This window comes from Oncorhynchus tshawytscha, linkage group LG11 (assembly GCF_018296145.1).
Source record: "Oncorhynchus tshawytscha isolate Ot180627B linkage group LG11, Otsh_v2.0, whole genome shotgun sequence".
In the NCBI taxonomy this organism is placed as follows: Eukaryota; Metazoa; Chordata; class Actinopteri; order Salmoniformes; family Salmonidae; genus Oncorhynchus; species Oncorhynchus tshawytscha.
The window spans coordinates 7,741,106-7,985,892 of NC_056439.1; the positions used below are offsets into that span (position 1 = coordinate 7,741,106).

General features: G+C 43.5%; 9 protein-coding genes and 1 pseudogene across 9 annotated transcripts; 3 read left to right on the top strand and 7 right to left on the bottom strand.

The window, feature by feature from the left end:
• Nucleotides 1-23,733: 23,733 nt before the first annotated feature.
• Nucleotides 23,734-25,553, bottom strand: LOC112262266 (E3 ubiquitin-protein ligase TRIM21-like). The gene has a single exon (XM_024437956.2). The coding sequence runs from the start codon at nt 25,551-25,553 to the stop codon at nt 23,922-23,924; it is 1,632 nt and encodes a 543-aa protein (XP_024293724.1). The 3' UTR covers nt 23,734-23,921.
• A 14,902-nt stretch (nt 25,554-40,455) lies between these two features.
• On the bottom strand, nt 40,456-51,266 carry plrg1 (pleiotropic regulator 1). Its single transcript, XM_024436666.2, has 15 exons — nt 51,110-51,266; nt 50,648-50,754; nt 46,462-46,592; nt 46,283-46,336; nt 45,859-45,952; nt 45,492-45,585; nt 45,244-45,345; nt 44,893-44,985; nt 44,277-44,426; nt 44,004-44,105; nt 43,796-43,898; nt 43,405-43,513; nt 43,087-43,226; nt 41,278-41,471; nt 40,456-41,043 (listed from the first exon to the last, which is right to left on the bottom strand). The coding sequence occupies exons 1-15, from the start codon at nt 51,116-51,118 to the stop codon at nt 40,984-40,986; spliced, it is 1,542 nt and encodes a 513-aa protein (XP_024292434.1). The 5' UTR covers nt 51,119-51,266; the 3' UTR covers nt 40,456-40,983.
• Nucleotides 51,267-58,279: 7,013 nt separating this feature from the next.
• Nucleotides 58,280-66,040, bottom strand: LOC112261385 (fibrinogen gamma chain-like). The gene is made up of 9 exons (XM_042329745.1): nt 65,905-66,040; nt 65,725-65,772; nt 65,042-65,225; nt 64,527-64,611; nt 63,999-64,129; nt 63,221-63,354; nt 62,794-62,978; nt 59,814-60,091; nt 58,280-59,515 (listed from the first exon to the last, which is right to left on the bottom strand). Exons 1-9 carry the CDS (start codon nt 65,965-65,967, stop codon nt 59,334-59,336), a joined length of 1,290 nt encoding a protein of 429 aa, XP_042185679.1. The 5' UTR covers nt 65,968-66,040; the 3' UTR covers nt 58,280-59,333.
• A 16,040-nt stretch (nt 66,041-82,080) lies between these two features.
• Nucleotides 82,081-84,076, top strand: LOC112262267 (lecithin retinol acyltransferase). Its single transcript, XM_024437957.2, has 2 exons — nt 82,081-82,673; nt 83,281-84,076. The coding sequence occupies exons 1-2, from the start codon at nt 82,122-82,124 to the stop codon at nt 83,431-83,433; spliced, it is 705 nt and encodes a 234-aa protein (XP_024293725.1). The 5' UTR covers nt 82,081-82,121; the 3' UTR covers nt 83,434-84,076.
• Nucleotides 84,077-84,718: 642 nt separating this feature from the next.
• LOC112262268 (lecithin retinol acyltransferase) lies at nt 84,719-88,331 on the top strand. The gene is made up of 2 exons (XM_024437958.1): nt 84,719-85,252; nt 88,076-88,331. The coding sequence occupies exons 1-2, from the start codon at nt 84,749-84,751 to the stop codon at nt 88,229-88,231; spliced, it is 660 nt and encodes a 219-aa protein (XP_024293726.1). The 5' UTR covers nt 84,719-84,748; the 3' UTR covers nt 88,232-88,331.
• A 16,189-nt stretch (nt 88,332-104,520) lies between these two features.
• Nucleotides 104,521-110,344, top strand: LOC112262269 (neuropeptide Y receptor type 2-like). Its single transcript, XM_024437959.2, has 2 exons — nt 104,521-104,841; nt 108,939-110,344. The coding sequence occupies exon 2, from the start codon at nt 108,970-108,972 to the stop codon at nt 110,068-110,070; it is 1,101 nt and encodes a 366-aa protein (XP_024293727.1). The 5' UTR covers nt 104,521-104,841; nt 108,939-108,969; the 3' UTR covers nt 110,071-110,344.
• Nucleotides 110,345-119,864: 9,520 nt separating this feature from the next.
• On the bottom strand, nt 119,865-128,320 carry LOC112262405 (coiled-coil domain-containing protein 110-like). Its single transcript, XM_024438062.2, has 4 exons — nt 128,189-128,320; nt 127,789-127,920; nt 121,998-123,516; nt 119,865-120,152 (listed from the first exon to the last, which is right to left on the bottom strand). Exons 2-4 carry the CDS (start codon nt 127,846-127,848, stop codon nt 120,061-120,063), a joined length of 1,671 nt encoding a protein of 556 aa, XP_024293830.2. The 5' UTR covers nt 127,849-127,920; nt 128,189-128,320; the 3' UTR covers nt 119,865-120,060.
• A 1,355-nt stretch (nt 128,321-129,675) lies between these two features.
• Nucleotides 129,676-155,063, bottom strand: LOC112261388 (PDZ and LIM domain protein 3). Its single transcript, XM_024436671.2, has 7 exons — nt 154,428-155,063; nt 149,840-149,991; nt 148,927-149,011; nt 148,585-148,772; nt 138,847-138,974; nt 131,631-131,742; nt 129,676-130,035 (listed from the first exon to the last, which is right to left on the bottom strand). The coding sequence occupies exons 1-7, from the start codon at nt 154,518-154,520 to the stop codon at nt 129,846-129,848; spliced, it is 948 nt and encodes a 315-aa protein (XP_024292439.1). The 5' UTR covers nt 154,521-155,063; the 3' UTR covers nt 129,676-129,845.
• LOC121847716 lies at nt 136,181-137,223 on the bottom strand (annotated as a pseudogene).
• Nucleotides 155,064-156,276: 1,213 nt separating the features above from the next.
• On the bottom strand, nt 156,277-242,213 carry LOC112261386 (sorbin and SH3 domain-containing protein 2). Its single transcript, XM_042330600.1, has 28 exons — nt 241,649-242,213; nt 226,606-226,715; nt 202,933-202,988; nt 196,303-196,329; nt 196,027-196,148; nt 192,936-193,064; nt 191,316-191,476; nt 190,133-190,199; nt 188,133-188,186; nt 187,724-187,881; nt 187,672-187,691; nt 187,278-187,395; nt 174,930-174,982; nt 173,631-173,788; nt 171,948-171,964; nt 169,808-171,852; nt 169,115-169,167; nt 168,284-168,366; nt 167,769-167,866; nt 166,773-166,887; nt 166,126-166,254; nt 165,751-165,951; nt 164,420-164,506; nt 163,778-163,915; nt 162,657-163,136; nt 161,553-161,590; nt 160,700-160,806; nt 156,277-159,318 (listed from the first exon to the last, which is right to left on the bottom strand). Exons 2-28 carry the CDS (start codon nt 226,609-226,611, stop codon nt 159,257-159,259), a joined length of 4,782 nt encoding a protein of 1,593 aa, XP_042186534.1. The 5' UTR covers nt 226,612-226,715; nt 241,649-242,213; the 3' UTR covers nt 156,277-159,256.
• Nucleotides 242,214-244,787: the final 2,574 nt, after the last annotated feature.

Genomic DNA, 244,787 nt, shown 5'->3' on the forward strand with positions numbered 1-244,787 from the left:
CCGGGCTAGGGTGGGCATCAAGCCAAGTGCCATGAAGCCGGCTCTACGCATCTGGTCTCCAGTGCGTCTCCTTGGGCCGGCTTACATGGCACCAGCCTTGCGCATGGTGTCCCCGGTTCGCCTGCATAGCCCAGTGCGGGCTATTCCACCTCGCCGCACTGGCAGGGCGACCGGGAGCATTCAACCATGTAAGGTTGGGCAGGCTCGGTGCTCAAGAGCTCCAGTGCGCCTGCACGGTCCGGTCTATCCAGTACCACCTCCACGCACCAGCGCTCCGGTGGCAGCTCCCCGCACCAGGCTTCCTGTGCGTGTCTTCGGCCCAGTACCACCAGTGCCAGCACCACGCACCGGGCCTACAGTGCGCTTCGCCTGTCCAGCGCTGCCAGAGCCTTCCTCCTCTCCAGTGCCGACAGTCTGCAACGAGCCGCCAGTGCCGCCAGTCTGCAAGGAGCCGCCAGTGCCGCCAGTCTGCAAGGAGCCGCCAGTGCCGCCAGTCTGCAAGGAGCCGCCAGTGCCGCCAGTCTGCAACGAGCCGCCAGTCTGCAAGGAGCCGCCAGTGCCGCCAGTCTGCAAGGAGCCGCCAGTGCCGCCAGTCTGCAAGGAGCCGCCAGTGCCGCCAGTCTGCAAGGAGCCGCCAGTGCCGCCAGTCTGCAACGAGCCGCCAGTCTGCAACGAGCCGCCAGTCTGCAACGAGCCGCCAGTGCCGCCAGTCAGCCAGGAGCCGCCAGTGCCGCCAGTCAGCCAGGAGCCGCCAGTGCCGCCAGTCTGCCAGGAGACGCCAGTGCCGCCAGTCTGCAAGGAGCCGCCAGTGCCGCCAGTCTGCAAGGAGCCGCCAGTCTGCAACGAGCCGCCAGTGCCGCCAGTCAGCCAGGAGCCGCCAGTCAGCCAGGAGTCGCCAGTCAGCCAGGAGCCGGCAGTCAGCCAGGAGCCGCCAGTGCCGCCAGTCAGCCAGGAGCCGCCAGTTCCGCCAGGAGCCGCCAGTCAGCCAGGAGCCGCCAGGAAGTGCCGCCAGTGCCGCCAGTCAGCCAGGAGCCGCCAGTCAGCCAGGAGCCGCCAGTGCCGCCAGGAGCCGCCAGTGCCGCCAGTCAGCCAGGAGCCACCAGTGCCGCCAGTCAGCCCAGAGGCGCCAGAGCCCCTCAGACCAGAGGCGCCAGAACTTCCGCCCCTCTGTCCCGAGCTGCTCCTCTGTCCCGAGCTGCCCCTCAGTCCAGTGGGGTCATTTAGAAGGGTCGCCGTGGTTAGGAGGCCACGGAAGTGGACAATGGGGCGGATCAAGACTATGGTGAAGTGGGGGCCACGTCCAGCACCCGAGCCGCCACCGCGGACAGATGCCCAACCAGACCCTCCCCAATAGGTTCAGGTTTTGCGGCCGGGAGTCCGCACCTGGGGGGGGGTGGTTCTCAATCAGAGGCAGGTGTTTATCATTGTCTCTGATTGGGAACCATATTTAGGCAGCCATATTCTTTGAGTGTTTCGTGGGTGATTGTTCCTGTCTCTGTGTTTGTTCCAGATAGGGTGTTTAGGTTTTCTCTGTGTATTGTTTTTGTTAAAGATGTATACAAATAACCACGCTGCATTTTGGTCCGATCCCTGCTACACCTCCTCTTCAGAGGAAGAGGAGAAAGAACCGTTAAACTAGGTAGATTTGAACTTGCCTGATGACTCACACAGAATTCTTCCTCTGCTCTATTGATAAGAAACAAAGTTCATGGGTGTGGCGTTTGGCGTTTGGTATTTGGCATTGGCAATGGGTCTGGGCAGCCAGGCAAGATTTGACCATTAGCAACAAGAAGTATCCCAGAAAAGGCATTTAAACATACTCACTTTCGCTCATACCGACCACCAGTTTGTCAAGTCAAATCAAATCAAATTTTGTAGGTCACATACACGTGTTTAGCAGATGTTATTGCGGGTGTAGCGAAATGCTTGTGTTTCTCACGTCATGCTTGTGTTTCTAGCTCTAACCGTGCAGTAATATCTAAAAAATAATGATCTAGCAATTTCACAATGATACACACAAAACACACATCTAAAGTGAAGAAATGGAATTAAGAATATATAAATATTTGGACGAGCAATATCGGAGCAGCATTGACTAAAATACATTAGAATAGAATGCAGTATATACAGTGGGGCAAAAAAGTATTTAGTCAGCCACCAATTGTGCAAGTTCTCCAACTTAAAAAGATGAGAGGGCTGTAATTTTCATCATAGGTACACTTCAACTATGACAGACAAAATTAGAAAAAAAATCCAGAAAATCACATTGTAGGATTTTTTTAATGAATTTATTTGCAAATTATGGTGGAAAATAAGTATTTGATCATTAACAAAAGTTTATCTCAATACTTTGTTTTATAGCCTTTGTTGGCAATGAGGTCAAACGTTTTCTGTAAGTCTTCACAAGGTTTTCACACACTGTTGCTGGTATTTTGGCCCATTCCCCCATGCAGATCTCCTCTAGAGCAGTGATGTTTTGGGGCTGTTGCTGGGCAACACGGACTTTCAACTCCCTCCAAAGATTTTCTATGGGGTTGAGATCTGGAGACTTTGGCCACTCCAGGACCTTGAAATGCTTCTTACTAAGCCACTCCTTCATTGCCCGGTGGTTGTTTGGGATCATTCCCAGTCACCTTGCTGTTAAAGCAGCCACGTTTCATCTTCAATGCCCTTCAAACGGATGGAAGGGGAGGTTTTGGGCCCCATGAAAAAATCTCACCATACATGGCCCCATTCATTCTTTCCTTTACACGGATCAGTGGTCCTGGTCCCATTCAGAAAAACAGCCCAGGCTTAAAAAGCATTTCCACCCCCATGCTTCACAGTAGGTATAGTGTTCTTTGGATGCAACTCAGCATTCTTTGTTCTCCAAACACGACGAGTAGAGTTTTTACCAAAAAGTTATATTTTGGTTTCATCTACCATATGACATTCTTAATCTTCTTGAATGGAAAATCATCTTAACAAATGAATAACTTAAAATAAGCAAACTTAAAAGACGGGCCTTATCATTTACTGGCTTAAGCAAACAAAATAATAAAATCAGCAGCAGGATTTGAGTACATTCCAACTAGAAAATAAGCAGCGAAATGTGTTACTGATGAAAAGGCTTTGGCACTTGGTCCCAGCTCTCTGCAGGTCATTCACTAGGTCCCCCTTGGGGTCTCTGGGATTTTTGCTCACCATTACTTTGTGATCATATTTGTTCCCAGTCTGGGGTGAGATCTTGTGAGCCCCAGCCTGTGGGAGATTATCAGTGGTCTTGTATGTCCTAGCCATGCCATTGAACAGTTAATTGCTCCTTGCTCAGCCTTGATTTCTTCAAACCAAGCTGCTTACCTATTGTAGATTCAGTCTTCCCAGCCTGGTGCAGGTCTACAATTTTGTTTCTGGTGTCCTTTGACAGCTCTTTGGTTTTGGCCATAGTGGAGTTTGGAGTTTTGACTGTTTGAGGTTGTGGACAGGTGTCTTTTATACTGATAACAAGTTCAAACAGGTGCCATTAATACAGGTAACGCAGTGGAGGACTTCAAAATGCCTCTTAAAGAAGAATTACAGGTCTGTGAGACCAGAAATATTGCTTGTTTGTAGGTGACCAAATACTTATTTTCCACCATAATTTGCAAATAAATTCATAAAAAATCCTACAATGTGATTTTCTGGATTTTTTTTCTCATTTTGTCTGTCATAGTTGAAGTGTAACTATGATGAAAATTACAGGCCTCTCTCATCTTTTTAAGTGGGAGAACTTACACAATTGGTGGCTGACTAAATACTTTTTTTGCCCCACTGTACATATGAAATGACTAATGCAAAATATGTAAACATTATTAAAGTGACTAGTGTTCCATTTTAAAGTGGCCAGTGATTTCAAGTATATGTATATATTGCAGCAGCCTCTAAGGTGCTACTGATGGCTGTTTAACAGTCTGATGGTCTTGAGATAGAAGCTGTTTTTCAGTCTCTCGGTCCCAGCTTTGATGACCTGTACTGACCTTGCCTTCTGGATGAAAGTGGGGTGAACAGGCAGTGACTTGGGTGGTTGTTGTCCTTGATGATCTTTTTAGTCTTCCTGTGACATTGGGCACTGTAGGTGTCCTTGAGGGCAGGTAGTTTGCCCCTGGTGATGCCTTGGGCAGACTGCGCCACCCTCTGGAAAGCCCTGCGGTTGCGAGCGGTGCAGTTGCCGTAACACGCGGAGGAGATACAGCCCGACAGGAGTCTCTCAATTGTGTATCTGTAAATGTTTGTGATGGTTTTAGGTGCCAATCCAAATTTCTTCAGCATTTTGAGGTTGAAGAGGGCTGTTGCGCCTTCTTCACCACACTGTCTGTGTGGGTGGATTATTTCAGTTTGTCAGTGATGTGTACGCAGATAAACTTGACGCTTTCCACCTTCTCCACTGCTGTCCCGTCGATGTGGATAGGGGGGTGCTCCCTCTGCTGTGTCCTGAAGTCCACGATCAGCTCCTTTGTTGACGGTGACGTTGAATGAGATGTTATTTTCCTGGCACCACATTCCCAGGGCCCTCACCTCCTCACTGTAGGCTGCCTCGTCATTGTTGGTAATCAGGCCTACTACTGTTGTGTGGTCTGCAAACTTGATGATTGAGTTGGAGGCATTCATGGCCACGTTGTCATGGGTGAACAGGGAGTAGGGGGCTGAGAAACGTGTTAAGGATCAGCGAAGCAGAGTTTTTTACCCCTACCATCACCACCTGGGGGCGGACCGTCAGGAAGTCCAGGACCCAGTTGCACAGGGTGGGGTTCAGACCTAGGGCCCCGAGCTTAATGATGAGTTTGCAGGGTACTATGGTGTTGAATGCTGAGCTATAGTCAATGAACAGCATTATTACATAGGTATTCCTCTTGTCCAGATGTGATAGTGCAGTGCGGTGGCGATTGCATTGTCTGTGGATCTATTGGGGTGGTAAGCAAATTGAAGTGGGTTTAGGGTCTCAGGTAAGGTAGAGGTGATATGATACTTGACAAGTCTCTCAAAGCACTTCATGATGAAATAAGTGAGTGCTACGGGGCGATTTAGTTCAGTTACCTTTGCTTTCTTGGGTACAGGAACAATGGTGGACATCTTGAAGCATGTGGGGACAGCAGACTGGGATAGGGGGAGATTGAATATGTCCGTAAACACTTCAGCCAGCTGGTCAGCACATGCTCTGAGGACAGAGGCTAGGGAGTGCGTGATGGTCTGTAGACCCTGCCACATACGTCTTGTGTCTGAGCCGTTGAATTGGGATCCACTTTGTCTCTGTACTGACGTTTTTCCTGTTTGATTGCCTTACGGAGGGAATAACTACACGGTTTGTATTCGGCCATATTCCCAGTCACCTTGCCATGGTTAAATGCAGTGGTTCGCGCTTTCAGTTCTGCACGAATGCTGCCATCAAGTCAAACAATAGGTGGAGACAGGGGCACCACATGGATTTTGGGCCCCATGAAAAGATATCCCATTGGGCCCCACCACCGCAAGCCACACCAACCCTGCGCGTTTGCTGTAACCACACACCTCCAGAATCCAATCGACCCATTCAAAGCTTTAAATAGCTCTACCTTCGCAGGCTTAAAACTCTATTGTAGTCCAATATTTACCGTACAATATTTACTGACAGTGAGCTGTGAAAATATAACACTGTGCAGAAATGCATGCAATGTTCTGCATACAGTGGAATTCACTATTTGATGCAAGACTGATACCCTCTATAAGAAATGTGCTAAAGGCCATCTTTTACAGTCTAAATGTAGTTTTAATGGTACAATTCTTGAATGGAAAATTCTCTTAACATTAATGAATAACTTAAAATAAATATAACTTAAATATACATTAACCTCTTCAATTAAAATAAAGCAACATTATCATCTATAGAATGATATAACAAACAAAATAATAAAATCAGCAGCAGATTTCTGAACTAAGTATACATTCCAACTAGAAAATAAGCAGCTGGAAATGGAAAACCAAATGGAAATGAAAAGGCCTGATGGTGGCACTAGAGGAAAGGTCAAGAGGTCACCAAATCAATAGGTTTCTTCCACTTGGGGTCTTGATGGTACACAACTAATTTTATGGCAATCCAGCCATTACTTTGAGATATATCTTGTTCTCAGTCTGTTCTCAGTCTTGTTCTCAGCCTGTGGGCATCATCTGTGTCGTGATCCAATATCCATAGCCATGCCATTGAACAGTTATCACTGGCCCTTGCTCAGCCTTACTCACCAAGAGCCCAGCACCGAGCCTTCTTGCTAGCAAAGTCACTGATCAAGTCTTTGAAGTCCAGCTTTCTAGCTAACTAACTTTCAATGGACAGCATGGCAAGACTGCAAAGCCTGTCCTGGGACATAGTGGACCTCAAATAGTTTTATATCAGTTTTAGCTTACTGAAAGCTCTCTCGCCACCAGCAACAGTCACAGGCAGTGTGCAAAATAGACGTAAGGCAATGTATACTTCACCAAAAATGCTTTGCAGCTGCATCTTACAAATTGCATTCAGGAGACCAACAGGGGACAAGTTAGGGGGGGGAAGTGGCAGCATATACAGTGTTCAGGTGTCTTACTTCATTTTGAATCTCAGGTGTAAGTTCTCTGGAATACTTAATGATCAGTGGTTGGCACACAGAAGGGACTTTATCTTCACTAATCTGCCCAACTTTCAGAACAGCAGAAAATTATGGCAGTGGTGTGGAACCTAGTGTCCAAGTCATTTATGATGTTGTCCATAGCAGTAAAACAACACTGTGTTCTGAAACACCGTTGCTGCACTGTCCTGAGCTGTCTTCTCTTGAGAGGTCTCACCATGGAATCTCTTCCTTTTCCTCTGGTGGCTGTGTTCTTTGCTAAATTGAGGTGCAACATCCATTTGCGTAGCAATCAGTGTTGACTCAGACAGGAGGGACTCCCATCCATCTCTAAGAGCCTGCATCTCTTCCTTTAAGGCTCTGATACTGGCTGCTTCTGTGTCAAGTGAGATTTTTCCTGACTGGAGAATCACATTCCTGTCCTCAATGCATTGCAGTATCTGCAATTCTCCCAACTGACGGTGTCATTCAACACAAAGCTGCTCACCTCCTTCAATTGGGAGTAGGGCTGGTTCAGGGGTACGGGGATGGGGAGAAAGGACTGCTGAGCCTGAAGCTGCATATGTTGGGCCTGGCACCAGGCAGGGGCAGGGACAGGGACAAAGGATTGAGTTTGAATAGCTTGCTAAAAGGTTGCCTGCATTGATTAAATGTCGGCTAAAAGAGGAGCGAAATGTAAACACTCAGAATTTTCTGTGAAGATATTAAGTAGCTAATGTTAGGGGAGTAAAAGTAGCCTATTTCACTATGGGCTAAGCTAACAGGTTCATTTCCACCACTCACGGACTCACCCACCTTTGTGAAAAATTGGGTGACATATTGTCACCCTTTCTTTTCTCTCTCCTGTCTTTCTTTTCTTTCTTTTTCATTTTTGGAAGCCAGATTTTTCTTTCGGAAGCTGAGACATGATGCTCCACCGGCCCTCCTCACTCGCAATTCACTGCTAGTAAGTACCGTTCGCGCCTGGTTTGGGGGCAGGACCAAACCATTTCATGTAAATCGAGGGGGGCAAAAATCTGTCATTCTGCCCTTGAACAGGCAGTTAACCCACTGTTCCTAGGCCGTCATTGAAAATAAGAATTTGTTCTTAACTGACTTGCCTAGTAAAATAAAGGTAAACATTTTTTTTTTTTTAAATACAGATGCTCTGGATGTTTACTTTTTGCCAAAAACAAAGAAAGAAAAAGAAACCGTTAGTTTTATTAGTGCATTGTAAATAAAATATATTAATGATGACAGGTTAATCATTTAATATAGGAAAAAATGTACCCAATGTTCTAATCATTTTTTAGGGCCCCTGTCAGTCACAGGACCTTAGAATCATTCTAACTTTTCCATCCCATACGGCGCCCCTGGGTGGAGAACTAAAGCTGAAAGTATTTTCTGTTGGTAGGAAAATACCTGTGCTCGATGTATGCTGCAAGACTGCATCTGCTGCTTGTGGTGCCTGAATTAGTGTCTAAAATACCTGAATCAAGTAAGTGTCCTATCAGAATCAGATTGATTGTCATATGCGATGTTGATTATTCTTGCTATTACACATGTTATATCATTGACAGAATGTATTTTACAATGGAGACTCATTCCAAGATGACAGCAATCACACATGGTTATTGATGATACTTCTGTCTCTTGTTTGTCTGTTTTCACCACAGAATGCGTACACGGCGACAGATATCAACATAACCAGTTTCTGTAAGTCGACACGTGACGTCTTTGTCATCCTAGTAGAGAATGTCTTCAGAGTGGCCACCATCAACACCATGGACAACTATGTCCACTTCCTGGGAAAGGTAGCGGCCGCATAGTGACTGTGAGGGAGACTACTAGAGTGAGGGACGTGTACGACAAAATGGCATCAATGAACAGGATGATTGTTTCTGCCTGTGGAGCGTTCCAGTGAGGGTCTGCGAGGGAAACCGGTGTAGCATTTTATGAAGCTTGAGGGAAATTCCCGTCTGACCAAAAGACGACGAGGACCCACCCAGACCAGACCCTTACTGTGAGCTGCCCAGGAGGAGACACATCATCCGCAAACAATTGAGGGACATGGCGACTGAATTTCAGTGAGTCAATTTAAAGAGATTTGCATAAAAAAGATCTTATAATAAAACCAAGAAAACTAAACATAAAAAGGTACCACTAGTCTTAAGAAGAAGGCTAGAGCTAATCTTAGGAGAAGGCTAGAGTGAGGGCAGGAAAGGTACCATAGAAAAGCCCTCGCTGACAGCTGTCTGTAGGCATTAATGAAGTGTCTACGTGGTCTGAAACCACTGATAATAGCACACAGTGTTATTGAGCACAAGGTGTTATTTTATATGTACAGGAAGTATCGTCAAGAGAACCGTTGAAAATACATATTGTGCATAGGATGTAATGACTATAATGTTTTAAGATGCACATGGAGTAATAAGGGAGATTACTGAGTGTGTTTGGGAATAGTACTAAGTGAATGTGAATGTTAGAGTTGTGTGAGTCTTGAAATGACAATTTAAGCTGATTGGATAGTAAGAGATTGAAATTTGAATAATAAGTGGTAAGCTGAAGTTCAACAAAGGATTGACATTTGGACAATAAAGGGATTTGAAATTTGGATAATAAGAGGATTGACATTTAGATAATAAGATATATTATTAGTACTGAGTGAATGAGAGCTGTCAGGGGACTAGTCGCAGTTGATCAATGATAAGTCAGAACCATCCAGAGTAGTGATGCTCAACTGATACCCCAACCAGTTCTGTGTGAGTTTTTCAATCTATAATGTTATCTAGGGGTTCTGTCCACCACTGCCTGTCAATCTACAGGTAGTGAGCACTGACAGGAGAAGCCATTGAAAAGTTTGAGAGTATGAGTGAGGGTAGAGAAGACCCACTGACAGCTGTCTATAGGCATTTCTGGAAATTGTCTATGTGGTCTGACTACTGAGATTTCTTTTAGAACATGCACCTCTCGGGCTGGCGGCACTGTGATCGTTGCTGGTGGTGTGAATGTGAATACCTAAGTTGATTCATAACGTTATATAGGGATTCTGTGTGATGTGAAGATATGACAGGAGAGAGTTCTATTATTGAATATGCTATATGAATAGTATAATGGGTTACTAGAGGTTTGATAAAGTAACAATGGAAAAAATAATAATAACATACAACTTGCTTACCCACATGTAGACTTACGTAAGTGGTGTAAACTGGCTCTGTTTCCCAGTCTATCCTGTCTCAGGTGCCAGACTTATTATGGACAGAGCATGCCATCTATAGTGGACTGATAGGCAGTGCTAGCCCAGTTATAATGCATGTTGATCCCAAAAAGAAGCCCTAGTCTCGAGAGCTACCTTAAAAAGGAGCTCCTTCCAAAGTTAATCTCTTCCCTTCTGAATTGGCCGATGTATTTTTTATAAATTTGGCCCATTACATGTTAATCATAAAATAATAGACATTTAATAAGTGTGAAGCAGAAAGTGAATATCCAACAGCAATTTGTAATAAATATATAGAGTAACAATGTTAGGGTAGACTAAAATAAATACAATGCCTTCCAATAAGGTAAAAGGTATCATATTTGTTTTGTTTTTAAACCTTACAATGGGGGTAAAAGCAGAACATTGTTTAGGAGTGTTCCGTGTGTATTAGCAGTAGAGATTGAGAATGTTTTTTCTACTAGAGTGGGTTTTAGTTGAAGGAAACAGATATGGAGACTAGTGAGAGTAACAAAGACATTCATAAAGAAGGTAAATTGGAAAGATTCACGGTACTCATGATCTATCAGTTTATGTCAAATTGAATGAGTGTTGACAGTATGTGAATGGTAATATGTTATCAGTGGCTTCCAGATAGCCTTCTAATAATACCATATATTCAGTGCTGTAGAGTACTTAAGAAACAATACTCTAAAGTACTACTTAATAAGTTTTTGGGGTATCTGAACTCTACTTGATTATTATATTTTTGACAACTTTCACTTTTACTTCACTACATTTTTTAAAGAAAATAATGTACTTTTTACTCCATACATTTTCTCTGACACCCAAAAGTACTCATTACATTTTGAATGCTTAGCAGCACAGGAAAATGGTCACATTCACACACAATTCACAGAATATGTGGTCATCCGTATTGCCTCTGATCTGACGGACTCCCTCAACACAATGCATCTTGCATCCTGGTTATCCGTACATTTTCAAAACAAGAAAATGGTGCCATCTGCTTTGCGTAATATAAGGAATTTGAAATTATTTATACTTCTACTTTGACTTTTGATACTTATATTTTAGCAATTACATGTACTTTTGATACTTAAGTATATTTAGAACTAAATACTTTTAGACTTTTACTCAAATAGTATTTTACTGGGTGACTTTCAATTTTTACTTGAGTAACTTTCTATTAAGGTATCTATACATTTACTCAAGTATGACAACTGGGTCTTTTTTCCACAACTGAATATTTTAGTAATTTGAAGAAGTAAAGGTTTCAATTCAAGGTCACATGACGAACAGAGGGACTGAGCCTTGGGACTGATATCATATTAGAGGTTGCCATCTGTCACACCCTGATCTGTTTCACCTGTCTTTGTGCTTGTTTCCACCCCCCTCCAGGTGTCACCCATCGCCCCCATTATCCCCTGTGTATTTATACCTGTGCTCTCTGTTTGTCTCCAGTTCATTTTGTTTTGTGAAACTTAACAGCGTTTGTTCCCCTGTTCCTGTCTTGCTCCTGTTTTCTAGTCCTTCCCGGTTTTGCCCGTTCAGTCTTCCCTGACCCTGAGCCTTCCTGCTGTTATGTACCCTGCCCACCTCACTGGATTGTTGACCACTGCTTACCCAGACCCTGAGACTGCAGGGGACATTTGGGACAGAGGTACAAATAATTGAAAAAGAGACATGCTTGACCATTTCCAATTATTTTGACTCAATTCTATAGTTTGGGTAACGCCAGTGATTTCAGTAAGAAGGTAATGTCATCTAAAACAATAATCTGTTTCCTTTACGTGGAACTGTGTGGAACTGTGTGGAACTGTGTTTGCGTGGAACTGCATCCATATGCATTCAGATCCAACATGGCGCAGCCAGCGCCATCAATAAATGAGGAAAGTTGCCTAAATAAGCCACATTTATGTGTCCTTATAACCAGCCTATAACAAATTACAAAAACACTATTTATCGTGTTTCGATGTGTCGGTAATGCAAAACTTTATAGACTATTTTTGGGGAGGTTTTCGCCTAATTTCCTAAAACAATAGTTGTAACAATAGTCCACCTCACGGTTCAGCTTTCAGAGGTTTGAGTGTTGGGCCAGTAACCGAAAATTTGCTGGATCGAATCCCCGAGCTGACGAGGTAAAAATCTGTCATTCTACCACTTAGCAAGGCAGTTAACCCGATGGCGTGGATGTCAATTAGGGCAGCCCCCTGCACTTCTCTGATTCAGAGGTGTTGGGTTAAATGGGGAAGATACATTTCAGTTGAATGCATTCAGTTGTACAACTGACTAGGTATCCCACTTTCCCTTTCCTCTATGCAGCGACTGGCCCGCTTCCACCTGGGCATTGTGGCCACCCTCATGTACATCCACAACCAGGTCAAAGGCTAAGGATGTGCCATATCATTAGATTCTCTTTGAGAGAATAAGAGGTTAAGAGAGAAAAATAGTATAACTTTCTGTCAAAGGTCAGCATTAGATCTAAATTATGTTAAATTAAAGCAACATAACTTGTATTAAGTTTTAAGTTAATTTGAGTTGAATGAAGTGAATATTGGCTTAGCAACCGTGTGACGCAGCGTGACAACGTGAACATGAATGTTCAAGAATCCCAAATTGCATTATGCATTTCCTCCTTCTTTCTAGAGTAGCTTTGATGGCAGTTGGGTTTTTGATGCCAATGTTATCTCACAAATGTGAGGATGTTTGAGGTGGAAAAAACTAAAATGAAGAAATCTCATTCTTTCAACATTTTATTGGCGACAATGTCTGGTATGCATATAAACAAATCTGAGGCGTTACCACCCCGTGTTAGAGGCCAAGTGGGCATGACTGGACATGATTGAAATCATACTCAACCCTCAAATATCCAAAGAACATCATACATTTCTCAGAATCTCGCAAATCTCTGTTCTGAAAGGTACTGACTATATGACAAATGATCTTATTTACCCTTTGCAGTCAATTTTGGAATAATAATAAATGCAGTTTTTTTGGTTCAGCTCCCCTTTGAGGGATAGTTTTCCTTCTGTCAAAGAAGGTCAACAATATGGGTAGGTGAAAAGCTATGATCCCTTATTGATATCACTTATTAAATCCACTTTATCAATGTGGATGCAGGGGAGGAGACAAGTTAAAGAAGGATTTTCAAGCCTTGAGACAGTTGAGACATGGATTGTGTATGTCTGCCATTCAGTGGGCGAATGCACAAGACACAACACAAGATTTAAGTGCCTTTAAGGGGTGTATGGTAGTAGGTGCGTGGCGCACCTGTTTGAATGTGTTAAGAACTGCAATGCTGCAGGGCCTTTCACGCTTATCAAGAATGGTTACCACCCAAAGGACATCCAGCCAACTTAACACAACTGTGGGAAGCATTGGAGTCAACATGTTTTGTGCAGCAGTATATTATGATGTACAGAAAGGTTTTAATTAGAATTTCCTTATAATATTTCAGAGGAGATCCGTGGCAACTCAATTCACACTCAATTCGTGCAAATCTGTACAGAAAGTAATTCAGCAGATTTTGTGCATTTTAGTTCGGCTTAATTCGTGTGAAAATATATTTTTTGTCCGACTTCATTCATAGGAAAATACACACATTTTTGTGTTACTTCAATTATAGGAAAACTTTGGAACAATCTTTTAAAAGTTATTGGAGCAATGCATTTTGGGCAGTGGTGTTCTACACTGCCTTTTTCGTGTTCCACATTTATTTATATAAAAAAAACAAATGTGTTAACAACCCAATATTGTTAATTAACCAGGTTGTCACCAAAATACTTATAATATAATAGTATCCTTACGTTTTATGAAATTCTTTATTAATGCCAATGCTGTTTTCTATGCTTGTTTTCGCTTAATACTTTTGTATGCTGGTGTCACGACGGTCAGTCCCTCTCCTTGTTCGGGCGGCGTTCGGTGGTAGACATCACCGGTCTTCTAGCCATAGCTGATCCACTTTTCATTTTCCATTTGTTTTGTCTTGTCTTCCCACACACCTGGTTTCAATTCTATCATTACATGTTGTGTATTTAACCCTCTGCTCCCCCCCATGTCCTTGTCCGGAATTGTTTATTGTAAGTGCTTGTGCACGTTATGCTGGTGTGCAACAGGTTTTGTACCTATTGTATTATTTATTCTGTTTACGGTGATTTTATTATTAAAATACGCCGTTGTAACACAGTTTTCGCTCTCCTGCACCTGACTTCTCTGCCTCCACTACGCACCCCTTACAGAATTCCGGACCAAACTTATGGAGTCAGCAGGAGCAGGTACAGGGGTGGAGGAGCGCGTCCGGGAGCATACAGCAATGCTACACCATCTTGGTACCGCCATGGACTGCGTTGTCCAGACAATGGACCGCTGAGAAAGACAGGGAGTTCTCCCAGTGCCTCCACCAGCACAACCGGGGTCTACACTATGCGCCCTTTCTTCTCCTGGACCCAGTGGGATTCGTCTCTCCCTTCCCCAGGAATACGATGGGAAGGCTGCGAACTGCCAGGGGTTCCTATTGCAGCTGAACCTTTACCTGGCGATCGTCCACCCGGCTCCTTCGGGCCGTGAGAGGGTGTGTGCTCTTGTCTCGTGCCTCACCGGGAAAGCCCTGGAAGGGCCAACGACGTGTGGAGAGATGTGGCGTTGGACCAGTTTGAGGAGTTCACCCGTCGCTTCTGGGCAGTCTTCGACCACTCGCCCGAGGGTAAAGCGGCGGGTGAACGCCTCTTCCATCTGAGGCAGGGGACGAGGAGCGCCCAGGAGTTCGCCCGGGAGTTTCGGACTCTGGCCACCGGCGCGGTGGTGAGAGTCCCCCTCTCCAATACCCATGGAGCTGGGAGAGGCGGTGCGCAGGGAGACCGGAGGGGGTTCCAGCTCGTGCACCATCAGTGGCCGCAGAGGTCATACTGCCGGTCGGTGCTGGGTTGGTTCGTCTGGGGATCGAGGCAGCAGGCAGGGCGCTCTGGCGTCACCCCAGGTGCGCCAGCACCATTCTCACCCAGAGCCCTCTGTTGCACATATGTTTGTGTATGTCACTTTTCCTGAATTTCCCCGCATTCCCAGCATAAGGTCCTCGTCGATTCAGGCACGGCTGGGAATTTCATAGATAGATTGTTTGCCCATAGTTTAGGGATCCCCATTGTTCCTGTGGCAGTGCCGTTCCCCGTTCATGCCTTAGATAGTCAACCATTAGGGTCAGGGTTGATTAGGGAGGCCACCGCTCTTCTGGGCATGGTGACGCAGGGGGGTCACAAGGAGAGAATTAGTCTCTTCCTTATTGATTCTCCTGCATTTCCCGTGGTGCTAGGACTACCCTGGTTAGCTTGTCATGACCCCACTGTTTCTTGGCCACAGAGGGCTCTCACGGGGTGGTCGCAAGAGTGCTCGGGGAGGTGTTTAGGGGTTTGCAGACCAGGTCTCCACCGTGCACATTCCCCCTGAATATGCAGATTTGGATATTGCCTTCTCCAAAAAGAAGGCAACTCAATTACCACCTCATCGACGGGGCGATTGTGCGATAGACCTCCTGGGAGATGCTGCACTTCCCAGGAGTCACGTGTATCCTCTCACAGGGGGAGACGGAGGCTATGGAAACATATGTCTCTGAATCCCTGCGTCAGGGGTACATTCGGTCCTCCACATCACCCGCCTCCTCATGTTTCTTTTTTGTGAAGAAGAAGGAGGGAGGTCTGTGCCCGTGTATTGACTATCGGGGTCTGAACCAGATCACGGTGAGGTATAGTTACCCGCTACCGCTCATAGCCACAGCGATAGAGTCAATGCACGGGGCGCGCTTCTTCACCAAACTAGATCTCAGGAGCGCTTACAACCTGGTGCGTATCCGGGAGGGAGACGAGTGGAAGACGGCTTTCAGTACCACCTATGGGCACTATGAGTACCTCGTCATGCCATACGGGTTGATGAATGCTTCATCAGTCTTCCAAGCATTTGTAGATGAGATTTTCAGGGACCTGCACAGGCAAGGTGTAGTGGTGTATATTGATGACATTCTGATGTACTCCGCTACACGCGCCGAGCATGTGTCCCTGGTGCGCAGGGTACTTGGTCGCCTGTTGGAGCATGACCTGTACGTCAAGGCTGAGGAATGCCTGTTCTTCCAGCAGTCCGTCTCCTTTCTAGGAAATCGCATGTCCACCTCAGGGGTGGAGATGGAGAGTGACCGCATTTCAGCCTTGCGTAATCGGCCGACTCCCACCATGGTAAAGGAGGTGCAGCGGTTCTTAGGGTTTGCCAACTATTACCGGAGGTTTATCCGGGGTTTTGGTCAGGAAGCGGCTCCCATTACCTCAATGCTGAAGGAGGGCCCGGTACGTTTGCAGTGGTCAGCTGAGGTGGACAGGGCTTTTAGTCACCTGAGGGCTCTGTTTACCTCGGCTCCCGTGCTGGCCCATCCGGATCCCTCTTTGGCGTTCATAGTGGAGGTGGACGCGTCCGAGGCTGGGATAGGAGCTGTGATCTCTCAGCGCTCGTGTACGCCACCAAAGCTCCGCCCCTGTGCCTTCTTCTCGAAAGAAGCTCAGCCTGGCGGAGCAAAACTATGACGTGGGGGACCGGGAGCTGTTGGCTGTCGTAAAGGCCTTGAAGGCGTGGAGACATTGGACGCGTCCGAGGCTGGGATAGGAGCTGTGATCTCTCAGCGCTCATGTACGCCACCAAAGCTCCGCCCCTGTGCCTTCTTCTAGAAAGAAGCTCAGCCTGGCGGAGCAAAACTATGACGTGGGGGACCGGGAGCTGTTGGCTGTCGTAAAGGCCTTGAAGGCGTGGAGACATTGACTTGAGGGGGCTAGGTACCCTTTTCTCATCTGGACTGACCACCGCAATCTAGAGTACATCCGGGCAGCGAGGAGACTGAACCCTCGCCAGGCAAGGTGGGCCATGTTGTTCACCGATTTTGTGTTCACCCTTTCCTGTAGACCAGGCTCCCAGAACATGAAGGCAAACGCATTGTCCCGGCTGTATGACACAGAGGAGAGGCCCATGGATCCCACTCCCATACTCCCCACCTCCTGCCTGGTTGCGCCGGTAGTGTGGGAGCTGGACTGACATTGAGCAGGTGTTACGTGCAGAGCCCGCTCCCGTCCAGTATCTTACTGGGCGTCTGTACGTCCCATCTGCTGTTCACCCTCCTCTGGTCATCCTGAGATCGGTCGGACAGTGCGCTGTTTGAGCGGGAGGTACTAGTGGGCCACATTGGCTAAGGACGCGAGGGTTCATGTTTCCTCCTGCTCGGTGTGCGCCCAGTGTAAGGCTCCTAGGCACCTGCCCAGAGGGAAGCTACACCCCTTACCCGTTCCACAACGGCCCCCCTCACAGGGTAACACCGCGATCCTGGTCATTGTGGATCGGTTCTCTAAGTCCTGTCGTCTCCTCCCTCTGCCCGGTCTCCCTATGGCCCTACAGACTGTGGAGGCCTTGTTTACGCACGTCTTCAAGCACTACGGGGTGCCTGAGGATATAGTGTCTGATCGAGGTCCCCAGTTCACGTCTAGGGTCTGGAGGGCGTTCATGGAACGTCTGGGGTCTCGATCAGCCTTACTTTAGGGCTTCACCCCGAGAGTAATGGGCAGGTGGAGAGAGTAAACCAGGATGTGGGCAGGTTTCCTAAAAATTTGTAATCTTAACCGAGCTTACTGCATCTTGGGCAGGAAGTCTTGATAAAAAGGATCTATACATAATCATACTTGAGACACATCATGTGATACAGTTTCCTTGTAAGTGGGATAGTCATACTTCTAAAGAAAACATACTCAAAGCCCTTTTCCTGTAATCTTATCATTTTGACCTGTTGCACTGACATATGTTCTGTACTGACTGTCCATGTGACCTCAACTAGTCATCAGAATATGGAACCTGGTGTTTAACAAATCTGCTAGGTCCTTCAAAAAGTTGGTGCTGGCTTATCAGCTCAATATTCGGAACTAAAAAATGTACTTCAATCTACTTCAATTTTGGACACAGTTCCACAGATGATTGTTTTAGCTTCTTACTTATATCACTGGTGTTAAAACCTGTTGAGTGTAGGGGGCAGTATTTAGATTTTTGGATGAAAAACATACCCAAATTGAACTGCCTATTTCTCAGGCCCAGAATCTAGAATATGCATATAATTGTCAGATTCGGATAGAAAACACTCTAACGTTTCCAAAACTGTCAAAATATTGTATGTGAGTATAACATAACTTATATTGCAAGCGAAAACCTGAGGAAAATTCAACCAGGAAGTGGCCTCTATTTTGAAAGCTCCATATTCTACTGAATGCCCTCCCTCCATTTAAAGGGATATCAACCAGATTCCTTTTCCTACGGCTTCCCCATGTTGTGAACAGTCTTTAGACATAGTTTCATGCTTTTATTGAGAAAAATTAGCAAGAAATATCACATCGCGTCAGTGTATAGCTGGGTGTTCCCAGAATTTTGCTTGCGCAACAGTTTGGAACAGCCATTGTGTCTCTCTCTCCTATTGACGAAGCTAAAGTCCCGGTTGATATATTATCAATTATATATTGAAAAAACAACCTGAGGATTGATTATAAAAAACGTTTGACACGTTTCTGTGGACATTACGGATACTATTTGGAATTTTCGTCTGCGATGTCGTGACCGCTCGCGCCTGTGGATTTCTGAACATAATGTGCCAAACAAATGGAGGTATTTTGGATATAAAAATCATCTTTTTGGAACAAAAGGAACATTTATTGTGTAACTGGGAGTCTCGTGAGTGTAAACATCCGAAGATCATCAAAGGTAAGCAATTTAATTTATTGCTTTTCTGACTTTTGTGACCAATCTACTTGGTGGCTAGCTGTTTGTAATATTTTGTCTACTGAGAGAGATGTTCTTACATACACTTGGATAGCTTTCGCCGAAAAGCTTTATTAAAATCTGACACGCCAGGTGGATTAACAACAAGCTAAACTGTGTTTTGCTATATTGCACTTGTGATTTCATGAAAATTAAATATTTTTAGTAATTTAATTTGAATTTGGTGCACTGCAATCCAGCTGATGGTGACGTAAATGATCCCGCTAATGGGATGGGTGCATCAAGAAGTTAACCAAACTATAAAATTCAGTAATAATAATTGGAAATGGTAAAAAATGTCTCTTATTCAATTATACATACCTCTGTCCCACATGTCCCACTGTGTCCGTTACAGCCTGTTTGAGTTCAGTGAGTACCACTACATTTTCCCCTGGTGGCTTATCTATTTGTCCACAGGAAGCTTATCTCTAACCTAAACACCAGATGGCAGCCTCTAATATAATCAGTCCCAAGGCACAATCCCTCTTTTCATCATGTGACCTTGCATCGAAACATTTACTTCTACAAATTACAAAAATATTGCATTATTAGAGTGCTATTTGAAAGCCACTAATATCACCATCCACTTTGTTACTTTCACCAGTCTCCATATCTGTTTCATTCAACTAAGGACCCTTTCTTCCTAATAGGAAGACCCTCTCAATCACTACTGCTAATACACACGGATCACTCTCAAACAATGTTCTGCTTTTACCCCTATTGTAAGGTTAAAAAACAAAACAAACATGATACATTTCTCCTTATTGGAAGCCACTGTTTTCATTTTAGCCTACCCTAACAATGTTACTCTATATATTTATTACCAATTTCTGTTGGATATTCACTTTCTGCTTCACACTTATTAAATGTCTATTATTTTGAGATGTATACGTATGTAATGCGCCGAAATGATAAAATACATCGGCCAATTCAGAAGGGGAGAGATAAACACTATAACTGGGCTGGCACTGTCTATCAGTCCACTGTAGATGGAGTGCTCTGTTGCACAAAGAAGATGTCCGAACCGACTTGCCAAAACTATATTTGGTTATCAAGAAATGTAATGACTCCAACCTAAATGTATGTAAACTTCCGACTTCAACCGTACCTGTATTAATAACCGATAAAGAAAACAAGAGAATACAAGATTTCACACAATATAATTTATCTTCACCTGCTTTTGTCAATCACCTGTTTCTATCTGTGTGAAACAGTTTGTGCACTTTATCAGATTTTTCCAGAAGAGTTTGAGACACTTTGCTTGTGTGCGCAACATACAGTACGTCTATACACTTCAGTTTCACTTAAGTAAAGTGACGTTGACATGCTGCTCCCCACCCAGTGCTGCTCTGTGCTCTGGAACAGAATTAACCCTTTCACATGTCTGATCTCTCTTCATTCATGATACATTCTTGATACAAACAGTGTCAATCAGAAATGTTAGTTAAGGAGTTACTGCAGATGTATTGAAGGTTGTCTAAAGACATCGACTGCAATAGAATTCACAGGGGATGAACAAATACAGTCCGTCTAGCTAGATTTGATCCTTATTTAACCTTTCACTGCAGTAGACTAAATCAGGGTCACACAGAGTGTTTCTTGTTAGTCTTCAACAAATCTACTTTGAAACAAAAGTCTACACCTCACGCACATGGTTATGGGCTTAATAAAAGACACCTGTACCATGTCAGATGTAGAGTTAAAATGTAATACATTGAGTTTGAACCCCGATATTACACTTTATATACATCACAGAAGACTGAAATATAACAAAACGGTTTGACATAGCAACACTGGATTTTCGACTGTTTAAAATAAAAAAAGTTTACTAATTATGAACATATGAAACATTCATAACATTCCACCCATGCAGGAAAGGGCTACATGAGCAGGAAACATCAAGATTATGCCATTAAACATACTCACTTTCACGTATCCTGATAAGGATGTTTTATATTAGTTTAAAAAAATTCAAATGCAGGTCCTACAAAAAATGTGGATTGTCTTCTGTTAAAGGCAATGCTTGATCATAACTGACAATACCGAAATTGTGGCGATAATGCAACATTTGACCAATTAGTACTTATTGAGTTGTTGACAATGTATCCATGAAAAAAATTGAATATCTATGACTGTATCTCTATTCATGAATGAGAGCAGAGTTTTAACCCCAAATATCTTTGATAAAATGTTTATACAGAGTAATAAAATAAATATAAACAAGCAATGTTTGTGAGCGCTATCGGGAAAGACAGGATCATTTCAGTGGGGGATATGAGTTTGTGTCTGTAATGCCATTAAGATATCCACTAAGAGGAAGGAACAATAAAAGAATATACCCAATAATAACAACTATATATACCCAACAATAAAACAATATATTTAATGAATTTAAATGCTTGTGATTATCTTGGAAAAAGAGCCGTATCAGACCAGGGCTCAATATATTTGCGTTTCTGTCAAATACGTTAGCTGCACTTGATTGAGCTCGCCTGATGCAACGGAAGCAATGGAATAGTCCCAAATGTACAGACCCCGCCAATCTGGCACTACATACCTGCTCAATCAAACACCCAAAGTATTTTGAAACAAAACAAATACTATGTGAACCCAGGTCTGTCCTGTATGAGTTTGACTATTCCTATCTCTTCTTTTCCTCTACCTTCTGGTGGACATCAGGAATGAATCTCGGGCCTGCCATCATGCAGCATAGACTCCAGGTAATCTACAAGTCCATGCTAGGTAAAGCTCCGCCTTATCTCAGTTCACTGATCACGATGGCATCACCCATCCATAGCACGCGCTCCAGCAGGTGTATCTCACTGATCATCCCTAAAGCCAACACCTCATTTGGCCGCCTTTCGTTCCAGTTCTCTGCTGCCTGTGACTGGAACGAATTGCAAAAATCGCTGAAGTTGGAGACTTTCATCTCCCTCACCAACTTCAAACATCTGCTATCTGAGCAGCTAACCGATCGCTGCAGCTGTACATAGTCTATCGGTAAATAGCCCACCCATTTTTAACTACCTCATCCCCATACTGTTTTTATTTATTTACTTTTCTGCTCTTTTGCACACCAATATCTCTACCTGTACATGACCATCTGATCATTTATCACTCCAGTGTTAATCTGCAAAATTGTAATTATTCGCCTACCTCCTCATGCCTTTTGCACACAATGTATATAGACTCCCCTTTTTTTCTACTGTGTTATTGACTTGTTAATTGTTTACTCCATGTGTAACTCTGTGTTGTCTGTTCACACTGCTACGCTTTATCTTGGCCAGGTCGCAGTTGCAAATGAGAACTTGTTCTCAACTAGCCTACCTGGTTAAATAAAGGTGAAATAAAAAAATTAAAAAATTAAAAAAAATCACCTGGGCTTCGTGGCCAAAGGCTCCTTCATCATCACCCTGGTGGAGATCCCTCTCCTCATCCTCACCTACATCCACAATCAGCTGCAAGGAAAGTAGTTCCTTTATCATATTAACTGTCTTAGATCCACAGCCAGTATGTCCTTTATCGTCCTCATCTACATCCAGAACTGTGGAACCTGCTCTAAGACTGAGTATGTCCTTCAACACATTCACTTATACAGTATGAACACACAGCTCTAAGACTGAGTATGTCCTTCAACACATTCACTTATACAGTATGAACACACAGCTTTAAGGCTGAGTATGTCCTTCAACACATTCACTTATACAGTATGAACACACAGCTTTAAGGCTGAGTATGTCCTTCAACACATTCACTTATACAGTATGAACACACAGCTTTAAGACTGAGTATGTCCTTCAACACATTCACTTATACAGTATGAACACACAGCTTTAAGGCTGAGTATGTCCTTCAACACATTCACTTATACAGTATGAACACACAGCTTTAAGGCTGAGTATGTCCTTCAACACATTCACATATACAGTATGAACACACAGCTTTAAGACTGAGTATGTCCTTCAACACATTCACTTATACAGTATGAACACACAGCTCTAAGACTGAGTATGTCCTTCAACACATTCACTTATACAGTATGAACACACAGCTTTAAGGCTGAGTATGTCCTTCAACACATTCACATATACAGTATGAACACACAGCTTTAAGACTGAGTATGTCCTTCAACACATTCACTTATACAGTATGAACACACAGCTCTAAGACTGAGTATGTCCTTCAACACATTCACTTATACAGTATGAACACACAGCTTTAAGGCAGAGTAAGTCCTTTGTCACATTCCCCAAAATCCACAACCAGTTACAACTTTATTTAGTGGAGACACTTTTTTTGCCAGAATTTCTGGTGACCACACCACACCACAAATCTGAGACAACCTTAAAGTCAATACATTTAGATTTTTACATGAACAAATAACCTTAAATGTATTATATTTTCATCTCTCTTTTCAAAATTAAGAGAATCAATAAATACATTTACTCAATAAAATTGTATTTCCGTCTTTCTTAAAAAAGTTTGTATATTGTCCCATAATATAATCTGTACTCTTATTTTTTTGTCTCCCCCTATCGCCAAAAAAATATGTTTATACAGTTGAAGTCAGAAGTTTACATACACTTAGGTTGGAGTCATTAAAACTCGTTTTTCAACCACTCCACAAATGTATTGTTAACAAACTATAGTTTGTAAGTGCATGGCACAAGTCATTTTTCCAACAAATGTTTACAGACATATTATTTCACTTATAAATCACTGTATCACAATTCCAGTGGGTCAGAAGTTTACATACACTTAAGTTGACTGTGCCTTTAAACAGCTTGGAAAATTCCAGAAAATGATGTCATGGCTTTAGAAACTTCTGATAGGCTAATTGACATCATTTGAGTCAATTGGAGGTGTTCCTGTAGCTGTATTTCAAGGCCCACCTTCAAACTCAGGGCCTCTTTGCTTAACATCATGGGAAAATCAAAAGACATCAGCCAAAACCTTAGAAAAAAATGTAGTCCTAGAGTGTGCAAAGCTGTCATCAAGGCAAAAGGTGGCTACTTTGAAGAATCTAAAATCTAAAATATATTTTGATTTGTTTAACACTTTTTGGTTTACTACTATTTGTTATTTCATAGTTTTGATGTCTTCCCTATTATTCTACAATGTAGAAAATAGTAAAAATAAAGAAAACCCTTGAATGAGTAGGTGTCCAAACATTTGACTGATACTGTACATGTATTTGGGTTTTTTAATATGTTGAACCAACTTACACCTATAAGTCAATTTCAGTTGATAGTCTTTTCAGCAAATAAAAACATTTATTACCTATGTTATGATGAAAATGTCCCTCCATTGTTTAATCAGTGTGTGTGAATGACAGGAGAAATGATGAGTGGGGCTGAGTTTTTACCACCAGCATTCATACAGGGGCTGAAAAATGGATAGAGTTTATCTGTAAAGGTGCAGCCAGTGAAAGAGTAGATATGAGACTTGGCCTCCACATCGTAAAAAGAGACCTGACCCTCCTCGTAGTCAACGAACACCCCCACCTTCTGGGGCTTCTCTCTCAAGGAAAGGAAGACAGGGGGGAAGGTACAGGCTTTGTAAGTATTCCCATCCCTCAGAGACACAGTCCAGAGTCTATACGCAGAGCTAGGTGAGATATTAACCTTCCTGCCTTTGGGCTGTCTGGCCACACCTACATCCCAGTCAGTTTTACGCTTAACCGTCACCTCATAGTAAAATCTCCCTGAGGAGAAGCCATCCTTTCCAAGGACAATGGGATACTGAGAAAACCTTTTTGGATTGGGAGGACGATTCTGTGGTGTGTCTCCACATCGTACTTGTTTTCCATCTTCAGACATGATGAGATATAGATGTGCTGTATCGGGGTCCAGAGTCACATCTACTACATACTGCCGAATCCTCTTCAGTTTGACTTCAAGCAGCTTCTCCATCTCTTTATTCAGTGTCTCCTCCAGCTGAGACACAGCTCTCTTCACAGTCCCCACACAGAGATCACTGTGAACACTGATCTCAGACCAGTCCTTGGTGAGTGGAGGGGTGCACACCACGGATGTGAAGCTCTGGAGAAGTTGGAGGTGGTCCTCAGTGTGTGAGAGCTGCTTCAGCTCAGTGCTTCTCCTCTTTAGCTCAGTGATTTCCTGCTCCAGTTCTTTAATGAGCCCTTCAGCCTGACACTCTACTGCTTTCTGCCTCTCCTCAATCACCTCAATTAGCTCCGCCTGGCTTTTCTCAATGGAGCGTACCAGAGCAGTGAAAACCTGCACGCTGTCTGCTATCTCTCTCTCTGCATCTCTCTTGCTGAGATCTACTGAGAATTTGATATCTTTAACCTTCTTCAGTCGCCCCTGGATAATCAGCTGTACTTCTGCCTCAGTTTTCCCCAGCTGAACCTTCCTCTCTCTAGACTCTTCCTCTATAGGAACAGTGTCATGAGTCTTGTGGTCTGTTTCAGTGCAGAACTGACACACACATGTCTGGTCAGTCCTACAGAACAGATCCAGGAATCTGTCGTGCTTCTTACAGATCCTGTCTTCCAGGTTCACCACAGGGTCGATCAGTTTGTGTCTCTTTAAAGGTAAGGCTATCTGATGAGGCTCAAGGTGAGTCTCACAGTAAGAGGTCTGACACACCAGGCAGGACTTCAGGGCTTTGTGCTTCATCCCAGTACAGACGTCACAGGGAACTATTTCCGGTTTGGAAGGGGACCCATCTTTACGTCTGTCTCTCGTCTTTTTAAAATTCTCTACAACTTCTCTGAAGGTTGCGTTGATGTGAAGCTTAGGTCGTCTCGAGAATGTCTCCTGACACAGTGGACATTGACACATGTTCTTGCCATTCCAGTACTTTGTGACACAGGCCATGCAGAAGTTGTGTCCACATGAAGTGGAGACTGGCTCAGTGAACACATCCAGACAGATAGAGCACAGGAACTGCTCTTCAGACAGGAGACTGCTGGAGGAAGCCATATCTAGAAAGAAGGCGGAACTCTGAATTATTTCCTGGAATGAGTCAGCTCTCGAATTGTTTCAGTGCCTTTGTCAACATGGCATTTAGAGACACTAACCAACACGGATTAAAATCGTTTAAACATACAACCAGGGTTGGGCAGGTTACTTTCTAAATGTAATCCGTTACAGTTACTAGTTACCTGTCCGAAATTGTAATCAGTTACATAACTTTAGGATTACCCAAACTCAGTAACGTTCCGAGCACTCCGTTACTTTTAGATTACTTTCCCCTTAAGAGGCATTAGAAGAAAACAAAAATGTATGTTACCAATTGAACGACATCTATCGCAGGACAAATCAATGTTAAAATGTACATAGCTGGCAATATATGGATGTTAAATTTACTTAATGGATTGGTTATGTAGGCTTCTTCTAAACCCATCGCTTTCTACTACATATAATAACACAATTAAATTATATCTTTACAATTAAAAACCAAAGTCTATCAGAATTTCAGTCATTCCAATAAATGTTATACCTCTTGATCTTCAGGAATAGGACTTGGAAATATGGAAGTATAGATTAAGCCAAATTGTTTTACCTGAGCATGACCCCAAAACTAAGGGCTTATTAGCCAGCCTACTCTGTTGTTTATGATTTTGTTGTCATGGAGGACTGATTAGGCTCATTGATTTGAGTTGAAAAAGAAAAGCTGCGCTCATGGAATGGCATGCTTTGAGCACTACTGAAAAGTGCTATTTACACGTGAAAAACAAACGCCATATGCTGCATTTGCTATAGGCCTATTCTTTACCTTTTTGTTGGCGACACTTTGATATCTTGATAATATGCAGCTGTTTAAAGGGCAAATCCAGAATTGAAACAATAACAAAACGGGCTGCCCGACTCTGTTTTGGTAAAAAGCTGAGGGATGGGCCTGGAGAAATATAACCACTCTCAGATTAATAGACAGAGCTGTGGATGCAAGGACTGACCATTCATGATATCAACATTATTGTTTAACCATGTTATGAGGCTATACAATGTTTGTTTACACTTACAATGTTTATAAACACGGGAGAAAAACAAGTTTATATTTTCGGGTTCTGATGCGGTATGACAGTTGAACTAAGCTCATGAGGCATTTACAAGTTATATTCTTCAAGAATCAATGGATATATATGGATATATGAATATGTATATAATTTATAGATCCAAAAATGGATGTAACAACTACAGATTGTCCCTTTAAGTCTCTCAAAAGTGTTCAAGTTTGAGCAAGTCTCCATTAGGCCTATGGATCATTTTTTTATCAGCATGAATTAGATTGAGCAATAAAAGCCCCACTTTTATTCCATAGGCTGGGATCCTCCCTATGCAGCTGTTGCAAGAGCACATTTTTCACTGGCTGTCCATTGGTTTTTCAAGAACAATGATTGATAGGTAGTTTAAACTTCTTGAATTCAAAAGTTATTGGGTTCAAATACACATTTAGATTTGTGAACATCCATCCACAACAACCACAATCTGTGGCGCAAATAGCTAAATGAGAGAGCAGCAGTGTGATTCACATCAATGCGCTGTGTAGATATCAATAATAAGTGATCTCCGTATCGCCGTAGACTACGCCACTACTGTCATCTTTACCTCCAAGCGTTTATTCAAATTGGATAATCTTTGGATGCCGACAGCAGTCGCACCATTGGAAGACATAGGTTGGATTGTAGCCTACAAAAGCCTATTCCTGCTCTTTTCCCGTGATCCATCAAACACATTTGGTGTGTCATCATAGTGGTCTCTGACTTGTGGTCAGACTCGCTCAGGTAGAACAAATTTAAACACGTGCCTTTTTTCAATGCTGATTTGAATGTCAAAGATTTTTTTTCCGCAAACATCCTTTCTGAATTTTTAAGTAATCCTTGAAGTAATCAATTTGTTTTTCAAAAGTATCGGTAATCTGATTACATTTTTTTGTTGTTGCTGGTAACGTAACGTAACTACCTTTTTTTGTAATCCCTTACATTGAACAGATTACATGTAATCTGTTACTCCCCAAACCTGCATACAACATACGGTATAAATTTGTCAATCTACAAAATAAAGTTAAACATAGGTACTGGAACCGATAAAGAAAACAGGAGAATACAAGAATTCAAAAAAGTAGAATGTATCTTCACCTGCCCTTGTAAATCTCTACTCACCTGTATCTATGTGTGTGTAAAAGAGTTTGGGCACTTTATCAGATTTATCGGAACTATATACTGTGGTATAAAAAAAAACATAGACTGCGTAGCTGTCTTAATGGTTTTCCAGAAGAGTTTGAGATCGTTTGCTTGTGTGAGCAACATAAAGTATGTCTATACACTTCAGTTTCTCTGTAGTAAAATGACGTTGACATGCTGCTCCCCACCCAGTGCTGCTCTGTGCTCTGGAACAGAATTAACCCTTTCACATGTCTGATCTCTCTTCATTCATGATACATTCTTGATACAAACAGCGTCAATCAGAAATGTTAGTTAAGGAGTTACTGCAGATGTATTGAAGGTTGTCTAAAGACATCGACTACAATAGAATTCACAGGGGATGAACAAATACAGTCCGTCTAGGTAGATTTGATCCTTATTTAACCTTTCACTGCAGTAGACTAAATCAGGGTCACACACAGTGTTTCTTGTTAGTCTTCAACAAATCTACTTTGAAACAAAAGTCTACACCTCACGCACATGGTTATGGGCTTAATAAAAGACACCTGTACCATGTCAGATGTAGAGTTAAAATGTAATACATTGAGTTTGAACCCCGATATTACACTTTATATACATCACAGAAGACTGAAATATAACAAAACGGTTTCACATAGGAACACTGGATTTTCGACTGTTGAATTATTTATTTTGTTTGATTAATGATGAAAATATGAAACATATTCATTTTTCTTTAACTAGGCAAGTCAGTTAAGAACAAATTCTTATTTTCAGTGACGGACTAGGAACAGCGGGTTAACTGCCTGTTCAGGGGCAGAACGACAGATTTGTACCTTGTCAGCTCGGGGATTTGCTCAGGGATTTGAACTTGCAATCTTTCAGTTACTAGTCCAACGCTCTAACCACTAGGCTACCCTGCCACCACATGAGGCCACTAGATCATTTGGCTGCAGGAAAGGGGTACATAAGCAGCGAAATATCCCAAATTATGCCTTTAAACATACTCACTTTCGCTCATACAAACTACCAGTTCATCAAGTCATGCCAGAAAATGGGAATGTAAGAAAATGCCTGTGCTCGCCATATGCTGAATGCCTGCATATGCTGCTTGTGGTGCCTAAAGAAGTGTTTAACGTACCTGAATGGTTTTACGGAGTACCACTTTAATCCATTTCTATATTGTGAATGGCGTTTATGCACATTTTACACCAAACTAGCATTTGCGATACTTGCCCCCTATTGTCTCAACAGCCAACACACACATTCACGCTCTTTCTTCTTTCTCCCCCTACCTCTCTCTGTAGGAGTTTGTAGAGAACAGTAAGAATATGGCGGGAAGGGACCGGGCCGAGGCAGGTGGAGACGGTCGTGAGATGAAGCCCATGGTGAGTTAACAAAACTTTTCCAACAGAGAATACATTCATTTACCTCCATAATCTAGAGTTATACACCCAAAATGATGACGCTGATAAAAACAAAAAACATAGTACATGTAAAATGCACATAAAATCAGCAGTGTACTGTTTGGATTTAGTCTTGTCAGGTGATCTGTTGTTTCATCAATTTTGGTCTAATAATTTCCCCATAATCTCCAAACTCTTCCTTTTCAAGTGCTACCATGCTTATGCTGATGCATAGCATTTTTCTTCTGTAAGAAACATGCAAATGCAGGCCCAAGCGCACTGAAGTTGCCTTATGTCAGAGGCAATGCTTGATCATAACTGACAATCCCAAAATTGTGGCAACATTGAGTCATTACTGCTTACTAAGTTTGTAATACTCTATCCATAGAAAAAGGGATTCCCTATGACTGGATCTTTATTCCCTTCATGCGTTTGTGTCATGACACAGAACTGTTGTAACATTTTTATGCCGATGAATAAAAGGAAACAATCAATGCCCTCTTGTCTTTGTCGGAGCTGTGGGGCAAGAGAGAATCAGTTCAATCTTGGACATGGGTTTGTGTCTGCATGTCACTAAGATATCCACTAAGAGAGAGAAATATACCCAAATATAAAAACAATAATGTATGTATACCCAACAATAAAACAATATATTGAATTAAATTGAATGCTTGTGATTGGGATGTGGTGAAATGGAAATTGCACAGGCTTCAAAGTATATTTTTTCTGTCAAATACGTTAGCTGCACTTGAGCTTCCCTGGTGCATTATAACCAATAGAATAGTCCCAAAAGTACAACCCCACCAACCTGGCACCACAAAATTAGAATTATTAAATGTCTATGTCTGGCACTCCAAATACAGGCTCAATCAAATGCTCAAAGTGTCTGTCAGAAAACAAATACAATTGGAATTCAGGTCTGTCCTGTATCAGTTTGACTATTTTCTAACTCAATTTTACTCTACCGTGTGGTGGATATCAGGAATAAATCCCAGCTGACCATGACCCCCATCCTGTCCTCTATGCTGCGATTGGTCGACTTCCACCTGGATACCGTGACCATCCTCACCTAGATCCACAACCAGCTCAAAGGAAAAGTACGTCCTTTATCACATTCACCTACATCCACAACAACCTCAAAGGCTAAGAAGGTGCCATATCATTATCTTCTCTTTGAGAGAGAATAAGAGGTTAAGAGAGAAAAATAGTATAACTTTTGGTGAAAGGTCAGCATTAGATCTAAATATATGTTTCATGATTAGCTACTCGTGGTGTGATTGTGATAACATACAGGAACTCAAGTCCTTTTTTTACCAACCAAATTTGAAGAAAACACTACCGAAATTCTATCAACACATTGACTGTAGGACTCGAGCTGCTAAAACACTCGACCACTGCTACTCCAACTTCCAGGATGCCTACAAGGCCCTCCCCCGCCCTCCCTTCGGCAAATCTGATCACGACTCTATTTTGGTCCTCCCTTCCTATAGGCAGAAGCTCAAACAGGAAGTACACGTGCTAAGGACTATTCGAAGCTGGTCTGACCAATCGGAATCCACGCTTCAAGATTGTTTTGATCATGGGGACTCGGATATGTTCCGGGTAGACTCAGAGAATAACATTGACTAATACACTTATACGGTGACTGAGTTTATCAGGATGTGTATAGGAGATGTTGTACCCACTGTGACTATTAAAACCTACCCTAACCAGAAACTGTGGATAGATGGCAACATTCGTGCAAATGAGAGCATCCTGTTGGGCTGTATCACCACCTGGTACGGCAACTGCACCTCCCGCAAACGCAGGGCTTTCCAGAGGGTGGTGTAGTCTGCTCAACGCATCACCGGGGGCAAACTACCTGCCCTCCAGGACACCTACAGCACCCGATGTCACAGAAAGGCCAAAAAGATAATCAAGGACAACAACCACCCGAGCCACTGCCTGTTCACACCGCTACCATCCAAGAAGGTGAGGTCAGTACAGGTGCATCAAAGTTGGGACCAAGAGACTGAAAAACAGCTTCTATCTCAAGGCCATCAGACTGTTAAATAGCCATCATTAGCCGGCTACCACCCAGTTACTCAACCCTGCACCTTAGAGGCTGCTGCCCTATATACATAGACTTGAAATCACTGGCCACATTAAAATGGAACACCAGTCACTTTAATAATTTTTACATATTTTGCATTACTCATCTCATATATATATATATATATACTGTTTTCGATCCCATTATACTGTGTCTTAGTCTATGCCGCTCTACAATTTGACTTGACGAATTAAAGCAACATAACTTGATTTACTTTTTCATTTAATTTGAATGAAGTGACTATTGGCGTAGCAAACGCAGCATGACAATGTGAACATGAATGTTCAAGAATTGCAAATAGAACCATACATTGCCTCCTTTCTAGAGTAGCGTTAATAAACATGATGCTAACATTATCTCACAAATGTGAGGACGTTTGAGGTGGTAAACCTTATGCCGTTTATTATTCTTTCAAAAATTTTCAAATGAACCTTTATTTAACTAGTCAAGTCGGTTATGAACAAATTCTTATTTACAATGACGGCCTACACCGGCCAAACCCAGACAACGCCAAACCCAGCCCCGCCCTATGGGACTCCCAATCACGGCTGGTTGTGGTACAGCCTGGATTCGAACCAGGGTGTCTGCAGTGACACCTCTAGCACTGAGATGTAGTGCCTCTCTGCTGTCTGTGAAGAGATAAGCAGGCTGTAGGATGACTCTGATGCTACGATTAGATAGAGCACACTCAGCCCACCTTTTCTTCCATTCAACCTTCCCTTATTGCATTTCTCCATAGGCGTTACCACCCCGTGTTAGAGGCCAAGTGGGCATGACTGGGCATGATTGAAATCATACTCAGCACTCAAATATCCAAGGAACGTCATACAATTCACGGAATCTCGCAAATCTGTTTTGAAAGATACTGACCATATGACAAATTATCTTATGTACCCTAGTTAATTTTGGAATAATAAGTGCCGCGGGCCGCTTTCAACCTGAGAAGACGTGTTCTTGGTTCAGCTCCCCTTTGAGGGATAGTATTCCTTCTGTCAAAGAAGGTCAACAATATGGGCAGGTGAAAATCTATGATCCCTTATTGATATCACTTATTAAATCCGCATCAAGCAATATGGATGAATGGGAGGAGTGTTTTGTTCCTAACGTTTTGTGCACTCAGTATATTCATATGTACAGAAAATGTCATAATATTTCAGAGGAGAACCGTGGCATCACAATCTCACACTCAATTCGTGCAAATACGTACAAAAAGTATTTCAGCAGATTTTGTGCGTTTTCGTGCATTTTTCTGCGGCTCAGTTCGTGTGAAAATACTTTTTTTTGTGCAACTTAATTCGTAGGAAAAGCCCATTTTTGTGTCACTTCAATCACAGAAAAGTACGTTTTTGTGGGGAAAACTTCTGAGCAATCTTTTAAAAGTTATTGGAGCAATGCATTTTGGGCAATGCTTTTCTACGCGGTCTTTGTGTTCCACATTTATTTATATAAAAAACAAACGTGTTAACAACCGAATTATGTTAACAAATCATGTTGTCCCCGAAATACTTATAATATAATACTATCCTTACGTTTTATGAAATTCTTTATTAATGCCAATGCTGTTTTCGCTTAATACTGTTGTATGCTGGTGCTATGTTCGATTTTTTGAGGGTTGGCAGATTATTTTTTTTTTTGTGGCATCAATGAAAGCATTTGATTGGGGAATGCGGATACATTTTCAAGATGGGAAAGTAATTCATCAATAAACAGAAGACCTGCAGAAAATACGTTTGGTTTAAATTCCCCTGGTGCAACTGCATGGTACTTGCAACTATAACGAGTCTGGACTATAATCAATTAAGCCGTATCAATGCAGTTAAACAGGTTAATGTAAAACAATGAACTATGTTGGCTTAGATTTATGGAGCTTCGAAGGCTGTTTCATGACGATTATTGCGGCCGTGTCAATCATGTTATATACTTTTGTAATAAGGCATTTGCCATCCTTGTAGGCCTAAATTGGCGGCAGCGTTGGGATCACGTCCCGCTCACGTCTAGTTATGTGATCTAGTGGTGGGAAGCATTCTTTTTTTTCCAACATTGCGTTGGATAAAGCAACAACGGGCGTGACGGATAGAAGTCGTCACGACAGGTGTGATCAAGCCTTTTACATCAAAGTTCTCTGAAGCCAAATAGAAAGTGCTATGCCCTGACCTGTTAATCAGAAGAAAATCCTCCGTGACTGTCTAATTTACATAAGACCCAAAACAAACACATTGTACACATTTACAACCATGGTGTTCTTTTGTTACTGACGTTTATATCCAATAACCTGACAATGATCCACATCATGCGGGTAGACACATAATGTAAGTGTGTCATGCAGCAAAACACAACTATCCTTTTTTTTAGGGTGCAAACCAGTTATATGAATCACTGTTATCCATCCTGTTCTGATCTAATGAAATGGGTGTAGGGTTGATATACAAACACCCAGTCATGAAGGATGAAGCTCGGCCCCTCTTGGTTCTCACTGGTGAAGACTGAACTCAAGTTACGTCAGACTCCCAAACATGTGATACTCCAGATGTTGTAGATAAACCCTTTTTACGGTGATATAACTTGTATCATTGCTATAGGGTTGTGAAACCCATAGCCGAATGACTTCAGACTGAGCATTTCTCCCTGGAAATTGCTGCTGACATTGAACATAGTTTAGGGTATTTAATTAATATCAGACTCACCTATACCACTATTCCCAACATCTTATAACCGATAGGTTGTAAATAAACCCTTCTTAATATGATATTATCATGATTATAGGGCTGTGGTAACCCTTTGCCGAATGGCTAAAGACTGAGCATTTCTCACCATTTATTTACAGAGAGCAATTTCTGTTTTTTATGAAGACATTTTTTTTTTACCCTTATTTTACCAGGTAAATTGACTGAGAACACATTCTCATTTACAGCAATGGCCTGGGGAATAGTGTTGAAGGAATTTAATTCCTCTGTTTTAATTCCCAATCAAAATTAAACACTCTGTCAATGCATAAGGGTTTGTAAGACCCTTATTTTATAAGAATGGACCAAGCCCCGGTCTTAAAAGTCAAGTGACAGCCTTTAATTCAAGAGAGTACTGAGTTCATACACATTTTACCACAGGTTATAAACTGAAAATGACGTCAGTGTTTTCTAAATGTTCCGTCTCTTCTTGACACTGGTAGAAAGGACCTATAGTTCTCAAGCCTTCCCTCCTCGCCTAGAGCCAAGGTCAGTCAGTGTAGATAACCATTCTAGACAGTCTGGAGATAGTCCGTCCCTGCCATCTGGAGATAGTTCATTCATTTGTACCAAGGAACAGACCGTCATTGTTCCAAACTCTTGACTACATTATATTCAATACTGGGAGCAAGAGAGAAAATTCATACATGTTCAGTAACATAACAGCATTCGGACTAGTCAGTCCTGATTGAAATGTATACATAATTAGTCATCATTGATAAAAATTCCCTTAACAAATAGCTACAGGGATGAATGAGCCACTTGATTAGATGATTAGGTGACCGTGATGGTCTGAAGGCCAGATTGGGATTTTAGCCAGGACACCGGGGTTAACACCCCTACACTTACGATAAGTGCCATGGGATCTTTAGTGACCACAGAGAGTCAGGACACCCGATTAAGGTCCTATTCAAATGACGGCACCCTACACAGGGCAATGTCCCCAATCACTGCCCTGGGGCATTGGGATATTTTTTTAGACAAGAGGAAAGAGTGACTCGTACTGGCCCTCCAACACCACTTCCAGCAGCATATGGTCTCCCCATCTAGGGAGCAACCAGGACTAACCCTGCTTAGCTTCAGAAGCAAGCCATCAGTGGCATGCAAGGTGGTACGCTGCTTGCTATAGGCAGTATCCATTTATTTACAGTAGCTTGTTGATTAATTATAAAAATGCCAAATATACCAAAAGCTGAATCAAACAGAGATGTACGACTATTTAACCATGTTGGTCATTACTGAAACATGCAAACTTACAAACATTTAACCAGTTAAAGATAATGAATACATGACAACTAGATACAAATATTTTATTAAAAATAATTCATACAAAAGTCATGAGTTGACTATAACATGACTACAAACAAAGTGAGTTGTGTGTATATGTCTGTACGTTTTTGTGTGCATGTGTGTGTGTGTATTATGGTGTGTATTATAAATTTTCCATCATAAAAATGTAACCAACAACCTGCTCAAAGGCACAGTACTTCCCTTATTATATTCACTGTCTTAGATCCGCAGTAACAATGGAAAAGTATGTCCATTTTCAAAGTGCAGAACTGTGGAACCGGCTCAAAGGGCTGAGTATGTCCTTTACCACATTCACTTATACAGTATCAACAACCAGCTTAAAGGGTCCATCTGTAGCTTCTACATGCCTATTTGTACTTATAAATGAATGATATAACCCCATTGATTCTTGAAAAACGTAACTTATAAATGCCTTAGATTGACAGGAGAGAAGGGCAGATTTTTGACCATAATCATTACCAGAGGGACCGAAGTAAGAATAGAGTGTCTCTGTAAAGGTGCAGCCAGTGAAAGAGTAGATATGAGACCTGGCCACATCATAGAAGGAGACCTGACCCTCCTCGTAGTCCACAGACACCCCCATCCTTCTGGGGCTTCTCTCTCAATGAGAGGAGGATAGAGTGGGATGTACAGGCTTGGTACTCATTTCCATCCCTTAGCATCACAGTCCAGAGTCCATCCTCAGGTGTCAGTGTGATATTCACCTTCATGTCAGTGGACTCTCTTGCCACTCCTAAAACCCATGAAGTCGTCCCCTTAACCGTCACTTCATAAGTAAAATCTCTCTGAGGAGAAGAAATCCTCTCCAAGGACAATGGCAAAACGATCAAACCTTTTTGGATTTTCAGGAAGATTCTGTGGTGTCTCCACATCTTACTTGTTTTCCATCTTCAAACAGGATGAGATATAGATGTGCTGTATCGGGGTCCTGTTGGTGTTTGCATACTGGAGAGGGAATGCAAAACAACGACGCTGGACAGAGTGGAATCAGGTGTATCAAAAGGCAATTTATTGAGTCAAAGATATTTTGTCCTGCCGTTATCGTGCACGGACCTAAGGAATGTGACTCTGTGAGGAGTCAGAATAATTAGGCTGCTCAGCCAGAGTTTACAGCAGAATGTATACACAGAATAATGTAGGTGGAGTCTCTCGTGTTGATCTTCTGACTGGTCCTGAAGAGCTGGAGGCAGGCCTTGCTCTAGCCAGAGCGGGCCCCATTGGTGCACAGCAAAGTCCTTTGCTCTTGTCACCCGACCAGTAGGGGGGGGGGGGTAGAGTGTGAGTGTACAGTGCTTCATGAGATGTTTGTGTGTCCATGAACGAAAGATAGGGGAAACTAGCAGTGTCTGCTTTAGGCGCAGGTGTTTCCTGTTTATGCAGGAGTGCATGAAAGGGTCAATGTCAGTGAGATAGCTTGGCACTTCTAAGCTCGTTATTGTTGCAGGCTGCTCTTTGTAGTTTTACAGGGGAGTGTATTTGCGTGATGGCAGCTGTGTGTCATTCTTAAGAAGACATTTCTTAACTGCCATTTTCCCCTTAACTAAACCCTTGTCTTGAGACGAATGGATACTTTTGTAACCATGAATGTTTAACAGTTGGCTACCCGGACAGCGTTAGCTATTTTGGCTATAATGTCTTTACACGTTAGCTATAATCCATATAACTTAATCATGTTATTGCACACAGGCTGATGCCGGACCTATAATGTCTTTGTTAGCTAGCTTTTTACGGCAGTCCCTCTCACTGTCCCTCCAGCTGGCGTGAATCATCTCCCCCCGACGGCAGATAATAGACTGTCCCTTGCCATACCCCCGCCACTCTCACCCATCCTTTCTTGGTGGTCTCAGCAGTGACCCCGCAGTTATCAAGTCTCCCCAACAGCAACATTTTCCTGGCTGCTATTTCCTCCACCATCACTTCAATCTCTTTTCTTGGTTATCCATTTTTTGATTTCGATACAGCTGATCTGATGGCTATAATGTAATGATCAAATCCGATCCTCCCTGTCACATAGGCCTATTTAATGGTTTCAAGCACATCACTAATGTCAATGTTACATAAGACATTTACGAAGTTCATAATAAAGATATTTACGAAGTTCCTATGAAAGCAATTCGTAGTTAAGAATATTTTGAGGAATTGAATTTACGAACTGTCTTATGAACTTCCTACGTTTTTTCGTAAGTAATGTTTTGTAAATCCGACCCCAGAGTCAGAGCTTCTCCATCTCTTTATTCAGTATCTCCTCCGGAGGAGACACAGCTCTCCCCACAGTCCCCACACACATCACTGTGAACACTGACCTCAGACCAGTCCTTGGTGAGTGGAGGGGTGCACCCTAGGGATAGGAAGCTCTGGAGAAGCTGGAGACGGTTGTCAATGTGTGAGAGCTGCTTCGGCTCAGTGCCGAAGCCCAAGCCCGTACGGGAGTTGTAGCGCTGAGACAAGATAGTAGCTACTAAACAATTGGACACCACGAAATTGGGGAGAAAAAAACAAAAAAACATGTCGAGGCTTCAGTGTTTGTTTACGATTACATTATTTACAAACAATGGAGTAAAAAAAGCATACACAGTTGAAGTCGGAAGTTTACAAACTTAGGTTGGAGTCATTAAAACTCATTTTTCAACCACTCCACAAATTTCTTGTTAACAAACTATAGTTTTGGCAAGTCGTTTAGAACATCTACTTTGTGCATGACACAAGTAATTTTTCCAACAATTGTTTACAGATGATTTCACTTATAATTATAATTCAATGTATCACAATTCCAGTGAATCAGAAGTTACCGTAAACTAAGTTGACTGTGCCTTTAAACAGCTTGAAAAATTCCCCAAAATTATGTCATGGCTTTAGAAGCTTCTGATAGGCTAATTGACATCATTTGAGTCAATTGGAGGTGTACCTGTGGATGTATTTCAAGGCCTACCTTCAAACTCAGGGCCTCTTTGCTTAACATCATGGGAAAATCAAAAGATATCAGCCAAGACCTCAGAATTTCTTTTGTGGACATCCACTGGTTCATCCTTGGGAGCAATTTCCAAACGCCTGAAGGTACCACGTTTATCTCTACAAACAATAGTATGCAAGTATAAACACCATGGGACCAGGCAGCCGTCGTACCGCTCAGGAAGGAGACGCGTTCTGTCTCCTAGAGATGAACGTACTTTGGTGCGAAAAGTACAAATCAATCCTAGAACAACAGCAAAGGACCTTGTGAAGATGCTGGAGGAAACAGGTACAAAAGTATCTATATTCACAGTAAAACGAGTCCTATATCGACATAACCTGAAAGGCCGCTCAGCAAGGAAGAAGCCACTGCTCCAAAACCACCAATAAAAAAACAGACTACGGTTTGCAACTGCACATCGAGACAAAGATCGTACTTTTTGGAGAAATGTCCTCTGGTCTGATGAAACAAAAATAGAACTGTTTGGCTACAATAGCCATCATTGTTTGGAGGAAAAAGGGGGAGGATTGCAATCTGAAGAACACCATCCCAACTGTGAAGCACGGGGGAGGCAGCATGTTGTGGGGGTGCTTTGCTGCAGGAGGGACTGGTGCACTTCACAAAATAGATGGCATCAAGAGGCAGGAAAATTGTGGATATATTGAAGCAACATCTCAAGACATCAGTCAGGAAGTTAAAGCTTGATCGCAAATAGGTCTTCCAAATGGACAATGACCCCAAGCACACTTCCAAAGTTGGGCAAAATGGCTTAAGGACAACAAAGTCAAGGTATTGGAGTGGCCATCACAAAGCCCTGACCTCAATCCTATAGAAACTTTGTGGGCAGAACTGAAAAAGCATGTGTGAGCAAGGAGGCCGACAAACCTGACTCAGTTACACCATCTCTGTCAGGAGGAATCGGCCAAAACTCACCCAACTTATTGTGGGAAGCTTGTGTAAGGCTACCCGTAACGTTTGACCCAAGTTAAAAAATGTAAAGGCAATGCTACCAAATACTAATTGAGTGTATGTAAACTTCTGACCCACTGAGAATATGAAAGAAAGAAAAGCTGAAATAAATCACTATTATTCTGACATTTCACATTCTTAAAATACAGTGGTGATCCTAACTGACCTAAGACGGAATTTTTACTCGGATTAAATGTCAGGAATTGCGAAACTGAGTTTAAATGTATTTGGCTAAGGTGTATGTAAACTGACTTCAACTGTATTTTGGGTTCTGATCAGGTACGACAGTTGAACTAAACTCACAAGGCATTCATAAGTTATATTCTTCAAGAATGAATGGGTATACATAATTTAAAAGTAACAATTGATGTAGAAACCGCAGATTGCCCCTTTAATGCACATTGACGAGTTAACTTACACTGTAAAGGGGTTGCAGAGAATTTGACACTAACTTGCCACAGCTGCCTGCATTTCACATTACAGTACATCGACTGTAATAGTCTCAAAGCAAGTACTGTGTAATGACAATACAAAACATAACATTGATTATACTGTAAAGTTAATACTACCGTAATCGTAATGAATGAAAAATAATTTACTGTAAATACAAGGGATTGGTGCAAGCAGGTTGGCTGCTAGGCAGTTTAGAAATTACAGCATATAATTAATATTTGATGTCTTATAACACTTCTGGAAGCTTCCAAACTGGCAGCGACTACAGGGGAAAGCAAAATGCTCAACCGTTTAAGACTTCCCCACTCTAACCTGTCCCCTATACATTTTAAATTGATGGGGAACTATAACCATATAGGAGTTAAATTGGTACAGCACTCTCACTCACGGGTGCACTATAGCCTCTTACAAGGCACGCCTGAAAATGTCAATAAGCCAGAAACAAATAAAACATTTGGCACTCCCAACTATACAGCACGGTATTCTGTGGGGTGGAATTACAGTACCATTCAAAATACAGCAATTATTTCCCCACAATTTACTGTATGCTGCAGTAAAACGTTTGGAGCAGTTTACAGTTGATAATACCCAAAATTGCCATATGAATTAGTTTCACGTTACAGTGTACCTCTGCTTTGTCAAACAGGTGAGCAGAACTTACACATTATCAGTGAAACCAGGAATACGGCTGAGCTCCAGGACTAACCAGGAGACAACGGATAGTGGGAGGAGATCAAGGGAAACAGTTGCAAAGACTACCGGAATGTTGTCACCAATGTAATCATTGGTGAGTCACGCTTGACGGAACTTCAAAATGAGAAGCAACATGTTTTTTATTTGAATGGTTCTGTTGATCATACAGTGATTTATTTGATACACCAGATTGCACAACAAATTACATTTATCTTGTATATACAGTCGGTGATTCTGTTGGATCAATACAAAAAAATAAAACCTGACCTAGAAATCTAGATTTTTCCACACATTTACCGGATGTGTGCGCACACTAAGGAGAGCCCTTACGGAGCTGAGGAGTGGCTTCTCATGGTGGACGAGAATGACCAGAGGTATGAGAGAGCGGTCATCATCAAGAACAAACATTCTGGAAGGTTAAAGGCTGTCCATAATGGCTGCTTTGTTGGACTAACATCGTACACTGAAGACTGAAAATGGTACTTAGAATAATGAGTACATTGAAAACAAAAAAGATTCAAATGAAAATAAAAGCCAACTTGTTCAAAGTATGTTTTTGAGTGAATATTCTTGTTACAAAAATTATGGGGTTCTATTGATGGGAATATTGACAACAGAAATTAATGAAAGTATTTATTTTTGGGCCAAAACTAGAATCTCTTCCTCTTGAGGATCTCCGGTTTCCAGTTGATTGGGTGGCTTTCCTCGGTCTGAAAGGAATAAAAAATAAAATCTCACCCTAGTCAGAAACAAGAACTTATGAAATACGTCAAGGAATACTTCAGTTTCATTAGCTTAGCAATGTTTTAGTGACTGTCATTTTTCGAGATTGAATAAACATCCACAATGAGGTAGTAAAAAAAATTATCAAAATCCACTATTGAATCCCATCTCAAAACAAAAACTCATGTAGATATACAGCACGGGATGAAAGTATCTCTTACCGCGGTGTCGTCCTCTTTGTACACCTTGATGGTCTTGTCAGCCTCGGCCGTGATCAGCCTGCTCTCTGAGTTGTCGAACATGCAGGCGAAGATCCCCGATTCGCTGTCCAGCGAGCCAGGTTGCACGGCGGCGTGGATACGCTGGAAGTTGTAGCCCGTCCGCCAGTCCCACAGGTGAATGGTGCCGTTGTCAGCTAACGGAGACAATAAGAAGCTGTTAGGTTTAGCTGTATCCTGGAATGCATTTCAATTACCAGGTGTGCCTTGTTAAGAGTTAATTTGTGGAATTTATTTCCTTCTTATTAATGAGTTTGAGCCAATCAGTCGTGTTGGGGTGGTATACAGAAAATAGCCATATTTGGTAAAAGACCAAGTCCATATTATGGCAAAAACTGCTCAAATAAGCAAAGAGAAACATCCATCATTACATTAAGACATGAAGGTCAATAGAGAAAATGTCAAGAACTTTGAAAGTTTCTTCAAGTGCAGTCGCAAAAACCATCAAGCGCCATGTTAAAATTGGCTCTCATGAGGACCCCGCCAAAGCAAAGGAAGACCCAGAGTTACCTCTGCTGCAGAGGTTAAGTTCATTAGAGTTACCAGCATCAGAAATTGGCAATTAACTGCACCTCAGATTGCACCCCAAATGAATGCTTTGGAGTTCAAGTAACAGACACATCAACATAAACTGTTCCGAGGAGACTGCGTGAGTCAGGCCTTCATGGTCAAATTGCTGCAAAGAAACCACAACTAAAGGACACCAAGAAGAATACTTGCTTGTGTCAAGAAACAAGAGCAATGGAGATTAGACCAGTGCAAATTTGTCCTTTGGTCTCGGGTCCAATTTTGAGATTTTTGGTTCCAACCACCGTGTCTTTGTGAGACGCAGAGTAAGTGAACGGATGATCTCCGTATGTGTGGTTCCCACCGTGAAGCATGGAAGAGGTGGTGTGATGGTGCTTTGCTGGTGACACTGATTTATTTAGAATTCAAGGCACACTTAACCAGCATGGCTACCACAGCATTCTGATAGTCCCTCTAAGCACAAACCAGATGGGATGGCGTATCATTTGTTTTTCAACAGCACAGTGACCCAATACACCTCCAGGCTGTGTAAGGGCTATTTGACCAAGAAGGAGAGTGATGGAGTGCTGCATAAGATGACGTGGCCTCTACAATCACCCGACTACATCCCAAACTATCTCAATTGGGTTGAGTTGGACAGCAGAGTGAAGGAAAAGCAGCCAACAAGTACTTAGTATGTGTGGGAACTCCTTCAAGACTGTTGGAAAAACATTCCAGGTGAAGCTGCTTGAGAGAATGCCAAGAGTTTGCAAAGCTGTCCTCAATGGTGGCTACTTTGAAGAATCTAGAATATATTTGGATTTGTTTAACACTTTTTTGGTTACTACATGATTCCATGTGTGTTATTTCATAGTGTGACGTCTTCACTATTATTCTACAATGTAGGAAAAAATAATGGAATGTGTAGGTGTGTCCAAACTTTCGACTGGTACTGTAGATCAAAACATTGGTATAGATATAGGGCTAGGACCTAGACACGGCTGCCTATAGGATGTCCTATTACTTAGCCATTCCAATATCTTTGCTTCCAGCCTCTTCCGCTATCACTTATTTTTTGTTTGTTGCCCATCTATAGTAATGTGCCTTCAAAGCAACAACGCCCTTCAATGTACTATGACTAGAAAGAATCTGACCCAATCATCATGACAGAGGCTCAAAACTGTCTATTTCACTAACAACATATATACAAGGCCCAGTTGGAAAAAGCAACGGGCGTTTTCATACCTCCAGATACCAGCACGCCGTCCGAGTTGACTGCCATTGCGTTGATGATGGCGTTGTGTCCAGAGAGGTTCTGGATGAAGTTGCCGTCGGGGAACGTCCACTGCTTGATGTTGTCGGCAGAGCCAGAGGCTAAGGTATACCTGTAATGTGCAGCCAACCAATGGTTCAGTGTCAAAATAAAAAATACAAACGCACAAATAAAGTGAGCGACCCTATCAGCTATCAATCCTATCATTTACTACAACTAGGTAATAGAAGTTGACCAACTTGGGTGTGACATATGCATCAATACTAGCTACGTATGAGGAATTTACATACTGTCTGGGATGTAAGGCCAGTGCTCTGACAGACTTCTTGTGGTTGGTGAGAGTGGCTCTGGTCTTCCCAGCTATCAGATCCCATAGCCTGATGGTGGAGTCGTGGCTCCCTGGAATAGAAAAGAGCAGGGTTCAGAAGGTCACGCCGTAGCAAAACGTCTTGAAACTAACAAAACACTGTGTTCTTATTGGACAAGTTCAAGTGGTATCTCCTATTTTCTCCCGACCAGAACATGACCCAGGAGAAAAGGTCAAAATTCTGATTTCTCTTCGCACCAGCTCATAATAGAACATAACAATATAATAAGCCATTGATGGTACTTTGCAGTGAGTCAACTAGCCAATATATGAACACAGCTTGGCAAAGCAGTTGTAAACGTATCCGTCCGTACCTGTGATGATCTGAGGTTCGGCGGCCTGGCATCTGACTGTGGCCACTGTGTTGGTGTGTCCGGACAGGGTGTGCACGTTGGCTTTGCTCCTGATATCCCACACCTATAGACGCACAGATTTCATATCGAAGTCTCAAAACATTCCAAAATGTTCCACTAAAAATAACGTTTTTGAAAGTCAAGACAACTCGTCATTAGTAACACTTACCCTGGCCGTGGCATCTCGACTGCATGTGACCAGCACGTCGATGGTTGGGTGCAGGTCCAAGTCGTACACAGCGCTGAGGTGGCCGTGGTAGTGCCTGATCACCTAAACACAGCAATCATAATTGGAAAAACAATATGGCATTGAAACGTGTAGTAGAGCAGAAATGAGTGGGCGTAACTATACTAAATACTTAACTAAATAATAATGGACCTACAGTCCATTCAAACACAACATATAAAGTAAAGCAGAAATGAAAGGGTACTAGTGCAGCACCTTGTTGTACTCCAGATCCCAGCACTTGACCTGCTTGTCCTCACCGCAGGAGAACAGGTAGGGACTCCGGGTGCTCACGGCCACGCCGCGCACCGTGCTGATGTGTCCCGTAAGGGAAAGCTTTAGCTTCCCACTGGCCAGGTCCCAGATCTGTCAGGAGAAGAAGAAACAATGGGTTTTGAAATCACGATCAAACTTATAGCTGATCTATTACGAGATACATGACTAAATGCCACCATTTGACAGACATTGAATAGATCAAATGGGTGCCCCAATACCCTTGTCACTTATTATTCTCATATCTACGAGTGATGATAGTGGTAAAAACACAGCCCCCCATCCCTCCTGTCAATCACACACACTGATTAAACAAAGGACTTAATCTTCCTTTAAAGCTGCAATATGTAACTTTTTGGCGACTCGACCAAATGCACATAGAAAAACACATTATAGATTTTTCATTGAAAGCAAGTTGAAGCAGCAGTATATCTATTCTGTGTGTGCCATTTCTATGCTTCCCGTTCCTAAGTTTCATTTTTGCGTCTTTTATTTTTGTACACCCGCTTCAAACTGCCGTTTCAAAGCTATAGATCTCCCAGTCTCTCTCTGTACTCACTTTAATGGTTCTGTCGCCAGCGCCGGTCACAAACCACTGGTTGCCGGGCTCTACGGCAATGGACCTCACCCAGCCAAGATGACCACTGATGACCTGGAAGGGATAAAGCAAACCTGTATCAGCTACCACACAAAACAGGGGGCAAGTCAATACCCCCGAAGGCATCTGAAACACAGAGGCCCTACATAAAAGACATTCTAAGATTATGGTAGTACGTTTGAAGGACTAGGGACAGTTCCTTACAAAACATCAACCTTTGGTAAGTGTGCCAAGTGCTTTGATAAAGTGTGTGCACTGTAGAGCAAGTAAGTGTATTCAGATGCTCCTGACGTGACAAAATAATGTCCTTACCCGAAACAACTTCCACGGCGCGTGCCACTGGGGCTTGGGCATAGTGGGGGCTTTTCTGGCAATTAGGGAAGAGTTTTTGGTGCCGCCTCCTTCCAAAAGAGACTAGAAAGAAGACAGAAAATGATTATCCGAAGATCATACAAGGCTGTTGTCTCATTAGTGGAATGTTGGTGCCGAAATACATGTGAAGTGTTAGACACAAAAAGGTGTGTAGGACTAATAATACGTATCGGAGAGCGTTTACCCACCATAGCGTGTGAGTGAGGAGCGTGAGGCCTCTCTGCCCCCACTGCGTGTCTGTGGATGTCCCCAACACTGGCTGCTGTGTGACTGGCGTCCAGCCTGCAATTACACAAAAAAACTAAATGGATGCTGGATACCTCAAAGTACACTCATACGATAGGCAACCCTGATTGGGGTCTCGTGTTGACTGGATACAATAACCCTTTGCTTATTTCTCTAAAATCTGGGGGTCTGTACAGACGGTTGTAGTGCTATAGAATTACAGAAGAATTGTGTCAAACAGATGAATGTCTGACGTGAACTATCGAATTATGTTTGTTCTAGTGTCTTTTCACTTCAACAAATCTACCGGGCATCATCTGAAGTAAGTACCTGGCTTGTGATGGTGGCAGGGCAAGAGCCATGGCATGAACTCCCCCCTCACTGGGGTTCCTATGTATCTGAGTGTCTGCCGTCAGAGCCACCCCTGAGGATGACAATACACAGCATTATAAAAGTGATGTAACACCCCCGAGGGCACAATATGAATGAATGTGGTTTTACTTGCAACAGTAGCATTGGTATTGAGGTTATACCAGAGGGAGGGGTTCTCCAAGTCTGGTCCTGGAGAGATAATGGGTGTGAAGGTTTTGGTTCCTGGCCAATCATTTAACACACCAGATTCAAATAAATCCTGATCTTCAGCCATGATTTGCTGAATCAGGTGTGTTAGGATCGGGCTGGAACGAAAGCCCGCACCCCAAGAACCTCTCCAGGACCAGAGTAAGGGATCCCTGGGTAAGACTGTTGTAATTACCAGGTCCTGAGGGGTATGCGTGGGTCCCAGTGATCAAGTACTCTGGATCATCACCTGGAAGACCAGAGAGTTGTAATGAGAAATACTTGGAAGTATTGACTTGTAATAGTGCTCATTCGTTGCCCGTGAAAACAATACTGATTTGCCAATAATTGACGTTGACGTGATGGCATTCTTACCGGGTTGGAGATAGTTCTGATTGGCAGGCATGTTGGATCCCAGTGGTCTGTCCTTGCCCTCTTTCAGAACGGGCATGTGTAGAACGGCACTGTAGTCTGCCCTTAGCTTCGCAGCCATCTTCACCTTGTGACTACGAAGGGAAACCCTAGTTAACTCAATGGAACACATCAGGCATAAAGTAGGGCCGGGCGATACGGACTAAAAAACGATGTCTTGATCTTTTCAAACAGATAGGCGATTCACAATATACAGTACCAGTCAAAAGTTTGGACACCTACTCATTCAAGGGTTTTTCTTCATTTAAAAAAAAACAATTTTCTACATTGTAGAATGATAGTGAAGACATTCAAACTATGAAATAACATATGGAAACATGTAGTAACCAAAACAAAGTGTTGAATCAAAATATATTTGATATTCTTCCAAGTAGCCACCCTTTGCCTTGATGACAGCTTTGCACACTAGGCATTCTATCAACCAGCTTCATGAAGAATGTTCCCACATATGCTGAGCACTTGTTGGCTGCTTTTCCTTCACTCTGCGGGCCAACTCACACCAAACCATTTCAACTGGGTTGAGGCCAGGTCATCTGATGCAGCACTCCAACACTCTGGAGTGTTTGGTCAAATTGCCCTTATACAGCCTGGATGTGTGTTTAGAGTCATTGTCGTGTCGAAAAACAAAATGATAGTTCCTCTAAGACCTAACCAGATGGAACGGCGTATCGCTGCATAATGCTGTGGTAGCCATGCTGGTTAACTGTTCCATGAATTCTAAATAAATCACAGACAGCGTCACCAGCAAAGCACCCCCACACCTCCTCCATGCTTGGAACCACACATTGGGAGATCATCCGTTCACTTACACTGCGTCTCACAAAGACACGGCGGTTGGAACCAAAAATCTCAAATTTGGGCTCATCAGACGAAAGGACAGATTTCCACAGGTCTAATGTCCATTGCTTGTGTTTCTTGGCCCAAGCAAGGCTCTTCTTATTGGTGTCCTTCAGTAGTGGTTTATTTGCAGCAATTCGACCTTGAAGGCCTTATTCACCTGATGTGACTGTTACTTGAACACAGTGAAACATTTTTTTGGGCTACAATTTCTAAGGCTGGTAAATCTAATGAACTTATCCTCTGCCGCAGAGGTAACTCTGGGTCTTCCTTTCCTGTGGCGGTCCTCATGAGAGCCAGTTTCAGCATAACGCTTAATGGTTTTTGCGACTGCACTTATAAAAAAAACTTTCATTCACATTTCTTGAAATCAATGCAAAGGGTGGCTACTTTGAAGAATCAAATATAAAATGTATTTTGATTTGTTTAACACTTTTTTGGTAACTACACGATTCCATATGTGTTATTTCATAGTTTGTCTTCACATTTTTTTTTATTTCACCTTTATTTAACCAGGTAGGCTAGTTGAGAACAAGTTCTCATTTACAACTGCGACCTGACCAAGATAAAGCATAGCAGTGTGAACAGACAACAACAGTTACACATGGAGTAAACAATAAACAAGTCAATAACAGTAGAAAAAAAGAAAAAAAAGTCTATATACATTGTGTGCAAAAGGCATGAGGAGGTAGGCGAATAATTACAATTTAGCAGATTAACACTGGAATGATAGATGATCAGATGGTCATGTGCAGGTAGATACTGGTGTGCAAAAGAGCAGAAAAGTAAATAAATAAAAACAGTATGGGGATGAGGTAGGTAAATTGGGTGGGCTATTTACCGATGGACTATGTATAGCTGCAGCGATGGGTTAGCTGCTCAGATAGCAGATGTTTAAAGTTGGTGAGGGAGATAAGTCTCCAACTTCAACAATTTTTGCAATTCGTTCCAGTCACAGGCAGCAGAGAACTGGAAGGAAAGGCGGCCAAATTATGTGTTGGCTTTAGGGATGATCAGTGAGATACACCTGCTGGAGCGCGTGCTACGGATGGGTGTTGCCATCGTGACCAGTGAACTGAGATAAGGCGGAGCTTTACCTAGCATGGACTTGTAGATGACCTGGAGCCAGTGGGTCTGGCGACGAATATGTAGCGAGGGCCAGCCAACCAGAGCATACAGGTTGCAGTGGTATAAGGTGCTTTAGTAACAAAACGCATGGCACTGTGATAAATTGCATCCAGTTTGCTGAGTAGAGTATTGGAAGCTATTTTGTAGATGACATCGCCGAAGTCGAGGATCAAGAGGATAGTCAGTTTTACTAGGGTAAGTTTGGCGGCGTGAGTGAAGGAGGCTTTGTTGCGAAATAGAAAGCTATGATTCTACAATGTAGAAAATAGTAAAAATAAAGAATCCTGGAATGAGTAGGTGTCAAATTTTGGCTGGTACTGTACATTCACTAAAAATGACCAACCTCTTGTAGCAGGCATTTTGGAAAATGAACACCGGTTTCATAAACAATCTCAAGCACAAGCCCACATGCTAGTGACTAGCCAGCTATTCTTTGTATTTATGGTCTAGCCAACTTGAATCTATTTGCTAGCCAACAAAGTAGAAAAGTTTAATTGTTATGAACTCACCCTCCTGCACATCTCCAACTGTTTGAACAGCATACTAGCCTGTCCACTTTGTTCAGATGTTGAAATCAAGTGGCCTACCTTATTTCTCAGAATGAGTTGCCATTATATAATAGCTTTTTTAAAGCTCCTTGTACATTTATAAAACAAACCGGACAGCTCGTGTAACAGTCCTGTGGCTAAAATGCTGCTAGCGGTACATGGTCCTGGAATGTTGCGTGTGACAGAAACTGAGCATTCATTTTCCAGAATCAATGTCTATTGATATTCCCATTTTAGTAGGGTCTGTTCTTCACACAACAGTAGAGACATAGAAAAGGTATAGTTAGAAAGTTCTCCCCCTATAACAGTAAGATAATGTCTCAATGTGTTTCAGTGCGTGTGGGGGAGGGGCTTGGTGCGTGTGTGTAAATGAGGTGCGCCGTCACAGCAGAAGGAGCGAAGGCGACAAGACCAAAAGACAACATGAGAACAAGCGGACATAAACGCTAACAAAAAAACGAGATTGCGATACAGGCATTTGGAATATCATACTAAAACATATATTCAACTGAATGAGATATATCGCCCAGCACTACCTTAAACCGTAGTCATTTCAGAGAATGAGCCTCTGTCCTCAACATAACCCAAATAGATTCTGACCCTATGCTTGCTTACAGCTGCACTGGGATCTGACAGGCTTCGTGTTCAGATTAAGACACCGCAGTGCGAGATATGGCCCGGAAAACGTACCTCAGTCCAGGGATGAGAAATGCGTTGTACTCTGATTTGTCTCATTATCCCAACTGTTACACAGAGAAGTTTGAACGACTGCTAGTTTCTCCGGAAAACTGCATTTTCCATCCTAATGCTAGGTAGCAGAAGCCACAGCCGCCATTTTGGAAGGGCAGTGTCAGCCAATCAGCTCCTTTGTTGTTCAATGTGATGTGCCATTCCACAACGGCTGCTGTGGCTACTGCTAGCTAGCATGAAGATGAAAACGTCAGTTTACTTAAAAATGTGTCATTCAATCTTCGATGTAACTGAGTGTAATTCACATACTTACACCCCAAGACACACACACTTGTTTTCACTAATTCTCCTATGCTCACACAGTGGACTATCCACACACAGACTATGTATGCCCCCACACACACATAAAATGCACACACATGCATACTGACACCACAGTTCCACACCCCATTCACTGCTGCTACTGTCTATTATCTATCATTTTGCCTAGTCCCTACCTATATGCACATAGCTACCTCAATCACCATTCGACTCGGTAGTGGTACTCCCTGTTTATAGCCATGTTATTTTTTTATTTGTTATTCACAGTTTATTAATTCCTCGAGTTACAAATATATACATTTTAAAATTTTATATTTTTCTCTGCAGTTTGGAAAGTAAGCATTTCACCACACCTGTTTACGAAGCATTTGGCAAATAACGGGACACTTCCTTCGGAGTACAACGCATTTCTCATCCCTGGATGGAAGTAGATTTCCCGAGTCTTATCTCGCGCTGGGTCCCGGTGTCTTAATTTAAACAGGAAGCCTGTCCGACCCCAGTGCGGCTGTTAGCAAGTGTAGGGTCGTTAACTATTATGTCTATGCTGAACAGACAGACTGGACCCACACACAGCGACAGCATATTGTTATACAAAACATGAGTACCTTGTTTCATCCAAGGAGACTGGTTTGGCATGGTCAGCAACAAACATATCATGAGTCCTCTTGAGGGACCTGAACACGAGCGTGTGCACAGAGTGCTTCTGCACATCCTGAAAAATGAAATACACGGACATATTACTTTCGACAAAAGCTATATTTTATTTGCTAGCTAACTCATCTACTGTAGCTACTTATTCATGACGCGAGCTACTGTAGTTAGCCACGGTCCGTTAACTTACATCTCAACTCCACGATACCACATTCGCGGATGTAAGTGCAAATAACGTTACACAGCTGATCTAGCTAATATTAATTTTCCAAATGGAATTATTTCCAGTGTATTTCAAAAAGGGCTAAGTGTAACTTAACGTTGCTTGCTAGCTATCACGTTAGCTTATGCGCCACTAGCTACACCTGTTGTAATTTCAGTTTTACCGGCAAAAATATGCACGAAAGAGCACATACCTCAGTCATTTCTGATGTTACTTAGCCAGTTAGCTTGGCAATCTGTAAAAACTTTCGATAAAACAGATATATAAATTAGCTAGACACCGCTTGCTAAACAAACGCACAAATGCTGTTCAGATGCACCGGATGCAAACCATCAGTTCACGTGTTAATTTCCGGGTCAAATATTCCCCCTTACGGCTGACGATTATCGCCACCACATGGCCACATCTAGTAACTTTTATGATACAAATAAACTGCGTTTATTTTGGTGCACCTACCCGCCTGTCCAACATCACTACTCTGGACGGCTCTGACTTAGAATACGTGGACAACTACAAATACTTAGGTGTCTGGTTAGACTGTAAACTCTCCTTCCAGACCCATATCAAACATCTCCAATCCAAAGTTAAATCTAGAATTGGCTTCCTATTTCGCAACAAAGCATCCTTCACTCATGCTGCCAAACATACCCTTGTAAAACTGACCATCCTACCAATCCTCGACTTTGGCGATGTCATTTACAAAATAGCCTCCAATACCCTACTCAACAAATTGGATGCAGTCTATCACAGTGCAATCCGTTTTGTCACCAAAGCCCCATATACTACCCACCATTGCGACCTGTACGAACTACAAAAATCTCTGAAACTGGAAACACTTATCTCCCTCACTAGCTTTAAGCACCAACTGTCAGAGCAACTCACAGATTACTGCACCTGTACATAGCCCACCTAATTCAGCCCAAACGACTACCTCTTTCCCTACTGTATTTAATTAATTTATTTATTTTGCTCCTTTGCACCCCATTATTTTTATTTCTACTTTGCACATTCTTCCATTGCAAATCTACCATTCCAGTGTTTTACTTGCTATATTGTATTTACTTTGCCACCATGGCATTTTTTTTGCCTTTACCTCCCTTATCTCACCTCATTTGCTCACATCGTACATAGACTTGTTTATACTGTATTATTGACTGTATGTTTGTTTTACTCCATGTGTAACTCTGTGTCGTTGTATGTGTCGAACTGCTTTGCTTTATCTTGGCCAGGTAGCAATTGTAAATGAGAACTTGTTCTCAACTTGCCTACCTGGTTAAATAAAGGTGAAATAAAATAAAATAAAAATTTCAGCAAACTTATTTAACTTAACATGTGTAAATATGTATATGAACATAACAAGATTCAACAACTGAGACATAAACTGAACAAGTTTCACAGACATGTGACTAACAGAAATTGAATAATGTGTCCCTGAACAAAAGGAGGGCCAAAATCAAAAGTAACAGTCAGTATCTGGTGTGGCCACCAGCTGCATTAAGTACTGCAGTGCATCTCCTCCTCATGGACAGCACCAGATTTGCCAGTTCTTGCAGTGACATGTTACCCCACTCTTCCTCCGGGCACCTGCAAGTCCCTGGACATTTCTGTGGGGAATGGCCCTAGCCCTCACCCTCCGATCCAACAGATCCCAGACGTGCTCTATTAGATTGAGATCCGGGCTCTTCGCTGGCCATGGCAGAACACTGACATTCCTGTCTTGCAGGAAATCACACACAGAACGAGCAGTATGGCTGGTGGCATTGTCATACTGGAGGGTCATGTCAGGATGAGCTTGCAGGAAGGGTACCACATGAGGGACGAGGATGTCTTCCCTGTAACACACAGAATTGAGATTGTCTGCAATGGCAGCAAGCTCAGTCCGATGATGCTATGACACACCGCCCCAGACCATGACGGACCCTCCACCTCCAAATCGATCCGGCTCCAGAGTACAGGTCTCGGTGTAACGCTCATTCCTTCAACAATAAACGCGAATCCAACCATCACCCCTGGTGAGACAAAACCGTGACTCATCAGTGAAGAGCACTTTTTGCCAGTCCTGTCTGGTCCAGCGACGGTGGGTTTGTTCCCATAGGCAACGTCGTGCCGGTGATGTCTGGTGAGGACCTGCCTTACAACCGGCCTACAAGCCCTCAGTCCAGCCTCTCTCAGCCTATTGCAGACAGTCTGAGCACTGATGGAGAGATTGTGTGTTCCTGGTGTAACTCGGGCAGTTGATGTTGCCATCCTGTACCTGTCCCGCAAGATGGATGTTCGGATGTACCGATCCTGTGCAAGTGTTGTTACACGTGGTCTGCCACTACGAGGACGATCAGCTGTCCGTCCTGTCTCCCTGTACCGCTGTCTTGGGCGTCTCACAGTACAGACATTGCAATTTATTGCCCTGGCCACATCTGCAGTCCTCATGCCTCCTTGCAGAATGCCTAAGGTACGTTCATGCAGAGGAGCAGGGACCCTGGGCATCTTTCTTTTGGTGTTTTTCAGAGTCAGTAGAAGGGCCTCTTTAGTGTCCTAAGTTTTCATAACTGTGACCTTAATTGCCTACAGTCTGTAAGCATTTAGTGTCTTAACGACCGTTCCACAGGTGCATGTTCATTAATTGTTTATGGTTCATTGAAAAAGTATGAAAAACAATGTTTAAACTCTTTAAAATGAATATCTGTGAAGAAAGAAATCTGTTATTTGGATATTTACGAATTATCTTTGAAAGACAGGATCCTGCTGAGTTTTATATGATGTCTTCTGCAGTGTTACTAATAACCATTCAGGCCTTATTTATAGTTTATATAATGATTTTTATTCAAGATAAACAAGCTATGATGACTATCCTGGCAAAACCGCTATTTTCAAGATTCATTTCAAGCCCTAATCACATGTAAAGCCTAGGCCCGTTCATTTTTTGTGATGCTTTTGGACAGTTCAAAGTTGTCGATTTGGATTTCATCCAGACTTTGTCCTGAATACGACAACACTGCATTTTGAAAACCTCTGAAAACTACGGCACTAGGACCATGTTTGTCAACTAAAGTACGGCTGATTAATATTTAACCACTATCGATTCTAAATTTGGGTTAGGGTTCCCCCATTCAAGATGCACATCTGCATTCTGCAATTTTAAACGAGTACAAAATCTGTTCACATCTCCTGTAGATTCCTGCCTACTTCTGTTTTTTCCCTGCAGTACGATGCATCTTGGAAAACATGAGTAAAGCATATTTCCGCAATGAGTATTATCCATTTACTAAACATATTTGACTCAATATGAGTAACTGCCATACAAATATGGAATGTCCGTCAGGGGACTTCTAATCAACCAACATCAATGCTACTATCCCAAAGTGATGAATTCAAGTTTTCCCTGATCCTACTTTCTATCTACTGGATGGAAAAGTGATTGTCCATCGATGACTATTGCAGTAGTGCGTTATGAAATACACTAATTTACTCGTTTTGGCTTTTGGTTGACCCCATATAAACACCGATAGGAAAATGTCATGTACATTGGGTAATATTGACATAAAGAGTGGTCACATAGGGGACCTGCACAATGTACAAACAAAGACAAATAATCACTCACACAGAGCATACATACCAGTCAGCTGAAACCCACGCATCAACCCACACAGACACACACGCCCACTCACACATGCAAACGGGCTCACACACAAGGCCTTTCTGAGATCAATATGATTAGATGGCAGAAAGAGAGAGAGATCGGGAGAGAGAGAGTATTTTTGGTCATAGTGTCACATCTACCGAATGACATCCAAACATGGTTTTGTCCATGTACAGTCTAATAGATCGTGTGAGAACGATTACAAATGTTGTTCTCAAAACATGCATGGAGAACATTTGTCTTGATAAGGCCATGCATCAATGGGACAACAACAGTATGGGTTCTAATTCCTGTACTGTTGGTATTGTAGGAAATAAAGGATTGACTGAGTTGTAGTCATGGCAGATAATATTCAAAGTTTTGGTGACTTTAATATTCACATGGAAAAGTCCACAGACCCACTCCAAAAGGCTTTCGGAGCCATCATCAGTGGGTTTTGTCCAACATGTCTCCGGACCTACTCACTGCCACAGTCATACTCTGGACCTAGTTTTGTCCCGTAGAATAAATATTGTGGATCTTAATGTTTTTCCTCATAATCCTGGACTATCGGACCACCATTATATTACGTTTGCAATCGCAACAAAAAATCTACTCAGACCCCAATCAAGGATCATCAAAAGCCATGCTATAAATTCTCGGACAACCCAAAGATTCTTAGATGCCCTTCCAGACTCTCTCCACCTACCCAAGGATGTCAGAGTACAAAAATTGGTTAACCACCTAACTGAGGAACTAAATTTAACCTTACGTAATACCCTAGATACAGTCGCACCCTCAAAAAAACAAACATTCGTCATAAGAAACTAGCTCCCTGGTATACAGAAAATACCCGAGCTCTGAAGCAAGCTTCCAGAAAATTGGAGCGGAAATGGCGCTATACCAAACTGGATGTCTTCCGACTAGCTTGGAAAAACAGTACCGTGCAGTATCGAAGGGCCCTCACTGCTGCTCGATCATCCTATTTTCCAACAAATTGAGGAATAAGAACAATCCAAAATTTATTTTTGATACTGTCGCAAATCTAACTGAACAGCAGCATTCCCCATGAGAGGATGGTTTTCACTTCAGCAGTGATAAATTCATGAACTTCTTTGACGAAAAGATCATGATCATTAGAAAGCAAATTACGGACTCCTCTTTAAATCTGCGTATTTCTCCAAAGCTCAGTTGTCCTGAGTCTGCTCAACACTGCCAGGACCAAGGATTAAGGGAGACACATTTTTAATACTATATCTCTTGACTCTGATGAAAATAGTCTTGGCCTCTAAACCTTCAATCTGCATACTAGACCCTATTCCAACTAAACTACTGAAAGAGCTACTTCCTGTGCTTGGCCCTCCTATGTTGAATATAATAAACGGCTCCCTATCCACCGGATGTCTACCAAACTCACTAAAAGTGGCAGTAATAAAGCCTCTTGAAAAAGCCGAATCTCGACCCAGAAAATATGAAAACTATTGGCCTATATCGAATCTCCCATTCCTTATAAAATTGTTTGAAAAGCTGTTGCGCAGAATCTCACTGCCTTCCTGAAGACAAACAATGTATACGAAATGCTTCAGTCTGGTTTTAGACCCCATCATAGCACTGAGACTGCACTCATGAAGGTGGTAAATTACCTTTTAATGGCGTCAGACCAAGGCTCTGCATCTGTCCTCATGCTCCTAGACCTTCGTGGTGCTTTTGATACCATCGATCACCACATTCTTTTGGAGAGATTGGAAACCCAAATTGGTCTACACGGAAAAGTTCTGTCCTGGTTTAGATCTTATCTGTCTGGAAAAGATGTCAGTTTGTCTCTGAAGATGGTTTGTCTTCTGACAAATCAACTGTACATTTCAGTGTTCCTCAAGGTTCCGTTTTAGGACCACTATTGTTTTCACTATATATTTTACCTCTTGGTGATGTCATTCGGAAACATAATGTTACGTTTCACTGCTATGTGGACGATACACAGCTGTACATTTCGATGAAACATGGTGAAGCCCCAAAATTGCCCTCCCTGGAAGCCTGTGTTTCAGACACAAGGAAGTGGATGGCGGAAAATGTTTTACTTTTAAACTCGGACAAAACAGAGATGCTAGTTCTAGGTCCTAAGAAACAAATAGATCTTCTGTTGGATCTGTCAATGAATCTTGACTGTTGTACAGTCATCTCAAATAAAACTGTGAAGGACCTCGGCGTTACTCTGGACCCTGATCTCTCTTTTGACGAACATATCAAGAATATTTCAAGGACAGCTTTTTTCCATCTTCGTAACATTGCAAAAATCAGAAACGTTCTATCCAAAAATGATGCAGAAAAATGAATCCATGCTTTTGTCACTCCTAGATTAGACTACTGCAATGCTCTACTTTCCAGGCTACCCGGATAAAGCACTAAATAAACTTCAGTTAGTGCTAAACATGGCTGCTAGAATCTTGACTAGAACCCCAAAATGTTATCATATTATTCCAGTGCTAGCCTCTCTACACTGGCTTCCTGTTAAGGCAAGGGCTGATTTAAATGTTTTACTGCTAACCTACAAAGCATTACAATGGCTTGCTCCTACCTATCTTTCTGATTTGATCCTGCCGTACATACCTACACGTACGCTACGGTCACAAGACACAGGCCTACTTACTGTCCCTAGAATTTCTAAGCAAACAGCTGGAGGCAGGGATTTCTCATAAAGAGCTCAATTTTTATGGAATGGTCTGCCTATCCATGTAAGAGACACAGACGCGGTCTCAACCTTTAAGTCTTTATTGAAGTCTCATATCTTCAGTAGGTCCTATGATTGAGTGTAGTCTGGCCCGGGGGTGTGAAGGTTTACTAGTGCTCTTCCATGCCGTCCCTAGGAGGGGTGCATCACTTGAGTGGGTTGAGTCACTGACGTGATCTACCTGTCCAGGTTGGCGCCCCCCTCGGGTTCGTGCCGTGGGGGAGATCTTCGTGGGCTATTCTCTGCCTTCTCTCAGGGTAGTAGGTTGGTGGTTGAAGATATCCCTCTAGTGGTATGGGGGCTGTGCTTTGGCAAAGTGAGTGGGGTTATATCCTGCCTGTTTGGCCCTGTCCGGGTATATCGCCGGACAGGGCCACAGTGTCTCCCGACCCCTCCTGTCTCAGCCTCCAGTATTTATGCTGCAATAGTTTATGTGTCGGGGGGCTAAGGTCAGTCTGTTATATCTAGAGTATTTCTCCTTTCTTATCCGGTGTCCTGTTTGAATTTAAGTATGCTCTCTCTAATTCTCTCTCTCTCTTTTTCTCTCTTTCTCTCTCTTCTCTCTGAGGACCTGAGCCAAAGGATCATGCCTCAGAACTACCTGGCCTGATGACTCCTTGCTGTCCCCAGTCCACCTGGTCATGCTGCTGCTCCAGTTTCAACTGTTCTGCCTGCGGCTATGGAACCCTGACCTGTTCTCTGGACGTGTTACCTTGTCCTGGACCTGCTGTTTTGGACTCTCTACCGCACCTGCTGTCTCTAACTCTGAATGATCGGCTATGAAAAGCCAACTGACATTTACTCCTGAAGTGCTGACCTGTTGCACCCTCTACAACCACTGTGATTATTATTATCTGACCCTGCTGGTCATCTATGAATGTTTGAGCATCTTGGCCCTGTTCTGTTATAATCTCCACCAGAGATTTAGGCTGGGTTTCTGTACAGCACTTTGTGACATCGGCTGATGTAAAAAGGGCTTCATAAATACATGTGATTGATTAACTGACTAAAGTCTTATGTTCAGGTAGGTATTTATTTTGCAATAGAACAGCATATAGGACATTTGAATAGTTTTGAATAGTTACATTCTGTTTCAGAACGTTTTCTCCATGCTGAACATGAACCTGGCTCTGGTGGGCACTTTGGTCTTAGAGGCAGGGAAAACACACACATACCCTCTTTAATACGATAAATTCCTACTTCACATTCCTACCTAATAGCGTTACTTTCCTTCCCGTTGACATATCCTCTCAGAATTCAACCCAGGCTATTTGAATATTGGTTCAAAGGACTTCCAATAGGTGATTTCCAAGAACTTCCCCCAATGTATCAAAATAGCTTCTGCAAATCGGTATCTGGAATAGTTCAAAATAGTTGAACGCAATGAGTTAGGTCTTCCCAGCACAGTGCCTTCTCTTTAAATGTCTTTCAATGCCGCCACCAACTTCTATGTCATATAAATGTGGGTATCATTTATCATATTTAGCACCATTACAAGCGTTACCAGGAATGAATATCAGGAAAAGTACAATAAAGAAATGGGCATGGTCTTTTAAATGCAAGACCCTTGTGTAACCGAGGTGATTCAGTGCCTTGGCCTGAGACTTGAAGACTTGCGTTAGCTCACGGAGCTATTGCCTTTTTAGCTCAGAGAGCTTACACAGTCTTATGGCCTTCAGACCACCCAGGTTCAAACCCTGTCTTAGATCATGTAGTCGGAGCAGGGGTATCTATATTTAGAAAAATACAACATTTATTAATTGGTTACACCAACCAGATAGACACTAGATAAAGTTTGTTCTAACAGAAGGTGCAATCTTCCAAGGTCCAACAACAGCGATTTCATCAAAGACAATATTTTAGGCAAGAGGACAAAAAAACTACATTGATCGAACCAATAAAACACTAGATAGAACAAGACAGAGGGCCATTTTTCCAGACACATTTTAGGCCTAAGGTTAGTCCTGGACTACATGTTTGATAGACTCCCCATGTGCCTCTTAGGATTTGGCTTAATCTGTGTCCGGAAAAGTTCTAGCTCAGTCAATATTGCAGTATTTGTTTCAGTAGTGTTTACAGGCCTCCAAACTGTTTGACCCCTCCAGTCTGCTGTCCGTCCCCCGCCGTGATCCTGTTGGTGGGGATGATCTTCATGGTAGTCTCCTTCATGGAGTACCAGCGGCTGTGCCACGTGGCCCAGATGATGCCATTGTCGTAGCCTGACTCGCCGGCGTCCTTCTCCGTGTACTTCCCACCTAGGGATGGAAAGACGGAAAGGCAGAGGTGTCAATGAAAAGTTTGTTACAAGTAAGAAAATCACAGTGTTTGGACTGACTCATAAATGTGGCCTTCTTGGAAAGTTAACAGTAAAAATGTCAGAGAACCCCCCCAAAACTAACATTGGTATAGGCTGGTAGTGATTTGCATACATGTATAACTGTAGTATGGTTCATGTTACTTGGAGAGTAGTATTCTTTCAACGGAAAAATGCAAGAACGCGCACGTGTCTGTGTGTGAGAGTGTGCACGTGTCTGTGTACGTGCGTGTCCTTACCCTGGTAATATTTCCCGTTGAGGTGGGCGGCGTGGCATCGGTTCATCCACCAACCGGAGCCGTCCTGCATAGCACAGTTACCCTGGAACTTGTCGTTGTCCTTGTCGCTGGTACTAAACTGCATGCCGTTGTGAGACGTGTAGAACTTGTCGCTGGGGTCATCTCCGAAGTCAAAGCCATCGAACGCATCCCCCGCGTCACCGCCAAAGTAGTAGGCGTAGGTCAGGCGGTACATGTCGACTTCCGGCCCCACTTTGAACATGGCGTAGTCGGCATACCTAAAGAAAAAAAATAAATTTAATTATTAGCTATTTTTTATGTGTGTGGTTTTATTGAATAAATAAGACAGTGAGAAGAAGACAACAAAGGTAGGAGCGGTGCAGGTCAGAAAGGCATTGGGTTGGATTTGAGCCCATGCCTACTGTGGTGCATATGCCTGTGTCCATGACACTAAGCACTAGACCACACAGGCGACAAGTATTAATATAAAATGGAAACCCAGCCGCAGGCTGCCCAGTGGCGCGAGCTTACTAGACGAGCTAAATGCCTTTTATGCTCGCTTCGAGGCAAGTAACATTGAATCATGCATGAGAGCACCAGCCAATCCGGATGACTGTGTGATCACGCTCTCACTAGCCAATGTGAGAAAGACCTTTAAACAGGTCAACATTCACAAAGCCGCGGGGCCAGATGTATTACCAGGATGTGTACTCAAAGCATGCGCGGACACACTGGCAAGTGTCTTCACCGACATTTTCAACCCTGACCGAGTCTGTAATACCTACGTACATGTTTCAAGCTGACCGCCATAGTCCCTGTGCCCAAGGAAGTGAAGGTAACCTGCCTAAATGATTACCGCCCCATAGCAATCACATTGGTAGCCATGAAGTGCTTTGAAAGGTTGGTCATGGCTCACATCAACACCATCACCCCAGAAACCCAAGACCCACTCCAATTCACATACCGCCCCAACATATCCACAGATGACTCAATCTCAATCGCACTCCACACTGCCCTTTCCCACCTGGACAAAAGGAACACCTATGTGAGTATGCTGTTCATTGACTACAGCTCAGCATTCAACACCATAGTGCCCACAAAGTTCATCACTAAGCGAAGGAACCTGGGACTAAACGCCTCCCTCTGCAACTGGATCCTGGACTTCCTGACGGGCTGCCCCCAGGTGGTAAGGGTAGGCAACAACACATCTGCCACACTCATCCTCAGCACTGGGGCCCCTCAGGGGTGCATGCTTAGTCCCCTTCTGTACTCCCTGTTCACCCACGACTGCGTGGCCAAATACGACTCCAACACCATCATTAAGTTTGCTGATGACACAACAGTGGTAGGCCTGATAACCGACAACGATGAGACAGCCTATAGGGAGGAGGTCAGAGACCTGGCAGTGTGGTGCCAGGACAACAACCTCTCCCTCAATGTGAGCAAGACAAAGGAGCTGATCGTGGACTACAGGAAAAGGAGAGCCGAACAGGCCCCCATTAACATCAACGGGACTGTAGTGGAGCGAGTTGAGAGTTTCAAGTTCCTTGGTGTCCACATCACCAACGAACTTTCATGGTCCAAACACACCAAGACAGTCGTGAAGAAGGCATGACAACACCTTTTCCCCCTCAGGAGACTGAAAAGATTGGCATGGGTCCCCAGATCCTCAAAAAGTTCTACAGCTGCACCATCGAGAGTATCCTGACCGGTTGAATCACCGCCTGGTATGGCAACTGCTCGGCTTTTGACCGTAAGGTGCTACAGATGGTAGTGCGTACGGCCCGGTACGTCACTGGGGCCAAGCTTCCTGCCATCCAGGATCTACGTATATAATAGGCGGTGTCAGAGGAAGGCCCAAAAAATTGTCAAAGACTCCAGTCACCCAAGTCATAGACTGTTCTCTGTGCTGCCGCATGGCAAGCGGTACCGGAGCACCAAGTCTAGGACCAAAACAGCTTCTACCCCCAAGCCATCAGACTGCTGAACAATTAATTAAATGGCCACCCAGAATATTTACACTGACACGGCCACCCCTCCACCCCTTTGTTTTTACACTGCTGTTATCTATGCATAGTCACTTTACCCCTACCTACATGTACAAAATAACTTGACTAACCTGTACCCCCACACATTGACTCGGTACCCCCTGTATATAGCCTCGTTATTGTCCTTTTTTATTGTGTTACCTTTCATTTTAATTTGACTATTTTTACTTTAGTTAATTTAGTAAATATTTTCTTAACTCTTTCTTGAACTGCATTGTTGGATACTAAGGGCTTGTAAAGTAAGCATTTTACCTTAAGGTCTACACCTGTTGTAGCATGTGACAAATAACATGTGATTCATTTTGATTTGAAGAGTGGAAAAACATGCTATTTTGAAGTTAGTCACCTCACCAAGAAAAGGCTTACTGCTGCGTATTTCCACAATTCCTCATTAAAAAAAATGGCACTAAATGGCACTAAATATTTCAGCACTAAATATATTAAAGGGGCGAATCCTAACTTGGCCTTAAGTCAAATTTCAACTTAGTCTCCTATTGACATTATGACTAAGTGAAAATTTGGCTTGCTGAAGTTAAGATTTTACCTTAAATATTTCATTAATTTAGTGGAGAGAATTGCGCTAGTAAATGTGTCATATAGGCAAGACCAATGATGCCAAGCCCCCAATAACTTTGAGGGGGAATTGATAATAGCGAAATACAGTATTTATAGCATTTTTAAAGCGTGAAACCTAGACACCACAGAATTGGATTGATAAGCATCCCAGGGGGTCAAGTTGGTTGCAATGATGTCATTGTAACCTCCTTTGCAACGGGTTGGAGTGACATCATCGGAACCAGTTTACCTGCTGGGATAAGTCTTTGATCTGTTCCCACTATATTTTGAACACCATTTATCTATTCAGTTTGAGGAATGTAGGCCCTAAGCATGCACTAAGTAGTAGGCTTAGTAGAGCATTTAGTAGTACGTACTTCTTGTTGCCCACCCAGTCGGTGAGCTCGATCCTCAGCACGTATGGGATGGAGGACTGGGTGGAGAGCAGGTGCATCTTCTCGTTGCCCAGCCAGAACTCGGTGGTGTCATCTGGGCTCAGGTAGCCGAAGCCCTCCTTATACTGGACCCAGTCCTTGTTGAAGTCCACGCTGCCATCACGTCTCTGTGGGGATATATGTCGGACGGTGGTCATGATAATAATACAGTATGTGGTTAGAACCAGGTTTGGGTCAATACCATTTCACTTTAGTCAATCTGGAAACTGAAATCCCAATTGGAATGTTTACTTCCTGAAATAGAATTGTCCCCAACCCTGGTTGCAACTCCCAATGGCTCAGTGGGTTGGAGCATGGTGGGGTTGGGGGTTTGGATCCTGCATGAGCCAACCATAATGAACACACGTACCCTCTGCAGGACGGTAAAGCCGCGGCCGAAGCTGTCAATCTCGCAGTAGACCAGAAACTCCTCCTTAGCCTTCAGTGGCTTCACGTAGTACAGACCGCTGGTTTTGGCACCCTTGTTGGCAATATCCTGGCAATCTAATATGAGAAAAACAACATGTCATGATCATGTTGATATGTGTTAATAACAAAGACTACTGTTCCCATAAGGCAACGCGCTATGCACAACAGTTTTGTAGTGTTTTGATTCTGCTTTTAGCCTGTTCCAGATGGAAATGAGCTCTGGCTCTATTACCTTGCTGATTGTGTTGATTATGCTCTTATGATCTTGTGCATTGCTGATTATTGTCCCTTGTCCCTGGTAAAGATCCACTCTGTGGTATTTTATTAACAGACGTTTTTTGATCAATCATTTAAATTAAAGCTATACCTATTTATGGAAGAATAATTTATAAATACCAATAAATTATATAAGCAAATTAATTGAACTAATCTAAAGTGCATCCATATAACTGGATTGATACCCATTGCTTAAAGAATATCACTTATAAATGCCAACAAATTATATAAACCAATTAATTCATTAACCATTGCTAAAGTACATCCAAATAACTGGATTGGGACAAATCGGCTCAGCCTCTATTGATTGATGCCTTTGATTCGCTTCTGACTCAACACGCAACAAGGACAAACAACGGGTATGTAGAGTGAATTCTCCAGGAGCAGGGTTGAGCAACCTCTGATGAACTGGGGATCGACCTGCAGAACGCTGTTGATTTTACCTTTCCCTGTGGTGGGTTTGATTTCCACAGTATCCTTGCAGGGATCTTTGCATTTCTGATCCAGCTGAATGGACATCTGTTTGAGGTCTAACATCCTCTTCTTGTTGGATTCCAGTATCCCCTGGAGTTGACTGAGCAAAAGAGGGGAACAGATTGAAAATGTTTCTCAGGTGACGCGGATATTAACTTAGATTGCGGTTTATATTGTAGGTCAGTGGGTGCATGACTTGACTATCAATGTGTTTTAAGTACATAGCATTTGACACCTGTACCCTTAGTCCTGGTATTTCCAGGTAATTCGTCTCCAGCAGGCAAAACCGGTTGAAATGATATGTAATATCAATGACTGGTTTCAACCAGCTTTAGCCGCTGAGAGACATACGAGCATTGGGGGTCAATTCCAATTAAATGGCAATCAATTCCAGAAGTCAATTGCTCTCCTAAGGAGAAGTTCCAAGTCCAATTCTAAGTGAATTGAGACCAAATTAGATTCTGATGTAAAAAAAAAACAGAAAAAGAAGGACTTACTATATTTGCTCCTCCTGCGAGACGATGGTCTTCTCAAAGCGCAGGACATCATCCAGTATGCTGGCTGACCTTTTATAGTGGACGTCTGTGGAACAATCACAATACCTGCTTCAGTTACAGTAACCTACATGAATTTCCAGAGTCTATAGTTCTTTTACAAGAACTATAGAAACCCAGCTTAACACCTGGGTGTCTTCAGTAGGGCAAACTGTAGAAAAACGTGCTCTTATTGGACGAGTTCAGACAGTATCTCCCGGATTCACTCTGTTTCAAAATGTTTTCTCCCTATTGAACACAACCCTGACAAAGGTTATAGACAAACTGTTTGTGAAGTGATGTAAACTAAATCACATAGCCATGAAAAGCGGAGTGTGCCTCATCGATATTCTTCTTGAAAGTTTCGACTTTTCTGCTACTGACATCCCCACTTCTTAGCACCACATCTAATAGTGTTGATTTTCGTGTTAGCTAGTTTAACACAGTCAAATAGCCCAAGATACAGAAAAGTCAATTACCTCCACCAGACTTCTGATGTTGTGTTGACGAATCTTTCATATAGGTGACTTTCTCCGTGGCTCCCGTGGTAAGGTTGGTTATTCTATCCAGGATGTCCTCCATTTCATCAAGGTCCTTGTCCACCACCGGCTTGTACTTGTTGAGGTAGTCAGCCACGCCACATGTCGTCGGGCAGTACTTGCCCTACAACAGACACAGAACACGGATGCTTTCATTTGAACACTCTGTGAGAGATGTGTCTGTGTTGCAAAGGACACCCTATTCCCTCTGCAGTGCGCTGCCTTTTGACCAGGGCCCGTTGATCTTTGGTCAAAAGTAGAGCACTTTATACGGAACAGAGTGCCATTTGTGACACATAGTCACAACATATTGTTATATTGTGACATTGGATGTGTTGAGCATTGGACATTTTCATTGGATTCAAAGAAACTACAAAATGTTTAATTACATGTGTTCTTAAAGAGGCACCAACAAAATTGGTTGTAATACCCCAGAATTAACTACATATCATATGTGCGTGGGGACTATAATTTAGCAACAACTCAATCTAAATAACAATGTCAATAAGCATACAGTACAAAGAGGATGAAATAGCAAGATGGAGGATTTCTTCCTGTACACACACACCACTTAATGAGTGGAGTAGAGTACATCGGTGCATCCCATCTACAATCATACTTACAAATCCGTCCCTTGGTGTGCAGTCCTCGGAATAGTCTCCCCTCATCTGCTGTGGAACAGAAGCAAAACAGCACAGTCTGTTATCTTAGTAGATGCTACTGTATCTACTGTTTTTGCAGAACACTGTTTATGAGAGAACACACCTTCGTTTGAAACAGGTTCATTGAAATGTGACACTTACTGCAGAGGAGAGGGAGAATAGCAAAAGAACGCCTGTGGCTGTGGACAAAAGTGAAGGAGCCATGTTGCTAGTCTTTGGTGCACCAGTTGTGGTGTTGTACAGTTGGAGAATGAAGAGCCTCTGGCCCCTGACGGTGTATTTATCTGATCAAGGTCCTCCTTCCTGCAGCAGATAAGGGGTCCGCGTGTAAACAGAACCAGGTCATCCAACTCATGTCCTAGTAGATGACTCAATGTTGGGACAAAATTGTGACTCAAATGTCCTACTACTCATAATTTCCCAGATGTGACTGGGATTGATTGACAGGTGTGGTGTGGTTCCTTCCACGGCTTTTTTGATCACAGGGAAAGTCGTGGGCAGCAGGATCGTGTGGTGAACTTCGTTGGGGTCAAAACAACACTGGGTCAATCATGCCATATCATTACCTTGCAAATTCCACTCAAACCAGTATAAAACATATGACAAGATACTGCATTAGATATTATATTAGAGTGCTATCTAAATAAAATTGTCTACAATTAGTGAGCCCCCTTTAAGTTTCTTTTAGGACCGCAATCACTCCCTCAAGTTACAGTCCTCCACCATTTGGCTGTTTCTGTGGCGAGAGTGATACTTTTGTGTATATACTGTATGTGGACACCCCTTCAAATTAGTGGATCCAGCTATTTCAGACATGCCCGTTGCTGACAGGTGTCGAACACACAGCTATGCAATCTCCATAGACAAACATTGGCAGTGGAATGGCTTTACTGAAGAGCTCAGTGACTTTCAACGTGGCACTGTCATGGGATGCCACCTTTCCTTCATCAAATGTCTGCCCTGCTAGAGCTGCCCCGGTCAACTGTAACCACTGCTATTGTGAAGTGGAAAGGTCTAGGAGCAACAACTCAAAGTCGTTGGCCACACAAGTTCACAGAACAGGACCACCGAGTGTTGAAGTGCATAGTGTGTACAAATCAATGCCAGGTATTGGCTGGCGTGGTGTAAAGCTCGCCGCCATTGGACACTGGAGCATTGGAAACGCTTTCTCTGGAGTGATGAATCACGCTTCACCATCTGGCAGTCTGACATACGAATCAGGGTTTGGCGGATGCCAGGAGAACGCTACCTGCCCCAATGCATAGGGCAAACTTTAAAGTTTGGTGGAGGAGGAATAATGGTCTGGGGCTGTTTTTCATACTTCGGGCTTGGCCCCTTAGTTCCAGTGAAGGGAAATCTTAATGCCACAGCATACAATAACATTCTAGATGATTCTGTGCTTCCAACTGCATGACAATGCCCGGGTGGACAAAGCATGGTCCATACAGAAGTGGTTTGTCGAGATCGATGTGGAAGAACTAGACTGGCCCCACCGAACACCTTTGGGATGAATTGGAGCGCCCGACTGCCAGCCAGGCCTAATCGCCCAACATCAGTGCCCGACCTCACTAATGCTCTTGTGGCATTAGTTATGCTCCAACATTTAGTGGAAAGCCTTCCCAGAATAGCGGAGGCTGTTTTAACAGCAAAGGGGGGGACCAACTCCATATTAATGTCAACGATTTTGGAATTAGATGCTCGGCAAGCCAAGCAGGCGCCCACATACTTTTGGTCATGTAGTGTATAAGCTTTGTTTGTAAACAATGCAATTGTAAACAAGGGCTGTATAACCTTAAAACATTGTTAAAACTATCATTTGGATATCATGGATGGCCAGTCCTTTCATCCATAGCTCTGTCTATGAATTTGAATGTGCCTCAGTTACTTTTTACTTTCACTTGAGTAGCTTTTTTTTAATAGTAGTAATTGTACATCTACTTGTAATAAAATGTCCTTAAAGTAACAGTACTTCTGCTTGAGTAGGATATTTCAGTACTCTTTCCACCCCATGGAATGACCCTTTGTCAGTAGTGGGGCGGGCAAATTGGTCCTACTCCAACCGTGGCTGCATTTCTTAGGATAACCACCAGTGGGAGTTGAGCTACCGTGATCTGAGGAACACTGGAGAGGCCATACAATTCAGGTGTAGGGTGAAGTTGCCTCTAGACACTGATCTGGGGTTATTTTAGAATTTTCCACACTAATGGTAAAGGTTAGGATTGGGGGAGGCGAAGCAGATCCTAGACCTGTGTCGAGGGGAAACTTCACCCAGGAGCTACAATTTAGGACAACGTTGTCTATACTATAACAGCCTCAGTTAGGGCCTCAGCTCCTTACAGACAGTTACAAAAAGATTCCTACAACCCTTCTTTCTGCAGACATAGAAAAATAGGAAGCGTTACCACAAACATGCTTCTTACCGACGTTGAAATTATAGGAAGCGTTACCACAAACATTATAGGAAGCGTTACCACAAACATTATAGGAAGCGTTACCACAAACATTATAGGAAGCGTTACCACAAACATTATAGGAAGCGTTACCACAAACATTATAGGAAGCGTTACCACAAACATTATAGGAAGCGTTACCACAAACATTATAGGAAGCGTTACCACAAACATTATAGGAAGCGTTACCACAAACATTATAGGAAGCGTTACCACAAACATTATAGGAAGCGTTACCACAAACATTATAGGAAGCGTTACCACAAACATTATAGGAAGCGTTACCACAAACATTATAGGAAGCGTTACCACAAACATTATAGGAAGCGTTACCACAAACATGCTTCTTACCGACGTTGAAATTATAGGAAGCGTTACCACAAACATGCTTCTTACCGACGTTGAAATTATAGGAAGCGTTACCACAAACATGCTTCTTACCAACGTTGAAATTATAGGAAGCGTTACCACAAACATGCTTCTTACCGACGTTGAAAAATAGGAAACATTTTCACAGCCATTCTCAGCTTCTTACAGTGAAAAAGAGGAAACGTTCCCACAACCACTAAGAGGCCTGTGAATCACAGCATGACAGAGAAATCTATTTTAACCGGTCAATCTATCCGAATGAGAGTTGTTTAAGCCTATAAAGTGAATCAAACTTAATGAACAAAACACAAATAGTGTTTATGGTACTTCTGAAAGAGGCTTTTATGTCGAGACAGAACAACGCAGGCGAAGGCGGCGCTGTCAGTGGTGATGCATGTCAACACAATATTCCCCGCCAATATCTCACTGTCATGAAATGATTGTTTACGAGAGGGCCTTGAATTATAATGTGGGTATTAACTGTTAGTTTCGCTTCGGCCTGTTGGGCAAACACGTTTCCATGTGTTGATGTTGCGCAAAAAAACAATGCAGCTTTTTATTTTTTAAAGCTCTTAAAAGCTTTATTTTGTATTCTCGAGACGCTGTCACACCAACAATTAGGCTATTGGGACTTTGTGATTTGAATTGGAGCCTAGCAGAGCACGTAAGGGAAAAATAGTTTAGAGAACAGTTGGAATGGAGGCTACTTCCATTGCTGTAGCGCCCCAAAAAGACCTGCCTACGTACATTGCATGCAAATGTCCCCACTCGAAAGTCACAGGGACAATGCCGTATGTTTCAAGTGGGCTTTTTTTTGACGTCAGTGAGTTGTCGTTAAAGCATGCCTACTGGTAAGAGAGCGAAACGATAAGAGGTTACTTTTGTTTCACAGTTAAGGTGAGCTACAGTCAGGACCAAAATGATTGGAACTCCTGATAAAGATGAGCAAAAAAGACTATAAAATAAATAACACAAATAGAGCTATATTGCATGCTCAACACTTTTGGAAAATAAAATTATTATATACTAATACAATTGCTCAGATAAATAGATTTTTTAAACAAGTAACATGCTTCTCTCTCAAAAAGATAGGGGTTAAAATTATTGGCACCCCTGTTTTCAATACCTTGCAATAATACCTTTTTCTAAAATAGTTAATTGACCACAAAAATCAACATTTTGCAAAGGCCATCTCAGTCTCCGGACTTGGACCCCATTGAAAACCTGTGGTTTGAATTGAAGAGGGCAGGTCATCAGTGCAAATGAAGGATATCAAGCATCTGGAAATATTCTGTATGGAGGACTGGTCTAAGATTCCCTAAAATATTTGAGAAAAAAGATCAGTGCCGTTATCCTCGGAAGGTGAGGCATTGCAAGATATTGAAAACAGGAGAGACAAATTATTTTGACCCCTATCTTTTTAAGAGAAAAAATATGACTTGTTTAACAAAATCAATTTTTCTGAACAATTGTATTAGTTTAATTGAAATGCATTCCAGGTGATTACCTCATGAAGCTGGTTGAGAGGATGCCAAGTGTGTGCAAAGCTGTCATGAAGGCAATGGTAGGCTACTTTGAAGAATCTCAAATAAATATATTTTGATTTGTTTAACCTTTTTTGGGGTTCCTACATGATTCCAAATGTTACTTGTTTAACAAAATCTATTTTTTATGAGCAATTGTATTAGTTTAAATGTGAAAGCCTTAATGGTGAAAGAGCCACATCTGTTTGCTACTACAACAACAAAGAAGTTACTACTGTCACGACTTCCGCCGAAGTCGGTTCCTCTCCTTGTTCGGGCGGCGCTCGGCGGTCGACATCGCCGGTCTTCTAGCCATCGCCGGTCTTCTAGCCATCGCCGGTCTTCTAGCCATCGCCGGTCTTCTAGCCATCGCCGGTCTTCTAGCCATCGCCGGTCTTCTAGCCATCGCCGATCCACTTTTCATTTTGTTGTCATTTCCCAATTACTGGTCATGTATTTAACCCTCTGTTTCCCCCATGTCTTTGTGTGTGATTGTTTGTTGTTCAGGTCGGTAAGTTCACGGGTGTGTTTTTCCGGGTGCTGTTTTCACCCGTGCTTTGTGGCAACCATTATTGTTCGCACATTGGTATTGTTACTGTGTGCTATTTCTTAAGTAAAGTGCGTTGTTCACTCATCTCTGCTCTCCTGCGCCTGACTTCCATGCAACAGCTACAACGAACTGCAAACAACGAACACTGGGGTTTTTTCTATCATAGCATGCGGTATAGATTACAAATGTGTTATTTCTTTGTCTTGATGACCACTCTTATTCTGCAATGTAGAAAATAGTACAAATAAAGGAAAACCCTTGAATGAGTAGGTGTGTCCAAACTTTTGACTGCTACTGTAGCTCTGTATATTATTTATTTGATACAGTCTTTTTTTGCTAATCTTTATAAAGGGCAGGGGAGAACGACTGCACCCTCTCATTGAAGCCATGGTAGTTCAAGGCTGACCTCGGTACTGCCGGCAATGTTAGCTGAAAACAGGATCCCCCATTTTAGTGAATGGGAAAAGTCTTCGGGGTCAATCTTCATATAAATAAAGACCATTTTTTCGAAGACAATCATGGTACCAACATTTGTTTCTAATACACCAGATGTATGTCCTTCCACCAATTATTTTTTAAATCGCACACAGAACAAGTTTTAATGATCATTTTGTTGCTAATCTCAGCCTGCAGCACAAACTGTTCCGACCTGAGACGGCAGTTTAACCGGCTTCAATGCGCTATTGAGTCTTCACATAGGAAGGAATGGTGTCAGGTGATCGACGGCTTTGTCCAGTCATATATACAGTCATTGATCAAGGGTGCCAATCATTTGGGACTTTACTGTATTTCAATGTATATACCCTACACATTGATTAAATTATAATTCCTTTTGAAAATACAAATACTTGTTTGTTGTGGAAAATTGGTAAAGCATTTATCCCCCTGGATATATTACAAGAGAATATTCAGTATTTATATTCAGGAATACGCATGCATCTCCTGTCCTGTCTAAAAGAATAAACATCACGGAAGCCAGTTGTTGTCCTAAAGTGGCTTTAAACCTCCTGAGTTTTTCCAGACGTACTGACACATCAAGTTTTACAATGAGTCAGGATGTGAAAGCTATGACACATTTCATTGTCCAAAATCAATAAATCGGTCTGTAATCAATTACATGAACCACCATTACAAAAAAATGCCGTGACAGTCCTTTTCATTGTGGTCCTCCTGGGAAGAGAGTTGTTCCTAGCTACACACATTGTTAGCCCTGAATCTAACACTGAAGCTACACATTGTGTGTACTGTGTAGCTCCAACACTGCACACATTATTAGCCACAAAGCCTATGAATAAAAACAAGGCTTCCAATGGGCAACTTTGCGCCTAATTGGCTGTGGTATCTGGTATGTTTTCTATTTTTAAGGAACTTCTGGAGGATGGAAACAGATGGCCATTTGTTTCTGGCAATGAGACTATAAACAACATATCAGTGTCCTCATATGTCCCAAGACTTGGAGAGTCTTGGTTTATTTTGAGGCCATGGAAGAGACAATATTTCCTGTTTGTTTAATAAAGTCCTACTACTGAATAGGAACCATCAGGGCGTTCTAGGTTATTGTTTTTTCAGTCGCCCGACACAGATTATCAGCCTTGACCCTAGCCGAAACAGCCTGGTTATGATCTCCAGAAGTATGTCATTTAGCAGACACTCTTATCTAAAGTGACTTGCAGTAGTGCCTCCATACATTTTCGTATGGGTGCCCCAGCAGGAACTGAACCCATGACCCTGGCGTGGCAAAAGACCCGCAAAAGGGGGTTTCACTATCACCGTTCGCTACACTGGTGTCAGAAGTGGGATGCTGTCCGTGAGGTCATCGGAGAGTTGTGTTCATGTGGAGGACTTGGTATAATGAAGCGCAGTGTCAAGACCCTTGCCTTAGGTAGGCTTTCGAATCTGGGAGACCAGGGGTTCGAGACCCGCAAGGGACATTGCCCTGTCGCTGTTTGTTACAATACGATTCAGCAATTGTACTGAGATGCCCAACTAGACTTCAATAAAGACGACTAGGAATGCAATGTCAATGTAGTGGCGCTCACGTAAGACCACAGGCAAAAATAATAATAATCCCAGAACGAGAGTTTGATTGAATTGAGGTCAGAGTTCTTGATAGGTTGGGCATGAGATGTGAGGCATTAGCTTCATATAGGCTATTAAGGCCAGGAGTTCAATCCCAGCAAAAATGCCCGACACCCCTCTACGCTGTCGTCCAACAGATTTCAAGCATTCGGGGGCGGTTGAGAAATCTGAAGAATTGGGATCTCTGACTGGGCAGTAGTGGTACACTGCTCTGGGCAGTGCCATCTGAATGCATTCAATAGGTGCATACAAATAGGTGCATACAAATAGGTCTATACATTTTCACCCAGGCAGTGCTCCGGTATTTTCTTATTTCCACCAGGGTCTTCATTGATGGATCTATATATAATATGCTGTAAATGAAACGTAACTGACACTCATAATAGCCTACTGTCTTGTATTGGACACCCATGCATCACCATGCACACCACCATAAACACAATGCTAGTTGTATCTTATTTACTGGTAGCTAGGCTACATTTCTGGCAAGGGTGTCCAACATCTTCTTTCAGTTCTTTTTTTGCTTTCCACGCCAAAGCAAACAGTTGGAGGAGTCATAACGATACCTAGTGGCTCATGAAGCTACATCTGTAGCCCCCGCTGTTGACATTGGTGAGAAAGAAAGAAAAAAATCACACCTTGGCTACCTCTCCGTAACCCACTTTTACTTTGGGAAACAACATACGAAACCCAGGCACCCAGACAGATAAGGCCTTGCTGACCTGGGAGTGAACTGTTGGGCCCATCAAACCTAAAAAAAACTCTCCACGAACTTTCGCTGAACTCCCCTCTTCCTCCTCCTTGAGACTGGAGAAAGACGCCAGATGGAAATAGTTTCCTAATGCTCCCGGACTCTCGCAAGTGCCAGGAAGAAATACTTGGGACCAACTGATAAGATAGGGCTTGGATGCTCTGTCCTATGTTGGTGTGACTGTCTGTTGAGAGGAATTTGTGTTGGAGAGTTTTCAATCACGTATTGCATTTACCATGAGAAAACAAGAACACCTCCTCTTGTTTATCAGTTAGCTACACTGAGGTAACTGCATGGACATTTGAACCTGCAATCTGCCTTTTTCCAGTTCTGTATCTAGTCTGCTGCACCCACTGGTGTTTATAAAACGTGGATGACTCTCAGCGCCGCTGTATTAATACCACCGCGCTGCCAGTTTGGTGGTACGCCGTCACTGAATTTTTTTGGGGGGGGAGAAGCTATAAAAATGTATTTATTAAGGTCTACATTTGTTTTTTTGCGAATTATATTCTTTTACAGACACCTTAATAAATACTTTTGAATTAGATTATATAAACTAAAAATCAAAATGGAACATAAAAAGTACTAATGCTGCTGTCCTCATTACGATTAAGAAATACTAAAATACATGTAATTTTGTCATGTCGAATTCCCTTAATTCCTATGGGGGACTGCTCCTTCTGGGAATACCAATATGGCGGCCGACAGCATCAAAGCCTCTCATTACATTGGCTTCAACACTAAGAGATAGCTGTGTTCAAATTTTTTATTGCATATACAGTGCAGTTAGCTGTTAAGTCAGTTAGTCTAAGAATTTCAAGTCTCAGTATGGGGAAAATCCTAACTTCAACTTCAGTCAAATGTTTATTTAGTCTCCCATTGACATCAAAGCATGACCAAGTGGAAATTCTGCTTAAAGATAGAATCCGCAGTAGGGGGAAAGAGCGCCACTGGCTGCCCCACCACTGTTTTTGTTTTTGTTGACGAATTGAGGGGTTTCACGCAGCATATAACAAAACATGTGCAGTGCATATTGCGCTCTCCTATCACAAGTGCAATGACGTCAGAGGGGATTTGCAGTGACTTCTTTGTTGTTGCATCGCAAACGGACCTGGCAGTTTGACCGCCAAGGATTCCAGCTTTAAGTGGAAGTTAAGATTCACCCGTATTCGCCTTTGCAACCCTAAATGGTTCAATGAGTTATACAGTGTATATCACTGACAGTTCAGTCAGAAGAAAGCAATATGCATAACGAGCAGTTTTTGAGTTATCCTCAAACTCGTGACTCTCACCTAGCCAACATGCTTCTCTCAGTAATAATCTCAAGTTTATGAAGTCAAGAACAAAGCCGACACTGACTATTGGTGGCCTTCATGGAATTACCTTTCAGGACCCTTGTTAAAAGTCCCCCAGTGGTGGCTGCTATAACTATAACTGGCCATTTGACTGGGGTGTAAATCTCTGAGTGGGAAGAGGCCAAAGGTTTGTTTTAATGCCACCCAGGAGTTCAATTTATGGTCACGGACCGTAAGCTCATTCAGCTGAATGTGGTATTACCACCAAAAGTGGGACATGAGAGCGCTGGTTGACATTTGGTTATCATAATGTTCTTCATTTTTATACCACATTCTGCATATGGTAATTTCTTAAAATATGACATTTGGTTTATATAATAATATATACCCCCATTAATACAGTTGTTGTTCAAAAATAAGTAGGCCTATATTTCATTTGTAAATCACAAAATGTCATGCAAAATCTATGTAAACGGCATAATTTAATGTAAACTTCAAGATTTATGAATCACTCCAACCACGTTTCCATCTAGAGTTTTTATGCAGGTAAAGTCACATGACAGCTGTGATGGAAACAGGAAGTTTCGGTACAATTGTATAAATGCTTACAGTATTTGTTTGTTCGACATGGTGGGATCTTTTTGTGATGATAAAATTAATTATGCAAGAAATGGTGGTGGAAACTCCTTTATGCACAAATATTGATACAATAACCAACATATCGAAGTCAACTTGGAGTCACATGATGACATGGTGTGTGGTCCTCCCACTACGACTCGGGAACACATGTAGTTTATTAGTTTACAGATGAAATCAATTATGATAAACGTCACAGGGTTGTGAACGTGCACGGTGTTGAGCTTGATGCTCCTTTCCAATAATTGTTGAGGGTCTTATTCTGGTGACATGATGCTTGACTGCCGTTTTGTAAATACAAATATTATTGCTCTTATCCATAATAATCTCATCATGTAGGCTATTGTAGACGCACAGTATCTGCAAGCTTTTGGCTAGACCAGACTAGGCACATTTACTATTTTTGTTGTTGTTGAATTTTCCCCCCTTTTTCTCCCCAATTTTGTGGTATCCAATTGTTAGTAGCTACTATCTTGTCTCATCGCTACAACTCCCGTATGGGCTCGGGAGAGACGAAGGTCGAAAGTCATGCGTCCTCCGATACCCAACCCAACCAAACCACACTGCTTCTTAACACAGCGCGCATCCAACCCGGAAGCCATCCGCACCAATGTGTCGGAGGAAACACCGTGCACCTGGCAACCTTGGTTAGCGTGCACTGAGCCCGGCCCACCACAGGAGGCCCACATTTGATATTTTATCTGCTATTGTCACGTGTACTCCCTCTCCGCACATCGTTACAGCTATCTCAAGGATCTACGGGATCGGTGTCCCTGTTCCTATGCCGTGAACGTTCGCTAATGTGACTAGAATGACTTTGTAAGTAACGGCAAACTTTCCAAGACATAGACATGTCTTACATAAGCAGAAAGCTTAAATTCATGTTAATATAACTGCACTGTTCAATTTACAGCATGTTATTACGGTGAAAAAAATACCATGCTTTTGTTTGAGAAGTGTGCACAACATACAACTTATGGCAACTGGTGTGATACATTCACCTCTAAATAATGTACTTACATTCAGCAATCATGCTCTGATTTGTCATCCTGAGGGTCACAGAGATAAAATATAGCATAGTTTTGTTTTATTTTTATATTAAAATGTAGGAACTGGGTTCTACAGTTTGAACCCCTGCTGGCCATCAGACTGTTAAACAGCCACCACTAACATTGAGTGGCTACTGCCAACACACTGTCAATGACACTGACTCTACTCCAGCCACTTTAATCATGGGAATTGATGGGAAATGATGTAAATATATCACTAGCCACTTTAAACAATGCTACCTTATATAATGTTACTTACCCTACATTGTTCATCTCATATGCATACGTTGATACTGTACTCTATATCATCGACTGCATCCTTATGTAATACATGTATCACTAGCCACTTTAACTATGCCACTTGGTTTACATACTTATCTCATATGTATATACTGTACTCGATATCATCTACTGTATCTTGCCTATGCTGCTCTGTACCATCACTCATTCATATATCCTTATGTACATATTCTTTATCCCCTTACACTGTGTATAAGACAGTAGTTTTTTTGGAATTGTTAGTTAGATTACTTGCTCGTTATTACTGCATTGTCGGAACTAGAAGCACAAGCATTTCGCTACACTCGCATTAACATCTGCTAACCATGTGTATGTGACAAATAAAATTTGATTTGATTTGATTTGAAATAAAATTTGATTTGATTTGATTTGTCTCTGCACACACACTGCTGCCATCTGGTGTCCAAAATCTAAATTGCACCTAAACTCCTATATGATACTACGGCCTTCCTCTTGCATGTCCATCTGGACATTTTCTTCAGCGATGACATATCCCAGAAACGAGAGGGTGGAAAGGTGGAACTGGCATTTCTCCGCTTTCACAAATATCTGATTCTCCAGGAGGCGCTGAAGGACTTGTCGAACATGGATTACGTATTCTTGGGCAGGATGGGGGAAGAAACAGGACGTCATCGAGATAGACGAACACAAAATGATTTAACATGTCCCGGAGCACATTGTTTACCAGGGCCTGGAAGGGAGCGTTGGTGAGTCCAAACGGCATGATCAGGTACTCATAATGTCCACTGGCAGTCTTGAAGGCTGTCTTCCACTCATCCACTTTGCGTATCCGAACCAGGTGGTAGGTATTCTGAAGGTCCAGCTTGGAGATGATGGTAGCCCCCTTGAGAGGTTCGAAAGCTGAGGAGAGGAGTGGTAGGGGGGTAACGATTCTTGATCGTTATGTCATTAAGGCCCTGGTAGCCAATGCACGGACACAGAGTCTTGTCCTTTTCCACAAAGAAAAAAACGGCGCCGGCAGGGGATGCAGAAGGACGGATGTCTCTAGCAGCCAGAGGGTCCTCAATATACTCCTCCATGGCCTTGGACTTTGGGCATGATAGGGAATATAGCCGACCCCGAGGTGGTGTGGTGCCTGGATGAAGGTCAATGGCACAATCGTAGGGACGATGCAGGGGAAGACAAGTAGCCCATGCCTTGCTGAAGACCTCCAGGAGGTCAAGGTACTCTGCGGGGATGGCAGAGAAATCCGAGGATTGACTTAAGCCCTGGGGAGGCTGTCTTGGGAAGGCTGCGCTGCTTTGAGGCAAAGGGAATGGCAGAACGGACTCCAACCTAGGATTGAGCTCGTGGTCCAGTCATTAACGGGGTTGTATTTTTGGAGCCAAGAAAATCCCAAAACACGAACATGGGAGGGGGGGGGGTGAGGAGAAGCTGTATAGCTTCACTGTGATTTCCTGAAACCCGCAGGTTAACAGGAACAGTGCTGTGGGTAACTCTACCAATGGAGCGGCCGTCCAGTGCTCTAGCGTCCATGGGAACAGAGTGGAGTTGAGTGGGGTTACCTAATTCAGAAAATAGGGTAGCGTCCATAAAACTCTCATCTGCCCCAGAGTCAATGAGCACCCGGAGAGACTGGTTTCCCCACAGCAGTTTCACAAAAAAGGGAGTGCAGTTGATGGAAATTAGAGGATTCCCAGTCTGCCTCACCCGAGTACTTGTACCTACTAAAGAAATAGGTCTTTTAACCGGGCAGGTAGCTATATAATGTCCCACAGCCCCACAGTACAGACAACTGTTGGAACTTAGCCTATGTGAATGTTCCCTAGGTGATAATCTAGCTCTGCCCAGTTGCATAGGTTCCGGTGTATCTGACTCACCCGTCGCTGATGATTCTCGAGGGATCTCGGGTGGCTTCGGGTCTTCTCGGAAATACAGCCTCCGGGGACTTCCGAATTCCTTTGGAAATGAATGAGCAGCAGCGGATGAACAAGTGTGCCCAAGACCAGACCTCCTCTCACTCCTGCGTTCCCGTAGACGGCCATCAATCCTAAGAGTAAGGGCGATAAGGGAATCAAGGCCAAGCGGTAACTCCCGAGCTGCTCGTCTTTTATTCCCTCTGAAAGTCTGTGGAAGGAAGGTATCGAATAGGGACTCCGGATTCCTGACACTCTCAGCGGCCAACGTGGGAAAATCTACTGCGTAGTCTGCCACACTACGGGAGTGTTCACGTAATTCAAGTAGTTTGCAGGTCACCTCTCTCCCGGATACCGGAGAATCTAACACCTTCCTCACCTCTGCCATGAAATCTTCCAGATGACGACAAATGGCAGATTGTTGCTCCCAAAATTCCGTCACCCAGCACCCTTCCCAACATTAGCGTAATAATATATGCTATCTTTGACCGGTCCGAAGGGAACAAAGATGGCTGTAGCTCAAAAATAAGGGAGCACTGAGAAAGTAAACCCCGGCAGGTTCCAGGATCCCCAAAATATCGCTCCGGAGGAGGTAAGCAGGGTTCTCGGGGAGCAGGGAGACAGCGTGGCGGAGATGGTCCAAGTCTGCTGGGTCTGTCATGGCCAGTTCGTACTATAAGGGCACAGGGCAAGACCCAGATGCAGACATGGGAGGCAGATGGTTCGAGTCTCTGATATTTATTGTAATCCGAGGGGCAGGCAAGAGAATGGTCGTGGACAGGCAAAATATAATAACAAGGTCAGAGTCCAGGATGTACAGAGTGGCAGGCAGGCTCGAGGTTAGGGCAGGCAGTATGGTCAGGTAGGCTGGTTCAGAGTCAAGGCAGGCAAGGGTCAAAACCGGGAGGACTAGCAAAAAAAAACAGAGGAAAAAAAAGCAGGAGCATGGCGTAACACGCTGGTTGACTTGACAATACAAGACGAACTGGCACAGACAGACAGAAAACACAGGTATAAATACCCAGGGGATAATGGGGAAGATGGTTGACACCTGGAGGGGGTGGAAACAAGCACAAGGACAGGTGAAACAGATCAGGGTGTGACAGGATTACTATTACAACAACACATCATCAGTAGGGTAAAACTAACCTGTCTCACAACGGTCTAAGCCCAGCTCACGTTCCGTATTAGCACAATTTACGATCAAATCTGTGCACCAGAACGTTTTATAAATGAGGCACATGGACTCTCATTTTTACCGTTACAAAATGTCACATTACTTTCTAACAGGAGTTGGGTGCATTTAAACAGGTTCTGTTAGGATCGCTAGGCTATCTGTCACTTCTCCAGGCACTGTCAAGATCTGATCATCTGTCCAGACTTAGACAAGCGCTGAACTGCAAATCCTGTTGGATTGGACATCTTAAGACACCAGTCAGTTAGGGTTGAGGGGAGTTTGATGTCAACATGCTCTTGACTTGCCCTGGATATGACCCCAACAGAACCCTTTTCTGACCCCAACAAGACCACTTCACATCTGCAGTCTTGTAAAGGTCAATGGCGGTCAGACAACAACTTTTAACCCCAAATATTTTGGTTGATAAGAGGACGGTTAGAAGTTCATGCAAGACGTTTCGACTCCATCTTTGTTGACTTCTGAATTATACAACATCGACCCACTTTGGAGCCTTTAATCTGTCCAGACTTAGATAAACACAGACACTGAACAGCAAATCCTGTATTTTCAAACATCAACCTACTTTGGAGCCTTTGTTATGGACTCAGGACCTCAAGTTAATGTACATTTTCAATGATAACATGATAAGCCACTAGTTTTGGGGTTGAGGGGAGTCGTTGGAGTAAGAGTGAAGGCAGACCGAATATGGACTGACAGCGACAGCCCCCCAAAGCAGCCATCTTAAAACTCTGTTAGCCTCTAATTTGAAGGCAATAAAACCCAGTTTTCCTGTTCAACTTCAGCTACCATCGCCTCATTCTTTAGGTAGTTAGCTAGCTAAGGAATGGACCCATTTACACTAACATATTATACATGTTAACAGGGAATGCTTGATGTTTGTACTTGATGTTCCGTTTCTTGGGGTCAAGGGGCACAAGTTTTTAATAAACACTTGACGTAGTTGTATCCATCCAGATTCCAGTTAACCTTGAAAACCTGAGGCGTTATAGGTCACACACTTATTTTGCTATACTCTGAAATGAACAGCCATGTATTCAGGTTGGTATATATTGAAAGACATATCAAATGAGTTGAACTCCTTTCACCAAAGGAGCTATTCATGTCCAAACGATGAACGTGAAATTGGAGCCAGTAGGATTTTATCAAGTAATCTGCTGGTCTATGGAATGCCACTTTGTTATCATATGCCAGTGTCAGGTAGCTAAATTGGATCACTGAATACAATATTTATATTCACGCTAAATGATCCTGGATTGGAGATAGTCCTAACAGACCCGCCACTATGAGTCAGCAAAGCAGGCCAAAAGCCTACGGTCCGCAAAGCAATCAGCTAAATAGCCTAATTAGAGAATCTCACATTTCACAAACCAAGACCAACTACAGTACAAACAAAAGTCAACCATTTTACTCCGGGTCATTGGCAATGAATGGGATGGGAGAGGCTAACATGTTGGGGATACTGTATCGGGAGATACTGTAAATGAGTTAAAAATGGCTTGCTATAGCTCTCGACCTTCACCTCTCTGGAATCCATATGGGAGCTGCAGTGATGGGGCGGAGAAAATGGGGTACCCCCCCCAAAAAAAAAAGCAAAAAAACAAAGGGCTTGCTCCAAAAGTAGCACAATGCTTGGCAGACAAGGTCAGTTTACTTAGAATACAACAACTGTAAAGATCCCTGAGGTAGATTAGATTAAAAGACAGTATAGGCCTATTAGGCCAGACAAGGTGCTCTTCATAATGTTGTATTGATTGTCCCATTGGGCCTACTGTATATAATACAATAATAAAGGGGAAAAAACTTCAAGATTCTGGGCACAAGGTCATAATTTTTTCGGTCTAATATTCGGTCTGCCTTCACTCTTACTCCAACGTTTCCCCTCAACCCCAAAACTAGTGGCTTATCATGTTATCATTGAAAATGTACATTAACTTGAGGTCCTGAGTCCATAACAAAGGCTCCAAAGTAGGTTGATATGATTCCAATGAGCCTGTAATTATAATTTGTATATCCTACAAATGTAATGGTTGTGAATTTAAATTACGCAAATCAATGTACATCTTCAGCGTAAACAAATTATTAAAAGTATAGTAAACAATATGCCAAATTATGTAGACTAAAGAAAAAAGACATACGTGCCAAAAATACCATAGCAATGTCCTTTGTGGCCAATCGTGTCTTCGGGGTTTACCTTCGAGCTGCACTGTCCCCTCCTAGTGCACTTACCATATAAACCCACTTCCAGACAACTCTCAGAAAACTTTGGACAGGAACTTTCAACATGCTCGACTCGTTGACATTTCTCGTCGAGAAGCTATCCCTTCTCTCCAACTTCAAACTTTTCGAGTTTAAATGGACGGATAGGAAACGCAATGAGGCGGGATGCAAAGAGCGCACGATGCACAGTCACGCGCCGTTGTCTCTCCAGAGAGGGGACCTTTTGGAGGTGCCGAGAACTTTGTTCACGCACTTCGGTATCTACTTGGGTGACAACAAAGTCGCTCACCTGATCCCGGATATCATGCCCGTGCTAACCAACGATACGATGATCATCAAAACAGTTATCACAAATAAGAGACTCATCATGGGTTGCTTGTACAAGTGTGCCACGGTGCGCGTGGACACTTTGGAGGACTTTGTGTATGGCTCAAACATATTGGTGAATCATATGGATAGAAAATGCAAGGCGCAACAACCGTTCCCAAATGAAGAGGTTGCAGAGAGGGCAGAACAACTCGTCGGCGCCATCCCTTACAGTTTACTATGGAATAACTGTGAACATTTTGTTACATACTGCAGATACGGTTCAGCGAAAAGTCAGCAAACGGAAATGGTCATTCATTTTCCTTGCATTTATTTCATTTATTTATTTCATTTTCACAATTACGTTGTGCATAAGTCTGGCCCTTTTACGCTACAGGAGATAAATGTAGTGTCTTCTTAAAATATTTTGCCTGTGCATAACCTGTATCCCAGTGAGGACAGCTATCTTTAGATTATGGCATAGATAATGTTTTCAGAGATTTGCATTTCCATTAATATTATTACAAATGTATTGAATTGTTGATTTAGGTTAGACCTGGTTGTATTACTTATTGGGAACAGCATCATCAACCTTTGAAATTTCCAATCCCATATTTTCTATTTATATTCATGATAATGCATCTCCATTTGACATTACATTATGCCATTATGCTATAATAGGCAACTATATTCAGAAACATTGTGTTTTATTCAGTGTTACCGGAAAATACATATATTTGGGCTTTGGTTTGTTGTTTTGGTGTTGTTTCATGCAAGGTCTTCTCTCTTTTCTTCCATATTTCATAAAAGTTTAGACTTGTAACATAAAAAAATTGAATTTGCCTGAAATGAATTGCTCATAAAAGTCCTATACATACATGTTTATTAATTGAATTATTTATCTCCTTTCTATGCAGTTTTGTGAGTGTCTGAAATCAATCATCCAAGACCAGAGGAGTGTCTTTCTCAGCGTTCTCCTGGGAATGATCTACATCGTCTGCTTTGGCCTCGCACCTTCAACTACATTACCCACAACCCTCATCTCCTTCACTCTGTGGATGGCCGGCTGAGAGGCCAAAGTTCAAACCTTCAAACACTCCGATGGACATTTCAATGGAAGCTATTTAGGATCGTGTCTTTTCATTGGTCCTTGTGGTGACATTACTTGGCACCTCCCAACTCATACGCCTTTGGTATAGGCCTAAAGTGGCATATCATATAATAGGCCATTGTTACAGCAAGAGCTACTTTTGATTTGATACTTGACTTTTGATTTGATACTGGCCAGCCAAAGGAAAACAGAGGGCAATGTGGTTGTAGGCCTAGCAATTTACATTTGAGTGTTCATGTCAACACTTACTGTATTGAATGTAGGCCATTAAGGCATTATAAAGCCTTTATAAAGGCCATATGATCCCCTCTGTGACCGAAGTATCATCCCTATTTCCCCCCCAAAAGATTGGCCAAGGTACATTTTCTACTTTTTAATCTTACTGTGTAAGTCAATGTCGTCTAATCTGTAAATAATTTCATGTCTTCAATAACGATACTCTTGTATATTTTTTAAAATCTAGATACATTCAGTTTGAAACTCTAAGAGTACTACGCTGATTAATACAGTACTTTTACGAATGTGTTTTGAGAGCAAATCATTTTGTTTTCCATCAAATACATTGTAAATATAAGAAATGTTAATAAAGATATTGGAAGCCAGCATTTGGTTTGTTTTGGTCTGGTTTCAAGAACAATTTAAATAATTTACTGTATTTTTCAATACAGTTAGGTACATGCAATCACAGTGCATCTTAATACTCACATTGCATCTCTGTCAATACCACCCGCAGCTTTTTCAAATGATCATGTTATTGATGGAATATTGGCCGCATAAAATCCCCAATACATCCCCATAGTATTTCCAAACCCAAATACTTAATCATATAAAGTAGATATCATATAAAGAGCCACACTCATAAAATAAACACAGTATCTGGGTAGTATTTCTTAGTAATGACTATGCTTTATTACTTTCTTTCTACTGTACCATATTCACAGTTCCAGACATATCAAGAGTGAGTCAGCATTGTACAGCTCAACCTGACTGTTTATTCAGGCTAGAAAATATTTATGACCTTCTAAACTGGGGATTTGTTTTTCTGATTTGCCATTGACAGCCACATAGCCGGAACACTTCCCCCGAGTAAACCCTCGGTTGTGAAATTAAGCCGCCCTCAAAACCACACGATTAGCAGAAAGCTCCTTTATTATTTCTGTCGAAATTGCACTGCAAAGTTGCGAAACCTCTAATCCCACGCACTTTGCTCCTCCCAGACCCTTAGCCCCGATAAAACGGCCAGGTGTCGAACCGTTGGATATAGTTCTGCCACCATGATTACCTTCCTCCAACTCCTCAGCCTCTTCTTCATTGCTTCCAAAGTGGATGAAGAGGACAAGGACAAAGACTCTAAGTATGACCTGTCCTTGTACAAACGTGGCGACCTTTTGGAAGTTCCTAGAACTCTCTTCACCCATTTCGGCATCTACCTGGGCAACAACCGGGTGGCCCACTTCATCCCGGACATCCTTCCGGTATTCACCAAGAACAAGGCTGCCATCAGCAAGATGGTGACCAACAACCGGCTGATTCTAGGGGTGATCGCCAAGTCGGCGAGCGTCAGGGTGGACTCGTTGGCGGATTTTGCCTATGGCTCGGAGATCCTTGTCAACCACATGGACAAGCTGTGCAGCCAGCCCCCCCTGGAGGGGGACGAGGTGGCCAGGAGGGCAGAGAAGCTCATGGGCTCCATGACCTACAGTTTGCTGTGGTACAACTGTGAACACTACGTCATGTACTGCCGCTATGGCATGGCCATCAGCTACCAGACCTACCAGGTGGAGTATGGGGTTCTCCTTTTTCAGAGCACACTGTTCTTACACGTTTTGGGGGTAGCATGTGATCGGAATATCGATGGTGATTTCCCGGGCGACTAAGATCAGTCACTGCAAACTTCTCAGAGTGGAAGCCATCACGTGACCCCCCTCCAGGGCACTGTCTTGATATTAAGTAAAGGAGGCAGTCAAATTTAGACGATAGGGTTTACCAAACCTCCCCTCAACTGTCAGTCCACTGATTTGACCTATCCCAGTTTTAGCACGCCTGATTCACCCTGTCAATCATCAAGCCCTATTATAGTTGTGTGCGAGACGAGTACTGGATTAGATCAGTGGAATGGCTGGGGGTACTGAAGGAGATGTTAAGAAAACAATGCTTTAGTTGAGACTGTAGGAATAACATTGTGAACCATGAGCCAATAGTACACTTGGTGTTACATAATGCTCAGGGCAATGAACCAATTGCGGGAAGAGTTTTTTTCAAATTTAACCCGGCAAGTCAAGAGTTATTGCTGGTTCAAATTACGGTCAGACAAAGTTTTGTAACACTATTTATATATTATTGAGTGAAGAACCTACTGAGACATATTAAAGTGAATCACTGCCGATAAATACGCCGGGGAAGCAAAAACTACATAAACGTATTGCTCAATGACTTGCATTAGTACATAGCTTTGCTGTTAGAGCGTTAGGCTACACACTAAACATTTATTGGAAGGAATCAGCTTTAGCACAGAGCATATAGTCTCTCCAGCCTTTTCGGAAATGCCCCTTTTGGTACATGTGATTGTAGCCACAAAAGTGCCTCTATTTATCCAGTCACCTATGTCATAGGCTCAAAAAGGTCACACGGGAGAGATATTTTCTGAAAGAAAAGAGTTTGAGCACGTGGGTTGCGCGGGAAATATGGCAAGTATTTCAATGAATTTGATGGAACGGACACAGATTACGGGATAATAAAGTGTTGTCGTGAAGTTGACCTCAGTCACCTGCCAAAGTTATTAAGCGGAAACATACATATAAGGGAAATGATTAGGATGAAACCTTTCTTCAACCGTCAGTTATGATTTGGTCTTCCAAGTTAAAGTGCTGTTTCACGCTGACGTCGACTGATTATGTGGGGAAACTATGGTCAAATAGCGGCTTAGTTGCTCAACTCCTTTGTTTTCGAGAATGGATTTACAACGTCTCTTGTATATATCGGCCTACTTAGGAGTAATTTAGAAATTTAGTTCAGATGATGGCAGTTGGCTCAGTTGTTCCAGCCCTGCAGTAAAACGCCCGGTTCAAATTATCATGATTCATGGACAAGCTCCTCAAAATCTCGAGAGCATAAAATGAGTGAGTGTCATCAGGCCCCATATTTATAAGGCATATCAGACTAGAAGTTCTACTCTATAATTAGATCCCTACTATCCATGCATTATAATCTAAAAGTCAAAGCTAGCTGGTAATAGATCAGCACACCTAGTCACTCTTAGGAATACGGGCCCTGGTCTGAGTTCAGCAGGGCACAGTGTTGTGGAACACACAGAAATATATTGGGTAGAACAGACATGCAACCTCTCTGGCATGCAAGTAAGGAATCGGGTAAGCTCTAATCATGGCATTTGTTTCTGAACACGACACAGGCGTGCTGGTACCAACGTCTAGTCTAGACATGCTGTGGTCACCCCTAGCACAGACGATAGCCAATCAATGTGGGAATACTGCACACTGATGCAAAGTACTGCAAGATGAGAGCAGTTGAAAGGGTGTACATTTCTCTGAAAAGGTCAGGTGGATAGATTGCTTTTAGGCCAATGAAAGGTGCACTCAAAGGCTGATTCTCTACCCTTCTCCATAAGTGTGCACTTGCACACTCTCCGTCATGGACTCAAAAGCATCTGATTGGTGCAAGTAGGTAGTTACTAACCTTGGTTGAATCCATGAGAGGAAGTGTGAAAGTGCACGCTTTGTGAGAAGTGTGGAGAATTGGGACAAGTCACAGACTTGTTGAGTTGGACTGTAGTGCACTGGTGAGCAGCACCATCTAGTGTTAATGCATTAAAAGACCCTCATTTTTTAAACCTTTATTTAATAAAGTACTGTGTAACAGTGGTACCCATCCAGGGGTACTAGGACCTACTGATTTATATTACAATGCATGTGTTATTTAAATTGAGTCTACATTAAAGGGGCAAACTGTGGTTCAAGCAACAGCCGTGGTTACCCCTCCACTGTTTTGGTAAACAGCCGCAGCCAAACAGCCACGCATGAGCGGCAGTTATCCTAGTGGTTAGAGCGTTGGACTAGTAACCGGAAGGTTGCAAGATCAAATCCCCGAGCTGACAAGGTAAACATCTGTCGTTCTGCCCCTGACCAAGGCAGTTAACCCACTGTTCCTAGGCCGTCATTGAAAATAAGAATTTGTTCTTAACTGACTTGCCTAGTTAAATAGAGGTACTGTATTTATGGTTGAATCACAATGTTCTGTCAAATTAACACATGTCATGCTGTTTCATAAATTGCTGTATCTTCATTGTATTTGCCTCTTGGCCAGAGCTCCTTTAAAAGGAGATTTGCATCTCAATGGTTACAAATGGATGTGGATGAATAAATAAATAAAATTGACAATAACGATTAACCATTAGAATATCAGAGGCCCCAATTCAATCAAACAAAGACAAGGGCTTTCAAAGATAAAGGCAAAGAGCACTCCTCTTTTTCACTCAACGTTAATAAGATTTTGAGTGTTAAAACACTCACAAGCTTTCATTCATCTTGTGGATTTAAAATAATCTGTAAAGGATACTTACTCTTGTTTCATCCTCTCTCCTGCAGTTCTGTTTGACAGTGAGGAAGATCATCTGCAGCAGGATGAACGCCTACCTCACAGCCCTGTGTGGAACGGGCACCGTGTTATACCTGGGCTCCATAACGCTGCTCACCACAGTACCCACCCTGCTCGTCCCCTTCACCATCTGGATGGCATCGTAAAAACGGCCACTGCGGAATATGGAAGGCTTAAATCATGTCCCACTATCAGTATCACTGTTCATGGGGGGGAAAAAAATAAAAAGCATTGTGGGAAATGTCACGTTTGTGGTGGTAGTGATTTTTATTAGACATATTATTATTAAACATATTATATTAGTTTAACGTTTTTTTTTATAGAAGAGTAAACCATCTTACACATCTGGTATTGACTGTGTATAACAGTCTTTAAATGGACAGCCATGTTATTTAAAAAAAAAGTTGTTCCTGATAAAGGCATTGTTTTGACAGTATATAATGGACATCATGGCCTTTATGGTCACAATTATACAGACAATAATGGCATTGGGACAGGATGGACAAGGTGCAATTTGACACTGTTATTGCCATACTCCGACAGGGTGAATGTACTGAACTATGGCTTTCAACTAAATTCACACGCCTACTCTCCCTTGCGCAACTTTTCAATTAGCCTATTGTATCTGAATTCTTCTTTATTTAATACTAAATTGTGCAAATTGTCTTCTCCTGTTGTTGCCCTTACCTATACTCCCAGTAGATAACACTGTAAGTAACATTGCCACGCTTCTGAATGAATGCATTCTTTTGGAATACATGGGGAGACAAGTCTACGGGGAAATCCCAGGCTCTGAATATAGAAGTCCCAGAAATATGCTCAATTTGTGCTCAATTCTCAGCCATTATTGTTTGTGGTGGTTTCAGCATGGTTCAAGCATGGTTGAAAGTGTCTCTGCTACTGTAGTGATAAGAAGCAGTGTTTTCTCAGTCGGCGATATCCTTTCCATCCATTTCAGTCTCCCACTGGCCTATTCAGAAATAATAACAAACCAGGGCAAAAATGTAAGTTCAGAAGTAATCTGATGCCAACAGTGCTGACATTTCCTTTCCTAATATGGCATATCGGATGGCAAATTGAACTCATGACTGCAGTAAACATAACGTACACGTAAACATTCGATTTTAAGGATGATTAAACATTCAATTATGAAAGTATTTGCGGAATCGGAGGAGACAAAACATTGAGATTGCATTACATGGGTTTGTGAGTAAATGTCTTCTTCTGTTACTGAGGACACTAGACATTCACGTGTAATACATGTGTTGTTACGACAGTACTGGGACATACTGTGTGCCCAGAAACACTCATTTAAAAGAGCATTTTACTGAGAAAAAATATTTATTATATATTTCAAATTTAAAAAGGCTTTCTATTCCGTGAATGTTCTCAAGTTATAATTATTTAGCACATACAAGCCCCATAGCTATACTAACAGCGGGCCTGTGATTACTTCCTGTCAAAACACATCATTTAAATGACCCACCATTAGGTGAGCTCTGCATGTGCAAAATAATGATAATGGTGAACTACTGAGAAATATCTAGAACATTTGGGAAACGCACCCTTTTTTAAAGGTTCAATATAAAGACATTGTTAGGCCTTTCCTGCATGCAAAAAAATCTAATAGGTTGCCTAATTTCAGTTTATGTGACGAACACTAAACTTAAGAACAGGAAGCATAGAAATAGGGCACATAGAATAGAGCTACAGCTTCTTAGACTTGCTTTCAATTAGAATGACAGATCTACAACTATCATTTCTATGTGAATTTGGTCAGGTCACTCAAAAAGTTAGATATTGCAGCTTTAAATGTCAGTTAAAAAACAAACAAGTAAAATGCCTCTTTAACACTTCCTCTCGAAGATACAGTACACCCAGTCTAAAAAGACACGCATCATCTAAATCATCAACGAAACAGTATCTTTCCATTTACCTCATTGGAAATCGCAATACTGCCTTGCTTTTACAGTGCTCAATCATCGAGGGACAATGAAAGAAAAAAATGCCAGTGGGTGGTGGTTGACTCTCAGTGGTAGTTAGGTGGCCACCTCACTAAGTTCTCATATCATCTCCGTGGAAGATTCTGGCCACGTGTAATGGACACAAATCTCTCTCCCTTGCTCTCCCTATCTCTTGCCTTTTGTCTTTCACTCTCCCTCCTTCCCTCTCCCTCTCACTTTCTCCCTCTCCCTATATTACAACCCAGGCAGATGGCTGACTGCAAAGTAGAAAATTGCAGTTGGAATAATCAACATTCTATTCCGGTGGGGTCTGTGTGGGACCCTCCATAAGGCAAACACTGAGGGGTAATATAGCCTACTGGTAATAGTGCACAACGGAGTGGTCTCGCGGTTTAATAACCAAGCAGCGACTCGCTCACTCAATATGTGGATCATTTGGTGAATTTTTCCATGACAGCTGGATCCAGAGTTCTGAGTTAGTCTGTTGTTATTTTTTAACCCAAGAAACCTACAGGTAAACTGCCAAAATATAAGAAACACTAACATAAAGTGTCTTAAGAGGGCAATGGGCCACCACGAGCCAGAACAGCTTCAATTCACCTTCGCATAGAGGAGGGATGCCACACCAGTCTTCCCTGAGAAATTCCATCATGTGGTGATTTGTTGATGATGGTGGAAAACACCGTCTCAGGCGTCGCTCCAGAATCTCCCATGGGCTCAATTGGGTTGAGATGTGGTAACAGACGGCCATGGCATATGGTTTACATCATTTTCATGCTTATCAAGTAATTCAGTGACCACTCGTGCCCTGCGGATAGGGGAATTGTCATCTTAAGGGGGCATAGTCATGGTAGCCAAAATAATGGCCTGCCCCAGCATTTCTATACATGACCCTAAGCATGATGGGATGGTAATTGCTCAATTAACTCCGTAATCACAACTGTGATGGAAGCACCTGCTTTCAATATACTTTGTATCCTTCATTTACTCAAGTGTTTCCCTCATTTTGGCAGTTAACTGTAGCTAAGTCATTAGCAGGCAATGGTGAGGCACGTATTATACACAACACCGCTCAATTCTCCCTTGGATAAGAGAAGCGAGGCTAATTGAATCTACCTTCTAATTAGTTTGTTTGCGAAATCTGTTTCATTCCTTAAAGCTCGACGCCATAGGAGGTGCAAACAACAATGATTGCACATCATTGCATGTGTGATAGACAGCAGAGTATGTACTAGTGTTATTATTTTTTGTTGGCATAATGCTGGATGCTCATTTTCTCAACACAAAAACAACAAGATGTGCCAGTGGCTCCGTTTCACCTATCGCAGATCTCAGCTTTAATCGCATGTGAATATTACAGACAGTCCCAAGGCCTTGCCTTATAAATTGGCCGTCAAAAGTAACTTCACTGGAGTGTGAACAAGTGGGATTTTGCTAGATCCTGCTATTTTGATTGGTTGGATTAAGCACGATGTCCCCGTAAAATATCTTGTATTTTAAGCCGCTACGTTTCAGAACTCGAGGTGACACTTCAAGACACTTTTCGGCAACGGAAAACCTAGTTATCACGGTGCAAATGCCTGCTATTTACATTTGGCTGCTAGGCCCGTAAAAGGGTACACATGACATTACCGAATCTCCACTTCAGCTACAAACCTACAATACACTGATCTATAAGATGGTATCATACCATTTTATTATAAACGTCTCTTCCTCCAATCCTCGCCCTAGGTCCAGAAAAATCAGCCAGATTTATGCCCCCCCACAGACCCTTGGTGGAGGCGGCCAGGTAGAGAGCATCAATAGTAAGAGAACATTACCTACCCACGTCAAGGGCACGAATCCGGGAGAGAGGCACAAAATGCTATTGATTTAGTGGTTCTGTGGATCACGCCTACAATTTACTGGAACCATATGGAGGGAGGGCAGTGCGGTAACAACCTCTGCTAAGCTGGAGTGGAAATCCCGGGGCCTTGCCACGAGCACACTTCTTGTTATGTAGCCTATGTGCTGTGTATCTTCCATTCATTAGAGCCACTGTAGGGAGAGCGGAGGCTGGAGTCTCTTCTGCAATTACAAGGCTTTGAAACGGTTGCCTGTTCCTGTATGTCGCCTTCTTCAATTGTCATCGGGCATGATCCGAGATCCTTCTGTTTCTTTTATATGACTGCAAACACTGTGGCAGCGTTAAGGAAGGACACTAGGTTTCATTTAAGAGTTGATTCTTGGGAGCTGTCCTCAAGCAGCCTCCTGAACCGTTCCAGATGAATGAGGTGTCAGGCCCAATGCTGTGTAGCCCGGGTGAGGACCGAGGAGAAGGTAATGAAAGGAATCCCATCAGGTATCACTCCCAATTCAATAGACGCCATTGTGGAAAGGTGATTTCGGTTCCGTATCACAGTTGCGTGTTGTGCTATCGACCATATGCCTCTCTGGTGATCTCAATGCTCTTGGCACATCATTTTAAACCAAAGCCAAGGTAAGATCAAGTTTAAAACACACTGACCTGCTTTGAACTGTCTATCTGGCCAATGACATTCTAATAAATGTCTGTCAGAGATGTTGTATTCACCTAATATCATACACATGACAATATGGCTTTCATCTAACATGGACAAGTACATGATAAATACCCATCTGGCAAAAATGGAGAGTCAAAGACCTGTTTGTGGACGTCAACATTTACAAGCAGGAATGTGGTTAAAACATGCAAAGCTGTCAGGTCGTCTTCATTTGGCCTGTGGCTAATATTAAACATGAATATGGTAATGTCAATTGATTTGAAGCGCAAACATTTTCTTTGCATTCGGGCCAATAATTGAATTCTCCAGTCGACATGAATCTGTGATCTGTGTGGCTGAATTCTGTCTGGGTCCTGGGCAAGAACATTTGACACCATTTAAAAAAAAATGTATTTCACCTTTCTTTAACCAGGTAGGCTAGTTGAGAACAAGTGCGACCTGGCCAAGATAAAGCATAGCAGTGTGAACAGACAACACAGAGTTACACATGGAGTAAACAATTAACAAGTCAAACCATCATCTTGGCAGCTGAGAGAAAATGTTGCTAAAAATACTAACTACCTCTGTAGTGAAAATTCTTACATTTTTTTTAGCACAGGCCTATTTATTTCTGCAACAACACACTCATCACATATTGTAAGCAAGCTAGTGACCGTGTCTCTTAAAAACATTGTCATCGGGAAAAGAGGGTAGTCTGTCAGCTGATCATTGATAATTTATGTAAATCTGCTAGCTAGCTCGCTCAATATTTGTTTTTACTGATTGTGATTTACCTTCAATGCTCTTAAATAATAACTTCATAATATAGCCTAAAATTCACAATCTTCTAACTCATGATATATGGCTGGCATGGCTTGGATATTTCAGTCAATATGGTGGTTAGCTAGAGTCTACACAACTCGTGTTCAGTGCTTAATTTGTAAATTGGGAGGTGCCGGAACAAAAAGTGAGCAAGAGAGTGGGGTGACCTGGGGAGGTACAGGAACAAAAAGTGAGCGAGAGAGTGGGGTGACCAGGGGAGGTACAGGAACGCACTTCATGGGTGGATTGGCCTTCTGCAAACTGCAGAGGGGCCAGACCATATTTTATTAGGGTAAAAAATACATAATTGTACAGTTGAAGTTGGAAGTTTACATACACCTAGGTTGGAGTCATTAAAACTCGTTTTTCAACCACTCCACACATTTCTTGGAAACAAACTATAGTTTTGGTAAGTCAGTAAGGACATCTACTTTGTGCATGACACAAGTAATTTTTCCAACAATTGTTTACAAACAGATTATTTAACTTATAATTCACTGTATCACAATTCCAGTGGGTCAGAAGTTTACATACACTAAGTTGACTGTGCCTTTAAACAACTTGGAAAATTCCAGAAAATGATGTCATGGCTTTAGAAGCTTCTGATTGACTCAAATGATGTAAATTAGCCTATTGGAAGTGTACCTGTGGATGTATTTCAAGGCCTACCTTCAAACTCAGTGCCTCTTTGCTTGACATCATAGGAAAATCAAAAGAAATCAGCTAAGACCTCAGAAAAAAATTGTAGACCTCCACAAGTCTGGTTAATCCTTGCGAGCAATTTCCAAATGCCTGAAGGTACCACGTTCATCTGTACAAACAATAGTACGCAAGTACAAACACCATGGGACAAAGCAGCCGGCATTCCGCTCAGGAAGGAGGCGCGTTCTGTCTCCTAGAGATGAACATACTTTGGTGTGAAAAATGCTAATCAATCCCAGAACAACAGCAAAGGACATTGTGAAGATGCTGGAGGAAACAGGTACAAAAGTATCTATATCCACAGTAAAACAAGTCCTATATCGACATAACCTGAAAGGCCGCTCAGCAAGGAAGAAGCCACTGCTCCAAAACCACCATTAAAAAGCCAGACTACGGTTTGCAACTGCACATGGGGACAAAGATGGTACTTTCTGGAGAAATGTCCTCTGGTCTGATGAAACACAAATATAACTGTTTGGCCATATCGACCATTGTTATGTTTGGAGGAAAAAGGGGCAGGCTTGCAAGCCGAAGAACACCATCCCAACTGTGAAGCACGGGGGTGGCAGCATCATGTTGTGGGGGTTCTTTGCTGCAGGAGGGACTGGTGGACTTCACAAAATAGATGGCATCATGAGCAATTGAAAATTATCTGGATATATTGAAGCAACATCTCAAGACATCAGTCAGGAAGTTAAATCTTGGTTGCAAATGAGTCTTCCAAATGGACAATGACCCCAAGCATACTTCCAAAGTTGTGGCAAAATGGCTTAAGGACAACAAAGTCAAGGTATTGGAGTGGCCATCACAAAGCCCTGACCTTAGAACTGAAAAACCGTGTGCGAGCAAGGAGGCCTTACAAACCTGACTCAGTTACACCAGCTCTGTCAGGAGGAATGGGCCAAAATTCCCCCAACTTATTGTGGGAAGCTTGTGGAAGGCTACCCGACACGTTTGACCCAAGTTAAACAATTTAAAGGCAATGCTGCCAAATACTACACTGCTCAAAAAAATGAAGGGAACACTAAAATAACACATCCTAAATCTGAATGAATGAAATATTTTTATTAAATACTTTTTTTCTTTACATTGTTGAATGTGCTGACAACAAAATCACACGAAAACTATCAATGGAAATCAAATTTATCAACCCATGGAGGTCTGGATTTGGAGTCACACAAAATTAAAAGTGGAAAACCACACTACAGGCTGATCCAACTTTGATGTAATGTCCTTAAAACAAGTCAAAATGAGGCTCAGTAGTGTGTGTGGCCTCCACGTGCCTGTATGACCTCCCTACAACGCCTGGGCATGCTCCCGATGAGGTGGTGGATGGTCTCCTGAGGGATCTCCTCCCAGACCTGGACTAAAGCATCCGCCAACTCCTGGACAGTCTCTGGTGCAACGTGGCGTTGGTGGATGGAGCGAGACATGATGTCCCAGATGTGCTCAATTGGATTCAGGTCTGGGGAACGGGCGAGCCAGTGTCCATAGCATCAAAGCCTTCCTCTTGCAGGAACAGCTGACACACTCCAGCCACATGAGGTCTAGCATTGTCTTGCATTAGGAGGAACCCAGGGCCAACCGCACCAGCATATGGTCACACAAGGGGTCTGAGGATCTCATCTCGGTACCTAATGGTAGTCAGGCTACCTCTGGCGAGCACATGGAGGGCTGTGCGGCCCCCCAAAGAAATGCCACATCACACCATGACTGACCCACCGCCAAACCGGTCATGCTGGAGGATGTTGCAGGCAGCAGAACGTTCTCCACTGTGTCTCCAGACTGTCACATGTGCTCAGTGTGAACCTGCTTTCATCTGTGAAGAGCACAGGGCGCCAGTGGCGAATTTGCCAATCTTGGTGTTCTCTGGCAAATGCCAAACGTCCTGCACGGTGTTGGACTGTAAGCACAACCCCCACCTGTGGATGTCGGGCCCTCATACCACCCTCATGGAGTCTGTTTCTGAGCGTTTGAGCAGACACATGCACATTTGTGGCCTGCTGGAGGTCATTTTTCAGGGCTCTGGCAGAGCTTCACCTGCTCCTCCTTGCACAAAGACGGAGGTAGCAGTCATGCTGCTGGGTTGTTGCCCTCCTACGGCCTCCTCCACATCTCCTGATGTACTGGCCTGTCTCCTGGTAGCGCCTCCATGCTCTGGACACTACGCTGACAGACACAGCAAACCTTCTTGCCACAGCTCGCATTGATGTGCCATCCTGGATGAGCTGCACTACCTGAGCCACTTGTGTGGGTTGTAGACTCCGTCTCATGCTACCACCAGAGTGAAAGCACCGCCAGCATTCAAAAGTGACCAAAACATCAGCCAGGAAGCATAGGAACTGAGAAGTGGTCTGTGGTTATCACCTGCAGAACCACTCCTTTATTGGGGGTGTCTTGCTAATTGCCTATAATTTCCACCTGTTCCACCAGTGTTGCTTCCTAAGTGGACCGTTTGATTTCACAGAAGTGTGATTGACTTGGAGTTACATTGTGTTGTTTAAGTGTTCCCTTTATTTTTTTGAGCAGTGTATATATATATATATATCTATATATATATATATATATATGCATGTATGTGTGTGTGAATAACTAGCTTACTAAAATTTACAAAATGGTGAGTAAAGGGTTTGTAAATGCCTTTAAAATGAAGTGTTACCCAAGGGGGTTGTTGGGCTCATCACATGCAGTGTGGTCCCCTGGTCTTCCTGTCCCAGTGATGCTAGGCTGCTGCAGTCAAGTGTAGTGGGCGTTGGGAGAAAACACAGACACAGAGAGAGCGAAAGAGTGATAGAGAGAGACACATGTAATGCCAATTTATTTATATTTTGGCTCTATATTATATATTACCTATATGTAATACTAATTAACCATTATGTATGACAGCCAGGCATTTATATTTGCAATATAAGTAGCTAGGCTTTCATGCGCCAATGGTCATCTATTAGGTATTCATTCAGTAGTCTATAATCTAATAAATCTCATAATCTAATAAATGTGTTTATTCATTCACAACTAGGATATTGCTGGGCCCAGCACAGGCAGTGTGGTCCCCTGGTCTTCTGGTGCCAGTGCTGTGGAAAAGGATGCTAGGCTTAGCAGAGAAAGCTCAGAGGTGAGTGCAGTGGAGGTAGGAAGAAAACAAGAGACACAGATCAAATCAAATCTTATTAGTCACATGCATCAAATACAACAGAGATTGCACGTTTGCTAGCAGAATGGAAGGAAGTGGGGATTTATTCGATCGCCTACGAATTCTCAGAAGGCAGCCCGCCCTCCAGCGATTCTGCCAGTCCGTGGTGAGTAATCACAGTCCTGATGTCCAGAAGTTATTTTCGGTCATAAGACGGTAGCGGCAACATTATTTACAAAACAAGTCATTTTTATTTATTTACAAACAACGCAAATGAACAAACAAAGAAACAAAATCGGATGGGGGCACGTAAAACATCTGCCTTCTTCTCCGGCGCAATTTTGTACTGTCAGTTCCTTAATATGTTGGCTCTATATGAATGAAGGTTCCGGGAGCACCCTGGGGGCATTGAGAGCATTTCGGGGTTGGATGTATTTTAATTTTGAACAGCGTGTGCGGTGTAAGATAAGATCTATATCATTTTTGTAATAATTGCTTTTGGTATGTGTCAAGTACAATAAAAATGTATTTTGACAAAATACATTGTAGCTGCAGCAGCCAATTAGAAGACTTGGAGGCGTGGCGTGTTGGGGGCTTTTTGGCCTACCATGAGACAGATTGTATTGTGTTGTGTTCTGAGATACGTATTTATTTTTCCCCCCATATGGGTTCTTCATTTGGTTGATTCGCGTGGTTAAGCATCATTAGGTGAGCTTGTTGAGCTTGTTCAAAGAGCAGGACTCTGCAAGACTTTGACCAGGTAATACCAGTTAGCCTTGATGGTTTAATCTGAAGAATGTCAAGACACCGTATCCACAAAGCCCTTATCGAAGTGTTTGAAGCTTTGGTTCCCTCCACCACAGAGGCTTCTAGTTGTAACTTTACCTCCCTCAACAGCATTGCCTACATTTCGACCTTGGCACAGAGAACCAGAAAGTGACACAAAGGGTGAAAAAGTAGTTGTGGCAACCTTAGCTATGATCTGATTCCCTCCTCGTGTTCTCTGCAGTCCTGCGTGATGGACTGATCCGACTGCCCGAAATCTTTAGAAATGGCGAGTGCAGCTCGCTTTCTGCCGCGGCTTTATTAAAAGCGAGGGGTAAATGCCGTGCGGCCGCAGTGGCAGTAATTGCGATACATTTTGTTCCCGTGATAAGGTCTGCCAGACAGCACATAGCCCATTAGCCCCGGCCATGAGAAACCATGTGGATGGCAACACTAGGCTAAACTGATTATACTCACACTGGAAACACGGTGCCAGTCGCCTAGTCGATGGACCCCGTTCGTCATGTTATGAATGCAAATTGGCCAGTTATTTTCCCCTGATGAAGATGATTGAAGTTCGACCGTCGGGATGATTCAATTTAGGTTCACAGAGTAGAGCCTTGGAAATTGGAGGTGAGGCTAGAGATGGAACTAAAGTGGATTAGCACGGCGTAACCCTCAAAAACCTGCCTAAATGTCCACACCGCCGTAAGAAAAGACCACACCTTGAGTTTTTCATTACTCTTGAGCTCAAAATCGCTCAATTGATACTGCTTGAGAGGTCTCGGGCCAAAGTTGTCATCGGAACAGCTGTCAAACTGACATGAAGTGTTGGCGGTATTGTGTAAGATCCTATCATGTTTGTCCCAAGAGCATTAGGTGTACCTGCTGATGTCATAGGCCTCTTGAGCAATCTCTATAAGAAAAACCCAACGTACTGGAAATGCAATGAAAGCAGTCAGAGCAATATGTAACACAACATCCATCTTGAATGGCAGCGGCCTTCACCATTCATAGCCGTTAGTCTTACGGATGTAAACAATAGGAATTACCGCCCTGTACATCTTACAGACCGTGTGTCACATCTGTTCATTTAGATAGACTGTAGGCCTTCTGAGAATCGATGTAACTGTTTACTGCATCATCCCTTGTGCTTACGTCCTGCTCTCATACAACTGAGCTCATTGATAGCAATCCATTTCATTCCATTCATTTTCTCGGCACAAATTACAATCTATATCGTCATCCTGCCGTCTATGAGGACAATATATCATAGCACTCCCTGCGCTTGAAAAACAGCTCTCTGTCTCCCATCGTGTTCATTACAGACAGGTGATATTGGGGCATTGTGTTATTTAATGGACTAGATTAAGAGCCCCTGACACCGGGGCTACTGCAGTCTGCACTTGGGTCTTACCTTGCTTCCTGATAGACATGGTATATTGCTGATGGACTTGAACAATGATGTTTCACCTGCTTTTCAGACCTATGGCTAACCAACATTGGGCATAGCCAAGTTATTTTTTTCACAAAATCTACATGACAGCTCTCCAAGAACAGGGTTGGAGAGCCCTGGATTAGTCAGATTGACACAATTGTGGCTAAATTACAAGGAAATTTAGTTAACTTGTTTGTGGTTTGCAGCATCTGCCTGACTGGCCTGCCCTGAGGGTGCAGGAGAGCTCTCCTTTTAGAGACTGTGGCCATATCTGAGAGGTGTTTCAGAATACCACTTTATATTACAATGTACAGGCTTGTGTTAGCCAAGGTTTCTACTCTAGCCTGTTTGTTAAGGGGGATTTCATACCCTCTTCTGGTTACGACTTGTAAGTCTTCTGGGAATTCTTAGATTTTAAAATGAGACAATGGGGCTTCTTGCTCGCAAGTTGACATTGACTTTAAAACGAGGTCAACAACCACATGTACTTGTTTGAGTGGTTTGCAAGCCAGTCAGAGGAATTTGCCAGAGCCTATGGGCTCTAATGCATGTTATAATTGCCTTGACGTGCTGAAGCTCTCAGTATGCCCCATGTATTCATCACTTCATGGTTTGTGTCACTATTTAACCATCTGCGTATTAGTACCAAGGGCTTTGGCTATAAGGAGGCTTGGCAGACTAACTTAATTTGAGGCCACGTGAGGTCTTGAACCATAATGGTGGCAACAGAACTAGAGGTGCAATTACCTGCGGCACGGCCTGATATGGATCAACTCCATGGTTTCCCTTTGTTAAAGTCTCATTGTCTCCTGATTATTGCATTTCCTGTCAGTAGCCTACGGAGGAACCGTGCAGACTCAGCAGTGGCTTTCACATCAGTACCGGTCCATAGAGGCACATTCAGAGCAGAATGGGAAATTATAAAAATGGGTGTTAAATAAAAACAGACAATATTATATATCATTTGACTTTGCAAACTTCTATGTTGTAGGCTATTTAGATGACAAACACCGAATGTCAACTTTTAGATCTTATGTGGCAGGGCTTGCAAACTCTCCCAGATTACATGGGGAAAACAAGCATTTCGGTACAGCCGCAATAACATCTGCAGAACACGTGTGACAAATCAAATTTGATTTGAAACAACAGCCGTGAGCTGCTCAGTGACACGGGCCTACTGGATGTGGCCTGACAAGTTATACAGCTGCACCATTGAGAGCATCTTGACTGGCTACATCACCGCTTGGCATTTGACCAAAAAGCACTAAAGAGGGTAATGCGTATGGCCCAGTACATCACTGGGGCTGAGCTCCCTGCCATCCAGGACCTCTATACCAGGCGGTGTCAGAGAAAGGCCCCTAAAAATTGCCAAAGACTTCAAGTCATAGACTGTTCTCTCTGCTACCGCACAGCAAGCGGTACCGAGTCACCAAGTCTGGAACCAACAGGACCCTGAAAAGCTTCTACCCCCAAGCCATAAGACTGCTAAATAGTTAGTCCGGGTAGCTATTTAACTATCTGCATTGACCGTTTTTGAAGCACCACATGTGCTTCTGCTACTGTTTACGATCTGTCACTTTATTCCTGGTTATATGCACATATCTACCTCAATTACCTCGTACCCCTGCACATTGACTCGGTACTGGTACCCATTGTATAGAGCCAAGTTATTGTTACTCATTGTGTATCTGTTATTACTTTTCTATTATTTCACCATTTTCCTTCTCTGCATTGTTGGGAAGAGCCCCGTAAGTAAGCATTTCACTGTTAGTCCACACCTGTTGTCGGCGATGCATATGACGAATACAATATGATTTGATTTAGATGACGGTTGCATCAACGCAGCCCTTAGCTGCTTTAAAAAACAAATCCGATTGCATGCTGATAACTTGTAACAGGTAGTTTACCTCAGGCATATCTTCTGGATGATATTAGCCGTGACGTTGTCGTACTACGAGTCTGAGTTTCAATGCGTGTGTTTGAACTGGAAATGGATGAGAAATAATTCATCGTTAAGGCATAGACTTCCTCCCTCGAGGCAATGAGGGGGGTTTGATTAATCTGGCCCGGGGTACACCGGGCTATGGCCCGTCGCGTCATCAGGCGAAAGCAGGGAAAGAGGTGCGCATTTCTAAAATCAAACAGTAATCTGCCCTCGCCTCCGGAGAGCTACTGGGTGTGCAGGCTTTTGATCAAGCACTGCTCAAAAACAGAGAGTTTATCAAGGTCTGGTTGAGCAGCTCATTACTAGAATGTGGTTTGTTAGAGGGGGACTGGAATTAAAAACCTGCACACCCATTAGCTCTCCTGGAGGAGGGTTTACTACCCTTGATGTAAAACATTGCAACATTACAATCAAATTAGTTTTATGCCTTTCGAAATAATTTGGCTCATTCAATATATCAAATGGCTATGGTAGGCTACAAATATTTTTATTCAGCTGAAGCATGCCCACACATTTTCAGGAAATGTATATTTTCTAGTTTAGTCATCTTTATCTTAGAAGTGTTTATTTTGCAGGCTGACTAGCATCTATTGACTTGCAATGTCCAATACACTGGATACTCAAATCAACTGGAAGTGTCTACAGTGCCTTTGGAAAGTATTCAGACCCCTTGACTTTTTCCACATTTTGTTACGTTACAACTTTATTCTAAAATGTATAGTTTTTTTTCCTCATCAATCTACACAAAATACCCCACAATGACAAAGCAAAAACATTTTTATTTCTGCTGATTTATTACAAATAAACTGAATGATCACATTCACGTAAATATTCAGACCCTTTACTCAGTACTTGCTGAAACACCTTTGGCAGCGATTACAGCCTCGAGTCTTCTTGGGTATGACGCTACAAGCTTGGCACACCAGTATTTTTTAAGTTTCTCCCATTCTTCTCTGCAGATCCTCTCAAGCTCTGTCAAGTTGGATGGGGAGCATTGTCTCTCCTGAGATGTTCAATTCAGTTCAAGTCCGGGCTCTGGCTGGGCCACTCAAGGACATTCAGAGACTTGTCCCGAAGCCACTCCTACGTTGTCTTGGCTGTGTGCTTAAGATCGCTGTCCTGTTGAAAGGTGAACTTTCGCCCCAGTCTGAGGTCCTGAGCGCTCTGGAGCATGTTTTCATCAATGATCTCTCTGTACTTTGCTCCGTTCATCTGCCTCGATCCTGACTAGTCTCCCAGCCCCTGCCGCTGAAAAACATCCCCACAGCATGATGCTGCCACCACCATGCTTCACGGTAGGGATGGTGCCAGGCTTCCTCCAGACGTGACGCTTGGCATTCAAGCCAAAGAGTTCAATCTTGGTTCAATCAAACCAAATAATTTGTGTCAAGTCTTTAGGTGCCTTTTGGAAAATTCCAAGCGGGCTGTCATGTGCATTTTACTGAGGAGTGGCTTCTGTCTGGCCAGTCTACCATAAAGGGCTGATTGGTGGAGTTCTGCAGAGATGGTTGTCCTTCTGGAAGGTTCATCCATCTCCACAGAGGAACTCTAGAGCTCTGTCAAAGTCACAATCGGTTTCTTGGTCACCTCCCTGACCAAGGCCCTTCTTCCCCGATTGCTTAGTTTGGCCGGGCGGCCAGCTCTAAGAATGATGGCCATTGTGTTCTTGTGGACCTTCAATGCTGCAGACATTTTTTGGTACCATTCCCCAGATCTGTGCCTCGACACAATCCTGTCTCAGAGCTCTACGGACAATTTATTCGACCTCATGGTCGACACAAAAACAAGCCATACAGGTACCCACCATGTTGTGGAATCAACAGAAGTCAGAAATAGCATTATAAATATTCACTTACCTTTGATGATCTTCATCAGAATGCACTCCCAGGAATCCCAGTTCCACAATTAATATTTGTTTTGTTCAATAACGTCCATAATTTATGTCCAAATACCTCCTTTTTGTTTGCGCGTTTAGTTCCAAAATCCAAATTGATGACACGCAGGCCAGACGAAAAGTCAAAAAGTTCCATTACAGTTCGTAGAAACATGTCAAACGATGTATAGAATCAATCTTTAGGATTTTTTAAACATAAATCTTCAATAATGTTTCAACCGGAGAATTCCTTTGTCTGTAGAAATGCGATGGAACGCAGCTAACTCTCACGGGGGCGCGCCAGAGTGAGCTTGTGGCACTCTGCCAGAGCCCTGACTCAATCAGCTTTTATTCCCTCATCCTTCACAGTAGAAACATCAAACAAGGTTCTAAAGACTGCTGACATCTAGTGGAAGCCTTGGGAAGTGCAATATGACCCCATAGACACTGTATATTGGATCGGCAAACGTACAAACCTCAGATTTCCCACTTCCTGGTTGGGTTTTTTTCCCAGGTTGCCGCCTGCCATATGAGTTCTGTTATACTCACAGACATCATTCAAACAGTTTTAGAAACTTCAGAGTGTTTTCTATCCAAATCTACTAATATATATGCATATATATGCATATCTTAGCTACTGGGACTGAGTAGCAGGCAGTTTACTCTGGGCACCTTATTCATCCAAGCTACTCAATACTGCCCCCAGTCATAAGAAGCTAAATTCATGTTAAAAGACTGATGTATTTGGTATTTTATTAGGATCCCCATTAGCTGTTGCAAAAGCAGCAGCTACTCTTCCTGGGGACCACACAAAACATAACATAATACAGAACATCATTAGATAAGAACAGCTCAAGAACAGAACTACATACAGAACTACTGATAAGTTGCTAAGAACCATTCAAAATAACTGTATTTGACAAAAACTGGTACAACCAAATTCCCATGTAGTCTATATAAAAGGGCACTTAATTTAATTTCATAATATAAATTCAATATGACTGCACAATGTCTACTTAAAATATTAAAGCAACGCAAAAGATCCTCATTTCATGGAATGACCCAGGTAGCTTACCTCCGGGATATCTTTTGGTGTCTTGTTTGTTTGAACTGGAAATGGTTCTGAAATCATTTATAAGGCATAGCCTTTCTCCCTTGAGGCAATGTTTATTTCTGTCAGGGTAATAATGTCATTCAGAGCGCTTCATCATCTCCGCCTCCCTCTCGAAACTGGCCACACATAAGATGCGCTCCTTTCAAGACAGGAGTCCACAGCGTGCGCTGTGCTCTTGTCTTGTTGCGCTTGTCTTGTTGCGCACATTCCTCGTAGAAAAAAAGCGGGGGAGTTTTGCCAATATATATCACCGTTCAGTTAGTCAGCGGCTTGTTGTCTAGTTTCCTAGATATGTCTACTACTTGACGTGCGATACAATAACAAGTATTGATATCTAGGACATGTGGTGATTTTTAAAAAAATGCTGCAACTTGAATATAGGGAATTATTTCATGTTAATTTGAAAATACTAATAAGATGATGAGAACCTTTCAAAAGAATGTTTTGACAAAAAGGGGTACCATCTGAAGTATAACGAATGCGTCTGTTGCGGATCAAGGTGAGTGGATTATTCTATAGCAGCTACTTGCTGATGGGAAAATATGATGTTTAGTTAAGAATTCAATCAAATGTATAGCCTATTTAATGCTATATATTTTCTGTAGGCTACAACTATAATCTTGATAGCATATCTACAGCATCCCCAACTTCTAATCTAAGATACACAACATTTCGGAATAGCTTTTTTTTTTTGGGGGGGGGAGGAACAATATCATGAAAGATTTCTTATGTCATATTTTCGAACCTTCTGTAGGTTGTAGACGAATGCAATTGAAGTAGGAACGTCGTAAAATGCCTATGACGTGAGACATGAATTCCTCATAATCATTTGAATTTTTTTATTTTTATAGAATGCACTAAGATGTTGTGAATGATTTCCAAAGTAGACTTAGTCTATTTCTTGGTATACCATGCAGGATGCCAGTATATCAACTCTTTATCATTACTCTTCATTCTGATTCAGTTGTCACAGGAAGCAATATGAATGTTTGGTATGAGTTCCAAGTAATGTGCTATTATGAATTGACATGGGAATGGGAACAAGTGACAATTACATTTGTCGGCCAAGAAGTATTCATGCAGGACTGTTTAAAATCCCACGTTCACTCCTAAGATCACTGTCAGTTAGAATACCAGCTAGACATCTACAGCAAAATGAAATGAATTGAAATTAATATAACCTTTATTTTAACAGGCAGGTCAGCAGATCCTAAGAATAGGTCATAAGAACAAATTCTTATTTACAGACACCAGGACATGCTGCTCATTAATACCCCTTACACTCGGGAAATGGGCCCATGTGGATAGGGCAACATTTGAAATGTTTCGAACAAAATAACTATAAAAAGCTTGCTTATGCATGACCAAGGTAGCAATTGAAAGATAACACGTTGGAGATTATGGCAAAATTATCAGACCAAAAAGGTGAGGTCACAACAGTTCACGTGACACAAGACTGAATCCAAACATTACACTTTGGATTTTATGTGCATTTTAACTTCACTGTACTTTTCACAGCATTTGTCAATAGCAAAATCTGAAAGTACTCTGGATACATTCAGTAACATAATAAGAACATTCAGTGCATTAAACGATTACAAGGGTTTGAGTGAGAGGTTTAACTGGTGTCTGCAAGTGGCCACACACCACTTCAAACTGTGCACAGCTCCTAGTTCATTTCAAGGCACTTGACTCAAGGAAAGAGCCTTCAACTATGAGATGTTTTTTTTTGAGCTCTCCTAGCTTTGCCACTGAGGAACTGAAACAAGCACACATGTAGTTTTTTTTGTGTTTGGAACACAGATCTGTTCCCCCCACCATCAGATGGGCATCATTTGAAAGCTTGCTCTTCACAATACAACAAACATAGGCTCATTCTCTTCAGGCCAATCCAGGGTTAAACACATATCATCCTTGCAACTGTGGATTTAACATAGCCATCATAAAACGTTGATTCTGTAAATGACACGAGTTCTCAAATATGGAAATGTGAACTGCACATATGGATTCATGGGTGTGGTTTGCTTGTATGACATCATGGGTATTTATTATAATCCTCAAAGTCTCGTCTTTCATAACACGTCGACTCCTCTCAATTTACAGCATTTCCCTCACTCAGAGAACAACAAATGTGCAAAAGTAGCCCAAATAGGACGAGGGCATCTTCTTGTCGCACGCTGAAGTTTATAACGGCTGTCAGTCAAAACCCATACAGCACTGTGAAGCGGAAAACCTGAGCTCTGACGTCATGTATAGCACGTTACTGTACAGTCACTGCGTTCCAATTTAGACACTTATCAATAATAGGCTACACTATGATTACCACAATCAAGACATGATCTCGGAACAATAAGAGTGACAAATACTGGAACAGGCTACTACTACCTTCGAGTTTTCACTGAGATTTGTTTTATGATTTTCCATGTTTCCCATGCAGGCTATACATAAATTGATAGTCCATTTACATCTACACTCAATGACCAAAAGTATGTGGACTCCTGCTTGTCGAACATCTCATTCCAAAATCACGGGCATTAATATGGAGTTGATCCCCCCCTTTGCTGCTATAACAGCATCCACTCTTCTGTGAAGGCTTTTCACTAGATGCTGAAACATTGCTGTGGGGACTTGCTTCCATTCAGCCACAATAGCATTAGTGAGGTCGGGCACTGATGTCGGGCGATTAGGCCTGGCTTGCAGTCTGTGTTACAATTAATCCCAAAGGTGTTTGATGTGGTATAGGTCAGGGCTCTGTGCAGGCCAGTCAAGTTCTTCCACACCGATCTTGACAAACAATTTTTGTATGGTCCTCGCTTTGTGCAGGGGGGCATTGTCATGCTGAAACAGGAAAGAGCATTCCCTAAACTGTTGCCACGAAGTTGGAAGCACAGAATCGTCTAGAATGTCATTATATGCTGTAGCATTAAGATTTCCCTTCACTGGAACTAGCCAGAAGCATGAAAAACAGCCCCAGACCATTATTCCTCCTCCACCAAACCTTACAGTTGGCACTATGCATTGGGGCAGATAATGTTTTTCTGGCATCCACCAAAACAAGATTAGTCCGTCAGACTGCCCGATGGTGAAACGTGATTCATCACTACAGAGAACGCGTTTCCACTGCTCCAGAGTCCAATAGCGGCAACCTTTACACCACTCCAGCCGACGATTGGCATTGCGAAGGCTGATCTTAGGCTTGTGTGGAGCTGCTCGGCCATGGAAACCCATTTCATGAAGCTCCAGACGAACATTTATTGTGCTGGCGTTGCTTCCAGAGGAAGTTTGGAACTTGGTAGTGAGTGTTGCACCCGAGGACAGATGATTTTTACACGCTTCAGTACTCGGCAGTCCCGTTCTGTGAGCTTGTGTCGCCTACCACTTTGCGGCTGAGCCGTTGCTGGTCCTAGATGTTTCCAATTTACAATAACAGTACTTACAGTTGACCGGGGCAGCTCTAGCAGGGCAAAAATGTTTGCAAACTGACTTGTTGGAAAGGTGTCGTTTGTTGAAAGTCACTGAGCTCTTCAGTAAGGCCATTCTACTGCCAATGTTTGTCTATGGAGATTGCAAGCCTGTGTGCTTGATTTTATACACCAGTTAGCAACGGGTGTGGCTGAAATAGCCGAATCCCCTAATTTGTCCACATATTTTATATACATATATATATATATAGTGTATTTAAACCTATAGCGGTTGATCATCAAAGTGCAACAGTATGATACAGGATGAGCAATCCCCTGCAGCAGTGTAGGTAATCATATTTACAGCTACACTAACATGACTGTGTTTTGTTGACTGTGTTAAGGCCCATATAAAGCTGGTAAAAAAAAAAAAAGTTACAGTTCTCATGCCCCTTCTACTTGGAACAAGCTATAAAAGGGCATGAAATTGCAGGAGCTCGTCTCTTTGAATGAATTTAAAGCTAGGGTAAAAACTATGGTTTAAAGTGAAGTGGGGGGGATATCAATGTTTTCAACCCTAGATGCACCACACCTCCCCAAAGCATCTTGCATGCTCAATGTGTAAATGTATGTTTTTAAATGCAGTGCTTTGTGTGTTATGTTGTAAATGTATCTGACATTTTGTGTATTGTTATCCAGGTGTCTCTTGTCGAATAGATATTTAATCTTACCTGGTAAAATATAAAATCTATAAATATATACAGTATTGAGACAAACTAGGTTTGTCAGGTGATCCTTATTACAATGTGCTGTAAAACAACCGAGCGAGAACACAAGTCATATTTTATTCAGTGGCTTGGGGGTGAGAGAAAAAATTTGAAAAAAGGTTGTTGGAACGATTGTTATTTATATGCTGCGAAATTCAACTAGTCTCCGGCTGTGCAATTCAAGTAGTCTCTGGAGTCCGATGAGTCACTGTGATAGGCCCACCTCATGTCTTGGCCCTGCCCTCGATGTTGCGGAAGATCTTGTATGTATATGTCACAGGTATGCCTCACACGAGGCTAGCAACTTGTCCAATGGTCAATGACATCATTCACTGCAGTCTAAAATATGAGCAGGCAAGAAGCTTTAAAAATGTTTTTAAACAAATGTAAGTCCTCTATCAAAATGACCTCCCTCCTCTTTGTTGCAGAATTTTTGAGGCCCGGAGGGGAACGATACCAATGGATGCTGAAAGTCAAGTAAACATAACTCCAATGGAGGATTGGGTGAATTCTTCTAGACTTGCTTGTGAATTCTCAAACTGCCGCAACAACTTTCCAGACCTGGAGGACAGCACCAAGCTGGTGGGAGTGCAAGTGATCCTCATCTTGGCTTACAGCACCATCATACTGTTCGGAGTCATCGGAAACTCCCTGGTGATATACGTGGTGTACAAGTTCAAAACTCTGCACACCGTCACCAATTTTTTCATCGTGAACCTGGCTGTGGCGGATCTGCTAGTGAATACTCTATGTCTGCCCTTTACTTTGATCAATACTCTCCATGGGGAGTGGAGGTTTGGCCAGGCATTGTGCTTCATGCTGCCCTTCTCCCAAGGCATGGCCGTGCACGTTTCCACCATCACGCTCAACATCATCGCCCTGGACCGCCACCGGAGCATCGTCTACCACCTGGAGACGAAGATGTCCAAGGACATGTGCGCCGCTGTCATCATCATGACGTGGGCCATAAGCGCAGTCCTGGCCAGCCCGCTCGCCATCTTCCGGGAGTATGGGACGTTTGACCTTTCACCCGAGCAGTCCATTCAGGTTTGCACAGAAAAGTGGCCAGGGAGCGGCATGGACGGCACCATCTATAGTATCTCCATGCTCCTGCTCCAGTACTGCCTGCCGCTGGCCATCAACTCCTTCGCCTACATCCGCATCTGGAGTAAGCTGAAGAACCACGTGAGTCCGGCAGGGAGGAACAACCGCCACCAGCGCAAGAGGAAGACCACTAAGATGCTGGTGATCGTGGTGGTGGTGTTTGCAGTGAGCTGGCTGCCTCTCCACGCCTTCCAGTTGGCCATTGACATTGACAACAGTGTCTTGGAAATGAAAGACTTCAAGCTGCTTTTCACCATGTTCCACATCGTGGCCATGTGCTCGACCTTCGTCAACCCCATCCTCTATGGGTGGATGAACAACAACTACCGGACTGCGTTTCTGTCTGTGTGTAAGTGCAGCCAACCTGTCAATTCTGGGTCGAGGAACATCATGAGCAGAAAGACACTGAGGGAAAAAGACATGAGCGATACAGATTTCAAAGCGACTAAAGTCTGAATTCATAATATCAACTCTAATGTCTGTTCTGTGCAACCTACTGTAAGAGTGAATTATGGATAAAACATTTTGCTTTTTTACATTACTTTATTGTCAAAAGGTTCAGTGAAGAACCAAGTGTGTTCAAAATGTGTAAATGATCAATTTCATGCAAGTGCCAAATGCATTGCTGAATTGTGCCATTGACATTTAAGAACTATTTTGGCCACATGCAAGTGTTGATATTTAAATGCTGATCGTGGGACGAAAATGTTACATTGCCTTTGTGAATGCTACCATAGTAAATTATGTTGATAATTAATGTTCAGGTATTTTTCTTTCCAAATGGATTCCTTATTTTGATAGATGTGCTTTAATCACAAGCTGAGGTGTAAAACAATACATTAGTTCATAAGGCAGGTTGTCATTAATTGACACCTAATAGTTGTAAACTCAGCATGTAATGACAAACTGACTAATCAATTTAATCAAGCTTTGTGTCAGTGCTGACATTTCCAAATTCAAATCAAATCAAATTTTATTTGTCACATGAGCCGAATACAACAGGTATATAGACCTTACCGTGAAATGCTTACTTACAAGCCCTTAACCAACAATGCAGTTCAAGAAATAGAGTTAAGAGAATATTTACTAAATAAACTAAAGTACAAAATAAAAAGTAACACAAAATTATATAACAATAACGAGGCTATATACAGGGGGTGCCGGTACCGAGTCAATGTGCCGAGGTACAGGTTAGTCGAGGTAGTTTGTACGTGTAGGTTGGGGTCAAGTGACTATGCATAGCTAATAAACAGCGAGTAGCTGCAGTGTAAAAACAATGGGAGGGGGTCAATGTAAAATGTACGGGTGGCCATTTGATTAATTGTTCAGCAGTCTTATGGCTTGGGGGTAGAAGCTGTTAAGGAGCCTTTTGGACCTGGTGAATCCAGGTGAAAGCTATGATCCCTTATTGATGTCACTTGTTAAATTCACTTCAATCAGGATAGATGAATGGAAGGAGACAGGTTAAAGAAGGATTTTTAAGCCATGAGACAACTGAGACATGGATTGTGTGTGTGTGTGTGCTATTCAGATGTTGAATGGACAAGACAAAACATTTAAGTGCTTTTGAACGAGATATGGTAGTAGGTGCCATGCGCACCGGTTTGAGTGTGTCAAGAACTGCAATGCTATCAAGAATGGTCCACCACCCAAAGAACTCCCAGCCAACTTGACACAACTGTGGGAAGCATTGAAGTCAACATAGGACAGCCTCCCTGTGGAACGCTTTCGACAACTACTAGAGTCCATGCCCCGACCAATTTGAGACTGTTCTGAGGGGAAAAAAGGGGGTGCAACTCAATATTAGGAAGGTGGTCCTAATGTTTTGTACACTCAATGTGTGTTGCAGCTCTGGCACAAACTAATATATGTAAGCTATATTATTAGACAGTCCACGAGAGATCCGGAACCCCTCCCTCGCCTTTGGTGGCAGCAAACTGTCTGCTTACCGATAGTGTATGTCCTCACTATATTTCTGGATCATTTAAGAGGCTGCCCTTTCTTCCTGTTTCTTAGTCCATCACCACTGTTGTATTGCGGGGGATCGGTTCAATGCCTCTGTTTTTAGTAACTCATTCATGGGCCTTTCAGCACGTAAGCCAATAACGGTTTATCAGGCTGTCGAAAGTTATCGACCTGCAGGTTACAGAGAGCGGACCTGGGGGAGCTGCCCCCGTTCTAAATCAAGTCTGGAGGACATGAGCAACGGGGTTTAAGACGCATGTCATTTCCCTTTTGATTTGGTCTCTGTTCACTACGGAATTACATTAGGGTGCCAACAGTGAAGTTGATGACTTACTGCTCGGCTCTCCACCCATGTAACATTTTGAAGTCAAAGTTGATGAACCCATGGACAGAATGGGAGTTATAGGCTAGTATGAGTATATGTGAAAACAGCATCAATATCAAAAGGCCCATTTGACATTTTCTCATGACAGATAAACATTATTTTTTTTTAAAGTATTTGATGACATCACATGCTGACCGTAGCATGAAATAAGAGTATCAGTTACATCAGTGAAAGAATTCATGCCTGAAGGTCAAAAAATATGTTTCCGGGACACATCAGAGAAATGAGTATTGATTCTGTCAAACAATGGGAGTTGTTACTTTCTGAAATTACTAAATAGACTAAAGTTGGCAGCAGTAGCTAAATATAAGTGTCCTGATGACAACGACACCTTACAACTGTCTTTCTGCCAGACAGACGGGTAACGGACAAGAATGAAAGCCTCAAGACATGATGAGATGTGAGTCATGAGTCGTACAGTCCCACAAAGCCCTCCACTGATTGACATGGCATGGCTAGCCGGGTATACAGAGGGACAATGTGCTCACCTGCCATCTGTGTAACCATAAGGATTTAAGGGGGGACACACTTTACTTGGATAGTCCATCTTATACTATCAACAAACAATCTACTGATAAGCAACTGCTTGCTAGGGCTATGGGATAAGGGTTAAGATTAGGGCTAGGGTTAAGGTTTGTAGATAGTTAGTTGACATGTTGTAGATGCTCTACAGACTATCCAAATAAAGTTTTGACTCAACGGGTGGGTTTCCATCAGACTTATTGGGTCTTTGGGTGCAAGACAGCAAAGACTATGATGCTAGGCCTGACTATAAACAAGGGAATCCAATGTAAAACCTCGCCAACTGGATTGTAACGTCCAGTGCATGCCGTGTTAGTATGAAGCCGTGTTCAATGTTTGAATGGTCTAATAGTTCCTAATAGAGACAGATACAACAACTCCCCTTGCTGTCCAAAAATATCCTTACCTTCTCCAACTGAAACTACATGGGGCATGGGCTGCACCCCAGCCACAAATAGAGCCGGGATGATACCCGTATCGCAATATTTTTTAGATGGCAAAAATTCAAACATGAGGCAGATCAATCTCTTTGGTCCGTTGAAAAACTTCTGTATGAATGAATGAATGACATTTTATTTGTGTGTCAAATCGCCAATTGGCAACCAGTCCCTTATGGGATTAAGTGACACATAAAGTGACACAACATTACAATAACTCGCCGTGGTAATAAAATGCTAATTCTTCTTCGAGTGTTCTCTGCATTGCGCATCGCATAAAGAGTGAAAAAATGTCAAGTACAAATCTATACGTAATAATAAATAAGGTTATCCAAACAATAATTATATCTCTAGAGCAGTACAATAATGTACATACATACACACTGTATATATACGCATTTTTACATAACATAGAAACGGAAGGCATTTGAACCCAGTCTGGCACAAAGAGCAGATTCATATGGGAGATAAGCCTATACACAATCTTTATACACACGTGCCATTTACCACATAGAAGATTCATATGGGAGACAAGCCTATACACAATCTTTATACACACGCGCCATTTACCACATAGAAGATTCATATGGGAGACAAGCCTATACACAATCTTTATACACATGTGCCATTTACCACATAGAAGCTGAATATTTTTACAATTTAATTATAGGTAGCCCTTTTTCTTTTATTCCAGGCTTTACCTAAATTTTCCGCAAACGGAAATACACAATGGACAAAACAACATTCAGTTTATCCTCATCGCTCAGCCACATAATGCATTGCCAAGGTATATCTGGTGTGCTTTCTGGAATAAGTCGTGGTAGATAGGGCAATAGAGGATCAAATGAGTTTCATTCTCTATTTCTTCGAGGTCACAATAGTTACATAGTAACTTATATCTTATAACTTATATCTTCCTCTTCCATTTCACCACAATACCTGTTTCAATAAGCAGAGACAATATCCCTGATCTGACCTGTTTTAATAAGCAGAGACAATATCCCTGATCTGACCTGTTTCAATACGCAGAGGCAATATCCCTGATCTGACCTGTTTCAATACGCAGAGGCAATATCCCTGATCTTACCCGTTTCAGTACGCAGAGGCAATATCCCTAATCTTACCTGTTTCAATACGCAGAGGCAATATCCCTGATCTGACCTGTTTCAATACGCAGAGGCAATATCCCTGATCTGACCTGTTTCAATACGCAGAGGCAATATCCCTGACCTTACCTGTTTCAATACGCAGAGGCAATATCCCTGATATTACCTGTGCACATAGCAATCTCTTGCTTTTAGGTAGGTTATACATAATATATCTCTCTCACAAACAAATTCACCATTAATTTAACAAAAGGTTCTCAATTTGGGTCTATAATTAATCTCCTCCACCTATATTTTTTCCCCCATATTGCATCATATCTATGTCTCCCTTAATTTGGTTTTGGTACAGATGTTCACAGTCAGACTGTTGAAGAAGGTCAGACGTTTCAGTTGCCCAGGCTCCCCGTATGGATAGATCCCACTGAAAAACGTCTATAGTATCTCCATGCTCCGAGCTATTCTGGCAGTTGGCATATCTAACAGTCTATTCCAAAGTCTCACCATGCATGCCTTCCATCTCACCTCACAGGGTTCCCAGAACACGTGTGGACACCTAAAAAGTAATGTACAGCTCTGTTATGGACATGTTCATTTTAAAATACCTCTTAGCACCCCACACTCCTGCTGAATAGTCCAGAACAGGACACACGCATGTCTAATACAGTTTAGAATACGCAGCGTAACCAATATCTTTCAGTGGTTTTGTTTTTCCTATAACTCCCCCAAGAGCTCTACTCGCTGAGTCGGCCAGGGCAGATGTGGTCCGTGTAGAAAGGTCAAATGTTCATCAATAAAAATTCCCAAATATTTATAATTGCTAGTAAACTCAAGAAGAAAACTTCTCTTAGTACCTGGTTTCTAAAAGTCATTATCTGTGTTTTTGTCTGGTTGATCATGAGTCTCCATCTTTTACACCAACAGACTGCACATCATAACATGTTCTGCAGGTCTTGTTCTGTTTCTGCCATCAAAATAATATCATCAGCAAACAAAAAGATACTTAGCATTTCATCATCATGCCTTACTCCAATATTTAACTGTTTAGTTTCTTTTGGCAAATCATTTATAAACATAACAAACAAAGACGGTGATAAGGCGTCTCCTTGTTTTACACCCGAGGTTGTGGGAAACCAATCTGCACGAGATTAATTAACACGCACACAAGCAATTGGTACTTTGTAAAGAGACTGGATTGCGTGATCAAATTTCCCATCAACCCCGGTCAACTATAACCAACTATAGGCTGAAATATCCCTATTTACAAAATCAAAAGCTTTCTGGAAATCAATGAAACATGCAAAAGTAGGCTTCTCTTCGTGTAATCTATTTCTGATTACTGTACAGACAGAGAAGATGTGATCTATACAGGCTCTGGATTTACATAAAACATTTTGTTCTTCCACCAGAATGTTCTGATCCTCCAAAAGGTTGTTAGCCTATTGTTGAGGATGGATGAATATAAGTTTATTAAGTACGGTTGATAAATTATGCCTCTATAGTTCAGTGGCACTCTCGGGAAATTTTTTGAAGATTTGGGAATGGGATTCAATATAGACTTATGTAAAGTAGATGGCAGTATAATGTACTCAAAACAAATTTGGAGCAAATCATGAAAGACGTCAATTCATTTAGGGGATTTTAAAACTTCATTAGGCAGTTCATCAATGCCAAACGCTTTCCCATTTTTTTCAGCGTCAATAACCTTAACTTCTGCCACAGACCGCTCCTCATTTAAGTATGGGTTACATACAGTAGCAGTCAAAAGTTTGGACAAACATACTCATTCAAGGGATTTTCTTTATTTTTTAAAACTATTTTCTACATTGTAGAACAATAATGAAGACATCAAAACTATGTAATACCACATATGGAATCATATGAACTCAGCAACAAACAAAAAAAAGTCCCTTTTCAGGACCCTGTCTTTCAAAGATGATTAAGGTCACAGTTATGAAAACTTAGGACACTAAAGAGGCCTTTCTACTGACTCTGAAAAAACACCAAAAGAAAGATGCCCAGGGTCCCTGCTCATCTGCGTGAACGTGCCTTAGGCATGCTGCAAGGAGGCATGAGGACTGCAGATGTGGCCAGGACAATAAATTGCAATGTCCGTACTGTGAGACGCCAAAGACAGCACTACAGGGAGACAGGATGGACAGCTGATCGTCCTTGCAGTGGTAGACCACGTGTAACAACACCTGCACAGGGTCGGTACATCCGAACATCACACCTGCGGGACAGGTACAGGATGGCAACAACAACTGCCTGAGTTACACCAGGAACGCACAATCCCTCCATCAGTGCTCAGACTGTCCGCAATAGGCTGAGAGAGGCTGGACTGAAGGCTTGTAGGCCTGTTGTAAGGCAGGTCCTCACCAGACATCACCGGCAAGCAACAACGTCACCTATGGGCATAAACCCACCGTCGCTTGCCAGACAGGACTGGCAAAAAGTGCTCTTCACTGACGAGTCGCGGTTTTGTCTCATCAGGGGTGATGGTCAGATTCGCGTTTATCGTAGAAGGGATGAGTGTTACACCGAGGCCTGTATTCTGGAGCGGGAACGATTTGGAGGTGGAGGGTCCGTCATGGTCTGGGGCGGTGTGTCACAGCATCATCGGACTGAGCATGTTGTCATTGCAGGCAATCTCAACGCTGTGCGTTACAGGTAAGACATCCTCATTCTGACATGACCCTCCCGCATGACAATGCCACCAGCCTTACTACTCGTTCTGTGCGTGATTTCCTGCAAGATAGGAATGTCAGTGTTCTGTCAATCCCATTGAGCACGTCTGGGACATGTTGGATCGGAGGGTGAGGGCTAGGGCCATTCCCCCCAAAAATGTCCGGGAACTTGTAGGTGCCTTGGTGGAAGAGTGGGGTAACATCTCACAGCAAGAACAGGCAAATATGATGCTGTCCAAGAGTAGGAGATGCACTGCAGTACTTAATGCAGCTGGTGGCAACACCAGATACTGATTGTTACTTTTTATTTTTTACCCCCTTTGTTCAGGGACACATTATTCCCTTTCTGTTAGTCAGATATCTGTGGAATTTGTTCAGTTAATGTCTCAGTTGTTGAATCTTGTTATGTTCATACAAATATTTACACATGTTAAGTTTGCTGAAAATAAACTTAGTTGACAGTGAGAGGACATTTCTTTTTTTGCTGAGTTTAGTAAGCAAAAAAGTGTTAAAAACAAATCAAAATATTTTTTATTTTTGAGATTCTTCAAAGTAGCCAACCTTTATCTTGATGACAGCTTTGCACATTCTCTCAACCAGCTTCATGAGGTAGTCACCTGGAATGCATTTCAATTAACTGGTGTGCCCTGTTAAAAGTTCATTTGTGGAATTTCATTCATTGTTGATGCATTTGAGACTATCAGTGATGTGTTGTGATAAGGCAGGGGTGGTATACAGAAGATAGCCCTATTTGGTAAAAGGCCAAGTCCATATTATGGCAAGAACAGCTCAAATAAGCAAAGAGAAACAACAGTGCATCATTACTTTAAGACATGAAGGTCAGTCAATTTCAGTCGCAGAAAATTTCAGATGCAAAACTATCAAGCGCTATGATGAAACTGGCTCTCATGAGGACTGCCACAGCAAAGGAAGACCCAGAGTTACCTCTGCTGCAGAGGATAAATTAATTAGAGTTACCAGCCTCAGAAATTGCAGCCCAAATACATGCTTCACAGAGATCAAGTAACAGACACATCTCAACATCAACTGTTCCGAGGAGACTGTGTGAATCAAGCCTTCATGGTCAATTTGCTGCAAAGAAACCACTACTAAAGGACACCAATAATAAGAAGAGACTTGCTTGGGCCAAGAATCACGAGCAATGGACATTAGACCGGTGGAAATCCGTCCTTTGGTCTGATGACTCCAAATTTGAGATTTTTGGATCTAACCGTCATATCTCTGTGAGACGCAGAGTAGGTGAATGAAGGTTCTCCGCATTTGTGGTTCCCACTGTGAAGCATGGGGGAGGAGGTGTAATGGTGCTTTTCTGGTGACACTGTCCGTGATTGATTTAGAATTCAAGGCACACTTAACCAGCATGGCTACCACAGCATTCTGCAGCAATACGCTTTCCCATCTGGTTTGCGCTTAGTGGGACAATCATTTGTTTTCCAACAGGACAATGACATACCTCCAGGCTGTGTAAGGGCTATTTGACCAAGGAGAGTGATGGAGTGGTGCATCAGATGTGGGAACTCCTTCAAGACTGTTGGAAAAGCACTCCAGGTAAAGCTGGATGAGAGAATGCCAAGAGTGTGCAAAGCCATCTAAGTCATCAATGCAAAGGGTGGCTACTTTGAAGAATCTCAAATATAAAATATATTTTGACTTTGTTTCACACTTTTTTGGCTATTACATGATTCCATATGTGTTATATCATAGTGTTGATGTCTTCACTATTATTCTACAATGTAGAAAATAGTCCAAATAAAGAAAAATTAGTAGGTTTGTCCAAGCTTTTGACTGGTACTGTATATAAGAGGGTTCTAACATTGTATTTTCCATTTTAGTTCTCAGGGAACATATGTCTTTACACAATTCTTCCTCAAAATATGCCCCATTTTCATTACCTGAGAACAAACTAGCAAACCCCTTCTCCCATTCCTTAAGTACCTGTGTAACATCAGAGTTCAACCCCCCCCACCCTCTCCCCTCTTCCTTGACTTCCATTGGAATTTTCGTATGTCGTTTTGGTCCTAACTTGTTTATTTGGCTCCAAAACTGTTGAGGATTTCTTGTCTGTATCTTCTCAAGGTGTAATAAATGCCCTCTCTGATATCTCCGTGCAAAACTTTTAAACACATTCCTAAAATGTTCTCTTGTATTCCTATCTTTACACTGTAAAAAATAAGTACTCAGCATTACTGACAATAGATCCTCTAACTCATCATTCCGATAAGGCTTGTTCGACTTGTAAACTTTCCTGGGCTTTGGGGCTGTATACTTTTTTGCATCAGAATATATAATTTCACAAAATGTTTCATACCACACAGCTAAATCAAATGGTGTTTCTTGGCATCTTTGCATAGTTTTGATGACTTCCACCAGAGCTCTACATGCCATTTCAGAACACAGAAAATAATTTGGCACATTTCTTTTCTTACATTTAGGCCTATGTGGAGTATGTATCTTTTGCCCCAAGTGATGCACAGTAATACCTGGTTGAGAAAGTTTGTGGCCAACAGAAAATATCATAAATAAAAGAGAATGATCAGGAAGTCTACTTTTTTCTCTCCAATTAAGTCAAAACATCCACATTCTACAACCATCTGTGGGGGTAACACCTTAAATTCCAAACAAGTTTGTAGACAGTTGTGGAGGGTAACTATATAGTCCACCACAGCTTTTTCTTTGCCAGATATGGATGTAAAGTTATCGCTTAAGGGGAATGTCCTTCCATTAATGATATATATTTTAGAGTCTCGAAGGAATTCTAATAGGGTTTCCCCATGATGACTAACAAAGTCATCCAAAGCAACACGCAATGGAATATCATTAATATCATTTATATAGTCATCTAACCTCCCAATTCCACTGTTACGACTGTTAAGATCCCCACATATGTAAAATATTTTGTGCTTTAGCTTAAAAAAGAAAGAAATTGTGACTCTGGATAATGATGTTTGTTTCCAACATTAGGGCTGTTTTCCTAAAGAAGTTAAATACGCTTTGTGTTTTGTTTTCCTGCCACATTACTAACGAGTATCGTAATACTTGTATTGTCCCGGCCCTAGCCACAAATTGCCTTGACATGCCATTTATCTAAAAACTATTATAAATGATAAATAACACTGACAAAATATTTTGAAAAGCATAATATAATCAGGGAATTAAAATCTGTACAGTGCATATGGTACATGACCTTGTGAAGGGCATATTGTTGGTAAAGTGATGCAAAGAGCTCTACGGTAGGCTACAGTATGCTTCACCTCTCCTGACCCCTTGTGGTATGGGAGGTAGAGGTCAACATCCAGTCTGCCTGGCCCGCTAATCCAGCTTCAGCCTCATTCATTCTGATTGATGATGTTTTTGTACCTCTGGGCTCTCTGCTCCTCCTCCTCGAAACGCTTCCTTATATGAACAATTGCCTCTCTGCCTACACAGTCCAAAGAAGAAGAAGTCTTTCAAGACATACAGTGGGGCAAAAAAGTATTTAGTCAGCCACCAATTGTGCAAGTTCTCCCACTTAAAAAGATGAGAGAGGCCTGTAATTTTCATCATAGGTACACTTCAACTATGACAGACAAAATGAGAAAAAAAAAATCCAGAAAATCACAATGTAGGATTTTTAATGAATTTATTTGCAAATTATGGTGGAAAATAAGTATTTGGTCAATAACAAAAGTTTCTCAATACTTTGTTATATACCCTTTGTTGGCAATGACAGAGGTCAAACATTTTCTGTAAGTCTTCACAAGGTTTTCACACTGGTATTTTGGCCCATTCCTCCATGCAGATCTCCTCTAGAGCAGTGATGTTTTGGGGCTGTTGCTGGGAAACACGGACTTTCAACTCCCTTCAATGAGTTTCTATGGGTTGAGATCTGGAGACTGGCTAGGCCACTCCAGGACCTTGAAATGCTTCTTACGAAGCCACTCCTTCGTTGCCCGGGCGGTGTGTTTGGGATCATTGTCATGCTGAAAGACCCAGCCACGTATCATCTTCAATGCCCTTGCTGATGGAAGGAGGTTTCCACTCAAAATCGCACGATACATGGCACCATTCATTCTTTCCTTTACACGGATCAGTCGTCCTGGTCCCTTTGCAGAAAAACAGCCCCAAAGCATGATGTTTCCACCCCCATGCTTCACTGTAGGTATGGTGTTCTTTGGATGCAACTCAGCATTCTTTGTCCTCCAAACACGATGAGTTTTAACCAAAAAGTTATATTTTGGTTTCATCTGACCATATGACATTCTCCCAATCTTCTTCTGGATCATCCAAATGCTCTCTAGCAAACTTCAGACGGGCCTGAACATGTATTGGCTTAAGCAGGGGGACAAGTCTGGCACTGTAGGATTTGAGTCCCATGCGGCGTAGTGTTACTGATGGTAGGCTTTGTTACTTTGGTCCCAACTCTCTGCAGGTCATTCACTAGGTCCCCCGTGTGGTTCTGGGATTTTTGCTCACCGTTCTTATGATCATTTTGACCCCACGGGGTGAGATCTTGCGTGGAGCCCCAGTTCGAGGGAGATTATCAGTGGTCTACAGTGTCTTCCATTTCCTAATAATTGCTCCCACAGTTGATTTCTTCAAACCAAGCTGCTTACCTATTGCAGATTCAGTCTACCCAGCCTGGTGCAGGTCTACAATTTTGTTTCTGGTGTCCTTTGATAGCTCTTTGGTCTTGGCCATAGTGGAGTTTGGAGTGTGACTGTTTGAGGTTGTGGACAGGTGTCTTTATACTGATAACAAGTTCAAACAGGTGCCATTAATACAGGTAACGAGTGGAGGACAGAGGAGCCTCTTAAAGAAGAAGTTACAGATCTGTGAGAGCCAGAGATCTTGCTTGTTTGTAGGTGACCAAATACTTATTTTCCACCATAATTTGCAAATAAATTCATTAAAAAATCCTACAATGTGATTTTCTGGGTTTTTTCTCTCTCATTTTGTCTGTTATAGTTGAAGTGTACCTATGAGGAAAATTACAGGCCTCTCTCATCTTTTTAAGTGGGAGAACTTGCACAATTGGTGGCTGACTAAATACTTTTTTGCCCCACTGTAGTTATGAGCTCCAGGACGACTAGTGGCGATGTCTCTACTTTTAACATTTTCATCTTCTGTCAGCTAAATACATTTAATAATCGTATACTATAGACACAGTAGCTAGATGTTCAAACATTCTTTTGCATTCGGAATGACCTTGAATGAAAATGAATAAACTATTCAATACACCTGAATTAAATGACAAACTGTAAAAATGCACTCTTTTTAACCTTACCTACAGGGCCATCCAGCATTTCTCTGGTAATAGGGCTGCTGTTCAGAGGCTGCCTTGGACTCTCTTGCTGCCTGGCTGCACTATCACTACCATCAGTCACCACATGTGACCCTGCTAATATCCTGGTACTGGCGACGGGGCTCCTCTCTCTCAGCTGCAGCGAGATGCTACTGCTGAGCTCGATGTACTCCTGGTGGAGCTGCCGCACCTCCAGCTGAAGCAGGTCTTTCTCCTTCTGCACCGTGAGCAGGCAGCTTTCCAATATGGCCTGCTCTTCCCTCAGCTGCTTAGCTCCGCCCTCTGCCTCCTCGCCCCTCTTGACGCTCTGTTTGAGGTTCTCTCGTAGTGTCTTGTTCTCCTCTTTGAGATGGGCCATGGCGCCCGACGTGGCCTTGCGCTCTTTCCCTACGCTGTCCAGGATGCGTTCGGCCGGGTGTTTGTTGGCCGACGAGGCCGGAGTGCTGCCGTCCCTAGCTGTGCTCCCCTCAAGGGAGCTTCTCCTCCTGGCCCCCAGCCGATGGAGCTCGGGCCAGCTCATATCCAGCTCATTCGTGAGGTGGCTGACCTCCCTTGCCAGCGAGGCCATCCGGTCCTCCAGCTGCCCCTTCTCCTGGGTAAGCTGGGTGCAGAGATTGTTGGCCCTCTCTAGTTGAACCCGCACCTTGTTGTCACTATCACCTTCTTTAGGCTCCTGAGCCAGGCGGTGATCTCTGGATCTCTCCCATGCCTGGCTCCCGGCCTCAAGGGCGTCGACGAGTCTGTGGTTCTCTGCAGCCTGTTGCTTGTTGAGCTTATCCAGGGTTTTATTCGAGGCTTTCAGGTCCTCATACTTTGGGAGGATCCTCTTGAGCTCGCGGACGCAATCTTTGCAGTAGTCCTCTGTCTTCTGCAGCTTCCTCTGCAAGTCCTGTTTCTCTTTCTCCAAGTAAACACACCTGTCTTCCAAGGACAGGCTCTCCATTTTGAGCATCTCTCTAGTCCTAGTCTCCTCGATCTTGGATGGTGTATCTTGCCTCTGACTTTCTGGGTATGGTTTGGCCATGTTGAAAGTGACAGGGTGTGTAAGGAGTTTGGAGGTGGGACTGTGAGTGTGACCACCAGGCATTTTCTGTGAATTGTTGCCACTTGTTGAGCCTGAGACATTGTGATTGGTCGAAAATGGGCGGTCTTCTGCCATGTTTTCTCTTATCTTCTTGTTGAGGCTGAGGTTGTCCTCCTCCAGTGATACCAGAGCGTTTTTCAGTCTGTCCACCGTATTCTCCAAATCGAATATCATCTCAGATTTGTAGTCTGCTCCGAGTGCTCGGTCTCCTGAGCCACTACGTCTCGGGGAGCAGTCAGAGTCGAAAGCCCTCTGTGAATGCCTGTAGGATGCTCCATGCATCTCTGATTCATTTGTTTCTTTCATCAATGAAACATTGTCCAACTTTTCTGAAGATATCCCTGATTTGCTGTTACAGTTATGAAGAAGAGGCTGCGTTCTCTTCACGTGCTGTGAAACTGGTGTGGTCCACTCAACCTGAAACGAGTGCAAGGAATGAGTGAGAGCCGTGTTGCTTTCATTTAACCATGAACCATATAGTCAATAATACAATATTCTTGTGGGTTTAACACAGATTTGTACAGTGCCTTGCGAAAGTATTCGGCCCCCTTGAACTTTGCGACCTTTTGCCATATTTCAGGCTTCAAACATAAAGATATAAAACTGTATTTTTTTGTGAAGAATCAACAAGTGGGACACAATCATGAAGTGGAACGACATTTATTGGATATTTCAAACTTTTTTAACAAATCAAAAAATGAAAAATTGGGCCTGCAAAATTATTCAGCCCCTTTACTTTCAGTGCAGCAAACTCTCTCCAGAAGTTCAGTGAGGATCTCTGAATGATCCAATGTTGACCTAAATGACTAATGATGATAAATACAATCCACCTGTGTGTAATCAAGTCTCCGTATAAATGCACCTGCACTGTGATAGTCTCAGAGGTCCGTTAAAAGCGCAGAGAGCATCATGAAGAACAAGGAACACACCAGGCAGATCCGAGATACTGTTGTGAAGAAGTTTAAAGCCGGATTTGGATACAAAAAGATTTACCAAGCTTTAAACATCCCAATGAGCACTGTGCAAGCAATAATATTGAAATGGAAGGAGTATCAGACCACTGCAAATCTACCAATACCTGGCCGTCCCTCTAAACTTTCAGCTCATACAAGGAGAAGACTGATCAGAGATGCAGCCAAGAGGCCCATGATCACTCTGGATGAACTGCAAAGATCTACAGCTGAGGTGGGAGACTCTGTCCATAGGACAACAATCAGTCGTATATTGCACAAATCTGGCCTTTATGGAAGAGTGGCAAGAAGAAAGCCATTTCTTAAAGATATCCATAAAAAGTGTCGTTTAAAGTTTGCCACAAGCCACCTGGGAGACACACCAAACATGTGGAAGAAGGTGCTCTGGTCAGATGAAACCAAAATTGAACTTTTTGGCAACAATGCAAAATGTTATGTTTGGCTTAAAAGCAACACAGCTTATCACCCTGAACACACCATCCCCACTGTCAAACATGGTGGTGGCAGCATCATGGTTTGGGCCTGCTTTTCTTCAGCAGGGACAGGGAAGATGGTTAGAATTGATGGGAAGATGGATGGAGCCAAATACAGGACCATTCTGGAAGAAAACCTGATGGAGTCTGCAAAAGACCTGAGACTGGGACGGAGATTTGTCTTCCAACAAGACAATGATCCAAAACATAAAGCAAAATCTACAATGGAATGGTTCAAAAATAAACATATCCAGGTGTTAGAATGGCCAAGTCAAAGTCCAGACCTGAATCCAATCGAGAATCTGTGGAAAGAACTGAAAACTGCTGTTCACAAATGCTCTCCATCCAACCTCACTGAGCTCGAGCTGTTTTGCAAGGAGGAATGGGAAAACATTTCAGTCTCTCGATGTGCAAAACTGATAGAGACATACCCCAAGCAACTTACAGCTGTAATCGCAGCGCTACAAAGTATTAACTTAAGGGGGCTGAATAATTTTGCACGCCCAATTTTTCAGTTTTTGATTTGTTCAAAAAGTTTGAAATATCCAATAAATGTTGTTCCACTTCATGATTGTGTCCCACTTGTTGTTGATTCTTCACAAAAAAATACAGTTTTATATCTTTATGTTTGAAGCCTGAAATGTGGCAAAAGGTCGCAAAGTTCAAGGGGGCCGAATACTTTCGCAAGGCACTGTACATACAGATGAAGTCGGAAGTTTACATACACCTTAGCCAAATACATTTAAACTCAGTTTCACAATTTCTGACATTTAATCCTAGTAAAAAAATCCTTGTCTTAGGTCAGTTAGGATCACCACTTTATTTTAGAATAATAGTTGAGAATGATTAATTTCAGCTTTATTTCTTTCATCACATTCCCAGTGGGTCAGAAGTTTACATACACTCAATTAGTATTTGTTATCATTGCCTTTAAATTGTTTAACTTGGGTCAAACGTTTCGGGTAGCCTTCCACAAGCTTCCCACAATAAGTTGGGTGAATTTTGGCCCTTTCCTCCTGACAGAGCTGGTGTAACGGAGTCAGGTTTGTAGGCGTCCTTGCTTTTCAGTTCTGCCCACAAATGTTCTATAGGATTGAGGTCAGGGTTTTGTGATGGCCACTCCAATACCTTGACTTTGTTGTCCTTAAGCCATTTTGCCACAACTTTGGAAGTATGCTTGGGGTCATTGTCCATTTGGAAGACTAACTTGCAACCAAGCTTTAACTGGTGTCTTGAGATGTTGCTTCAATATATCCACATAATTTTCCTGCCCCTTCATGATGCCATCTATTTTGTGAAGTGCACCAGTCCCTCCTGCAGCAAAGCACACTCACAACATGATACTGCCAACTCTGTGCTTCACGGTTGGGATGATGTTCCCTCGGCTTGCAAGCCTGCCCCTTTTCCCTCCAAACATAACGATGGTCATTATGGCCAAACAATTCTATTTTTGTTTCATCAGACCAGAGGACATTTCTCCAAAAATTACAATCTTTGTCCCCATGTGCAGTTGCAAACCGTAGTCTGGCCTTTTTACGGCGGTTTTGGAGCAGTGGCTCCTTCCTTGCTGAGCGGCCTTTCAGGTTATGTCGATATAGGACTCGTTTTACAATGGATATAGATTATGTTGTACACGTTTCCTCCAGCATCTTCACAAGGTCCTTTGCTGTTGTTCTGGAATTGATTTGCACTTTTCGCACTAAAGTACGTTCATGTCTAGGAGACAGAACACATCTCCTTCCTGAGCGGTATGACGGCTGCGTGGTCATGGTGTTTATACTTGCATACTATTGTTTGTACAGATGAGCGTGGTACCTTCAGACGTTTGGAAATTGCTCCCAAGGATGAACCAGACTTGTGGAGGGCTACAATTTATTTTTCTGAGGTCTTGGCTGATTTCTTTTGATTTTCCCATGATGTTAAGCAAAGAGGCACTGAGTTTGAAGGTAGGCCTTGAAATACATCCACAGTTACACCTTCAATTGACTCAAATGATGTCAATTAGCCTATCTGAAGCTTCTAAAGCCATGACATCAATTTCTGGAATTTTCCAAGCTGTTTAAAGGCATAGTAACTTAGCGCATGTAAACCTCTGACCCACTGGAATTGTGATACAGTGAATTATAAGTGAAATAATCTGTCTGTAAACAATTGTTGGAAAATGTATTTGTGTAATGCACAAAGTAGATGTCCTAATCGACATGCCAAAACTATAGTTTGTTAACAATACATTTGTGGAGTGGTTGAAAAACAAGTTAATGACTCCAACCTAACTGTATGTAAACTTCTGACTGTAACGTAAAGTCGTACATCACCTTGGTCCGTACAATTGCCCTTATTTTAGCGCCCCAAAAACGTAATACTTCCAGATCAACTGTAATGTCAGTACCATTGTCAAGCACAATTTCTCCCCTTTCCAACTTAATCAATTACATGACCTAAATGCTGCCCGTTTCTGCATAATTCAAGCAGGCAATGAGTATTTTTTTAAATTGCGGGTGGGGAAGCAAAACTAATGCGTGATAGTGAGAGATGTTGTATGGGAAAATTGCTTTCTTTCACTCGATCTGTCCAACTTATCACCTTATCTCCTCTAAAATGTAAATAAAACACTATAAAGAGTTTATATAATGTGTCATTATATACCTATTTGAAGGTTTGTGTCAAATTTGAATCGGGTTTTTAGGGCAGTGCTAAAGTGATCTTAGAAGTAAACAGTGGCTTTGAGAATGATGATCGCATGCAATGATGACAAAAAAAAGACTAGGTATCCCCCCCTTATCTCCGTCACTGTCCATTATTTGTTTTTAAAGGATGATTATGCTTGCTGTACGTTACGACTTGACACGTCAAGATGTAACGGGAGGGTCAGTTTTTTTCACCCTTTCTCAAATACTATAGAGCCATTACCATGTCTATCAAGGATTGAATAGAAACCTAGTTCACACCCCCAATTTTGACTTCAACACAGTCGCTACAGTCCCATTAGTTATCTTTGTAGCCTCGTTTGAATGTTGCGGGTGCGCACATTTGTACGGAATGGGGTGAGTTGACGTTACATATTCAGCAGCCATTCTTTATTAGCCTACTCTCCAACAAGTAGGCCTAGCATAAGGAACACTTAAGTCTTTCATCATGAAAGCCTAGTCTATATTCTGTATAACAATCATCGAGCAATGTCCATTACATAAAAAATGCCTAGTTCAAATGCAGAACATGATATGTCGTCATTATTAACATTCAACCTCGTTGCCTTCTCTTGGAGACAGAGGGGCCTCAGGTGTGCAGGAGCTTCGTCTTCTCATGCTGATCTCTGGGGTGATAGCCGGTTTGCAGCACGTTTGGACCCTGAACCGAAATGGCTCTATGACAGGAACCTAAAACATTAATGAGCAAGGCTTAAATGCCATTACATTTAGGATCGTTTAGATATTGTTCCATCTAGACCTCTCCTTTCAAAATTCAAGGCTAACAAAATGCTTGGGCTAAAAAGCCAGCTACCTACAAGGCGACTGTAGCTAGCTAACGCAGCTAACTAAATAACTCGCAAGCTACTGTAGCTAGCCAAAGCCAGACGTTGCTGGCTAGCTAATTAGCTACCGTTACAGTAAAACATGGTCAAACGGTAAATAATTCATAACTTACCCTCTGCAGGAACTCCGTTTGCGTGTAGCTACATGACACGTTCAAAATGCGAATTCATAATCGTAGCTAATTCGTTTCAAGATTAGCTAAACTTCGTTCTTCCTAATAAATCAAAGTGTACGGTTACCATGGTAACCGGAATTCCGATGGCCCTCAAATTTGAGTTAAACTCTGATTGGATGTAGTCATCAACAGTTCTTTCACACTTATTTTTTTTTACACACTTTTCAATTTTGGGAGGTTTGTGTAATTAACAAGTCATGTCGTATCTATAAATATACTTAGTACCGTCTTCAGAAATATCTGTATGCTTAATTAAATCTTATTCTATAGTAGGCCTATTTACAACGTTTCATGGACAACTGGGCTGTTGTATCGTGTACCACCACTCACCCTTATGCCATGTTGTAATACAGACTCTTGCCAAGGTACCCTTTTCCTATTACAACGGGATCAACTTACCTGTGATCTCACCCTGTCAAATGTCTATGATGTTTTGCCCCACTGAGAAAACATCTGGCATTATCTAGAAAAAGAGGGACGTGACACTTGAGCCCACCTAAATGTGTGGAAACTGAAAAGTTACCTACAAAAGTCACACAAGATACAGTATTCAGACAAAGAAACTGTATCAGTGTCTGATTCACTGGGCCGAAGGGCTGAGGGTATTTAGCTGGGGTCTTTGGGGTGCTAGTTGGAGCCAGGCCCGGTTTTATAGGCCTCTCACAACTGGTGGAGGGATATAGGCCACATCACTGTCAACTTACCTCATAACATAACTTTTTTTGAAAGAACACGCAAAACAAAATGTCATTGACTGTTAATTGTGGCTTAATTAACACATCCAGGACCAACGTGTCTTTTCAGACTACTTCTTCATATCCATTAATTTCTTCACCCACACAGCTGTTGGGATGGCCACTGAACACCCGGGGAAAGTATAGTCTCCTCGGGATAAAGGTTCAAATAATGTCGGCGAGCGACATGGATTAGGTTCACTTCACTTCAGCAACATGACTCCTCACAATCTCAGAATGATCCGCTCATGCACATAGTAGTTATATGACAAGCTCAACTGTTAGAAGACGTGTATAAAAAAAAAATAAAAAAAAAAAAAAATCTTTCTCTCACTAGCTTTTGTCTAATCACAGTTGCCCGTCCTCGTGTTCATCCCTTTCAGTTGTCACCCAAACACTTGCTGACCTACAACTCATTCACTGACGCTCGCCGTCTGGCTGGACGCCAAACCCCAGGTCGTAAACAGACAGTACCCTTTATGCTTTGACGCCCTGTGAGGAATAACAGCTGACACGGGGAAGGCGACACATTCACAGCTCCGTCGTCGTCACCCCCCTTGAGAGACTCTCAGTGCCCTCTGTGACACTGTGACGTGCCAGCACTTCATCTAGTGTGTCTGCCTATCATTCAGTCGGCCAGCCAGCTCAGGAAAGGGATGGAGAGAAAGACAATGAGGCATTTCCACAACATGGAGTCAAAAAAACCCTTTATTTGAAGAGAATATTCACAAACAAATGCACTGTGAGGATTTGTGCAAAACAAAGCAAACAGACAATAGAACACAGGAGAACACAGATACAAACAGTTACAATCAATGGAGCCTCACTGGCAGACAGAATTTGTGTGTGTGAGGAGGGTCCTATGCCGAGGGGAAAACAGTGACAAGGTCATGGCCCTCCGGGGGTCTTGTTCGGGCTCGAGCGTGGGTCTCGCAGTACAGTTGGCCCTCCACGAAGAAGTAGCCCTTCTGTTTAAGGTTGACGTCACAGTCGGTGCACACGAAGCAGCTAGGGTGGCGGAACTTGTCTCTCGCTTTCACCACTGTGCCCCTATAGAAGAACAACAGAGGTAACAACATGAATAGGCTGAAGTTACCGCTGACGCTGATCTTGGGTCAGTTTAGCATTTCCCCCACTAATGGTTAGGATTGGGGGAGGGGAAGCTGGAGCGGGGTTGCCAGATTACAAAAGTACATCAATGATTTGGGAGAGTGCTGCCTACCTCATCTAACCACTCAAAGCACACCGAGTATACCAAACATTATGAACACCTTCCTAATATTGAGTTGGTTAATTTTGTAAATGACTATTGAAGCTGGAAACGGCGGATTCTTTTATGGAATATCTACATAGGCGTACAGAGGCCCATTATCAGCAACCATCACTCCTGTGTTCCAATGGCACGTTGTGTTAGCTAATCCAAGTTTATCATTTTAAAAAGGCTAATTGATCATTAGAAAACCCTTTTGCAATTATGTTGCACAGCTGAAAACTGTTGTCCTGATTAAAGAAGCAATAAAACTGGCCTTCTTTAGTCTAGTTGATTATCTGGAGCATCAGTTCGATTAAAGGTTCAAAATGGCCAGGAACAAAGGACTTTCTTCTGAAACTCGTCAGTCTATTGTTGTTCTGAGAAACAAAGGCTATTCCATGCGAGAAATTGCCGTTTCCAGCTACAATAGTCAATTGCAACATTAACAATGTCTACACTGTATTGCTGATCAATTTGATGTTATTTTAAATGGACAAAAAAAATAAAGCTTTTCTTTCAAAAACAAGGACATTTCTAAGTGACCCCAAACTTTTGAACGGTAGTGTAGATTTCTACACTATGACGTTGGAATAATACTTTCAAATTGTGAGAATTATGATAATCCCCTTTTAGTGTAAGAGCTATTTAAAAAGACTGCCTGAAATTTCAGCCTGTTTTAGTGTGATGGAGTTTTTGCCTGGTGACATCACCAATAACAGAGTTCCAAACCTCTCTGCCAATAACAGCTAGTTTTCCCCTCCCCACGCAAACCACTACCAGATAGTCCACAAAAATATTTTTCTTGAGAAATGTATCTTTTCTTAAGAGTTTATTTCGACTATTTTAATTGAAAACAATCAAAGTAAGGTATTTAATTGTTGCCCAGAAAATATTTTTTAAATGGCTACATTGGACCTTTAAGAGGCAACTAGTTTTTGGCAGAACTTTTTAGGTGTAACTCTTCTGGCTTGGGTACCAGTTTGTTTCTGTTATCATTATACTCCTTGCCACTCCTCGTCTGACCAAACACTTTTGATCAACACATCTAAGCAAACTCTCTGTAGAAGAAAGATACTGTTCGGCAACATAGGAGGTTGGTGGCACCTTAATTGGGGAGGACTGGCTCATGGTAACAGCTGGAATGGTATCAAAGATATCAAATGTGTTTAATGCTATTCCATTCACTCCGTTCCGATCATTATTATGAGCCGTCCTTCCCTCAGCAGCCTCCTGTGTTTGGAATGACACAGAATAAAAGGAGAGGAAAGTCATCTCAAAACAGGTTCTGGATTTCAGGCTATAACTCTTCTTATTATAATAAGTATTGAAAGAAATGGGTGTACCAACTTTTCATATGACATTCTCAGAGCAGCTTCGTCTTCGAAGTACTCACACAATGCCATTTCCACACTTGTCACACAGGGGCAGTTTCTGCAGGTTTCCTGTGGGCTGCGGTGGCTTAGTCATGGGCGCTCTCACTGTCCTCGTCACCATGGGGCGAGTGCCTGGACAACACATGGGACACACACTATTGGTACCCTAATCCCGATATAGTGCTCTACTTCAAGCTGGTCAATACAGTACATAGAGAATAGGTTACCATTTGTGACAAAGAACACAAGTCACAAGCAAATTATTAAAATTAGGAGCATACCGTAATTGAAGGATATTAACTTATTTTAATATTGAAATAGAAAAAGGAGCAGAGCGTTAGAGACATATACTGTATGTCGTCACAGATATGTCACCATAGCACAGTATATTGACGATGACACCATAGCACAGTTACATTGATGATGACACCATAGCACAGTACATTGATGATATCACCATAGCACAGTATATTGGGGGAAAAAGGGATTCCTAGTGAGTTGAACAACTGAATGTCTTCAACTGAAATGTGTCTTCCGCACTTAACCCATCCCCTCTGAATCACAGAGTTAGAGCTTGATGATGACACTATAGCACAGTATTTTGATGATATCACCATAGCACAGTATGTGATGACACCATAGCACAGTATATTGATGATGACACCATAGCACAGTATTTTGATGATATCACCATAGCACAGTATGTGATGACACCGTATCACAGTATATTGATGATGACACCTTCGCAGAGTATATTGATGATGACACCTTAGCAGAGTATATTGATGATGACACCGTAGCAGAGTATATTGATGATGACACCATAGCACAGTATATTGCATGCACGGATACATCATCTCAATCTATTTCACACTTCCTGTATATTCACCAGCATTGAACCCCCCCACACCCCCAAACAACACAGTGCAATACACAGTGGTGACCTGTCATTCAGGGTAGGTGAGTACCACCACCTGTTTTGAGCCCCATATTTTTACATAAATAAATAAATACATATATTTATATTTATTTTTGCATATTTATTTTTGCATGTTATTTTGGCATTAATACGTAGCACATATTAGTTTACAAACAATGTAAAGAAATAAGTTTAAAAAAAATATATCATTGAGTTAATAAATCCGCATACAAACATGGTCTCTTTTTTTGTTTTCTTGAGTGAGGCAGCTCCAAAATGCAGATGTTTCAGCCTAGCTCAGTGCTTTCTGTGGTGGTGGTGCGAGCCAGCAAAAAATAGGAGCATTGCGCCGTGATTGGCTCAGTGTTCTGTCACTCATGGGGACACTACGTCATCACCAAGTTTAAGTCCTTAGTAAGCATAGACATCCAAAATGTCAACCCTTTGGGTCCTGCCATAGAGTTATATTACAAGTACCCTTCCAAGAAGACTCAAGGTCATTGGCCACAGATAAATTACATCAAATCACATTATATGTACAGTAGCTTTGATTGGACTGATCATGTCAACATTTTAGTTTCAAAGTCTTAGCTAGCAGTCATCATCATGAATCAAGTCGACAATCTACTGACAAATCATTTTTAATCCTTGTCATATGAAGAGAAAAAATGAAGAGAAATTAGATTAAACCTATTGGTGCTCATCGGACATAAAGATTACACAACAAGTTGGAAATCACAAATTCAACAAGGATTGTAAGGATTCAGTGGCTAACTGCGAGCATTGCAAAGCAACCACTAGCCTGCTATACAATGGAGTGGCTGTGTGTTTTTTTTACCCCCAGAGTTCCCACCATAAATCCAGAGAATGCCAGACTACTACTAACAAGACCACCGCGCCACCTTCAGAAGGTGAGTCCAAAAATGTATTGTATGCTGCTGCATAAATTATGTAATATGCCAGGGAGATAGTATTACTTTTTTAGCTACAGTATAAATAAGTAAGTTGTTAGCAGCCCATGTGCCTCACCCTAATAATTTGGTCTATTTTCACCAACGTGGTATTGTAAACACATCGTTCGTGGCCGGTGTGTTTTTCAAACTTTTTTTGTACAGCACACACACACAACATTCTATAATAGGGAAAGGGCGATACCTAGTCAGTTGTACAACTGAATGCATTCAACTGAAATGTGTCTTCTGCATTTAACCCAACCCCTCTGAATCAGAGAGATGCAGGGGGCTGCCATAATCGACATCCACGTCTTTGGCGCCCAGGGAACAGTGGGTTAACTGGCTTGCTCAGGGGCAGAACAACAGATTTTTACATTGTCAGCGCTGAGATTCAATCCAGTAACCTTTTGGTTACTGGCCAATGCTCTAGCCACTAGGCTACCTGCCGCCCCTAGAATTGTGTTATTTGATGTGTCAAATTAAAAGCTTATTTAACACGTCAAATAGTGTTATGACGTGTATCTTTGTTGACACGCAAAGACCCAAACAGCGTTCATTGTGCCTCACCCGAATAATTTGGTCAGTAATTTGGTCTATTTTCCTCTTAATTTCGCCTACTGTTCTAACTTGGTGGTGCACATAACCTGTAGCCTATAACCTGTTTTAGAGAAATGTAATTATTGAATATTGTAAGAGCTTTCATTGTCTGTTTATATGCCCCTTTTATTTATCCTATGGTTCTGACTTGGTGTACAGGGAGAACACTAAGAACGGCCCATGTTCTGAATTCTGTCGCTGTACATTTCAAAAGTGGTGAACAAATAGTTATAGACTACGTCCTCCGTCGTTCGCTCATTAATGTCTTAATCAAAACTACAAATGGCCTCTTATCCGCTTGTCGTCCCCTTACGTCATAGTTTGTACATCTCAATTAGAAACCACATTTGTTTAAGCAAGTCAACCATATCAGCTGTTTTTTTTTAAAGGCGGTAAATGAGGCTGAATAAACTGTTTCGCTGCCAGACAAGGCTCCACTGATAGCCAGGTGTAGCAGTGGTAAGGTGTTGGGACTGATGTACTGTATGTAGGCCCTAACAGTTTGGGGGCACCGTTTGTCACCGTTATAGTGCAACTAATGTCTTGTTTAGTGTTGTGTAAGTGGCTTTGCTGGCATGCATCCCACATTTTATTTTGTTTGCCCCACCAAGATTTACATGCTAAAATCACCACTGGCAATACAACAGATTCAGTTATTGTGTAATGTCTTTGCAGAATCTCTTCTCAGAAACACACTGTGTTTGACTAATGTGTAACTAATACATGCTGCTATTTTGGCCTATAGGGAAAAAAATGTGCCTAAAAAGTGAAAAAGATGAAACCATTTATGAACTATATTTACATGGCTGTTCTGACATAGAGATATTCTGCTCTAGTCATATGAGTGACAAGTAAGACATTAGATGCAGATAGAGAAAAGTCCACAGTTTTATTCAGTACTGATTCACATGAGAGAATTCTTAAAAAGGGGCAATCTGCAGATGCTACATCCATATCCACGGGAGGTAGAGGTGCTGAGCATTCTGCTGCACCCCCTGAAAAGTCAGAATTTAACATCTTTGTAGATGTTTTTGTTTTCAAAAAAAAAAAAAAAATCAGCACTGCTCCAAATTCTCCAGCACTATACCCCTCAGCTTTTTTACTGAAACAGGAGCAGCTATTGTTTCAATAAAACTTCCATAACCTATTATCTTCTTATGGATTGGGGGCAGTATTTCGATGTCTGGACGAGAAGGGTGCCCAAAGTAAACTGCCTGTTACTCAGGCCCAGAAGCTAGGATATGCATATAATTGGATAGGAAACCCTCTAAAGTTTCCAAAACTGTTAAAATAATGTCTGAGTATTACAGACCTGATATGGCAGGTGAAAATCTGAGGAAAATCCATCCAGGAAGTGGGATTTTTTTGATGTGGGTAGTTTTCAATTGAATGCCTATAGAGTATCTAATGGGTTAGGACTCAGATTGCAGTTCCTATGGCTTCCACTAGATGTAAACAGTCTTTAGACATTGTTTCAGGCTTGTTTTCTGAAAAATGAAGAAGAATGAGACCTTTCAGTCAGTGGACTAGAATCATGCAGTCCTGGCTTGCGCGTGTGACCAAGTTTGCGCCCTTCGTTGTTTTTCCTTTCTATTGAATACGCTATTGTCCGGTTTAAATATTATTGATTATTTAAACAATTGACAACCTGAGGATTAATTATAAACATTGTTTGACATGTTTCAATGAACTTTACTGGTACTATTAGGATGTATTCGTCTGCATGTTTTGACAGCCTTTGAGCCAGTGGATTACTGAACAAAACACGCCAACAAAAGAGTTTTTGGGATATAAAGAGGGACTTTATCAAACAAAACAAACATTTATTGTGTAGCTGAGACTCTTGTGACTGCAACCATATGAAGATCTTGAAAAGTAAGGGATTCATTTTATCGCTATTTCTGACTTTTGTAATTCCTTTACTTGGTTGTAAAATGTTTGTATGCTTTTGTAAGCGGGGCGCTGTCCTCAGATAATCGCATGGTATGCTTTTGCCGTAAAACCTTTTTGAAATCTGACAAAGCGTCTGGATTAACAGGAAGTTAATCTTTAAACCGATGTATAACACTTTTTAAAAATGTTTATTATGAGTATTTCTGTATTTTGAATTTGGCGCTCTGCAATTTCACCGGATGTTGTCGAGGTGGATCGCTAGTGGACAGCCTGCGCCAGTTTAAAAAAGTCAGTCTCCAAATGTGCATTATATAAAACTAGATTAAAACCACATTAAACTATACATATATTCCAGTGGTGGCTGGTGGTAAAAACGGGCTCATTCCATTCTGGAAATTACGATGAGCCCGACCTCCTATATCTCAGCCCACCATCCTCCTCTGATGTGTTCAAATCAAGAGCTAATGGAAAATGTCTCAACCAAAAAACTTATTGTAGAGCTCATGGACAATACAACATCTCTTATCTTTTGCCATGTGTTCACAGGCACAACAGATAGTTTGAATGAACTCTACATAGCGTTTCACCATGTGGGGCGTGGCCTTGAGGTACCGCCTCCACATGAAGTAACTCATGTACACATCAACGTTCTTGTCCAATTGGAGGAGGAAGTCCGCCAGTGCCTTTGCATCCGGGAAGTCATTGATATGAATAAAGGAATCCGCAGGAAGAAAGTCTTCATAGTTCTGTCTAGACGGGCCCAATACTATTGGTACAGTTCCTGCCACGAGTGGTCCATTCACCTTTCCCGTGATGTAGTCTCTGTAGATTGAATTCTCGGACGAGAGAGAGAACTTGCTGGCGATGGTCGAGTAATACTCTGTGCTTTTCAAACGACGGCCCGTAAAAGCAGTGCCGAAATGGGTTACTGCTCCTGATAATATTTTTCTCTGACTGACGTCCCTGTGTAAGGGTTATTATTGCTCACAATCCAGCAGACTAATTTATCTTTCTTGGGCAGCACCAAATCTGTCTCAGTCTTCATGGTTGTTAATTCATTTTTCACACTACCTGGAACCCAAACCGGCTGCGCGTGTGCGCCATCGTGCATAAATGTATTTTGTCCCCCCAAACCAAACACGATCACGACACCCAGGTTAAAATATTAAAACAAACTGAACGTATTAATTAATCCACACATAAAACGGTCAACCGAATCGTTTCTAGTCATCTCTCCTCCTTTCAGGCTTTTTCTTCTCTTTATATTGTGATTGGCAACTTTCATAAATTAGGTGCATTCCCGCCACCGACCTATTTCGTCTTTCAGTCACCCACGTGGGTATAACCAATGAGGAGATGGCACGTGGGTATCTGCTTCTATAAACCAATGAGGAGATGGGAGAGGCAGGAATTGCAGCGCGATCTGCGTCAGAAATAGAACTGACTTCTATGCTAGCCCTTGGCAACGCAGACGCACGTTGGCGTGCGCGAGCAGTGTGGGTGCAATAATTGAATAATATTGACTTCTAAATTTATTTTGCAACGCAACGCGCACACGAGCGGTGTAGTCAGCCTGTCAGGTTGAAGAGGTTTTCCAGACCTGGTATTTTTTTGTTATTTGTTGGTAATTTCATGTGATACCAGATCCATTTATGAAAACCTGGACGAGGAGACCAGGGCAAGTCGGTCTGATGCTTTTGTGAAAGAAAATGACAGCGTCCGCTTCGTCGTAAAGGGATCTGTCGCCTGTCAGGACGCAGCTATTGATGTTGAACAGGGTACACACCAATTGGCCAGAGCCACACCAAGGCTTTTCATTTTTTTATTATTATTTTATTTTTTTAAATAGACGGAGATTCTCCTAATCTGGATGGACAGACAGATGGTGGTTCCAAGTAAATTTCACATCACTGAGCTCACAAGCCCTAGAGCAGCTCACAATGGGCTTCAGAATCTTGTCACAGTATTTGTGCATTCAAATTGCCATCAATAAAATGCAAATGTGTTCGTTGTCCGTAGTTTATGCCTGCCCATTCCATAACCCCGCCATCACCATCAGCAAACCGCCCGCCCACACAACGCCATACATGTGGTCTGCGGTTGTGAGGACGATTGGACGTTCTGCCAAATTCTCTAAAACAACTTGAGGGGGCTTATGGTAGAGAAATTAACATTAAATTCTCTGGCAACAGCTCTGGTGGACAAGTCGGCATGCCAATTGCACTCTATGAAAAAACTGCACATTTTAGAGTGGCCTTTTATTGTCCCCAGCACAAGGTGCATCTGTGTAAGGATCATGCTATTTAATCAGCTTCTTTATATGCCACATTTTTGTTCATAGGCCTTATCTAGCACATCAGTACCACCCAAAGTGACCGTGTTAGCCTGCTGAACCAAAGCCTAGACATGTAATCTGTTCACTACTAATTCATTTGTATATAGAGTTCACTCCTTGTGTATGCACTTTTCAAGATCAGAACAATGTAAATTCTGAATTATCTCCCTGTACTTTGTCTTATAAAATGAATGCCCAACAAAATACTGATTTCAAGTGATATCTTAATTTTGATTGTGGCTCTTTCCAATAGTTTTTGGGGTCAAAATGTATGCGATGTTGATAGCTAGAGGTGTTAATTAAACTATAGGTCTTGAAGTGAGTGAGCGGTAGAGAGCTCACCTACACTGACGACGACTTGAACACCAACAGGTTTGTCCTTGATGTGTCTCATTGAGAAATAATACATTATTATATGCAACCGTGAAGCTCTTCTTGAGTGCGGGACTGCAGCATTATAGCCTGGAATCCACACTGAATGATGATATCATTCCCACCCATATCATAATGAAAGGGAAGTTACTTAGTGGAGAACTGACCGTCGCTGTCGACAAAGTCCTGCAGGGCCTTGAAGGAACCTGATTGCCGGGGCTCCTGGGGCTCCTCCTGGTCTTTCAGGAGCATGCGGTACACATCAGACTCCTCGATGGAGGTCAGCGTCTTGCTACTGCAGAGAGGGAAACACACACACATACACACAGATGAGCAAAAATATACACACACACACACACACACACACACACACACACACACACACACACAAATAGGTGAGCATTAACAGATGCAGCACACACAAACACACACAAAAATCTCACATTTTGGGGAGATGGAGAAAAAAAAGGGAAAGGGGATACCTAGTCAGTTGTACAACTGGATGCGTTCAACTGAAATGTGTCTTCCGTATTTAACCCAACCCCTCTGAATCAGAGATGTGCCAGGGGCTGCTTTAAGTCGACATCGGCTGCACCTGTTCCATCCGAGATCTGCGGCTACCATGGAAAGCACTGTTCATCTGTCCCAGCAGACACCAGTGTAGTCATAACAACACTATCCTCCATATCAGATTTAACATCAGAGTCGTATTGAGGCCTGGGGGTCCAGAACTACCCAGCTCCAGGTTTAGGGACGGGCTGCAAGTCATAGGGGGAAATGATGCCTGCCAGCTGGGGCACTCTCACTCCAGGGCCCTGAGGCTTTTGGTTATCACAGGCTGCATCAGGTCAAAAGGAGGCCCGCCAGACATTACAGAGACCAGACCTGGGGTCAAATACTATTTGAAATCATTTCCAAATACTGTTTTTAGTGCTTTATTGAGCTTTCCTGGCTTAATGGACCAATAACATAGTCCCACAATGGCAAACCCCACCCATGTGGTACTCCAGGCAGGCTAGAAGTATTTGCGCTCAACGTACTTGAAAGATTTCAAATAGTATTTGAACTCAGGTCTGACAGGGACACACATAACACAGGCATCAGCAGACATCCATAAAAGGAAGTGAAGAAAGGGAAAAACAGAGGAAGAATCGATGGGAGGAGAACAGAGAGAATGGAGAGAGGAGGTTAGAGATGACATGGGGTGAAGAGGCATGAGTGTGCAGACGCCTTTCGTATACACAGCTCTTTTTATAGCCACCACCCATAGTCAGAACACCAAGTCATCTAACCAGAATTTGCTGAAAGAGATCTACAGGCCAATAATACGAAACATGGATTGAATACGCTATATATATGTATACATACACTGTGTACCAGACATTAGGAACACCTTCCTTATATTGAATTGCACCTCCTTTTTGCCCTCAGAACAGCCTCAATTCATCGGGCGTGGACTCTACAAGGTGTCGAAAGCGGTCCACAGGGATGCTGGCCTATGTTGACTCCAATGTTTCCCACAGTTGTGTCAAGTTGGCGGGATGTTCTTTGGGTGGTGGGACCGTTCTTTTCTATATACACTACCATTCAAAAGTTTGGGGTCATGTAGAAATGTCCTTGTTCTTGAAAGAAAAGCACATATTTTGTCCATGAAAATAACATCAAATTGATCAGAATACAGTGGAGACATTGTTAATGTTGCAAATGACTATTGTAGCTGGAAACGGCAGATTTTTAACGGAACATCTACATACAGTTGAAGTCGGAAGTTTACATACACTTAGGTTGGAGTCATTAAAACTTGTTTTTCAACCACTCCACAGATTTCCTGTTAACAAACTATAGTTTTGGCAAGTCGGTTAGGACATCTGCTTTGTGCATGACAAGTAATTTTTCCAACAATTGTTTACAGACAGATTTCTTCACATATAATTCACTGCATCACAATTCCAGTGGGTCAGAAGTTTACATACACTAAGTTGACTGTGCCTTTAAGGCTTGGTTGCAAATGGTTCTTTCAAATGGACAATGACCCCAAGCATACTTAGAAAGTTGTGGAAAATGGCACAAGGACAAGAAAGTCAAGGTATTGGAGTGGCCATCACATAGCCCGGACCTCAATGCTATAGAACATTTGTGGGCAGAACTGATAAAGCGTGTGTGGGCAAGGAGGCTGTCAGGAGGAATGGGCCAAAATTCACCCAACTTATTGTTGGAAGGCTACCCAAAATGTTTGACCCAAGTAACGCAATTTAAAAGGCAATGCTACTACCAAATACTAATTGAGTGTATGTAAACTTCTGACCAACTGGGAATGTGATGAAAGAAATAAAAGCTGAAATAAATCATTCTCACAACTATTATTCTGACATTTCGCAATCTTAAAATAAAGTGGTGATCCTAACTGACCTAAGACAGGGAATTTTTACTAGGATTAAATGTCAGGAATTGTGAAAACTGAGTTTAAATGAATTTGGCTAAGGTGTATGTAAACTTACAACTTCAACTGTAGGTGTACAAAGGCCCCTGTGTTTCAATGGCACGTTGTGTTAGCCAATCCAAGTTTAGCATTTTAAAAGGCTAATTGATCATTAGAAAACCCTTTTGCAATTTTGTTAGCACCGCTGAAAACAGTTGTACTGATTAAAGAAGCAATAAAACTGGCCTTCTTTAGACCAGTTGAGTATCTGGAGCATCTGCATTTGTGGGTTCGATTACAAGCTCAAAATGGCCAGAACCTAAGAACTTTCTTCTGAAACTCGTCAGTCTTTTCTTGTTCTGAGAAATGAAGGCTATTCCATGTGAGAAATTGCCAAGAAACTGAAGATCTCGTACAACGCTGTGTATATGTATATATATACATATACATATAAACATACACATACATACACATACATATATATATATATACATACACATGTATAGGCCTCACTCCGGAGGATGTCCTCCAACCAATCAAAGCTTTTGCAGTATGAACTGACATCGTGTCCATCCGATCATAGATGTAGGATCAGTATATATATACATATACATATAAACATACACATACATACACATACATATATATATATACATACACATGTATAGGCCTCACTCCGGAGGATGTCCTCCAACCAATCAAAGCTTTTGCAGTATGAACTGACATCGTGTCCATCCGATCATAGATGTAGGATCAGATAATGAATCTAGTTTGTTGTATTGGGATTGTGCCACAGAGCATTATGGGGGTTCTATGTGTTGAGAAGCTTGGTGACATTGTTGGATAGAGATTAAGAGTGAAGAGTGATAGTTGAGCATTTTTGGGACATTATTCAATTCAGATGAGTTTTTTCAAACTGCAGGAGATGGATGAGGTATATTATACATTGGTTTTCTTGGATTTAGAACTTTATTGTTGTGTCCAGTTAGTGCAATGTATTTAAATTTGCCTTGCTAGCTAGCTACCAGCGCAAGTGTGCAGTTTTCTCCGCCAGAATGGTAGAATGGCCAACGCTGCCGAAAATGTTGGACTTTTTGTTGAAGAACCCCTTTCATTCTCTGGGGTACACGGAAAAGGTGCGAATTAAAAGCGAGGGTCGACCTCTGCCTGAGATCAGTTTCATGGAGAAGGATGAAAAGGTGCGAATTAAAAGCGAGGGTCAACCTCTGCCTGAGATCAGTTTCATGGAGAAGGTTGAAAAGGTGAGAGCGTTCAATACCAACTGGCATCAAATGTACAACTGGTTAACAGGCAGCCTATTATCAATCCGCCTGTAAATGCATGTTACGGTTCTTTACATGCTGAACATCTTTTCTGAGATTTCGAAAACAACTCCGAATGATTTGATAGCTTCCATCGCATCATCCATTAAAAGTTAGATTAAAAGAGAGAGGTTGGCGCAGCACGTTTCTTCTCATGCGCTGAAGTAGGCGTTGAACTTTCCTCCGGTATTTTTTTTATAGCAAAGATGATAACACACGATCACTCCGGACAGACAAGTAAAAACTCATTGACATAAATGTCTCAGTATCCCAGGCTACGCCTAAACATTAGAGATCTGACATGCTGTATGGTATCTGCTCTATGGGTTGAAAACAATACCTGTTCTGTCTGATCAACTGTAGGCTACTAATTAGAGTAGCTGCATACAGTCTATGAGCCCTGTCCATCTGGTCAAGGTAAAGTAATTGGTAGCGTTATGTATTTATAGTCCATTTGTGTGTCAGGAGAAATTGTGAAAGTGACAACATGTTGGTTATATTCAAAATTGGGCTGGCTAGGTTGCTTATATGTTTTGAATCCAAAATTATTCACTGGAATGAATCAATCAACATAATAGTGATGGCAGATGTGAGTCATTTGTATAGGCCTAGTTGCATAGGCCTGCATGATGCAAACATGCATCAGTTGTTGTCTGTGTCTGGGTAGAGGAAATCCCCCTCCTAATCTAGTCTTTTTTTTAAACCATGTGACTTGATTAAGAAAAACAGCTCCCATCATAGCCCATATAAAACCTTTTTACAACTGATTATTAATTGTCATACCCTTATAAGGTCCAGAGTTTTCCTAGTTAGGTTAACATATAATGAAAAACTCCAGGCCCTTGGGGGTAAAAGTTGCTCCACTGCTCTGGGCCCTATGGTGCCACCATTCTGCTTGCAGCTGTCAGTTATCGTCAGGTATGTGGATGATCAGGGCTTTATTCAGGAACGTTTCTTGGGTTACATGATGTCTCATGTGCCCTGCTCATCCACTGGCACATTGAATGTTTCCCTTCCAAACACTGAGTACCCCTATCAATTCCCTCTCATTACTGTATGTAGAGTCAATCACATACACGATCCCATTAACACATCAAAGATCTTACTCCTTGCTTGGACTAACTCATTCTTAGCTCTTTTGTCTAACTGTGTAGTGTCTTGTGTTGTTGTTTTTTGTCTTCCCAGTAATATTGTGTCCTCCTGCACTGGTCAAGCCTCTGAACACCTCAACTCATGCCTCATACCCTCATTCAATCACTGCTGTGGTCCCCTTTCCAACACTGTAAGTAGCCTTCTCATTCCTCATAATATTGTAATATAAATGTCTTTAGGTTAAAATAATTAGTCTCTGATGATTTTTTAAACACACTTTGTAGTCTCTGTGTGTTCCGGGCCTATGCTGGGGGTCTCCCATCCTCCTCAATTTTCCAAGTCACCAGCCTCCACTGAAATACACTGCTCAAAAAAATAACGGGAACACTTAAACACAATGTAACTCCAAGTCAATCACACTTCTGTGAAATCAAACTGTCCACTTAGGAAGCAACACTGATTGACAACACATTTCACATGCTGTTGTGCAAATGGAATAGACAACAGGTGGAAATTATAGGCATTTAGCAAGACACCAATAAAGGAGTGGTTCTGCAGGTGGGGACCACAGACCACTTCTCAGTTCCTATGCTTCCTGGCTGATGTTTTGGTCACTTTTGAATGCTGGCGGTGCTTTCACTCTAGTGGTAGCATGAGACGGAGTCTACAACCCACACAAGTGGCTCAGGTAGTGCAGCTCATCCAGGATGGCACATCAATGCGAGATGTGGCAAGAAGGTTTGCTGTGTCTGTCAGCGTAGTGTCCAGAGCATGGAGGCGCTACCAGGAGACAGGCCAGTATATCAGGAGACGTGGAGGAGGCCGTATGAGGGCAACAACCCAGCAGCAGGACCACTACCTCTGCCTTTGTGCAAGGAGTAGCACTGCCAGAGCCCTGCTAAATGACCTCCAGCAGGCCAGAAATGTGCATGTGTCTGCTCAAACGGTCAGAAACAGACTCTATGAGGGTGGTATGAGGGCCCGACGTCCACAGGTGGGGGTTGTGCTTACAGCTCAACACCGTGCAGGACGTTTGACATTTGCCAGAGAACACCAAGATTGGCAAATTCGCCACTGGCGCCCTGTGCTCTTCACAGATGAAAGCAGGTTCACACTGAGCACGTGACAGAGGAGTATGCCCAGGCGTTGTAGGGAGGTCATACAGGCACATGGAGGCCACACACACTACTGAGCCTCATTTTGACTTGTTTTAAGGACATTACATCAAAGTTGGATCAGCCTGTAGTGTAGTTTTGCACTTTAATTTTGAGTGTGACTCCAAATCCAGACCTCCATGGATTGATAAATTTGATTTCCATTGATAATTTTTGTGTGATTTTGTTGTTAGCACATTCAACTATATAAAGAAAAAAGTATTTAATAAGAATATTTCATTCATTCAGATCTAGAATGTGTTATTTTAGTGTTCCCTTTATTTTTTTGAGCAGTGTATATAAATATATTTTTTACATTGTATGTTTTATATTCAATCTACTTGCAGTGAATCAGCTCAACATCCCCTCCTCATTCAGTCATCTAACAAACTCCCATCCAGAGCGACCCACAGAAAGAACGAGCGCCAACGCCCTGCTCAAGGGCACGTTGATAGATCTCCCACAAGGTCAAAAACGGGGACCAGAACCAGCGACCTATCAGCCACCGGCCAAGCTCCCAATTGCCAGTCCACCAGCCCTCCAAGATACCCCCCACAGTTCCCCAAGAGCTGCCCCTCAACCATCCGAGACACCCCCCAAAGAAAAATTGTATTATTACATTCCCACCCCCAAGTCTCCCCCCGCCAATGCACGGACAAACGGAAAACACAAAAAAAAACAGAAGACATCAAGGACAACAAAATATGCCAACTGAATATGTTTGAGTACATGTATGTGTCTGTGTATGTGCACGTGTGTGTATTTGAATGAGAGTGTGTGTATATGCAAGCGAACAAACACCTGCGCGGCATCAGCCTCAGGAAAACATGCATTAGCTGTAAGAACACTGCCCCTCAGGGTCATTCAAACTGACTTTTTGTTTTGTTTGGACTTTATTGTTTTACTTTTATATTTGACCGTCATTATATCCCCCACCCAGCAACTCCACTCCTACTTGTCTCCAATTCCACATCCCAACCCTCAGCCCATCCCACGTATCTCTGCTCGCCACCCTCTTTGGATTTCTACACACCATATATCATTCAACTATGCTGTGATATTTAACATACAATTTGAATCTATCTAATCGAATAGAATCCACAGATTGCGAGTTGAAGATAAATACTTTTACTGAGATATTAGTATATTAGTAATTGACTGACCCGGTCTCCCAACAATACCATTTCTAGGGATTTTTTAAAATCAATGTTACACACTTTCAGCCATTCGTGAGCCTGAGACCAGAAACACGCAAAAACAATACCAAAACAAATGGTCTATTGATTCTGTATCCTCACAACAAAATCTGCAGAGCTACGATGATTGTATGTCCCAAATATTCAACATTTTGTTGGTTGCAAGAATTCTGTACAATAATGTTAGCTGAAAAGTCTTGAATCTTGCATTGTGTTATATATCAACTCATACACCCTGTAGCATAGAATCCATACATCAAAAATATCTTCCCAACTATTTTCCAATCTGTATGGCACAGCTGTCAACATCCTGGTCCAAAAATGAAACTGCTAAACTTTCCTATTTATGCTATTTTTATTCCTCTGCCAGTTTTGATCCTTTATATTGGGAAGACAGACCAGTTCCCTACCTCCTCCCGCTGCCACCTGCCTCCTCCATTTTGGGGGTAATGCTGTAATCATTTGGTTGTAATCTTGGATTGAGCAGACCTTCCCATATAATTATGATAACTCTACCATTCCAATTTACAATATCATTTAAAAACAAAATCCCCTTTTCAAACATCTTTTCCATAAATACAGGTATTTTATCAACCAGAACATCCGAGTTCAGCCATAATATTTTTGGTAATATTTGTTCTATCTTTTCAGGGGGATGAAATGTAAATTGTAGCCTGCTTTGCAATGCTTGTTTGGGGGATTTTTTTTCTCCAATTCATTGAAAATGAGACACGGAAATCTGCACAAAGGCAAAAAGGTCATTTTTAACAATGGATGAGCTTTTCTTAGTAATCTACTTGAGAACCATTTAGGGTTAAACTTTTGGATAAGTAAATATTTTAGAGAGAGGTTTAGTGCTTTGATATTTAACCTGCCAGTGTATACTCATTTTAAAGATGGGCACGCTTTATCTTGTCTGGTTTAGCATCCCAGATAAAGCTAAATATTATTTGCTCATATGTTTTGAAAAACGAATCAGGAGTAGGCAGCGCCATAAGTAAACTAGTAAACTGAGATAAGACTAAGGAGTTAATCAGTGCATTTTTTCCATAAATAGACAGGTATTTCCTTCTCCGTGGTTGCAGTTTTCTATTGAAATTCATCGTGGAGATCTCATTTATATATTTTGTGATATGAATACCAAGTATGTATACTTGACTGTCAGACCATTTTATAGGTAAACTGCTGGGTCGTGTAAAAGTTGTATTTATTTAAAGATCCAATACGTAAAATTGTACACTTATCGTAATTAGGTTTTAGTCCAGAGAGTCCGTAAAGGTTATCTAGATCTTCAATGAAACATTGCAGGGATCAAGCTTGCGGACTTAATATAAAACTTGAGTCATCGGCATACATGGACACCTTCGCTTTTAAGCCTTGGATTTCTAATCCTCTAATGTTATTTGATCTGATTTTAATAGCTAGCATTTCGATGACCATAATGAATAGATATAGTGAAAGCGGACACCCTTGTTTAACTCCTCTTGACAATTCAAAACTCTGAGAAGTAGCCGCTATTTACCATTTTACACCTGGGGTTGCTATACATTACTTTTACCCATTTCATAAGAGAATCACCGACATTGAAAAAAATCCAGGCATTTATAAATAAAATACAGCCTTTCCTTATCAAAAGCCTTTTCAAAAAACGCTATAAATACCAGGCCTGGCTTCTTAGATGTTTCATATTGTTTTATTATTTCTAGTAGTTGTCATGTATTTATCTCCAAGTGTGGACCATTCTTGATACATATGGGTAGAAACAACGTTGATTCAACCAGTTTGTGGTCACAGGACCTCACTATTACAAGCACTCAAAGGTTTCTACTGAAACGTATCCTTTCTAGTTTCTACTGCACTACTTGATCAAAATATGAACAGTGAATAGCCGCTGTTCTGAACTGTACACTGATGTGAACCTTGGCTAGCATGATTTATGTCGGTCTATCAGAAACAGCTCCTGCTAAAGCCAGGGAAAAAGTCATTCCTGTGTGCTTGGGTAATACATGCACCGCGGTGACACCCCATATATCTGCTAGCTAGGCTAATGAGATCCACATGACTTCCTGGGAACTAAAAAACGAGGATACAAGACTCCCTATATCCTCCTCTGATTTCCATACTGTCTCAATAAAGTGTATATATTTTTAATGTATATATATATTTTTACACACACACACACACACACACACACACACACACACACACACACACACACACACACACACACACACACACACACTCCATAAGTACAGGTGTGTCAAGCTTGTAGCGTCAATCCCAAAAAGACTTGAGGCTGTAATCGCTGCCAAAGGTGCTTCAACAAAGTACTGAGTTAAGGGTCTGAATACTTATATAAATTAGATATTTCTGTTTTTTATTTGTAAACATTTCTAAAAACCTGTTTTTGCTTTGTCATTATGGGGTATTGTGTGTAGATTGATGAGGGGGAAAAAATGATGTAATCCATTTTAGAATAAGGCTGTAACGTAACAAAATGTGGAAAAAGTCAAGGGGTCTGAATAATCTCAGAATGCACTGTATATATTTAAAGTACCTTGACATAACATTTAACGTGTTTAAGAACAAACTATTAGAGAAGACGACAGTGGAAGCTAACACAGCAATACTGGTGTCACCATGATGACAGATAGAAATCAGACAGACACCCAACCACCCATCAACCCACCGACCATCTCACCAACCCAGCCAGCCAACTCACCCCTCTGGCTTGTCCTGGACCAGGCCCCTCATCTGTCCGTGCATGGCATCCTGGATGTTGCCTGAGGAGTAGAGGCCTATGGGGGTGTTGTAGGCTGTGCTCACCACCTGACGATGGTCGTCGATGTTAGCTGCAGCTATAAAGGGCTGGGCCTTGCGGTTGTGACCCGTACCAATGGGTTTGAACTCCTGAATGGAGAGCGAGAGAGAAAAAGACAAGGAGGCCTTATGTGATGTTCTCTGACGCACACAAACACCAACAGGTGTAGACACAAATACAACTAAAACAAATACACATACAGTCCCCCCTCCCCCCTAATTAGATCCTCATGGTATCGCTCACCTGTTGCTCAGCCTCCAAGTTGATTTTGAACGGGTTGGCTTTCCCGCCTTCCGTGACTTGAGGCGACCATAGCCTGGTTTCTGGTCTGGGAACAAGAAACAGGTCATGATCAAACAGAGTTTACTGTCAACTCCCTCGACCGCAGGTGAAACGATTATGACCACAGACCAAACATTGGTTTACATGGCAGCTGGGCCACAGTACACTGAGCACTCATAAATCAAACCCAACTTCATAGACTTCCTTTGGTGTGTGAACAGTATAAAAGCGTGTGTGTATGAAAGAGTATTTGTGCGAGTATGTGCGTGGGCATGTATAAGTGTGTCTGTATTAGAGAGTGGGTGTGTGTAGCTCATTTCTTGACGTTCTTGGGTATGAAATCGTCTTTTTCCAGCTCTGGAACATTCTACATAAGATGGAACGTTCTATGTGGTATTAAAGCGATCTTGGGATCCATCAAGTACAGTAAATTCTGTAGATAGTCAAACATGAATGTGTGTTTGACTAGCTATGTGTGTCATAGGATACACCCATTGGTAGTCACTTGTGTTACTGATGTTTGTACACGTCTCTATTGTATGGTGTGTGCTTTTATGTGAGAGGCGTGTGTGTATTTGGGTATGTGTGTTTGAGAGAGTATTACTGTGTGTGCACGTGAGTATTAGTGTGTGTGTGCGTTTATGTGAGATGTGTGTGTGTATTAGTTTGTGCATGTCAGTGTGTGTGTTTACGTGAGAGGACTGTATGTGGGATGGGCATCAATGTGTGCATGTCAGTGTGTGTGTGTGTGTGTGTATGTTAATGTGCGTGCGGGTGTGTGTGCGTGTATGTCTCCAGTATGTGTGTAAGTATCAGGTGAGTGTGTACGCGTGTCTGTATTGGTATGTGAGTGTCCCACAGTGTGACCCCTGACCTCTGGACGGTGAGAATGAGCTGGTAGATGGCGTCTTTGATCTTGTTCTGGGCCTCACAGTGCATCATGTCCTCCGCCGGGATGCCCTCGATGGCCAGGATGACATCACCAGGACACAGGTTGGCCACCGCCGCCTTACTGCCCGGAGTGATCTGCCCAGAGAGAGAGAGAACGAGAGGGGTGACAGAGATTGATCATTATTAATTAAATTGTCACAAATTATTCTAATAATGGTTGCCGTTATTAGTGTCGTCTTTGTTTACTTTGTGAAGTAAGCAAACGTCTTCACTTTTCATACTTAGAAAGTGAACTGAACTGAGAGAGAGGGAGATGGAAAGAGAGAGAGAACTTGAAGTGAGAACCCAGGCTGCTGCCAAGGTATATTTTTTACGATTCTCTCCCATATATAACTCAGTACGACTTATAAAACCTGATTATTCAGAGAGAGGAGAGGGAGAGAGACCAGTAAGGACCGGGTGTATGCTGCTGTTAGTAATCTACTATTAGCCAGGCAGAAATGTGTGCCATATTTGTATGGATCCGTAGTCACACAAACAACATGGGAATAATCCTTCTTACCTCACCACACAAGCATGCCATCTCCATCCCTTCCTCCCTTGTCCCCACTTTTTTTTTTTTTTTTTTTTTTAACCTTTATTTAACCAGGCAAGTCAGTTAAGAACAAATTCTTATTTTCAATGACGGCCTAGGAACAGTGGGTTAACTGCCTGTTCAAGGGCAGAACGACAGATTTTGTACCTTGTCAGCTCGGGGATTTGAACTTGCAACCTTTCGGTTACTAATCCAATGCTCTAACCACTAGGCTACACTGCCGCCTCACTTCCCCATCTCTCTCCTTCATCATAATCAAATGGCATGTACTGTCCTATGTATACATAATGAATGAACACAATGTAGCCTGCTCTATATCAGTGCCACCTCATCATCCGCCATCCGCCTGTAGTTAGGTTGGCCCGCTCTATATCAATGCCACCTCATTATCCGCCTGTAGTTAGGTTGGCCCGCTCTATATCAATGCCACCTCATTATCCGCCTGTAGTTAGGTTGGCCCGCTCTATATCAGTGCCACCTCATTATCCGCCTGTAGTTAGGTTGGCCCGCTCTATATCAGTGCCACCTCATCATCCGCCTGTAGTTAGGTTGGCCCGCTCTATATCAGTGACACCTCATCTATCTGACTGATTGTAGTTGAACAAACCTCTTTGGGCCTAATTGATCTGTTAGGTTAACTGTAGGCCCACTTCTAGTGACAGACTCCCTTTAGCACTTCTGGTCCATAGAACCTCTAATAAAAGCATAGATTTGCATGATTCTATTTCCTCCTAACACCTCGTTGCCACAACGTTGCATATAGATTTGGGAGAAGGTTGTTCATGAAATGACCCTATGGCAACATTTTTGACGACCCAATTGTGTTGATAGGGTTGCTGGATTTTGTGCACAACAACCCACAACTATATGCTATTTTATGTTCATGCCAATTAAGAAGCAATACCAAAACTCCCAACTCAAAAGTCAACTCAAAAGTCGATTTTGTTGCAAAAGTTGGAAATATACATTTGCTGGGAGTTTGCGGTTTGTTTTAGTAGCCCGTCTACTTGACAGTGTCCCGGCCTCCAGAGTACATGGTTGAAACCTCTCTGTGTATGAAGTCAGGAGGTAAACCTCTCTCTCTGCGTATAAAGTCATTTGCCCTCGCTGGTATTTGAGCTCGTGCAAACTGTTTATTTCCCCCATCTCTCTGTGTGGACGAAGTAAACACGTGTTTCGTCCTGCCAACTGACAGTATACAGACGGAATACGGACACGAGCCGGGTCGAAATGATTGGGTTTTATAAGTGGTAACGAGTAACATACGGGAGAGAATAGTAAAAAATAGAGAGAGAGAAAGAGAGAGAGCAATTGAAGTTAAAACCTCAAAAGTAGCCGGGGTTTTAACTTCAAAATACTCCCTATTTTTCGTCCATTTACTTCAAATGCTCTCTTTCTGTGTCTCTCTATCTCCCTCTGTCTCTCACCGCTTGCAATATTTCTTTCTCTCATTCGCTCTCTCTCTCTCTCTCTCTCCGATGGAGTTTTCCTCTCTGGTGGAAGAGAACCATATTGCGTTTCAGGCGCCACAGACGCAACGTTGTAGCTCTCACAGGGGAGACGTTACATTGAAGCTTGGATCACGGGCCTATAAATAATCCAGGAGGAGAGAGTCACGGGATGCGGAGGGAACATGAGTGATTTACACGATTCAAACTTTGGCATTTTCCTTGACAACCATCTGCATCTCCCTGTGGCGTGCATCATTTTTACTACCCTCCTATCCATTCCGACAGTCAGTCCCAAATCGCTCCGAAACCTGTCATTTGGCCTTTTTGTAAATGTTTGCAGATCTGTAAGGTGAAATCAATACGGTGGAAAGGTCCTCCATTACACTGGAACCCATCCAGGCTCTTCAGATCTGCAGACATTGAAGGGTTAGGGCCAAAAGGAGGGCAGGGAGGGGAATTGGGAGCGGCTCCAAAAGTTTCCTGCATGGACGGACCCCTGGGTTGTGTTCGGGAGGGAGAAAGCAATGGTTTGAAAACGGGGAGCTACGACCATAACTTGTCCAATAAGAAGCCCTCATTTTCATTTTGCTATGCGGTACACACACACACACACCACTGAACACAACACCTAGTTTCTTCCCTACTCCGCTTCCAGTCCCAGCCAAACATGCACGGCCACAGCTAATTTAAACATCACTCGTCATACGTCCTGGATTCCCTCGTTTACTGGAACCCGGGCAATGGACGTCAATTAATAATGTTTCGTTTACGCTTTTACTTGGAAACAAAAATCAACCGAAGGGGATGTTTAATTATTTTTTTTTTAAACAGCCTGGGAAGACATCCCCGAGACAAGGTCGAGGTTTCAAGCTCTGCGAGCGTTAGGAATGTGCCAGTGGCTAAATCTCATTGCAAGTGAACAGCCCCTCGAACGAGAGCTAGTAAAGACCACGTAGAGAGGGTTTAAGAAGCTTTCGATCAACGACTGCTGTGTGAGAGGTTAGGAGTAAAGATGAGAGCTTGTCTAGTGGGTGGATTGTGAAGGGATACGTGAACATACAAAAAGGCACAAACGGACAGGGTCAAGGGTACATGAGGAGATTTAAATCAATCGAGGAGAAAGATTGAAAAACAACGAACGGAGTCCGATTGTACTTCATCCCCCTGATGGTTAAGGTTAGGCTTGGAGATACGGTAATCTGACCCTAGATCTGTGGTTAGGGGCACCTGCTACCTACGGTGCCTTTAACAAGGTGTTTAATAATAAACACTTGTCTGACATCATGGTCGAGACCCCAGTCTTGACCCCTCCCTTTCGCCAGCCTCCCTCCCCTTCATCAGCTTGCGGGTTCTCTGCTCACACAACAGGTGTGTAGTGGCCATCAGGGGCCGATGATTCACAGATCTCACCGGTAACTCTTTTAGCTCCCGGCCCTGGTGCCAGGCGCCTAAACTTAGACAGGGATTACTGATACTCCTATGGTTACACACACCCGTGCCAAAGTTCAAATACAAAACTCCAACATATACACACACACACACACACACACAGAGACAGACAGACACACATACAAGCACACACACAATGTTAACACAAACACATGATGATGATGATGATGATCTCTCTCACACACCTACAGTTGAATGTCTTAACTTGAGCAAAATGAAGGGCATTCTCTGAATAACTCCAGCTAGATGTCTACCCAGGAGACTGCACTTTGGTCGCCAGCTATTAACCCATTCCCAGCAGCCTGCGTTCATTCAGCTGCCGTGTGTGTGTGTGTGTGTGTGTGTGTGTGTGTCCTAGTAGATGATGCAAACAGCTATTTCCAACTGAGCTGCAGATATTTACTGGAACACGGGTGTGTGTGCGCACGCACGTACGTGTGTGTGTGTGTGTGTGTGTGTGTGTGTGTGTGTGTGTGTGTGTGTGTGTGTGTGTGTGTACGTGTACGTGTGTGTGTGTGTTCCCCCAGCCACGCAGCCTTCCACCACATAAGACCCCTGCTATATCATGGTTTAACACAACCCTATAACACACATTCACCATCCAGTGGTCTTTCGTCTGTCCAAATGGCCTCCTATTCCCTTTTTTGGTGAACTACTTTTGAAGAGATTTCTATGGGCCCGGGGTCAAAAGTAGTGCATACTGCATGTTGCCATTTGGGACGCAGACTTTTGGCAGCGTTACTCTGTGGTCAGTCTGGTTGAATACACAGAGCTAGCTGCGCTAGGGGGGGGGGCGGTGACGCACACCATAGGCTAAAACAGAGCGGATCAACATAATCCCCTACACACAGAATACAATGGTGGAACGGTTGAGTATAATCTGACCATTTGTGTTCTCTGTAGGAAGACACACACACCTCCCTACTACTGCCTCCTCACCCACACAAACACCTGGCACCAGGCTCACTCAAAAGATGCTCGAGCACACATCACACATGCAAAACATACTGTAAACACACAATCCCCCACCCGTTGTCAGTCGTCTCAGTCTAAAAGTATCAGGTACACTCTCTTACCCTGGAGATGGTGAGGGGCTGGTTGAAGTCCTTTCCGCCAGTCAGTCGGAACCCCCACGGGGCCAGGCCATTTAGGACAACATCCAGTGTCATGTCCCCCTCTCTGTCCCTCGTCTCTGTAGCTGGAAGTACACTGGTGTGTGTCCCAAACACAGCCGGGTTCTCAGAAACAGAGCAGCGGGACGACTTACTCGTGTACCCTTTTAAACTCGTGGAGGGGTGGTGGTGGAGGGGTGGTGGTGGAGGGGGGACCCCACCCCCTGAGTGAAGTCATTGGCCCCGACTCAGGACCAGAGGCATTTCTCCCTCTCTTGCTCTTTTTCCTCTTTTGGCTGGCGACACTTACTCCCGTGCTCCTTTACTTCTGTTTGGTCTCGCTCTCTATCACTTTCTCTCTCCCCCTCCTCGGACGTAGCAGCTCGTTCCCTCTTTCTGAACACGATACTGTACCTGTTACACTTGAACTCAGCCAACTCATGTAGCGTCATCCTTCTCCAGCTTCGTCTCGCTCGCTTGCTCCACCTGTATGCCTATGAACATCCAGAGGAAGAGTGGAGGTAGGCCAGTGTCTGTGAGCGTGCGGCCCACTCGTCTCTCCTCGTCCCCGGGTTGCCTCGGAGCCTGACTGGGTCCCCCACTCCGCACTCTGGCTGACGCTCTTGTCCGGCTGCTCCTGCCCTTATTTGGTCTGCAGGCGCAGCTCCTCGCGCAGGGCCTGTTGATCTTTAGCGGTCCCAGAGCACTCTTCATTTAATTTGAGATCTCTCGTTATTTTTCTGTTTGTGTGATCTGGACACGAACCAATCTCCATTCTTAACGTTTCACTCACACACGCTCTCTCTCGTGAGTGTTTGACAGAAACGAGGTCGGAGGCGTTTGCATAACCATTAGTGGAGGCAATTTTTCTTAATCTCTCGCACTCCTAACAGAAACCGTTACAAAAATATCTAATGCAATTAAGTCATCCGTCAAAACACAAGCAGTTCTAATGTGTATATGTGCATGACAACAATGTAAACGCACAGTAAACATTGAAGCAAGACAAGCTAACCTATTATAAAGTTGTCAGCCCTCCCTCTGTGCATAAAGTCTGTTTTCATAACGTCTATGGGGAGGAAGAAAGCCAATCAAAACAATGGATGACCATTTTTTTTTTTAAACAAGCCCAATGATGATGACATTTAAAGTCGTTCATTCTCCCTTTGGCGTCGATCTCCTGAAATGGCTAACATACCTCCCTCAAGACGTATCAGTCCGGGTTTGTTTGTACAGTTGCCATGGGGGCAGGTTTTAGGAAGGAGCTGACTCCTACACAAATAAAGGATGTCTGGGATGGTGCGTGTCTGTAGAAGGAGTGTACACACACACGTCTCCAAATACGTACCCACTTCACATAGAATACTTGAAATAGTCTTGGTCCAACTATACAGTCCAAAACATATTTGGGGCAGCGTGAACTTGAACCTTTCCTGGAATATACACACAGTTTACCAATAGAATAAAGGTATACCCAAACGCGCTACAGCCCAGCTTAAACAAAAGGCTCCGATGGGAGACGATTTATGCCGAAAACGTAAGCCTTTTGTTTGTTTGTCCCGTCAATAAATCAGATTTACCCAGCAACAGAGGGCTCCTTTGTCTTTATCCTCCCTGATCGTCACCAGTTGAAGTATCCTGGGGCAAATGTTTTTTTGTTTTTTTTGTGTGGATACATACAGCTTAATTGCATACAGTCATTCAATTCCTACGTGGACCACACCAGAACATAACTACTGTATAACCACGTCACACGAGTGAGAAAATGAGTCCGCCTGTTCCCAGTCTTTCCAAAGAGAGAAAAATACAGAAATTATCAGGCAGAATTTATTAGGAATATAGTACCCAGAAATCGTAAAATAAAAGCAGAAAGACTGGTAGAAAGACTTGTAATAAGAATGTCATTGCAATGCATCCACTTGAGTTCACATTCGGACAAACCTAAAAATCTGCACTTGTAGCACCCCTTTCTGATTCAATATATACAACTCCAATGTGAGCCGGGATCCCCCAAAAGCCCACGTCTTCAGTCCAAAACCTTTAAAGTCCCCGAAAGTGGTAGCAAAGGCAGACTAGAAATATTTAAAACATTACATTCTATCCTCATTCAATTACGGGTAACGTATATTCCCTTAAACTCCATTTTGCTCTCCAGAGCGGGTATCCCTTATAACACTACAAGGTACCACTTTACACTAAGGTACCTTTCATAAAGAGCACCTTAAAGTAGTGTAACCCACTACAAATATATATATATATTATTTTTTTGCATACTGTATGGCTGTTTGGGGCGATTGAGGTGGATGTAGGAAAAGGTGGTGTGAAAAAGTGAGAGAAAAGAGAAAAGGCAACCCAAACGGATGGTGGGTGAGAAAATAAGAGTTTATAAAGCAGTGGATCATGTCATCGATTTACAGCTCCATACAAAAGACGTACAAAAAAAAAACCAGCACCAACAGACACGCAGTGCTCTCACATGCCAGGGTAGTGTTCATTAGGGATAGCAACGGGAAACGTTTGCAACAGAACACGAACATTTGCATTTCTTATTTGACATGTCCAGGGAGTCAGCTTTCCTATGTTTGGTCCCTAATGAACACGACCCAGGGAAGGGTGAATGAAAAGGGGATGGTGAGAAAAATAAACGAGAACAAAAGCAACCAAAGACAGAAACCAAAAATAAAGTAATTACATATTAAGGTGCTTAAACAATTGTTCTGACCCCAGTGTCCTTCCTATGTGAATACATACTCATTTACACACGAAAAAAAAAGGCAAAATAAATTCTTAAAATCACATTCATTGAACACAAAAAGTATGCCTAACAAATGTTATTCAAATACATTGTAACAAGCTATTGCATTGACACTAATCGTTTCAGTCATTCCGGACAGTAAAAAGGTCGCCGTCAGAATGATCTAGAGAAAAAAAAAACAACGCCAGGAAGATAACTGTATAATTCAAATTACGCCGCTTATCTGATTATATTCATTTAGAGTGAGAAGTAAAACATCCCATTTGGACAAAGGCAATGAATGTGGCGACAACATTAGCTAAGTCATTCCTAATACAGTATTCAACAGCGATCTTAAAGAAAACCTCGTCATAGAATAAAATAACACCATTTCAAAAAGGAGGCTTGTGTTATTGACACCTGAAGGTTTGTTGTATATTGACAAAAGTAAATGTCAGACTTGACTGGGAACAAATGTAGGCTATTGTCTCGTTATCTTAAACATGGCAAGGGGATTTTGCTGTGGTTGAAATGAGCCAAAAGCACACTTTACCTTAGGCCACTTCAACTAGAAGAAAGTACACAAAGTAAGCTGAGAAACTTATGTTGCTCTATCCAAAGTTGTATTTATGGACGGAGACATCTAAATGACGTCCTATCAATATTCAATACTTTTCCCACTATAAATACCTTCACATACAAGAAAAGTGGTAAAACGGGTTGCTTTTGCATATGTTTTTCCAACGGTATCAAACTCCTAAAGCCCTATCGACAATCCAATCTAGCTCTCACTTGTAAAATCCGTAGTGTACTCATACATTTCAAGTGAGAATAAGGATAAACCGCCAAGTCCATCGATCAATAAAATCCCAAATCTATAAATATTATTTCCCATCTAAAGTACAAAATGTACTGTAATTGTTCAAACAAGAATGGCTAAAAAATAAAATATCGACGATTGCCACTTCCACATTTGAAATAACTCGCCCATATAGGAGTTTGCAAACACTATAAAATGAGAAACTGGAATTGACTGTAGGCCCATAGAGGGCAGATATCCAGAGCCTTCCGGTGCAAATAGAAGGTTCTGCAAATGTATTTATACGCTTTCAATATCAATGCATTTGCCTCCAAACATATCTTACCCTATCCCGTGGTATCCAGCAACACTTTTGGGTATCATGCGTCATCATTTTCACTAGGGAAATAGGTGAGTTCCTGTGTTGGTGTATAACATTTATGAAGAAGATTTTTAACTAATAATGCTGTGGTTGTTTCATGTTGCTTATTGAACGCTGCTGTGGATAAGAGCATTTGCTAAAAGATTAAACATTGAAATGTGTTGCAATGTCCTATACTGCTCTGAAAATACCAACCTGCCCCCCTATTACAGATAATACACTTGGGGGGGAGAGTTCTCTATTGATTTAACACTGAGGAAAAAGGGGGAAAAAACATGTCCAAAACCAAGATGGCTGACATGATGACGTCAAGGCAATCCCGAGTGGCAGTTTACTTGGCATCTCTAACTCTATCTTTACCATATTTGACCTTTCTGAATGTTACACAATCAACTTATCAATGCAAGTTATTACATTACTGGGTTAAAATATATCTAATAAATCAAATAAAAGCAGATGTCAACATTTAAAGGTGGCCATCTTGTTTGGCTACCCTTCCTTCAGTATCTGAGGTGAAAGGAATTCAAAAGTATGGATCTTCTTCTGCTTCTCGATCATTTAGAAAATAATCGTTTCATTAGTGGAATAGTCTCCTTTAGAGTTGGCTAGTTAGAGCTAAAACAAAATATTTTTTTGTGACATTGTCACACATGCTTGAGCAAGGCTTCTTGGATGACCTGACGTAGTGGGGTCATCCTAGGGTCAGCTCCACCTCCCCCAATCTTAACCTTAATTAACCATTGGTGGGGAAAGTGCAAAACTGACCCAAATCAGTGTCTGGGGGCAACTTTACTCCGGGTTGGTTGTGTCCAATATGGGTTGTGCTAGAGATGGAAGGGTCCAAGTAAGGAGGTTGCGGGGGTGGACCGGATTCATCATTACAGTTTCTTGACGTAGTTTCCTGGAAAGGTTCCAAACTGCTTGCTCTGTCGGGAAGTCCCTTTTTAAAAACACAAAAACAGAGATGCCAATTTTCCACTATGTAGACATCCACGGTGACATTAAAACATCATTATAGGTCGTAATTGTAAAAGAGAATGTGTTTAATAAAGGATAATAATAAACAATGAAAGGTGTCCGTTTACATACTGTATCCCACTAGAAGTGATTGATTCTAGAATTTCAGTGGTTCTTCTATGCAGAGGGAACTATCCAAAGAATTGCTGACTTAAATTGTTTATTCAAATATTGCAAAAAACACAAATGATTCCCTGCACCGTTAAAATAAACCCAAGACTGTACATTCAAACCAAAGTTTATTTTTCAGAAGCTGTCTGTGTAGTTAGCAGCATTCCTACCAGACTGCAATGTAATCAACATCCAAATCAGGAAATGAAAGATCTCGTCGAGCTAATTGTAAGATTTCACAGAGGCCCCCCAAAAATCCCATTGCAACAATGGCTGGACTTTGAGGAAGGAAGGAAATACAAGGACCTAGAATTGAGGGGTCAAATTAATTCTCAGTGCAACCAGTCTTTAGTGGATAATATCACCGCTTGGTATCTGGCTGAGTGGTCAAAATGGATTAGGTGGACATTTCAGAGTGGGAGAGGAAGGCCCTGTTCTGAAACAACTCCTACTCCCTAGGCACTTCCCCTAGCCCTTAATCCCTAGGGAATTCCCCTAGCCCCTAGGGAATTCTCCTAGCCCCTACTCCCTAGGCACTTCCCCATAGCTCCTAGGCATTTGTAAATCTGAGAGGACTGCATAGAGCTAAGTAATGTGGCAGAAATTCCTGCTTGCCAAATTAGAGGGCAAGGTGGGACCATTACCACATTTCTTATCCTTATCAAAGTCTTTTAGATGTACGCCCCAAGTGCCTATAGGCTAGCGGTTGTTTCAGGATGGAGCTGAAGTGTGTTGCACTCAGGCCACAGGCAGTAGATCACACAAGGAACTCGAGCACCACCTACTGGTCAGGGTGAGGTACGAGTTGAACATAAATACGATTCAGTATCCACTGCTGCAAATCTACTATAACTTGCAGGGCTCTCTAACCCTGTTCCTGCAGAGCTACCGTCCTCTAGGTTCACTCCAATCCTAATCTAGCACACCTGATTCTAATAATCAGCTGGTTGATGAGATGAATCAGGTTATGCACGACTGGGGTTGGAGCAAAAACCTACAGGAGGGTAGCTCTCGGGACAGGGTTGAAGAACCCTCTACTACAGCCTACCAGAGCGTGCACCCTTTGATCCTCCTGAACCTTGAAACTATTTCAGATCTTCTGTCATGACTGGATAGACAACAGCTTTGCGTTCTAACAATCAAGTACTGCGATTCTGTGAGGAAAAGGTGAAGTATTTATTCTTCTCTCTTACCGACAAACCAGCCGTCGTCGCACTTCTCCATGACATCCACAATGTCCCCCTCCTTCAGCTCCAGCTCGTCCTCGTTACGGGGCAGATAGTTGTACAGGGCCTGGAACCTGGGGGGGGTGGGGGGGAGGACACAACCAGGGCTGTGTGAGAAACGTGGCCCACACCACTATAGCTTTGTGATAAGATCATTATCAATGGGTGATGTTGATGTAGGCAGTTAGCCTAGCGGTTAATTGGACCAGTAACCGAAAGGTCGCTGGTTCGAATCCCAGAGACAACTATGTGGGAAAAAAATGTGCCCTTGAGCACTTAACCCTAATTGCTCTGAATAAAGAGAGTGTCAGGTAAAATGTATGTTGATGATAATGCTGATTGTACAAGTGATAAGGGTGATGAAGTGATGAAATAAATGTAACATAGAACATCTGAGATGTTGCTGAAGATATGATTACTAGAATGACCGATGGGGCCACAACCATGGAAATATTAACCCACATAGTTACAGTCCTATGATAAGAATATTGTTGTGTCAATGATTGAGGTACATGTATCACTAGCCACTTTAAACTATGCCACTTTTATGTTCACCTACCCTACATTACTCATCTCATATGTATATACTGTACTCGATACCATCTACTGCATCTTGCCTATGCCGCTCTGTACCATCACTCATTCATATGTCTTTATGTACATATTCTTTATCCCTTTACACTTGTGGAATTGTTAGGTTAGATTACGCGTTGGTTATTACTGCATTGTTGGAACTAGAAGCACAAGCATTTCACTACACTCACATTAACATTGTGTATGTGACAAATAAGATTTGATTTGAGATTCTACTGTTACTTACAGGTCTCCTCCACCATGGAGCGAATCCTGCACAAACCTCTGAGACAGAGAGACAGAGAGAGAGAGAGAAATAAGTACAGCGTGACAAACAGTTGATATGGTGATATAAATCCACTGCTTTGGAGAGTCACACTTATCATTTGGCTCCATTCCCCTTTCATATGAGAACAGAATCAAATAAACCCCCGTATCCACTCCTTAACAAAAACACACCCAATCTCATTGCTCAATCCCCCATGAAGAAACAAATGCACTACAATGTGGTCCAACAATATCATGCACTGAAATCCAGGGGTAGCCAACAAGGGTATTTATTAGAGAACAAAGACTACATTCCCCACAATGCACAGCTGCTAGTGTCACGCCCCTACCCTTCGACCTCTAACAGGCGACAGACAGGACCTTCGGGTCGCGACGGGGCTACGGGGGGGTTTACCGTCGACCGCGAGGAGGTCGTGCTTAAAAGGAGGCTGAAAGAACCAGAAATGCGACAACAACAACAAGACAGACGGCCGTCAGCCTCCATTTTCAGAAAGAACAAGAGCAGGCATTTTGACCACAGAGAATCACTGGTATTGTCCCGAATTACACCCTATTCCCTATATAATGCGCCATTTTTTGTTACAAAGGTAAAGGTTAGTGCATTCTATAGGGAATACGTTGTCATTTGACACAAAGACACTTCGGTTGCAAACTCCTGAGCCACTCATGCTTTAGGCAAGGGCGGTCTTCCCATGCATACACCGTTTATACAGCATAGGTGATTTATACCACCTCTTATAGGCTACACACAATAAATCTAAAATAAGCTAGCCTGGGTACACACACTGGCACTCTCTCATATTAACACTGGCATACACTGAGCATATGGGCATCTGCAACCAGACGTCCAACATGCTGCTAATTTACGCATTGTTATCACACAGCCTCTCACACACACACACACACACACACACACACACACTTCACTGGTCCAACAGGTGAGTAAATCAAATGTATTAGGGCACAACACACACATCCACACAGTCCGTCAGGGTTCATTTGAGTTAGCGTTTCTTCTAAGTTGTTGTAACACAATATGAGCACCTGCAGTGTCTTTTTTTACCTTGATCTTAGGGGACCTGGGCTCTGGAAAGGGTACGAGTGGAGGGGAGGGAGAAGGAGAGGAAGAGAGAGGAGGAGGAGAAGAGGAGGAAGGGAGCGCCTGTTGTGCATCAGGGATGGGGGAGGTCGGAGGAGAGGGATGGGGGAGCAGGGGAGACCAGGGGTGGGATGGGTTGATGTGAGGCCAAAAGGGAGGAAGCAAGAGGGGTGGGGGAGGAGGAGTAGAGGATGGGCAGGAGGTAGGGAGGGGTGAGGTGGTGGGAGAGGAGAGGTAAGTGGGAGAGATGAGGGAAGTGGGGGGGAGGAGAGCAGGGTGGCACAATCTGTGGCGAGGAGGAGAGGGGGATTGGGGGAGAAAGACGGGACAGTGTAGGAGAGGAAGAAGAGATAGCCAGGGCTTCAGCTGGTTGTGAGGCAGAGTAAATAGCAGGGGATGGTGAGGAGGGAGGAGAGACGGGGGGAGGGAGGAGGGTGATGGGCTCTAACTGTGCCGGGTTGCACAAAGTGCTGTGACAGCGGGCATCAGCCTGGGAAGGGAAGGAAAATGTGACACCAATCACACCCAGCGTCAAACCTCGAGCTGAATCATCATTCCAAATTGTAGGTTCATTATCGAAGCATTATTCCGCATAACCAAGTAAAATGAGCCAGAAAAGGCAAGATGTGAAACTACAGGGGTTTAGGGTCAATTCCATTTCATGACTGAAAAGCCTCCATAAATCCAAGCCCTGGTTAACCATGTATTTTTAATTATAATAAGTACATCATAAATGTATTATCAAACTGTGTAAAACTGCTTGGAATTGGCTCAGGTTAGGTGTTAGCAAGCATGTGCGTATGCTTCAACTTAGTCTGAAACCTGGTCCACACATCATGCGCTACCTCTGTTTTCAGTCCCTCTCTGTGGACAGTTATAGTACCACAGTCTACATCAATGTTCCTTTCTTCTTCCTCCTCCTCCTCTTCTTCCCCTCCTATAGCTTCCTCCTCTTCCTCAATGTACAATGTCATCGGCCTCTGAGAACCCGCCGTCCTCCTATTCACCCTTTTTGATTGGCTGTCCTGCGTGATGGACATGGGCTGTGCACTCACGGGCCTATGAAACTCCGTCTCGAGGCTAACCCTGCTCTGTGATTCGTTGGTCAGTGCCACGTGCGGGGGTTCCACGGCCGGCCTGAGAACTTCCCCTCCGTCTTTGTCATACATGGGCTGATCCAGGATCATAGACAACAACTGATCATAGGGATCTTCCACTTGCCGCTGAAGAGACAGGGGTTCTGTTTCTAGTTCTAGGGATACTGGCTGAGCACTTGGCCTGTACCATGGCAACAAATCTGCGGGAGTGTCCGGCGGCTCGGGTTCAGTGCAGAAAAATCCCCCTCTGCCTGCTAGGGACAGTCGTTCGTTCTGTTCACTGTCTCTTAGGCCCCTCTCTTCGAGGTATCCCAGGAAGGAGTCGAGCACGGGGGAGGGAGAGGAGGAGTCAGGAGGAGGGGGCGGAGAGAAAGGAGGGACTGAGGGGGGTCTAAGTCAAACAGCCACTGCTTGACAGCCGGGATGGAGGCAGCAAGACGACTGGATGCGTTTCGGGGCGGAGGGGTGAGCCCTCGTTTGGGCGGTGCGGGAGGGGTGGCCCTCTGTTCTTGAGCTTCCAGGAAAGGGAGGAGGCTCGTGGGGATGGGGTACGGCGTGGGTGATACGGGGCTATCGGAGGAGGGGGGCCGAGCCACTCGCCGGTGGAGGCCTGCAGACGGCGGGTCTTCACAGGAGGAGGGGTGTGAGGGGAGGGGGCGTGGAGCGAGGTGGATGGTGGTGATGGAGGTAAGGGGGGGTGGGAGAGCTGTCGAATGGCTCCGGAGGGAGGGAGAGAGAGAGAGAGAAGGGGTATAAAAGAGGAAACTTACACACCAGGAGTGGAGAAGGTGTGAGGGACTGAGGGAAAGAGGAGATGCACACAAACTCGCCCACACTGCTCGTCCCTCTGCCATCCAAACCCAACAGTACCCTCTCTCCATCTCATTTCATGCTCTAGCACATACACATATTTCACCAGGCTCAAAATGTTCTACATGCGTCTGGGTCCACTTGTGTGAAGCCTCTCCGTTAAAGGGATAGTACAGATATTGACATATTTCAGTATTTGTTTCCTTACTGTGAAAGCAGTCTGTGGACAAGGAGGGACTGTAAATCCACACTCAAATATCCCAATTAGCATTGTAATGCCATCCCTTTGGGTGGACATGACTTCCTCTTTAAGCCACAGCATTTCGACAGCTACTTGAGACGGCATGGTACATATGTAGGTTTCTTAATAGGAGGTAGTCGGATCCCTAACGCATTTACAGCGCTTAGGAAAGGCTTTACACAACGTCCAGAAAGAGGATACTGTGCAAGTGACAAGACTTGCTTACTCTTTGGGGTTTTACGCTGAGTATCTTTAAAGCCCTTTTGACAACTGCTGATGGAAAAAGAGCTTTCTATATATATATATCTTTTTGGTGTCGATTGATTAAGACTTAAAAAGGTGGCTTCAGCGATATGACATCATCGTACACAGCGCGGGAACTTGTTGCTCACTGACATAAAAAAACCGAAACAGAATTCAAATCTGCCAAGACAGACTGGCACAATTGGCTTACTCCAGTTTGGGCCCGCCCCTGAGGCGTGTCCCAATGGTGGCTGAATAGTGTATAACACTAGTTACAGATCTAGGATCAGCTTCCTCTCCCTCAATCCTAACCTTAACCATTAGTGGGAAAAATGTAAAACTGACCCAAGATCAGCATCTAAAGGGCAACTTCACCCTGCACCAGAGGTGGCTGGAGTAACTTTGAAAATCAGAGGATGGGCTCATTAGAATAGGTAGAACAGAACCCTATCAAACACCTGTTCCAGCCATTACCATGAGCCATCCTCCCTTTCACCAGCCTCCACTGGTGACTAAATACTGTAACAAGTGACCTGCTCATTGGGCGCTGCACTGTGGCTCCCCTCTGCTTCAGCCTCTGCAGCCGAATGTGTGTATTGTATACTGGAGCAGAAGACAACATTTACAGTCTTATAGACTAATAAAATCACTTTTCTTCTGTCCCTACCTTGGCGGGCGTGGAGCCCGGTGTCCTGTTGCTGGGGTAGCCGTGTGGGTCTGGGTGGTGGGAGGGGGCGGGGCTCTTGGATGGCGAGCGTTTGACGATGTCTATGTAGGCCACGGGGAAGATGCCCTGCTTGTTGGTGTCTGGGATCTTCCCCTCGTACCAGTTCTGGTCCACCTGTCTCAGCAAGACTACCCGCTCACCCTGCAGATTGTATACGCAGGTGAACACACATGGACAGACGCACAGATATATGTGCATATCAACGCAGGCAAACACAGGAATTTAAGACACTTCAGTGAACAGACATGCACATTGAACCATGCACAAATCACACCAACACGCACAAATTTGTGCACACACACACACACTCCTTACCTTGCGGAGTGACAGTTCCACGTTAGTGTCAGCGTTGAAGTTGTAACGGGCCACCCCCTCCCCGATCTTTTTGACGTGTGCTGGTGGAGGAGGCCTAATCGGCTGCTGTTTCTCAGGCAACAGCATCTTCTGTGTGTGTGTGTGTGTGTGTATGTGTGTTTGGAGAAAGCGATGGGGGAAAGCAAAGATCAGAGAAGTAATCAATTAAACTGCAAACTGGGTGATAACACACACACTCATAATCATTATCATCTGAAACACACACACACACACACACACACAAACAATCATTATCATCTGAAACACACACACCCACACAAGCAATCATTATCATCTGAAACACACACACACACGCAAACATAATCATTATCATCTGAAACACACACACAGGTAGGCAGCAGGTAGCCTAGCTGTTAAGAGCGTTGGGCCAGTAACCGAAAGGTCACTGGTTCAAATCCCCAGAGACGACAAGGTGGAAAAATCTGCCTTGAGCAAGGCTGTAAACCCCCAACAACAACAACTCTCCGGAACTGATTCAGAGGGGTTGGGGTTAAATGCCGTAGACATTTCAGTTGAATGCATTCAGTTGTGCAACCGACTAGGTATCCCGCTTCTCTTTTACCCCACACACACTCAATGTGCTCTACCTCTATGTAGGAGATGGGGAAGATGCCCAGTCGTCCGCGGTGCTCCCCCTCGTACCAGTTGCTGTCGATCTGTCTGATGATGTTGACCGCGTCGCCCTTCTTGAACGTCAGCTCTCTGAAACAACGGTCACAAGATGCTTCTTAAACCCCCCAAACACCTGTCTCCATGGGCCGGTTTCCCAGACGAAGCATAGTCCTGAACCAAAAGGATCTCTATTGAAATTGCTTTTCAGTCCAGGACTGGGCTTGGTCCGTGTCTGGTAAACCGGCAACCAATGACATGTATTGATTATATGTGACCCGCGCAGGAATTAAACCCAAAACCCGGGTGTTGGCAGCACTATGTTATAAAGGGAACATTGAGTCATATGGAATCGTCAATGTGACATTGTTAACCAGCCAGGAACTAGTCTCGAGCCCAAACTCGAGGCGTGTTAAGCCCGGAAACATTGTGGGAGGCAAGCTGGATGTCTAAGAGACTAGCCAAGCACCATTTTAGTATGAAGAGCAATGGCAGCAATACTCGCCCATGCACGCCTTCTCAAAGAAGGGAAATGATTAAAGATGTGAAGGTAAGCAAGTCACTGCTTTTTAACCTACAATTATTTACCCACTGCACCATACCAGTGTCTATAGTACAGTATGTGAACCAAGCAATTTTGTACGTTGACGTAGTAAAAACATTTTTTTTTTTTTTTTTAAATACGAGGAAGAGTCCTAGAAAACCAATTTATCTTTTTGATTGAAAAAAAAACACACAACAAATCCCAATTTTCACTTGTAGACACTGGAATGGGCTGGAGATAACGAATATGGAGGTCATTGCCCAGAACTGCGGTTAACTTTGACCCCCTCAAAAAAAAAATGCGGACCGTCTTGTTTCAAGCGCCGCGCGTGCACGGCCTACATGCTTCCAAACCAGGGCAGCACACGCCAAGGTACCCTGCATCTTCTCGCCACACGTGCATTTCAATTGCATTCAGCCACTCTACTCACTTAGCAGTCTGTGCCTTAAAGTCATATATTGCTCTGGCAGGCTGTTTCTGATGGAGGAGAGAGAAGAGAATGAGTTGGGTCATCTGCTTATGGGAGACCTATGAAGATGAGAGATGAGAGAGGGAGGTATATAGAGAAAGGGGAGAGAGCAGTCTTGTGTTACCAGATATGATACAATTAGGTTGACATGTCAAGCCTATCAGGACAGTGAAACGATTCTTATTGAATCAATCAACAACTAGGTAGAGAAGAAAAACAGCAGCCTGTTTAAAATAAAATACATCTTCTAAATAGGAGTACCAGTGTTTCCCCTAGAATTGAATAGATGGCGTGTCTAGCTCTTTGGACCTCACCTAAAAGAATGTGGATTCAATTGAAAATGTTGCAGATTTAATATGCCCAGCACTGGTAAATAAATAATAGGTCTCGCGATGCTATACTTCCAAGTCTCATTCACCACTCGGCTATTGGGGCCTCAAAGTTAGTCTGGAAAATCAAAGTTCTGGTTTGGCTACCTCTCTGTCCGGGGTGGCTCGTCTGGTCTGCCCCCCTCCCCCGTCGCTGGTGGTTGTGCTGTACCCCCTGGAGGCATCCTGCTCTGTGAGGGGGGGAACAGCACAGGGGTCAGGGGTTATCGTCAGGGTCAACAAAACAGTATTACCATAGCGATGGGACGACACATGCACAGCTGCGCCGGGAGGCACGTTCAGAAGGGCGAAACTGTTACAGCATGCTCAGATAGAAATGCATTGTGCAGAAACTGACACGATCGTCTTTTATGCAGAACATCATGTTGGCTCTATTCGTTACATTTCCCATGGGAGGATTCAGAAGGGTGAAATGTGCAGAACGCTGCAGGTGGACATGCAACATTACAGAGCTGACAATTGTCTCCACGATTAAAAGCGGAACGTCTGTTCTACTCAATGTATTCTGTGTCTTAGCGTTCTGTAGCGTTGCGGCCTCCCTGAGTAAACCACGTTGGTATACGTAATGGGCGATGACGTCATCCAGGGAATGAGTGTCGGGCAGGAAAATGACTAAATCAAATAATGAATGAATGAAAATGCATTTTATTTCCATTTCAGGGGAAAACACATGGTTTGGATAGCGTAGGACAGTATGATTTGAAAGGAAAAGCATGCACGTCCCAGAAACGGAAAAGAACATTTGAACAGAAGAGAACAGAAGGATAAGTCATTTCAACCAGCAAGCACATACAGTGAGCTCCAAAAGTATTGGGACAGGGACAAATGAACAAAAAAATGGAAAATCGCTGGACATTCCAAAAATATAATTATCCAATTGATAAAAATCGGCCATATCGGGATGTCTCATGGTCTGACGAACACGGCTGTAGCTCAGCCACCTTCCACGGCAGACGTGGAAGGCCGACATACTGTCAGAGGACGCGGTGGATGGAGATGCAGTCCGCGCAGTATCTCCAGTTGAAACCGAACGATTTCTTTTATTATGTTACTTCGACTGACGCACGGGTGACTCTTAAGGATTAACCCGCGAGTCATTGTGTCATTTCAAAGCCAAAGTGCTGGAGCCCACAGAGCCAAAAACAGCTGAAATGGTGTCACTGTCCCAATACTTTGAGCTCACGGTACATTTCAAAAATACATCAATCCAATTGATAAACCATCCATAACAAAATCATAAAATACAAGTGGTTCAACATAACAAGGCACATAAAGGGGAGGGAAACGATACAGCAAAAACAACAACTGAGAATCAAGTAGCAAAAAGATCTGCGCCAGCAATAACACAACCAAACCTAGTCATGAATGGACCGATACATCTCAAAATGATAGGGGACCAAATACAGTCAACAACAACAACAACAACATTTAACCATATAAGGGAATGAAGAGGAAGCATGCGGTCCCTGGGTGTCTTGAGGATGAGCCAATAGGAACAGGGCTTCTTTAACCTCAGCTCTGTTCATTGGCCCATTGCTGGAGCACAGTGACTGGTAGGAGGGAGGTGGTCACGGGCAGGCAGTACTGGGGGAGTTGAGGAGGGAGAGGGACTAAGGGCTGGTTGGTGTGTGTACGTATGTATGTGTGTATGTATGTGTGTATGTATGTATGTATGTATGTATGCGTGTATGTATGTATGTGTGTGTGTATGCTCCACCTGCATTGCCGTTGCCTGGCTCCTCTCCATAGTTGTCATTATTGGAGGCGTCGGTATGACGACTGTAACAGGCACCTAGCGGCGACTGTAGCCGCGGCGACGAGCCGTACACCGCTGGACTCCCGTCGGGGTACAAGGAGCTCGAGGAGGGACCCCCCTTGCGGCTCCCCCTCTGCCCCCGTAACGAGGAGCTCCTCTCGGGCACATCCGGGAGGATCTCAGCCAGTAGCCTCCGGAGGATGCTATCGTCTGGTTGCCTAGCGCCGCTCCGGCCTCGCTCCGCTTGGATGTGTTCGTAGATATCCCTCAAGGCCGCATCCAAAGCTTCATAGACGGCTTCTTTAGACTTGGGCCTGGTACTTCGTCCTCCACTACTTCTTCTCGCGGTGGGTGGAGAATCACCCTTTTTCCTCCGGAAAGGCACAGGACTGACGAGGAAGGCCAGCTTGGACATCCCCTGCTGGGTTTGTGCTGCTTGGGACGAGGGAGGTAGAGCATGGTGGTCCCCTCCGCTCCCTCCCCTTCCCCCGTGTCTGGTTTGCTGTGCCTGGGGGGGTTTCTGCCGGAGCTCCTGGCGGGCCCGCTCCCGCTCGTGGCGCAGCATGGTGGTGAAGCGGGTGTTGGAGGCCGGGCAGTGTCCTTTACACGAGCTGATGAGGTGACGGTGCTGGTAGCCCTGACCCTGACCGAGAGACTGATGACTAGGGTTGTGGTGGCTGTGGCTGTGGCGGTGGCTGTGGTGGTGGTGGGAGGAGGGGCCGTAGAAGCTCTCGACTGACGAGGTGAGCGAGCAGTGGTCGAATTCGCTCTCGCTGCAGAAGGAGGATCCTTCGACTTGGGCAAAGTCACTGAGGTCCGAGGCGGCTGCATCCTGCTCCGACTCAGAGTACTCGGCCCCCGGGACAGCGGCCCGTCGATATACGAGGGGGTCGGGGAAATTGTGGGGGTCCAGGGCGAGGCGGGGCTGACCCTCGGGCGGGCTCCTCGCCCCCTGGTGAGCGTGATGGGACGTCCCGTTCCCATTGTTAATGTCCTCCTCTAGCAGAGACTCAATGGAGAAACGCCGTTTGGGGTACCCGGGTGTCTCCCTGCCCCCACCGCCTCCTCCCCCGCTACTACTGGCGCGGGACGATGACCCGCCGGGCGTGGTTGCGCCAGACGGGACCTCGCTATCTCCCAAATCGGGCATCGACTTGGACTTCTGGATGAGTTGCTCATATGTGGAGATGCGCGTTGGCACCGTATCGCGAGGGACCTCCAGGCCCCACGACGGCCCCCAGGGGGAGAGTTTTCGGGGGAAGAGGTGCGGCTGGCGCTCCAGCTCCAGGATGCGGACACGGACCGAGCGGATGACGTCAGAGGGCAGCAGCTGGGCGCGGTCGATGTGGTGCATCTTGCGGTAGAGCTTCAGGAAGCCTGGCGCGTCGTGGGCACGTCGCCGGTGCGGGCGAGGCAAGGAGCGGGTAGAGGACGATGCGGTTTGCCGCAACGGGTTGTCGAATACCAGTGACCCGGCGCTCTCCGAACGGGTAGCCTTGTGCCCGCCGGTGCCGCCCGGGTACCCGTCGTTGAGCAGGTTGTCACAGCTACGCGACCTCAGCTTTGCGGGCGGCGCGTCTTCGGCGCTGCTCCATGTCTCGGCGTCCGGGTTGGCACCGTCGACATCGCGACGGTGGGCGAGGTTGGAGGGCACGGGGGAGAGAGGGGAGCGGAGGTACGGGCCCGGGGAAGAGCTCAAACGGGGGGAGCAGGTCATGTCGCACGCGTCCCCACCTTTCAGACGATCCCATAAACCAGAGCAGCGTGGTAGAGAGGAAAAGAGGAGAGGAACAGAGAAAGAAATAGAGAGAGGGCGAAATGGATGCCATAACAGAGCACTTGGACATACTGTAGCCTTCATCATGCAATGGTGGAGAGGGGGGTGAGAACGAGAGAGAAGCTAAAACGGAGCATTTGAACATCAGTTCCATTGTGCCAATCCCAGAGCGCAATGGTGGAGAGAGAGACGGAGAGATTTACAATTACACATCTCACATCCTTTTCACGATATACTGTACACAGTGCACAACACATTAAGAACACCTGCTCTTTCTATGACTGATCCAGGTGAAAGCTATGATCCCTTATTGAGGTCCCTTGTTAAATCCACTTCAATCAGTGTTGATGAAGGGGAGCAGACAGGTTAAAGAAGGATTTTTAAGCCTTGAGACATGGATTGTGTATGTGTGCCATTCAGAGGGGCAAGACACTGCAACACTGCTGGGGTTTTCACACTCAACAGTTTCCCGTGCGTATCAAGAATGGTCCACCACCCAGAAGACATCCAGACAACTTGACACAACTGTGGGAAGCATTGGAGTCAACATGGGCCAGCATCCCTGTGGAACGCTTTTCGTCATCTCGTAGAGTCTATGCCCCCGACGAATTGAGGCTTTTCTGAGGACAAAAGGGTGCTGGCAACTCAATATTAGGAAGGTGTTCTTAATGTTTTGAACAGTGTATACGCAACAGAAACAGATGTACAACCGACAAAGGCAGATAACAAAAAGATGACGAAACACTATTCTTTTCTGTTGTCACCACACTATGAGAGACAAAACCTGTGAACATAATGAACGGAATTAGACACCACACAACAGACTTTATTTCACAATCCATTCCTGGGGGGGGGGGGGTTCACATTTTTGCTCCAGCCCTGTAATCACACACCAGACTCAACTAATCAACGGCGTGGTTATATGTTGACCTGACATGTCGATTTGTTTGGGGCACGTGTTAGCGTTAGCCTGTAATCCTAGCAGATTTCTTCCATTGGCTATGTTCATTTTTTTCTAGATTTATTTTTGATTTCACCTTTATTTAACCAGGTAGGCTAGTTGAGAACAAGTGCTCATTTGCAACTGCGACCTGGCCAAGATAAAGCAAAGCAGTTCGACACATACAGATTTACACATGTAATAAACAAAACGTAGTCAATAATACAGTAGAAAAATCTAGAAACAGCATGTGGAAATGAGGTAGGATAAGAGAGGTAAGGCAATAAATAGGCCATGGTGGCTAAGTAATTACAATATAGCAATTAAAACACTGGAATGTTAGCGCTGGGCTAGGACAAAAATGTGCACCCCCTGAATTGGACTGAGAAACACGGAGTTAGAACGTTCCCATTAGCTCGTGGAACATGGTCGTTTGTTTACAGTGTCAACACAAGGCTATTTAGACTGGGCTGGATGCTCCTTGACCTGGAAGAGGCCCTCAGCATAGCGTGAGAAGAGGAGATTTGTCTCTCAGTGGACTTGTGTACGGTCTGATTGCTGTCGGGCATAAAGCGAGTGAGCACAGAGAATGTGTGTGTGTGTGTGTGTGTATGTGCGCGAGCGTGTGTTTATGAATGCTTGTACATCTGCAAGGGAGAGGTTGTTAAGATTGAGTTTGTGTGTTTTTGAGTGTGTGCGTTTGAGAATGCTTATACATGGGAAGTATTGAGTGTGTGTGTGTGTGTGTGTGTTTGAGAGTGCTAACACATCAGAAGAGAGGAAGGTTGATTGTATTGAGTGTGTGCGTGTCCTTTATGGGTTTCTCATTCATGGCCGGTTTCCTCAGGGTGCAGGCTCTATAGGGATCCAGTGTGTGCATATGCCTATTTATGCGTGAGTGTGTGTGTGTGCGTGCACATACATCTCTCTGTTTGCCTTTGTGTGTGTGTGTGTTGTGTACCTTTGGCTCTGGAGGGGGAGGAGGGGGAGGAGCGTGTGGCTGGTTTCCTCAGTGTGCTGCTGCCTCTGTAAGGGTCCAGTTGTTTTGGGGAGACCTGGTTCTTGCCCTGGTCACTCGAAGGCTCCGACTTCCTCCTCTTCCTGTAGTCACTGGCAGCACTGGAACACAAAGTGATAGAACACGCGGTTTTAAAGCCACAATTCCACAGTCTGTCACCTGTTCAGTCATTATCTCTAAATCAGTTACTACTTCAAGGGAGGAAGTAAGTTCTCCAATAATTCGAACGGGGCCTGAGTTTCAGCCCAACGAAAGCCCCACCACTTTGTTTGGAACAAAACAAGATACGTTGGGAAATGTACGCCAACTACACTCACACCTCAATTACTATTTCAATTCAAGGAAAAATTACAGATGGTTCCTTTGACCCAGTTCATATAATATCATGGGTTACAATTCCCTCTGGTATAATGGCGTTCGTCGCCCTTTTGTGGATCAACAAAGAGACCCTTAACAAGGAACAAAAGAAAGTGGGAAAAATAGACCTTTAAAACAAACAAAGCTAAGTTGTTGAACTTGACTATTTCATGAAAACGTCATCCCCGTCAATTCAGTTCACAATAGGATGATGGAGAACGACTGCTATTGCTCCTTAAAAATGCCTTAGAACCTGCGCCGACTCCGGACTACAAATGACCCCTGGCGACGAGAGAGTCGAGCCCCGGGTTCGGCCGACTGGCTGTGCCTTTCCTATATGGAAACCTCTCCCAATCGAACTCTCAACTGCCCTGTCAATATTTTTTTTTTAAAGCCTTCAGATCAAGACTTCTAGTGTGGGTTAAACAGGCTACTAGCCTTTCAACTACACAGAATAGAATCCCAGTCAGCCTTCCACGAATAACATCCTCTTTTCAACCATCCCATTCACTCGGAGCAAATCGAACAGATTAAGCCTAGCATCGGTGAAAGGGAATGGGAGGAGGAGGGGAGGAGAAGAGGAGGGGGACAGGGTTGAAGGACAGAATCAATAGGTTGAGTGGATAATGTATACAGGGTTGGGGAGTGGGTGTGTGGGGGAGTCACCCGTCAGACACACATTGACACAAACCCACAACGACATATGTTCAATCAACAGAGCTACAAAAACACTGAGTGTCCTTGTGAAGGAGATAATATGAGAGAGAGAGAGAGATAGAGTTTGGGACGCCACGCCGCTACACGGCCATCTGCTGGTGTGAAAGAAAGAGAGCGAGGAGAGAGAGAAAGAGAGAAAGAGAGAGAGAGAGAGAATTGAAGACTCACCTCGCCGGCCTCTCTGGAACCCGGTCAGCAGTGGGAGTGAAGTACAGCGACGTCTGAAAGAGGGCAGACAACAAAAGGGAGGGAGAGGAAGAGTGAGCGCCGCACGGACAAAGACTGGAGGAGGAGGAGGCGGCGGTACACACAATGCTCAGCTCGCCATGCTCAAAACGCTCCCCCGGCTGACGGCATGACGGAGGTAGGTTCCACATGGCGTGTGTATGGAAGCTCGGATGGGCCTACCGGTGGTGCTGAGAGCAGTGACCGCTGATTCTGTTGAACTCTGACCTTGGTCTGTTTGAGGGGTTCTTTCAGGAGGGAGAAAGGCCACGAGTGAAGTGAAGCACTAAAGGGGAGAGCGAGAGAGGAGCTCCTTCACGCTTTGAGACGAAGACGCGCCCCCGGAAGACCCGAAATGGACTCTTTGGATCATTGGATTGGCTCCATGTGGTAACATGGACAACAGACCTGAGCCCTGTGCTGATCTAGGATCAGGTCATCTCTGTCCATATCATCTTATTCGTTTTGATTCCAACAGGAAAACCGACCCTAGATCAGCAGATACATATTGAATCCCAAAGAGGACCTATTCAAATATGAGCTTTACATCTGACATGATATACATGGGTTGACAGCAACCTTTATAATTCATAGTCTTGAGTCACATCAACAATAAGCTGTCAACAGATCAATTAGATCGCGATATAGCGAGAGAGAGAAAGATAAATTGAGACATCATGATTAGAGTAAGTTTTTCACGAGTATATTGGAAATACATAAGTGCAGTACTGTTTATGCTGTTATATTTAAGCAATAAGGCACGAGGTGGTGTTGTATATGGCCAATAGACCACGGCTAAGTGCTGTTCTTGGGCACAACACATCGCGGAGTGCCTGGACACGGCCCTTAGCCGTGGTATACTGGCCATATACCACAAACCCCCAAGGTGCCTTATTGCTATTATTAACTGGTTACCAATGTAATTAAAGCAGTAAAAAATACATGTTTTGTCATACCCATGGTATAGAGTCTGATATACCACGGCTGTCAGCCAATCAGCATTCAGGGCTCAAACCACCCAGTTTATAATGAAGACATAAGGCCCGAGGAGGTGTGCTATATGGCCATTATACCACAGCTTGGGGCTGTTCTTAAGCACGACACAACGCGGAGTGTCTGGACACAGCCCTTAGCCGTGGTATATTGGCCATATACCACAAACCCGAGGTGCTTTATTGCTATTATAAACCGGTTACAAATGTAATTAGAACTGACAATCACCATTCGGGGCTCGAACCAGCCGGTTTATACCTAGTAATAAACACACTGAATTGAGTAACTAGCAGAGAGGCCATTGTAAATACAGGCAGTTGAAGATGCAATAAAGAGATGACTAATGACTGATATATGACTGATATAGATGCTGAAATATGAAAATGTCCTGCTATGGTGTACTATACATGGTGACAACTGTCCCCATCAGTCCTCTAGTGACATAGGTACAGTGTAATTACAATGTAGGTACATATTGTGCCTGTGTCGACGTACGGTGGCCTAATAAAATGTATAGTCACAGTAAGCATGATGGTTTTCATCCAAATCACACAACATGTAGGTGATCAGTAACAAAGCAATTTAAGACTGCAGTTGATTAGCAAGGTTTGCGTTAAACTCCTTATGGAATTGCCATGCCCAGGGTGGCAAATTTCCAGTCTCTTTCCCCAAATTCCCTAGTTTCCCAGAAATCCTGGTTAGAGGATTCCCGGATTTCCTGCTTCTTCCCTCGATATTCCAGGAGTCTTCCATCCAGGATTTCTGGAAAACTGGAATTTTGGGGAAGTCAGTAGGATTTTGCAGCCTTAGTCATGCCTAACGAGTTTGGCGTGACAAGGAGTTGGCAAAACAGCATAGAATTTTCTGGAACCAGGCTATTCAACTCCCACCCAATCCCACAATGCTGATGAATGCCAATGTTTACCTCGGTGAGTCGGCCAGAGCAGATGTCTGGATTATAATCCAGCCGTTTTTTAGGAGGCTTGAGCCCCAAGCAGCGGTGAGGAGGAAGAGGAGGAGGAGGAGGAGGTGAAGATGGAGTGGTGGAGGAGAGGCAGTGGCGTCATGGGGGAGAGAAGACGAGGCGGAGAGAGGAAAGTGACATCCGTTAGAGCACAGAGGAACTGAAGACTGACGAGTTTCAGACACGCTGCACACACACACACACACACACACACACAATGCACACACATTGCAGTTATGATTAAGCCAATTTGAACACACCTAGTACATTATGTGAGCTCCAACACACACACACTCACTACTGCTAGACACATCTACAAACCCATAACCACGAAGCAACACGCACGCGCGAGCACACACAGACATGCAGATTGTGAGAGCAAAGAGGCAGAAAGCAGAGTGAAAGGGCATATATGCACTACAGCGCAGTGATTCGGTTGTGAAGACAGACGAGCTAAAACATGACGTTGGTGGAACCATCCCTCTCAAAACTAACCTCCAGCCATGCGCATTAAGGAACCTTTTCTATGTTGTCTCGGGTTTACTCAGTGGTGGGGTCAGAGTGCAACATAAATAATATTACAGATAGAAATGTGGTACAGAAACCTGGGCGTTCCTTATTCTGCATGACATCAGACTCGTGTCTTTTCTAGACTGCATATTTCTAGCTGAACATTCCGAATCAAGTCAATTTCCTCGACCTAACAACAGACCGACTTAGAACAAGCAGAGTGTTTCTCGCCCTTCTCCCCCAAAAAGTGTGCACTTGTACACTTCCTGTCGTGGATTTCCAAAGGAACGGGACGGGGCAAGGAATATGGTGGAACACGGGAACTCAAACCAGCCCAAGTTTAAACCAACCCAATACCATTAATCCCTTAGGTCGCCTAACGTTTAGGAGGAGTGAACGAGTTGACACTTCAGGAGAAGAGGTAGGAACCAAAATGTCTAAACGAGCAAACAGAAAGAAACCACACAAAGCTGCAACATACAAGAGGAGCATGAACAACGGTGCAGAACGACGCTCTGACCAGATGCTGGGGATTCATTTGTGGATTTTAGCATGTCGTTTCGATTGATCTCGGTTCTGCTCAGTTCTACTGGCTGCTCCACGACCTTATCAACAACGGTAAGCACACACTGCAAAAGAACCTTCATTTTGTTCGCGAAAAATAGCAAATTATACAATGTAGGAAAAGTGGTCCCCCCCTTTGTAAGACTTTTTTTGTGATTTAAAAAAAGGACCAATCCATATTAAATTTGGGACTTCCGTTTTGTTTTGCAGTGTTTTCGAGCTTTCAATGTGTCGCAGGGCCAGCTGATAACGAGACAGCCACACTACGCAAAACCAATTCACCAAGACGCAGAGACACAAGCAGACCAGTCACAAGGAGCTGCACACAACAGGCGACTTGCCAGAGCACCCAGCACCCAACAGCATGCCGAAGCAACTACAACAGGAAGGACCCCCAGACTCAAGCTCCTGGAGAGCTACTGGCGCACAGGCCTTTGTTCCAACTTAGCACTAACACACCTGATTCAGGCCCAGTCTCTGTCCAGACTGAAGACCGATTATGCGTTGCGAAATAAAACAAAACAGCTTTAATGTTTGAATCAGGTGTGTTACTGCTGGGCTGGAACAAAAGCCTGCATACCCACCAGCTCTCCAGTCCGAGAGTTGGACGACTCCTGGACTACATTGTTCCCACCCAGCTACAGTGGGGTGAAGACTGAACAGGTAGAGGGGAGTGGGGTGGGAGGATACCTAAGGCGGGGGGATGCCGAGGTGGGAGTTACGGACCCTCACTTACCGGACGGCCGAACTCCAGCTCGGAGAAGAACTTATACCAAGGCTCGTTCTCTAAATCTATGTCATCTGGGTTTAGCTTATAGGTCTGGAGAGAGTGGAGGGTGACAGAGAAAGAGGGAGGGAGAGAGAGGAGGAACAGAAAGCACAGAGAGAAATATGGATCTCATGGTTAGGATTGGGTGTGCAGCGCCAAGCTGCAGGGGCTGATGGGTAAAGAAGGGTGGGTCCAGATGGAGTTTAACACCAGGGTAAAGAGACAAAAACAGTGTTGCTAACCAGGGCACACACCATTACAACCCCCCTCCCCCCAAAAAAAATACAAATAAAATTGTGACGCGTGTCAAATAGAAAGTACTGATGTGCACTTCAGTTTACTCGGTTACTTTTCACATTTCTCATTCAAATAATGGAAAAAGGGATAAAAAGTTGAATGGGTTGAAGGAGAATGGTCAATTAAATTGAGAGCTAAAGACATAACATTGGCTCATAAAGTGTCCTGAGGCTAAGAAGCTAAATTGCGTCAACCATTCGCTGAACTGCCCTGTATGAAAAGTGTCTTTGCTGCCTTTAGTGCCTTTTGTTACTTCTAGGTTAGACTACTGCAATGCTCTACTTTCCAGCTACCTGGATAAAGCACTAAATAAACTTCAGTTAGTGCTAAATACGGCTGCTAGAATCATGACTAGAACCAGAAAATGTGATCATATTACTCCAGTGCTAGCCTCCCTTCACTGGCTTCCTGTCAAGGCAAGGGCTGATTTCAAGGTTTTACTGCTAACCAACAAAGCATTACATGGGCTTGCTCCTACCCATCTCTCTGATTTGGTCCTGCCGTACATACCTACACGTACGCTACGGTCACAAGACGCAGGCCTCCTAATTGTCCCTAGAATTTCTAAGCAAACAGCTGGAGGCAGGGCTTTCTCCTATAAAGCTCCATTTTTATGGAATGGTCTGCCTACCCATGTGAGAGACGCAGACTTGGTCTCAACCTTTATGTCTTTACTGAAGTCTCATCTCTTCAGTGGGTCATATGATTGGGTGTAGTCTGGCCCAGGAGTGTGAAGGTGAACGGAAAGGCTCTGGAGCAACGAACCGCCCTTGCGGTCTCTGCCTGGCTGGTTCCCCTCTTTCCACTGGGATTCTCTGCCTCTAACCCTATTACAGGGGCTGAGTCACTGGCTTACTGGTGCTCTTCCATGCCGTCCCTAGGAGGGGTGCGTCACTTGAGTGGGTTGAGTCACTGATGTGATCTTCCTGTCTGGGTTGGCGCCCCCCCTTGGGTTGTGCCGTGGCGGAGATCTTTGTGGGCTATACTCGGCCTTGTCTCAGGATGGTAAGTTGGTGGTTGAAGATATCCCTCTAGTGGTGTGAGGGCTGTGCTTTGGCAAAGTGTGTGGGGTTATATCCTTCCTGTTTGGCCCTGTCCGGGGGTATCATCGGATGGGGCCACAGTGTCTCCTGACCCTTTCTGTCTCAGCCTCCAGTATTTATGCTGCAGTAGTTTATGTGTCGGGGGGCTAGGGTCAGTTTGTTATATCTGGAGTACTTCTCCTGTCTTGTCCTGTGTGAATTTAAGTATGCTCTCTCTAATTCTCTCTTTCTCTCGGAGGACCTGAGCCCTAAGACCATGCCTCAGGACTACCTGGCATGATGACTCCTTGCTGTCCCCAGTCCACCTGGCCGTGCTGCTGCTCCAGTTTCAACTGTTCTGCCTGCGCTATGGAATCCTGACCTGTTCACCGGACGTGCTACCTGTCCCAGAACTGCTGTTTTCAACTCTCTAGAGACAGCAGGAGTGGTAGAGATACTCTTAATGATCGGCTATGAAAAGCCAACTAACATTTACTCCTGAGGTGCTGACTTGCTGCACCCTCGACAACTACTGTGATTATTATTATTTGACCATGCTGGTCCATTTATAAACATTTGAACATCTTGGCCACGTTCTGTTATAATCTCCACCCGGCACAGCCAGAAGAGGACCACCTCATAGCCTGGTTCCTCTCTAGGTTTCTTTCTAGGTTCTGGCCTTTCTAGGGAGTTTTTCCTAGCCACTGTGCTTCTACACCTGCATTGCTTGCTGTTTGGGGGTTTTAGGCTGGATTTCTGTACAGCACTTTGAGATATCAGCAGATGTACAAAGGGCTATATAAATACATTTGATTTGATTTAGTGTGTGACAACACACACGCTCTCCTCACCAGTCGCTCACTATAAAGCACCAAACCAGAGCAGAAAAAAAAGTGTTGTAATGTTTAAACTACTACAGCAGAGGGCAATATCTTCCTGTCATAAAGCCCGACACAACTCTGGTTCATTTCGGCACACCGGGGCCACGTTCAGTGGCCGAACGTGATCAAAACTTTCAGATAGAAATCCCATGAACAGAGCCAACGTGATTCCTTATTCTACATGTCAGACAGTCATGTTTGCTCTACAAAGCATATTCCTATTAGAACATTCCAAAACGTTAGGTCCTGCTGAACGCGCCCCGGTTGAGCGCAAAAACGCTGAGCGCGCCGTTCTTCAACCGTTTTCCGAGGTTCGTTTGGTCGGTGTGGCGGCGTGTGACCTGATCAATATGGTTATGACCATTCTGAAATCCAAACTTGTGCAGCACATTATACAAAATCGCCCTCTGGGAAATGACAATCACAACATTCGACCGATTGTTCAGAAACAGCACCATATCCATTGAATTAAACGTTGCACACCACTTCATCCTGCTGAGCGTGGCCCCGAGTAAGTGAGGTAAAAATAAAAGTAACGTTGGTTTAACTGTTAATAAATTACTTGGCTGGATTCTTTCTCAAAGTCTAATTTAAACCTTCACCGTGTACTCTGCCCAATACTCTGTACTCTGAGCTTAATATTAAAGTTCACTCTTATACCTGGAGCAAAAACTCACCTTAACTGAACATACAGAAACTCTCGCTCTCCCACCTCCTCTCCTGAAGGACTTTACAGCTAGAACGTCTCCTACACGCCAGTCCTGGGGCTTATTCCTCAGTCACTCTCAATGAGGTTTACCTTGGAGCAGAGGGGTGGTTCACTGCAGTGCCCAGCACACTGCAGGCTTGGCTGTGACATTTACCACCCCCAGTGTCTCCTGGGAAATGTAGTTTATGAGCTGCTGGGGGAAAAGGCTGCCCACTTTTATTGGCGATCTTGGAAGTGTATTGGACTTGCAAATCAGCTACTTTAGCTCAGGAAGAGGTGAACTGCACTGTGGAGGGGAGTGTAGTCTCACGGATACCTCTCTGTCTAATTGGAGTAAATCTGACCTCCTTAGGTGGTCCATAAAATGAATAGGAAGGAGCTGAATGGGAGGCGGCTCTATGTGGGCCGTGCCCAGAAGAAAGTAGAGCACCAGACGTCTACAGAGGTCAACCAGCCACCCCCCACCCCCCTCTGGCTACTTCATGCCACAAGGCCAGAACACTGGTGCCTTTTACCAGCTGTCTCAGCTGAGCCCCAGCCCTCGCTGGGTGACCCACGTCTACGAGCTATTTAAAAGGGATACTTTGGGATTTTGGCAACGAGTCAGACGAACACGTGCGATACCATTTTTATGGTCTCTGCATCCAGCACAAAGGAAGTTAGAGGTAGCTCTGCGAGTCAATGGACACTAGCGTTAGCGCAATGACTGGGAGTCTATGGACACAGTATCTGCTAGTAGCTACCCACAGACCTCCAGTCTTTGCGCTCCCTGGCAGTGATCAGACTTCCATCCAAGAAGTGGACAAGATGTTAACAACAGCCTTCTTTATGGAAGGCCATATCCATACAGAGACGTGATGTGTGTGAACTATTTTTTCCATCAGCAGCGGAGAGACCCACACCACGACCAGAAACACACACGGTGATGCGACGAAGGCTAGAAACATGGTTTATTGTGGCGTTCTTAGAGAGAAACAGGGAAAGAGACGGCGTGGTTGGGATGCATAAGGGAGCCTATAGCTCACCCTGCATTACAGACTTCCCTGACTCAGCGATATTCCCCCCACGCCTGCTCCTCTCCTCTCCCTGTGCTCTACTTGGATTAATTCCCACATTAGTGTGTGTGCTAAATGGCTCTCTATTCCCTACACACTATAGGGCAGTTGGCCCGACTCTTTGAATAACACTGCTATAGGGATTTGGGTGCCCGGCAGGAAGCAATGTAGTTCTGGAGAACCTGTCTAAAGACATCAAAAACGGCTGTGTTGTCCCTTTTTAATCTCAATATCAATTCATTTCTGGGTCACAATTAAGTGCCACACTGTGACGGTTTTCAATTCAAATGTTCAAAAATAAAAATAAAATAAAAAATGGGGAGGGGGAAAACTGAAAACTACCTGTTATTGGCAGAGGTTTGGAACTCTTTCTTATTGGTCTATTAACTAATTTACCACCTGGTGATGTCACCAGGCAGGCCAAAACTCCATCCCACTAAAACAGGCATGCATTTCAGGCAGCCTTTTCAAACAACTCTTACACTAAAAGGGCATCATCATAATTTCCACAATTTCACAGTTTTATTCCAACCTCATAGCTTGGAAATATATATAGAAACACAGGAAAATCATGTGAATGATTACAGATACTAAACACATTTGACTGCTTTAAGCTAATCATCCTTAACTTCAGAAGAGTTCCCTCTTTCATCCCCCTCCACCTCCCTCTCGTTCTCCTAACCGATCACCCTCAAGTCCATAGAGCAGACAGACTAGCACGTGGGTGGCCGACCCGCCTCCTGGACAGCTACCCTCCGGCAAGACGTCGCTCCAAACCGAATCAGGTGGGTTACAACAGGGTTGGAGCAAAACCCTGCATAGCGACAGGATCTCCAGGAGGGTTGGCCAGTCCAATACGGCTCATACAATACACAACTATCACAACTACATCTCTTGCCCTCAATTCCATGTAGCAATTAGCCCCAGCCTGGACAATACAATTTTAATTGTATTTTTATTTCACCTTTATTTAACCAGGTAGGCTAGTTGAGAACAAGTTCTCATTTACAACTGCGACCTGGCCAAGATAAAGCATAGCAGTGTGAACAGACAACACAGTTACACATGGAGTAAACAATTAACAAGTCAATAACACAGTAGAAAAAAAGAGAGTCTGTATACATTGTGTGCAAAAGGCATGAGGAGGTAGGCGAATAATTACAATTTTGCAGATTAACACTGGAGTGAAAAATGATCAGATGGTCATGTACAGGTAGAGATATTGGTGTGCAAAAGAGCAGAAAAGTAAATAAATATAAACAGTATGGGGATGAGGTAGGTAAATTGGGTGGGCTATTTACCGATAGACTATGTACAGCTGCAGCGATCGGTTAGCTGCTCAGATAGCAGATGTTTGAAGTTGGTGAGGGAGATGAAAGTCTCCAACTTCAGCGATTTTTGCAATTCGTTCCAGTCACAGGCAGCAGAGAACTGGAACGAAAGGCGGCCAAATGAGGTGTTGGCTTTAGGGATGATCAGTGAGATACACCTGCTGGAGCGCGTGCTACGGGTGGGTGTTGCCATCGTGACCAGTGAACTGAGATAAGGCGGAGCTTTACCAATGGGTGACAGACAGACGGAGTGTGAAGATGATTCCAACCCTTTGCGGTCCCTTTCATTTTTGTTAAAGGTCACTGAAATGCTTTATGAGGAAACCCTAGAGAAATGATACAAAAACGATATTCAACAACGGTTTGGTCAAAACAAGCATTGTGATTGGCTGAGACGCGTTCTAAGGCATACTAAACAAACAGTACGGCAGGGGTAAGCCTTTGACGCCAAAAAAGGGCATCTCGCTTTCTGTTCCATCTGAGAAATCCCTGTGCATCCACTGTACCATCAAGCCCAGCCAGCCAATCCATTCACTTGATCTCCACTGCAAAACGCATCTAGACATTATCTCCCCTTGCTTCGAGCCTCTACACAATTGCTTTATTTGGGCACAACACCTCCGCTTTAGTTTGACAGCATCAGGAAGGTGATTGAGTGATACAGAACACCGCCTGTTGAATAAATTAAAATGGGTACAATTTATGAAAATCTAAATATAAGCTTACTTCTAGGCCTACAGTGCCTTCGGAAAGCATTCAGACCCTTAGACTTTTCCCACATTTTGTTACGTTACAGCCCTATTGTAAAGTGAATTAAAATGTTCGTTTTTTACTAATCAATCTACACACAATACCCCATAATGACAAAGCAATACATTTTTTGGCAAATTTAAAATAAAAAATAAAAATGGAACTATGACATTTACATAACTATTCAGACTCTTTACTCAGTACTTTGTTGAAGCACCTTTGGCTGCAATTACAGCCTTGAGTCTTCTTGGGTATGATACTACAACTGCACATACTATACATATACTTTCTTTTATTGTGTTATTGACTGTATGTTTGTTTATTTCATGTGTAACTCTGTTGTTGTTTGTGTCTCACTGCTTTGCTTTATCTTGGCCAGGTCGCAGTTGTAAATGAGAACTTGTTTTCAACTAGCCTACCTGGTTAAATAAAGGTGAAATAAAAAATTTTAAAACAAGATTGGCACACCTGTATTTGGGGAGTTTCTCCCATTCTTCTCTGCAAATCCTCTCAAGCTCTGTCAGGTTGGTTGTGGAGTGTTACTGCACAGCTATTTTCAGGTCTCTCCAGAAACGTTCGATCGGGTTCAAGTCCGGCCTCTGGCTGGACCACTCAAGGACATTGAGACTTGTCCCGAAGCCACTCCTGCGTTGTCTTGGCTGTGTGCTTAGGGTCGCTGTCCTGTTGGAAGATGAACCTTCACCCTTATCTGAGGTCCTGAGTACTCTGGAGCAGGTTTTCATCAAGGATCTCTGTACTTTGCTCAGTTCATCTTTCCCTTGACCCTGACTAGCCTCCCAGTCCCTGCCAGTGAAAAACATCCCCACAGCATGATGCTGCCACCACCATGCTTCACCGTAGGCATGGTGCCAGGTTTCCTCCAGTGACACTGGCATTCAAAGTGTTCAATCTTGGTTTCATCAGACCAGAGAATGTTGTTTCTGATGGTCTGAGATTACTTTAGGTGCGTTTTGGCAAACTCCAAGCCGTCTGTCATGTGTCTTTTTACTGAGGAGTGGCTTGTCTGGCCACTCTACCATAAAAGCCTAATTGGTGGAGTGCCCAGAGATGGTTGTTCTTCTGGAAGGTTCTCTCATCTCCACAGAGGAACTCTGTCAGAGTTACCATCGGGTTCTCGATGGTAACTCGAGAACCCGAGAACCCGAGAAGGCCCTTCTCCCCCGATTGCTCAGTTTGGCCGGGTGGCCAGCTCTAGGAATAGTCTTGGCGGTTTCAAACTTCTTCTATTTAAGAATTATGGAGGCCACTGTGTTCTTGGGGACATTCAATGCTGCAGAAATGTTTTGGTACACTTTCCCAGATCTGTGCCTCGAACACAATCCTGTCTCAGAGCTCTACGGACAATTCCTTCAACCTCATGGCTTGGTTTTTGCTCTGACATCCACTGTCAACTGTAGACAAATCATGTCCAATCATTTGAATTTACCCCCAGGTGGACTCCAATCAAGTTGTAGAAACATCTTAAGGATGATCAATCGAAACAGGATGCACCCGAGCTCAATTTCGAGTTTCAAACTTGTTTTCGCTTTGTCATTATGGGGTATTTCGTGTAGATTGAGGGGAAAAAAGTGATTTAAACCATTTAAAAATAAGGCTGTAACAAAATGTGAAAAAAGTTCCCTAAGAGAGCATCTATATCATTCATATTCAAAGGCCACTACCTTTCTAAAAATACCCCTTTCGAGGATAAATCCCCCCCTCGAGCTTAAAAATCTAACTATTATATAATTGCTTCCCAACTCAACCTTAACAAGCATATCCGCCCAAAATAGCAGTAAGTTGGACCACAGAACGCGTCATAGAAATGTGTTGATCCCTCTAATGGTTCAGGTACAGTACCTCTAAAGGCTTCTTCCTAGAGCGGAGGTCAAGGGGTCTCTGACTCTGTTCCTGTAGACAGGGCCTTTGTGTGTAGAGGGTTTTGTTCCAACCCAGCTCTAAAACACATCTCTGATACACTCTGGACCTTACTATCTGGAATCGGGTGTATTCATGCTGGGCAGGAACAAAATCCTACACATCCATTGAGTTCTCCAAGACTGAGAGTTGGAGATCACTCACTTATTAGGAACCAAGGATGGTGTAGAGGGTGATTATGGGTAATGGAGTTTTAAATGGCTTAGATAATGACAATGTAGGCCAGGGGTGTCAAACTGAATTCCTGGAGGGCTGAGCGTCAGCGGGTTTTCGCTCCTCCCTTGTAGTTGATTGATCAGTTAAGACCGTTGATTTGTTAGGAACTCCCCTCACCTGGTTGTCGGATGAATTCATTTATGTCCGGCAGTCTAATTGGACACCAATTGAATGGGAATGACAAAAAAAAACAGCAAAACACACAGCCCTCCAGGAATTGAGTTTGACACCCTGATGTAAGCTAATTAAAAAAAAAATGTTAAACGTGACAGACGTGCTTTTGGGCACTCACCGGCCTCTCCTGCTCCAGAGCGGATGATTTCCCAGGCTCGTACTCAAAGATACTCCGGGGTTCAGCGCGGTACTTTCTAGTGTCCACTTTCCTATCGGGAGGGCCCCACTGATTCCTGCTAATAAATAAAGAAAGACATCAGTGTGATCTTGGACCTAGTTTAAGATGATGCCAAAGGCGCACCACTAGCTTAGGTATAGGCTCTAGGGCTAAGGTAACCCCTAAGGTGAGGGGTGTCAAGGGACTAGACCTAGGTAAGGACTAAGCCTGGGTCCAAGGCCCATGTCTAGGCCTACATTGCAGACTAGGCCTAAGTCTACGCCTAAGATGGAGACTAGCTAGCCATTGGTCTCGGACCAAGCGAAAGAGAAACCAGACCCGCGGTGTGTCTTACATGGTGTCGGGCGAGTCTCGCTCCCGGTCGCTGTCTCTGGACCTCAGCTGGAGGAGGGAGGGCATGGGCGGGGGTGGCGGAGGCACGGGGGAGGGCTCCCTAAAGGTCCCGGGGCTTCCGCTGCCCGACGGGCTCTTGGCCAGGGGCCGGTACGTTTGTGTCCTGGGGGAGGGTATGCCATGGTGGGGTTGGAGGACTGACCATGTGTGTCTGGGGGGGATAACAGAGAAAGGACAGGGAGGGAAAAGAGAGAAAAAGGGGGAGGAAGAAGAGAACGAGAGAAAGGATGCGGGGGAGAGAGACCGAGGAAGGAGAGAGGGAAAGGACGGGGAGGGAAAATAGAAAGAGAGAGAAGGGGGTCGTAAACTAAGTATTCTTGCAAGTCAGGTGTTTGAACACAGGACAACGTGACAAACCAGTAGCATACATTTGAATCGTCAAAAAGAGATCGAGACTCTTACCGCTGTCACCGATGACAGTGTATGTGGCGTTGCGCGCGTCGGCATAGTCGTCATCTGTAGAAACACGGAAGGTGAGCAGAACAACACACACACACACACCCTGCTGAGAGTACCCTTTCCCCTGCATCCATTTGTGCGCACACATACAGATTCTCTACTTTCATCACAGGAGAAATATTCTGCCCGCCTCAGGGAAAACCTCAGTGGGCAAACTAAGGCTCCCTGGGTAGCTGATCAGCAAGGTGAATACTGAAGATCAACGTATAAGGACCCAGGAGAACAAAGGGCTGACTATTGAAGTTATCCTTTGAGAACTACAATGAGCTGTGTGTGTGTGTGTGTGTGTGTGTGTGTGTGTGTGTGTGTGTGTGTGTGTGTGTGTGTGTGTGTGCGCATTGTTAAGAACAAATATGCCTTGTATTGACTATTTGATTTGGTGACGCCCACACAGCGGAGCAGAGATCGCGGCAGTGCATCTGTAGGTTCGACGAGACACCGCTTCTCCCACTCAATCCCCCTCGCCCTCTCTCCTTCCTCTTTCTATTGCTCTCGTTGTATTAGTCTCGGTCTCTCCCCTTTCACACTCTCGCTCTAATTAGCTCTGGCTCTGTGGAGCTGTGGTGTTCTGGCTCAACAAGGGCACACAGAGAGAAACCCACACACACTACATGACCAGAAGTATGTGGGCACCTGCTCGTCGAACATCTCATTCAAAAATTATGGGCATTAATATGGAGCTGCTATAACTGCCTCCACTCTTCTGGGAAGGCTTTCCACTAGATGTTGGAACACTGCTGCGGGGACTTGCTTCCATTCAGCCACAAGAGCATTAGCGAAGTCGGGCACCGATGTTGGGCGACTAGGCCTGGCTCGCAGTCTAGTCTGCGTTCCAATTAATCCCAACAATGTTCGATGGAGTAGAGCTCAAGGCCAGTCAACTTCTTCCACACCGATCTCAACAAACCATTTCTGTATGGACCTCGATTTGTGCAGGAGGGCATTGTCATGCTGAAACAGGAAAGGGCCTTGCCACAAAGTTGGAAGTAGAGAACCGTCTAGAATGTCATTATATGCTGTAGCGTTAAGATTTCCCTTCACTGGAACTAAGGGGCCTAGCCCGAACTATGAAGAAACAGCCACAGACCGTTATTCCTCCTCCACCAAACTTTACAGTTGGCACTATGCATTGGGGCGGGTAGCGTTCTCCTGGCATCTCCCAAACCAAGATTCGGCCATCGGACTGCCAGATGGTGGAATGTGATTCATTACTCCACAGAACTTTACACCAATCCGGTCAATGCTTGGCATTGCGCATGGTGATCTTAGGCTTGTGTGCGGCTGCTCGGCCATGGAAACCCATTTCATCAAGCTCCCGACGAACAGTTCTTGTGATGACGTTGCTTCCAAGAAAAGTTTGGAACTCGTTAATGAGTGTTACAACCGAGGACAGACTGTTTAAATGTGCTTCAGCACTCGGCGGTCCCGTTCTGTGAGCTTGTTTGGACTAACACTTCGCGGCTGAGACATTGTTGCTCCTAGACGATTCCACTTCACAACAACAGCACTTACAGTTGACCGGGGCAGCTCTAGCAGGGCTGACTTGTTGGAAAGGTGGCATCTTATGACGGTGCCATGTTGAATGTCGCCGAGCTCTTCAGTATGGGGCCATTCTACTGCCAATGTTTGTCTATGGAGATTGCATGGCTATGTGCTCAATTCTATACACCAGTCAGCAACGGGTGTGGCTGAAATAGCTGAATCCACTCATTTGAAGGGGTGTCCCACATACTTTTGTATACATAGTGTACACATGATGCATGCATACACACACAGCCCAGGTGTTTGACCAATCTTCGTGAACAGCAAGGAAAGACAGACCGTAAAGTAAGCATTTCAAGGTATTATATTAGGCGCATGGGACAAATGAAGTGGGATTTGACCGTACATACTGCAATGGAAACACTGTACTGTCTCCTCCAGTCTAGTGCACTTCTGCCCACCTGCTTTGTGAACCATGTGGATCTGCTTGAACATGGTCTTGTACCAGTCCTTCGGCCTATCCACCGTCTGTGGGGAGAGAGGAAACAAAATCACAAATCAAAATGGAGGCTACGGACAGACGGACACGTCGGCAGGCATATGGGGCGGACAGACGGCTCGATAGACGGACAGGACAAGGAGAAGTCTGTGTCCATAGCCACGTGTTTTTTTGCTTGTCCCACACTCAGTCATGTGTCATCGGCTGACAGGGGAAGTTCATCTCATGGCAAGTCCATAACATTGACCACCACTGCAAATGTGACTAGGCAGAAGTGTGTCTATTTCTAGTCCAGAGTGTGTGCGTGTGTGTGTGTGTGACCAGACGTACCCAGATGGCCCAAGCTTGGCCACATCTCCACTAATACCATGGTTACCAGCGAGGGGCCAGAAATATTTTCCACACAGAATCTGTCTCTCTCTGACTATCTGTTTTGGTCTCTCTCCCTCTCCTCTCCCAGTATCCACAGCCTCTCAATAGAGTGTTGACTAGTGTCTGAAGTACTCTTATACATGGCTGAGATACATACACAGACACACTTGGATGCGGGTACACACACACACAGAGAGTGAGAGAGCGAGCGAGCGAGAGCGAGAGAAAGGCTGCTCATTGCCCTGTAGTACAATAGCGAGGACTTTGACTAAGTCCCTAATTACAGCTAGCATACATAGAGAGAGATAGAGAGAGCGAGAGAGAGAAAGGGCTCTGAAGAAGAGGTCTAAAGCTGCTGACATCTCAAAAGCATTCCTCCCACTTGGTCCTGCTCACATATCAGACAGGAGACAAGGCTAGTCAGGGCCAGAGGTGCTCCACACAATGGTGAGTCATGAAACACACATTGTGTGCATTCCAAATGGCACCCTATTCCCCATACAGTGCACTACTTTTGGCCAGGCCACATAGGATTCTGGTCAAAAGTGGTGCACAATAAAGGGAATAGGGTGCCGTGTGGGACAGAGCCATCGTCAACAACCACAAGATATGAAATATAGGCTTACTGCTCTGAACGTGAAAACCATCCCAACTAAAATGAAACAGAACTTTCTAAGCCTTCTTAAAATGTGTTCTTAAAGTAGGTGTCCAGAGAGTTTTTTTCCCCCACTTGTCTTGTCGCGTGTATGACTGCCTGTGTGTCCACGCCTCACCGTGCGAATGGCGATGGGGATGCCCGTGTCATCCACAGGGCCGATGCCCTCGTAGTGGGGCGCCTTGATGACCGACACCCTCTTCTCCTCCTCTGAAAAGCGGGCGATGGGCACCGTGCTGCTCATGCTGGTGTGGCCCGACATCACCGACTCTGAACCTTCTGTATGGTGTGTGTGTAGTGCAGTGTGTAATGCAGTGTGTAATGCAGTGTGTAGTGCAGTGTGTAGTGCAGTGTGTAATGCAGTGTGTAGTGCAGTGTGTAGTGCAGTGTGTAGTGCAGTGTGTAGTGCAGTGTGTAGTGCAGTGTGTAGTGCAGTGTGTAGTGCAGTGTGTAATGCAGTGTGTAGTGCAGTGTGTGCAGGGGGAGAGAAGAGGAGGGAAAAAAAGGGATGAATAGAGGGATGGAAGATGGAAGAGAGGACAGTGAACTGATGTGAGTGATTTGGATGGGCTGGCCCAGAAAACACACACACCCTCTCATCTACAATGTTGGACAAGCCCTTCACAGTAGTGGTGAAACAGTTTATTAGAGATATCCACTGAGTATGCCAAACATTAGGAACACCTTCCTAATATTGAGTTACGCGCCTCAATTCGTCGGGGGAAGGGAATCTACAAGGTGTCGAAAGCGTTCCCACAGGGATGCTGGCCAGTGTTGACTCCAATGCTTCCCACAGTTGTGTCAAGTTGGCTTGATGTCCTTTGGGTGGTGGGACCATTCTTGATACACACTGGAAACTGTTTAGAGTGGAAAAACCCAGCAGCATTGCAGTTCTTGACACACTCAAACCGGTGCGCATGGCACCTACTACCACACCCCGTTCAAAGGCACATACATCTTTTGTCTTGCCCATTCAACCCCCTGAATGACACATACACAATCCACGTCTCGATTGCCTCTAGGCTTAAAAATCCTTCTTTAAACTGTCTCCTCCCCCTTCATCTATACTGATTGAAGTGAATTTAACAAGTGACATCAATAAGGGATCATAGCTGTCACCTGGCCAGTCTGTGTCATGGAAAGAGAAAGCGGTTCCTAACATTTCGTACACTCAGTGTGTATACGGTACATCATAGTACATGTAGGGATGTGCAACGCCGATGTGAGTTATGCCCCGATAAGCATATTCCCACTGCCAGGTTCACTTTGTCAGCAATTCATTTCCCATTGTGTTCCCCTATCGAGTACTTCCCTTCTGCCTCTAATAGGTGTAAATACATCATATCCTGCAAACAATAGTCCCCATTACATCAACTAACTAGACAAGTGCAGAAAATATAAGAGTGAGGGGATCAATATCAGAAAAAACTGAAAGTATGAGTTCAAATAAATCACCACAGTAGCCTGATGACGTGTAAATTCATAGAAATCTGAATACCGGCTATCAATTGGCATACTTTGTGTGGAGGCGTACATTGTGGTTCAGGAACGTTCTTAGCGTAAAGAGTGCTTGGTTAGGTCGTGGTCGTCAAGCCTTATTCTGTGCTCATTATTTTGTTAAAAGGTAGACTCAGTAATATGGCATTGTGGTTAACTGTAGGGCAGCTGCCTGCGTACAATTTATTTAATTTTTTAAAAAATCAGTCCAGGCTGACACGGTCGGGATCCCCACTCTCACCTGCATTCCGACTCTGCACGTGAACCCCTCCTGGGCTGAACGAGGCGGGGAGAGGGGGTAGGCCGGGGGTGAGGACGGTCTCTGGGGGTGGGGAGCACCTCCATTCATTGCCACTTGAATAGCTTGGCCCTGGAGGGGGGACATCAGAACCAGGAGGGTAAAAACAGTGCACTCCCATTTGCAAGAAACAAAGTTTATAGTGGTCAAAACGTGATGGGACAGGCACCCACATAATGTTATCAGCTGGTTAAGACTCGAAGACTCTGTACTGAGAATTGATTAGTCTGTAATAACAATAGGTTTTACCATTAAGACTAAAATGGTTATACGAGTAGACTGTGATTGTTATGAGAGGAGTGCAACAGACAGTATTGGAAAAGCGTGCTGCATCAGAGAAAACACAACAGGTTAGTTAAAAAAGAAGTAGTGGAGTAGTCGGACGTCAACAAACGACATGGGCTTACTTCAAAAAAAAAAAAAAAAAAAAAATCAGGCGTTTCATTATTGGTTAGAAACGACACGTAAAAGCTGGTGTCAAATCCTTGTCACATTGAAAGACCCACAATCATAAACTCCCACAATGAAAAAAAAAAAGACTTAACAGGCATAGGAAAGAAGTTGTTGTAACTAAAAGTTAATGACAGTTGGACAAATCTGGGGTATGTGAGAAACACACAAAAGAGACACGCTAAGGTGGGATAACGATGCATCAAGACATTGTTAGACTAAGCCATCAGAAGAGTGCAACGGGTGATGTTATGACAGTGGGACAGGGGGGGGTAGGGCATACAAGAGCGCCTCACTCAAGACGGGTGAGTGGATTAGTTGGAGGAGCTTGTAAACACGATATTGTTTGGGTGTGGAACAGTTTTGGAGGTTGGGGGGCTCAAGCTTCCTTGGTGTAGCCAGTAATTAGCGACGTTGTGGGGGGATAGTTACGTTAGTGGCAGCAGCGGCGGAAGTTAGCGGCGGCGCCTCGTCGGAGCCCGTGGTGGACGACATGTGGCTGAGGGTGGGCGAGGGTGAGGGAGACACGCCGGGGGAGTCCAGGCTGCAGATCTGGAGCTCCTCCAGGAGGCCCACCGTGGAGGACGAATACTGGCTGAGCGCTGACACTGTCACGGGGGAGAGCGAGGGTGACCTGCCCCCCATACCTCCACCAGCACTAACCATGCTAATGCTAACACCGCCGACTACGCCAATTTTGTCCATTCGGTCCCCCCCGCCGTGCTCCAAGGTGGCATATGGGGACGGGACGTACGGAGTGGGCAACAGGGCTTTGAGGCCCGCCATGTAGTCCAGTGAGTCGGCGCTGTGGCGGTTGTAAGGGGAGCGCCGGGCGCTGTGGTCGGGGGAGCAGGGTTGAGGAGGCGAGCCCTGGTAGAATGGAAGGGGGTTATGTAGGAGGAAGAAAGGGAGAGAGTTTAATGATGCGGCTGTGCATGGTTGGATGGTCCAAACGGGGCAGGAAGTGACACTGTGTGTGACATAAAATGATGTGCTGTTTTGTCGCACTGCATTATAGTGTGCAGACTGTTGTTACCTTCACTGTGGGGTAAGAGGATTAGTGCAATCACAGTGTTTGAAGATATTGGACACTGAAGAAAACACACTGTGCTTTAAATCTGGCCAACCCCCTGACAAACGCACAAACACACGCACAATCACAGTTAGTCTGGTTGGTTGGTTGTGCCTGACAAACCACTGTGGTGCTGTTGAAGAAGAACTGACAGAGGTTGATTAGGAAACTGAAACTCAGTTATAGTACCAGCACATTCGCTTCGGCCGGTCGAGTTGGAACTGGAGGGGGGCCTTTCACCTTCCTGGCCTCCCCAGGGTCAGAAGCTGGGGCTGGGGCCTTGGGCTCCAGGGTGGGGGCCTTGGAGCCCGGTGGTTTGGGGCACCGCGGAGCCATCTGGATGGAGAGAGAGGCTGTGTGATGGCTTTGGGAGCCGATGGAGGACTCTCTATGGGGGGGAAGGTTAGAGGGAGGAGGGGAGGTGGTGAGAGCCTCGGGCTGGGGGACGGGCTGGTGGGAGGGCGGATCAGGGATGGTGACGGGGGTGAGTCTGAGAGAGGACACCTTGCGCTCTGCAGCCTGAAGCTGGGTGGTGGTGGAGGAAGTAGCAGTGGAGGCTTTGACCTTGCTGGTGACACTGTGGATGGGGTTGGGTTCTGGTTCAGATTGGGGTACAGAAGAGGTGGTTGTGCTCTGGTGGTGGGAGTAAGAAGACGTGCTCTTGACTGTGTAAGACTCTTTGAGGACGGCCTTCTCGTTGGAGAGGGCTAGCATCCCGTGTCCGAGGGTCTTGGCTAGAAGGGAGCTGTAGGAGGGGGGGATAGCGCCTGTGGCGGGGGAGGGGTAGCTCTCTCTCCTAGGGGGCGGGAGGGGGACCTGATTGACAGCCTGTGCAGCCAATTAGAATCAGAGAAGGAAAACAGCAACAAACATCGTTTATCAATGGAACGATTGAAATAAAGATATGAGACGGACAAAATCCAGTCCAAAGTAAAATACAAGACCAATACACCCTTGACTGGGATATATTCAGGTTTTTTTTCTCTCTATGTTGTAAACATTTTATGAGGTTGTGGTGCGATTTATTTCCCACTTTAAAGCCAACATCATAAAAATGTGGCCTGAAATCAAACAGAGATCATTTTAGAAGATTGAAGAGATGTGTGGAGCAGACTGCTTCCTGGCTGCGTTTATTATCCCCAAATGACACAGACACACACTCACACTCCTCTGGGGGGGAAGAAAGGAATCTTTGATTAGTCTCTTCATCGCCGCTGGAAAACAACAAACTTATCAACTTGAATCAACAGAACAACTTGACAGGGGAAATTCTCTGGAGGCACTGGTGGTGAAGGAATGAAGGAATAACACTGTCGGATTTATTCACATTATAAACTTCCCGATAAAGAATGCTTTAATACTACGGATTCAACCATGGTAGCTTTGCCACTCAACTCAAATCAGTGTGGTGTAAAAACTCTGGTTAAACGGATTAAACATCTTAAAATGCTGTATAGGAATTCAACAATGCACAGTGTGTGTGTGTGTGTGTGTGTGTGTGTGTGTATTCACCTGTGTGGGGGACCTCTTGTCTTGCAGGTTGGGCCTGACGCTGCGGAAGCCCTTGGCGGCCAAGGAGGAAGTGATGTCGTCGCCGTTCCTTAGGCCATCGGTGCTGCGTGACCTCCAAGCATCTGGAACACACACACACACACACACACACACACACACAATACAATTCTACATGACAACTAGACCCTTGATGCCAACCCATGATGTATCTCTTTTCACTCAATTGGATGTGAGCATCGTGTCAAGATAAGACGGACCACGTTGAACTGCAGTTACCTGAATCTGACGAGTGAGACTCGCTCCCTGCGAGGAGAAAAGAAACACACACATTAACGTGACTTTTGGTGTGCATGTCTAGACGCAGGGTCCTCGTCAACATGCAGCAAAAGAGACATTGGAATGGTGGGTTCAGTAGTTTGAATACATATGCAAACGAATGAGACAGACTTCTGAAAGAGGGGGAGAAGAACATTTAGGGAAGGAAAAAGGGACAATTCAATGACACGTAGAAGGGATACGGCTAATATGGAGTGCTGTCAGAGGCACGTCTATTCTACACCGTCGATTTCTAGCAGATTGTTCCCCAATGTTGCGTTCTACACAATCTATCCTCATCTGAACGTTCCGCAACGTTGTGCCCTTCTGAACGCAGCCCTTACAAAAGCCAATAGAGCCGAGACAAAGCCAGGACATTATGACCCAGTGGACACAAGAGAGATAGAAACCAGGGTCATGTTCTTTCAGCACCAAACGGAAACAAATAAGATGGAAACGGGGAGGTACAATCTGAACTTTTCCGAATTAAAAAAATGCTTGTTTTCCATTGCAAAACATTTTGCCACGCTGTGCCCTATTGAACATGACCCTGAGTTACCGTCCACATATCCCAACTGCTATTAACGCGAGTGTCAAATAGAATATAGATTTATAAATCTATTAGAGGTAAGAGGACATACAGCAGCTAACCAGCTAGATACACTCAACGTGGCCCAAAACAAAGTAACACGGCTAACTAACTAACAAATAATTATAGTTACCAAATAAATCATTGCAGTCGCTAAATGTATTTTATCAGAACACCACATTGACCATATAGATTATAGCCAAGCTGCATACGGACATATGATGGTGTATGATGTGTTTTTATCTTCTAGCACAGTGGACTAAACTAATTACCACACCAGCTGAATCAGTTGGTACTGGAATAGATCAAATAAGTGGAACTGGGGGGTACTCAATGAAAGGTTTAGGAAACACTACTGTAGAAGATGGGAAGAGGTTGCTGTTATTGGGGGGAGCCTACTGAACACAGACATACAGTACCATCAGCCTACCTAAAGAATCTATTTCAAACCCCATAGGTTTGACTATGGTTGGCTTCGGAGAGAGCAGCAGAGTGGGAAACTGATGACAGGGAAGCCAACACAAAGCCAGAAAAGAAAGGAATCTCCCAACCAGTCAGAATAAAAACTCTAAAGAGGCTTGGCTAAGTTAGCAGTTTATGAGGTAGGAGAGAGCTATGAGAAATATATGGAAAGAGGGATGAGACAGTCGGGGTCAGGGAGATGACAGGGAATTCTGGGTATCCGGAGATATTCCACGTCGACAGGATATGTTGTTAATAGCTGATGCCGTCGTGTGCAAAGCCATTGCTGCCTTGCATTTTCGGGGGAGATGTCTTTCACTACGTTACCCATGAGCAACGAGGGGGAGTGGTCTATTACTTTTCACGGCAGGGAAATTAAAATGTGGTTTCCAACCCCCACTGAGCGCTAGCTGGGTCCCTAAAATGAACAGCCTGAGGCAGACCGCACTTCAATCTGTCAACTTGTTCTATACAGCAGATTTGAGGTGATTTGAGGTGCTTAACCACAGATCTAAAATTAGATTATCGTACCTTTCAACCCTGGCTTTAGTCATTGGGGATGGCATAATATCTGACCCTGTATCAGTGATTAAGGCCAACCTTGATGCTAGGTCACCACACCCTTTAGACCAGGGATTGTCAAATAGGTTTGGCCTCGGGACAATTTTTTTCTGAGCTAATAGTTGGTGGGACAGAACATAATTAGCCTATAATATTAGCACAATTAATTGGCCTACATTACAAATTGAACAACATTTTTAACATCTGATAGTACATAATCAATTCATAGTATATAATACATTCAGTGACTAACAATGGTCTTGATCTGATTACGCTCCTATTCAATTATAATTTGTCTATTTCACTGTGTGTTGATTGGTTGGGACAAATAGGTCTACATAGCCTACTGTAGGGCTCACTACTTTTTGTAACGTCAACATTCGTTCAGAAACAATTAGCTCCATAGCTCCATGCTTATCTGGAGATATTTAGATCACAAGCTGACAGTATTTTATGTTTGAGCAGGCTATCCCAATACAGACATCAACTTTTTTTATCTTTAAATTATTGTTTTATGTAGGACGTTACATTTTTGAAAAATGTGAAAAACTTCTATTAGGCCGTATATTTGGTTCTTGTGAAAGACGCTGTTGAGCCTCATCGCCTACCTGAGCCACTTAAGTTATTTTATATGGGCCTAGGTTCGGAAGAAAGACTCGTCGTTTGTAAAATTAAAATGTAGATTATTGTTGAATTACTCGACGGGTGTAGTTTTCCTCCATCTGCTGCTGTGCAACACTTGTATAACAAGTTTGCTATATTTTCAGCACCTGGCGCTGTTCACCTATTGATTGCGCTGTGGTTGCAGCTTTACGTTTCAGCACCTCAAAACGGTCCGCTACCTGCTTTATTAGCTGACTGTCTTCTGCATTCTCTCACCTCGTGAATGAAGTTAAAATGTAACTATAGCATTATTTAGGTAGCGTAACTTCCTTCTTTAATGAAAAAAAAAATCATAATTAATTTGGGGGGTCCTAATAATATTGCTGGCAGGCAAAATTTGGCCCGCAGACCGCCAGTTGGGGAACCCTGCTTTAGACTATGCAATACCCTCACAAGCAATATTTGTGTTTGATGTCAGTCCATGAAGATTAAAGTCAAAGACAAACACACAACATCCCTGTCTGTTTCCCACTAGATCCAAGCTCAGAGCCAAAATGTAGGGTAAGAGTGAGTCGGGGTTGCCATGGTTTCGAGCCACCACAGCACCATTTCTAAATTGGTCACGCCACACCGTGTACAGTGCACACATCCGCTGCAAAGCACATTGGGAATCCCCTCGACTCGAACAGAGCCCAGTCTTACCCAATCACAGCAAAGCTCTGAGAAACGGACACAAACCATCTAGTTTCTCAGAGGAATGAAAACAGAACAAAGGGGGAAGAAAAGAGAGTGATATTGAGTGATATTGAGTGATAGCAGAGGATAAAGGAGAGGAAACGGAGTGACAGATCGTGAGAAGGACGCTGGTGCCAGAGGATAACAAACGATGGTTGTCACAGGGAGTAAGACAAAATGAAAGCAACAGGAAGTGAATGATGTCAGGGCGGTGGAAGGGATGAGGTGGAAGAAAAGACAACATTTAAACAAAGTGGCCATTTTATGTCTTGATAGAACATGAAACCCCATGAAGGACACTATTAAATAGAATGGTATGGAGTATTAACAATATTAACAACAGTAATTTACTCAATTACAGTGCATTCGGAAAGTATTCGGACCCCAACTTTTTCCACATTGTTACGTTACAGCCTTATTCTAAAATGGATCGATTCCCCCTTCAATCTACACACAATACCCCATAATGACAAAGCAAAAACAGGTTTTTCCAAATGTAAAAATAAATAATGGAAATATCACATTTACATAAGTATTCAGAGCCTTTACTCAGTACTTTGTTGAAGCACCTTTGGCAGCGATTACAGCCTTGAGTCTTCTTGGGTATGACTCTACAAGCCTGGTACATCTGTATTTGGGGAGTTTATCCTATTCTTCTGTGCAGATCCTCTCAAGCTCTGTCAGGTTGGATGGGGAGTGTCGCTGCACAGCTATTTTAAGCCTGGATTCCAACTGTGCCACTCAAGGACATTCAGAGTTGTCCCGAAACCACTCCTACGTTGTCTTGGCTGAATGCTTAGGGTCGTTGTCCTGTTGGAAGATAAACCTTCACCAGTCTGAGGTCCTGAGCGCTCTGGAGCAGGTTTTCATCAAGGATCTCTCTGTACTTTGCTCCGCTCATCTTTTCCTCAACCCTGACAAGTCTCCCAGTCTATTCTGCTGAAAAACATACCCAAAAGGATGATGCTGCCACCACCATGCTTCACCGTAGGGATGGTGCCAGGTTTCCTTCAGACATGACATTTGGCATCAAGGCCAAAGAGTTCGATCTTTGTTTCATCAGACCAGATAATCTGATTTCCCATGGTCTGATAGTCCTTTAGGTGCCTGTTGGCAAACTCCGGCTTCCGTCTGGCCACTTTAACATAAAGGCCTGATTGGTTCTCCCATTACCATAGAGGAACTCTGGAGCTCTGTCAAGAGTGACCATTGGGTTCTTGGTTAAATCCCTGACCAAGGCCATTCTCCCCCAATTGCTCAGTTTGGTCGGGTGGCCAGCTCTAGGTGGTTCCTAACTTTTTTCATTTAAGAATGATGGAGGCCACTGTTCTTGGGGACCTTCAATGCTGCAGAAATGTTTTTGTACCCTTCCCCAGATCTGTGCCTCGACACAATCCTGTCTCTGAGCTCTACGAACAGGTGTTTGAATTTGCAAATCATATCCAATCAATTGAATTTACCACAGGTGGACTCCAACCAAGTTGTAGAAACATCTCAAGGACAATCAATGGAAACAGGATGCACCTGAGCTCAATTTCGAGTTTCATACTTTTTATACATTTGCAAAAAAAAAAAAAAAACATCCTAAAAACCTGTTTTCGCTTCGTCATTATGGGGTATTGTGTGTAGATTGATGAGAATTATTATTTTTTAAATCAATTTTAGAATAAGGCTGTAACGTAACAAAAATGTGGAAAGAGTCAAGTGGTATGAATCCTTCCCGAATGCACTGCACGTCTTATTTGCGCATCGTCAAAAGTTGCACTGATTGACTGTGTTAGCAAGGCCTTCACTTACCCCCTTCAACATCCGTGGGACTCAATGATCGTCTGTACAGGCCTGCGTATGTGTGTTAGGGATACGGGTTGTGTTTTGTTGGTGTGAGTGTGTGTATTAGGTGTGTGTGTTAGTACCTGTAGCCAGATTCGGGACACTCTGGACCCGCTTCATGTGGGAGCGGGTGACTAGCAAGGCGGTGATTTTGCGAGTGTGTCCTCCGCTATCTGAGAAAGCACAGCCAGCAGCCACGGCAGCAGAAAGCAGCACACACACACACACGCACAAGCCAAAGGCCCCCCAAGAAAGAGAAGGCAAAGCACATGCATTACAATGGCTCCATTCTCATAAGTAATGGGGGACGGGTGGAGGATGACGGCTCATGTCGGGATGGATGGAGGGAATAGTCTGTACTGACATACGTCATAGTATCCTATGCCATCATACACAGTGTTGTTGTTTGGCTTGTCAGCAGGAAGTTGCCCACTGTGATGTCATATCACTGACTGATTGTCTATGTGTCTACTCTCTTAGGTTGTCAATACTGAATAGAACTAAAACTATAAAGGAGAGATTCTATAAGAATCACCAAAAACCTCTCTTAACCGATTGTGTGTTTGTTTACATTCTGGTCAATTCAGGCATGCAGTAAAACACACAGTAATTAAAAGTCCCCCTTCCTACTTCATATGAACTATGACCTCAGCGCAGATTAACGTTCATGCTTGCTTGGTCATCGACGTGGGAGTAATGAAACACTGTTTATTTCTCCAAGAGGGCACAGAGTCACTCTGCATGCAAAACGTTTCAGCGCACCCTGCCATTTCGAAGGCAACGTTCTGTTGGCAAACACTGTGGGATGTTCAGTGACTCAATCACTCGTGATGTAAACATTAACCAAAGCTGGAGCAAAGCTCTGATTGCAATGTCATGGAAACTTAATGAGGGCATATGCCTGGCAGACTTGATAAGAGCATTCTAGATTGCGCGGAGGCTATTGGCACCTCGATAGGTCTGTGCGCTGTGAACAATTGCCATAGCAGGAACAAATCCAGACTTTCATTGGCAGAGTAACAGACGGCGTAGGAGTGTAATAACACTAAGTGAAGGATTTGTCATCATAGCTACTGTAATGAAACACTCCATACATTTTGGGATGCGGGCCAAGTTTAAGATGGAGCTTTAGAGGCCGATTTATGAATTAGAGGCCGATTTATGAATGAGAGGATTTACGTGGGTGTATAAGTAGATCATAAAGCAATGGAATATGTGTAATGCCTCTATGCATCTACATTATAGAGCAGGGGTGGCCGTCACTCCTCCTGGAGAGCTGTTGGATGGGGGGCATTTTGCTTCAACCCTGTTGTAACACAAGCTCCTATGAGCAGCTGATTGGGAGGGTTGGGTTTGTTAGAGCAGGGTCGGAGTGAAACCCTGCAGGAGAGTAGCTCTCCAGGAGGAAGGCTGGCTACCCTTGCGCTATACGTTTCATTGATCAAGGCTGGAATCGGCCGTCCTTCATTCAAAGCTTTTCTGAATGCTAGGCTAATGCTAACAAGATGCCGATCCTCTTAACAGCTCTTATAAGTCTTCAAACAGATCATTTGTTATAAAAACAAATATATAAAATACGAGATCTGTTGCGAACTTGCCTCAATCTGAATCTTGAAATGAAATGAGAGTTGGTTGAAAAAAAAGAAAGAAAAGAAACCGATGACATAGCTAAAAGCAACTCCGGCAGCAAGCAGTACTCAACAGCTGGCAAATGTCAACGAACACGGATATGCGCAATGCCTGGAGGTCAACATCCTAACGTGTGTGTGCGCTTGTGTTGCGTGGGGTTTAAAAACAGGCCCATCACATACCTGTATTCATGTTGAAGAGTTCTCCTAACAGTTCTACCGTCGCTGGGTACACTTTCCTGGAATAAAGGAATCAGAGATAGCGGTTGGATTATTGCCCACTGTACAGCCCTCGGATGAAACAGAAATCCTACTTCTCTTTCACATTACCTGGTGCAATTCAGCTCGTCATGCCACGTGAAATGGACATTGTGGATAATACATGTACTGTACCTCAAAAAGTTCTCCATCAGAAATAACTTGAGTCTGACTCAAAAACTTTTTAAAAGTCTCTTAAGGGGGGACATTTTGACTACAAAAAGTAGTGCGGTTGTAAAAACAGACCTAATTTCCTCAAATAGTTCCAACATGCATTCCTCCCATTGGTGTTTAAGGGCAGCAGAATTAACATTGCCCCAGTTTTGTGCCAGGCTCAACACGACTCGTAGCCTAAAATGAACATTCATTCTTGTTTGTTTGTCGTTTTCTTAACTTCTGAAATCAGGTGGATTACTGCTCGGTTGGACACCAGTCCTAGCAGTCATACAGTAGCTAGGGTAGCTGCATCTCTGCAGAGTAGCTCCTGGAATTGAGTATCACAAGCATGTAGTCGTGGAATGTGAAACATTTTACATTTTCCTTCCTTTAATCTATATTGTATGAGGAAACCCCCTTGAGTTGTGCAGCTATTTCCCAGGGGACATACTTTAAGAAAACATTTTTACATGAATTTATTGGAGGTAATAAAATATATATCCAATCATTTGTGCAACTACGTGGATGATAATATAAATTCAACTTGAAGCACTGAACATATATTATACATGGATAACTGAATTTATAAAACAACAAATCTATAAATATTGCATAATATTATAGGCTACACATAGTATGGTCTTTTGTGTGATGGCCTAAGAAAACCGACTTCCTGCTTCACTGAGCACAAGGGTTCTGTCACAAGTTAGATCTACAGATACATAACTCGTAAGGACAGAGCGCCAAACAGAGGGACGGGCAGAAACAAACGGGTTCACTTGTGGAGCGATGAGCTCGCGGCTGACGGGCGAATCAAAATCAATTAGTGTACCTTAGATCTGGCACGTCTTAATGCATCCTCCCTGCCTCGCTGTCGACCGGAAACAAAGCTAACCTTACTTTTAAAATGAGGCCATTTTCCAACTTACAACAATCTTCCTCTGAAAATCCCTGGCAGAACTTAGCCTTAGTTTAGTAAGATATGGAGCAAAAATATCACCTTTCTTTTGAGATATTCCCTTTGAGTGTCTGCTATGTTTTAAAACATTTTTTTTATGTCACTCAATGTCCGCGCTGTCACACTGGCATAACGTCATGATAAGGGACTGATAAATGCTACAGGCCAACAATACAGCTACTTAACTGTACCGTATGTACCCGTACCAAACATACACCAAATGCAATTTCTTAATGCTGTACATGATGGGTGATGAATCAGCTCTGAAAATACTCTTGTCCATGATTGATATGGAAAAGAGCCCTGTTGGAAAGTCCAGGCCTTGGTATGTTTGTGTACACGTTGTTTCGTACTTCAGAATGTATTCACACACCTTTACACTAATCCATAATGTCAAAGTGGAAACCTGTTTGTCGAAAATTTTAGAAATGTATAAAAAAAAATGAAAAGCTGAAATGTCTTCAGTGAATAAGTATTCAACCCCTTTGTTAGGGTAAGCCTAAATAAGCTCAGGAGTAAAAATGTGCTTAAATTGTATAAGAAGTTGCATGGACTCATTCAGTGTTGAATAATAGTGGTCAACATGATTTTTGATTGACTACCCCATCTCTGTAACCCACATAAAATGATCTATAAAAAAGGTGCCTCAAATCGAGTAGTGAATTTCAAAACACAGATTCATCCAAAGACCAGCAAGATTTTTCAATGCCTTGCAAAGAAGGGCACCGATTGGTAGATGTGAATATTCTATATTTTTTTAATAAGACGCTGAATATCCCTTTGAGCATGGTAAAGTTATTCATTACTGTAGGCTTTGGATGGTGTATTAATGCACCCAGTCACTACAAATATGCAGGCATTCTTCCTAACTGAGTTGCTGGAGAGGAAACAACATTGAATGCTCCGGTGCTTGAAATTCACTAGTTAAAATTATTATTGAAAATCTGCTTGAAAGTCTAAAGTTAAAGACCTGTAAATGGTTGTCTAGCAATGATCAACAAATTAACTTGACAGAGCTTGAAGAATTTTCTGAAATAACAAAAATGGGCTAATATTGTACAATCTAGGCATGCAAAGCTCTTTCCCAGAAAGACTCACAGCTGCAATCGCTGCCAAAGGTGCTTCTACAAAGTATTGACTCAGGGGTGTGAATACTTATGGAAATTAGATTTCTGTAATATATATATATATATATATATATATATATGGGCCTATAATGATAGGCCTGTTTACCAATTGATTCTGGAATATAATTTGTAAATGCTTTATGACAAACACATAATTCAGCTACTTAACTATTCACCCAGACCCTCTATTAGTTTAAATGAGAACGTGTTAGTGCTGGGTTAGAACAAAAATTTGCGCCATCGAAGGTACCCCTAAACTGAAAAAGCTTAAAAGTACTACTAGAAAACACCATCACACCATTATTTCTAGCCAACCATTTACAATAAAACATGGTCACACAGAAGCTAAACAAAAGGTAACGCACAGTAATACATTAAGTTACAAAGCCTTGTAAACGTTTTGTTTACAAATGCACAAGTTAGCAGTTGTGACACAGAGGATTAGGTTAGCCACAGAGAGATGTTACTAGGCAGAGGGCACAGAATTGTGTTAAAAAAAATAAAATAAAAAAGTGTTAAACAAATCAAAAAATATTTTATATTTGAGATTCTTCAAATAGCTACCCTTTTCCTAGACAGCTTTGCACACTCTAAAAGGACACCATTGCTCATGTTTCTTGGCCCAAGCAAGTCTCTTCTTATTAAGTGTCCTTCTATAGTAGTTTCTTTGCAGCAATTCGACCATGAAGGTCTGATTCACGCAGTCTCCTCTGAACAGTTGATGTTGAGATGTCTGTTACTTGAACTCTATGAAGATATTATTTGGGCTGCAATTTCTGGTTGGTAACTGTAATTAACATATCCTCTGAAGCAGAGGTAACTCTGGGTATTCCATTCCTGTGGCGGTCCTCATGAGAGCCAATTTCATCATACTGCTTGATGGTTTTTGCGACTGCATTTGAAGAAACTTTCAAAGTTCTTGAAATTTTCCGGATTGACTGACCATCATGTCTTAAAGTAATGGTCTGTCGTTTCTCTTTGCTTATTTGAGCTGTTCTTGACATCATTTGGACTTCGTCTTTTACCAAATAGGGCTATCTTCTGTATACCCCCCCCTACCTTGTCACAACACAACAGATTAGCTTAAACTTAATAAGGAAAGAAATTCCACAAATTAACTTAACATGCATTCCAGGTGACTACCTCATGAAGCTGGTTGAGAGAATACCAAGTGTGCAAAGCTGTCATCAAGGCAAAAGGTGGATATTTGAATGAATATATTTTAATTTGTTTAACACTTTTTTGGTTACTACATGATTCCATATTTGTTATTTCATAGTTGATGTCTTCACTATTATTCTACAATGTAGAAAACCGTACAAAGAAAAACACTGGAATGAGTAGGTGTCCAAACTTTTGACAAGTACAGTTGAAGTCGGAAGTTTACATACACCTTAGCCAAATATATTTAAACTCAGTTTTTCACAATTCCTTACATTTAATCATAGTAAAAATTCCCTGTCTTAGGTCAGGTAGAATCACCACTTTATTTTAAGAATGTGAAAATGTCAGAATAATAGTAGAGAATGATTTAATCCAGCTTTTATTTCTTTCATCACATTCCTAGTGGGTCAGAAGTTTACATACACTCAATTAGCATTTGGTAGCATTGCCTTTAAATTGTTTAACTTGGGTCAAACGTTACGGGTAGCCTTCAACAAGCTTCCCTCAACAGACACACACACACACACACACAGAGCCTTATGTTCAGGGGGGATACCTCAACAGTAGATTCCTCCCTCTACAACCTACAGCAAGGCCGCAAAACATTTTGTTTGGGTGAATGTTGGCCCATTCCTCCTGACAAAGCTGGTGTAGCTGAGTCTGGTTTGTAGGCCTCCTTGCTCGCACACACTTTTTCAGTTCTGCCCACACATTTTCTATAGGATTGATGTCAAGCAAAGTGAGTTTGAAGGTAGGCCTTGAAATACATCCATAGGTACACCTCCAATTGACTCAAATTATGTCAATTAGCCTATCAGAAGCTTCTAAAACCATGACATCATTTTCTGGAATTTTCCAAGCTGTTTAAAGGCAGTCAACTTAGTGTATGTAAACTTCTGACCCACTGGAATTGTGATACAGTGAATTATAAGTGAAATAATCTGTCTGTAAACAATTGTTGGAAAAATTACTTGTGTCACTCACAAAGTAGATGTCCTAACCGACTTGCCAAAACTATAGTTTGTTTGTTGTAAACTAAGAAGTTTACATAAGTTTTAATGACTCCAACCTAAGTGTATGTAAACTTCCGACTTCAACTGTATGTATGTATGCATGTACACACAGTATATGCCTTAATTTCTAAAATATATTGACTCCGCTTTCATTTGACATATTGGTGCTCATGGGTCCTTTTAGATGGAAATGCCCATTACTAGTGGTGCAACGGATCACAAAACTCACGGTTCGGATCGCAGTTTTGAGTCACAGATCGGATCATTTTTCGGATCAGCATAAAAACAAAAGAAAGTGAGAGAAATATAACTTTGCTTTTATTACTTAAAGAAAACAAAGCAAGGAAGTTTTCAATGCTTAAATAAAATCTTAAAATCAAAAATTCAATACTCAATTGTTAAATTAAAAGTGCAATATGAGGCATGTAACCTTCCTTTGAACAATTGTGAATGCAAAAATTGCCTGTGTCCACATCATTAAAAAAAAGTTTAAAAAGGCCAAGCAAAGCAGACCTGAGCTTGTAACTTCAAATTATATATATTTTTAATGTCTACATTCTCTGGGGATAGGGTCGACCTCTTTGCAGTCACTATGTCCCCTGCCGTGGAGAACACCCTCTCGCTGGGAACTGAAGTGCCAGGCACAGCCAGGTAGCATCTAGCCCTCATGGCAATGGGAGGGTATTTACACTCATTGCTTTTCCACCATGCCAGTGGATCACCATCCACTGGAACGCCACTTGCTGCCTTGTAGGATGCCACCTCCTCTTTGATGGTGTTGGCAAACGTCTTGCCCGTGTCCTTGCTCACAAAGGTCTCCCGGCAAAGCTCCTTCATGGCCAAATTATTTTGTGGAGGACATGCCTCAGAGTCTGCACTGTGGCTTGACCCTGCAGAAAAAAATGACTCGATCTAACTAACTATTTATGTTCATAGAACTATAATTGTGGCAATAACATTTAATAAAAAGCTATTATTATTACAAATTTAAAAAAATGGATGATTCTAAAAGCAATAGCACAGACTAAGATTAGACTGCAGTATATTATTTAATTAATTCACTCATACTTTTTTTTTTACCTCTTCAGTGGCCACAATCTCAGTGGTGAGATCACTATGTCCTCCGGTATAGGGCAGGGTCTAGTCTAGGTGAGACAGGGACTTGAACCTTGGATCCAGTGCAGTAGATCTACGAATGTAGTCCTGTACGTTAGGGGGTTATCTGGGGTTCAGGTCCTCTCTAATGGCAGCCTTGACATCTCTAGTGATTGTGCCGTCTTCCTCACTCGGGGCCATGGATTGTAGAATCCTTGTTTTCAGAGGTAGGATCACGGACACAGACGGTGCAGTTTCAGTGCTCAACAGGCTTGTAACCGTTTTGAGGGGTTTGAGCACCTGGAGGACCTCCTCTGCCCTCCTCTGCCACTTTCGCGTCATCATCAGACAAGGTGACAATGTCTTTATATTTTTTCAGGGTCTTGTCGATCAGTGCAGAGTATACAGCTGCCTGCTGCTCAAGATGGAACTCCACTTATGACATGTTGGAGAGCTATGCTGTTGTGACATTGTGTATGAGCTTGTGGGTCTGTAGCATTTCTTGCTTGGTCTTTAGCACATGAGCGGCTGTTGTGCTTCGGTGGAAAAAGGAAACCACCTTCCTGATCCTCCCAAGGAGGCTGTCCATCCGGTTCACTGAGGTTCCCCTTTGGGATGCTAAATTAAAATAACCTCACACTCAACATCAACAAAACTAAGGAGATGATTGTGGACTTCAGGAAACAGCAGAGGGAACACCCCCCTATCCACGTCGATGGAACAGTAGTGGAGAGGGTAGTAAGTTGTAAGTTCCTCGGCATACACATCACAGACAAACTTAATTGGTCCACTCACACAGACAGCATCGTATAGAAGGCGCAGCAGCGCCTCTTCAACCTCAGGAGGCTGAAGAAATTAGGCTTGTCACCAAAAGCACTCACAAACTTCTACAGATGCACAATCGAGAGCATCCTGGCGGGCTGTATCACCGCCTGGTACGGCAACTGCTCCGCCCACAACCGTAAGGCTCTCCAGAGGGTAGTGAGGTCTGCACAACGCATCACCGGGGGCAAACTACCTGCCCTCCAGGACACCTACACCACCCGATGTTACAGGAAGGCCATAAAGATCATCAAGGACAACAACCACTCGAGCCACTGCCTGTTCACCCCGCTATCATCCAGAAGGCGAGGTCAGTACAGGTGCATCAAAGCTGGGACCGAGAGACTGAAAAACAGCTTCTATCTCAAGGCTATCAGACTGTTAAACAGCCACCACTAACATTGAGTGGCTGCTGCCAACACACTGACTCAACTCCAGCCACTTTAATAATGGGAATTGATGGGAAATGTAAAATATATCACTAGCCACTTTAAACAATGCTACCTAATATAATGTTTACATACCCTACATTATTCATCTCATAGGTATACGTATATACTGTACTCTATATCATCTACTGCATCCTTATGTAATACATGTATCACTAGCCACTAACTATGCCACTTTGTTTACATACTCATCTCATATGTATATACTGTACTCGATACCATCTACTGTATCTCGCCTATGCTGCTCTGTACCATCACTCATTCATATATCTTTATGTACATATTCTTTATCCCCTTACACTGTGTATAAAACAGTAGTTTTTTGGGGGAATTGTTAGATTACTTGTTGGATTATTACTGCATTGTCGGAACTAGAAGCACAAGCATTTCGCTACACTCGCATTAACATCTGCTAACCATGTGTATGTGACAAATACAATTTGATTTGATTTGATTTGAAATTGATCACCTGTGCAAAGCAAGCTATCTGTGGCCCCAGTCCAGCTTCTACCACTGCATTTACTTGGTTCTTGGCATTATCTGTGGTGATTGGGATATTGATATTGGGCCTCTCTAGCTTCCACTCTGCTACTGCTCTCCTAGCAGTATCTCCACCTGATTTGTGCCTGTGTGACTCCGAGGGGGGAGTGTCTGTAGCACCGGACTTCGCATCTCCCACTCCTTTGTGGTGTAGTGAGTAGTCACAGTCATGTAGAGGATGCCTGGGATAGTTTGGCGACAATTTATGATCTTTTCCTGTTCATAAAGTTCTGGCACGATCTCCATACTGAAGTGGGTGCGCGAGGGGATTGCGTAGCATAGCTCAAGCACTTTCAACCATATTTTGAAACCCTTTAGTTTTCCACAACAGAGTATGGCCTCATGTCTGCAGCGATAAACATCCCAATAGATTTGGTGATGGCTTCAGCCCGGTCTGATTCTGCAGCAAAGGGCTTAAATGCCGCGGTGAGGAGTTGTTGTCTCTTGACTGAGTTGGCTCCCGTCACTGACACACCAGGGTGATGATGCTTTTAAAAAAAATGTGTGGCCACGCTCGATGTATATCCATGATCACACGGCTTTCTCGTGGCACAATGACTACACACCGTAATGGTGCTGTCCACCACCCTTCCTCCATCATCATATTTGACAGGGAAGCCGAAATGCTCCCATGCATGAGACTGAAATGAAGCGGGAGGCTTTTTCCAGTTCATCAGCTCCTCCGCCGGCCATGGCCGTCACTGCTTTTTTCTTCTTCGCTTTTTTTTTCAACGAGAGCATCCAGGTTTGATTCATTGGGATTCAACTGCTTTAAAAAAATAATAATAAAATCAACCTTCAGAGTAAAAACACAGCGTCGGTCTTGTCTTTACCTTTTCACTGCAACTCGGAGTCGAGATTTAGGGAATTATCCCTTTAAAAAGTATCAGCGGCAGTAAAACTATTTCACACTATGATGGTTAAACTATGCAACTGATCTGCGGTTCACATGCGTGCCGAACCGTGTGGGGGTGATCCGCACGGATCAACTACGGTCCGTTACACCACTACCCATTACCCACAATCCTTTCCTTGCAGCCAGTACATGGAAAACCACTTAGTCTCCTATGCAGCATTGAAAATAGGTGGATAAATATACAGCAGGGGACAATGGAACTGGGAGGTTGAGAACAGCAGGAAGCTGAGGACTATGTTGCATTCTGGTTACGGCAGGAGCCAGGAGGACATGGGTTGCATCTCAATACACCAAAGATGGCCTCCATATCTGCACTGGCATTAAAGAACTGGACAGGTGAAAGCAACTTACTATAGCAGGCATCCTCCACATTGCCTTCACGTTCCTGTGTTTTCAGAACGTCGCAGATGTTGAGGAGAAGTCACTTTAGAAAAAGGTTATGTCCACACACACCGCTTGTTTGCTGCTCCCACAAGTGACGTTTAACTAAAAGCTATCGAAACAGCGTCTTTCTCTGACATAGTTGTCGTCAGGTAACCAAACCCACATGACACACGGGATGAAGCCATGTGTAGACACGCCTACAGCTTAGTGGACACAACGCGCCAGGTCTGCCATCGAGACACGTTTCTCACATGGACAGGACTGGAAACAGAACGATCTTAAGCATTCATCCCCAAAATGCACCATCATGGATGGATTCAAACAAAAAGGGTAGACTCAAATCATTTAATGGCTAAAAAAAACAGAACGTACCGATTGTGGGTCCTTTTAGAAGCCTAACAAATAACCAAGCTGACAGACAGTCGATAAAGCCCATCGAACAACCGGGGCCACCTCTAATTGGACGGCAAACTGGAATATTCATCTCTCCGTTTTAAAGAATGTGCAAGAGAAGCACTTAGGACTCTATTGACTTTTAAAAACACAAGCCGTACGTCTTGCCAACACAGCCAGTGTTGGTGGTGCTAGACAAGGGGACCAACACTGATGGGTTTCTATAGAGCGCCAACAATAGATGCCAAATTCTGCTATACCAATGGCTAGTTGTCTGTCCATTTAGTAATCTCACACAGCTACACACATTGGGGTAAAACCCGGGGCTGGCGTCATGGCTTGTCGCCATCCAAACCAGGGGCCAGGGGCAGAAAGGATCATGTTTCCGGGGGACAGACCAGCGGCGACACAGCAGCTGTGGCCACCACGGCCCACGGGGGAAGTGTTATGGTGGGACACTGGATCTTCTCTTTCAAATGAGTGATATTCAAACTTGTTCAGCAAAAACTAAATAACACTTTAGAAACTTGGGTCCAATATTATTTCACAAAGCAAGTTGACTGAGAGAACAATTACAATTCACAACTTGTGTCCAATTGGAATCTGGGAATACGCAGGTACACCTAAAATTTCTTTCCACACCGGGCCCCATCTCCAACTGCAATTCCACCGAGTCCCGCCGACCAGAGAGTCAGCATGGAGCCATTCGAATGTCTGAAGCTTTAATGCCTATAAAAACAAGTCACAGTCCTCGTATCAGACAGTCATGGGGACGGTTGTGACAGCGGCTGTAAATATTGAAACCTGGCACGTACTGCTGTGATTTAAAATCGGCAGGTGCGGCGGCGCTATGTTTTCGAGGCATTAGATGCCAGCACCTGATGAATCTCCAGACAAGCCAGTTGCCGCATATCAACGGAATAATCGTTTATAGAACAGCAAACGAGGAAGGCGGATGGGGAGGATAAAAAGAGGTTGGGAAAAAGGGAGGTCGGATAAGAGAGAATACAATTAGAGAGTGAATGGCCGGTCACTGCATGATGCTCTCACCAGAGCTCCTTATTGCATGTATGAGTACATACTATGTCTGAACTATTACATTCATATCATGAGACTACCATGGTTGAATTGTGCCATTCTATGCCACTGCAATGGCCACTTAACTTTGCATATAGGCCTACTACAGCTCTGATTGGTTATGGCGCACTGGTCTGTGTAGAGTACGGGCCTGAGTGGTGCCTGTCAATGCAATAGAATCCTACTCCGATGCAGTCTGCCTACAACAAAATCTCTTGCATAGTTAGTTTTGCATACTAATAAGTATTGCATGCCTCCCGAGTGGCGCAGCGGTCTGCGTCACTGCAGACCTGGGTTTGATCCTGGGCTGCATTGCACCCGGGCCGCGACCAGGAGATCCATGATGTGGTGCACAATTGGCCCAGCGTCATTCGGGTTAAAGGAGGGTTTGGCCGGTCTGGACTTCCTTACCCCATCGTGCTCTAGCGACTCCTGTGGCGGGCCGGGCACATGCACGCTGACATGGTGGCCAGTTGTGTCAAAGGAAACACTGAACATTGGGGTGGCTGGCTTCCGGGTTAATCGAGCAGTTTGTCAAAAAGCAGTGCGGCTTGGCAGGGTTGTGTTTCAGAGGACGTACAGCTCTCTACCGTGGCCTCTCGAGTCCTACGGGAGTTGCAGCGATGGGACAATTGGATATCACAAAATTGGGAAGAAATTGTCTTGCCTAGTTTGTTTCGTTTCTGTATGTTGCATTGAAAGTGGCTAATATTGCATTGATTCTATCACAATTCCCACAGTCAAGGGAACCGTTGATAGTGTTAACTAAAAATGGGGAAAACTCTAGAAAGTTGAATCTCGTGCTTCTCTGTGCGGGATGATATTTCTTCTGCTTCGTCAGTCCCGGGGGAGCTGCGCAGCTTAGAGGGAAACATTGCTTAGAAGGCATTTCACACTTACAAAAGTGGATGTGAAACAATCCATTAGAGATGGTAATTAGGCATTGTGAGCATGAAACCATTGTCAATCATCCTGGATTAAGAAGACCCTCAGAGCAGGTGCTTTATTTCAGTCGGATAACCATCAGACTCTTACAGATCTAGATAAAGTCCATAAGGAATAAGGGGGGGGTGTGGGGGGTAATACACCAAATTATTATCTGATAAGAAATTATGCCTGTTCCATGATGTAATTTGATTAATGGTATTAAAACAGTGGATTAGTCATGAGTCTAGGATGGTACATTATCAGCTGATTGACACTGCACTGTTTTCAGTTAAAGTGGGACTGCAGTTGTAAAATTTGAGTGACCTTTTGTAGCCTTAAGAAAATAGATGCTCTGAATCAAGATGGGGGATTAAGTTTTGGTTTATGATTTACTGAAGTTTATGGCACAATGTTATATTTCTATTAAGATTCACAGCACCAGTCCTAGGGACACCAATAAAATCAGTAAACCTCCTATCAAGGGACCTGCTGTGCAAAACGAGCCACTATCAAAATGTTGACAACTAAAATGAATGTCCATAATAACTTCCAATTGTGCATCGGGGCAAGCAATGGGACTGTAGTTCCTTCCCAAAGTTCAGACATAAAATGCCAGACTCCATCTCGCATAAATATTAGTAGAATTTATTTTTTTCTCTGGTTATTTTGTTGGCTTGTTCTTGAGGGAAAACTCATAACATTCAGAAGTCAAATTGATATAGCAGCACTATGCGCAACTCCCATACCCCCGTGCCCTTAGAGGACAGAGTAAAATCTCATTTTGACTAAAACGTCTGGGGTAGGCCTACGAATCATATCCAACTGACACTTCTGGTACCACCGAGTATGTTATGAGCGTAACGTCACTCTTTTTATACCACAGATGTTTAGAATGATATAAAAGGCAATTCTATCTGAGCCTGATGTAGAAGCTCTGTACAGATAAATTATGCATTTCCTTAAACTCCATGTGGGAAAATACTTTTTCCATACTTGAATTTATTCAGTTCTCGGCTTTGCAATTTATTGAATCCTCCCCCAAGAGTCAAAATAAACTGAGCTAATGGCAGAATCTGTGGGTAATACCGAACAGAAAGCCTGGAGAGGAGGAACTCTCAAAAAATAGTAGTATTCCCTTCTTCCTCTCCATTTTCAAGCCCTAAAAACATATGTTGAGATTGCCTAGAGCTGTTATACACTGCTCAAAAAAATAAAAGGGAACACTAAAATAACATCCTAGATCTGAATGAATGAAATATTCTTATTAAATACTTTTTTCTTTACATAGTTGAATGTGCTGACAACAAAATCACACAAATTATCAAATGGAAATCAAATTTATCAACACATGGAGGTCTGGATTTGGAGTCACACTCAAAATTAAAGTGGAAAACCACACTACAGGCTGATCCAACTTTGATGTAATGTCCTTAAAACAAGTCAAAATGAGGCTCAGTAATGTGTGTGGCCTCCACATGCCTGTATTACCTCCCTACAACGCCTGGGCATGCTCCTGATGAGGTGGCGGATGGTCTCCTGAGGGATCTCCTCCCAGACCTGGACTAAAGCATCCGCCAACTCCTGGACAGTCTGTGGTGCAACGTGGCATTGGTGGATGGAGCGAGACATGATGTCCCAGATGTGCTCAATTGGATTCAGGTCTGGGGAACGGGCGGGCCAATCCATAGCATCAATGCCTTCCTCTTGCAGGAACTGCTGACACACTCCAGCCACATGAGGTCTAGCATTGTCTTGCATTAGGAGGAACCCAGAGCCAACCGCACCAGCATATGGTCTCACAAGGGGTCTGAGGATCTCATCTCGGTACCTAATGGCAGTCAGGCTACCTCTGGCGAGCACATGGAGGGCTGTGCGGCCCCCCAAAGAAATGCCACCCCACACCATGACTGACCCACCTCCAAACCGGTCATACTGAAGGATGTTGCAGGCAGCAGAACGTTCTTCAGGGCGTCTCCAGGCTCTGTCACGTGCTCAGTGTGAACCTGCTTTCATCTGTGAAGAGCACAGTGCGCCAGTGGCAAATTTGCCAATCTTGGTGTTCTCTGGCAAATGCCAAACGTCCTGCACGGTGTTGGGCTGTAAGCACAACCCCCACCTGTGGACGTCGTGCCCTCATACCACCCTCATGGAGTCTTTCTGACCGTTTGAGCAGACACATGCACATTTGTGGCCTGCTGGAGGTCATTTTGCCGGGCTCTGGCAGTGCTCCTCCTTGCACAAAGGCAGAGGTAGCGGTCCTGCTGCTGGGTTGTTGCCCTCCTACGGCCTCCTCCACGTCTCCTGATGTACTGGCCTGTCTCCTGGTAGCGCCTCCATGCTCTGGACACTACGCTGACAGACACAGCAAACCTTCTTGCCACAGCTCGCATTGATGTGCCATCCTGGATGAGCTGCACTACCTGAGCCACTTGTGTGGGTTGTAGACTCCGTCTCATGCTACCACTAGAGTGAAAGCACTGCCAGCATTCAAAAGTGACCAAAACATCAGCCAGGAAGCATAGGAACTGAGAAGTGGTCTGTGGTCCCCACCTGCAGAACCACTCCTTTATTGGGGGTGTCTTGCTAATAGCCTATAATTTCCACCTGTTGTCTAATCCATTTGCACAACAGCATGTGAAATTGAATGTCAATCAGTGTTGCTTCCTAAGTGGACAGTTTGATTTCACAGAAGTGTGATTGACTTGGAGTTACATTGTGTTGTTTAAGTTTTCCCTCTATTTTTTTGAGCAGTGTATTTTATTGGGTCACAGTGGTTTATCCGTAGATTGTAATTTAGGTGTTGGTGGAGATCTCTGGAAAGTTGTGTATATAATCACTGAAAAAATACTGAACAAAATGTATTTTTAAACAAATCCAACGATTTTACTGAGTTACAGCTCATGTAAGGAAATCAGTCAACTGAAAAACTCATTAGGCATAATCTATGGATTTCACATAAATGGGCAGGGACGCAGCAATGGGTGGGCCTGTGAGGGCATAGACCCAACCAACTTGGGAGCAAGGCCCAACCACTGATGAGCAAGGCCCAGCCCAGCTCCTCAGCTGTCCGGTTGGCTGGTCTCAGACAATCCTACAGGTAAAGAAGCCAAATGTGGAGTTCCTGGGCTGGCGTGGTTACACTGTGCTTGTGAGGCCAGTTTGACGTACTACCGAATTCTCTAAAACGTCGTTGGATGTGGGATATGGTAGAGAAATTAGCATTAAATTATCTGGCAACATCTTGGTGGACATTCCTGCAGTCAACATACCAATTGCACGCTCCCTCAAAACTTGAGACATCTGTGGCATTGCGTGACAAAATTGTACATTTCAGAGTGGCAATTTATTGTCCCCAGCACACGGTATACCTGTGTAATGACCATGCTGTTTAAATCAACGTCTTGATATGCCACACCTGTCAGGTGGATAGATTATCTTGGCGAAGGAGAAATGCTCCCTAACAGGGATGTAAACAAAGAGCGTCCTCTCACCATTCTCCACTTTAGAGAGTCCTCGTCAGCGTATGCTGATATCCTGGGAGAGAGAGGTGACTATTAAAGCGTTCTCTGTGGCCATTTGTGGTTCTCCCTCTCCTCCTCCTCCCCGATGACTTGGCACTTTTCCAAACCATCGGAGCTAGTCCTATAATAATAATGACCTCAACAAAACTTAAGTGGCCACACAATTTATTTGAGTAAGAGAGAGCGATCGCAGATGCTTTAGACGGCCCCTCTGAAATGCATTTAAGCGAGCGGAATGCAGTTTTTAAAAAAGCTGACTAATAGAAATCAAGACAGGCCCTCTTGTCACAGCTAATATGACAGTGGGATATAAATGGACTTGGCTGAAGCCCAGAGGTAAAAAATAAATAAAAAAATCAGCAGAAAATGACAATAAGCGCCGTCCGCGAGCATCACTCAGTGACAGTAAATATAGGGGAAGTACATTGGAAACAGACTTGTGGTATTTGGGACATACCCTCTATTGGCCCTGGTCAAAAGTACTGCACTAACAGCAACTAGGGCGCCATTTGGGACGCACCCTTATACGTCAAGGAAGATCTCGGGGGGAAAAGTCTCCAACTTCTCCCTCTCCAAATACAGATTTTTCAAATTGAAGATCTAATCATATTAGAAGCTATGGTTATATCTCAAAGGAGCTGGTTGGTGTATTTTAGAGGAAAGGCCTGATTAAATAGTGGATGCAAAAGAGACATGCTATATGCTGTTTGACGTTCGTCACTGTCCGTGACTGAGGTAATAACATTACAGTTACGCTCAGTGAAATGTTCATATAAAATAGAGAGGCAGAATGTTTGCCATTGAAAAATACCAGGCGCAAATAGTGGTTTCAATCTCTGTGTTCCTTGATACACACGCGGTCACATGCACATACACACACATTCAAACATACAGCGTTTCAAAAGAGGAGTGTGTGTGTTTTCAGGTTGGTTAGTGTACATGGAAGGTTCCTGTTTGTGTGTGTGTGTGTGTGTGTGTGTGTTTGTGTGTCAGTTCAGGTTAGTTGGTGAACATGGCCAGACTGTTTGAATTCGTACAGCATGCATGAGTGTCTGTGTGTACGCAGACACATGAGCGACTCGGACAGCCGGTGTTAGATAAGCTGACTATGTTCTCATCTACAAGGGGTCATGACCCCACAGTGCCCACGCGCTAGCAAGATGTAAGCAAGTCCTAAGGAGGCAGGGGGAAGGGCTATTTAAAGACGCATGCCAAAAATGCAGCCGATAGCCTTTTTTTTGGTTTGGTCTATTTTTAAGCACGCATAAAGAATTACTTAAACTGTCTGTGAAAAATGTTTGGACAATAATAGAGTTTGACTAAGTGCAATATCCTGAGGTAAATTACAGGTAATTGAAGTCCTAGATATTCAAAGTTTCAAAGTCCCAGTTAATTTTCTTTGGGGTCGAGAATAAACCATATCCTCACCAATTTGCCAGGCTCTCTACGACAGAGAAAGAGAGATGAAGACCAGAAATGTAAAAGCAAAGGAATGTCTGTCAAGTCCAGAGTTAATCTCGGTCAAGACATGGAGTCTGAGACTCCCCTTAAAATTGACCGAATGCCGACGGGACACTTCAACGCCACGGGAAAAAAGGATACAATCCACAATTACACTCTCCCACAATTAACAGAATTGGGGCCAAGTTATTTTTATGGTGTATTTTTGTGGGAAATATGTGGGGAGCTACGGCCGGTGGCACAGGAAAAGAGACGCCTGGGAAACAAAATAAGAGCTTGAGAAGGCTGGTATGCCATTAGTGGATACGGTCCATTTTATGGGCTGCTTGGGGTTTTAGCTGCGGGTATTTAGGTGCGTTACTTCAAAGCAGTGTTGTCTGGAGCAAAAGCATGATTTGCATTCAACTTTGAAATGAAATCCAATAAACCCAAAACAATGAACAAAACACAATCATTTTAAAAGCTCTAATTGTGGTTTCAGATATGGGTATTTTGGCCCGGCACTTCGAAGTGGTATTGTCCGAGCAAAAGCATGATTCCCATTAAGCTTTGAAATGAAATCAGATAAACCCAAAACAATAAACAAAGCAAAACACAAAAGCTCCACTGCTGTACAGAACAACTGCTGAGAAGGAAATGGATGAAAATGTGGGTTGTAATCTGGGATTATAACAGTTTCTTATTAACTGATCCAAGGTCAGTAAAACCCACTGTTGTCCACACATTGAACACATTCTCTAAGAGTAACATCTTATCTAGGACCAGTGACCGTAACAGGACAAAGCAGTCGCGCAATTTGTAAATTAAAATGTGCCCATCAACTAAAGCCTGTCATTCAAATGGCTGCCAGTGGATGTTCTTCATATATATCAGATACAGTGCATTCGGAAAGTATTCAGACCCCTTGACTTTTTCCATATTTTGTTACATTACAGCCTTGTTTTAAAAATGGATTATATATTTTTTTAATAAAGCAAAAACAGGTAAACTTTTTTTTTTACAGAAATATCACATTTACATAGGTATTCAGAGCCTTTAAATCAGTACTTTGTTGAAGCACCTTTGGCAGTGATTACAGCCAAGACTCTTCTTGGGTATGACACTACAAGCTTGGCACCCCTGTATTTGGGGAGTTTATCCCATTGTTCTCTGTAGATCCTCTCTAGGTCTGTCAGGTTGGATGGGAGCATCGCTGCACAGCTATTTCTGGTCTCTTCAGAGATGTTCGATCAGGTTCAAGTCCGGGCTCTGGCTGAGCCACTCAAGGACATTCAGAGACTTGTCCCGAAGCCATTCCTGCGTTGTCTTGGCTGTGTGCTTAGGGTCGTTGTCCTGTTGGAAGGTAGACCTTCGCCCCAGTCCGAGGTCCTGAGCGATCTAGAGCAGATTCATCTTTCCCTCGATCCTGACTAGTCTCCCAGCCCCTGAAAAACATCCCCACAATATGATGCTGCCACCACCATGATTCACCATAGGGACGGTGCCAGGTTTCCTCCAGACATGACACTTGGCATTCTGGCTAAAAAGAGTTCAATCTTGGTTTCATCAGACCAGAGAATATTGTTTCTCATGGTCTGATAGACCTTTATGTGCCTTTTGGCAAACTCCAAGAGGGCTCTCATGTGCCTTTTACTGAGGAGTGGCTTCCGTCTGGCCGGTCTACCATGAAGACCTGATTGGTGGAGTGCTGCAGAGATGGTTGTCCTTCTGGAAGGTTCTCCCATTTCCACAGAGGAACTCTGCAGCTCTGTCAGTGACCATTGGGTTCTTGGTCACCTCCCTGACCAAGGCCACTCTTCCCCAATTGCTCAGTTTGCCCGGGCAGCCAGCTCTAGGAAGTCTTGGTGGTTCCAAACTTTTTCCATTTAAGAATGATGGAGGCACCTGTGTTCTTGGGGACCTTCAATGCTGCAGACATTTTTTGGTACCCTTCCCAATCTGTGCCTCGACACAATCCTGTCCCAGAGCTCTACTGACAATTCCTTCGTCCTCATGGCTTGTTTTTGCTTTGACATGCAATGTGGGACCTTATATAGACAGGTGTGCGCCTTTCCAAATCATGTCCAATTGAGTACTTTTGGGTGTCAGGGAAAATGTATGGAGTAAAAAGTACATAATTTTTCTTTAGGAATGTAGTGAAGTAAAAGTTGTCAAAAATATAAATAGTAAAGTACAGATACCCCAGTATTTTTACTGCATAGTACATTGATGAGAATTCGGTCAAAGTCCTGGCCAGATAGGCCACTCTAGAATACCTTTTCCCAGAATTCTCATATTATTTAGAAGGCTTTTAGTACTGAGGTACAGTACTAAAGTAGTATTCAGTAAACAATATGTAGTATGACAATCCAGTCACAGACCCGGCCAAATAGGCAGCTAGTGTAGGACACTTGAGAACACCATCTCATTTTAGTAAAGCGGCATGGGCTAAAGGCTGCTATGGTATAGTAAATCTGTCAATGTGCCCTTGAGCAAGACACTTCACCCTAATTGCTCCCGTAAGTCACTCTGGATAAGAGCGTCTGCTAAATGACTAAAATGAAAATATCGAACTGCTTAGACCCCATATCACATTTGATCCCCAACAGGCCCTCCACTGGACTTAACAGTTTTATATCAAAATAATATCTCCCTGTTACCTGGCATCTGTTTCTTCAACCTCTCCACCCATTAGCGAAACCACCTCTGTGTGAACAAATGATCCCGGGATGGGACACACACACAATACGCTGACCCCCTTGTGCCCACTACCCATACTGGGTCCGAGGCAACAACAGTCCAACAACAGTTGTCCAGCAGGGTTGTGTCAGATCATCGAGCAGTAGCCAATGCCCTGAGAGCGCTAATGTAAGCTAATGCAACTACGCAACACAAGGCCCTGCTCTGTGCGTTGTGGCTTGGGGGGGGAAGCAATAGGATGTGACAACCTGCGATGTTGCTTCTGTCCAGTGTGGGTCACTGTGCTACTGTTATAGGGCAGCAGTAGAAACCTGTGGAGGAGCAGGATGAGGATTAGAAGAGTGAAGAGGGAGACAGAGTGAGGCAGGAAAGGGGGAGATGGGGCAAAGCGACAGAGTAAAAAAGACAGAACGAGAGACGGAAATAGAGACAGGGAGAAACAGAGAAAGGGAATTAGCGTTAGCGACAGCTACGATTAGCATGGTAGCGTTATGTAAGCTGTATGGCAGGAAGGTCCTCTAGCAGTGAACAATACCTCAAGAGTTGCTGCAGCTGTCTCCTCTACCCCACTGGGACACGGCCATAGCGATTAACTGTCAGTGCTAATGGGAAGCAATTGCAGTGTAGAGATGGACCGCTATCCAAAACAAGATAGAACCGGTTCATCAGAAAAGTAGGTATTTATCACGAGTAATTTGTCTGAATTCAAAATGCGGTTCTCTACCATTGTGTGGAGATGTGGATGGTGATAAACAAGTCAAGGTAGCCTGGAGTGAAAGGACTGCCTATAGATCTGGCTCAATTTGGCACTCTTTCTGTTGTTCTGTCTGCCCATCTCTGTCATTCTGTTTACCTGTCCATCTGTGGTCCTGTCAGTTTCTCAGTCAGTCTCTCTATCTCTACAGATCTACAAAGTCTGCAGTCTGGCAGGACTGTGTCTGTGTGTGTGTCTGTGTGGCCACGGTGGAGGAGCCTCGTCAGCGGCGGTATTTCAGCACACATCTTTATTCTACTGAAGGACTGTCTGTCCACAGGCCATCACGTCCATATTGCATACCCTGATGAATAGACCTGGCAGACGTGGCACCATGTGACATCACTATGGAGTCTCGTGGAATCGTCTACTGGAATGCTGTAGACATGGCAAAACAGTTGATTTCAGATACAATAGTCAAAGCCACACTTTTAATTTTCAAGCCATCTTGTAATGCGACAGGGCCTTCGATCCCTCTGTGCGACACAGTGCATGGGCTGACTAACTGTTAAAGCAGTTTCGTTATCTGCCCTGCCAGACAGTCCCTTTATGGAGACTTTCTCTGTAAAACAGCAGGCAATACTGACAGGCCACGGTTGGTAAGTCAAATCAGTGAAAAGTCACTGCTAAGCATCTGAGAAGGGTCCTAAAATGGGCCACTGCTAAGAAGGGTACTAGGTTCTAAAGTTCTAGGAGGGCATAGGGCGCAGAGCTTTTCGACTCCATGCTTGGAGGGCCGAGCCCCAAACACTGCCGGTGTTCCTTCTCCACGCTTCTAATCGTGACATGAATCAATCCATTGTGGTGAGCAACTAGGTAGAAAAGAAAACCGCAGTACTTCAGCTCTGCAACTAAAAAGCCTTGGCGAGGGCCTCTATACTGTCTTTCAATCTCTGTGAATCCGACCTGACATCCATTTAATAGGCTTGACCTTTCCTATTCGCGGTTAGGCGGGGCGGAGGAGGCAGACGTTGCGGGGGAGTTGGGAGCGAGAGCACCGTCTGTTAATTGGGTGTTTAGCCTTGGAAAGAAGAACTTTCGTGACGTGCGAAGAGCTGAAAAGCCCCACAGGGGACTTGCAGAGTCTTTGGACAGCAGGCGAGAGAGCCTCATTGTTCTAAAAACACTCCTATGCTAATGCTAACACTAACTGCTAATGAGTTTGAAGGCAGAGGGAATGTGGTAGTAAGAGTGAAGCAGCTAGCCTCGTGCTGAAGGAAATGCCCTTTCGGTGTAGAGAGGATCATTATTCAGGCAGGCTCAATGCTAATGCTACATCGCTAATGATAATAGCTAACTGCTAATTGTTTTGAAGGTGAAGGTGGCCATCTGCGAGAAAGTGGAATGAGGGGTGAAGCAGCAAGCGCAAAGAGAATTGCCCTTCCAGTGCAAAGAATGCTAATGGTACATCGCTAACGCTAAAGGTTTTTGAAGGTGAATGCGGCTATCTGCAGGAACAAACCAGGAGGGGTGATGTCATGCTAAGACAATTGTCCTTCAACTGCAAAAAGGGGGACAGCGTCCCCTGCATCCTTGCAAAGGAAACATTTAGCGGAGTGGCTAAGAAATTACCCCACTCAATGAATACATGTTGGATATAACATTGATATTGACCTAGCCTACCATCAGGCTACTAGACAGGCACGATTTTAAAAAGTAGATGACAACAGACCATTGTTTAAATATTCGATTAGCTGTAGCTAACAATGGTATTAACTCCCCATAGATCTACTGAATTACACAAGAGCAGGGTGAACTACGGGTAGTAGGATGATAAGGGGGTATTTATACAAGGGCGAGTGGCCCTTAGATAGGGTCTTTTGCCCTCCAGGGGGCACCGGAGGGGATCTGGAGCAGGGAGAGAACTCTATTTGCGTTTACATTCTAGTCCGTTAGTAAATGGTCTTATCCAGAAGCAATTAGGCAACTTCCTCCCACTTCAACATTTCACAGTGAGGTCGTAGGGCACATGGCTCAAAAAAGGTCACCGGTGCAAACAAAGTTTATAGACTCAGAGGTCAAAGTATCTTGGAAAGGTGACAAAGTCAAAAGGTTTGAAATGTAAAGAATGTCAAAGACAAACTCTTGGTGTGTGGAGTTGGATTGGAGAGCCCTTGTTTTGGTAGCAGTCTCAATCTTTTTATTCCGTGTACCAGAATAATACTTTTAAGTACCCTCCTGGTGATTTGGGCTCTTGTTACAGACAAACGTACGTCTATTTTCATCACCGTCATCAAATAGCAACAGGCCTAAAGAGTTTAGCTGTGACACAACCCTGACACACTACTCTCCCAGCTAACGGGTAAGCAATAGCAGACATTACATAGTCCTGAAAATGTGTGTGTTATTGTGTGTGCATGTCTGTGGGTGCTGTTGCACTTGTGGGTGTTTTTGTTAACCTGCGTGTGTGTGAGCATGCATGTGTTTGTACGCGTGTGGTTCGGTATGCACGCATAAGTGTATCTGTGCTTTCGTGTTTGCCGAGTTTCACATTCTTACACGGCATTGTAACTCAAGAGGCTTGTTTTTCACTGCTCGCTGCAAAGCAATCTTTGGAAGATAGTTTGTCCTTGCGTATGACAGGGCCTTTTAACAAATGACCCTAAACTGGATGGTATGAGGAAGATGAAAAAAAGAAACATGAGTTGCCAAACCAGACACATTTATCTTCAACATTTTTCAACCTAACTAATGATACATCTGCAAATACTTCAACTGAGCCCTCTTGGCTATTTGTCAGTCAAGCCCTCTTCTTCCTGAACTAAACTGACATCCTTTGCCTCTAAATAAAACTGAACCACATTCCATCCATTAACGCCCTATCGATTGATCACTGTGCGTACACAACCCTGCAGGGGTAAAAATGTCTCTGTCCCATTTGCCATTGGGTATGCAACAAAGTGTCCCTGTGTGTGTGTGTGTGTGTGTGTGTGTGTGTGTGTGTGGTCAGGGGGAACAAGGGCCAAGCGAGCTGCATGCTCTCTCTCGCTCTTTGCATGTGTGTGTGAACTCAAGTGGTGGTGGGGGGGGGGGGTCAAGGTGGCATTCCACAACACCTCAGAGACTAGCCTAATGGACAGATCATTGTAGAGGGGGAAAAATAAAAAGGATCTGGTGTTGATGCACTCTGTGGAAGTTAAAAGGATAGAATGAAGTAGGAGAGGGAGAGAGGAGAGGGAGAGAAAAGCAGTGGAGGGTTTGGGGAATTGGTTGGTTTCGGTTCGCTTTCAATATGGGTTCAAATTGGAGAGTTATGGAAGTCTTCCTGGTACGACACAAAATGAAATCCATTCCACTACCTCCATCTCCCCCCCCCCATTGTCCCTCTCTTTCATTATTTTAGCCATGTTGCATTTGCAATATGATGACACATCAGGGTTCATGACAGCCAAGTGGCACAGGACCAGTGAGGCTGTGTAAACATGATGAGCATTGACAAGATTGCAGAGGCAAAAGCACTAAAGGCCATACATCATTTTGACAGGCAGCCAAGATGTTAGAAGTGAAAATGCAAGCAACGTATTGTATTTGTGGCCTGTATTGTAGGTTATTTGAAGAGCCTGGTTTGGGTTTGACGTTTCCGTGTTCCAAATGAAAGCGGAATACTGGTTTTTTGAGGTTAGGGAAGAAAAACCTCAGTTTTCATTGAAACCATTTTTGTCCTGTCCACTGTTGGGTTTGGCTATGGTGTAGTGCTGCGATGTAGTGGTACTGTTCTGTTCCAACAGACAAATAGTAGCCAATCTAATCATATCACAAAAAAAAAAAAGTACAGGTTCTCAATCAAAAACAATAAATTACCCAAATCAAATACTATAACGCAAAACTAAACAAAGCAAATAAACTTTAAAAAAAAGTAAAATAAATACTTGTTTATCACTCCTTAATTAATTATTCATACTTTTGGAGTGCAAATAATTACTGCTGGACTATTCCATTCACATTTGCCCCTCATTGTTGATTTGATGACAACTTATGAATTGTTATCAATATCATACATCCAGTCCACTAATACGCAAGTGGTTGACTGCCTATGATTTGTGAGGCATGTCCATTCAAACAAAGCCTACTCTGACTGACATTACACCTGCAAACACAGCAAAACCCATGACCTTTCATTCACAGACAGCAAGTGCAAGAGTGCCCCAAAAACAAATCTTACCGTCATAAAAATCAAAAAGCAGGGAGACTTATTTGGGTTAGACAGACATCGGCGATCACAATTCCACACTCCACCTCAGGCTTTAAATCCAGAGTCTAGTCTGTCCGTTCCTGGGAAGCGCACAGATGCAACAGAGAGAAGGAGAAAACAGAGTTAAAGAGAGTTAAAAAGAGAGAGAGCTCCCTGTTTAGGTGAAGCAGTGATGAGATAGCCCTATTTTGAGACATAGACATGCTGCAACTACAGGACTGGAAAGTTACCCCTAGAGTAGGGGGGGTCAGAGTGTGTGGGAATGTGTATGGGGGGGTGGATAAAGTGACAGGACCTGATTCTGAATACACATACATACATACATACCACACACGTACAGCCACCACACACACACACACCTCCCCATCCCAGGCATGAGCTACACCAGCAGTGCAGTAGCAGATAGGCATTCCTCTGGCCAGATCAGCAGCACAGTAAAAAAAGAAAAATGGATAGGAGGAGAAGGGGGACGGAACAGGTAGACTGCATGGAACGAGGCGTCAACGGTAACGCACAACCATCTCTCCCCGGCGTCGCCATTTGAACGGCTACGTCCGTGCCATTCACTTGTTGAGGGCCATGTAAAAGTGGAGTTTCTGTACAGAAACAAAGTTGAGCAACAAGCCACATTTGATATAGCCCGTGCAGTCTCTGAATGGTTGATGGAACATGCCGTACACAAGCTTTCGCTCTCTGCTGTTGACAGTTTGATCATCTGTCAGAAGAGTTGGCCAGGCTCAGTGTGATGAATCCGCACGGGCATAAACATTAAGCTCACACACAGACACACCCTCCCTTCCACCCTATCCCGACCAGCTAGTCGCAGGGAAGTGATGTAACCAGAGCTATATTCACCTTGCATTTAGAGGCTGGTCATACCATGCTGTAACACAGCTACTGGTCAACTTCCACCTCTCTAAACGCAGCGGTAAACCAGACAGACACAAATAGATGCAGCAAGGGACATACAACACAACATAACATAAGCTTCATCCGCCTGGTCCCCGAGATGTTTATTAAGTTCCTTTAATGAACCCGAATGGATGAGTTAAATTAAAAACTCACTGGTGGTCACTGATGCGGTAACAAATACTGATCAATTATTCAACATATTTAAGAAAAAGGGAGTTCGCCATCGTGGACGAACCTCAATTCATTACCGCAACTTCGGTGAACTTCACCGGCTCACACTCAAGTGCTCTCTCATGGGCTTCGTGTCAATATAACACATGGCTTCATTTTTCTACTTTCCAATCAAAACAGATGGATGACAAGACTGGATAGGTTTTTCAATTAATTGCTTTCATCAAGATAAGTCATTTCAAAATCGGGGGCCATGAAGGAAATGAGGAAGCTTTCAAGGAAATAGCCAAATAGAGAGAGGAGAGAGATGTTTCACTTGTTGCCATTTTGAGGCAGAGGCTTCCATTGCATACATGCCTACAGAAACTGCTGTGGACAACCACTCCCTTTTCTTGTGGATCTTGGGTGACTCCTATAATTGCCAACCACAAGAGCTACTTTGGCCATTTGGGGTGCAGCTTTTTCGGTTGTGAGGTCTGCGGTTTACAGAAAGGCACATTGACGTACAGCACAGTGCCTATTCCATGGTTCCCACTGTGAACGTTGCTAAGATAAATGGAGAGTCATGTTGTTAGAGAGATGAGGAAAATGCTTTCCCTATCTGTGATGTGAGAGAAAAAAACATGTTGTGCTCCATCCACTGCTATAAGTTTCTCTTGCATTAAAAATATTGTATAGATAACTTCCGAACATTAACATCATGTATTATTGAGCTACAAATATGACGACTCGCATGTCAAGGTACCGTACAAAACATGGACTAACTTCATTTCACAAAAAGTATATTTGCATAATTATAAAGTTAAGGTCATGCAACCTGAATGAAGTATTTTGGTCATCCACATGCTTTGAGACACAGAACTCACTGTTAATCGAATAGGTGTTTAAATGATTCTGATGCTAACTAACTAATGTGATGCTAACTAATACCAGTTGCGCAACAACGCAAGACTTCCGGGAACATTTGTCAAGCAAACCAAGCAGACGGGGTTTGTGGTTTGAAAATTCTTAAGTTGTTCATTTTCTCAAAATCTAAAAAAAAGGCACAACCTAGATTGGAGCCAAAGTCTTCAAGTAGTTGAACGTGTTATTACTCCAACTTTGTGAAAGTGACAAACTGACACTTTTATTTTAGTCCAAAACAACTTTATATCAAAAAGGAGTGCATTTGATTTGATGGCATGAACACGCGCAGTTCGGCGCGCGAGACGACCGTTAGACCTGATGACGTGTTTCTGTACATGAGCTTAGCTAGCCAATGTCACGAGAAGCAGTTTCCGCCTGTCTTCATACTGTGCCGTCTTTGCCAATACTTTCAAGTAGTTGGCTTGTTGTTAGTATCGATTAGCATCAAGCTAACTCCTTGCAATAGAGCTAGCAACAAGTCAACCGCAAACTGTGCCAACAACAACAACCTGGTGCTAACTGATGCTAACAACAAACTAAGTCCTAGCAATAGAGCTAGCAACAGTTGAACCGCTAGCGCAGTGCTAACAAGAAGGCCCAGAGAAACTCTCATCCAACTGCATGTCCAGCAACTATGCAGTGTGACGAAATGGTAAATGGAGCATCGATTCAGCCAGCTGCCCATCCCGGATCAGCACAGTCTGAGTCCCTCTGTCACCCTGCCAATGATGAAGTGGTAACGCTCAAATCCCCTCTAAAAAAGGTACCGACGGCCACCATGGAAACAAGCAGCGCTGACGACATAACATAACATGTCTCCTGCCACTGAGGTAGTCCCCTGCTAAGCCGGAGACCTTGAGGACCACAGCGATTGGGGCGTCAGCTGTCATGATTAAGCGGCAACTGGTAGCGCTAAAAACCGTCGATCGAACACGTGCCGGGGATAGCTGTGGTATCTCATGAGCTGAGACTTGACATGTGGGGGGGGTATTCAGACCGATCATGGACGTAAAAAAGGTGCGGTCTGTCATTCTGTCTGTTATTCTGAGGGCCAGAAGGAGAGCAATTTCTAGTCTGTTCCATTTCAGATGTAGTCACGAAGAGAGATAAATGGGATGTTTTAATCCACCCTGGTACTGACTAGTCTTACAGCATTTAAACACAAATTGGGCCTTTTCGCTGATTGCTGTTCAGGTAGAGACTTCAGTAATACAGACATTGATAAATTAATAAAGTATTAACCAAATATGGTGCACAAACAGCTCTGGAATTATCTCATTAAAATACCAGAGACGAAAAGCTGGCGCACACACACACACACACACACAAGCCAATCAGGACTAGACTGGGCACGTCAACATCGTCTCACTGATTTCAACACTCAATCCATTATCAACACCAATATGGGTCCAGCCATTCCCAGCTAAGTAAGTGACAAGTTATAAAAAGCAGAGGAGCAGGGTAAACACAAATTACAGTGACATGATGTCTGTGGACCAAATGACACTATTCCCTATAGAGAGTGTACTTCCTATAGGGCTCTGGTCAAAGTAATGCATTCTCCCTGGAATAGAGTGCATTTGGGGCACATCCAACCTCAGTTTAGGGATGGACCAAAAATATTTTTTTAAACGGGGCCCTAGGCCTATATTTCACCCCACTAGCAAACATCCCAGAAAATAACCTTAAGCCAGTGACATGTTTATTTTTGGGTGGTTTGCTTCACACAAATATAATTGCTCTATGGTTGGCTTAATATAACGAGGAACACTGTCCTGGTAGGCTGCTTATATAAAACCTGTTATAATAGCCTGTTAATGAGTTGCCGTGGTTAACAGAACATAAACTAGGCCTAAGTTAAATCATATATAGAGCTACAGTATACAGTAGTAGGCTATGTGACCTTTGCCATGTAAAGGTTAGATACAGCACTATAAGATTCATGGCCCCAAATAGAATTCAACATAGGCTATGGCTAAAGTTGACATACACTTCACATGTAAAATAAACTGCATCTCACTGTTGAGCCTGAACCTTCAAAGTTTTGGGACTCTGAAGTGTTGGGAGATGGATGTCATAAGTGGGAACATTATTCTCCTATGATAGAGGAGTGCTGTAAGAACATTATGAACATTATGACACGAGTCATCCATCAATCCTGCTCAACCTCTCCCAGACTCCCTCACACCTCTGCCCTGGGACCCACCGACGGGCCCATTTCCTGCCGCCTCGCCCGGCAGCCAATCGGGCACCCACGCTCACTACTTCCCTCGCATTCTGCCCGGTAACAGGATCCAAACTGTTGGCGGGGGCGCTCTGGCATTTTGGCTTAGGACGTGTCAACCCCGGGATTTACACATACTTGACTGGTGCAGGGTTTAGAGACGGGAGGCTTTCTTTAGCGCTACACCTCTTTCATTAAACCCGGGAGAGACAGAAGCAAGGAAGGGAAAGAGGGAAAGCCAGAGAGAGGGAGGGTGGCATGACATTTAGGATGGGTGTGGCACGGGTGGTGTGTGTAGCACTTACTCCCTCTACATACCCAAATGCCAGTTCCGCCATACCGGCACCTATTGCAGAGGCGTTGGCGCAAACTACTCTCGCAGCTGGTACACCGTCCAGTAGCGTGTGTCATCACAGAAATAGAATACGCAGAGAGAAGGAGAGAAAGGAAGAGAGAGAGCGAGAGAGAAAAAGAGCGAAATGGATGTCGGATTATCATTAATACTTTCCTCCTCCGTAATCTTTATGGCTCACTTTCACCGCCTACCCCGTGCCCACAGAAAGGTCACAGAGGAACAAGCCTTGGGCCGGGGCCAGAGGGGCACCACCACTGTGCCTTTTCAGAGAGAGCTTGACCTTTGACCCCCATGAATCACTGCACTTTTCATCTGCATGCAACAAACGGGACATAAACAAACGACACCCGGAAAGGGAGTAGCAAGTTTTGACACATGGAAAACGGTCTTAAAGAAACTTAGGCTTCGTACATTCAAAAACCTCAGAAAGAACTCCGACAATTGAAACACTGCAGGCTTAAGCTTTCAGTACTTTGTGTTGATATCGAGAATATTCTACAGCGGCCTAAAGCGTTAGAGGATTTTCTTGACTCAGCAATAGCTGTTTCTAGAGGGGGGTCAAATGAAACCAACTGTAATCCCACTGTAGCACTTCAGAAAAGTACAATAGTCCTGCTACATGTAGAGAGAAAAAGCTATTGTGTGCCCTCTTTCACACAGAGACAATCTGGTTGGTCTTCCAGTGACATCGACCCCTCTTGAAGCGGTGAAAATAGCGCCCGGCTCCCAAATGACACCATAACCCCTATATAGTGTACTACTTTCGACCATAGCCCGATGAATAGGGTGCCATTTGGGACACACAAACACACACACACACACGTGTCATATCCCGCTGCCTGAGGGTAAAGGTCAATTGGGTCCTTTGTCACAAGAAACTCAGCGGTGGGACTTCCTTATACAGGTCATGTCCATGTAAAAGTACCCATGAGCACCAACTTGAAGATCATAGGAGCAAGTTCATAGGAGCATATGAAATTGGGCCCGAATGAAAGCTAAGAGTCTATATATTTTTTTTAAATGAAGGCATATACACCGAGGCACATTGACTGACCAGGTGAATCCAGGTGAAAGCTGTAACCCATTATTGGTGTCACCTGTTAAATTCACTTCAAATCAGTGTAGATGAAGTGGAGGAGACGAGTTAAAGGATTTTTAAGCCTAGAGACAATTGAGCCATGGATTATGTGTGTGTGCCATTCAGAGGGTGAATGGGAAAAACAAAAGATTTAAGTGTCTTTAAACAGGGTATGGTAGTAGGTGCCAGGCACACCGGTTTGAGTGTGTCAAGAACTGCAACGCTGCTGGGTTTCACACTCACAACAGTTTCCTGTTTGTATCAAGAATGGTCCACCACCCAAAGGACATCCAGCCAACTTGACAGAACTGTGGGAAGCATTGGGGTCAACATCGGCCAGCATCCTTGTGGAATGCTTTCAACACCTTGTAGAGTCCACGCCCCAACGAATTGATGCGGTTCAAATTGAGGTCAAAAAGCGGTGCAACGCAATATTAGGAAGGAGTTCCTAATGTTCTGTACACTCTGTGTGTGTATACTTTGTATAGCTACTGTTTACAGGCCTCCTAGGCCGTATACAGCATTCCTCACGGAGTTCACAGAATTTTCAAATCGGACATTGTAGCCTTGGCAGATTTTGTAATTTTTGGTGACTAATATTCACATGGAAAAGTCCACAGACCCACTCCAAAAGGATTTCGGAGCTATCAGCAACTCAGTGGGCTTTGTCCAACATGTCTCTGGATGGAATCATTTCCAGACATACCCTGGATCTAGTTTTGTCCCGTGGAAAAAATATTCTGGATGTAAATGTTTATCCTCATAATCCTGGCCTATCAGACCACCATTCTATTACGTTTGCAATCGTAAACAAATAATCTGCTCAGACCCCAACCAAGGATCATCAATTCTCGGACAACCCAAAGATTCCAAGATGCCCTTCCAGACTCCCTCCACCTACCCAAGGACGTCAGAGTACAAAACTCATTTAACAAACTAATTGAGGATCTTAATTTAAACTTGTGTAATACCCTAGAATGCAGTTGCACCCTTAAAAACAAAGACATTTGGTCTCTGGTATACAGAAAATACCCGAGCCCTGAAGCGAACGTCCAGGAAATTGGAAGGGAAACTGGAAGTCTTCCCACTAACTTGGAAAGACAGTACCGTGCAGTATCGAAGAGCCCTCAGTGCTGCTCCATCATCCTATTTTTCCAAACTAATTGAGGAGAATGAGAATACTGTTGCACAGCTAACTGAAAAGCAGAATTCAACAAGAAGATTGCTTTCACTACAGCAGTGATAAATTCATTAACTTCAACGGAAATCATCATGATCATTAGAAAGTAGATTACAGACACTTTGAATCTGCGTATTTCTCCAAAGTTCAGTTGTCCTGATTCTGCACAGAACTGCCAGGATCTAGAATCAATCAAGACACTTAAGGTTTTTTTTTAATCCTGTATTGCTTGACACAATCATGAAAAAAAAGTCATGGCCTCTAAACCATCAAGCTGCATACTGGACCCTAATCCAACTAAACTACTGAAAAAGCTACTTTCTGTGCTTGGCCCTCCTATGTTGAACATAATAAACGGCTCTCTATCCACCGGATGTGTACCACATCACTAAAAGTGGCAGTAATAAAGCCTCTCTTGAAAAAGCCAAACCTTGACCCAGAAAATGTATAATAACACTTTGTTTTTTGAATTTTTAATATGAATTAAATAAAAGATTTAATAAAATAGGCCTATATTGAATCTCCCATTCCTCTCAAAAAATGTTTTAAAAGAAGAAACTCACTGCCTTCCTGAAGACAAATAAATGTATACAAAAAAGTCAGTCTGGTTTTAGACCCCATCATAGCACTGAGACTGCACTTGTGAAGGTGGTAAATTCCCTTTTAATGGTGTCAGACCAAGGCTCTGCATCTGTCCTCGTGCTCCTAGATCTTTGTGCTGCTCTGAGAGATGGGTAGGAGCAACCCCATGTAATGCTTTGTAGGTTAGCATTGATCACCAATTGTTTTTGGAGAGATTAGAAGCCCTAATTGGTCTACAGACAAGTTCTTGCCTGGTTTAGATCTTATCTGTCAGAAAGATATCGGTTTCTCTCTGTGGATTGTTTGTCCACTGACACATCAATTGTAAGTTTGTGTTCCTCAAGGCTCCGTTTTAGGACAATGGTTTTCATTATATATTCTACTTCTTGGGGGGATGTCATTCGGAAACACAATGTCAACTTTCATTGCTATGCAGACAACACAGCTTAGGTCTACTCTGGACGCCTGTGTTTCAGACATAAGTAAGTGGATGGCGGCAAATGTTTTACTTTTAAAGACAAAACAGAGATGCTAGTTCTAGGTCCCAAGAAACAAAGAGATCTGCTGTTGGATCTGACAATTAATGGTTGTACAGTCGTCTCAAATAAAACTACTCTGGACCCTCTTTTGACAAACATATCAAAACTATTCTAAAGGTATTTTTTCCATCTTCGTAACATTGCAATAATCCAAAACTTTTTGCCTAAAAATGACACAAAACCTAATCCATGCTTTTGTCACTTCTAGATTAGACTACTGCAATGCTCTAATCTCTGGCTACCTGGATAAAACACAAAAAAACTTCAATTAGAGCTAAACACGGCTGCTAGAATCGTGACTAGAACCAAAATATTTGAGTAGAACTCTACATTGGCTTCCTGTTAATTAATTAAGAATAGGGCTGATTTCAAGGTTTTATTGCTAACCTACAAAGCATTACATGGGCTTGCTCCTACCCATCTCTCAGATTTGGTCCTGCCGTACATACCTACACGTATGCCACGGTCAAAAGACACAGGCCTCATGGTCCCTAGAATTTATAAGCAAACAGCTTGAGGCAGGGCAGGCTTTCTCCGATAGAACTACATTTTTACGGAATGATCTGCCTATCCATGTGAGACACGCGGACTCTGTCTCGTCCTTTAAATCTTTACTGAAAACTCATCTCTTCAGTAGGTCCGATGAGTAAGTGTAATCTGGCCCAGGGGTGAGAAGGTGAACGGCGACGAACTGCCCTTGCGGCCTCTGTCTGGCCGGCTCCCCTCTCCCCACTGGGATTCTCTGCCTCTGACCCCATTACAGGGGCTGAGTCACTGGCTTTCTAGTGCTCTTCTATGCCGTAACAATCTGGCCTTAATAGCCATGTATATTTATAATCTCTACCCATCAGAGCCTGGTTCCTCTCTAGGTTTCTTCCTAGGTTCCTGCCTTTCTAGGGAATTTTTCCTAGTCACCGTGCTTCTATTGCACATCTGATTTGCTTGCTGTTTGGGGTTTTAGGCTGGGTTTCTGTGTAGCACCTTGTGACATCTGCTGACGTAAAAAGGGCTTTATAAATACATCTGATTGATTGAACAGTTGATGTCGGAAGTTTACATAAACCTTAGCCAAATGCATTTAAACTCAGTTTTTCACAATTCCTGACATTTAATCCTTGTAGGTCAGTTAGGATCACCACTTTATTTTAAGAATGTGAAATGTCAGAATAAGAGAGAATTATTTATTTCAGCTTTAATGTCTTTCATCACATTCCCAGTGGGTCAGAAGTTTACATACACTCAATTAGCATTTGGTAGCATTGCATTTAAAATGGTTTAACTTGGGTCCAACTTATCAGGTAGCCTTCCACTAGCTTCCCAAAATATGTTGGGTGAATCTTGGCCCATTCCTCCTGACAGAGCTGATGTAACAGTCTGGTTTGTAGGCCTCCTTGCTCGCACACACTTTTTCAGTTCTGCCCCCAAAACTTCTACAGGATTGAGGTCAGGGCTTTGTGATGGCCACTCCAATACCTTGACTTTGTTGTCCTTAAGCCATAACTTTGGAAGTATGCTTGGGGTCATGGTCCATTTGGAAGACCCATTTGTGACCAAGCTTTAACTTCCTGAGGTCTTGAGATGTTGCTTCAATATATCCACATAATTTTACATCCTCATGATGCCATCTATTTTGTGAAGTGCACCAGTCCCTCCTACAGCAAAGCACCCCCACAGCATGATGCTGCCACCCCCGTGCTTCACGGTTAGGATGGTGTTCTTCGGCTTGCAAGCATCCCCCTTTTTCCTCCAAACATCACGATGGTCATTATGGCCAAACAGTTCTATTTTTGTTTCACCAGACCAGAGGACATTTCTCCAAAAAGGTCCTTTGCTGTCGTTCTGGGATTGATTTGCACTTTTCGCACCAAAGTACGTAATATCAAGGAGACAGAACAAATTGAGGAGACCGAACGCGTCTCCTTTCTGAGCGGTATGACGGCTGCGTGGTCCCATGGGGTTTATTCTACAATGCAGAAAATAGTAAAAATAAAGAAAAACCTTGGACTGAGTAGGTGTGTCAACATTTGACTGGTACTGTACATACTATTGTTTTGCTCTAGGACACGTACAGGCCGTCGTAGAAGGCCCCCCTCGGTACCAGCTGAAAAAAGTGAATGGAAGAATATATGGAGACTATTTAGTGCCAAAAATAGGGGGTTAAATGCATGCCAAAAAATATGTTTTCTGAACAAACTTCCTTTCAAATATTTTTTGGGGAGGGGGACCATCTGTTGTTCCATGTAGTGAATCTGTTATTCAAAGCGTTTCTATGGGCTATTAGCAGTAAGGCCATATAGCTTAGTAGAACACCCCCTCCCCATTTGACATATCGTTGCACAACATCATGGGTAAACTCTGTCCATCGTCTTTCAGCTCGTTAAAGTAGAAAAAAGTAGAGTATAGTTCAGTACAGTACAGTTAGTACACAGTAGACCACACTAGAGTCGAGTACACTAATGTACTGTACTCTACTGTGACGTCTATGTTTGGACATCAACGTACGTCAATGTTAGTTTCAGATTTGGTCCGACCCGGACCAATCAAGGTTGGTCTTGTTTAGGGGCAGGGCTCATTAAAATAATAGCGATTTTGTTGAATAATACCCAAATATGAAAAGGAAGATATTGCACATTTACACATTTGTGCATCTATCTAGGATACATCACCATGAAGAGAAAGACATTCATAATTATGCATTTCTGTGTAGCACAGATCGGGGACCCATGATGAAATTCCGTTACCATAATTCTGTTACCGGGTGTAAATCCACTTCACTTACTGTAGTTCAAAGTCAAGGTGTCCTGTCACAACTGACACCGCATTCTTTCTGCAGACATCTTTGAATCTTTAAATCGGAGAAGATATTTCGTAACGTTTTTGGAAGACACGTACGAATAAAACAGAGGTTTAATGAAATTCTTTGCATCTGCACAGTCCTTCAAGTAAATGTGTTTTAATAAAATGTTGTGGAAATTGTTAAAAAAGTGCATTGAGTTGTATGGTTTGTTAAACTTTGACATTAATGGTTTGGCATAGATTTTAAGTGAACAATCTGAGTTTCAGCGCAATTCTATTTCCGTGGAATTGCCCTCCATTGGATACACACTGCAGATGTCTACAGCTGATTGGACGGATCCCTTCTTCCTGCTTCCTCTGTCACACTATAGGCTTTCAAATCCTTGCATCCCATCTCCTTTTGGAACAGAATGCAGCCCGTTAGGATTCTTATTTGGATTCCCATTAGCTGTTGAGGAAGCAGCAGCCATTCTTCCTGGGGTCCACATCAAAAACACTGAACATTAAATGGACAACAGCGACACAAATTCAAACTAAGAACACTATGACTATTTCAAAAACAGACAAGAGGCCATTCTCCACTGAACTAGCCTTGTGTGACTATGTAATCCCACTATAGCTAATCAGGCTCAGGGCAAAAGGGCAACTCTGAGCTGCTTACTCTGAGGGAAGCCATAGAGTCCATGGCATGCAACCTTCCAACTTCACTTCTCCATCATTTTGAAGAATTTGCAATTACCGTGACATGTATTCGTTTGACTTACTTCAGTTAAATTCACTGACTAAATCATTGTAAGTAGGAGCGTCCGCAGAACGACTCAAATGTAAACTGATGACCAACACGGTAGATAGTTGGAAGGGTTTACTAAGACGAACGTTTCTGTGGGAAACTGGCACGGGGAAAACTACAGTGCACCTGAATTAAAAGGTCATTGAGTTGCTGTATTGGAGATCAGCAAATATGCTCCACGGCCCTTTTATCAAAAAGGGTTCTTGAGAAACAGTCCAGGCAAGCATTTCAAAGACAGACCACTTGAGCCACGCCATCAGCTCTTCTTCTAAAGCAGGAAAGAGAGAGAGAGACAGACAAAAGAGTGAATGGGCAAGCAAGGGAAATAGAAAAGGAAGAGAGCTGGAGAGACGGGAGAACAAAACAGAGCGAGTGAAAACAAGAGCGAGAGGGACTGTGTGTGGCCCGGCCCGTTCTGTACTGTCGACAGAAACCGTATGGCATTCTCCAAATCCCAGATGGCCCGCCAAGATCCTGCACCACTCCCCTCTGCTCTCACTCAGTAACTCGAACTAGCAGGTAGCAGGTGCAGCCACATAGCTGTAGTGGCAGGACACCGTAACACCATCCCTCCCTGGGCCATCAATCAAGTGAAAATGCGACGATTGTCCCATTAACGTATGGTTATATTTAAGCCATCCCTCCGGAATGTATATTGCCGTCTTAGTGACATCCATTCAAACGCCAAGTTGCCAACTGTTGATTCCCATTATGAGTTTCATTGGACAAGGTTGGATTTCTCTCTTGTTCACACGTTACAAAGTAGTTTCCAAATTACACACAACTACTTTCAGAATTACACACAAACCCACACACCCCAGACTCGCTCTCAGGTACACTCACAGACACGGTATGCGGTTCACGTAGTGATCGGCATTAGGAAAGGAAAGGAGGGATACCTAGTCAGTTGTACAACTGAATGCCCTAAACTGAAATGTGTCTTCCGCATTTAAACCAACACCTCTGAATCAGAGAGGTGCGGGGGCCTGCCTTAAATCGACATCCACATCGTCGGCGCTCGGGGAACAGCCTTGATCAAGTGCAGAACATCATATTTTTACCTTGTCAGCTCGGGGATTCGATCCAACAACCTTTCGGTTACTGGCCCAACGCTCTAACCTGCTGCCAAACATTACACAATATTATTATTTTTTTAAAATTGAGCCGGAAGAGAGGCATTGAAATGAGTGTGTGCTTGTACGTGCCTGTCTTACTAATTGACTAGACCGACAGCAGGAAGTTACTACCGGCCTTTCACTTTTCCTCATTACATCATCCCTTTATTTGTGGGTGGGACCGAGTTACAGTAAAAAAAAAAAAGGGATTCAAGCCTCGAACATTTCCTGTCAGATCTGGGATGTCAACTCTGGGCATGAGTGAGCTCACTGAGCTACCGTATGTCTGAGACACAGCGGCTGTGAAAAGAGACTACAGTATTACAGCGGACGTAAATAGCCTACATGACAGTCCAGCTGTTCTATGTGACAGCATTCATTTCACCAACTGAATAGGCCATCAACGTCAAACAAGTCATTTTTTTTGTGCTACCGCATATAAATTCAACTTGTTAACTCACTTGATACAAAACATAAACCAACATCCTATGATCACCTTTAGGCAAATAATTATTCGAGTTTTATGACTCATCAATAATTGCCTACTCTGGCATTTGTTAAGACTGACTGCCATTGTTGAAGGGCAAAGCATTGAGTGAAGGAAGTGAAAACTCAGTAATGCTGCAACAATTGGCCAGGGTAATCTTCTTAATGTGCACTAAGCCTTTGATGCCCATGCAGTGGGGTTGGTGTAATGACACGAGACCATTCTGCTAGAGCCCAGTGAGTTGAGGGTGGTTAATGAGCGTTTGAATCTAAAAGAAAGTGATTTTGTTCATCAGTGAAAGAGAGTGGGTGACAACAATGTAAAATCAATTTTATCACTGTGGTTTTAAAATGTTCAAGGCAAGAAGGGGGGCATTATTTGGAGGTATGAAAAACGAGAGAAAATGTAACTTAATTCGCTCAATGTCTGGTTTTCCAAGTAGGCTATAGTCGTTTCATTCAATATCTCTTATACAAATTACAAAGTAAACATGGATGGGGTTGACTGCTGGCTTGGCTAATGGTCACCCAGTCCAGGGTTTCCTAACTCAGGCCTGGGCCCTCCAGCCCCCTGGGAGCATGGGTTGGTTTTTCCGTAGCACTAACACAGCCGATTCAAATAACCAACATCATCACGCTTTGATGACTTGAATCAGCTGTGTAGTGCTTGTGCAAAAACTAAAAATGTACACCTAGAGGCAACCTGGTCTCAAAACATTTCGTATTATTCTGTATGTAAACCAGTGACACTCCATTTAATTAAAGGGAAAGGTGGATACCTAGTCAGTTGTACAACTGAATGCCTACAACTGAAATGTGTCTTCCACATTTAACCCAACGTCTCTGAATCAGAGAAGTGCAGTGGTCTGCCTTAAATCAGTATTCCAGGTCTTTCATCAACCGTATGATGTTACGTTTCGTAAAGCATCTATTACTTTGTGGATGTTCAGCCCCAATTTTGCATGATATGTTACGAATTTGAAAATGTTATTTTATTTTACAAATTCTAGCTAGGTGGCTAACATTAGCTAGGCTAGGGTTTGGGTTAAGATATATGCCCACCCATCATACTTTCGTTTTTGCCTTAAGTAACCATCTGTTTTATGTAACCATAACAAAAGTAACATATTGTACTAATTTGAGTGTGCCGGATTTACATTTACTCTGTTACATCTAGTCTATGAGACCAGGCTGCCAGCGGCGGCCCAGGACCGAGTTTGGGAAACACACAAGCAAGAACAGTGCAACAATGTCATTATTGTATTCAACAAGACATCCACTTTTCTCCTCACAACCCCCGGGCCGGTCTCCACTAATGACAGTTTAATTATGGTCCTTGCCTAATTGTTATGTTAATTAAGGTGGCCAAATATTGGCGCATCAACTCGAGTGCATCCTTTCTTGTTCAAGAAGGTCACGCTAGATTGGGTTACCGTAATCCTTCTTATTCATTGCCAAGAACTGGCAACACCGGTCCACTGGAATGTGATCAAATCGAATTGAAGTCGAGTTATCTAGAAGTTGAGAAGGAGAAACTCTCCATAATAAAAGCTCAAATTTGTTGTTCAAATTATGGTGAGTATTTTATAGGCTACAGTAGAGCAAATTAATTGGGCAAAGTAACAACAACCATTCCGCTATGGCAGAGGACATTTAGGCTCGGCATCAGCACTGTTCTTTTCGTGAATGCATTCCCAAAGAAGCAAACCGCAAAACACGATGTTCCATTCCTTTCAACATTGGCAACATTGTAGACTCTGCTCAGGATATTGGATAATAACGCTCTATCTTTGACATGAAACTCTGTAGATATACTAGCGACAATATTATCAGATGTGCGCAAATTGCCGTGGCTTGCAGTGGCTGTTACATTGCTTACCTCAAAGCGAACGCGGAGACATCTGAAGAAATTCGCTCTGCAACAAAATACTGTATCAACCTAGCCGACAAGAGCCTGCTTGAACGGAATTAAAGTCCATACAAATCTGATATGAGACGGGAAAATGGACAGCGTCTACCAAGAACAATTCCGAATGACACCGCACACCTGCCTCGACGTCCTCAATCGGCTCGGTCCAATTTCAAATAAGCAAACGCGCATGGAGGTTGCTAGTGCACGGTGCGGCCAGGCAAAAGCGAGGCAACACCCTTTCTCCCCGGTAACTTGCTCTCACTCGGAGCTATGGAGAAAGCATTGCAGTAAAACTGTCCCTTTACTCCTGGCAAAACGCCGTCCCACCACGACAACACCTCTTGACTGAATAGGGGCTGGCTGAAGAGGAGGAGGAGACGAGCGCTCACATTTTTTCCGCATGCTCTGTGCGTCGTTGCTGGGTGCCCCCGATCTGACAGCCCAGGAACAGCTCGCGTTTATCAGATATCCAATCGCTCAAGCCTGCCTCATTGTTTCCCAGGGAAAGGGCGGTTGTATGCGAGGATGATGATGTTATATGCTGTGAGCCCCTCCATGTGCAAAAATGGCCTCGTGCAGTAGGTAACCGGGCAGCCGCAAGCAGCTCATTGGTCCCTCCCGTAGTCATGGCAACGACCGTGGCTCAATTATGTGCTCTTCTGGGAAGATGGTATGGAGATGAGAGATGTGCAGGTCACCTGTAATAGGGCAAAATGCATTCCCCTACCTCTGAATGTAGTTTGCAAAATACCTTCATGTGCTTTCATCGCAGTGGCCTACATTGAAGCCTTTGGCCTATACAGCCGGATTCTCTGCACTACTGGTTAGGATACACAAACCGAGTCTGCAGTGTGTGATCCATAGCTAGACTAATAGAATACCTGATGATAAAATACATATCTTGATATTGCAAATGCGCGAGCACACACACACACACATATTGTATAACCATGGCTATGAAAGTATACCAACAATATTACAGTACATGTACACACAGTGAATATTGAAACATGATGTAGCCGAACACACACACACACACACACACCACTGAATTATTCAGGTGAAGTGTAAAGGGGTTGCCCATGACCCATATAGTGGATGTCCTATGAGGTTTCTGGTCATGGCAGGGGAAAGCACATTGCTTTGAGAGCAGGTTTGACACATGCTGCATTACACACAGTGGAAGCCTCATACTCACTACCATAACCTTGGTCACGGTCCAAATGGCTTAGAAAGCTATATGCTCTGAATGAAATGAGATATGATACTCCCTGTGAAACATAGGGCATCATTTGTGTGGAGCGTTTCACAAAATGCCTCCTTGTGCATTGTACATTTGAGAATTTTTTGAGACGAGTGTCTGTGTCCAACCAGCTATCGAAACCCAGGCTTTCCAACCAGCTCTCACAGCCTTCGATACATCACTCTGGGCCATTCAAGTGATAGAGATGACCTCAACTCCACAGTGGTTATTATTTGACCCTGCTGGTCATCTATGGATATTGGAACATCTTGAAGGACGATCTGCCCGTAATGGCCATGTACTCTTATAATCTCCACCCGGCAGTGCCAGAAAAGGACTGGCCACCCCTCAGAGCCTGGTTCCTCTCTAGGCTTCTGCCTTTCTGGGGAGTTTTTCAGAGCCACCGTGCTTCTACATCTGCTTGATCTTCGGGGTTTAAGGCTGGGTTTCTGTACAAGCACTTTGTGACAACTGCTGATGTAAAAAGAACTTTATAAATACATTTGATTGATTGACTCAACAGATAAGGAATAATTTAGTCTGAGTGTCCAGGGCTATTCTTTACATTATCTGCTACATTACCAGTCCTTATAGCAGACGCTAGACCGCTAGTGTTTTGCTACACTTTCCCAGACAGTTGTCAACCCTTAACAGGTGTCGAAGTGGAATAACATGATTAAGAACAAATAGATTTTACCGGGAGTACTAATGCATCGTAACAGCACTGGGACAGAAGTTAATGAGACTAGCGGAAAGGGGGCACACACACACACACACATTTGCACACACGCACGCACACACGACCAGAGGAACCCATATCGCGTATGAATTCTTCAAATGTTTTTCCAGCGTAGGTCGTTATGAACAGTCTAGTGGGCATATCAGTGGGGGACGACCTCATAAGGAAGTGAAGACATAAGAAATGCCCCTGAAAGAAAAACGATCGTTGAAAGAGAGGAGAGCGGCCTTGTGTTTCCAGCCGAGGCACTTGTCCTACTGTACATCTCTCTCAGCTGTAGTCATGTTGATTGATTGGTTGACTGAATTTATTTGATAATGAGAAGTAGCAGGCTGCTCCAGCCGGAGACCACATTAAACATTATCTAGGATAAAACCACAACAAAGCTTGAAGGCTTATTTGCATTGTGGTCCTCCGAATGGATTTGGTAGAAGTTGGCCATACCACTGATCTACCACTGATCTAGGGTCAGATGTTATCATCCCCCTGATGGTTAAGGATTGGGGTTCAGGGTAACTGATCCTAGATCTGTGGTTAATGGCACATTGTATATGAAGCGTCCATCCAGTTTGGTGTCCCCACCCTCTACACAAGATCAAAGATGGCCAAATATAACCATTCGTTGATATGACCTTTGAGGGGTGGCAATAACATCAAAGAGTGTGTGTGTACGTGCACACACGTGTGTGTCCAAATATGTGTGTGTGTGGTCTGTTTAGTTTCTGCTACCATCTTGAAAAAATATACTTGTACTGCAAAATCCAAAAGCATCCTACTGTTGTCAAGTGGAGCCCTTATTTTAGGAGGGTGTTATCCGCGGGGCATAGTGGACCCTTAAATAGCACCCTTATCCAGTCCCGTCGACTCCACGGGGACAGACATGGGACAGGCCCCTCGCTGGGTCTGGAGAGAGAGGGTGACGCTGCGGTGGAGTCAAGTATGCAGAGACCCGCCGGTGACAGGGACACAGGCAGATATACTTAGGGGTGGCGGCTGGGGCCATTCCAATACACTGGTGGTTCATGGAAAATGCAAGCTCGTTTGCTGGAGGTCAGGCCTGTCTGCTGGATCTCTTGGCTCGATTTGCTCTTAGCTCGTACCCAGTCGGGATTGGAACTAGGCCT

Bases quoted from the DNA above. Each gene is read 5' to 3' on its own strand.
- LOC112262266 (XM_024437956.2), bottom strand. From the start codon at position 25,553: ATGGCTTCCTCCAGCAGTCTCCTGTCTGAAGAGCAGTTCCTGTGCTCT.
- plrg1 (XM_024436666.2), bottom strand. The intron at 45,586-45,858 runs GTACTTACTTCA...GTGTAATTGCAG, and splicing joins CTGCCACCATCACAAGCCAG to GCTGGACGCCAGTCACACAG. The intron at 44,427-44,892 runs GTGAGTACAGAG...TTCTCCTGACAG, and splicing joins CTGGCGACAGAACCATTAAA to ATCTGGGACCTGGCCAGTGG.
- LOC112261385 (XM_042329745.1), bottom strand. From the start codon at position 65,967: ATGGCTCCTTCACTTTTGTCCACAGCCACAGGCGTTCTTTTGCTATTC. The intron at 64,612-65,041 runs GTAATTGACTTT...ATTGTTCCACAG, and splicing joins ACATCAGAAGTCTGGTGGAG to ACGTCCACTATAAAAGGTCA. The intron at 62,979-63,220 runs GTACGTGTGTTC...ATATCCCCACAG, and splicing joins GCTTTACCGTCCTGCAGAGG to AGACGTGATGGCAGCGTGGA.
- LOC112262267 (XM_024437957.2), top strand. From the start codon at position 82,122: ATGCTCGACTCGTTGACATTTCTCGTCGAGAAGCTATCCCTTCTCTCC. The intron at 82,674-83,280 runs GTCATTCATTTT...CTTTCTATGCAG, and splicing joins AAAGTCAGCAAACGGAAATG to TTTTGTGAGTGTCTGAAATC.
- LOC112262268 (XM_024437958.1), top strand. From the start codon at position 84,749: ATGATTACCTTCCTCCAACTCCTCAGCCTCTTCTTCATTGCTTCCAAA. The intron at 85,253-88,075 runs GTGGAGTATGGG...TCTCTCCTGCAG, and splicing joins TCAGCTACCAGACCTACCAG to TTCTGTTTGACAGTGAGGAA.
- LOC112262269 (XM_024437959.2), top strand. From the start codon at position 108,970: ATGGATGCTGAAAGTCAAGTAAACATAACTCCAATGGAGGATTGGGTG.
- LOC112262405 (XM_024438062.2), bottom strand. From the start codon at position 127,848: ATGAGAAGACGAAGCTCCTGCACACCTGAGGCCCCTCTGTCTCCAAGA. The intron at 123,517-127,788 runs GTTGAATGTTAA...CACTCGTTTCAG, and splicing joins CTCCAAGAGAAGGCAACGAG to GTTGAGTGGACCACACCAGT. The intron at 120,153-121,997 runs GTAAGGTTAAAA...TGGACTGTGTAG, and splicing joins AATGCTGGATGGCCCTGTAG to GCAGAGAGGCAATTGTTCAT.
- LOC112261388 (XM_024436671.2), bottom strand. From the start codon at position 154,520: ATGACACTGGATGTTGTCCTAAATGGCCTGGCCCCGTGGGGGTTCCGA. The intron at 149,992-154,427 runs GTAAGAGAGTGT...CTCTCTGGGCAG, and splicing joins AGCCCCTCACCATCTCCAGG to ATCACTCCGGGCAGTAAGGC. The intron at 148,773-148,926 runs GTGAGCGATACC...CTCTCCATTCAG, and splicing joins ACTTGGAGGCTGAGCAACAG to GAGTTCAAACCCATTGGTAC.
- LOC112261386 (XM_042330600.1), bottom strand. The intron at 196,149-196,302 runs GTAACTGCAGTT...TGTGTGTTCCAG, and splicing joins GTCTCACTCGTCAGATTCAG to ATGCTTGGAGGTCACGCAGC. The intron at 167,867-168,283 runs GTAGCCAAACCA...TCATCTTCATAG, and splicing joins GAGCCACCCCGGACAGAGAG to GTCTCCCATAAGCAGATGAC.